The 286,854-nt window shown below is 43.3% G+C and overlaps 4 protein-coding genes across 4 annotated transcripts; 1 reads left to right on the top strand and 3 right to left on the bottom strand.

Annotated features, from left to right (window-relative positions):
- Nucleotides 1-7,394: 7,394 nt before the first annotated feature.
- Nucleotides 7,395-46,516, bottom strand: CACNG4 (calcium voltage-gated channel auxiliary subunit gamma 4). The gene is made up of 4 exons (XM_054393898.1): nt 46,294-46,516; nt 14,357-14,440; nt 8,739-8,879; nt 7,395-7,933 (listed from the first exon to the last, which is right to left on the bottom strand). The coding sequence occupies exons 1-4, from the start codon at nt 46,514-46,516 to the stop codon at nt 7,395-7,397; spliced, it is 987 nt and encodes a 328-aa protein (XP_054249873.1).
- Nucleotides 46,517-79,229: 32,713 nt separating this feature from the next.
- CACNG5 (calcium voltage-gated channel auxiliary subunit gamma 5) lies at nt 79,230-83,136 on the bottom strand. Its single transcript, XM_054393907.1, has 5 exons — nt 82,929-83,136; nt 81,833-81,919; nt 80,942-81,082; nt 80,144-80,289; nt 79,230-79,487 (listed from the first exon to the last, which is right to left on the bottom strand). The coding sequence occupies exons 1-5, from the start codon at nt 83,134-83,136 to the stop codon at nt 79,230-79,232; spliced, it is 840 nt and encodes a 279-aa protein (XP_054249882.1).
- A 30,495-nt stretch (nt 83,137-113,631) lies between these two features.
- Nucleotides 113,632-263,342, bottom strand: PRKCA (protein kinase C alpha). The gene is made up of 17 exons (XM_054394006.1): nt 263,170-263,342; nt 259,753-259,784; nt 201,144-201,226; nt 166,675-166,786; nt 165,799-165,927; nt 154,774-154,930; nt 154,541-154,675; nt 153,712-153,808; nt 134,157-134,300; nt 133,245-133,418; nt 131,757-131,848; nt 129,994-130,056; nt 129,076-129,214; nt 122,056-122,136; nt 120,496-120,603; nt 117,797-117,937; nt 113,632-113,796 (listed from the first exon to the last, which is right to left on the bottom strand). The coding sequence occupies exons 1-17, from the start codon at nt 263,340-263,342 to the stop codon at nt 113,632-113,634; spliced, it is 2,025 nt and encodes a 674-aa protein (XP_054249981.1).
- Nucleotides 263,343-276,750: 13,408 nt separating this feature from the next.
- Nucleotides 276,751-284,082, top strand: APOH (apolipoprotein H). The gene is made up of 8 exons (XM_054393878.1): nt 276,751-276,814; nt 277,928-278,104; nt 278,691-278,787; nt 280,095-280,171; nt 280,713-280,901; nt 281,964-282,143; nt 282,635-282,832; nt 283,690-284,082. Exons 1-8 carry the CDS (start codon nt 276,751-276,753, stop codon nt 283,758-283,760), a joined length of 1,053 nt encoding a protein of 350 aa, XP_054249853.1. The 3' UTR covers nt 283,761-284,082.
- Nucleotides 284,083-286,854: the final 2,772 nt, after the last annotated feature.

The following is a 286,854-nucleotide window of genomic DNA, read 5'->3' as shown; positions in this document are numbered from 1 at the left end:
AACAGAATGTCAAAGCTGCTCTGGTCCTGTTTTATGAACACTCCAATTTGATGGCAAAACAAAGGTGCAGAGGTGTCAGCTCAAATTAATGAGGACAATCTGAAGCAAGGAGTTAAGGAGAAAAGGGAGCATGGGAAAGGCAGAGAAAATAAAGAGTAAGTAAAATATTGATCCAAAGTGTCTGTAATTGAAATATGACTTAAAGATATTAACATCACTCTGCTTGTGACTGAGCTGGCTTAGACAGCCCTGGGGACCAGGGTGACATGGCTGAACCTTGTATGGGCATTTGGTGCCCACCTGCCAGGGAGGTGGGAATCATGGGAAGCAGCAAAGGGATGTGAGATGAAACTGGAGCTGACTGTGACTGGGGAGGGCACTGGGCACATGGGGCAAAGCAGGGCCCAGAGATCATGGGCATGTTGGGAGGAAGATGCTCACAGGACTTTGAAGGACTGTGTGGTATGGTGGGTTGAGGCTGGGAGAAATATTGAAGGCTGACATTTAAACCAGAACCAAGAGTTCTCATGAAAGTGGAAAAGCCTAAAGGGAACATACTTTAAACCAGAAAAGGAATGCATTAAAAATGTAATGCCTTTGCTTTTGAAGTAGTCTCTTGTTAAACTTCACTAGACATCAGTCGATCTTAGGAGCTGCATCCTGGCTTGGCTTCCTTGATGCTACAAACTCCACAAGACCTCTGCAAGTTGAGCATAAGAAAGAGAATGTGTGCTTGCAAATGTGAGCACAAAGCAAGGTTCTGGTTGCTGAGAAGCAAGTGCTAATGATGGAGCTTTAGACTAATTACAACCTACAAGGACTGCAGGGGTGGGAACTCATTAATTTCTGTGTTGGTGTTAGTCTTTGTGTCTCTTCCAGTGTTGACAAGAATCACACTTTTTGTTCTCCTTTAGGTACTCCGATCTGGATAAGTTCCTCAGGGTTTGGTTTTGTTTTGAGTTTCCTGATAATATCCACAAAACAAGGACAGTGAAATCAGAAGGCAAAAATTCATCCTTCCCTTCCCTGCAGAGTGGAGCTGGGAGCCCCAAGGAGCTTCGATGAGCTTCAACATGAGCATCAGCAGCTTCCCTGAACTCATTACTTCAGCTGGGGTGAAACGCTGTTGCCCACCCCCCACTCTCCCAAAGATGACGTAGAGCCACCAATCCCTGAGGAAAAAAAAACCTGTTTTATGGGGTTACTGCTCTCCATGTGCTCTGTGGGTTTGCATGGGCACTGCTGCCTGCTTCTCCTGGCACAGTCTCTGTGGTTCTGGGGACTGCCAGCAGGTATTTGGTGATCACTACATGCAGCCCTTGCAGCCACCCTGGTGAGAGTCATAAACCTCCTCTGCCCATGGGCTCAGCCTCCATCTCCAATCTGGGAACTTCTGTCCCAGAGTTGAGGCAAAGTTGTCCTCCCTGGGAGGGCTGATGGGCATCTGATAAGTGCAGAAGCAAAGCTGATTTCTGGAGAAGCAAAGGACTAAAGAAACTCCAAAGGCTGGCTGCACATCCAGAAGACCATGGTATGTAATCCTCTAGAACAGCTCCTGCAGTCTCTCTGTGTCAGCTGGCAAGGAGTCCCATTTAGAAATCAATATCACATGAAATATAAAGAGGCTATTAATGAGGACCTGTTGGGAGGCAGGGAGGGTTGTAATTAGTTGCACTTTAGGAGCAGTGAGTGAGAGACACAGTTATGGCTCTCTATTGAGAAAATGCTGAAGGAGCTGTCTCAAGCCCAACTATTAGATTATTTTGGCCCTAGCAGAGGCGTTGCCTTGGCTCTCTCCCCAGAACTTGCACTTTTCTGTGTTTCTTCTGAGAAGATTAACCGAACTTTGCAGTTCCCTTCTTGCAGGGTGATGTTCTGCACAAGACCTTTCCCAGGTGAGAATAACTGAGAGTAGAGGAGATGGTGTCTGGTCTGCTCCCAGCTCAAATGTTTTCTCAGTGAACAGCTTTCTTCTCATGGGAGCTCCATAGCAACACTCAAGCTTCTGAGGTGAACAGTAGACCACCAAGCTCATAGTTGACTCTGCATAGCTGATGCCCAGAAGTGCCACCAATGGCAATTTCTGAAAGCTCCCTACTTCTGGGGTCGAAATCCTGTGGTCACTGCAGGCAAGCTCAAAAGATGGATGTGCTTTAGCTGGGTTTTAAATTCTTTTATGGACACCCTTGGGAATGAAGAAGGAGCTATGACCCCACACTACCTGACACTGCCCAATCTTCATGATCCTAGCCCTGCAGCCCCCTGGGGCTCAGGCAGGACTGACTCTCCCCACCACTACCCACACTCCTCCTCGTTCTCCTAAAATACCACCAGCCATGCTGGGTGTGCCATGTCAGAACACGATTCCTGCAGCTCTGCTGGAGCAAGGCGGCGGTGGTTGTAAGATGAGCTGGTCACAGACAGGTGCAGAGCACTCTTCATTCCCTTTTATTTTCAGCACCTCCCATGTTTGTTAGCTTTCTCAGTCCAAGGAAATGCCACATCCTCCTCGCTGGACTCTTTCTCCACTTTGTGAAGCCATAAGGAGTCTGTTTTTGTTTGCCCCCCTCAACCAACATCCTTTTTTTTCATGCATCCTTGTGCACAGCAGGACAACCATGGCTCTTGGGGTCACTATTTACCCACATACTTCCTCAGCAATGTGGGAAGAGCCTTTGTTTATTTTAGTTCAAGAGAATCAGCTTTAGGGTTGAGCTTTAAATGGCTTCACTACTGCGTGTCAGAGGCACGCAAAAAGATGGATCTGCTGCTGCCCTCCAGACGTGCCAGCTGGTCACAGGTGTGGGGAGAGTCAGGCAGCTGGAGATCTGCAGGCAGTCTTTGTCTTGAAAGAAAATCTGGAGGCTTAAGGACTGGGAAGGTAAAGTTAAAAGACACATTTGAAGAAGAAACATGGTCTCTGATAGAGGGATGGTTTGGGATGGCTGGGAGCACAAGATGCTGCTGAACTGCAGACCTGTGTTTGGTGCTGCTCCTGCTGCTGGGATTTGATGGTGGTGATCAGAGCAAGGCTTTCATGGAGCTTCAGCATGCAGGGTCAAGCTTTCTTCAGGCAAAATGGACAAGATCAGGGAGAGGAGGATGTTCAGAAGCAAATTAATGTGAAACTTCAAAAGGTGGAGGCAAAGTAGAGGCTTGGGGCTAGCACTTCAGAAGACACTGGCTTATTTTTCCTGATGGTGGTTTGCAGTGCCTCTGGCCACTGGTCCAGTCTTAGACCAGGCACTGAAACAGGAGTGTGTCTCATGTGGACCAAGTTTAAACTGGGAAAGAAGGTAGTTTGTTTTGTTTTGTTTTGTTTTATTTCCAACCCAAATGACTGGAAATATTGTGAAGAAAGCTTATCTTGGTGCTCTCTGGGACCACATGAATAGGTTTTTCTTCTCTGATATATTGGCTTCTAGTAACATTCCTAGCTGCAATCAAAACAGGTAGAAATGTGAACAAATAAACAGAAATCTCAGCTCAGAGAATCTGGGATTTAAAAAAAAAAAATCTACATACCTCTCTCCACACAAAAAGGAACACATTTTAAATGGTTTATTTAAAAAGTAAGGATTAGGTACATTATACATGGTTGTGATCATAGCAGTAGAACTGAAGCACAGTGGAAATAACACTTTAGATCTGCAGACAGAAATGTAACCTCAAGGGACGTGATAGATTAGCCCTTGTGGATATGTGATCCATACAGAAAAAAAAGGAAATATAAAAATAGTTTATTGTATGGGCATGGGAAGTGATTTCTCCCTTTGCTTGTATGAAAAACTAGGAAGAGAGAAGCTGGCAAGATACCTGAAACTTATTTTTCCTTGGGAAACTGAATCTGATCCAATAGCATTTGTTTTTTAGGTCTGCTGCTACAGTATGTTACAGGATAACACCAACCTGTTAATGAGATGATGATGATATCTGCAGGCCTTGGTGAGAAATAGGGGCTAATTTCTGTTTGATGCTGTCCTGGGAAAGCAGAGAGATGTGGAAGGAGAGATGATTATTTCCTGTAACTGCTGCTGAGCAGATTCAGAATCTGACCATGATCTAACTCTGGTCAGATCAGCCATGAAGCAGGACACTGCTCATGGGCAGGAATGCTGCAAATTCTTCAGTTTTGTCAGCATCAAAGTTTTCCACAGGAAAAGGCTGATTTGGGGAGGATTACTTTTATACTGGAATTGTCAAATGAAGCAACACAGTTTTGGTGTTTTAGGTTTTTTTTGTTTTGTTTTGCTTTGGTTGAACATTTGACACAAACCTTGAGTTTAAAATCACAGCCCCCATTCTCCCACAGGATGAAAGCTCTGGTCCCTGTTATCTCCCTGTGCCTTTGTTCCCTCTCCAGACTCCATATCCCATGAGCATCCCATGAAGACTTCCCCACTCCAGATCTGCTTTCCAAAGGTGCCTGCTGGAGATGGAGCTCGGACCAAAGCAGGGCACTGCACTTGGGGAGCTGCTGAAGCCAGCCCTGCTCTGGGGGAGGAGGCTCGGGCAAAGACAAACATCCCAACATGCTTGGCAAAGACTTGTTTTTTTGCCAACACGGTGTGAAAATACTGCAGGTCTGACCCAGGCAGTGGAAAAGCCTTGGTCTTTGGCTGGAATCAGATGGTTGGTTTTAGAGACATTCACTGGAGAAGGACAATTAAAAGAACAAAACCAGCACGCGAAGCAAACCTCACACTGTCAACTTCCAGTTCAATGTACATGAGCCTAGGAAAGCAGCCTACATCTAACTCCTGGGTTTAAAGGGAATGGTTTTCTTCTTAATTACAGTAAACACGGATGAGGACTTATTTCTAACTATTAGTTTATTAACACAGTGGGAAACAAATAGTTCTGGGAAATTGCACTTGAAAAAATACATCGACTATAATTAGATGTAAATTAATTAGCACTTAGTATGACACACTAATGAGACAGAAGGTTGCTGTTGTTTTTTTTTGTTTTGTTTTTTTTCTTTTTTTCATTGCAAACTTCTACTTCTATCAGAGCTAATCAAAGTATTTTAATATTACGAAGTCTTAAAAAGTAGGAAATAATTTATTGTTTGAAAGCATAAAGATTCTTGTAAAAAAAACCTTTCATCAAGAACTTTTAATAATTTTTGAGCTCTTTTTAATGTTCTTCTCGCCGAAAAGTAGGTAAAAAAGTTTTGTCTGCCTCTGTTTGAATTTTTTTTTTTGTTAAAAAGCTTGTGTAACATCTTTCTCCATAGTGTGTTGATACAGAAAGTAGCACAACATTTTCTACTTTTACATCACTCCCATCGCTCCGTTCGCTTTAGCTCTCAGAGTTCAGAGGTTTGAAAAAGGATCCCAGCAGAGTTTTAACCTGAATGTAAACTCTTAACAAGCAGGGATGAAGGCTCCAACCAATCACTCTACTGGGTTGAGGGCTGGGCAGAGCTTAACAGTGACTAGGGGAAGACTTCCACTTAAAATTGACCTTTGTGTCTTGGTTCCTGCAAGGAGAGAGGCTTAAGCAAGGTCCTACCTGGGGGGAAAAGGGGGTTCAACTTGTTTTTTGGGATGTTAAGGCAGCTCCTCTGGGATTTCCCTGGAGGACTTCGTTCCACTAGCTGAAAGCCTTGTATCCAAAGGCCACTGAGTCACTGACACTGTGGCCTTTGCAGGATAAATTAAGACTAAAGAGGTTTTAACAGTTTGGCTGAGGTCTCCCACCACCAGTGAGCCAAGCTTTCCAAATCAGGACCTTTTTTTTCTTGTGGCCACTTCTCTAGTCTTCTGGTAGCAAAGACCTTTTGGGTAAAGATGCCAGGTATATTCAGAAGAATCTACAGGAATTAGGTGCTCCTCTCTCTCTGCACCTAATTTATCCATGGGCAACTGGGCACCTTGTTCTCATATGGCTTGGTCTAGTGGTCACAAAAATCAGCATGAGTACTATTAAATTAAATCACCTTCAAGTCAGACCCTTGAGCTTTGAGATAGCAAGCCTAAGTGGAAAAAAAAAAGAGAAAAAAGAAAGCAGGAATTTAAAAGAAGAAAAAGAGTATTTTGGACATTTCAGAAAGACAGAGAAGCCAAGGGCACAAAGTAGGCCCCCCCTCAGGTGATGCATAGAGTGTTCTGTGGGCTCTCTGCATGGAAGTAGATTCATTGTTACAAAATAAATTAAATTAGGTCAAACCATCATTGCCACCAAAAAGCAACTCTACCTTGCACCATGTGGCACTTATTCATAATAAAAAGAGTTTAATAAATATCTCCTAAACCATGATTATTTTCTTTTTTCTTTTTTTTTCCTTTTTTGTTCTATTTTAAAAAATACAAAGTTGTCATCCGCTCTCTTTTACCACCCAGCTCCCACGGCTGCAGGAAGGTTGGCTAGTCCCAATGTGTCAGCTTCTCCTCTTCTCAGGCCCATTGCTTAGCTAGCTTAGTTTCCAGAAGCGTTAGTGTTGCACTTGTGAAGCAGTAAGGAAAACAGGAATGCAGTCGCAGGGAACCAGTGGCACCACCTGCACCACCCGGCTCAGCTCTGCGGCTCGCTCTTGCTGCAAGCAGTCTACAGGGGCTCCTGACAGACAGCACTCAGCACCTTGCCGGATCAGGCACTAGGGCTAGTCGAAATGAGAATTCAAGTTTTCTAAATGTTAGGCAAGAAATGATATTGGCAAATATGCTCAAGTCCCACCTACTTCCATCTTTCCCTTTCTAGGTGCTTCAAGACACACCCACCCTCTTCTCCCTGACCTGTGTTGCTGCCTTCAGAAGCAGCAGACCCTCTTACCACCCCATCAGGGAGTCTGTAAGTACGCGGGTGCTCTATGGTTTCCGTAGCACAGGTCAGCTTTAGAAAGTGTTGCCTTCAAAAATATTTTTTTTCTTTTTCTTTTTTTTTCTTTTTTCTTTTTTGAAAGAGGCAAAGCTTATGCTGTGTCAAAGGAAAGTGGCTCACTTGATGAGTCGTTCGTATTCGTCCTTGGGCTTGGTTATAAATTAGATCTGCAGGTTTGTAGTAAGGGATCTCAATATTAGAAAAAAAAAAGGGGAGATTAAAAAAAAAAAAAAAGAAGTCATACAACAATTTTTCTGTAATCCTTTAAAACACACTGGTGGCAAGTTCTTTGCAGTTTCTCCAAGACTTTGTACACACTACAGAAGTGCAGGAACATGAACTGCCTTCATCTCGTGACATCAAGAACTGAAAAAACAAACTCCAAATAGCTTCATGAAAAGCTACGAGCGTGTAATATCTTTATGCTGGTCCAGAGGATCTCCACTTGCTACCTCAACACATGCCACAATTAAAGAGGTGAGAGGGTATTTTGACATCGCTCCTTCTCTGTCATGACAGATCCATTCTGTGTTGGTATCTCTTCAGAAAGCATGAGGAAGGAAGGTGCTTCAAACGGGCGTCGTTCTCCTGTTGACCATGTTGACATGGAGTCCTTCCTTAAATTCCTTCTGAAGGAAGTTGTGAACCTGCAGAAAACTGGCTTCTTGGTCTGCGTTGTAGCTGGCAGCAGTTGTAACCTTCAAAGGCTCTCTGGAAAGAGTGTACATGGAAATCTCGTTCATGGGGATGGTGCTTGCTATCTTCATGCCAACTGGAGAAATGTCTCTAGATGGAGAAGGCTCCGTAGACCGAGAACTGGATCTGGACCGCCGCCTCCTGTACCTATAACTTGGCATCCTGGCATAAGGAGAACTGGAAGAAGTCTTAAGGAATTCCCTCTTGGACTTAAACCTCAGCTCTTTGTTCTTCTCAATATAAATGTTCACAGCCAGGACGCCTATGGTTTCGGCCACAATAAAAGACAAGGCTCCAAAATAAAAGGACCAGCCATAGTTGTAATGGTTCTTTTTGTCCTCATCTCGCTTGTCACTTGGGTCACCTGCATTGCTTGATATGTAGACAATGATCCCTATGATATTACTTAGTCCTAGAGGGAGAAAAACATAAATCAGTGGCTGTGTGGCTGGGAAGATAAAAGTCAAGCCATGTTACTTCCTGGACCTGAACAGTTCAAAGATTATGACCAGGAAATTTAATTACAGTTATCTATTCTTTCATTTATCTCAAGATTTCATTTCTTATTGAAAAACAAAGCACGGATCCACATCTGGGTTATAGAAGCTCTCATGGATCCCAAAATATACAGCAGGATTTGTTCCCTTCGCTTCATTGCCATGGTGGGAAAGAAAGTGTCCAGGAGCTCACTCATATTGTTAGTGGGATTCCAACATCCAGACTGATAATAAAAATACATTTTGAGCTGAGGGCTATGGCTGTTCACCTTGATCAAGATGAGTTCCCTTCCACCTTGCTGAATTTTCATCTAAGTGCAGCATGCTTAATCTGAGCTTCAGGGAAAGCTCTTAACAATGTGACCAACTCTCTCAGATGTTTTGAATGTGAAAAATGAGTTCACCTATCACAGGTGAATTTTTTTTCTGCCATCATAGCAAAGAAAAGAAAAGAAAATCCTTGATTCATCTAATGGTGCATACATTTTACATGGTGTAAAACTTGCTGGTTATTGACTTTGGCTTTCTTTTTATTTTTTTTTTTCAGGAAGACTAAAAGCTTTTGTAGAATATATTTATTGTAGACCTTAAACCTCATAATTTTGCCTGAAGAAATTTGCCTAGTGGGATATTGATAGTGCCCTCAACCAGGGAAAGGGCTTTTCCACAGCCCTCTTCAGAGGTAGCACTTCTTAAGGATTCAATGCAAGGAGAACATACCTGCTGCAACAAAGAGAATCCCAGCGCTGAGGATAATGTTGTTTTTGCTGTTGTAAATCCTTCCTGCTCCAACACAGAGTCCTCCCAGCAGCAGCAGGATTGTGCTTAGGATGGGGAACACACTGGAGGCACGGACAATGCCTGGAGGGGGACAGGTAAGAAAGCAAGACAGACAGTAACCATTTCAGATCCCTCCTGAGGTGCAACTGTGGTGACTGAATAATCTAAAACCTCTGGATTTGCTGGACTTGTCACTGATTCTGTATTTCTGGGCATGCTTTTGGGAGCCAAGGCCACGGGTGGGTGCCATGGGTGGCACAGACACTCTCCATTGAGTAGCTTAAATCTTTTGAGCTTTGTTCTAGAAAGTCCAGTGTTATCACCATTATCTTGGACCTGATGATCTTAGAGGTCTTTTCCAACCTTAATGACTCTATGATCCCATGCTATCATGAACAGAACACTCCTGGCAAAGCATGAGGTAAGTGACAGCAAGACCCAGCGTCACACAGGAAGCAGCAGTGAAAAATTCATGAGCTGGTGATGAACCTTACAGCGTTTGGGGAGGGCTTGAGCAGACAGATTTGTGCCTTGGTGCATGAACAAGGTGAGCGAATTACAGCCCCTGAAGTCTGCAGCCCTGGTGTTGGCAGAAAGCACAGCTAATAACCCCTTTTTCTTTTGTTGAATATTAAGGACGTTGAAACCTTTACAGATTTCTAAGGAAGGCATTTTCACAAGTGTGTCTCAGATGTTTGTGTTTAGCTTCCTGACAGCTAAGCAAAGTAATTTAAAATTCTGTATGCTTCAGTCCCTTCACCAGCGTGGGCTATAAAATCCCTGGGAAAATAAATAAAAAACAAACCAAAACAACCTAAACCACCACTTCAAGCCAGCTTTCAAAGTCGGGGCGCTACCAGACTAAGCTGCAAGTGAAAGGGCAGTGGCAGGGAGGGAACAAAAGGGCTGAGGCAAAAATAAACAAGCACAAGAAAAGAGATGTCTGTATTGTACAAACCAGAGGGGTAGAACCTGGTGGGAGTTCCTGAAAGGCAGAGTGAGGAACTGAGTTAGGCTCTTACAGAGGATTTTGTTTTTTGAAGAAGAGGAGGTAAGGTGCTGTGGACAGCAGGATCGTCCCGAAGCTTAGGAAGGCAAAGGTGTGGAGGGGCGTCCTGGGGCTTGGGGTTGCCCAAGGCGAGTGGGAGTCATAGGGTTGGAAACCCCAGGGCACAGTGGGAGGCCAGGGGCACCCCCGGGGCTGAGTGCAAGGGGAGGAGAAGCCACCATCTGGAGCAATGCGCTGACGCGGGGCCATTAGCGGCGCAGGCTCTCCCGGGTGCCATCCTCCCGGCCGAGACGCACAGCGAGCGGCGCCCGCTTCCCGAGCAGGCACGGCCAGATGTTCCAGCTGATGCTCTTTCTCATTTCACTTTTGATGGCCATGGTGTTCCCAATTTAGTGAATCGCTGCCTAACGATTCCCCTGGTAACCGGTGGCGCAACTCCCACTGACTGCAAGAGGGACAGGACCAGGCATTTAAAAACAGCATCGCTTTTGTGTGCACTGCAAAGCCTCCGGGAGCCCCAGCTCTGGGCTTAGCCCTCCTTAGGCTGGTGCAGACATAAAACAAAAAAGACAGTCCCTGCCTGGGAAGCTTATGCCTGTATCGATCTGCAACAGCTAGAGAAGTCCATCTCCTGCCAGAGCTGGCACCATCACTGCACGTGTCCTTTACAGACAGGGCATTTTCTAACTGAATCTAAACTCAATTCAGGCAAGGGCATTACTATTCAGACAGTGTCTTGCAATAATTGGCAAATCCAAGTAATGTGGGTGTAATGTCTCTAATCAAAGCCTGCTGAGTGCTGAGCCTGTTCTGTTGTCCTGGGTGTATCCCCATGTGTGTGGTACCAAGGAACAGTGCTTTGACTTTTGGCTCAGGTTTTAGAGTCAGTTATTAGAAAAGAGATTCAATGTCAGTCTCTGTGCTGCTGGAGATGAAAGCACCCCAAGTCCTGTCTGTCTGTTAGTGCTCTGGCAAAAGGCAGCTGGGGCTTAAAACCTCCTGTGGCCCTTTCTGGTTGTTGTTTCCTGTATTTTATGTATTTTGTAAGGATTACAATTGAATCAAAGAGCTTTCCTAAAATGCTTCAGTGATATCACCAGAAGAACTTGCCAGGCAAGCCAGACACAGGGCCTGGGTTGTTCTACTTGTAGCAGTCATCACAGAATGGTTTGGGTTGGAAGAGACCTCAAAGATCATCTAGTTCAACCTCTCCTGCCATGGGCAGGGATGCCTTCCACTGGAGCAGGCTGCTCAAAGCCCCATCCAACCTGGCAATCTCCAGAGATGATCTTCCTATAATAGATAATTAATGTGAAGAGAAACAAAACACAAAGTGTTCTCTTCCTCTAAAACTCTACAGGATATTTTTCCCCCCCTACAATGTCTACTTCTACCTCTGAAATATAAAAGGAAGCTCATAGATACCATGTAGAATTTACATATGTCTCCTGATACTGGTAATAAAATGACAGCACATCAAAAACCATTAAGGCAATCTGGTTTTTGCTTTCTCCCCTGCTTTTTTCCCCCTTGTTTACCGTCCTGTCTGTTTGCATCGGCAGCTCTGCACCGCTATGCATTGTGACACCTCCTTCGGTGAAGCTCCAGACGTGCTGTGCTGCTCCTCCCCACGGGGCTGCGAGCCCCAGCATTCAGCTCCTGCTTTTATTCTCTTCCAAAAACCAGAGGCCAAGCAAAAGGCTTTAGAAAGCCAGAGCATGTGGGGAAGAAATGCGTGGAAGGGCAGAGGTGCCCCTGAAATGGGGCTGCACCTTTGCAGCAGAGCCCTGGCATCCTCCTGCATGCAGTGAGGGTGAATCACAGAATGGTTTGGCTTGGAAGGGACCTTTAAAGGTCATCTAGTCTAACCCCCCTGCAGTCATCAGGGACATCTTCAACTAGAGCAGGTTGCTCAGAGCCCCAAACAACCAGAACTGGAATGGTTCCAGGGATGGGGCATCTCCCACCTCTCTGGGCAACCTGGGCCAGGATCTCACCACTCTCAATATAAAAAAATTCTTTCTTCTCTCTAGTCTGAATTTCCCTCTTTTAGTTTAAACCCATCACCCTTTGTCCTTGCTAAAAAGTCTCTCCCCATCTTTCTTATCAGCCCCCTAAATACTGAAAGGCCACAGGAAGGTCTCCCTGGAGCCTTCCCTTCTCCAGGCTGAACTACTCCAACTCTCCCAGCCTGTCCTCACAGCAGAGGTGCTCCAGCCCTGTCTCTTCTTTTTTTTGTCATCTCTCTCCTTACCCATTTTCTTCCCTCACAGCTCTTTGATGCAGGCATCCCACCCTGGTTTCATGTGCCTCTGCCCCTTACTGGGGCTCTGCACAGACAATGGGAGGGGATTTTTTTACAAACATAGGCTGGTGTGTGTTGCCACAGGGAAGGTTCAATAGAAGTGATCTTGTCTGAGCAACTTTTCATGTGTTTGTTGTCACTGCAGCTTGTCCTTTGCTTGGTTTCGCAGGGAACAGCCTGAATACCCAAGGGCAAAATCGAAACTTCTGCTCCTACACACACCACACACCAAAATACCCTAAAATCAGTGACTTTTTTTCACTGACTTCAACAGGACTTTGAAGCAGGGCTCAATGCTGGTAGCTCCATGATGTGTACATCCATCTGAAACCTATGTTAGATTCATCACTGAGGAGCAGCCTGAGACCTCTCCTGCTGCTCTTTCAGGAGCACAAGATGCACACAACCTTGGTGCCTTCATCTAAGCTAGACAGGAAAAATAAGGTTATCCCTAGCATGGCCCTCTGAGAATCTTGTGCCAAGAAATGGCTATAAAGCTTGGGGAATGATGTGGAGACAGCAGCCTGCCAAGGTGTTGCACAGAGGGCAAAGATGGGACGGAAGCTCTCGTATCTCCTTTGGAACAGGATGCAATTATCCTTGTCTTAGACAATGATTTGGTCCCTATTACTTATCTGTATGAGCTCATCTCTCCTGGCTTTAGGGACACAACATTTCAGTAATCTCTGAATCAACCATATGCAGCTTTTCTTCCAGAAGCTAAAGCAGACGAGCTCTGTTACCTGTGCAGGCTCCATGAGGATGAGCTCTCCTCTGCAGGGGGAGCAGCTGGAGTCAGTTTGCAGCAGACATAGAGGGTTGGACCAACTTGCTTGTAAGATCTCTTCTGAAGCAGCTTTTAGGAACACCCCTCACAAGTACACTTCCAAACAATTTACCAACCTCCTGCCTCACTGTGGAGCTGGGGATTGTTTTTTTCCCAGTTCTCCCTTTCCTCCAAATAGAGAAGGCAAACCACGCTTTTATCAGGATGCTGCTTAATTCCTCTTCCCTTTTACAGTCCTTTTACTAATGATGTTTCTTTCCTAAAGCTGACTTGGCATCAATTTAACATCAGTTCCAAGGCTTTGTATGAAAGGTAAATGCAGCTGTGCTCACACTCTCCAGCCTGCCTTCACCCTGGTGCTGAAATCACATCACCCAAGTACTCTGACTGATCTAAATTGACAAGAGTAAAGACGAAAAAAAAAACTGGGTTTCTCCTAAAGCCTACTTTTGGGAGCTTTTAACATTGGGGTTTTTTTTACTCCTTTCTTCTTGTCTTAGCAACTAGAAGTTGTTTCCCAGGAGTGAGCAGGAGTGCAGAGTGGTTCTCTAAGTGGTGTTTCAGGTAATTAATAGGAGTGTAACTGAGGAGTGGTTTGCCTGGCTGGGTCTATCAGCCAGCAGCATCCAACTGTTCCCTGAAGCTTTCCCAACACCTTGTGAACTTTCTTTCTGCAGGTTCTTCCTCTGATAAAGGGCACTGCTTTCATCTTGGCTGGTCAGCTTTTGCTCAAAAAGAATAACCAGGCAAGGTGTACTCTGGAGAAGGGGAGATTGAACTCAAACTTTGCAGGATTCATGAAGTTTCACAGCTGGGTTCCAAGACCTCCTATCAGCTGAGCAAAATGTCATCCAGAGGAGAAGAAACAACTGCCTTTATTTCAAGGACCAGGTTGGTGGATGAAGTTCCTTCTGTAGTGGATTACACACCAGTACAGAGCAGCTGTCCACACAGGGAAGCCACAGCCCATGCTCATGCTGAGATTTTGCTGTTAGATGCAGAAATTTCAGCTTCCTTCCTACAATTCAGTAATTTCACTGCAGGGGAAAGTGGCTCAGCAGCTGCAAAGGGTGAGGCTTGCATAAGGGTTGGGTTTAAGCATTAGGAAAACATTCCTAATAGACTGGAACCCACTCCTCAAACCTCTTTTTATATACTAATCAGCTAAATATTCCCTCTGTACAACAGCCTCACCAGTCTGGGGCTGGTAGCTGTAGTTTTCATTTGTGAGCTTCCCATATAGAAGATGGGCACCTCAACCATGAGCATTCCCTTGGCTGAAGGAAACCCTTGAGATGGGAGTTCCCAGTGCTGCAGTGTTAAATGGATATATGTCACTCTGTGCCACCCAGTTTGGGTCACTCTGTTGCAACTAAGAGGGGTTGGACTCTATGGAAGACAAACCCAGGAAGGCCTCTCTGGCCATGTCTCTATGTCAGGAACTGCTTTTCACTTACGGAGAAGGTATTCTGAGCTGTCATGGTCATAGTCATTGTCTTCAGGGAAGTGGTTGATTCGGAAGCAATGTCCTTTGTAGATTCCTAAATGAAAACAAGGCAAACACAACACTTAAGGAACAGAACCAGGTCAATGTGCTTCTGCCAGCTCTGCTTTATTTGCTTTTCCTCCCAGGCTGTATAAGTAAATTAGTCTCCTGCAGGGTTGGTCACTGATTGTTTTTATGCCATCAAGATGCCATCTCTAAGGTCACAAATTTTGGGCAGACCAGGCTGAAGCACAGCCAATGGAAGGCAGAGCCCAGGACTCTTGGGCTCTTCTCTTCAGTCTGCTGCTAATATTGTTCCCTTGAGGTTTTTAATCTCTCTGTGCTTTACTTTATCAGTGCTGGGCTTATCTCACAAGCATACTGAATTTGGAAAGCTTCTTTTTGTTCCCAGAGTGACTGTCAGTCTGGGTCCTTGCTCCATGGCTTGCTCCCCAGCAGAACCAAGTGTTAGTCTGGTGGCCATCACCCCTCCTGCCTCGTCCCCAGTGGAGTGCTGGCTTCTCTTATCAGAGCTGGTAAATGCTGAACTGTCTGAGGTCTCTTTGATTATTCTCTAGACTAGAAAACAAGTCCATAAATCTCTGCCTGCTGCAATTTAAACCTGTATGTCCCCCTCAAGGTTGGCTCAGCTTTTAATGGCATATTTGTTTAGTTAACTGGGAGCCTGAGCAGTAAGTCAGGGCATGAGAGTCCACTCCTGATACCTGAAGGAACAACGCCAGCACTGGCTGGTTGATCACCTCACTTGGCTGAACAAGATGAGGTTCAGCATCTTGTCCACCTGGGTAAAGCTTTCCATTAGTATTTTTCACATTGCTATTTTCCATCATGGTTATCCAGCCTTAGCTGCAGCCGGGTGGCTGTGATGGCTGTGGCACAGCAAGCTGCTCGGGGACCTGTTCCCAGGGAGCTGAATGCAGGAGCCAAGCCCGAGGTGAGATCCTGCTTTGGTGCTTTCATTATTCATTAACCAGCTCAGCAACATACATCACCCAGGATGAGCTGTGCTCTGCACGGGAGTTTCGGTGCTCACAGCTCGAGCTGGCAGAAGGATTTAAACCCCATCACTTAATACGACTTGAGCAGAAGCACAGCTGCAGCCTGCAGGATAGGAATGTGGATTTATTTCACCACCTATTACCAATGATTACAAAGATCTCAAAAGAATTACTAATCCGGAGGATTCCAATTGCACCCTCCGCGTGTCGGCGGCAGGGTTGCTGCTACAGAGCATTTCGTTCTTCCAGTCAGTGATGTCTCTCCTCTAATGGCACTCACGGCTCAGGCTTCCTCTGCACGGCACTTCAAAGGCTGGGAACGAGATGTAAGTGGCTCATATCCCATCTGGAAGTGACACACCTGCCCTGTCTGCCAGGCGGAGGAGAGCTGGGACTGCTCCTGCTAAGCATGTTTGCCTGGGCATCCCTCTGTTTGCCATCAGCTGGGTTGTTGCTCCTGATGGCTCTCCAGCAAAGCAATCCAAAATTCAGATTTGAGTGATCCCAGCGCTTATCTTTATGGCAGTTCACGCAATGAAACTAAATCACTCCCAGCATAGCAGGGCCTCTGAGACTGGATGGTCATTTCTTTGAGCCTCTTCATTATGGTGTGTTAATTTAGAGGAAATACATTCAGAGGATGATTTTTATCCTCTCCTAGTCATTAAGAAAAAAAAAATTCTAAATAATCTTCTGTCCCTAATCTCCTAGGGAAATAGACTTCTTGGTGACTGTGCTTGTGGCTCTCACAGTCTGTATGTACTTCCCAGTGACTTCTGAGGGGTTGGTTGAATTTATATAGACACAGAAGTACCACAGGTAACTGTGCAAACAGGTAGATGCATGAAGGAGAGGACTCTGCCACAGGACCACAGAACGGTAGGGGTTGGAAGGGACCTGCTAGGAAATGCAACAATACCTTTGGGTTTTTTTTCCCATAGTGATGGATTTTGAAACTAAGATTTAGGAAAATTTAAATTTAGCAGGGTGGAAGTGAATGAAGCAGTGGTCAGCTTCAAAAGCACAACAGCAGAGTCTGGCTTGTACTTAAACCCCAAAAATACAAACAAAACAAAGCTGAGATTTGGTGAAACAGTTGGCTCCATGCCCTGGCATGTGAAGCAACACCAAAGAATAAAAATCATGAAGGAGAAGAAGTGGCAGAAAAGGAAATGCCTCATTTAAATCCAGTAACAGCTATTCTACAGCATCTGAGCTCCTTGCAGCTCTTCTCAAAGGTTTCACAGAGGATGCCTTGAAGAAATGGGTAGGCAATGGTCGCCACTGGTCCATGCTCCATAAGACACAGATGAGTTGTTTTCCACACATGGAAGAGAGAATTTTTTTCTTTGCCTATGAGGGTACAGTCCCTTCTATACTTTGGAGAGGAAGATGGAATATTTAACTTCTACTTCTGTACCCACTAGAGAGAGATAAATAAGCTGCAATCACTGCCTAACAGATACTGAAATATTGAGAAGCACTTCTGGATACCTCTTGAGAGTAAGCTATAATATCCCACTGAGATGCAGCACTACTCCTTTCTTTGAATGATTACTGATATCTTAAATGGTGTTTTTAGAAATACAAATATTCTAATGAATATTTTTTCCCCCTTCATAATAATAACTTTGTTCTGAATTTTGAGACAGGATTTCAGGATCTGGGTTAATGACAATGAAGAGGTAAATTTTGTGAAGTGTGTGCTGATGGTAGAAGGACTGTTTTCCCCCACTGGTTGCAGCATACTTAGCTGGCATTTAAAACACCAAGAACTGTTTCTGAATTGGTTTTACTCTGTGTTCAAGGGCTTCTCTGACAAGGTTAGTACTTCTCAGTCCCACTAAGTGTTGTTCAGGTAACTATAATTAGAGTGTGATGTACTCAGATAATGTGATAAGGGAGGGAGCTGTAATGCCTAAGTGAAGATTAAGCTTTGTTTTGGGGTTTGAGATCTCCAAGTACACAGAGTTTTCAACAGTAAATCAAAGTAGCTATACCAAATTCTGATGACATACAACCTCTCCTTGCTCTTTCTCAAATAATCCTTTAATAATCCTGCCTGTACCACTGCAGAGCTGTTCACTGAGCTTTTATGTTTTGATGCCTGACAGTGATGCTTAATGCTGTAGGACAGAAATGCTTATTTATGTTGTCTGAGGCCATCCATTATGTTGCTGTTGGCCACACCACCATATTACTTACTCTGTCTGTGGCCACACATGCCATGATCACATTGTTGTTGGCCATACCACCAGCCATTTCCCATGGTCAGTATTTATCAATGACAACATTCCCTGATGCCCTGGAAGTGTTTGCACAAATCAACACTGGAAAACAGAGCACTTAAATGTCTGACAATATTTGTCAAGGCAGGCTGCACTTTTGTTTTCTCCTCCTCCTCCTCCCTGATTCTAATCCCGAAAACTACACACAACAAGGTCTTCTCCTAACATTGGTGTTCTGTTGTCACTTAAAATAGGTTTCCACCATGCAGGAGCTAGCAGCTTTGCATCAGAGGACCTTGTCTGTGGGGTACTTCTGTCAATAGCAATTTTCGTCTCTCTGCTCTGAGCACGAGTTTACAGGAGGTGATATCTGATAGCAGTGGGAGACACATGAGGATAGATGGCTTGTGCTGCTGCCTCCTTCTCCATCAAGAGCTTCTGCAGAGCTATTGCTTAACTACTGCATCTCCAGCCCTTTTGCCTGCCCTGATTGGTGAGTCTGTGCAGTAAAACATTGGTTTGGGGACTTAAGGTTGAGAAACTTTGCTTGTTTTCTCATGAGACACCACACACTTGTGACCTCCTTGGATCAAACTCTCCCCTGCCAACATGCCACATTCCTGTAGCTCTTGAGCAGCTACAGATACTTACTGCACACATGTGCACACTATTAATAGAGCTAAGCAGGGTTTTCTCCTGAGGGGGATTATGCTGATGGAATGAGTGCTGTGAATGTCAGCTGCAGCACTGGTTGCATGGCTACAGTGATTACCTGCAGGCAGGTAAACACACCCCATAGTTGCCCAGCCTCAAATCCCACTCACCAACTGATTTCTTCCTGACAAAATGGGTCTTCTGGGATGGTGTGAAGACATGGAAGGAAATGATTTTCAAGATTATTTGACAGCAAGTGCCTGCAGATGCAGGGAATACAAGTTGCAAGGAGCTGACTGTCTATTAAAAATAAGGTGATGAATAAAGAACCACAGGAAATTTGCCCTGATGGTTCTGCTTGTTGCTTCTACTCTGTGATTAAATCCTGTGCTTCACCCTTAGCCTGATGTTTAAATAAATGTTTAAATGATAGGTCTTCTGAATATATCAGCACAAGGAAGGCTGACTGACAGATAGTACCCCAGACAGCAAGGGCAGCATGACATGCAGAGTGGGGCTGCTGTAACTGAAGTTGCCTGAACACAGTGTCCGTCTGAGCACACCCTGTGGGGCTGGGTTTCCTTAATGGCATGGCTTTACCCTTCCCTTGGACAACAGTGGAGTTGTCTCTATTTATAGTGTGTGGGAGTGTGTCAGTGCTGGACTCTGCCAGGGGAGGACAGAAACAGTTCTAGATATTTTTTTTCCTTAGAAAGATTTCTCTACTGACAAATTCTGAAGCCCTTTGCCATGTGATTTGAGCAACAGTGAGCAAAAGAGAACAGACATGCCAAAAAATGTTCCTCTCTGCAAAATCTGCAGCACAGAGTCTATCCCTGAACTGTGTTCATTTCTTTGATTTTCCACCAGTACAGCTCCTCTGTCTCACTGGATTGACCCACAACAGCCAATGCAGCTGCCAACTTAACTCCCTTTTCATTCCTCTCAGCATAAAATAACCCTTGAAAAGAGGAATGGGTGTTGCACCTCCTTTTACTTCCAAAACCCGCCTTGTGGTGCTGATGGGACTATTATGGTCCTGAGCTTTGCACTCATGCCACAATGAAGAGCATTTGCTATTCTTCTGTAACTTGGCACTTTCTGTGGTAAATTGTTGGATTGTTTGTCTCCTGCTGCTTGCTGAGACTTTCACAAGCCTGTCCTTAAGTTACTTGAATGAGCACAGATCCTGTGAGCCTCTGCCAGAGGACATTTAATGCTGTCATTATAAAAGAGATCATGAAGTATTGATGCAAGTTGTGTGCAAAACACACCCCATGTGAATTTCCTACCCCACATTGCTGCTGTAACCACCACGGAGGATGGAGCCAGCAGACAAAGAAGCCTCAGGAGGTTAAATACACATTTATTGGGTGTCTGCTGTTGAGAAAAGTTTGGCTCTTGTGACAGCCTTATGAAGCTAGGATCTTCACAGCACAGGTTGTTTTTGAGATGGATGCTGCCTGACACCCCCTGAGTCCTGCCAGTTTGGGAAATATTTGTCCATGTGACAGTTTGTATTTTTGTTTCATCTGAAGGTGAATTTGATGGAGAGCACTGCTACTACCTGGGGTTATTGTCAGATTTTTGCCAGTGTAGGTCTTGGTTTCACAAAATGCTTAGGACCTAAAAATATTAGAAAATGAGAGGCTGACTGTGGGTATCATAAGCCAGCTGAGGAGCATTCTCTGTCCCTGCATGTCATGGGCAGGCCAAAGCAAATTCAGCTCAGCCAAGTCTTTAAAATGGATTTATCCTGAATCTTAACCATGTTTCTCTACAGCTGTTGAGACAGTGAAACAATTATCTTCTATTCTTTCTCGTAAAAGTCCTTTCCTTCTTTCTCCATCTTCCATCCCATAACTCAGAGCTCTCTTGTTTGTCACTGCAGGGAGCTGAACTGCCCTGCTTCAGGGCCAGATTCTGATTTCAAGTGCAGCAGACTCAATTCTCAGTAGCAGTGGTATCAGACTCTGGTCTTCTCCCTCTGTTTGCTCCCTCTCTACTTCCTGGGTAAAACCAAAATGTTTTTAAAGTGTTGAAATGTATGAAATTTGCCCCACTTTCTTCCTTAGGAGCTGTCAGCTCTAACAAACCCTTTGGGTTCTTCTTTTGATCTATTTTCAATTGTCTGGTAGGCAAAGCAAAAACTCCTCCTCAAGCCTCTTATTTTCTTATCTTCTGCTGTGACATGAATTTCCCCCTTTTCCAGCCTTTTCCAGTCCTCCCCATCCACTGGCTCCAGACCCTCTGCTGCTCCAAGCTTTTCCTCAGTCCCCTTGATGCCACGTGAATGACTGCCAGTTGCCTTTGCTGCCTGCTGCATCTCGCTCCTCTTTAAGGCTTTTAGAAGCAGAACACCTTCCCAGTGTGTTTAGCACCTCATGAGGGCTCAGACCAGAGCAGATGTGCTGGAGCAGCTCGCAGCTGCTTCTGCCCACACGCCTGCAGACGAGCTGGTGTTGGCAGGGGTCTGTGCTCTGCTCTCACCCCTGCCTTTGCTCTTAGCCCCCTCACGTCTGGCAGAAGCACCTTTTCTCTAGGAACAGCTCTCAGCTTACAGAACCATAGAATCCTTTTGGTTGGCAAAGCCTTTTAAGATCACGGAGTCTAACCAGTCTCTATATCAAGGCTGGTGTGGTGGCACTCAGCCCCACTGCATCTCTGCCTCTTTTAAACACCCCCAGGGATGGGAATTCAACCAGCAACCTGGGGTGCCTCTTGCCATTTGACACACTCAGTCCCACTACTGGCATCACTCCCCTTCTCTTACCTTCCTATAGCAGTTAATGTTCCCTCCTGAATTCACCATACCACCAATCTGAACTGTCTTCTCCAGTATATTATCATCTGCTTGCTCCAACTTGCCTGTGCTGTGGCAGTGTCTGAGCTGATTGCCTTTTGCCATCTGCAGCCTCTCCTTGGTGCTTCTCTACAAAGCTCTCTCTGTTGGAAGCAGAGGCAGCTCACAGCCTCTCCTTTCACTGCATCCCCACAGAATGAAGGTTGTGTTGCTATTTCATCACAGCCTTTTTCTACAGTGGTCTCAAACTGTAGTGGAGGTCATGACCTGCATTGCAGGAGAGCCATCTCCACTGACCTGAATGCCAATTTCACAACCATAGTTAGTGACCAGGGATGTTCCCACTTGGAAAGCTTGACCTTTGTGTCACGACCCACCATTTTCCCTTGTCTCTCCCATGGCCCAGATGTGGTACCTTAGCTGAACTTCTCCATTTACCACTGGGTGCTCACTGTTGCCCAAAGAAGTTAGCCACATAGGAGAACACACTAGGTGGTGACACCTTGCTTAGGTGGTGAAGAAGTCTGCTATTGGCTGATAACTTCTAGTTCTGGCTGGAACAATTCAGAGTGATATTATTTTGGCATGTAACACCTGAATGCTGTTTCGTGCAGCCTGGCAAAGCACTTCCAGATTCTGCATCACCTACACCAGAAGGCATCCAAGGAAATGCCTACAGAGGCTCAGTCAGTTACAATTGACATGGATATATCCATCCTCAGCAGCCAACCTTCTGCTTTCAAATGGGCAAATATCATCAAAGCTGTTGTGTGTGTAAGAAATGAACAGATGCAGGAAAGATTCTTTGCCAAAGACAACTTTGAAATTCTGAGACAGCCTTTTGTTCCAGTGTAAGATTTTTATCTGAGACCTTGACAGAGGCTAGAAAATCCTTTCCTGAAGAGTCACCTCACCTGCACATCTGGGAGCTAATAAAACACATCCCAGTGTCTGGCTGCTGTCCTTTGAATTCTCTTTAGTTCATTGCAAAACTGCTGCCAAAAGTACTAAGTGTCCTTGTGCTAGCACAATACCAATAGTATCAGGGAAATGTAGGCCAGAAGAGAGTAGGTAAGAGCTGACTGTATGCTGCATGTTGGTTTAAGCTGCTTCATTTTCATTTTCTTTGAATATGCCTCTCCCATAACCAGCATTTTGGCCACAGAAGGAATGAGTGAGGTTGTTCAGAGTGTTCCTATCTCTTTCCCAGCTGCCTTTTCTTGGCCAAACAGCAGATAAAAGTGTCCTGTGATACTACTCTGCTCAGACATCCCCTGTAGCCTGCCTGTGCATTGCTGATAGTTTTCTTACTACCACTTGCCATTTGCTCCTTATTAACCATGTCCCCTTGTGGCGCTGCTTGGATGGTGAAGTGGTGGAAATTTCAAGGAGTTGTGGCTTGTTTTAGTCTTTTTAGTGCTCCTTGTTATGGAGCTTATGGAGGGGACGACTCTGTGTTTTCTGGGAAGAAACTCTGCCATGCTTCCAGCCCTGATGTTCAGTTAGCATTTTGTAAATCATCTGCAGAGGGAAAGAGGAGCAACTCCTCAACCTGGGTATGATGTCATTTTTTTCTGGAGCAATGTTAGTGATGCTGCTTGAGGAACATTTCCAAGTCAGAACTAAGTCAGCCCTGCCACGGTGAGTCTTCCCATGCCTGGCTCAGCCCCAAGAGCCTGTCAACATTTCTAGTTGTCATGGGGTTGTTAACTCATTTTTCTGTGTCTGCTTTTCAATCTACCACCACAGCCCACACTTGCTGTGTTCTGCCTTCACACCTCGTCTCGTCCTGCATCTCATGCTACAGTCCTTTATCCCAGCAGCCCAGAAGTTTGTCTCACCACTCATTTCCATACTTTGCTCTGCTGCCACTTTGCCAAAGCTGTTCCTGGGTTGCTGATATAATCATCCTCATGCTTTTAAGATTAATTTGAAGCTTGGATGGAAACTTCCATTAGAGTTCTGTAGTTGGCTTTTCTATCTTAGCTAAAATTGGTCTAACACTGGAGGAGTTGGTGTTGGCTTCTTAGGTATCTTCACCCATCAGAGCTTTGAACTGAAAGTGACTCTTCAAGGAGTTTACAGCTCTTACATCCTGGTCCATGATGTCTTAATTTAAAGAGGTATTTTAGCAACTTTAGCAATAGTGATGCTTCTGGCACAAGGTGGCAGAGACTTAAGTTGTTATTCCCAGCTGTCACTACACAGTGGCCCTCATCACTCCAACACCTCAGAGGGGAATGGGAAATAATCAGCTGGCTGGTATGCTAGCCAGGATTCAGGTACATCATGACTTTGACCAAAAATCCTTTTTTTTATTCCTTCTTTTTTTTCCCCCCCAATATTCTTGACCCTGCCATACATTCCCCAGCACGAGGACTGCTCATTCAGGCAGATTGCTGCCAGTCCATCAATCACGACGAGAGGGCTGAAATGCCAAACTGCACCGGATGCAGTTTGGGAACAGACAGTCACTCTGCCTGGTGAAGCGTTCAGATGCTGCAAAATGACAAATTGAGTTTATTTTCACATTGTCAAACTGTGCTTTTTTCCCTGTGTTGGCACAATCGGAATCAAGTCTCCCTTAAGGGATAGTTTGGGTTTTATCCATCTGGTTTCCCTTACTTCAGTAAGTCATCAGTTCTCCCTCATTAATGTGGTGATCAACCAGGGCTTGATGGTTTCACCTCTTCTGATCACAGCATGTCTGTAAAGCCTGCATCATGGCTTGTCACTACCTGGGGGAGGAAATTCAAGGAGAGGGACATTCATGTCTCTTCAAAGTCCCTGCTGAGTTTATCACTTGAGACATGGCCATAGTCATATCTGGGGAATAAACTAGATGAACCATTCCTAGTACAATGTGTGATGCTTTGTCCCATGTATCTTCTGCCACTTCCACTTTGATACATGTACAGCCTTGAGCTGTTGCCTTCTCGTTCTTAACTTCAACTTTCAGAACCTCTTAAACTGCCATTTTTTTTTTGGTAGATTTCCAAAATATCCTCATTTCCCAGCAGGCAAGATTTGTCACACAGCAGTCCAAAACTTCAGAAACAACTCTCCAGAATGAGGACCCACCTAATCCTTGGGGATATTTGGGGCATCGTGCACAGGATGCACCCAGTGTCTTCTCCTGTAATGCAAAAAACCCTCCCGATCCAGTCAGTAGAAAAATGGCTCATAGCATTGACAGTCCTTGTGAGATCTCTTGGTGTAGCAGGAGCTTACAAGGCATCATGTAATTACCTCTCTGCATTAAATGAATTATTATCTGCTCTAACAGCAGGGAACGTCTCTAACTTGACATCTAGAACTGAACTCTTTCTTCACAAACCTTCTTTTGGCTTATTCATGTGCCAATTTTTTTTTTCCCAGAAAGAAAGAAAGAAAGAAAGTTACACTAAGAAGCAGTGATCAAGGAGCTCACTAGTTAACAGATTAGGAATATACAGGATATTTGGCCACTCCTGGAAGCTTGTAATGATTCCATATGTCTTCAATCCACAGTGATTGATCATAAGATGATGGCATTTAGAAGAATAGTTGGATATTGAAGAAGCAATAGAGAAATTTCACTCCATAAATCATCTTAATTGAAGGGAATGCTTGCAATACGTCTGTCTTCATAATGCAGTGACCTTGAGTTGGATCTGCATTCATTTTTGGAGCATGTCTCCCTCATTTCTATGCCAGCTTGTTGAGTTATACATAGAAGCTAAACCTCTAGAGATTGATCATGTACAATCAGTGATGCGGGGCTGGAACAAGGTAGATGACAACAGGGAAGCTAAAGGTTAGGAGAAAGGGTTGTCACTGCCAAACCCTGCTGCTGGCTGCATTTAGGAAATGCAAAGCAAAGGTTTCAGAAGTCATCTGCAGGATGTATTATTGGAAAAGCCACTCCAGCAGGAGAATTGAATATGGTCTAGTTGAACACTCAGGGCTAATGCCTAACCTTGGGAACAAATAGCAGAGCTGCTGGTTCGGTAGAATGGGTTCCAGCATGGAAAGATGAAAGGGACAAAAATATTTTGCAGCTGTAACAGGTGCTGGAAGGAAATAAGAAGGACTTTAGCTTGAACTTGAACTGATTTGGTTATTGCTGATTCCCAGCAGTAAGTGCAGCAGAAGGTACTGCAGCCTCAGGGCAGGGGTAGGTGCTGGCAGGCTTGGGTGCCTCGGGCTTTTGGTGCTTCCACCAAAAGGTGCCTGGGCAGCCAGGATGTTGTGTGCGTGGCTGTGGCTAGCCTCGTGTAGGAGATGGGGCAGGCTGGTCTCACTGGGGCATGCTGAGAGGGGGAGGAAAATGCTGACAGCGCTAAGGAAACATACGCTTGTGGAAGGAAGGCAAAGAGCAACGTAAAAAAAAAGGGGAAAAGGAGCATTTCAGGGCAGAGCAGGGAGGAACTGGAGGTGGTTTGCAGGGGAGGAGGAAAAGAAAGAAGCTTGGGAAAAATGTGGGAGGGAGAGAGAGCAGAGGAGGAGCCGGGAGGGGTGGGCGGTGGGTGGCCGGAGGTAAGGAGAGGGCTTAGGAGGAGAGCAGGAGCTTGGCAGATTGGTGATGCTTGCGGAGATGGAGACCAGATGGCGACCCGGGGCCTCCCCCAGCAGCTCGGCCTGCATCCACAACCCTGCCCGGCCCGGGAGTCGGTGCTCGTGGTGCTGACAGAAGGCGAGGGGATGCACAAAGCCACTGCCGGATGGAAACGGAGAGCCTGAAACTTGTCATTCTCCCAGGACCGACTTAAATTATTACAGTTAACAAATGACATAATACATAAAAATGGAGACGGCTACCAAATGGACCTGTCCAAATGAACACAGGCAGAAGAGATTGCATTTGGCTCCTGCACCTGAAACTTTTCTATTTCTTAATGCAAACTAAGCAGTGACAAAAAAAACAACAAAAAAAAAACCAAAACAAAAAAAAAACACCAAAAAACCCCAAAAACCCAAAAGAGACTGCAAAAGCAGCACGGCCTCTTTAAGCTTTAATTATTCATCAGGACTGTTTTCTTCTCTGCTGTGATTCAGACAGACACATTTAAGTGGGTTCCTCTCAGGTTTATGGAAGATGTAACCTCCTTGTTACCCCAGCTAATAAATACAACCAAGCACAATGGCCCAACAATATTTGTAGGAACAGGATTTTTTTTGATGGGGGGAAGTCTTTAGTGAATCAGAAGTGCCTTAATCTAGTCAGTTTTGAAAAGCAAAGCATATCATGCAAAATTACAATGCACTGAAGCACAGATGTATAAATATTTTATTGTCAAGATTGCTGAGTTTACTTCCAGTAGTTCAGAATTGCAGTTTACTAGGAAATGTCTCTACCTGCACTGGGGAGGGATGATGGGGGAGGGGTGGGGGGTGTGTGTAGCTGTGGGCAATCCAATCTGAGGTCTTGGAATTGTTTTTTGAGTAATGTATCTGAGAATTGCAGCCCTTATCAGCATCAAGTACATCTATCACTGTAACCAGAAATGCCTATTGTTCTGTTCTGACCTAGGATGGCATGGAAGTGTCTGGGAAGCTAGGAGGAGAAAACAGAAGGATTTTTTTCCTTTTTCTGAGAAGATTGGACAAAAGGCAGGTGCCTGGCTGAGCAGAGAGTTGTGCCACTGACTCCCTCACAGCCCTCCTTCATCAGTCCTTTATCCCTTTCTCTGCCCTTGTATAACACCATCTTGGGGACCATATTTCCTCCCAGGTTTTGAAAGCAGGAGAGGACCAGTTTGTCACCACTGTGCTGAGACCTCCTGAGAGTTACACAGCTCAGGAAGCAGGCAACGGCTCTGACCACCTGGGAATGGTGCCACGCACACAGGGAGATTTACAGCTCCTCTCCCCTTCAGACACTTCAGCTGGAGTGATGCAGAGCTGGCAGCTCCTCATTTCCAGGTATTACAAACTCTCTTCAACTTGCACGGGCTTTTTGGAGGTCCCACATGCTGAACACCCCCTCCCAGGGCAGCATCCCTGCAGTGGTCCTGGCAGACGGGCACAGGCAGCTCAAGGGCAGCTTTCCAAACCCTACTTCTCTTAACAGGGCCATGCTCTGATACTTACTCAATCTTTACAACTCAGTGAGATGCTGCCAATATATTTTTGCCAAGGAGACAAAAATACATCTCTTCTTCCTACTCCCTCAGCCTATGAAGTATCTCAGTTGTGTGCATGCATGTGTGTGTATTTGGTGTGGGGTAAAAAATAGAGTTTCTGTTAATTTATTTTCCAGTTGAAAGTCTGCCTTGTAGCCAGGGAAGCAGCATTTTCACCATGTATAAATTTGGGTAGAAAAGTCTTACTTTGTGCTGTGTAGAAATGGCAGCATGTGCAGTGGGAATTGGAAGCAAATCCTTTAGCTGCTCCATGTCCCAGCTTCTCCTCTCTAGGATGGAAGCCTGAGAGCTCATAAATAATTTGAAGATTTATGGGTCAAAGAGATCTATATTAGCAAAGTTGCCTAATAATGGACGAGAAAGAGAGGAATAATCCTCCTGAGGTGGGAACTCTCTGCTTAGAAAGTGCTTCGATATCCCCAAGGGCCAGAGAGACTGCAGGTATTTAATGTGTCAACTTGAGTTATCTTTTAATGAAGCAAGACTCTGCCACACAGCCATGGTTTGGGATTCCAGCTCCACTCTTGGAATGGTTTGGGGTACTTTCTAAGCACCTGGTACAAAAAGGAGGGATGGAAGGATTTTTTTTCCTAAGCTTCACAGCCAGTCTGCAAACTACGTGCTCCAAAAAGGTGAATTTCTTTTTCCTCCTTCCCCTCCCTTTCCCCCTAGACCTTGCATGACTTCAAGGCATCAAATGTTAATGAAAGTTTGCCAGGCTTCAAGGGCTGTGAAATGGAAGTTAAAAATCCTGCACCATAGGATGGCTCTAAAAATACTCAGTCGTGTTGAAATATCAACCAGCTTGGGCAGCTCTCCTGCACACAGAGCTATGGATGCATCAGGGCTTTCTCTCCTAAATAACTCTTGAGAGAGTTTGCCCAGTGACTGTAGATCACTCACGCTCCATAGCCTGGATTCACTGGATGATGTGCCAGCAAATACCTGCTGGAAAGTCAGGAGCTGCTGCATCTTTTAACTCCAACAGTGTCACCAGGGAACTGCCAGCATCCAGGCAGGATGCACCACTGCTCTGCTGTGCCTCCATCCAGAGCACTCAGAAACCTGATGTCCATCTCTTGGGATGAGCACAGCCCAAAACACCAGCCCCATGGGTTTGCAAAGCTGAGGTCTAATGCCACCCTGCTCACCACTGGGGTCTAGCTCCCAAGTCCTGGGCCCTTCAATGTCATTTATTGTCCAAGGAACTGGGGTTTGTAGGCTGAGTTTCTACTTTTAGGCATGGCAACACCTAAACCCCTCTGCAGCTCTGCTCCTCTGTGCTCTGGAGCGGGAGAGCTGTACTCTCATGAGACAGCAATACCTTTCTGCAGCAGCAGCTCCACATGCCTGGGGCGATCTGAGCGGATGTGTCCTGCTAGCCAGTGAATACGCAATATGTCAGGTGTACCTTCACTGACTTCTGAGGGGCTGCAGCATTCCCTTGTGCTTGAAAAGGTGGAGGGTTTGTTTTTTTTATTATTATTCTGGATTTTTGTTTTTCTGACAAACAGCACTCTCAGCAGTGGGACCCCAGGAGCTGGTTTTCCCATGTCACAGCCTCTTTTCCCCTCTCCATGAAGTGCAACACATTTCCTCCCCGTGAAGCAAATGAGGAACCTGTGCACAATGATTTGGATTGGGACTTCAAGCACAGTTTTGAATGTGGTGTCGAAGCCATTCCCATCACAGGAGAAGCCAAGGCAGGCTGTGACTCAGCTGTGCCTCTGAGTCATGCACCATGATGCTCCTGCTCTCTGGGGACAGCGCTTTGCCATTAGCCTCTATCAGCGATGAGCTACGGCTCTGCCTTGCTGCCTCGGACCGTCACAAGAGGTCTCCACCCCGAACTCTGCACCTGCTGACCTGTGGCAGAGGAGGGACAGGGGACACCGAGGGTGTGTCCCCAGCCTGACCCAAGGAGGAATGCTTGGTTCAGGTGTGTGCAGAAAGTTTCGTGTTCCCAGGCAGGGGCAGGCTGCCTGGTGCTACTCCAGTCTTGAGTAAGGACATTGCAAGTCAGGCTCAAACTGCTATTTTTGAGCAAGTCACTAGTAATAATTCATGTATGTCCAAGTTAAATTTCTGCTTAAAATTCACCCTCTGCCTTGGGAGCTGAAAACCTGGGAGATCTACAGTGGCAGATATTAATTTCATTTTGCTAAGTTCTTTCCAGCTGTTATGGGAGGCTTAGATCCTCATCCTGCATCTCTCCACGTTAAGGATCTTTTCTCATGCAAACATCTTCCAATTCTAGCCCTGGCAGGACCATCCACATGTAGAATCATTAATGTTGGAACTGACCTCTAAGATCATCAAGTCCAATCCAAGATCATCAAGTCCAACCCACCAACACCATGGCCACTAAACCATGTCTACACCACCTCACTATAACCTCTTTTCAGGTAGGTGTTGTGAAGAATCTGTAAGTTTGACTGGTCCAGATAAAGTCTTGCAGCAAACACTGAGAAACATAGTTCTTAAATGAAAGTTCACGTAGTAAACTTTCTTCTTTTAAGCATTTCTAAACAGATTTCTGAATATGGAATGAATTCATTTGATGGTATGAGCTGAGGTTTTGGAAAGCTGGAAGGTGCAGGTTTGCATGTGTCAACTGTGCAAGCAACAGCACAAAAGGAAAATGCTTTTTCATCCATATGAGCTTCTGTAAATTGTGCTCTATTCTTAGCAGAGTAAACATAACATTAAAAAGAAAAAAATCTAATAATTTAAACCTTCCAGGAAAAGAGGCAAGAGCAATGGGAAAGCTCTGAAATGATAAATGTAGGAATTTACTCTGCTGCCACTGTAGGGTTTTAAATTAGTTTTATTTTTCTTTTCTTTCTGGTTGTTGACAAGTCAGGCTGCATTGCTATGCAGTTATAATGTTTACAGATAAGAAACTCTTAAAGGTCAAAAATTCTGTTCTTACTTATTCTTGTATAAGGTAATCTTCTCGTGCTGGTAAGAACATGGAGAGATCTCATGTCACCATGGGTACCTGAATCATGCCTGTCTAACAGCAGCATTCTCTGTTCCTATCCCCTCCCTTTAAGTTTAGATGGAAAAAAAGATATCTACAAGGACAGCTTCAGGCTGTGATGCTAATGATGGGTGGAGGAAACCCTTCTAAGAACACATTCTCTGCCAGTGGTCTCTCAAACTGCACCCCATGCACACACAGTTGAGCTTATACATGACTGTGACCAGTAGGAATCTTGCTATGAATCATAGAACTGTTTCAGTTGGAAAAGACCTCTAAGATATTGAGTCCAACCATCAACCTAAGACCACCATGGCCATTCAACCATGTCCTAAAGTGCCATGTGTCCACGTTTCTTGAACAGCCCAAGTCATCAAAACTGCCACAGTTCAGATGGGGAACTTTATCCTCATGGCAGCCTTGAGCAAGGGGACTTTGATGTGCTGTAAGTTGTGTTAGACCAGCTTGAGGAAACTGGAAAACTGCTGAAATCCAGATTATGGCAGAGAAGTGAGACCAGCATCTGTCCACAGCTGATTGTGGCAGGGAAGCATGAAATGAAGGTGGGAAAAAAAAAAAAAAGACAAAAAAGAGACAACTTTAATTAGGCTTTCTCATGTTTCTACAGGTTCGGTTCAGTGCTCTTACACCTGCTGGATGTAGCTTTCCTTGACAGTTTTGTAACATCTAAAGGAAAGAAAAGAAAAGGAAGAGGGAGCAAAGTGTACAGGCCTTAATGGTCAAAGGGCTGCAGGTCTTTGTCAGCTTCTCCCCCTGCTACAGCATGAAAGTTTCTGCTCTCTGCTAAACTGTGCTTTGAGTCAGTGTGGATGGATCATGGACATGAAAGACCAGGAGCAACAGTTTCTAGAGGCTGACAGCATGGCTGTGGATCAAAACTTCTGCCTTCTGTATTGATGGGATGGAACAAAGTCTAAATTTGGGGTTTTGTGCTGAAAGTCTTTACGCAATCTTATGTTAAGGGGGGAGGAAAAAGCCCCCCCCCCCCAAACACAACAGCAAGCAATGCTCTCCAGGAAGAGGGCTCAAGCAGTGCAAGCTGCACGTTTTTCTTGCTGCAGGACTTCCTTTTTACTAAAACATTACTAATTAATGATACTTTAGAAGTCATGCAGCAGCCAGGTAAACCAGAAACCTCAGCTGGAAGGTTTGGCCCTGCAGTGTCTGGCAATGGGACAATATAGTGGAAATCAGCTAAACCAGCTTGTACACACTGCCTTGCTGTGAATTAGGACTGTTCTTCTGTTTCACTCTTGTACAATCAATTTTCAGGACAAAAGCTTTTCTTTTCCATGGTCAGGGGGAGCTTAATTCAATCTTGGGATAAATGGACAGCTAACAAGGGGCCAAACTCAGCCTAGATGTTGCTCTAGTTAATTAAGAAGAGTAGCATCAGGGCTAAATTTGGCAAGGAGTGTTGAAGTGACTGCCTTCAGAGACAGGGAAGAGAAACCCTTGCTTAGCTTATTGCATCCAGCCCTTTAAATGCAAATCAACCTGTCAACATCTGCATGCAGCCACCCAGGACAGCTGCGAAAAGGAGCTCCCAACACCCAGAAGAAGGGCTGGAAATGTTTAGTTCCAAACAGCTATTTTCTAAAATAATTTCTTGTAAATAAGAATACAAAGTGGTAAACTGAGCATCTGCTACATGAAATGGATGGAGGACAGCATGTGAAAAGAAACATATGTCAAGTATGCACTTCAGAAGCATTGACTACTTGCCTCCAAAACAGTGAATTTAAAAGTATTTGCAGCAAACACTGAGAAAAAAAAAATCACCTCTGCAACCCAAAGAAGAGCCTCAAATAATGGTACAATTTCAGCTTGCCCATACTTTGCCTTTCCTGTGGTGGAAGAGAGCAGTTTGTTGCATTTCAGCTGCTGCCTGGCTTCTTTTATTGAGGCACACATTGGGAGTGCCAAGCCCTGATGCCTTTTGTTTGGAGCAAACAATGTCCCTTTACCAGTACATTAAAAACCCAGCAAACCAAGTATTGCCAGAGCCAAATCCCACCAGATTCAGTTCGTAGCAGGGAGGATATGAGAACAGCCCTGTGCCTTTTATTAAATAGCTTCTATGCCAGCAGAAGAGAGGGTGACATCCTTACTCAGCCTGATTCAGCAATATGTACAGCGGGAACCAAGCTCCATCGCTGGAAGGGGATTGCTTGTGACCCAATCTCTGTCTTCAATACACTGCAACTCAGGGAAATTGCATTTCAGTATTTCCTTGAGTCCCTTATCCCCAGACAAAATCTCTACTGACTTAGTTGAAGCTCTTACTTACAAAACAAGTACTCTTCAGCAGGCAAGGGAAGGAGAGGTTGAATTCCAGCTCTAAAGGGGTAACTCTGCGAAACAGCCCAAAGCAGTATTTTGCTCTTGCTTTCAGTGCGGAACAAGCTCTGATGCCACTTATTTTTTTTTTTTGTGTAAGGGTAATAATCTCCCTACCAAACCCAGGACTCATGTGCTGTCAATCTGCTCAGGCTTGGCTAATTTTTTGGTTATGCAGCCACAATCTCATTGTGCAGTCATCTCCTTTGCTCCCCTTAGGAGAGGGAAACCAGGATGGACACAAGCCATCAGCAGCTTCTGTAAAACTCAATTTGCTCTGAAAATGTGGTGTAATTGAACAAAACTCATCAATTCCACCATTATAAAAGCCCATGGGTTGTGCCCACTTTTTTACTCATCTGTGGGTTTTCAGCTTGAATCAGGGCTGAGGGAATAGTAAAGATCTTTGACTCACTTGACAGCGTTGTGCTTTGTTCTATCCACCTTGGTGTATGGCAGCATCTTGCTGATGAACACAAAATGAGAAGGCAAAAAAAAATTTTCAGAAACCTGCCAGACACAACTTTTATTTTATACTTCAGAACAGAGATACTGCATCCTGGCCCTTCACAGCACCTTCCCCTCTTTGCTAAGGTTCGCTTCAATACTTTTTTCTCCCTTGATCCTGGGAACTACCATCATGGAAGCCAAGAGCTTCCATTGTAATGGTGGTGAACTGACATGGCCCAGCAGCAGAGCTGGGGTTTGAATCCCTTTGGCTTGCAGAGCAGCACACTGTGCTATTGAGTGCATGTCCACCATGGCAACAACAGTGGAGCTCCAAGAATTCAATTTCCACCATGCCCCTGGGCCTTGCCTTGACATCTTCATTGTTCTGCAGTGAAACAAATAAATAAAAATCCAAGGGAAGCATAAAGGCAGTGCAAAATATGGAACTCTATAGACTGGGGTTACCTAATGGTTAACATAAAAAAGGAGCATACCATTAAAAAAGGATGAAGATGGCTACATATTGATGCTGTATAAATATTTAAACGGATGCCTCTTGTAAGGGCAGCATTCCAAGCTACACCTAAAATAACGTGTGAGAAGGAAAATTAAAAGAATATTTCACCGTCCGGACTTGTTTAATCTGCCTTCGAAAGGCTTTTTCAGCCCAGCTACTGAACATTAGTATGGGAAAAGATATCTGACAAAAGGCATTTTTGGTGTAATTCTACCAAAGTCAGCAGAGTTAAACTGAAGATGATTTTTCTGGCCTTTTAAATAGTGTGTAATTTTCTCCATGGGTAGTTATTAAACGCTATTGAGAGAGACTGCTGCCGCTGCTGTTGGAAAGGCTTTTTGGAGAGGTCACTCTGTCCCATGTGAACAGCACCACTGAAAAACCAGAAGGTTTGTAGTTTTTACAACTTGAAGTGTCCCCGGGGGCTGTAACCACACCACACATCACTGCCTGACCCAATGCTAAGAGCACACATCTATTCTGAGTTGAGATATCCTGGCTTGACATCCACTCCTACGGTACAAGAATTCTGCCTGTAGAAATTGCTTAAAATATTGGAGGGGGCACTGCAAAAGATATCCATGTGGACATTTGGTCCCATCTCCATCAGAGAGGACATATTCCCTAAGTGCACTTTCTGAGGCTCAGCTGCTCTTTGTTGACATTTTGGGGCTGGTTAGGGTTTGTATCCCTTTCACCAGCTGTCCAAAACACTGGTTGAGGAGGACATTCCCTTCTTATTTTAGGCTCTGATTCCCATAGCCTTGTCTGCACAAGGAGCAACTTGAAGGGTGCAAAAATGCCCAATCAAGTACCTACTGCATGTGCCCAAGACGTGCCAGACATCTTCAGGCTAAATAAGTCTTGCACTAAAAGGTTCCTATTTTTTGTTAGCCTTGGCAAGGTTAGTGGCTGGGAAGGCACCATTGCTGTCAGCAGCTGTCCAAAGGCACATCAAGGATCTGGATCTCACATGGAGCATTGAGATAGGTACCCAAATTGCATAGATGGGCAGGAGCCAAGGTGTAGCACAGCATTAACCTTCTGGAAGTTGAGGCAGGCAGGTCCCCACCCAGCACACACATTTCCAGAGTTGCTCTTTCAAGGCATCTGGTTGGGTTTTTGTCCTGCCTACACAGGGAGCTCAGCTGTCAAGCCGAGGACCCTGCCCTGTCCTGCAGAAATCAGAAGCCGAGTTCTTAAGGCAATGCAGCAACATAAATCATGCACAAATCAAGACAAACCTTGACTTCAGCAGGGGCCAAACCTAGAGAACTATTTACCCATTTTACAAAAGGCCTAACTAGAAAGCCTCGTGGGAGGAAAACGGGAACACATGAGACCTCATCATTTATATATGCATTAACATCCCACTGGTGAAATTAAGATGCAAAATAGTATCTCTAAACAAAACTGCAAAGCTCTGTCCCTTGAGAGAGCTAAAAATTAAACGGGCAAAGCACATACCAGAGGATCTGTTCTTACCCTTGCAGGACTTTGGGCTAGATCCTAGGTATTTTCTCTCTCATACAGCTACAATGCCGAGCTCCAAGAAAGGATTTGTCTGTGCAGTACAGTGAAGCTCAGCAATAATTACCCATTGTGCTATGTGATGAGCCATCCTTTTGGTTCTTCAGTAACCCATGCACCTGGACTTTTAACTAAAAACCAAATAATATGCACAGAAAACATTTTTTATGTAAGAGGAGGTGAACATCACTAAAAATCAGAGAGCCTTTGTACGGCATGCCAAACTGCTGAAGCGAAAAAATGTCTTCAGTGAAAGGGCTCAGATGTGAGCATGTTTCAGTGCACAGCTCCAGGAAAAAACTCTGATAATAAATGTGAGCTTGTTATCGTTGCTTTTCAGCGGGAAGTAAAGCCGGAAGCAGGGTCGTGCCGGCTAATTGAAGCTTACATTTTCATTCAAGCACTGCATTTTAATTATAAACTGGTGACACAAGTGTCACTTAGTTCTTATCCTGTTTTAAGTGTGCACACGTAGGGAAAAAAATAAAAATAATTTTAAAAAATTCAGTTATTAATTTATTCTTGTGATCATGTTCATTAGCCTCCATTATGTCTACCAGGCACGTGTCTAATGACATGTTTGACAGACACTAATTCTTCTGCCTCTTTTCAAACAGGGCTTGCACATGCAGTTGAGGAGGAGCTCAGTGCCAGTTGGCCACTGAAACAGGTGCACATCAATGCTAGAAAATCAGCATTAGGAACTCTGTGCCCATATTCTGGCCAGCTGCAACCACTTGCTTGGCCCTCCCGTGGCAGAGCAGTCATGCCAGAAAAGGGGATAACCTGTGGGAGTACCTGATGCCTGGAGATACTGATGGCAAGGTCCTGACTGCCCAGGTCTGGCCCTGATCCTGAACCATTTGCCCTTAGTCCAGCTTCTGTGTGTGACCCTGTGAGGTCTGGCGTATTGGCTCTTAGTGCAGCCAAAACCCTGGGTAAGACTTAGAATTCAGGTGGAAAATTTCTGGCCTGTTTTCCCCTCTCTGTGGGGTTTGGCTGCTGTGTCCAAAGAGCGCTTGCAGCTAGAATGCTCCCACTTATATACAGAAATTAAAATAAGATGAGGAAAAAAGGTCACTGGGAATTGGCTACCGAGAGACACAAAGTAAGTCATTAAAAAATCAGACCAGGAGCACAAGTGAAAACAAGGGGAATATCCTTAGAAAGCAAGTTAGGAGGGCAAACCTTTTTCAAAGGCATTGGTTGGAAGGGGGTAGCTATTTTTTCTCTCTTTAATATGCTACCACCCTATAAAGAGGATTCTATTTTAATAAGCACTACCATAGCAGGACATTGCAAAGGAATTGTTCAAATGGCTATAATTAGAAGTGATCCTGTGAATGCAGCCCCAGCATTGTTCCTAAATACTACATGCTTTATTTCAGGTTTTGCATCTTTTAAGGATGCCAAAGCATCTCCGAACCCGCCTGTGTTTGCCAGCGCTAAAGGCAAGGACAAGAGAACAGCAAAACGTGCACAGCACAGGAGAAATGCTCACCAAGCTCTGAAGCAATCCTTCTCTCTACTGAGGAGAACACCACAGGATGTTTAAGTTCTTGATTAGCAGATAGTGGCATCACTTCAGATAAAACCGTGTAAATAACTCAAAAAACAAAATCCTGTTGACTCACAACGCAACACCAGCTTCAAAGACAAACCTTCACTGGAAAGACAGAGTTCCTAAGCCAGAGCCTTTGAAAAGACTGCTCACCATCTCAGAGCATCTTTTGTCGAGAGACAAAAATGTGTTTTCGCAGTGGGCAGAGCTGGGGGAACGTGGACCTGCTCTGATCCAAACGCAGGGTGGGCAGATCCAAGCAGTGCGAAGCCTGAGCCAAGAAACTCAGCCTCTTGCCAGGTTTATTGGCTCGGGTTCAGCACATGCATAAATGTAGAGGGGCTCTTGGACTGGGGCCATCTGCATCCTACTGGTCTGTCTGGAAATGGTTGATCTGCCTGCAATGAGACACTGGTCAACCCCAAATTGCCATAATGGGGAGTAACTGATGCTCTGCTGCCTGCTGGCAGGAGGCTGAGGATGAGCACCCAACTGGTCAAGGTTGGCATCCCTGCTTTTACTAAGCCATTTCCAAACTGTTACTCAACTCCCTGATTTATTAATTGGTATTTCATCATGTCTAGGAAAGCTCTGCTTGACAGTGACATTTTCCAACAGTTCTCCTAATAAAATCCAGTTGAAATCATTAACAATGCTGATAAGCTCTAATTATACAGAATAAATTGCTGTCGGCTGGTTGTATGTCAGGTGGCATGGCAGAACCAGGGGATATTTGGGAGGAAACATGAAGAGTCTGAGGCTCTTCCTCTGCACCCAGCACTGGGAACCAATTTCCAATGCAAGAACTTGCCCGAGTTTCAGGCAAAACTGCCAAGCTGGCAGTTCAGAGTTGCCAACAAATAACTCCTTTGCCACCAGCAGAGGTATATCTGGAATACAACAATCCATTTAGGGTTATTTACTCCACCAGCTCAAGTAATAGAGCTCTGTTGAGTGAATCAAAGGCTTCAACCCTGTAGTGATCCATGTGGATAAAAATGTGATGCGACATAACTCAAGTTGCTGTTTCATCAGCTTGCTAAAGCAAACTAACATGCAAAGAAACCAACTCCAGCCAGTTTGGCATTAAAATGTACATGCAAGTATGTAAAGGAGCATTGCTACGGTTTACCTGTGTTTAGAAGCTCCACTGGACAAAGATGATTAAAGCCCACTATTGAATTAGTGAGTCATATGAAGGGATGTGACTAACTTTCATATCTGGCTACCTCTGAAAACTCAGTCTAAACAGTCACAAGGTCTTCCCACGTTAAGAATTTGCTTGCAATGAATGCTGGGGGCTGAGCTTTGAAAACAAACCAAATCCAACAGCATGACAATCCTTGCAATGAAATTATGCAGAGCCTTGCTAATGGCCAGCACTGATACCCAGTGAGCCATGAGATAGGTATGCTCAGCTCTAAGGTAGGGATATACAATAAGTTGCACTTTAGATTTGATCGTATTTAGGCAACGTACCTCTGGCAAGATCCTATTTCAAGTCATAATTGCGATATGTCATGGTTCCTTTTCAATGCCTTGCAGCAACAATAGACAAACTGTGCCCCTGGGAGGCAAGGAAGATGCAATAACAATCCTAACATTATTGAATGCTATATATTTGGACAGGAGAAAACATTCAGTCATCCATATTCCACTTAAAACGGCTTTATTTAAAATGTATAAATGGGAGAAAACTGATCTGAAACCTCCAGTAGAGAATTGGCAGTGACTTAAAAGTGGTTATGAACTAAATCTGAAAAAGAAAAAAAACAACCCACACCAAACAACCCTAAACACTGGCAGCTAAAGGAGGGTGATAATTCCTCCCTGAACTGGGTACCTCTCCCACTCAAACAGGGGACTTGTGTCACTTCTCAATGTCTTTGCAATATTTGGCACTGGCCAGCTAATGGGCCTGGCTAAATGAGCAGCATTCAAAGGGCATAACTAAGTGGCACAATTCCAAAACAGCAATTAAAAGGCGGAATGCTTGAAAAAAAGAACAATAAAAGAGGTTAACTCATATCAGAGCTTGGCAAGCTGCAGAGGAAATACTGTAATTCCACAACACCCTCTCCCAGTACCCTTCTCTCCATATCATGATCACAGGTTTATGGTCTAGATTCAATTCTCTGCATGGAATGTGTGGCAAAAATAAAAGGGGCTCAGTTCTATTGAAGAAGACCTTAACAATGCTGTTTGTAAGCAGGAGGCTGGATGAACACATGGGAAACGAAGTACAACAGGGAGAGAAAAGAGAACCCAAACCTCATACCTTTTGATAAGTCTATGATTATGACTTTGTGCATAATCATAGGATGCACACAGATGCTCAAGAGTGAGGAAGAGAAATTACAAATCTTCAGTTCCTACCTGGGGCAGCAGCTACCAGCTTTCTAAAGAAAGACTCTTGCACCATCATTGGAAAGCTAATTTAGAATGAACCTTTTAAGCTGAAGCAAAGTTAGAGCATTTCAGCAAGGAGAGGCCAAAAGAGAATGAGAACAAAGATGTTAAGACAACAGGATGCCAGAAGGAGAAGGAGAAAGAGGGGCTGGATGATCTGCCAGGCCACATCAAGAACTGCTCCAACGCTTTCACTGCATGTGACCCACAGCATACAACTGGCAAAAATGCCTCTGGATTAGAAGGGAAATCTAGCTAAAGTCTGTCTAGGCTGGGCTCTCCATCCTGCAGGCAGCTTGCCCTGAGGCTTGCTATTTTGAGATATTAAAGAGGCCACTTATCATTAGTATTATAATAAATCTCAGCATAGAGCAAATCACTGTCTCAAATGTTGTTGTGCTCCCCAGCACCTCTGTGTGCCCTCAAAATAGCCAAAAAACACTGCAAGAAAAAATATGAGCCAAAGTCCACAAAAAGCAACCTTCCACTGCAAAATTTTGAAGGTAAAATTACCTGATGTGCTTTGGGAGTGCAGAGAAACAACTGAAGGAAGCAACTATCTGGCATTAGAAGGAGAACAAAATATATTTTAACTTCAGTGATGAAATAGGTTGAAGAAGAGAGAGACTTTAGGGCGAGGTAGAAAATAGTGAGGAGCCTTGCTCAGCACTGGAGATGCTTACCAAAAACATCCTTTTGTTCTGAAGACATAAATGTGTATCAGGCTCTCAGACATATGGGCAGTTGTGCATTTATCCTGTTTATTTTACTTCTCCTGTGCATCCTGCCTTGCCATCTGTTTGGTAAGAATTTGGATGCTGAACCATAAGTCTGCAACATAATAAATACCAGTAAACAGAAATCTCAAAGATAAGGGCAAAGCAATGCTTGGGAGCAGGACCAGGTTTTCAGTTTGATAGAATGATTTATTTCCCAAGATGAGTCTTGGCTCAGGAAAGAAGGACCACAGCAGGAAAAGATCCAATTGAAGGGACAGATCTACAATCCCTCCTCTTACATGGGCTTCATATTGGCATAATTCCACTGCCTTCCTAGAAAGCAGTTAAATTTATGTAGGTGGAGAATCAGCCTTAATCCTGTCCCTCAAGGAAGACATGCTGAAACACAAAATATTGCATGTATAAAACATAAATTGCAAGCAAAAGTGCTTCAGACTGAGTTAGTGTTCATGCACCTTCTCTCAGCTGGGCAGTCCTACAGCCATGTCCCAGTTTCTCCACATCTTCTTTTCCCTTTTATTGTTGGTCCAACAGGGAGATGGGTGGGAAGGAAGCAGAGTTATCCCTCCTAGGCAGGGGCAGAAAGAAAGTAACTGGTCCCAAATCAGGTAGGAAACTGAGCAAAGCCCAGACCCACAAGCCCATCATCTATTCTCCTCCTCCTCCCTCTCCATTTCCAGCTTGGGGATACAGAAATTACTGCTCAGCTCTTTGAAACACAAACACCAACTAAATATCTGGGTGCTGAGAGATATCAACAACAGATTTCAGATTACACTCCACACCCAACTACTCCTACCTCCTCAGAAGAATTAAAAATGAGATGAAACCTGCTTTTCTCTGTTTCTGTAAAGAAAAATTTCTTTCCTGAGAGAGTGGTCAGGCATTGGAACAGGCTGCCTACAGAAGTGGTGGAGTCACCATCCTTGGAGGAGTTAAACAAACATGTAGATGTGACACTTTGGGACATAGTTGTTTAGTGATCTCAAAGGACTTTCCCAACCTTAATGATTTGATCATTCAGGGAATATCCTAATGCACAGAAAGTCTTTGAGTTCTAAGCTTTGCATTGGGCTATCTGATCTGCTGAGAGCCACAGAGGAAAAACCAAAGCTTGGTGTAGCCTGATAGCTCCCTACTGGCTATATAGGAGATCGAGTTTAAGACAGCAATGAATTCATTAAGCAACATATATTCAGTCAATTAGCTTCAGATCCTTGTTTCACAGAGCATCTCAGGAAGAATGGAGGTTTTGTTACATCAATACAGTCATTTGAGACCCTCTGTTAGAAATGTTCAAAGAGGCACATTTAGGAGATCTGTGCTTTTATTTGAAGAGAGAACAGATAATGCCTTAACCCATCTTCTGCTGACAGCTCTCCCAGCACAAAACTGCTCAGCATTTCAGCATTTTCAAATATATTACACTATGGACCATATATCAAAGAGATTGAACTCTGCATCCCTCAAGATTGCTCCAAATTCAGAAACTCTCTAGCAAATGGAATGCTGGTTCAAAAGAAAAATAAACCTAAAAAGGCTGTCAGAAATCACTCCATCAACTGCTGGCAAAACCGTGCTGCCTCCAACACTGTTGCAAAGGTGATGTTGGAGCTCTAAGAAATGCTTTAAAAACCAATGAGTGCAGCACAGGCAGTTCCTCACCAGCCTGTGTTTTACCAAGGAAACAGAGATGGGATGAGCAGGATGTATGGAAGGAAAGAACGAAAAACATGGGCTGGCTCTCAGAAAAGTCCTCCTGCAACATGTTTGTTTTGAAAGATTCAAAGTGGATGGGTTTTGTCTTTTTCAGATGAATGTTTGCTCTTCATAAAGCATGTACAAAATACGTGCAGATTGTCCTAGAAACAGGCTGTGGCACACACAGGGTAAGCTTTCACAGCTGAGACGCCCATTTGTGCATTCTCCATGTGCAGTTGCCTTCTTTTGTAGTGTGATTGTAGGCTCACAAGCCTGCAAAGACTGAGAGGACCAAGCATCTCTTCATGTGCCTGTGGATAGAACCTCCCAGGCAGGTCATGCCTGATATTAAAGTGATATTTGCTCTTCAACAAACAACTGCACTTGAATATAAACATGCACAGTGCTCAGTTTATCGTGCATGGTGGTGGTGCTAGGACTCCATAGCTCTGCTCTGAGGATACTAACGAACATTCATCCGTTTGGGATGAGCCATGGATTTGCAGTGTTGATGGACGGCAGCCTGCCTTTATTTGCTTGCCTCAAACATTTGTATAAGCATTTTTATTTTGTTTTCAAGAGTATCCATGGAAGCGGCGCATGCGCCTGCTGCTGCTCCCGCTCCCATGTTTGTGTGCATTCATCCAAGCCGGAAGACCTGCAAATAATTGTGCAAATGGGGTGGAGGGGGAGGCTGTGCAAGTTTTCAAGTCATAAATGATTTACTCAATCCTTCCTCCCAATTAGAAACCTTCCAGCCGCCCAGTCAGGAAGGACACCTGGGTCCACGTGAATTAAATAACCAACTGCACCACTTGAAAAGTAAATGGCAAACAGGGAATACAAAGAGCAGTAGGCACAATGGGTTCAAAGAGCTTCATATGCTGAAGTGTTTAATAAAATACTCTTTGAATAAATTTTAATTACAAGTACAGTACTTGATTTCATATCTTGATGTCACAAAGCCTGCACAGCTCTCTGTTGTGAGCTGTCCTATTAACTTCAGCATGATTGTTCACCAAGATAAGCAGTTTCAGTGGGTAAAGTGGTGTTTTTAGAATCTTCTCTCTCTTTTTTTTTTTCTCCTAGGCAGCTATTTTAATAACAGATCCTTCTTGTGAGTAAGACTGTGGCAGGTTTACATTGCTGTGCTGCACATTTACCACAGGCATAGGGGCTGCTCGAAAATGATGGTGGCTTAATCTCTCTTCCTCAGGCTAGCTGGACCACGACACTATTATTTGTAAGACACAGCATCTGCTGTGTTTGCAAGACTCTGCTCTGCACCATCTTGACAGGGACTCACAGCTTGTGACAACTACCATAGCTCAAGCGTGGGCGCGGGACACAACGGCAGCCACTTGGAATGAGGCTGATTTGCTCTTATTATTAATTGGTGGGTGGAGATGCAGATTTCAGGTGTGGAGGGATGGCTGCATGGGGTATTCATCAGGAACTTCATGCTCCAATGACAGTTTAACTTTAGCTGTCAAAGCTGCAGTTGCTATGGGTGCTGTGGTCCCACAAAACCAAACCCCTGCTTTACCAGGGAGCCCCTGGGACATTTCACCACGGAGGCTCAGTCGAGCCACATCCACTTCTGCTACACATTCACATCAAGAATTCCTTCAAACAGTTTCCTACCTGCAGCAATTACCTTTGGTAGAAGTTTCAAAAAACCATGCAGAAAAATACTGCTATTATTTAAAATCCACTCAATGAGCCTCCTACCTCCACCTCTGACAAACAGCTAGAAGAACAAAATTGGGATTATACAGGCGAGAGCTTGACTGATGTATCATTAACACTCCTTCTTGAGTGACTAAGCTCCATAGTAGTATCAACTACTAGAACTGAAACATGATTTCATCCCCAAGACAACTGCAGCTCCAAACAAAGACGATATGCTGGATGCCTAAACTGTATGGCTCCAGCCACCATTAGGATGCTAATTTCTTGTAAAATGTTGTCTCAAGGATGAAAAGCAGGAAAGCATTGAGGAACCCCTCATGACTTGAGGAGGAAGTTATTCTTTTCCATTCTGTGTCAATGATTTTGTTTGGAATTTGGGGATTCTGAGGAAGTGATCCTTCAAAATCCAGCATACAGGTTGTTTGATGGATATACTTGATCAAACCTTCTAAGGGAAAATCTTGACTGGCCTGATGTTGGCTCTGTGGGGTGCTTTATTCATGGCAAATGTTTAAGGCATTTTTCAGCTTCTGCACATCACATCTCAGATTTGTCCTTTTGAGATGAGTGGAATGGTGCTTAGGACCATTAAAATAAATCCAGTAGATTTTTAGAATTATTAGTCCAAGCCAAAAAAATAGTCCTAAAAATAGGTTCAAAGCTGGACCATTTAGTAACGTATAAAAATCCATAACTGGAATTATTTTCTCACCGTGTATCTCCTTGGAGTCACAACTACGATGTACGTTTTAGTACCAGACCCACTCGCTCTGAAGGAGTGATGCTCTGAAACAGGCAAGGTGGCGTGGTTTTAAACCAGCTTCTAGAGATAGTTTCATAATTTTTACGAGACAGAGGAACCTTTCCATGTTGAAATCAAAGTCCCACAATATGGTTTAAACCATGAATATTTTAACGTCTCTATACATTTTATCCTACAGAGACAGAACATACTGAAAATGTAGGAGAGAATGCAGTCACTGTTCCTCGTATCTGTGAACAGATGACAGCTTTCCCAAAGTGTCCATTCTTAGCACATATTTGACAACTTTCAAACTTGTAACTTTGTAATTTGATTATTTGAATTTTGAGCAGAAGAGCTCAATTGCCCTTGGATAGATGGGTCCCACAAAATGCTTTTTTTTGTTCCCTGAACTGATGAAGCTTCAAGGTTCACCCGCACACAGCTGCTGGGTGCAATGTCCCCACGGGTACCCTTGCGAACCAAATGTGCTCAGGATGACATGGGCACTGCCCCAGTGATGCACCAACACTGGGCACCAACCACTGTAACTGAGCACTGTTTGCATTGCTGCTCATCTCTCACGACTTCACTGCCTTCTGTTTTTTAGTCAAGTTCTGTCTTGAGCCCAGGTAAGTAAAGGCAAAAATTCCACCAGTTTCAGTCCAAGCTGCACTTCATTCCTATGAATGAGATTCCTGCAAGATCACACAGAAATCCTGACTTTGGAAAACTCTGGGATTTCTACCAGAGATGACAGGCCTGGTCTAGCAGGGCAAGCTCAGCAACTCCCACGAGATGCAAACTTATTCTCCACGGAAAACAGAGACTGAAGACACTAGAACAAGCTCAGCGAAGATGACACAATTTGGTTCAAGGGGAGGATGCTCGGCATCTCTCCAGCAGACTCAGGATCTCTCAGATGCAAGCCCTCCTTTTCCAGGTGTCATAAAAGCCTGTATTGAGAGTTAGATTTCCTCCAGGAGTCGTAAAGCCAAGCATCATTATTACCCATAAACCTTTACATCTCAGTAATTCTTTTTCTCTTTATTGTCTAAACAGATTTTCTTCTCCTACAGCTACTCTAGGCATGCATACGATTACTAGGGAGCAAAACTGGTATTTTAAGAGAGAAACGATGTTACGCTGCAGCTTTAAATCGCTAGCAGGAGAAGATGAGAACAGACATGAGGATGAGACGCTTCTACCATGCCACAGCCTTTTCCAGGGAGAAAAAAAAAAACCCTTCAGAACACAGCTGCTAGCCTGAACCTGGGCTGAGCCGTCTGTCAGTTAGAATAACACGGGAAACCAGACAGGTAAAGTTCATGTGTGCTAAGTTGCGCTGATAGAATCAGGCGCGCTGAAGCCGATGTGCCAAGCGCATTACTGTTGGGGAGAAAGACTCCAACGTACCCTCAAGCCCTGAGAGCCACAGAGCGGCTCAGCAAAAGCCAACAGCTTTCCTCCCCTCTCTCCCTTTTTCCCAGCACCACCGAGGCTCTGTTCATATGGAAGGCATAAAGGCAGAAGGTGAGGGGCTTCAGAGCCCACGGTCAGCAGCGTGTGTCCCTTTCCTGGGGAACCGCTGGTTTCCCACGGCCGGAACTCCGCGCGCTCGGCAGACAGATGTTGCTTCCCATCTGGGCTTTCCGAGCTGCTATGCCAAATCCTCTCAACACCCATGTGCTTCTTTGTCCCGGTAGTTACCCGCCGCGCCTTCGCTACAACTCCATTTTCAGAGAAGCAGCCACATGTTTGGCCTCTGCGGGGAACTAGGGTGTCCTGCCCCCCATGCCAGCCCTAACCCACACATCCTTTATCTGTTGGTGTTACCTAGCCAAACCCTTGGGCTGTATTAAGTGACCCTGAGTCCACTGAGGCACCTGAACACTAGCAACAGCATCTTCAACCAGGTTCCCCATGTCTCTGTCTGAGGGCAGACGGAGAGGAACTTGGGTTTCCACCGTCCTGCCCGAGAGCTGTGGCTGAGCCCCAAATCCCCTGAGGCCACAGCCCCGGGGGTCCCCAGCCCCAAAGCCTGCAGAGTTTAGGCGCTCCCCAAAGCACCAAAAAGCCGCGAACCCACCAGGACGCCCCCAAAGCACTAAACCCCCGAGGTGGGGATGGGTCTCAGAGTGAGGTCGCCCCCCTGGCCATAACTCCCCCGGGCAGAGCTCCGCATCCCGCCGCCCGGTTCCCATGGCAATCTCGGAGATGCCGGTTGCCAGGGTAACGCCATCCTCCTCCTCCTCCTCGGCCGTGTCCGAGGCAGCAGCTCCGGCTGCGCTTGGGCTTTGCCCGGCAGCTCCGAGCGCGCAGCCGGTTCTGTCCCCCCGGGAAGTTGCTTCCCCGCCCCCGGCGCTGCTCGACTTTCCCCCCATTCCCGGTACCTTCGAGGCAGCAAATCCTCCAGAGCCCCGAGTGCGTGAGGTCGCCCCGAGCCCGCCGCGGCGGCCCCTGCGCCTCGTCCGTCGTGATGTTGGTGCCGTTGCAGATGTGGGCGCTGGAGTAGAGCCAGTAATCGGTACCGATGGCGATGGCCATGAGGCTGAAGGCGGCGAAAGCTCCCACCGTGGTCAGCAGCATCTGGACGCCACGGTCACACCACACCATGGTGCTTCATAGTCCCCGCACGGGCGCGGGGGGCCGCACGACACCGCCCGGCAGCCGCCGCCGCCCGCGGGAGGCAGCCGAGTCACGGGGCGGGGGGCGGAGGCGGCAGCGGGGCGGTGGGCGGAGGAGGGGTGTGGGGGGGGGTAGTGGGAGCCGTTCGCCGCCGCCGCCACGGGGCCGGGCTCCGCCGACAGCCGCGCCCCGCCGCCCCGCCCCGGCTGCCGGAGGGAGGGACCACGCGGGTGCGGACCCCCGAGGAGGTGGGCAGAGCCGCCGGACCCACGATGTGCTGCTGGCCTCCCGACACGGTTTACAGCTCCGGTCCATACACCCCAGTTCTGAGCTCCCAGCCCCCGGTCTGCGGAACCCGATCCACAGCCCCCAGCCTCCAGCTTGCAGCACCGAGTTGATAGCCCCCGGTCTGCAGTCCCCCGCGGAGCTCTGGCAATACCTTGTTCCTTTGCTCTCACCGGGCTCAGATGGCAGCAGGAGCACGATGCCACCACTGAAGTGGCAACTTCGTGGGATGACGTTAGGAGCATTGTGTGAGTCAGCTCTCGACCCCTGCACATGCCAGAGACCGGCTCCAATTTGTCCAGAGAGCAGGAAGGTGCTGCCCACCATATGGGTGGAAAGCTCTGCACCCTCACTGCTTTGTCTCAGGTGGGTTACACACACCTTCCTCCAGCTGCACAGGCTGCCCTGGAGATCAGTGGAAAAACGAGGCCAAAGACAGTGGGGGCAAAGTGTAGCACTCCTAAGGAGATCCCAAAGCCCCAAATTGTCAGGAAGCTGCAGCAAAGCAAATGTGTGTGTGGGTTTAGCCATGATTTTCTCCTGCGGCCTCGCTCTGCCATTAGTTACGCAAGGAGGTTGTATTTGGGTTGCTGGTTTCTTCCTGGTTGGAAGAGGATGGAGAGAATCCAGCACCCGAAAATATTTTCCTTTGGAAAACCAAGGGGAGAAATATCTACAGCATTTTTTTAATCGTGTTTTTCTGCCTTCCACCCTTGACTCTCATCACCACAAGCTGACAAGTCGGTCCTGCCTCCACCTCATCCAAGTGACAAGCCAGATGAATGGGAAGCCTTCCTGATCAGCTAATGCATTTGTGTGGAGGGAACGTGGCAGCACACCAGTTTTATGTATATGAATTAGGGAGTGGGAGGACAAGAGCTACAAACCTCGAGAAATACAGCGCTCTTCCCAAGCTGTGCGTGGATGGCTGCAGGTGCTTGTGTGACTCCACCGCTCAGCATACCAACGCAGAGATGCTGCTCAGCTGCTCGTCCTTTTCATGAAGGCTGGGGAAGGAAAAAAGCAAATACCAATTAAAAGCTGGTCTTTGTTTCACAGAGACCTCGCCAATTGCTCAGACGTGAAGCCTGCAAGCACAGAAGAGCTCCAAAGTGAGGTGCTTGGTTCAAGCACGTAAATTATGCTTTTCAGTTGTGCTTTGCAGGTCTATCGACGCCTTTGCAAAATCACTTCCCAAATGAATGTCTCCATTAAGGATGGAAGAATGGAATCAGGTAAACTCAAAAGCAGAGTGAAGCCTCTTTCAGAAAAACTGGATCGAGCATTTAAGTTTAATGAGGTTCAACAAACTTCTCATTTAAAATATGTGTTTGTTCCTCTGGGCTTTGGGGATTTGGACAGAGTGGGAAAATGAGATACTGAAACAGCAGGAGAGAAGCTATTTCTATAGCTTTTTAAACCCATTGAGCCTTAATTAATATTATTTATTTGTATTACTGTATTGCCTGAGAGAGCTGTTTGTGGCAGGCTCTCCACAGCATGGAGAAGAGGAAGGGCTAGAGCCAGGGCAGGGCTCCGACTCTGGACTGAAAAAACCTTCTCAAGTCCTCCTAGTTTAGACACCCATCGAGAGACAGGATTAATGGTCGTTGCTCTGGTGGGGTCTCAGCAGCCTTCAACAACAAAAAGGGGACACACAGCTGCAGGAGTTTCCACAGGCTTGGAGCCACCAGCCCTGCAGCAGCCCTCCCATGTGGTCCTATTGATTGTGCAAGGTAATGCTACATTAACAGAATGTAGTTAATAGGATCTCTTCCTCCTCTTCCCTGCATTTTTGCACACTAAACATCTGTTTGTGTTTCTATTGCCCTGTGAGAAATAGCCCCAGCTCCTAAAGGGTTACAGAGAAGCATCCAAGATAATCGTTTTCTGCCCAAGCTATCTCCTTTAGCTTAAAAATGTTCTCTGTTCTTTTGAAATGCATGAAGTAGATTGTGGGAGAGCTAATATTATATTCCACTACTGAAAGCTGGTGGAGTATTTTACATTGATGTCTGGCTCTAGTGATTTTCTAAGGATTCTGAATTCATTAAATCCAACCATTGAATAATCTCCATTTGTGGCAGAAGGAAGGCAAAAGTGCTTACTCTCCTCAACAGCAAAAAAGCGTGTAGTCTTTTCTTAAACACGAAAGCTATCTGACCCACGGTGTGTAGTCAAGGTTCCCCATCATCTAACCTTTGATTTGCAGACTTTGCTTGTGATACAGCCCATAATACTGCTGTTGAACATAGCAGGAAAGCAGCCTTCGCAGGGTGTTCTGCACTGCAGTAGCATCCTCCACCCTCAGTCAGAATTAAGACCCAATTGTTCCAAGCTTGGAGCAGAGACAGAAGATCAGGACAATGAGAAGAGGCAGGGCACAGCTTCTCCTTGTAACTCAGCCCTCACCCCAAGATAACACTGTGCAAAGGTGAGTGCCCAAACCCAGAAATATTTTTTCCACTGGAGAAAGAGAAACTCGAAATAGAGTGATTTTGATTCCTTGATGTTGGTGTTCGAAGCTCTAAGTGAAATCCTGTGCTTGATCATTTTATTTCTGAACTGAGTAACAGTTACTTTGGAGACCAAACTTTGGCTTTAACTGAATTCAGTGAGAGCTGCCACTAATAAAATCCTGCCCAAGAGACACCACTGGTATGAGAAGAAAACTGCAAGATGTTACCACTTAGCATCACTGCTTCTGCTGCTAAGTGTCAAAGACGTTGACTTTAATAGATCAGGCTTTTTTTTGGTTGTTGTTGCTTAATCTGTCATCTAGAAAAACACCACCAGACTTTCACTACAAGAAACTTTTGGAAATTGCTCAAGAAAAAACTCAAGAGAATTCCTTCTCAGAATGAAAATAATCACTTCAATTAGATAGAGCTTTTGATGTAGATACAAGTCTAGCCATCATCAAAGCCTGCAACAAATATTTCATCCTCCCTTGTCCTTTCTCAGCTTTTAGCTCTGTGCATGTGAGAACAAATTTTAGCATCCAAGAATGTCCTCAAGTGATAAGGACATCTATGTAATTGACTACTGTCATCTCCTATGGGTCTCGATATCTTCTCTATGTAATTTGATGCTGATATTAAGAAAAAAAAATCCTTAATCATTTCCTGCAGATCATGCAATTTATGGAGAACTGGAGAAATACTTCATACATTTTCTACAGTGACAGATAATCTTTCACATTGCAGGGCAGTGGTGGGATTCAACTCAACTCACCAGATCGGCAGCAGAGCTTCATAAGCACAAAGATCTCCAGCCTGAACAAAGAACCCTGCAAGAAAATGAGATGTGACAGAAGGTATCAGTTATGTGACAGGTATATTTAAGGAGTAATATTGAAGTTGTTCATTGAACTATATTTTATATGCCTTGGATAAGATCTTGAAGATTAGTGTGATACCTACTGAACCACATTAGGAGACCTTTGCAGAGTTGGATCCCGATGACTTGCCAAGCTCATAAATTCTGTGCAAAATGAAGGCTGAATTCACATCTTCTGAAGGCTGCTACAGTACCTGACCTACCAACCCACCTATTCCTCCTATTATCATTTATCATACATTGCAAGGACATAATTTTTCACCTCTGAGGACCTCACTCTGTACGAAGGGTCTGCTTCCTCCAGCAAGGAGAGGCTGGCAGTGAAGTCACCACCACATTTCAGAGAGCTGAGTCTAGAAAGAGGTGAACTGGAAAATTTTTTTTGGACAGTTATGAGGCTGAATTTCTTTTTATATTCCTATAAAAGGTCATCTGAAGTCAGCATGAATAGTTTCAGCTTGTCCTTCAGAGCTGAAGAAACAGTCATCTTAAAGAAAAATATTGTCGTTCTCTTGCCACTTGAGGGACAACAGCTTGGCCTCGATTCTATTATTCTTTTTAATATATTAAATATTCTTTGGCTTAGTCATGGGAGGCAAAGCAACACAACTGCTTTCTAATAAATAAAATGTGCTCAGAAGCCACTCTGAAGCTTTCCAGATAACTGCATTTTGAGTTTGCCAGGAAGCCAGATGCTGCTATTGGAAAAGGAGCTGCTCTGGTTTGTCATCTGAGCCTAGAAATTGATACCCAAGAATGATATGATGAGACAGACTCGATGACAGCACTGCTCTTTCTATAAATAATTTGAAGAAAACATTTTTTTTCATGTAAAAAGGAAAAAAAGTCTCTTTTGCTAGAAACTTGCACAGCAAACCAGAAAATTAAAAAGGATAGACATGCTGTGTTTGAATAGGGCCATCAAAAGAACACAATATACACAATTTATAGAAGAATATCTAGCAGCTCTCACACATTTTACACTACACAGGCTGCATTTTCCCCATAATATCAATAGTTATGAAACTCATTATCTTTTTGACAATGGAGAAACGGAATATTATTCCTTTACTCACTTGATCATGTCAAATGTCAAAGCAAATTATGAATGCTTGTCCTTCAAACACTCCTGCCTCCTGGTAAGATATTAAATATCAATAGCATTCACATTCAGCTACAGAATGAACTAATATTGGGCACATCTCACAGATCTAAAGTTCACTGTGCCCTGTTACCTGTCAAAAGATTTCATCTCCAAAGTCCTACTGCTGGTCCATGTCCTCAGAGCTGGGAAATTCATTGCTGTGGCAAATGCCACACTAAAGATTAGTTAAAAACGTGATCGGGGGTACTAATGAGTTTGAAAGAGAGTGATGAAAAGAACAAGGGGTTAATAGGACTGGAGCTGTGATTTTACATCATGCTTCAAAGGATTTAGAGGCTATATCCTGGTGAGACACTGAGGGAAGTTTCTAGCACAAGCTTCCCAATAGAAATGCATCATAACTTTTCTGGGCAGCCTGTTCCAGTGTATCAACACCCTCACTGTAAAGAATTTCTGTCTAATCTCCAGTCTAAATCTGTCCTCTTCCAGCTCAAAGCCATTCCCTCTTGTTCTATCACTACAAGCCCTTGTAAAAAATCCCTTCCAGTTTTCTTGTAAGCCCCCTTCAGGTACCCAAAGGCTACTCCAAGGCTTCCCTGGAGTCTTCTCTTCTCCAGGCTGAACAACCACAACCCCCCTCAGCCTGTCCCCACAGAGGTGGTTCTCCATTCCTCTGATCATTGTGGCCTCCTCTTGCCCTCTCCAGCAGTTCAATGCCTTTCTTATGATGGGGGCCCCAGAACTGGATGCAGTGCTACAGGTGGGGATTCATGAGAGGAAAGGGGCAGAATTACCTCCCCACTCCTGCTGGTCACACTTCTTTTGATGCAGCCAAAGAAGTGGTTGGCTTTCTGAAACACCACATCACCAGAGCACCCAGAGACTGGAGGGGTATCACCCCTGGCTAGCTAGGGGGAAGTTGCTGGCTGAAATCAGATGGCATTTGAACCTGAAAAGAAGAGCTTCAGCGAGAACTTCTTGGGAGGCGGATTGAGCGGAACAGGTTTTTAGAAGAAGTCTTAAATGCTTAAATCAATCATGATAACTTGCTGCACTGAATTTATCTCCTAAGCTGCCTAAAGTAAATTCCTCAGATCTGTCTGAATAATTCTGAGCTGATAATGCAGCATTCCAGTAAGAAGGCTGTTGCCCAGTGAAAGGATTTTCTCATTAGTATTTCAGCCAATTATTCACCAGAGAGATGGTCTTTGGGGAGCACACCCCAGCAGCAACCTTGACAAACTTTTATAAACAGTCTAATAAGAAAGGAAACTGCAGGGTAAAATCCAGGCTAGCCATTGTTTCTGAGAAGTCAGTGATAGAAAAAGCATCCAAAAGATGTAGGTTTATTTGATCTTCCCTATGCTCCAGGTCTTTTCTTTCTACAAAAGAGACCAGGAAATCCTTTTAGACCATTGTCCTGCTGTGGCTGCTGGGACTGCAGTCTGGTGCTGAGCACAGTGCTCCTAATTCACAATAAACTGTATTCTTGATCAGATATTTGTAGCACTTATGGGTCCAAAGAGCTGTTTTCCCATAGACTTGGGCTTCGGAGATGGGTAATGAACCAGATAAAGCTCTACCATGACACTCCAACCACCACTGAACTGAGAGATTGTCTAAGGTGTGAGGCTTTAAGCCTGTCTCTGTTAATGATTCTTCATTTCATTGCTCTTCTCCACATTCAATGCAATTAGATTTTTTGATAGATCAGGAAGGAAAGGGAGATGGCAGGAGAGAAAAAGAAGAACCCAAGGGGGACTTTTGCCAAGAAGAACAGAACTTTAAACCCACTCCCTATTCATGAGCTGATGGAGGTGGAATAAATGCTGTAAGAGTCCATGCAGCTGCTCCAACTGTTCGTGAAGTGGCAGAAGCCTCTCTCCACAGACTATTATGTGATAGCAGCAGCGAGAAGGAGAGGAGGAAAAGCAGCAGCAATAATAACATCACCCTGACACAGTGTTTTCAATGAGCTGTAAATATGGCCAGCAGAATGCCATCAAACCTTGCCATCCACATTGCAGTGGAACCGTAATTTGTGCTACGACTTTTCAAAGCTGCACTGGTGTCTCGATGAAGTATTTTGTTTGGGCTGAGTAAATGGTAAGTGGTGTATTTATTGATTTTTATCTCTTTTCACACCTCAAATGCTGCCTGTCTGCTCAAGGCCAGGTCACAGCACACTTACTTATTCAGCAAACATCTGCTCCATGGCTGAAGCATAAACTCTTTGAGACAAAGACGGTGTGTTTAATCAGCAGAAGGTCCCAAGGGTTTCCTCTCCTCTTTTTTTCCAAAGAGACCTTGTTGTAAAGCAGAGCTCTGGAGGAAAAGCTGGTAGAACCAGTAATGCTGTTAATACCACATATAAAATTGTTTGAACTTGATATGGTTTAAGCTGAAGCTTCTATGCTCAACACAGCTATATAGTACATCTAGCTGATAACACCTGCAGGTTATGTTTAAATGCTTCTCCCATGGTGGTGTGGATTTTTTTTTTTTTTTTTTTTGGTGGGGAAATAGCTCAGCAATAGATATTTAGCAGCAAACTGTAGATGCAGAAAAATTTGTAAAGGGGCTTTTGCTAGAGCAGCCAATCTACTGCAAAGATGGAATCATAGAACCATTTAGATTGGAAAACACATTTAAGATCATCAAGGCCAACCACTGATCTAACATCATCATGGCCATTAAATGAACCAAATCAAAAGCAACAAAAGAAAAAACTCAAACCCCTTGTACTTGAAAATTGTTAAAAAGTCAGAAATACTCTGAAACAATAAGATCACAAACCAACAGGACCTTCTCCGTTCATCCACCAAGAGACTCTTCTCAGAAGGATGATTAGAAAATTATGGAAGAGATTAGCAAGACTCTGGATAGCCTGGTAGGACTATACTGTCCTTCAGGGGACCTTGTGCTGAGATGGCAGCAGCAGTGCCACCAGCATCCCTACCATGACGAATAGGGTGTGCCAAGGCTGGGATGACCCCAGCCAAATGCTTCCATTATCCCAGGGTTTGATAACCTGTCATCAGTTTGGGAAGTGCAGGAGTAGCTAAGAGTTGTCTGAGGAGCAACAGAGACCTTTCCCCACAATGGAGCAGGCAAAACCATGTGCTTCCAGTCCTGGAGCTCCTGCTTTAGTTTCTTCTTCTTGGGTAAGTGCAAGGGCAGTGCCAGGCTGTACCCACCAAAGCTCAGCAATGCTGCAGTGGGACAACACTGCCTTTGGGGGCTCTTAAGGAGCATCCAGGAAACAAGGAGGCTTTACCCAGGAGAGCTCAAGTCATAGAACAGAATCACAGAATCTTTAAGGTTGGAAAAGACCTCTAAGATGAAGTCCAATCATCAACTCAGTGCCACCATGTCCCAGAGTGCCATGTCTACCCATTTCCTGAACATCTTCAGGGACGGTGACTCCACCACCTCCCTGGGCAGCCTGTTCCAATGCCTGACCACTCTTGCAGTGAAGAAGTGTTTCCTAATATCCAATCCAGACCTCCCCTGCTGCAGCTTGAGGCCATTTCCTCTTGTTCTGTCCCCAGTTACTTGAGAGAAGAGTCCAACCCCCACCTCACTCCAACCTCCATTTGGGTAGTTGTAGAGAGCGAGTCTCGTCGGCTGGAAAGAAAAAACAGCTTTTGGAGAAAGAGGAAAAAAATGGTAGCAGCCAGAGCTGTGAAAAGCCTTGACAAAATATTTAACACAGAGGAAAAGAGAACGCTTGCCAATTGCTAGAGCCTTCCTAATTCAGGTGATTAGTTGGTTACTGCCACTGTTATTAAAGAGACACTATTTTCTGAGTGATCTACACAAAGAAGGGCTGGAACACACCTACAGCTTTTCTATGTGCTTTTAGCTCTGCTAATGGAGAGAAAGAGAGAGAGAGGAAAAAAAAAATCCTCTGTGTGAGAAGACTCAATTGAATAATTATTCAATTCAATTAGCAAATAAGTAATGTGATGTATCCAGTAAATATATGCCTAGGAAATTCAACAGATAAATGTCTAGTTACTTTTTTAAGTTCATCACATGCATGTTGATGCAACCAGATTATTTTTTCCCCTCAATCTATCAATGAGGAAACTGTTAAAGAATGAGACTGAGGCTTCCAAAACCCTGAAAAGAATTAGCTTTCCACTGAGCTCCACACAACAATGGTATCAGGTGAGTAATTCTACTACAATTTACTTAGTAGAATGACAAATAACAGCAGCTATTCTTCATGTAAATAACCTGGTTTCTCACAGCAAAGCCCCATTACAAGGTCAACATCTCCTGTCAAATTTCATCATTAGGCTCATTAAAACTGCCCTGATGAAGTTTTTTTTTGGTAAGTTGTTTTTTTTTTTTTAAAAACCATGCTTTCAGCTGAGAGTTTTTATATTATTGGGGGGGCATGGGGGGTAGTGCAGAAAATGCCCTGCTTTACCTGAAATTTGTACCTTACATGGAACTTGGAAATCCCAAATTGAAATATCTGCTTCTTCCCCACCCTATGCCCCCTCAGGTGTGTCCTCCCCCCTTTTTTTTTTTCATTATTCCAGTGAATGATTCTAGCAATTCCCCCCCCCCCCTTTTTACTGGAATTTGTACATTTTTTCACAGGAAAGCATTCCAATAAGATCTCTACTAATACAATGGTTTCTAGGTAGCAAGGGGAAAAAAGCCCAACCAACCAAACCCACAGCATCCCTACTGAAAAGCTGGCAGATGTTGACTTTTTACCCATCACAGTAATGCCTCTATAAAAAAGGAGCATTCCAGCCTTACAAGCGTTAAAATGGAAAATAAATAGAAGCAGTGAATATGGCACGCTGAAGATTACATGTGAGGGACCAGAAATTCAAATCCCCTCTCAGAGGGGACATTGAAGGGGTAATGAGAAGATGCAGAAGCTTTTCAATCTCCAAAATCAGTCCCTCCTGGAACATCATGGAGGCAGACAAACCAAACAGGGCAGCATGGGTGGAAAGGATTATTTAATGAGTATCGGCTGATGCGAGACACCCACAGACACCCCAGACCTCAGCCTTGCAAAGAAAGTGCCAGAAGCCATTCCCATCTGCAATAAAAAGTCAGGATGTGTCACTGTTTTCTCCTTCTGCAGACATTCCATACTGGTTTATTTGCAGTTCTTTGCACGTTTGCAGCCTCGTGGAGGTGGGAGAGGCTTTTCCAGATGGCAGCCATGGTGGTAGGAGATGCTGGAGAGCATCTCAGAGTGGGCAATGCCTACATTCTTAGAGGGTCTTCAAGTACCAAATACCATACAGACATCTGGGGAATGGGCTAGAATAAGCAGTTCAACATCAGCTTTCCAAGATGATATTTTAAAATACAATGAAAACAAACACATGGAGGGCTGGGGATGAGCAGACCTCTGCTTCCTGCAAGAGCATCCAGTGCTGTGGGGGAGAGCAGCTGCCACCTGGTATGGGGACAGGTTGTAGGGGTGACAGGAGCTATCTCCCTCTTCAGATGGGCAGCAGGCTAAAGACAGCAGCTTTTGGGTACCAAACCAAAACAAAGCCAGATCAATTATTGTGTAGAATCTGCCTTGCTGGGAATAAGAGAAGAGCCAGGTCCCAGCTGCACACGCACACACCCCCTCCCGCCTTCTCTTGTGGCTTACATGCTACCATTTGTTCCCCCCCACACTTCTGTAGCACAGCCAACACTTGTTCCCACAGTCCCAGCCCAGGGCTGGAGAAGAAACAAGCCTGGAGAGGAAAGAAAGTTGAAGCAGATTCTATTCAGTTGCTAAAAGCTTGGAGTAATCTGCACTGTTGCAATTCCAGCAGTTGAGATGGCCAGAAAAATTTATTTAATATTCCTTTTTTTTTTCTGCCTCTTTTTCGCCTCTAAGACATTCTTTCCTCAGTGGGGGAGAGCACTAACAATGACTTCAATAGGAGAATGAAGTTTAAAGCCCAGATCTTTCCAATTCTACTCATTCCTTTAAGCTATTCCAATCCCCTTTATGTTCTCTCTGCATACACACATCTGTCTTCTTCAAAGCCTTAACCATCTCTGACACACCTGACCTTTCCATCCAAGCACAATGGTTAGATGCAAGGAGAAAAAAAAAAAAGAAAAAAAGAAAAAAACAAACCCAAGCCACCTCCTTTACCTACAGCAACTCTCTCTTTGTTTTGCCAGTCCCACACCTGGAAATTTTGCTGCTGCAGGAAGTAAAATGGTGAACAACCTTTCCTCCTCCTTCGAAAAATGGAACTGTCAGCTCTTGGAGAGAAGCAGCAGCTCCTCTTTATTTTGTCAGGCATGACTGTTAGTTATTAGAGTCTTCTTAAGAACATGCTATGAGAAGAATTAGGACAGTATTGTCACAGAAATGTCAAGAGTTCAGAAATTAATTTGACAAGATCTGGGAGATCTCAGCTATCTAATTAAACTTCCAGTGACAGTTGTGTTGTGTAAATAGCAGAAACCTATCAAAATGCAGAATCAGGTAAAACTAGTTTCCATATTCAATTAATAGATGCTACACCCATTCAACAGCCATTACCCTGAGCAGACCCATTCAGTTCATGCCAGTAAATGTAATTTCATCTACTCAGGCACACAAAGTTCATCCATTTTTGAACAGAGTTACTTGATAAACTTATTACATTTGGTAATATTATTATCTTTTTTGGCCTGAGTTTACATCAACACTGTGCTCCTCCACTTAGTGAATGAGACCATACATTGCCCTGTGACAGACCACATGGCAGCTGTGTTTTGGGAGGTTTTAAAATGATTTCTGTAGGGGAAAAGAAAAAAAATAAAAAGCCCAACACTTATTCCATAGATGAAGAGAATTTAGGCTAAGAGGAATTATGGCTAATAGATTCTGACCTCAACAGGCTGTAATGCAAGCTGGCTTTGCACTCAGTAATATTTGCATCAAGCCCATACCTCATAGCTGTGCTAAATCATATCAATTCATCATTTAAAGAAGCCACTACATCCATTAGTAAATTGTTTTAATAGTTAATTATTAGCAGTATAAAAAGGATGTGATTATCCCCAGCCTGAGTCTCCAGGGGCACTGGCAGCCTGTGGATCACACTACTGCTGCAGCTCCTATCCAAAGCCATCAGTGTAATGAAACATGAGAAACATTTCAAAGCCAAGGATGTTGGCTCTGGTTAGCCAACAGCTGGATATTAGAGCTGCCAATCCAGGCTGAGACAGAGGGCAAACAGGACTCAAACTTAAGACATAGCACTGCTGCTTCACACCCAGGCAGCCCCCATGGCCACCACCCTGCTGTGGTAGCTGTGGAGGAGCTGGTGCCATCCCATCCTCATCTGCCTTTTGTCCCATCAAGGGTTCATCTTTTAGGCTGAGGATGGGGAGGCTGCACATCCCCAGGGATCAGTGCCAGTTGGTGTGTGGTTGCTAAGCAAGTTCATCAACACCAATTAATCCTGGAGGTGATGTCTCCTGGGCACAAGCATGGCCAGGGGGTGCACCTTCTGCAGCTGGAGGACGTGATTAATAACCAGAGCATCAGCAGCTAAGGTGGCCAGTGCTTCCATCAGCACTGCAAATGGAAGTGGAAAGTCACCACACCAGCTCCTTGCTGCCAAACAGACCTGCACAGTCATCTTCAGTGGGTGAGGACCAGCTAAATTTAAGGAACAATGCTTGGAAGCTGCTCAGTACACAAAGTGGTTTTTGTTTGACAGAGCACAATAAGGAGTATCATAAATCAGTTGTTTCTATTATTTGCTGTGATTTCTCTAGCTGATCATTTTTCTTCACACTGGGGCTGGCTAGGAAGGAGGTAGACTATTTGCCATTAAAGCTTTTGAAAGAAACTCCAATAATTCTATTCCCCTCCCCAAATTATTTTCTGATGCAAAGAGGTGAAAATGAGTTGAATTTCAAGTTCAGTTTTGTTCAACAATGCATATTTTTCAACTGGCATTTTGTCTCCTTCTGTAGCCTCAGTTGTTCCCACACTGTTTTTTTCCATCTCCCTATCCATTTAAGCTTTATGCTTTGATTGCCTGGCAGAAAACGCATCTGAGGGTAGTTACCTCTACAGGTCTTTTGAGGCCAGCAGACACCTCTGCTCAGGTGGACAAAGTGGACAAGTGCATCCCCAGCAGAGAAGTAACACACCACAACCTCCATCACCACAAAATCAATGAGCCTTACCTTGCATGTTCATGCTGAGGGGGCAGGATCGATGTTTGCAGCTGAATAAGGGGAAGGTGCAGCCCAGTGAAGTGATCTGAGACTAGGAATAAAAAGAATACAGAAAGAACAAACAATTATTTTTATTTAGAGTAAGGAGATCTTTTGTAAAGATCTTCCCAGCAATTAAAAAAGGAAAACTCAAAGCCCCTAGCTTTGATTTGTTCTGGAGGCAGGATAGGACCACCTCAAATCCCATAAGCAATTTTCAGTGTTCTCTTAGCAAGTACAGCCTGGCAATCTTAACTCCCCACCTCACTTAAAACAGCATCCCTGTTCCTGGATAACCCCCAACCCCATGGTGAGTAATGAATAAGAAAACAAGGGGTTGTTGTTTTACTTCCCACTCCCAACACTCACTCTGCATTAGGCTCCATCATTTCACAAGGCAGTTGATGTAACACGATGTGGCAGAACATCCCCTGATCCAGAAGTGAACCCTGATGCAATGCAGAACAGATGCCTTGGACTGAACTGCTCCTTCTTTGCCTTTCCTACCTTTGATCCACATTTTCAGCTTGTGACAGGCTTTTAAATAAATATCAGTGACAAGGCTTGGTATGCATTTGTTTTCCTGCAGCTTGCCTGCTTTGTGTTCAGCTCTCCAAGCTGAGTGTCTTGTTGACAAATAGACAAACTCCATTACCAATTAATGTTTTTAGCCTGGTGTCCTCTACTCTATAGTCCCCAGTGCCAGTTCCACACATTAGCCTGGGTAACATTCAAAGATAATTGTGTTTTGTTTGTTTGTTTGGGGGAGTAACAGCAATCAGAAAGGCAAATCCCAGTCCCTACCAAAGCTGAGATGCTGTTTTCAAAGGCTCCAAGGAGAGCTGGAGAAGCACATGCTGCAGTTGCTCAAGGTGAAACCTCACTTTTCATCTTTCATTCTTGATTTTCCCCTCTTCTTTCACTCCTAATTTTTTCCTTCTTCCAAGGAAAGGACTTTTTTTTTTTTCCTCAGCACTTGGGGCTCTTTGTAGGCTTTGCACATCTAGGGGCAGGATTTCTGCAGGCTCTTTAACGTGTTCCATCAAACTCCCCCTTGCTGCATGCTGCAGTGAAGTGAAAAGGAGAAGTCATTTTTGGTCATATGTCAGCCCCAGCACACACATGTGGTCAGGATCAGACTTTCGTGCACACACCCGTATTGCAACATTTGAAGAAGCATTTCAAAAGGCATCATTGACTTTGGGTACCTCAATCTGCAACACAGCTGGCGAAGTGAGGATTGGGTACTTGGGACCTTACAAAGGAACCCAGAAACGGGATACCCTTCAGAGTGAAGGACAAGTTAAACCCCTGCAAAGAAAGCAGACTTGATAACAAATCTGCAGGTGCAGGCAGAGGTGGTACAGCTTGAACAGGTTAACATGGCTGCAAAAGAGAGTGAGGAAGGGGTGAGCTTAACTCAGCCTCCTCTTTCTGCTTCCAGAGATGTAAAGCCTTGCTGAACAACCGTGACCACGCTGCACGCTAACCGAGGAGACACGAGGCACAGTTGGCAAAACACATTAGCATCTTCTGCTCTGATAATTAGTTTAGTGAAAAATTATTGTGTTATCTGTTTCATTTCACAGGAGGCCAATTGCAGTCTTAAAAAATAAAAAGGAGAGAGAGAGAGAGAGAGAAAAGCTCACATTAGGTGCTTTTAATAAGACAATAAACTCTACTTGCTTCCAAACAAGATTTGCAACCCGTTCAGCACGTGAGTAATTAGCACAAGTCAGGTTGGAGGCCAGATGCATTATTTAGTAAAGGAATTATATTTGCTTAGAAAGAAAGAAGCCCATTAAAATCCACCAAAAAAAAAAAAAAAGGGCAATGTATTTAAAACACACTGCAAGGGAGCTGCTAGTATCACACTAGGAAGTGAGTTTTGAGCAAATGGTTTTAGCAAACATGCCCCAAATGTTGTGGTCAATGATGGAGGTTTTACTCCAGCTTATGCAGCGAGAGAAAAATCCTAACAGAGCCATATTGCACGGCAGGTGTTCATCTTGCAGATGGGTTGAAATCAATTATCAGCACTGACTGCTGTGCCATTGGGCAAGCAGTCTCAGATCCTCTAAATTATCCTCAGGTTGTCCATATTTGTATCCCAAAGAGCCACTGGAGGTAGTTTTCCTGGTACAGAAAACCCTTCCTCAACAAAAGCAACCTGTTCTTTTCCCAGGGAATAAGACACAAAACTGCCCTTTCTTACATGCTGTATTTTGAATTTTTCTTTCCCCTCTCTTTTTCATTTTTTTTCATCTTTTCTCTTCAGCATGGGCAAATATACTGATCAGCACAAAGGATTCAGGAAAAAAAAAAAACCCACAACAAAACCAGACTATGCTTAGCAACCTCCAGCAAAACTAGCAGAATGCACTCGACAAAACTTGAGCTCTGTAATGAAATTCTTACCAAGGCATTCAGTGCTTAAAAAACTAGGACAAATGATGCTGTAAGGAGTAGAATATGTAAACGTGGCAAGGAGCTTCATTTTCTATTCAGGCTTCAGAGGGGTTAGTTCCAGTTGACAATGGTTCAAACAAGACCCAAGAATAAGACCCATGCCCACCAGCAGTGAGACAGAGCTGGCTTTGTGTAAGAAAATATGGAATCATCCCTGAACCAGGTCCATGTGAAGTGTATTCCAAGAAAGGAGGTGGGATGTTTGCTCTCTGCCATGAGCATATTCAGGCTTTCTCTTATATAGCAGCTTAAGAACTGACATCAATTTTGGAGCCCAACTACCAGCTCAAATACACTTAGTGACTCACCAGCTCATCCCTGTGGTAATTCTACACACCTAGCAATGCATGGACCACACATCCACAGTACTAGTAGGACCAGGATATCCTCCATAACAGACAGCAGTGACAAATGGAAGACAAAAATAGAGAACAGAAGCAAGAAATATGGCAGCTCACTAGACCCAGAGACCAGTGGCTTCAGGAAGGAGAAAGGATAGCTGCTGGTATCTTATACAAGAGTCCTCTGCAGATCCCTCAGCTCTGGGGCTTCTCCCATAGATGTGTCTCTCCTGGTGTCTGCCTGAGGCTCACATTCTTGCTGCAAAGCAGCAGCGGAGCTGGGAGTCAGAAGAGCCAGGCTCTCCCCAGTGGGGCTCAGGGAGAAGCAGTTGCTGCAGAGCGGTTTACGTTTCCAGGATTTGGACACGTTCCTGCCTCCTTAGGGTAGCTCTTTACTTTCAGAGCCAATTTCCCTGATGGAGCAGGGAGATCCACATCTTGTTTTTTAACTTCCCTTTTGCTTTCCATCCCTGCAGAGAGCAGGGGAAGGGGGCTGGGTGTTACACAGAGGAACAACAGTCCCTCAGCCACACACCTTGATTCCAGAGGGGCTGCTGCCTTCACAAAACACAAAAATGCAGCTGACTTTGGCCTGATACATAATTCAAGCAACCCAAACAGCTCAGGCTGTTGGTATCTTTATTTGTAGCCTACAGACAATCTTACCCTCTTCTAATTCAATGGATAACCCAACGTTGACTGGGACCTTCCTCACCATAGCCCGTGCCAGATGAAACCCAAGGGCAGGGCTGCAGGAAAGGGCTTGTGTCCTCATTGCCAGCCCAGCCCAGCACAAACAGCTTTTGTTCCAGGTTCACAGCTCACTCAGACACAGGGATCTCTCATTGCAAGGTCTGAATAAAGCTTAAGCACAGAACAGCCTGACAGTCCTGAAAGAAGTCAGAGATCTAAGGAAAATGGGTTTGTAGGTGATGCAAAGCTCTCACAGATTCACTCTGAAGCCGCTGAGCCTCTTAACGACTTCAAAACCTATTTTCTCCTCTGGGGTCACAGGGGAGGCTGCATTTCCTGGAAGGCAGCTTTGAGGGATTTGAGACTCCAGGAAAGCTGTGACATTAGCAAAGGTCCTGCCACAGCTGCTTGTAGAACCAGGAGACTGAGCTCTGTAGTGCATTCATCCTCCTTTCAGACACTTGCCCTGAGCTGGCCACTACAGTGAGGAGCAATTCCACCAGTGGTGCTCAACTCCACAGGCAACTTCTGTGCTCTGTTTTTTCCATCTTGACCCTTCAGACAAGTTCTCCAAAGGCAACTTTATCTCAAGGGCCTTCTACTAATTATGTCAAGCTGGCAGCAGCTGGACTGAGCAATGCATGGTGAGATGGGGAGGTCAGCAGATCCTCCCAGCACCTCTTTGGCACATCAGGTCAAAGACTCATCTTCTATTGAACTCCCAGCTGGGCATGGGAAAAGTTCAGATATCTGCTTCATTTAGGGTGGCAAAACCTCAAGCTTTGGACCAGAAGTGGTTTTGGCCATAAAAGCATTTCACCACCTTGAGAGCCAGTTTGGTTTTCCTAGTAGCCACATGAGTGCCTTGGAAATCCAACCAAAAGCAAGGGTGTGGCCTGAAAATCAGTTTTGCATCAAGAATTCATGTGCCAGCAAGATCCCTTTCCCTGGCAGTTGTCATGAGTTCAGCTCCTGCATAGCTAATGAGTGTCACACACCAAAACCCAACCAGGATACTTGGCTGGAGAGAAAATGAGATGTTTCTATCATCATCATCACTACTAAAAGAGAGCCCTGTGAAGAATTACTTGCATATTATGGAAGCTTCAATTGAAATGGGCCATTACTTGCCTCATTAATATTTCAAGTGTGTTTGAATGCACTATCACAAAAATATATTGCTTGGAAACAAATTCAGGTAAAATGGAAAAAAACCCCAACAACAACCATAAACCCAATTTCATTAAATAATGAACACAACATGCTACACTAAGGTACCCTGAGACTCAGGCCAATAGTGTCAAAGCCAAAAAATCTTGGTGTTCTACTTATAAATAAGGCAAAATTATCTATTCATTTAGGAAAAAGTAATCAGGTTCAGTTAGACACACCAGACAAGCATATGAAAAGAAAAATGGCTTTGAAGCTGCTCCTGATAGCAAGCTCCTAGACAGCTCCAGAAGAAAACTCCCCAATCCAGGCTTTCACATGATATTTTTTTCCAAGGTAGACATTAGAAAGCCTATTAAAGAAGTGGTGTGAATTGGCAATTTTTTGTTGCATAACATTTTTGAATCTTGAAGAGAACATTAATGCAATACAGCACCCACACAGCTCAGCTGAAAACAATTCCCAGCCAAAGGTGCTCCTTCCAAATTGGATTTTGGCAGGGAACAGAGTAGATGACACACCCCTGCTGCTGCCCTATTTGTCTCCAGATGGAACATGGCCCACCAGTCTTCCAAAGACACAGGGTGGAGAAGTCACCTTTGATTTGGGACTGCCAATAATTAGTCTAACTTGGGTAATGAAAGCTTGTTATTAAGATCAAGTGCTGAAGAAATAAGGGTTGGGCTCAACAACCCATAATCTCAAAAGATCCACCTCTACTCTGGCTCAGGGCTTTCATTGGAATTTAGAGGCACAGAAAACCAAAAGCCATAGATAAACAAAAGTATCCTGGTATGCAGAGAAAGCACAGAGATCTCCATCATCACCTGGAAGCATGAAGTTCCCTGTTCTGGGAGATGGCAGCTGGAGCCAAACCTTCCTGAGAATGAGACTTCTTCAGTGGATGATGGACAGTTCAGCTCTGCCACAGAACAGAGGTGGAGAAGCAGCTCCCTCCACGTGTAAAGCACAAAGGGAATACATTTCTTGGGACATCAAACATGGCTCTTTTCTTGTTAAAGCTACTGTTGGTGGTGATGAGCAACATCAAGCTGCAGCCAGAGGACTGGGGGACAACTGGAAACGCCAGCTGTAACATGAGCTTTGCTGCAGTGGAGGATGGCAAAGGGCTTTGGCAGCATGGTTTGTCCACTCAGGAGTTCACCCCTGATCAACAGTATTCTCTGGTTCAGAGTTGGAGGAGCTCATTAATATTCTTAATCAAAGTATTCCTCAGCAGGACCATAATCATTTTCTCTGGTCCATCTCCCCAGCCCTGTTTCTGCTTAGTCAACCACATCTCTCATTTTCATCCACACAAGCTCTATCTACACATACAAGGGGAGCTTAAGGAGAGCTTTTTAATTTCTGTAAAGACAGGAGCATAAAAATATCGATTTTAAAGCTAACCAGCATCAGCTTTCCCTTCACTTAAAGCCCTTCACATCAACAACCCCACTTCCCTCCTGTTGTGCCCTTGACACAGTCCAGCACAGGGAGGTCCCCAGCTGCCCAAACAAAACTGGACCTCACAGCAGGTGAGACAATGAGACATGGGGTTTGCTGGCCCCAGTTAAACCTTTTTTCTAGGAAAAGAGCTCTCCTGGGGATGCTCAAACTCATCCCCAGCAGGCTCTCCAGCACCACTGAGCATAGCAAGAGACCTCTGCTGATGCCTGCAGAAGCTCTTGAGAAAATCGGGTGAGAGAAATTTCAGTTGAAAACAGCAGTGCTAGAGCAAAGAGGAGGACTCTTACCTGAACCACTGCCCTCTTCCACCCAGCAAGGCAGGACCACTGCAGCTCTGCCTGTCCAGAACAAAAACACCTCCCAGGAGACAGCTTCCTTCTGCTGGTGCTGGAGTCCTACCTCTTGCACAGAGGGTGTCAGGATTCTCAGATGTATAATTGGGTGATGTCTACATCAGCACCGTATCAAAGAAACAATCCCTGTGAAAAAGCCTTAAATTAAAAGGTTTTATTATGCCCTGATGTGCCCAGTTCATTGCTGTGCCTGCAGCTTAACCACTAAAAGCTAACAAATAGCAAACCCCTTTCTCACATTAGTAACCCAGACTAACAAGCCTGGGTCTGTTTCCAAGGATGGCACATCCATGGGAAAGGAGCTGCCTTTCCAGCATACAGACCTTGTGTCAAGCACCCATAAACCTGAGGGCTCGGTGTGTAGGTACCCCCACCGCTCTCTGCGCTGAGAAAGTCAAGAATCCCCTGCTTTTAAACTTCACAGCTGCCTCTTGCCAGGCACTCTAAGCAAGCTTGCCTGCCACCTTCTGTTTCTGAAGGGATACAACTTCCAAGGAGGAGCGTTTTCCTGTTTTTCTTCAGGCAGGTCTGGTAGGTAGGGATTGATGACTGGAGATTTTGCAGCTAGGGGCTGGTTTCTGGCTCTCACTTGCCCTGAGGCAGGCCCACAGCACACAAACATCGAACCAGAGAAGCACAGAATGGTTTGGGTTGGAAGTGACCTCAAAGATCATCTAGTTCCAACCTCTTCTGCCAAAGGCAGGAGCATCTTCCATGAGTTCAGGCTGCTCAAAACCCCATCCAGCCTGCCCTAAGCATGGCAAGCAGAAAAACCATTTGCATTTCAGGGCTAATTTACCACCAGAAGGAGACAGATAAATGACAGGTGCCAGGGCTGTGGCTTCCAGCACATGTGCCAAGAGGCATTGCCCCCAGGTACGTTTGACAGCGATAGGAAGCTCCTTCCGGAAGAAGCCCAGGCTGGTTCTGCATTACAGCAATGCAAGGTGACAGCTGCCCATGGCTGTGTGGCTGGAAAGTGGGTTGCCTTGAGCCATATTGATGAATCACAAGGTTTGCTTCATGAGGGACTTGCTTAACCAGGCAGGAATAACTCTGAGTACCCAGGAAAGCTGCATTACCTTTGCTGGTGGGATGTGATCTGCAGCTCACACGGCTCCACGTGCCTTCCCAGGAAGAGAGTAGGAAAAGCAGACACAGGAAAGCAAAACCCAAAGCAGCATTTTTTCTGTCCCCAGACTTGTGACTGAAGGGATAATTGAGGAAAAAAAATCATCAGGAACAATGACTGCTTGACAATGGTGGCAAATTGGGTTGGTAGTCTCAATGCTCCTCAATTACTCTGTACAAATGCTAACTGGAAGAGTTCCTTTCTGTGGCACAGTCAGCACAAATCTCAAAACCCCAGATAGTTTTTTCTTTCTTTGCAAGCCATCTGTCATCCTAATGTATCTTATTGCTGAGAGCTGAAGCTTGGTTTTTCCCTTTAGCACCATTACAAAGATAGAGGGCTGTGTTTCTTCCAGCCCCAGGTCTGGAGAGCCCTGGAGGCCTCTCCTCCATGGACATATTTTCTGTACAGAAAGCAGCAGCTCTGCCCATAGCCCAAGGCCTGTGTGCTGCTGAGGGCTGCCTGGGGGTCATTAAGGGAAACAGGTGCCCTCCTGCACACCTCCAAATTGCTCTGAAGAGGAGCTGTAAATACGACCCTCAGCTGATGCTCCTCTTTCCTGGGGATTGATTTATCCTGATGCCTATGACTGCATCTCAAGGTGCATTTAATGATTTGTTCCCTTTAATAACGCAAGCAGATATTGAGGAGGCCTCTAGTTTCCTGAGACAGGCTCTTTTAATAATAATAATAATAACAAAACCTATTTAATTTGTTTTCTTTTCAAAATAATAACAGGAAAGCTCAGGTGGATTCTTGGTCTTGTCATATCCTCAGTTGATAAGGAATTTTTTGAATTCTCTCCTCTTGACACGTTCTTGTTCTTTGCAAGCTGCTGTGGGATGCAGAAGGATGTGCTCCTCTGCCCAGATACACGCTGGACATTTTCTGCTCCTCCAGCTTTTGTCAGGGAACTTGTTCAGGTTGTCTCCCTTCACCCCAGTATCCCAGGCTGCCCACATTTAAGCAGGACCAACTCACCTTTAGCTGGCAGCTTTTATCAGGGCAGTAAGAGGGTCAGTTCTGTCCACACTGAGGCATTCAATGTTATCAGCAAAAATCCATCTGTTCTGTGCAGCTTTATCCCTGAGGTATTGCAGAGGCCATCCAGATCAAAGTTCAGCTGGCAGAAATCACACCAAAGAGGAGGTTATTGACACATCTCTTTTGCCAGAATAAAAACTACTCCATTGTTACAAAGTTCCTGCCCTGGAGCTATAGAGCCAGAGAAGGGCAGGATATTCCCCATGGCAGGCTTTCTCTCCTTTGGGGTGTTTGCTCCCATTCTGCTTTCCTCTATCCAGCAGTGCAAACACTGATGATTTGCAGTGTCTCAGCAAAGGCAGGGGTGTGATTCCTTTCTCTTGAATGCAAAGCAGCATTTCTACAGAGCACAAGACATGGGGATGCTGAAGTCTTTGGTAATCACATGTGACAGCATCTGGCAACTGGAGCCTGACACCTGCAGTCAGCCTGTCACCCAGGATCTCCTGCCAGACAACTGTGGAAAGCCACCAAAGAGTGGAATACCCAGAACAAAGTCAGTTATTCAGCTCCACGATGCCCTCTGATGTGCAGGGCAGGAAGGGTGAGAAGATGTGCTGGGCTTGGTGACACCACCCATGCAGTGAGTTCTCAGCCTTGCAGGAAAGCTTTTGCCTGGATATTTGCTGCTATGTTTTTGCTACTGATTTCCTGAAAGTTCCTGATTCCTCTTTTCTGCTGCCACCAGCACAGGACTGGGTGCTCTCCCCATTCCTTTCTGCTTCTCCACGCTGGTTTAAGTGACTCCTTTGCTTCTCTTTCCTTTTTTTTTTTTTCCCAAGCCCACACTTGTTTGACTTTGTCTGCTCCAAGGTGCTGCATTTCCCCTATCAAGACACTACTTGAGTGGCACTTCAGAGGTCCTTCATTCCTCGCTAAAGCTATTTCATATTGTACTCCTGGTCACAGCTTTTTCACAGTCAGCTAAGAATTCATAAAACATTCAGCATTAAAAATCCCTCTCTCTAGGACAAGGGGCAACAGGCACAAACTGGAACCCAGGAGGTCTCACTTGAACTTAAGGAAAAATCTCTTTACTTTGAGGATGACAGGGCAGGCTGCCCAGAGAGGTTGTGGAGTCTCCTTCTCTGGACAGATTCCAAACCCTGAGCCTGCTTCAGGTTTTTGGGTTTAAGCTATTTTTACTCTGTCAAAATCCTGACAACCCATGGGAGTCACCCCTGAGTAAATCTCAGGAGTCTGAGCTCTGCTTTGGCTATTTGAAGAAATGACTTTCTGCAGGAGGAACAGTTTCTAGAGTTGTAGTTTCTGTCTCCCCAGAAATTGCTTCAGTTGCTTTTCTATAGCCTGTTCCTAGAAATAAGCAGTGGAGCTCAGAGTCACTCAGGAACCTTTACATGATCACCCGAGATAGACAAAGCAGTTCGTGGGATTCACTCTCTGCCTTCCCGGCTGCTGTTTCTCCGCAGGAGCAGGAGAGGGTGCTGCGAAACCAGCGGCGGGGGCTGAGGGGACTGGGGACCGGCAGCGCACCCCCTGTTCGCCCCCAGTCCCAGTTCAGCTCCAGTCCCAGCCCTTGAAGGGCCCTTCCTCCTAAAGAGAGAGGGGAAAAGGTTCAAAAGCCTCAGGAACACAGTCTGAGCATCTCGAAGATAAGCAGTTCAGGGTGGAACCTGCTCCACACTTATTCTGCAGTGTCTGTAACGGAAAAGAGGAAGAAGGGATTAATGTCGTAAATTTTCAGTGCTGAAAACCAGTATAAGCCAGGCAGGAAGCACAGGCATCATGCCAAGACCCCTTGGAACCCAGCCACGGGTGAGCTTATGGACAGAGGCAGGTGGGAAACCCTGAAACTGGAGGAGAAGTGGGGTTTGTCCCAGCTTTGAGTGCAGCTTCTTGCATAGTACCTGTCTGGAGGAAGAAATCCGTTGGGATGTTAGGTGAGGGAGGCTCCAGTGGTAGTGGTTTAGTGATGCTGGGTGCCTGGCACCTACCCTGCAAATGCTTCAGCAACTGTTGCCTGTCACCACTTGGAGCTCCTGAGATGCTTTTAGAAGTCTGCAGCCACAGCTGTGAGCACGGAGAGCCACCAGTGCAGGATTTATCTCCTTGAGGGAGTTACAGGGAACCATCATGATTACTCTTCAATATTTCAATTTGTGGGGCTTCCCTCAGCCTTGTTGGTGAAGGTCCTTCAAGTCTCTCCTGACCAGCACTCACAGCTGGCACAGATCTGATGCTGGCTGTCAGGAGTGAACCTTCAGTTTGTGGGCTGGGGGAGCTCTCTGCATCCATTTAGATCATGAATATTTGATGGGACGAGGATTTGTGCTGGGATGCCACAGAAGCCACTGGTCTTCCCAAGCCTGCTGCTGAGCCCTGTTGTGTGCCCAGGACACAGTGAGCAGCTCAAGAGACTTAACAGCACTGAAGAAGGGCTGAAGGCATGCTAAGAAGTTTCTCTTTAACAATTGCAGCTTTTGGTTGAATTTTCTCCCACTGCACCTCCTCCAACTTGCCAGTGTCTTTGCCTGCTGGAGTAAAGGGTCCTTTTGTATCCAGTGTCTTCTGGATACATGTCACCCATGGTCTCCCCAGCTTCTCTCTGTTGTTCTAAACAGCTCCATCGCTGAGGGGCTAGGAAATAGGGACTATGCTTGCTAAGAGCTTCTCAGTCTCCTCTAACTCACTGGAATTACTTTGACACCCTTCCCATGTCACTTGATGGAAACCCTTCACCTCTGGGGTGAGATGTGCAGATGCCTTCAAATGCTACTGGTGGGCAGAGAGGTGTGCCTGCTCCTTCAGATTCCTGGGGGTGAATTTGGAGATGCAGAATGGAATTGTTTTAAATGGAATAGGGTGGAACAGCTGGTGACAGAGTAAATCCTCCTCAGGGAGAAGGCCACAGTATCACAGGTTAGAGACCAGCCAGAAGGTCATAAATGACAGATACAGGGTTGGCCAGTGGGAACAGGTGTTGGATTAGTCTCCTCACCTTCAAACATCCCAGCCTGAAGGTCTCCCAGCCTGACTAGGACAGTGAAAGACAAAGGTGCACATCATTTATGTGCCAGTCTTTTAATTGATTTGCTGAAACAATCCCAGACCATTCCAAGTTTTAATTGTTACTCTCAGCTAAATGAAACCTAATTTATTTTCAAGCATCTTTCCTGAGGTCTTAAAAAACCCCAACCAAACAGCCAAGCAGAACCCAAAGACCCTCAAGCAAATGGGACAGGTTGACAGATATATTTTCTGCTTTAATCTTCCCAACCTCTTGCTTCCTGTGAAGCTCCAGCATGGAGCAGGAAAGACAGCTGACCCTCAGCAGCTGGAAAAGGGTGTTGTGCATGGAAGGGACAACTCCATTCACAAAGAAATAACCAAATAAACCAAACCCCAGTACACAAAAACCTCAAAGGCATCACCTAGAATAAGGACACACTTGGTCAAAGAGAGGACTTAAAGAGTATCTCCAGGGGAGATGCTGGCCTGAGCCCAGCCTTGATACATGTTGAGCTGGATTTGGTGCTGTAAAACCCTCCTCAGACACACTTCTTCAGGAGCTTTACACATCACCTTCCCAAACAAAGGCCAGCTGGACCTAACCCTGCTTTTCTTCTCTTCATGCAAATGAAACACCAGAAGAAGAGGAAAATGTGGTAGAAAGCCCCATTTTTGAAATCTCTTTTTTTCTTTTGTCCCTCATTCAGGCATCTCATGGTTCTGGCAATGCAGGCTCCCAGGACAGCCCTGACATCCCTCTTATGGCAGTTTCTACAAGCACCTCCAGCTTCAGTCGTAGTGGTGAGGCACAGCCCTGCACTGGGGAGGGAGAATCCTGCCAAGAGGAGCTCTGTGCTTGTTACCATACAGGGCAAACAAAAGATTAAGCCTCCCCCCGAAAAATCATTATCATGACCTGTCTGCATACCAACAGCAACACCTTTCATCCAAACTTCCTGAAGTACCCACATGCCAATCAAAATCACAGAATCCCAGCATGGTGGGCATTGGAAGGGACCTCTGGAGATCATCTAGTCCAACACCTTGCTAAAGTAAGGTTGCCCACAGCAGGTTGTCCAGGATCACAATGTCCAGGTGGGCTTGGAATCTCTCCAGAGGAGGCTTCACAACCTCTCTGAACAGCCTGCCTCAGGGCTCCTGAACCCTCACACAGGGGTTGAAGAAGCTTTTCCTCATGTTCAGCTGCAGCCTCCTGGGTTCCAATCTGTGCCACACACACTACAGGTGCACACTGTTGTACACGCTGTTGTAGTTCAATGTCTCATCATTTTCCCTCTTGCAAAGCAATTCCCAGCTTGCTCAAAAGCCTTTGAGGGTGGTAATTGGTAACAGGCTTGGAAAAAAAATGCAAATATACCAGAGCTGATGTGTGGGGAGGGGGAGAAAAGAAAAAGCCCCAGGAGTGTGGAGGTGGCAGTGTTATAATCTCAGCCTGTCATCGGTTTAACATCATTAAACAACTTCTTAAAATAGCAGCCATCATTATTCCTATATGGAGCTCAATCTGGAGAGTTTTGAGCACTTTCACTCTTCTCTCCTGCTTCACTCAGCTTCCCTGCTCCCAGACTGATGGTTTAGGGCCCCATGTCCATGGCAGAGGGCATGGGACCTGCCTGTCCAGCAGCATGGCCCTGCCCCAAGGAAAACCAGCAGCAGCCTCAACCCAGTTTCACCAGTTTCAGCTCTGTTGACATAAAAGTAGTTTTTGTTGCATTTTTAATTGTAAAGATGTATTTACATGAATAAAACACAGCTTGGTTGGGGATATGACCTACTTTCTATGGGAAGATGAAACAACCCCACGTTCGTATTTTTATTTCATTTATTTCAGCTGCTCTCAGGCAGACAGAGCTGCTGAAGCAGATCAAGAGGAAACCCACAACCACCAGGATGCTTTTCCCCCTCCTCCTCTGTAAATAATGACTTTCTGATTGAAAAGATGAGGAGCTGCTACATTTCTATGATGAAGCCTTTAACCTTCAGATCAGGAGAGCAGTTTTGACAGTACATAATTTATATGGAGATAAATAATTTGGGAGGGATTTTCTATGTATGTATTCTGCACTGCTAGAGAAACCCTCCATGTTCATCTAAATTATAAATAGTAATTCTAAATAAAAGATAATTCTATTGTCCTGGACAAACAAGGGTCATTCCAAAGTTCCTTAAGCCCAGGAGGAACTGGGGATGCTCTCTCAAGAAACAGACCCTGTAATTTCTGGTAAAATAAAACACAATTTGCTTTTCAAGGTTAAATGAAAGCTTTCACTCAGATCACAAGATGACAGGGGTTGGAAGGCACCTCTGGAGATTATCTAGTCCCTGCTAAAGCAGGGGCAGCCACAGCAGGCTGCCCAGGATCACAATGTCCAGGTGGGTTTGGAAGCTCTCCAGAGGAGACTTCACAACCTCCCTGGGCAGCCTGCTCCAGGGCTCCAGCACCCTCCTTAAGTTCAGGTGAAACCTCCTGTGTTCTAGTTTGTGCTCTTTGCCTCTTATGCTATCACTGGGCACCACTGAAAGACTCTGTCCCCATCTTCTTGTCCTCTACCCTTTAATTGTTGATGAACATGGAGAAGATCCCTTCTAAGGCTGCTCTTCTCCAGGCTAAATAGCTCCAGGTCTCTTAGCCTCTCATGGTCAGAGAGCTGCTCCAGTCTCTTCAGCATCTTCATAGCCTCCCTTGGACTCTCTTCCCCTTTTGAAGTGGGAAGCCCAGACCTGGAATCTGTAACAAGATCTTTGAACTTCTCTAGTAGTTGAAGTAAGTCAGCTCAAAGAGCTGTAATTATCTCAGTGTAAGATGTTGGCTGGGCACTCTGCAGCCTTGGCAAGCACTATGTGATGCCTTCCTTATCTCCTCACTGGGGAAGCCTTTGATGAGCCAAGATGGAAACAGATGAAACCAGCATTAAGGACCAAAGAGGACTCAGCTGTGCTAGGTCTAAATACTACAGATTTACTTATTAAATATAAAGAAATGAGCAGGACCTGACCTGTGCTGGCATGACAGCACATTGAAAATTAAGACACTTTTCTCCTTGCTCAAAGTGTGACACTGTCAGTGTCCCCTGGCTTCAGAAACCTCCAGTTTCCCATGGAGGTGAAGTCCCTGAGCTCCAGAGGAGCTGAGTGACATTTCAGCACTTATGCAAATTAGCTGCTATTAACTAAGTAACACCTTTCAGCTTCCTCAGCAGATTTTCCTCCTGCAGTAGCAGTGGGAAGCTGGTGTGTGTCAAGATGCAAGGCAGATGTGAGAACCTCAGGGTTACATTTTTGGGAACACACACCTCATTAAAGATCACCAGAGGAAAAGGACAAATCTCTGGTCATGTCTTTTTATTGTCTCTTCTTTTGTGCCTTCCAGCCCCTCTGTCACAAGAAGCCTGCAACCAGTTGCTTTTAAACATGCCCCACTAAGACAACTCTTGCTCAGCAGAGCTTCACTTGGGCTTCATTTTGGCTCTGATATGGACCCTGCTGGAATCCAAGGGATTTCAACATGTGCCTACACATTTTGTTGATGAGCAACAAAGAGCTGAACCTCAGGTCTGGGGATTTGCCTACGTGCAGTTGGAGCAATAGGGACTTTGTTCCAAAAGGAATGATTCAAAGCCCCAGTGCACCAGCTTAGGGAGCCCTTATGCTGCAGCAGCTTCAGTGTGCAAACCTGAACTGGCCCATGTCAACAAACACCTCCTCTGCAGCCCAGCCACACGTGGTTTGCCTCTCAGAGAAACGAATTCACACTGCCCTGACATTAAACATTAAGAGCAGCTGTATCTCATCACAGCCAGAAGATTTATCTGGAGCCCATGACAAAAGTGATGGCTGCTTGGGGAATAACCTTGAGTGCTGGCACTGCGTATGTTCAAGGAGTATTAATCACAATTTGTGTGTGAATATTTCTCCTTTCACTGGGAATGGAGAGAGAGGGGAGGCTTGGGGATTGCTGAGATGGTTTGATTAAAAATGCTGGGTAGAGCCTGCAGGACACCACAGTGAAAACTGCTCAGAGCTTGAAAATATCCACTTAGAGCAAATGTATTCCTCAAACAGAATCATGGAATGGTTTAGATCAGAATAGACCTTTAAAGATCATTTAGTCCAACCTCCCACACACACCCAGAGCAGACCCACCAGGATCACAATGTTCAGGTGTGTTTGGAATCTCTCCAGAGAAGGAGACTCCACAACCTCTCTGGGCAGCCTGCTCCAGGGCTCTGGCACCCTTAAAGTAAAGAATTTTCCCCTTAAGTTCAAGTGGGTTCCAGTTTGATGTCCATTGTTCCTTTTCCCATCACTGGGCACCACTGAAAAGAGCTACCCCTCCTTTCCTCTCAAGGGTTTTATCAGGGGAGGCAGATTTGCAATTGAGGATACCCAGGGTACTCACTGTAGCCAGCACCAGCCCATTATAACCACCGAGGTCCCCATAAACCAAGATCTAAGGTATACAAAACCTCCCATGGAGATAAAGCAAAGAGGCAGCTCTCCCCTCTGTATAATCCACTGTAGCCATGGGAACAAGCTGCAGTTGGAGATCTCCACAATAGCAGGAGACAGAAACCCTGCTGTGCGTGGAGGAATGGTCAGCTGAGCACCCCAGCCCTGGCAGGTGGGGTGGCACCCAGAGTGCTGGGGACACCTTGCTTCCTGCCCCAGGACTCACAGCTGTGAGATCTTCCAAGACAGCTGTGGGGCAGCCAGTGGGTAGAAAGAAATTAAAGAGCTCATGTCGTTCTGGGGGAGGGAAAGCTGGTGGAGCAACCTGGCCACCACAGCAGGGTTAAGAACCCACCAGTAGGTCCTAGATCTGGGTGAGAAAAGGAAGAAGGCAAAATGCTAGTTTTTCTAGTTAGGTCTGACTGTTAATCCTTTGTGGTGGGAAAAAAAATAATTGGAAGAAAACAAATAAATCTCATAAGGAAGGAAGAAGGAGGAGGAGAAGGAGGAAATAAATATTTCTCAGCTCCCTCTGCTGAGTGGAGGAGTATCTCCTTGGGTGAGTATTTTGCTTGTTCACACAGGATCCCCACCATGGGCATGCTGGTTCTGCACAGCTATCAAGACTGTTTAATTTCCTAGCACACCCTAAACAGCCCATGGGGCTACCTTCCCACAGCTGGGAAAATGAACACACAGCCCTGACAAACAGCATTAATGAGGCACCAGAAGGACCTGCCAGCAGAGTGCCTAGTGCTAGAACCCCCAAACCAAGTACACCATACCCAAGTCAGCTGCTTACCCTGCCATGTGGCTGCACCCCACCCTGATGAGATACCTTTGGGTCTTGCCTGCTCAAAGCTGATGAAAGGGCACAGATCTTCAGTCTTGTGTCCAAAAGAATCACCAAATGGTGGGAGTTAGAAGGGACCTCTGGAGATCATCTGGTCCACCCAGCTAATGAGGCTTGCCTGGATCAGGTTCCACTGTCCATGAAGGTTTTGAAAGTCCCCAGAGAAGCAGATTCCACATCCCCTCCTGGCAGCCTGCTCCTCCAGAACCCTCACAGCAAAGAAGCTTCTCCTTAAGTTCAAATGAGTTTCCAGTTTGTGCCTCTAGTTTGTGCCTCTTGCTCCCTGGCCTGTCACTGGGCACCTCTGAAATGAAGCAACAAAGTTCATCTGGGGCTTCCCAGGCTGTAGGGATTTGCTCTCTCCTTGTTCACCTGAGCAGGAGCTCCATATCCTCCCCCTGGACAAGAGCAGGACCAAATTGCCCCCAGATACCTGCCCAGACCTCTCTTCACCACAGCAGCACCTTCTCCAGCAGCCAAACAAACTCAGCTCTTGATCTGCATCCCTGCCAGGAGGGAGTTCCTGCCCGGTGGGGACTCTTGCCTTACCTTGACCTTCCTGGAGGCTTCTCAAGCCGACTGGTAAAATAGACACGAGGGGAGCAGCACTGGAGGACATTTCCTATACCTTTGTGTGCATTTATATATATTTTTAAATTTATTTTTCTTCCCACTGTGCATGAGGGAGCTCTGGAGCTACAAGCTTCTCCAGCAGCAACGAAGAGAGAAGGTGACCCAGCACAGCCTTATTGTTCCTGGCTACTTAATTACCGCTCAGGATTGGCCTCTAATGAACCTCTTGCACCTTTAGCTCATAATGTAGCAAGGGTTTTCAGGACATTCCTACCTAACAGGAAAATAGAGCTTGTTTCCACTGGCCCCATCACACCTGGGGCCATGGGTGTTATGTGGAAGTGTGGAGAGAGAAGAACATGTCCTGGGGGTGGGAGGGGGGGATGTTGGCAGGGATAAGCTTTCATTCCCCAGGGGAGGCAGGCCACAAAATGCCTCCTGAGGGCTTATAGAAAGGAGATTTGATTCTAAAAACCCCAAAACACACAGGAGAAGGGGGTCTCCCAGGAGATCCTGGAGGGTGCAAATAGTGGACTTGGACCCTACTTTGGCATCATGAATAAATAAATAGATAAATAAATAAATAAATATCAACTAATAAATAATAAACCAAGAGGTGCAACACTCATTACACAGGATGCTGCAAAGGAGGTTAGAAGTGCATGTATTCAATTTGTTTCAATTACAGTAAGACAAAACAAGCTCAAACACCAAGAATCTCTGGAGGGTTTTGTTTTACAGAAAGGAAATTTTCAGAAAGGTTTAAAATAAGAAAAGAAATGGAGTTTGGACAAAGTTTCTCCTGCTTGGGGTCAAGCTGATGGCTTACAGAGGAGCAGAGGCTTTTCTGTCCCTTCATTTTCATCGGAGTGATGCTCTCACCCTGGCAGCTGCCTAAGACCAAAATCATCATAGGAAATTTTAAACCTGAATACCTCAAAATAAGGTTCACACACACAAAAGCAGCTAAAATACCCTTTCCTTGCCAAAACGAAATACCAACTACTTTACTATAGTGGCTTAAGTAATCTCAGCTACATCACTTCACACCAGTTTGGGATCTCACTGAAATTTTCACTGAAATAACTCACATTTCTGGCCAGAACTTCCCCTAAATCACAGAATGTTAGGAGTTGGAAGGGACCTCAGGAGATCATCTAATCCAACCCCCCTGCCAGAGCAGGGTCATCCAGAGCAAGGTGCCCAGGATTGCAATGTCCAGGTGGGTTTTGAAAGTCTCCAGAGATAGAGACTCTACAATCTCTCTAGGCAGCCTGTTCCAGTGCTCTGCCAACATCAAAGTAAAGAAGTTCCTCCTGATGTTTAGACAGAACTCCCTATGTCAAGTTTGTTCCCACTGCCACTTGCCCTGTGCTTAAGGTTTCCTATGAGAAGGTTTTAGGTAGTTTTCCACTTGATGCTGCACTGAAATTCTCCCAAGTCATTCTTCAGACCTCCAGTCTATGGTATGGTGGAAGAGATGTGGGTGACCAACACACCCTGAGAGCCCAGGCACCCCAGGGCTGTGGCAGAGCATCCAATCTATTTAAACACCAGCTTACCAATGGCCACAGAGAAACAAGCTGAGATACAGCTGGGAGAGCTGGCCATTTCCCAGGACAGCCTGGTTGAAAGTGATATCCAGCAACCAGAGATATTAACCAGTAAATATCAAATCAAGACAAAAATCTGCATTTCTCTGGTGGTGCCAATTTCTTGGAGATGTTTACAAATCCTCTCCGCCCACTGGTGCTTACAGCAGTACATTGATCATTAAATGACACAGTCAAATGCACAAACTTTTGCAGCCTACCTAAACAAAAAAAAAAAACATCCACAGTTTTCTGTTCCTTTTCTTACTTCTACTCTATTTCTTTTTTCCTGCTCATGAGTTCAGCTCTGGATTTATCCCCCAGGCAGAACTGCTGTTTGCTCAGCAGGATGAACTGAAAGAAGAGGACTTTGGAAAGGCTTTCAGTTATGCAGGGAAGAATAAACAAAACCCCCAAAAACCCCAAACAACAAAACCCAACCAACCCAAAACCCAAAGAAAGGAAAAAAAAAAATCCCAATTCTCTAGGTTACATTATTGGTTATATAATCCATCTCTCTGGCTATTTTTATGCTCCTATAAATAGGGAATTCTCCTGGAAAATAAACGGCAAACGGAGTCAGGACGCAGAGCCCATCGGGGCTGGGGTGGGAGTGGGTCAGGGCTGGTGGGGCTCAGCATGGGGAGGAGGACATCTGGTCATAGTCAGGGCACTTGAGCAGAGCTGGGTAGTTACTGTTCATCTGCAGGGACGCCTCGCTGGAGATGTCGGAAGGGCTGCGGCCCCGTGCCCAGGCGTCGGGGTGCAAGAACTGCCCCGAGTAGTCGGAGCAGTTGCTCAGACGGGGCCGGTAGAAGCCGGGGTGAGGTCGGTAGATGTCCTCAGCTGTGTATCTCTTCATGAACAGGTAGACAGACATCACCCCAGCGCTCTGCAGGGGAGAGAGACATGGCCTGATGCTCATCCTTCTAATGGCTGCCTCCTCCACCACCAAAACACAACAGAAATATAATTCACTGGTTTTGCTCTGCTAACTATACACAAAGGCTCCTGAGGAGTCTCTTCACTGCTCTATGCCCCAGGTCCAAGCAGTAAGTTAAGGTGGAATGATCACCTCTTGCCCTCCACTGTATCCATGCTTGGCATCAGTTAATGATCAGATGCCCCATCAGGTCATAGAATCATAGAACCACTGCTATGGTTGGAAGAGACCTTTGAGATCATCAAGTCCAACCACTCACCTTGAACTCACAATCCCACTACTGCTGCTAAAGCAGGTCCACACAAAGGCAGGCTTGATGGGGCTCTGAGCAACCTGACCTAGTTAAAAACATCCCTGTTTACTGCAGGGAGGCTGGACTACAGGAGCTTTAAGGGTCCCTTCCAACACAATGCTTTCATGATTCTATTCTATGATCAGCACTCCACACCAGGGTCTGTCCCCACTGTATGTCTCCTGCCATACTATATTTTGCCCATCTTCCCTCACAGCCCCATCTGAGCACTCTTTTTGCTCACAGCCTCAATGCCCCCCCCCCCCCGAGAGTGGGATACACTTGCTACAGGGACGTGAGAGCTCCCAGGTACCTCTGTGAGAAGGAAGGAGATGGCAGAGAAGGCAAATGACCATCCATATTTGTAATTGAAGAACGTTTCTGAGTCCTTGGTCCTGTTCAGCATCTCGTCATTAATGCTGGATATGTAGAGGACCAGCCCCACCACCAGCGACAGACCTGGAGGGGAACCAAGGAGAAGGATGCTGGGGAATGCCTCAGGGATGAATCCACTGGAGAAGCAATTTCCTTTAAGTCCTGACTCGTGGGTGAAAGTGTAAAACTGTGGAAGTGTGCTTGAAATAACTGGGGAAAGAGGCTGCTCCCCTGCTGAGCTAACCCAGGGCTCTCCTCTCACTTCAGTCAAACCCTTACCTGCTCGAGTGAGTCCACGTGCACCGTGTGGGAGCTGGCTTCAAAGCTCAGCTGTCACAGCTATTTGTTTAACACTGACACAACAGCATGAATAAAACATTCTCTTGTCTCATGTAGAAACATCCTGGATGAGCAGTTTGAAGTTTCAGATCTCTCCTGCTACTGATGTGGCATGAGAAGCATTCTCTTCTCCACGAGAGGAATTCTCTTCTCCAGCAACTGCTCCTGCACAGGTGTTGGGTGCTTTCCTCCACATCTCCTCCCCAGTGCCACAGATGAGTTCTGCACCAGGTGATTTTCCATCCTGCAAAGGCTGAACAAGCTGCAGAGCTGAGCCAGGAACCCTCACAGGTGATGACTCCAGCAAGCAGCCGCCATGGCAGGTTAGGAGAGCACCAGCAGCTACAAAAGCAAACATGCTCCACAGTCAGGAGAAACCCTGGCTAGCAAAACTCACCTGACAGGATGAAGAATATCCCCGAGACAAAGGCAAGGATGGTCCTGTGAGGCCGGATGTGGCCAATGTTGCTCAGGATGAAGCCAATGAACATGAAGAAGAGGCTGACCAGAGGGAAGGGGGTGGCAGAGCGAATCATCTCTGGAGGGGAGGAAAGTGAGAACAGGTCAGTCCTTCCTATGCAGTGTGAGAAATGTCCTTGGCTGGGTGAGATGCTCCAGCTCTGCTGCTCTCTGTGTCCTTCTTTACTTCTGGTTGATGTGGGGGTCCTTGAGCTGCAACTGAACCCTGGGCAGGGCTTCCCCTTTTTGCTAATGGGCTGAGTGAAGATATGACTCTGTCTGGCTGAGGAATCATCTGCCAGTGTTTGCACTTCTGAGGGTTTCTATGGTAAGTGTTACATAGGAGAAACTCATCAGAACCTGTGCATTTATTTAGCTTTTTCACTGCAAAACTGCTTGCTGGACACGTCTGTTTATTAAATCTATTTATTAAATGCCTGCAGGGTTCATGGTGGGAGCTGGGACGCTCCACCTTAATTCATCCCTCTGTGTCATGTGTAAAACTGACTGCTACAGAATAAATGCAGCTGCAAAGGATGGAGAGGAGGCTGTAGAGCCAAACACTTGCACAAACACCAGCACTGAATAGCCAGTGTATGGCTTGAAGCTTCTGTGAGCATCCTGCCATTAGAAAGGGATGTCCCCAAAAGCTTAGGGGCATGTTGGGTGATCCACAGGGTATGAAATGGAACTGAACCCTTGCACCCTAGCACTGTCAAGGACCTAGGAGCTTCTTCAGCAAGGACACGAGGATTCCTTGGAGGGCTCCCTAGTGAACCTTTGATGTTTTGCAGGATGCAAAGGGTGAGACCCTCCCCAGAGCACTCACTCAGGACGTTGACGGTGGACTCAGACGTCAGCTGGATGTTCATGGGCATGACGTACTCGATGGTGAAGCAGCGGCCACGCTCCTCCCCTGCAGCAGACACAGACAGCTTTTTACTGCTGCTTCCATCTTGGGAAGGAAAACATCTCTTAACCATCACCTTGTGCAAAAGCCCTCCTGCTCCAGTACAGGGGGTTTGGACAAGATGCTCTTCAGAGGTTCCTTCCAGCCCCCACCATTCCGGGACTCTGTGTGACTCTGTGAAAAGGTCAACACTGAAGCCAGAGGTTTCAAGGTCACCCCAGAGGTGGTATCAGAGCTGCTCTCTTCCTTGACTTTTACAAAGTAACAACTGAAACTTTGTGACATTTCAGATGGGTCACTTTGAGATTGCCGTGCCCTTGGGTTTCATTCAACCTCTGTCCCTGCAGCCAAGTCGCTTCATCAAATTTGGCATGGATGAAGGAATGGTCCAGCTGATCTGAATCCAAACGTGGCAGGGACAAAAACCAAAGTTGTGAGCTGCTGCCCAAGGCACTGGGACAGAGCAGGACATCAGGCAGTGGGGTCTGGCATGGCAGCAGTGAACTCACCCAGGGTCTGCAGGCTAAGGCATATATCATCTATCTGACTGCTATAGCTGGGCACACATGATGGGGTGATGGCATCACTAAGGCTGAGGGAGGTGAATTTCACCCTCAAAAGAGGGAGATTCAGACTAGATAGAAGGAAGACATTTTTTACACTGAGGATGGTAAGACACTGACCCATGTTGCCCAGAGAGGTGGGAGATGCCCCATCCCTGGAACCATTCTAGGTCGGGTTGTCTGTGGCTTTGAGCAACCTGCTGTGGCTGCAAATGTCCCTGCTGGCTGCAGGGGGATTGGACTGGATGACCTTTCAAGGTCCCTTCTGACTCAAACCATTCCATGATTCTGTGATTCTAAGTTTGGAAGCATATTGGCACAGCTTCTAAAATTTCCTATTTTCTCCAGCCCTCTCCTGTGGTACCACAGAATCAAGACAATCAAATATGATGCTGACAGGCAGCAGACCTCACCTTAGAAAGGACACTTTTTGGGACAGAGAGAGACCATACCTGCCAGAAAGCAGACCCTCCAGAGCCCTGAGTGCAGGGACAGCTTGATTTCTGCTGTCTGGTTCTGAGGCTGGACGATGCCCTCCTCCAGGTAGAGCCAGTAGTCAGTGCTGACAGAGATGCCCAGGAGCCCGAGGCCGCAGACGGCGAACACGCTGCTGAGCAGGGTCAGTGCCTTCCTGCTGCAGGCACTCATTGCCAACAGCATGGGGGGGCCAGGAGGCGTGGGGACAGCTGCTGGGAGAGGAGACACACAGGGATGGGTGGGTGGAGAGATGGATGGATAGATGGGTAAATAGAGATGGATGGATGGATGGATGGATGGATGGATGGATGGATGGATGGATAAATGGAGATGGATGGATGGAGGTGGATAGATGGATTGCTGGGCAGATGGATGGATGGAGGTGGATAGATGGGTGGATGGAGGTGGATAGATAGATGGATGGATGGATGGATGGATGGATGGATGTTTTGAAGCTTTGCCTTCTGCCCTTACTGCCTTATCTAGGTCAAGCTGAATGAAGCCATTAAAACAATCCCAGTGAGTCTTGACAGCTGGAGAGTTTGAACCCAATCCTACCCGACTGCTGCACCATGACTCGAAGATGTGACGAATGTTGGATGCTGAGCTGGAAGTGGTGCAGGATGGGCTTGTTGGGAGCAGCTCATCAGCTCTCATTTTATTTGCTGCAGGTAATTCCTGCTGCTCCAGCCAAGCCCAGAGCTCATCTCCCTGAGGATGAAGCTGAACCACAGAATTTGCCATCTTATCTGAGAGCAGCAGCAGGAGCTGTATCTTCTCGACACAGGAGCCTGTTGAGGCTCATGGACACCACATTATGGATCAACAGAGATACTTCTGGCAGCTGGACCAAAACCCCATCCCAAGCAGCTCTGTTCACCATACTGCTCTCCCAAAAAATACCATTTTCCCTCTTCCAGGGTAGATTTACCCACTGGGGGACTGAGATCATGATTTTGCAAAACCTGCTAGATTTATGCGTGTTGAAAGACATCATCAAACATCTCAAAGCAGAGCAGCTTGATGCAGCAGCTTGGGGTTTTTTTAATGGCTTTGTATTGTGTTTCCTGGATCAGAACTGGCAGTGCCAGTGTGCAGGTGGAACTGGCCCAAACTCACCTGGTGCTTCAGAGGGAGGCAGGAAAATGGGAAAACATTAAAGGAGGAGGCAAAAAAAAAAAAAAAAGTTGTTTTCCTTTTACTTTTGCTAAAATGTGGGATTTAGCAGCTCTCCCAGTTCTCTGCAGACTGATAGAAAGTCACTAGAAATGAGAGCTCTTGGTGCAGCAGAGAAGTGCAATAAATATGGAGGGGGGGAAAAAAGCCAAAGACATGAAAGATTAGAGGGATAAGAGCAAGAAGGAAAAGCTACACTCAGGAGAGGGTCTTCTGGGGAGTGGGAAGGAAGCAGATAGTGCTGCTGGCTGCTTTTCTAAAGCCAGCATGAATCACAGAGAAGTGCCCTGTCAGGGATATCTTCCAAGGCACATGTTGTTGTTGTCCAGCACTGCAAACAATATGGGAAAAAATATCAATCCATCTAGACAACAAAAGCTGCCCAGCTGAACACCGTGGCAGTAGGATGCATCTTCTGTGGGCTCCCTTTACAACTGCACAAGGCTCACTCACAGCACCTGAGGTTTTGAGGGATGACAACTGGGAGAGGGCTGGGGGCAGAGCACAGAATCAACCAGGTTGGAAGAGACCTCCAAGGTCATCAAGTCCAATCAATCATCCAACCCTAACTAATCAACTAGACCATGGTGCCCCCCCAGCTGCGACCCACTGCTGGGGAGGGAGGGCTCCCAAGCATTTGTCCTTTGAAAGACCTGTTCCTGGAGTCATGTGGGTAAGGCAGAGAGCCAGGGCACAGATGTCTCATGTCTGCCCAGGAGTCAGCTCAGGAGTAGCTCCCCCACGCCTGTGCTACCGCGGCACGTGGCAGGGAGCCGGCTCTTGGGGTGAGGACTCTCGTTGCTGTTATCACTGTGGTGGAGGTGGTGGCACTTAGTGATTAAATCAGGAGATGTGGCTCCTTCCTGGGCCTGGAGATGACAGCTCCCTGCTCTGACACATCTGGGTGGCTGAGCAGACTGGGGGAGGGCATTTTTTCTTCTCTGATGGAAATACATTCCTACTTCCCTGCTTACAATGACTCTCAGAGATGCGAAAAAGTCCTCACAGCTTGCACTTTTACACTTGAAAGCCTTCAAAGATAACATTCTGCTGTAGTTCCCTCATGATTAATACAAGCAGAGGATGCTGATAGCTATTTCTCACTGCTGAACTGCCTGTGCTGGGCTTTCTCAGGAGCTCTGTGCTCTTGCAGTGCCCATCCCTAGCACATCTGGGGCATAAATGCCCAACACCAAAGCTCCCCAACAGCCCAGTCCTGGGGTGGTCTTGCAGCAAGTTTCATACAAGGCAGATGTGAAGGAAACTTGCAGATATTGAGGAGCCCAAATCACTGCATGTACTGAGCAGATGCAATACCCACAGCCTGTCCACACCTCCAGCTCAGTGCTCTGGGGAGCAATAAGAGAGAAAAGCAGGGAATGCTGCTGGAAGAGGTGCAGATTCTTGGGTGAAAAAGTGAAATGGAGAGAGAGACTTTTATTATTGCATCCTATCCTGAGTCCAAAGCAGACAAGTACATCTTGGTAGGAAGCAGATGTCCTTGCACCCTCAAGCACTGCAACAGCTCTGGCAACTCTCTTCCATATGAAATTAAGGATTTGGCTCTTCCTACATTCACACTGAGCCATTCCCCAGAAGGTACCGACCTACAGGGAGTGTTGTCACTTGCAGGCAGCCCAAGCAAATGCTCCAGCTCACACTGCTGCAAGCCTTCCACCTTGGGCATCACCAACGAGCCTCATCTTTAATGTTCTTATTTAATGCTTCCCTCAGCTCAAGAAAAGCAGAGCATGTTCCCAGGAGGGAACGAGATGCACAGAGGAGAGGCTCAGATTTCTTTTTTTTTTTTCCCCTGAGGAATTAGAAGGCAGCAGCTAAAGAAGAAATTGGCAGCTATGGGGCAGAGAAGCACATCCTGCAAAGGTGGTCCTGCACCTTGACAGCCTGAGGACAACCTTGTGGACGAGGGGAGAGAACAGCAAAGAGCTACACACTCATTAGGACACCACTTTAACATTTCACTGGATGGGAATATGACATTTCCCAGGGAAATTCCCATCTCTTTATAGATCCCATTTGATCCAGCAATATTACCAGGCAAAGCACAGATCATCTGGCTCGCCTGTTTTTCTCCCTAACTCAGTCAGAGCCATATTTTCTAGCTGCTGCCTCAAAATGAACAGCATTTACTACAGGATGTCTCATCTCTCTTGGCATTTTGGTGCCAAAATGGGAAAAGGAGCTGGAATCTATTCTTGGCTCATGTATCATCAACAATTGTCCTCCCTGCACTTTTCTCATTAATAAGGAGCCAAAAATCGAAGTGGGGAATGTGTGAAGGTCCAGATAAAGCCATTCAGAGGGAAATAGCTGAGTATTTCCCATGATTTGTTGTCCATCAATACCAGGCAGTGGAAATATACCCATTTGGCATCATTTATATTGGTCATTGAGGTGATTCTAGCAGCAGGGAGAGAGGTTGGGCAGCAGTCACTCCTCTCAATTGCCTCATTCCTTTTCTCTCTCACACTTCAATTTCCATGCAGTCACAGAAGCAGTTGAGTGATTCCTATTACAGCAAATCCAGCCTGACAGGGTGGGGGACAGGAGGCAGGGATGATGCAGAGCAGCCTTTCAGAACAAACCTTCCCCCATGTCCATACCTGGAGAATTAGCAGAGCTCCCAAGAGAAAGATTTTCCAAGGACACCAAGAGGAGCTCCATTGGGCTTCCTGCAGCTGAAGAGGTGATGCTGTTTTGTTTCCAAATGTAGCTGTATTTTAAATTAAATGAATGAAGCCCCCAAGATTTCCAAGAAATAGGACCAGAGAAGTGGTCCTGCTCCTTCAGTCACCCTGTGCTTTCTGGTAGCAGTCCAGAGAATAATCAAAGCAGTCTGCAATCCTCATAATGTCCTGCCTGGACAGGATGGGTCATATCCAGACATCACTGCTCCAAGTTCAGCAGAGAGAAATGCTCCTTTCTGCCCTGGATAAAGGTAGAAAGAGCAGGGCCAAGTCAGGCCAAGGAGGCAGCTATTGATTTGCATGTGGCTAGAGCATCATTTCCAATTTCCTGACACTTGTGGGGAGGGGAGGCCCTGCCAGGGTTATCAGAGCAGACAGGAGGGAAGGTTCTGTTTGTGGAAGGGTGCTGGATTCCAGGACAAGCTGCTGGGCTGCTCCTGGAGTTGTGAAAGGCTGGTCCTCACTGCAAACCAAGGGCAGAAGGAAATCAGAGGTTAAGCTATGGACCTAGAGCAGTGGGAGAGGCTGAGCAGAACATAAGAAGGAAGGAAGCCTGGTGGAGGAGGGTTAGGCAACCCAAAGAGTGAGTGATCAATGTACAAAGGACATCAGGGACCTGGGTAAGAGCCAAGCAAACACAGGAGAGCATGAGCTATGATGGAGCTGAACTGAAAGGACCAGCTCCCACTAAGCTGTAACAACAAAACTGGGCTGGCTAAAAATAAAGGGACTTCAAGCAGCTTCCTCTGGACTCAACGTGGGCCATGAGCATGGGCAAAAATAAATCAGTCAAGGAGAGTGGCTCTAAGAACTCAGCTTTTCAGAGCTGGCCATGCTTGGGCAGGCAGCACCACACTCAGGGGCTGACTGGGGCCACCATTGGCATCATCACCCTCCTTCAGACACCACACCACCACCCTGGCTCTCTCATGGATGATCCAGAAGAGCCCAGTTCAGTCATTAATAACCACAGTGGAATAGAAATGTGGTTGCAAAACGACACAGCAGATGCCACTGAGCTTATGGAGCGCCCAAAGGGTGCCAATGCTTTGGTCCCAAACAGTGGATGCAAGATGCAGCATCCAGCTGACCCTAACTGATGTTCTACCACTTTGCACACACAGCTCAGCAGAGGAATGGGAGAAGAAGAGATGAGGATGGGCAGCTCTCACTGCTCCAGCTGGGGCCCCTGGAGAAGCAGCTCTACAAACCTGACCTGGAAAACTGTGATTGGGAAAGATAGTTTTGGGTTTGGAATTACCACCTGGGAAGCCTGGAAAAAGCGTACTGCAGGCAGGAGAGAAACACAAGAGTGCTCTGCTTCCAGATGAGGGCTGAAGAAGAGCAGGTGTGGCTGCACAGAAAAAAGAATATTTCCTGGGATGGCAAACTGAGAAGGAAGTGGTCAAAGAGGACATGGGTTGGAGCGAGTCTGTAGAGTTCCCAAGAGCCCTGTCCTGAGCTGCCACCACCTCACATAGTCTCTGGGAAGACAGAAATATACAAGGCAGCTCTACAGAGCTGCATTACTGTCATATAGACATCAGCTCCATTTCTGAGCCAGAAACTATGAATTGGGAAAATTAAGCACAGAATAAAATCTTTTTGAAGTGGAGGAAGCTTAGCCTGGTATGAAGCAATGAAACAGGTCACCTCATGGCAGTTTCAACAAGCACTAGAAACTGCCACTACAAGCAGCCATAAACTTCCAAAGGATCAATACTGGACTGGAAAGCTTCCCCTCGGCTCTGGGAGCAGGAATGGGCTCCCCCAGCCCATTACAGCCAGCAATGCCCAATCAATGGAGCCCATGGGGCTCACAGGCTCTCCAGAGCAGCTTTTGCAAAAGAGAAATAAATACAAAGAAGGCTGGCTCTGAGTTATTTAAACCTAGGCTGAGCCACAGCAATCACAAAATTAGTATTAATTTTTCTTTTTTTTTTTTTTTTTTTGTGTTTGTCATCACACTCAAGGAACACCTGAGGAAGTCAGAAGAAATGATGTGTGACTGCCATGCTCTGTAACTCTCACCATGGACTAGTTTATGGGTGTGATTATTGGGGTTTTTCTCTTAAACTTGACTTCCATAGTTATTTTTTTTCCTGAGAAATTCTCCTTTTCCCCAGCACTTCCCATGCTTCATTTCTTGTCCAAGTACAGAAAATACCACATTTTTCTGCTGAACCCCCAGCCTGCTTAGTGAACTCCCCCAAAATGACCCATGGCTGCTCTTCCCTGTCTTCTTTACTATGAAGCAGCCTTTTTGCCATGGGCTGCCCAAAACCTGCCCTTTTTGCCTGGGCCAGATTTGCAAGGATGGTTGCTACTGATTAACTGAGCCCAGCTTCAGCTCCAGCACCAAATACCAAGAAAACCAAATGATATTCCCAAGGTCAAAGGAGCAGAAAGAGGATTTATTTCCCCATCCCAGCCCTCTAAACCAGACACTTCCCAAGCTGGCTAATTGTGCCAGGGCAATGGCTCTGCTCCAGCTCATTCACACTAATGGCTCTGGCTGATGCCAGCAACATTCAACAAATAAAACCATCGACCCAACAGCCCTCCCCAGTCCCTGCTCACACAGACTGGTGTGTACAGCCAGTGCTCATTCACATGGTCTCTCTGGATACACAAATATCTCCCCACAAAACCTCTTGCAAAGAACATTCCACCCACGACTCCTCTCTCCTGCGTGTCTAAGGCTCTTACCTCTTTTAACCCTGATGCTTTGGAAAGTGGAAAACCTGTGTTGTTGGCTGTGAAGGTGAGAAGTTCAGCTTCAGCAGACCAACTGTGAGGCAAGTGTCACAGCCAGGAAGGTCCTCAATGGATGCTTGATCTGCAGGAGGGCTCTGGGAGGAGCTGGGAGTGGGGTGGCTTTGGCAGCAGGCAGGGGAGAGCTCCTGGACCTTAGGAGAGGACACAGCCTTGGCTCTTGCCTCCAACCGACTCACACCAGGGATGCACAAGGCTGGGACAGGCAGGTGGCAGGCAGGGATGTGCATCCACTTCTGGCAGCTCCTACCCTGTGGTGGTGTAGGAAAGCATTGCACAAAGTTCAGTTCTCGAGAGGGAAAGAGGAGCTAAAGCTCTGAGCTTGCAATGTCACCCATGCACCCACATCCAGTTCTCCAGGTCTCAACTATATCTCTATATACAATCAGTTTGCATCACTAACAGCAGCTGAGCCCTTTCCTGTGCAGAGCCCTTCCCACCACCCTCTCACAGCAGAGCTGACATAGAATATTCCTTGACTTGCAGCAGTCACTGCTCAGTCAGGGACGTGACTCAAACTGCTGGTTTCAATACCCTACCAAGAGCTACCAAAGCAGAATGGAAGGGAGAATATTCACAGCTGCAAAGCAAAACAGCTGAGGGCTTGGCTGTAAGATCTGCAGAACCCCTGCTGCTGTGTCCTGTGGAGTGGTGCTTGCCCAGGCACCTTGTTGTACCTTACAGGTGGACTTTACTCCCTCAATACCTAACCTCCAGTAACCTGATCCAGTGACCCTCGGTGAGTTGATCTTAAAGAAAAACTTCTTTCCTGTGAGGGTTCAGGAGCCCTGGAGCAGGCTGCCCAGAAAGGTTGTGGAGGCTCCTTCTCTGGAGAGATTCCAAACCCACCTGGACATCGCAGTCCTGTGCATCCTGCTGTGGGTGCCCTGCTTTAGCAAGATGGTCAGACTAGATGATCTCCAGAAGTCCCTTCCAAGTCCCAGCATGCTGGGATTCTGTGATGCTTCTGGCTTTGGTGTAGTGCTTCCCCACAGCTCATCTTGGCTGGTGTAGAAGGAGCCCAGGCAGACCCAGCAGCAGGGGCAAGTGGTGGCAATGCAATCTCACTGCATGTGATAGCTGGAGCAGAGCAGCTGGCTCAGCTGCCAGCAGCCTCAACCAAGGCTGGGCTGGGCCAGGGGAACATTACATGTTGAACAGCTGGCTCTTGTTCACTTCCACCTGTCACTTAAGATGGCACAAAGTCCTGCAATGGCTTGGTGTATTAGAGAGGAAAAAAAGCTTCTTCCTAGCACACCAACAGCTTTTCAAGGTCTCCACTCCATGCCCTTCCAGCAGCAAGGCAGGTCATAGCATGACTGGAGATCTTGGGCACCTTTTCCATATGATATTTATGTTGCTTTAAACTGAAGTGGGGATGAGCAGAGCCTACAAATGCAGTGCCAGCCCTGCAGGAGCTATGTATTACAAATGCCAGCTCATGAAATGTCTCTGAGCAATAAACTTTTACTGCTACGGGAGGTCTAAGACAAGCCCCAGTCCCTAGTTCAGCTTTCAGATGTGGCTGCTCAGCTCAAAGGGGCCAACCCCCTCCTTTTCCTCCTAACGATCAGTGCATGATGGCTTGAGCTAAATTAAGCAGGGCTGGGAGGTAAAAATAGCATCAAAAGCTAATTAAAACCCTTCCAACTCCCCCGTGTCGGTGGTGGGGAAGCAGTGAGCCCTGGGTACCTGTGCTGTGGGAGCAGGGCAGCCTGCTGCAGCTCTTCCCCTCCTCCCCTGCAGCTCTTCTCACCAGTGCTGGCAGCTGGAGTAGTTTCAGGAACATTTTCCATGTGACAGATGACAGAAAGCAAGAAATCCCCTGAGCCCCATGGGCATCTCTGAACAGCGAAGCCCGCAGACAAGTGGCACCTTGGGCAGGCTGCACACACTGGCCATGGCCAGCAGGACCTCTGTCCCCTTGCTGTGATTACTCACAATCGCTGGCATGAAGCAGGCACCTTGTTGTACAGGAGACTGCATCCCCCCTTCCCTTTTCAGAAACCAGCTCTATCACACAGCCTCCAACAGCACAGAGACAGCAGGGAAGGGCTGTGGCATCCACGCCTCATAACCTAAGGGCCATTTGTGGCTGCCATTAAACCCAGTTATCAAACAGTGTCTGCTCCCTCTGGCTTTGCTGAAGCAGTCTAGGACACAGGTCCTCAGATGCTGGTTGTGGTGTCTTCAAGAGCAGTCAGAGAAGCTTGGTTCCATCTTCACACAGGAAAGATCTTTGCTTTGTATAGCTTGTTGGGTTTAATAGTCAGGAATATTAAAGCAAGCACTTGTACAGCATTGGAGAGATGAAACTTTCCACCACCCAGATTTTAGTAAGATTCATTGCTGATTCCAGGATTTAGTGGTAAATGTTCCAGCAGACAGGTTGGGAAAAACCATGCAGGACTAGGACTGTGGCTCAGTACCAAGCCCAGCATGGCTTCAGGAGGATATCAGCCACCTGCCCTGCTCAGCCCAGGGAAGCACAGCTGTGTCCTGGGAAAATCTGCAGGAGCAAGCATGGAACAGATTCTGCTCACTCTTTCTCCATCCTTCCCCCAGACCAGGGCCCACTGCCAGTTGAAACGTGGCCTGACCAGTACCTGGTCTACCTCACCCCTCTCCTATTCATGCAATCCCTTTGTATCATCATGGACTCGCTCCTGCAGCACCCACCCAGCAGGACCTCTCACACCTCCTGTGTAATGACCTGATGTTTTCTTCTCCACGTGGTCTGTAAGATATTTAACAGTGAGAGCTGTAAAGCAGTTGACACACATGATGCTGACGCTGTTCCCTCTTCAGCCATCCCCACCCTCTTTCAGTCACTCTACAGAAAAGGGCAGTTTTGCCCCAGTTTCTTTCCTGCTTGTAGTTCACCTTTTCTGTGCTTCAGGAGCAATTTGCTGCTTACAAAGTAGCAACTCCAGCATCAGAAGGACTCAGAACAACTTTCCAAATCACCTGGTTTTCTAGGTTGGATTTGTTGTGTTGCTTCTGTCTGTCTGCAGCTTCCAGAGTCTCTCAAAGCATCCAAGGATGGACCATTTTCTACTGAATGTGCAGCTCTGAGCATCTCCCAAGAGCCACTGCATCTGAGCTTCTATGGCAGCAAGAACCAGGGGGAGATGTGGCACAAGGGAAGCTGGGAATGGCAAGAAATGGAAGCAGAGCCCCAGCTTGGGTGAAGTGTTTTGGTAAGGCCAAAGACCAGACCCTGCTGCACTCCTGAGAAGGTCTCTTGGATGATGAGCTTTCAGTCACACTTTCAGCTGTGAGATGAGCAGGATGTTCCATGGTCTGCCCCTCCAGCAGAGCCAGTGGAGCATCCTCCAGGACTTTCAGTCCCACCTTGTGCCAGCACCTGCCATGGGCCCCCACAATGGTGCCTCTCACCTGGCTCTGGTACCATCTGCAGTGTCCACCTTGAGTATCACCTTGGTTAAGTATTTCCCAAGCAGTTAAAACCCTTTTTTCCTGTGGTGCATTGTATCTCAGTGCCTGAAGCACTGATCCTTACAGACACCTCAGCTTTTCCTTGGGACATGGCACCCAGTGAGTGGCTTTGTCCTGGGAAAAGGAGGACTGGAAAACTCTCCCTGTCTGTCTAAGCAGTGGTTGGAATGTCTCACCTAGGCTTGGCATTATGGTGTCAACCTCTGTTGCTGAATTTTTAATAACCAAACACACACAGCAAGTCCTCACTTCTCTTGTAGCTGTTGCAAAGCTGAATGTAGAAGTTTCGACCCACCATGTTCATGGCTGTGCTGTCCTGCAGGCTGGAGAAGGTGCAGGGACACAGATGCCCATCTGGGACCCTGCTGCAATCCCACACTCAGGTCACTTCTACCCACTACAACCTATCACTCCTCCCTGAGTAAGCAGAGCTATTTCCAGCCAGAGCTGCTGCAGAGGATAGGGACATCAGCTGTAACTAAGAGTTTAATGTCTCCTGAGAAGAAGCCAGAGCTCAAGGAGCTGCTCACTTGTAGGGCTTCAGGGGGTCCTGCCCTGGCAGACCTGAGCCTCAGCTCCCTGTGGATGAGGACATCACCCAGCAGCAGTGATCATGCACCAAGTGGGAATATGAATTATCCACACATTGTCCTGGGTCAGTGGATGCCATCTGCTCTGCTGCTCTGATAATCCCTGCTCAGTGCAGCCCTCAGCACCACACTAATGAGGTTTTCTGCTGATGAGCAATGATACTTCCCTCATCATAAAGGAAAAGCTTCAAGTCCCATCTTCCAGAGGGACCAGATACAAACCCCACTCATCTGTAGCAGCCTATTTTCTGAGCCTGGCAATGCATCAGTGTCATCCTTTGACAAATCCCATTTCCCCAGAAAACATTTTGCTATAAAGGTCAGAAGTTTGTGACTATGCATCAAAAAAATAAATCGGCGTGGCTCTGATTCCAAATCCTCTTTCTAGAACGCACCTAGAGGCCAGCCCCACTTTCAGTTCAGTGAGATGAAGGCCTCCAGGTAATTTTTGTCCTGGACTCCATCATCTACATGTTCTAAAAATGCCACCTTAAACCCAAGGCTTTGGATCTTCCCAGCTGAGTTAGGCAAAGCTCCCGGTGCTCGCTCCAGCCGCTCCCAGCTTGCTGACACCGCTGAAGCCTCTGCAGGGCTCGAGCATCGTTTCCCCTTTGTGTTTTATATTCCCTTCCCTCCCCACAAATTAAGCTGAAGCTGCAAATGCTGTGGTATGGATGCTGCCAGGTGGGGATTGATTCAGCTCAATGAATATATTCAACAGCTACAATAATACAGCAAGGGACTGGAGAAAGAAACACACAGAAGCATTTCTGTCCCCTGGATGGAGCAGCTGTAGGGTGGCTGAGGGGAAGGCGTGATGGCCGTGGGGAGGGTGCTAAGAGCCAGTCTCCTGCCCTTTGGCTTCTCAGTGGGTCATGATGTGACAGACTTAAATGGTGTCCATCAGCAGCAGAACCTCTGAAGGGTGCACAAAAAGCACTTGTGAAGCCAAAAGGCAGCAGTGATGGAAACATAGGTGGCTCCTTCAGCAAAGCTGCATGTTGGGGTCACACCACCAGCACCTGCTGCTAGTGCACAAAGCTGAGCTGAAATTCTTTGCAATGCCCTTGCTACCCTGTTGCCCTTCCCAAAGGCTCACCTGCACCTACCAGCTCCAGCAAGGCCTCTTTGGTGTCCTCTCCTCTGCAGAGGTTTAGGGGGTGTGAGGGACACAGTGGGGACAGCAGTGGCAACAGTGGTCCTGCAGGTCAGACCCACTCTCTGGACATTACCAAGGAGCCTCTTCCTGCTTTGTGCCTGGAAGATCCAACCCTAAAACCTGCAAAATTCATCACATGTCAGGGGCTGATGAAGTTTTACAAAATGGCAAACCATTAACCACCACTACCCAGCCCTGCTCCTCACTGCTGTGGGGGCTGAGACACCACAGTTCCCCTTTCACCACCTCTCACAGGGAATGGAGAGGTAGCATGTGGAGAAGCTCCATGTCCCCATTCTGCTGTTCATGTTCACACACGATCCAGCTCTTTTTTCCCCCTGTCTAGTTTACTTCACTTAACATCCAGGTCAGGTTTTTCTCAGCTGGCCCCAGCTGAATTCCCGCTCCTCTTCCCGAGGGATTGGCTCCACTGGCAAACATCACCAGCCTCTGACTGCCAGCAGATTTTAGATCCTCTGTGAAAGATCTCCATCCTTTCCCAGCTCAAATCAGCAGTGAAGCCAGGGATGCTCACAGTGCCCAAGAAATGGCCTCTGTGTCTCCGAGCAGCTTCACAGAGATGAAGCCAAGGGATGAGGAGCTGGGATTCGCCGGCTCCCCATTGTACTAAGGTCCCCCTGGCTTTCTGTCACCCAGTTCCCATCGCTTTGGCGGTGCCGGTAGAACGGGGCAGGTAACGCAAGCCACTCGAGAACGGAGATACAGGCTCCGGTAGTCAGGTCCAGCCGTTCCTGCCAAGCTCCTGACAGCTCTTTGGGCAGCCGAGGCCACGGTGAGGACGCGGCTCCGCGCCCCGGTACCGCCGGGCGGTGGCTGCTGCCCGGGCGGTGCCTCCCGGTGTCCCCTGCTGCCGGTGCCCTCCGCCCCACACACACCATCCCCCCATCCCCGGGGGAGTTGCCAAGGGCTCTGACTCAAAGGGGAATATGGAAAATATAGAAACAGATGCCCCCAAAGCTGCCCCACACCCGGGGGGCACCTCCCGACCAATACCTCCTTGCTCCCCCCCCGTCACACTCGGGATTTAAACTTCCAGGGTTTTACACCCAATTCGGGAACCCCCCCAATGAAGCCACTTCCAGGACTGTGTTTTTCCCACCTTCCCGGGGCCAGCTCGGGTCTGGCATGAAAAGTGATCTCAGCCGGCCCCCGCCCCCGGTGCACCTCCCCGGTCCCCAGCACTCACCGGTCCCGCGGGCGCTGCTCCAGCGGCGGGACGCGACCGGCGGTCCCGGGGATGCTCCGCGCCGGGAGAGCCCGGGGAGGAGAGGGCATCACATGGCGCCAGCGGGGACAGCCCACCTCTCCTCCCTACCCCCTTTCCATCCCTCCCTCCCTCCGTGCCTCCTTTCCTTTCTCCATCCTCCCCTTCCTCCCTCCCCTCCCTCTTTCTCCATCCACCCCTCCTCTCTCCCCCTTCACACTTTCCTTTGTCCCTTTCCCCCCCATTCCTCCCTCCCCTTGCACCCTTTCCCTTTATCCCCCCACTTTCCCTCTATTCCCTCCTCTCTTCCTCTGGTCCCCTCCTTTCCCTTCTTCCTCTGTCCACAAGTCCCTCAGCTGTGACTGGTGGCTCCAGTTCATCACCAGGCAGGGGTGGGAGCCAGCATTGCCTCTGCCCCTCTCTACATCTTCCCTTCCATGCACCCCCCCTACTCCCTGCCTGAAGAAACACAGTCCCCACTGGGGTGGGACTAGCCAGGGTGGCAGCACTGGGTGGGCTGCACACCCCAAGACATGATTCATGAGCTGGGGAAGAGAACGCTGATTCCAGCCACTAGTGTCAAAAAAATCTCAGCTAAGAACACAGCAGACAAGGGGGAGGACTGCAGGGCAACAAGCCACTGAGCTGAAGAAAGCCAGCTTGGCAGGGCTGGGACCAGAGCAGGGGGAAGGTCAGGTCTGAAGGAGAAAGGAACATAGGGGCAGATGCTGTGGGCTCTGAAAACTATCACCAGACCAAGTGATTCAGCCAAAACACACAGAAAATTAGCAGCAGAGCCAAGAATCATATGCAGCTCCAGCAAGGTGTCCAGCAATGGGACACTTTTTGGATACAGTGGGAAGGGCAAGAAAAGAGTCAGACACCACATGGCTAACTTCTGCTACAGGAGCTGCCAGCCCAGACAGCAAGGCTGAGGCACCATCCTGGAACTCAGATTTGTGCAGCAATTTCTGTATCAAGAGCTGATTCTGTGCAAGGGCTTTGCACATGGGACACTCCTCCAGCCAGGTCCCTGAACAGGGACATCAGTGCAGGACAGCACATGGCTCCCAGGAAAGGCACTGCCAAGAGCTTCTAACAGGAAAACAAGCAAAAGTGATTTATTAATTACAAGTCCAATAAATTCAAGTCCCTGATATAAATACTGGCTCAGCCATCCCCAGTGCTCCAGCTAAAATGTGCCTCATCTCTGCCCAAATCATCCTCAGTTCACAAAACATGACTAATTTAAACAGAAAATTCAAAATCAAGTGAGATGTGAGATAGGGAGGAGGTGTTGGTTGGATAGCTTGTTCCAAGTCAATGGAGCCACATGCCCTGGCTTGCTGGGTTCTGGTTTGAGTTACACAAATAACAGAAGCTGATGCAGGTATATAAATTTTAACTTCTCCAACCAGAGTATGGGGGAGCCTAATGCAGTGAAGCCCCAGCAAGATCCAGGCTGGTAGGAATCTGTCTCCTGGTAAGGTCCCTAGGTGGCAGGCAGAGAAAACTGCTTATTTGTCTTGGAGGAATTGCACCTCTGCCTATGTTCTTCCTCACAAAATTACAGAGATACCTAAATTACAGCAAATTCAGCACGTTTTCCTGGACTCATCTCTCAGGCCCCTGTGGAGGAATTGGCTGGCATTGCAAAGATGTCTCTTTCAGCATATCTTTCCTTGCAGCTGGGGCTCTCAGAACAACCCCCAAAGGTATTTTCCTACTTCCCATTCACACTTGAGGAACAACTAAAGGTAGCAAATCCATCAGGGATGCACAGCAAGGAGAGAGTAGGGATTTGGTCAGCAGAATGGATTCTGTGCTGGAAAACGGGGGTTGAAGAGGTGATGTCCTCCAGGACCCACAGCTCCACACAGCCTCAGGGAGCAGGAGGCTTCCCTGGGAGGGGCTAATCAGCAGGGAATTACCAATCAAGTCAAGAAAGCTACAAGAGGCAGGGTAGACCTGCATGTTCATCATGTTCTGTCAGGGGACATTATTTTAATACAGTAATTGGCTATTCATCATTTTCCTTTCCTCTATATTGTTAAGCCCCATCCCCCACCCCAAGAAAGCAGAACTTCATTTTTCCTGCAGCCAGGCAATCTGCTGTATGAGCTGCCTGGGTACTGTGCAGGATTATTTGAACACAAGATGGATAAAGGCTGCAGCACACAGAGCCAGTGACATAATTAACCATTACAGTGTAAGAGGCCCCCAGCAGCCATGCATATAATCAATTAGAAATACACATTTTGGGCTCCAGCCTCTTCTCCTCCTCACCCCCCTTTGCTCCTATGCAAATGTGCTTCAGCTAAAAGACTCTGATGGGTTTTCCATTGCTGCTTGTCTCATACAGCAACTTCTGCCATGGTGAAGCATGTGCATCATGCTAGGAATCATACCAGGAGCATCTCTCACCAGTGTGCCAGGGCCAGGATGCAAGAGGGCACCAGAGACGCTTCTCAAATGCCCAGAGCAAGTCTAACCCCCAGCTAAGCTCTCCTGCCTCATTAGCAGCTATCCACAGCTCCTTCACCCATAACCTACCTTCCTGCTAATGGCAAAAGATGGTAAAGAAGTGGAAATCCCTTCTGGCCAGGAGCTCAGCATGGCTGTCCCAAGTAGGACAATGAACATTCTGCATTTTCTCAGAGTCCTCCCAACTCTGGGGCAGGACTTTGCCAAATCCTGCAGCAGCTGGTTTTGGGTTGGTATTTTTGTTGTTGTTTTGTTTGATGCCACCTGATGCCATCTCATCATTTTGACCTCCTCCCTTTTCACTATCTCCTGCTGAGCTCTCTCCTCCCCAAGAGGGAGGATTCTCCACATGTGAGGTAAGCAAAGCACATCATATTATTCAGCTGTGCCAGTCTTTGCAGGGTTGGAGCTTTACCTACCCAGAGCAGCTCTGCTGATCCTCCTGCCGGTGGAGCAGCTTTTCCTACCACGTTCAAAGCCAGCCTGGAAACGTGAAGCTTCCTGGACACCTGAGCAGGCAGCTTTCAGGATGTACTCAAGGTCAAATGTTACTAGCAAGGAGGGATTTAAGCTTCATTAATGGCCCAGAGCAGAAGCAATTCTCTACAGCAGCTCTCCCTGGGCTGTCAGTGATGCAGCAGAGTGCTGAGAACCCATCTCGTTTGCTCAACAAGTGTTTAATTCCTGCAGGTGATATCTACAGGGAACCTTTTCCTTGATCTTTTCCCTTCCAGCAGAAGTCACCTTGAAGGCACTCAGGACATCACACAATAAAAGGCCTGGTGTTGCCAACTTGGGCCAGGAACTGATAGGAAACCTCAGGTTTGCCTCCCCTCCCACTCCCTCTAATTTGCTCTGTGCTGAATTACTGAGACAGCAAACCTGCAAATCTGCCCAGGAAACAACCTGGGATGAGCCACGCCCTGGGCAGCTGCCCCTCAAGCCACCCCGTGCTGGACAACAGCCACTGCCCCCCTTTAATGCATCCCAGGCTGTAAGGATCATTTTGAGCACAGGAAGGAAAGGTCTGCACCAGGCAGGAAGGGCAGCGTTTGCCTGAGGGGAGGCAGCAGGTAGAGGCAAGGATCTGGTGCTGAAGCTGCTGTGACTTGTGTGGGAGGTGACAGATGCTCCATGCCAGCTGCCTCAGCTTTTGCTATTTTTTGTGGTTTTGTGGGTAGCATGGCTTTGAGGGGGGGGAAGCTTGGGGAGATGCTGGAGCATGCCAGGGGTGTGCAGCAGCTTCAGCACAGTGCTCAGGGGAACCCACTGCCACCTCCGTGCAGCTTCCAAAGGTTGGGAATCACTTGCTAAAGAGACTTCAGAGGTTTTCTCTTTCCATGAGAGGGTGTTTGTGGAACAGATTTGGCACAAGAGAGAAAACTGCCAGCAGCAGTCTGGGGCTGGGATCCACAACTGCAGCACCCATGGCTCCTGGGTAGGTGGGATGGGAGCTCCAGGTGGGCTGCTCCAGCTGGGTCCTGTTCCCTGGCAGAAGCCAGCACACACTCACAATCCTATTCCTTATCCCAGCAGCAATGTTAGTGGTTTTTTTCCTTTAGCTTTCAAACACTGAAAGTAGGAAAAGAGGGAAATTCACTCAGGGCCCCAGAGAACACCAAGCCTCCCTCCTTTTTCTGGGCAGGGTTTTCACATCCTGCTTGTGCCACAAGGAATTAACTCCTGTGGGCTGTTGGAGCTGAAGCTCTGTTTGCCATTTCTCCTTCACATCCTTCTGCCTGCAGCTGCTGCTTGGAAGGCAGCACAGGGAGAGGTGCAATATTATTTTTATCCCCCCTCACCCACATAAGCTGTGTGAAAGCTTAAAAAATCCTGGAGGTGCAGAGCTTTCCACAGCCTCCCCAAGAGGCTCTGACTCAGGGCACAACAAAGGCGCACGTGTGAGCGGAAGTCAGGCTCTGCATTTAACATAAACCACCCTCTGGAACCAACCAGAGCTAAACTGAGCTGATAAAAGCTGAGGAGTTGCCAGCTCAGCAGCTTTGCCCCAGCAGCTTGACCAGTTGCAGCCTTTTGCTATTGTGGTGGCCCAGTCTGCCCAGCTCCTGCGTCCCCACGCTGGAGGGAAGAAGGTTGGGAAGGGCATGAAGTGCCCACGTCCTACCTCTTCACTGGGTGTGTGAGAGGTCAGTGTCCTTCAGGCATAGAATCACAGAATCATTAAGGTTGGAAAAGACCTCTAAGATCAGTTCCACCGTGTCTCAAAGTGCCATGTCCACACGTTTCTTGAACACCTTCAGGAATGGTGATTCCACCTCCTGTCCCAGTGCCTGACCACTCTTGCAGGAAAGAATTTTTTTCCTAATGTCTAACCTAAACCTCTTCTGCTGCAGCTTGAGGCCACTTCCTCTTGTTCTGTCACCTAATACTAGGGAGGAGACCCCCACCTCACTCCAACCTCCTTCTAGGGAGTTGTAGAGAGCAATGAGGTCTCCCCTGAATCTCCTTTTCTCCAGACTAAACACCCCCAGTTCCCTCAGCCTTTCCTCACCAGCCCTGTTCTCCAGACCCTTCACCAGCTTCCTTGCCCTTCTCTGGACCTGCTCCAAGACCTCAATATCCTTCTGGTAGTGAGGGACCCCAGACTGAACCCAGTGTGGCCTCACCAGTGCTGAGTACAGGGGGACAGTCTCTGCCCTGGTCCTGCTGGCCACACTGCCCCTGACACAAACCAGGATGCTGTTGCCCCTCTTGGCCACCTGGGTCCCATTGGAGCCACCCAGGCTGGCTGGAAGCAGGCTGCTTGCAGGATGAGGGATGGCTCTGGCCGCAGCAATCCGATTTAAAAGGTCATGTTCTGGAAAGCAGTTTAGATGCCATTAATTATTAAAGCCTCATAACACTTGTATTAAGGGTAATAGTTTTCCATGTGATTTATATAGCACTGAAATTCATTACCAATCTTTTAATGATGTTATAGGGTCAATCAGGCATGAGAATGCTAAATGACTTACCCCAAAAGGACCAGGAACTGATCCAAGCAGGTATGGGATGCTTCCTCAAGGCTGATCTCTGCTCTTTCCCTCCTCCTGCCTTTGCACTCATATTGCTGGTTGCTTTTATAACCATTTCTGATGGGTTTATCCTGCAATCACACCTAATCAGTATCTCAGACATGGTGACACTTGCAGGAGAAGCAAATGACTCCTGCTAAAAGAACAGTGCTCCTGGAGCTGTCACTGACAATGCTGAAGCTTTAATGAAGCTTTTTGTGGAGTGTTTTATATGGATTCAGAAATGTCCCTGTTCTGGGCACTGAGTTTTATTAAGTGCTGGGAACAGAGGAGAGAGATAAGAGGTGATGGATCAAATCCTCCAAGCTGATGTGGAGCAAACACTGGTGTGTAATCTGAGGAACAATTGGTTTGTGTCCAGGCTGGGCAGGTACCTGTGCTTCCCAGGGCTGCACACGAGTGACATGTAGGGAACAAGCCCAGGTTTATGAAAGCCCAGTCCTTGGAAGCCTTCCAGAGCAAAGCCAGCAGCTGAAATGCTGCTATGAACACCTGAGCATCCCAATCCCCCCAGCATTCCCACTACACACAGAATGCCAGTATCGTGGGAGTTGGAAGACACCTCTGGAGATCATCTAGTCCAACACCCCTGCTAAAGCAGGGCCACCCACATCAGCTTGCCGAGGATCACAATGTCCAGATGGGTTTGGAATCTCTCCAAAGGAGCCTCCACAATCTCTCTGGGCAGCCTGCTCCAGGGCTCCAGCACCCTCACACCAAAGAAGTTTTTCCTTAAGTTCAAGTGAAATCACTTCTGTTGCAGCTTGTGCCTGCTGCCCCTTGTCCTGTCACTGGGCACCACTGAAAAGAGCCCAGCTCTCATCACCTTTAGCTCTTGCTGAGCATTGAAATGATCTCAGGCTGCTCTTCTCCAGGCTAAACAGCCCCAGGTCTCACAGCCTCTCTTCATCAGAGATGCTCCAGGCCCCTCAACTGTGCACACCTAACTCCTAACACATCCACAGCTGAAGCTCACAAGAACAGGAGGGTAGGAGTGGGACAAAGCAAGCACGAAGGAGCATTGCAGACCCCTGTGACTACTGCATCCCACTGTGAGTGCTGCATCCCTCTGTGAGCACTGCAAACCCCTGTGCGCAGTGCAACCCTCTGTGAGCAGTGCAACCCTCTGTGAGCACTGCAAACCCCTGTGAGCACTGCAGACCCCTGTGAGCACTGCAACCCTCTGTGAGCACTGCAACCCCCTGAGAGCAGCCATGGCTCTGCCTCCTTGCAGGGTTGGCAGGGGTGATTATCTTTCATTAGCCTAATGCAGACACCAGCACTCTGTGCAACACAGCCTTGAAAACCCCAGCACCTTCCAAATCCAGTTTCAACAGGAAATTTGCAGTGACCCCAATACTCACCAGTAACTACAGCACCTGCATCCCATGCTCCTGAGAGGCAGAGTCCACCCCTTCATCGCATCTCCTGCAAGATCTTCTCACAGAGGTGGCATTAAAAGCCCCTCTAGCAGCCTGGCAATGTGCTGTGCTGACCATCACCTTTGGGGGGCAGCTGGACTTTGGCTCCCAGCTGAGCCCTTGTGCTACTGGGAGGGAACTGAGCCCTGCAGGGGAAAGGAAATTCATCCCCAGCATGTGACTCACAGGCTCTCTCTGTGTGGCAGAGGAAGAGATGGGTGATTTTGCCTCCCTTTTTGGGTGAGAATAAGATCTAAACCACTTCTGAGCAAACTTCCATTGTGGGTTGTTTTTTTGTGTTTAGTCGTTTTATTTTTTTTCTCACTTGGGTATTGCACTTTAAATTGGTTTTGGAATTTTTTCTCCCTCTTTGTCATATTGTGCATCAACATCTCCCGAGGTGGGATGTTGGGTGCTGACTCAGGGACCAGTAATGAACAGCAAAAGTGGCAGCTGGTGTCTGACACCATTACCCTGGCAGTGAATGTGGCAAGTCCCTTGAGAAGCAGACAGAGTTGACTCATCTCCCATGAGAGCTACCTCATTTCATGCTCCTTCCTTGGGAAAGGCAGGGGGAAAAAACCGGCAAAAAGAAACCCTTGGAGATAACTCTGCAGACTTGCCCCTGACTGTTCTCCTGGTCAGATCCCTGTTTCTCTGGGCTTAGCATCAATTTGGGAAGGTGACAAGGGACAGATGAAGTTGAGGAAAACATACCTTTGAGAACAACCCATCCACATGTGCAAGAGCTTGCCTGATTTGGACCCCTCATTGATTTCTCCTTGCTTTTCCTTGGCTCCATGGAGTTTACTCAGGGCTTGTTCTTTTTCAGCTAAGCAGTGAAAGTTACTTGAGTGGGACTGTAATTACCTCATGGTAATCAATGCAGTCATCATTGTAGCTACCCCAGCAGCTCCCAGAGGAGAAGATTCTATTTGTGACTCTGTCTGTAAAAATATTCTAAGTCAAACACCCAAATCTGAGAGGCCTGGGGCTGCTTAGTCTTGAAAAGGCTGAGAGGGGATCTGATCAACATTTATAAATATCTGAGGGGTGGGTGTCAAGATGAAGGTGCCAGACTCTCTGTGGTGGTGCCCAGTGACAGGACAAGTGGGTACAAGGCAGAACATAAGAGGTTCTACCTCAACATGATGAGACACTTCTGCATGGTGAGGGTGCCAGAGCCCTGGAGCAGGCTGCCCAGAGAGGTTGTGGAGTCTCCTTCTCTGGAGACTTTCAAAACCCATCTGGATGTGTTCCTGTGTGGCCTGCCCTAAGTGACCCTGCTCTGGCAGGAGAGTTGGACTGGGCAATCTCTGGAGGTCCCTTCCAACCCCAAACATTCTGTGATTCTCTGAAATCTCTAAAGAGAAGTTGGGGTTGGGAGCTGGAGAAGGTACCTTCAGCTGTGGCTGGTGGCCATGAGTAATTGCTGTGTTTTATTGAGTGCTGAGTGCTGAAAGCATTCCCAGTGGAGATGCTCTCATGTATGGGATGTAGCTGGCATGGAGGGATTCAGCCTCCAAGCAGAAACCTTTAACTCTTCATTTCCCCAGGGACCACCAGCCTAATCCTGCCTGCTTCGCACAAGTTCAACAAACCCACAGTTTGCACAAATTCCCTGCCTCCCTTTCAGCCATGAGTGCATCTCCATCCCTGGCCAGGGCAGCAGAGGAGCAGGACCACCTGCAGACTGTTTGCTCCCAAAGCAGTACCAGCTCCTGGTACCAAGATTAGTGCCAGTCTGGAGTCACTTTCTGTCTACACACACCTTCACCAGACCTGCCTTTCCCCAGGGGTATGGCTGGAGAATATTTGGAGACTTGTGTGATGATTTCTGGGCTCACCCAAAAAGCCAAGGATGCCACAAGCTGCTGCTGGCCATGGTTGGTTAAGCCACAGCTGAAGAGGGTGACATGTGCCCACTGCTGGCAAGGGGAGCAGAGATCAGCTCTGGAAGGGTGTTTTAGTGCTTTTTTTGCTGTATAGCCTGGCATTGACACTGCTGAGTTGTTTGGCTGTGCTGTTCATGTTGGTCAATAATGACCATTTCTGATGTTAGGAGCCCTGACAGGTCCAAACATCCCAATTTATATTTCTGGGGGGCTAAGTGCTCCCTTGACTGCAGGACCAACCCCAGGGTCCACCCTGAAGGCCACAGCTGGGAATGAAATCCCACCCCTCTCATCTGGACAGCCAAGCTGGTGGGAGGTACAGGTCTGGCAGTACTGAGGGCTAAGGACCAGCTTTCCTCCTGCACCAGCTGCACACCCACCAGCTCAGGGCTATGATGTCTCCACTAACACCCTCCTCTGCTCTGCAGAAAGCTCTCAAGACCTGAGAAAAGATGTGTCCATGGGCTTCAGGAGAAGCTGTGCACATCAGATGAAGACTGAGCAGCATGCAGCAGCCTGGAAATGCTGTCTCTAGGAAAAAAAAAAAAAACACGAGTTTCAACCATTCCTTTGGGCAAACTCAGCCAGACTTTGCTGTCAATTAAACTAACCCAATTACTGAATTAGCATGAGACTCAATACCTCTGAGAGCAAGCAGAGAAAGCAGCTGTCTGTCAAGTTGTCACAATATTTGAACATGGCTTTCATATTTTGAAAACAAAATGATGTCAGCCTAAGTGAGGCAAGTGCCTGGACTTGAGGTGAGTCCCACTGGTGGGACTGGGAGGTTGTGTCCTCTCCTTCAGGAGGACTAACCCAAGTATGTCATGGCAAAGGTGGGCCCTGAGCATCATCAATCCCCATGAAACAAACTCTCTTCCCAGGAAAACGTGCAGAGGGTGGAATGAATCACCCGAGGCTTACACACAGAGGGATGTGACAAAGTGAGGTCAGTGTCTAGAAGGAGGGCACATCCCCCACTACCAATCTCACATCAGGTTTTGAATGAGACTCTCCACCCTGAAAATCTGACTTCACTCCTGGGGGCTGTTTTTTCCCTGCACCATCCACACCAGGAGCAGCTCAGAGATGCTGAGAAGGTTAAACCAGGGACCTGCTGGCTCAGGGGCACCGAGCCAAGGACCTGCTGGCTCAGAGAGCTGCCTGCTCACCTCTCAGCATGCTGAAATCCTCTTACACACAGACATCCTTTCCCCAGCTAAGCCTCTTTTTCTCTTGATTTATTAAGAGGAATTAAAAAGGGCCCAGGTTAAATTCTGTGTGAATGGAGAACCGAGGTCTGGGTGAGCTTTGTGGCTGTGATCCCTGCAGGCTCTGAGCTTTGTGGAGTCCAATTTTGGGCTGAAATTTCCCCGAGGCAGAGCAAAGTCCCACAAAAGTGAAGGATCAGTGTTTTTATTCACACACACTTGCTTTGAAACTACAATTAATACTGAACAAAAAGCAGTTCATGCAAACAAGGATTGGAGATACTGCAAATTAAGGAGGGAGGGGGGTGTGAAAGGGTGCTGTGATTTCTCCATCAGCCTTGCCCACTGTGCTTCCAAGGATTGATTTGTTTGGATTCATTGACTGAGGAATGGTCTCTTCAAATGTTCTGCTAGCAGCTTGCAGATAAATGATTGGAAAAATAAAGAACGTTCTCCTCTTCAGAAATACAAATCCTGGGACTTAAAATAACAGTAGTAAGGATGAAGGGGTTCATGGTGAGATTCCTCCTTGTTTGAAAGGAGATAGTACTAAAGGAACCATTTTAACAGCTTTGGGTGGGCTTTGTGCTGTCCTGCAAATGGGAAATGCACCTTTTTAGAAGAGGCAACAAGCTTCAGTCTGCTGAAATGATTTTTCTTGCATTCATTTTAATAGCTCAGGAGAGGTTCAGTGGGGAACAAGCCACAGGATGAATTTGTATCATCACTGCAAGAATGTTTTTGTCTGCTCCAAGTCAACAAGGCATCCAGGTGTGCAAACTCTCCTGACTTCTATGGGATGGGGAGCCCCAGTGTCCTTGCTCTGTTGAACAGCAGCAGGCACAAGCACACACTTGATGTTTTTGCTGATCTGGGGCTTACAGGCTTAGTGCTGCCAGATGCTGGAAACCATGGTCTTGGCTCCAGCAAAGCACTAAGCACCCAGAGAGCTCTAAGCCTGTCACAGTTCCACTGGATGCCTGGGAGGGCCAAACAGCACATGAACCTCTGGAGGGACAGAGCCCCTGGCAGTGCTGCCTCACATGGGAGGAAAAGAAATACAATTCAAATAGTTCTTAGGAACAGGTATATAAAGTTCAGAAACATAATTCTGCTTTCTATTAAAATGTTCCTGTCACCAACTCATGATTATAAAACTGATTTAACACTAGCTGTGGACTTTCCAATGTATCCTGTAGTGAGAAATGAGTTTCAATGGAAGCAGGCTGGGCTGGTGATCAGTGCTGCTGCTACTCCTCCTGCACATCACTGTTTAAAACTACAACGAGGGTTTAAAATCTACACTGAGGGTGGTTGAAACACTGGCCCAGGTTGCCCAGAGAGGTGGTATAAGCCCTATTCCTGGAATCATTCCAGGTCAGCTTGGTTGTGGCTCTGAGCAACCTGCTCTAGTTGAAGATGTCTCCTGCTGACCTTTAGAGGTCCCTTCCAGCCCAAACCACTCTGGGATTCTATGAACATTATTAATAGACTGCACACTCTTTCTCTCCCTCTTTCTTTCTTTCTTTCTTTCTTTCTTCCTTTCTTTCTTTCCTTTCTTTCTTTTTCTTTCTTTCTTTTTCTTCCTTTCTCTTTCTTCCTTTCTTTCCTTCCTTCCTTTCTCTCTTTCTTTCTTTCTCTCTCTTTTTTTTTTCTTTCTCTCTCTCTTTCTTTCCTTTTGGTCTACTCCCATCAACAGAAGAAAAATCATATCTTCTTGGGTGGTTTTCTTTTAAATCAGGACTAGGGTGTGACACACAAGGAAAAGCAAAGCACAAAGATATACAACACAGGAATACATTAAAATACCATCGGAATAAACCTGCCACAGGCGGACCAGCTGCATGAAGAATAAAACTTCTCCTGTACAAACATTGCTAGAAAACAGCTGTGCTGACTTTATTTACCCATAGGGAATCTCACACTACAAGAATCTGTTCTGCTAAGACTTCCATTTCCATGGAATTTTGGAATTGCACAAAGGAATCCCAGTAACTGGAAAAGAGGGAAGTGCCAGCTGACCTCCACGAGCAGCCAGCATCGTTCCCTGCTGCACCCCGACTCCAGTTAGCAAAGGCTGGACTCCAGATTCTGTAACAAACTTATCAGATCTGATTTGATTTCTCTTCAAATGGCTTCAGAAGAGTTCCTAAAGTTCTCTAGACAAAGTAGAAAGCACGTGGCACATCCAGCAGTACCACGTGAATGCAACAAACTGGTTTAGTATTAAGTGATAATAATACTCACACAACCCTTTGCAGGTTAAAAGTGGATGAGAAATGTTACCTAAGAAGTCCTCACAGCTCCCTGAGAGGCAGGTAAGTATTATTACCCCCATTTTGCAGATGAGGTAACTGAGGCAGAGAGGTGAACCCCTTTGCCCTCTGCCTCTCAAGGCTTTCCCAGACCAGGAGGCCTGCAGTTCAGGGTCATTATTCATCATAAGGCAATTTAATTACCAGTTGTTGCTGGCACAGTAACAGGTTGGTAAGAAATCAAACATGTTTATGGAGTCAAGTCTTCTGCAATTCTTCAGCTGAGCTGTTTCTGATCCTATCTAAGAGTGTGGAGCTGAGGAGAGAAGTGATTTCCTTGTCCACCCTTTTACTGCTTGACAGCTGAGTGCCTACCTAGCCAACAGCACACAGAGGGGACCCATCACCTGGAGCAATGACACAAACCTATGTGCAGTGATTTATGTCAATGACTAAACAGCTGAAAATCACAGGAAACCTCTCCAGAAGTTTCCTGGCAGGTCCCAAAGCCCACTGTAAACTCCCCACTGTAACAGTCTTGCTACTCACAGCGTTATTGGATTGTTATTATTATTATAAGTATTTCCAAGGCTGTGTTTTGTGTAACAAGGAGGATCTGGCTTCTCTCCTACCCACACATCTCCTATGGCATTTAACTGGGATTGCATCTGGATGCACCCACTCAGAAAACAGTGCAAGTGGTACCACCCAGTGCCAGCCCTTGGACACATCATCTTTCTAGCTAGAAGAGAAGATCCTCTCTCACTTGACCTTATTCATTTTGCAGGAGCCCAAGATTATTCAACTCAATTCCCCCCCAAGACAGGATGGATTTCAAAGGCCAACAGCATTTAGATATGATAAGTTTCTTTCAAACTAACAGCTGACTTCCAGAAGAACTTTCTTCAGTTTGTAAAAGGAAATTCAATCTGTATTTCTGGAAAGAATGAAGGATCAGAAAGCCTAATTGCATTTCTCCTCTCACATGGATTAGGGGGGAGTATTTTATTATGGGAATGTGCTCTCTGCACCTATTTGCAATCCTTTGCATTTTTGCACCTATGTGCAATCCTTGCTAAAAACACTGAGACTGGTCAGCAGCCAAAGTGGCCATGCTGGAAGCCCACCACCCTTCTAAAGTGACTCCAAGGTGGATAAAAACACCCAGATGCCTAAATAATGAAGAAAGTTGCCTAGGAGCCAGTTAAATCCTATTTAATTCCTGGAAACAGCCTGGAAGATTTATGTGGAAGGCCTTTGCCCCTCCCCTAGGACAAACAGGGCTGTTCCAGAGCCCCTGGGGACTTGAGTGCATGTGGGATGGAAACACAGCTCCCAGAACTTCCACCCCAGCTTCAGTGCATTATAATTCTCAGTTTGACTTTCAGAAAGCTTTGTAAGGATGTGGGTGTTCAGATTTTGGTTGCTACTGAACACAAGCGAAAGAAAAGCAGTTCCAGTGCCTCTCCCTCTGTTGATAGATGTTCTCTAGAAACCCAAATCTTGTGAAAAATAGTATATAAATAACATTTGTGTTTAAAAGGAGATGAAAAGGCTTGTTGGGTACTTCAGGTTTTACTTGTCACTATACATCCCTGGATGATGAGTTCTCATGGGAAGGGCTGGCTCAAGTGTGAGTGTTCACATGTGAGAGCACTGGGCAGAGCAATGAGGAGCAACACAAACAGTCAGTCCCTGCTTTACACAACCCTGTCTGCTTCCTGCAGGACCCAGGAGCTCACAGAACCTTTTCATAGGTGTATGGACACCTACAGAAGACAACAGGAGCTGTAGCAAGCCCAGGACTGGAGGTAACAATGCTGAAGAGGAATTTCTGCTTCTACCTCAGAAAAACTGGGGAGCAAACGCAAGTGCTGAAGAATTGGTTATGAGAGGTAGCCAGAAAATGAGCAGCTCTGTCCAGATGTTGGACCAGCTCTTTAATGCTCAGTTCTGGTGTGAACTGCACTAACCATCGCAGCTGTGCCAGTGCCAGCACCCCACATTGGGACCTTCCTGTACATTTCATGAGGAAACCAGAACTGAACTGATTGGTGATGGGTTTAAACTAAAAAAGGGGATTTACACTGGATAGAAGGAAGAATTTTTTTATACAGAGGGTGGTAAGACACTGGCCCAGGTTGCCCAGAGAGGTGGTAGATGCCCCATCCCTGGAACCATTCCAGGTCAGGTTGTTTGTGGCCCTGAGCAACCTGCTCTAGTTGCAGATGTCCCTGATGGCTGCAGGGGGTTGGCCTGGATGACCTTTAAAGGTCCCTTCCAACCCAATGCATTCCATGACTGGGCACATCCACCCATGAGACCTCCTGCCTGTTTGTAGCTTGGTTCACTTCTGCCCCCTTACTGCTCTTCTTACTTCCAAACCCTCTGGGCTGGTATTTCTCCCAACATTTGCCTCTTTCAGAAGTCTCTTATTTCCTTCACATTCTTCAAGCTGCCTCTCTGCAGACTGACTTGAGAGCCCCTCCACTATTCACAACCTGAGCCTCAGGAATCTCTTGACTCTGTTACAGTCTTCTACAGTGTGATGCTCAGATTCTCCTAACCTGTGGCAGCCTAAAGACATTCAGAAGAACAGAAATAGTCATGAATGCTGCCTTAGTATGGTGAACATCATCATCTGCAAAGTAGATAACACACAAAGCAGAAAATGAACTCTCAGACTTGTCTGGGAACATATTTGACACAGAATGGTTTAAAATTCATACTCCTAAAAGGTTTTAAACATGGTGAGCTCAGCGTATTTAGGCAACAGTCTGAGTTCTTGTTAGTTGGCCAATGCCCCTCATTGGGAGGGTGTTTTCTCCTGCTCAGAATGGTTCAGTTTGCCCATTAACCCTGCTCAGCCTTACCCAGGGAGACATTCCTTGCTCGGAGCTGGGGCCACAAAAAGACCATGACTGGGCAAAAGCCAAACCTCTGGAGTGCTGCAGTCACAAACCACAGGCACCAAAGACATGGCTTTTGAGGGCACCACAGATGCAGAAGCAGGACACAGTTGCTGTTCACATCCAACCACCTCCCACTCACAACCTGTCCCACTCCACCCCAGCTCAAACCCATCCACCTGGTTACCAGCATGCAGGATTGGATCTTTTTAACAGAATCTTTGGCACAGGTTCCATGTTTTATTGTCATAAAAGATGGTTAGAAAGTAGATTCCCTTCCCACCCTCCCCCTCCCCACCAGTTACATAGTCTAGTATAAATTGAAGTCTTTTATGGCAAATATCTTACTTTTCTTTTTTTTGAGTATGTTTACATGCTGGAAAAAAATTGTAATCAGTCTGCATGCAGCAACAGAGACATCATGCTTCTGGCATCACCATGCACATCTGACAGACAAAAAGTGCCTATGGCTGCTGAGGGTAACAAGGCAGAAGGGAGGAAAAAGAAAAAAAAAGGCAAATGCACTGACAACTATTTTACATGCTGTAACAAACCCCAAATATGCACAAAAAAAATAATTAACATTTACTGATATTTGGATTAATATCTTCTGGTATGTTGTAAGAGGAAATATCAAAATTTGTTTCTCTAAGTGATAGGAGAGGAGAAGATTGCATTGATTAGAGTTTTCTGCACTGCAAATAAAGTCTATTTCCTTCCCTGTATGTAATAAGCAGAGGTGAAATGAAAGCCTAATTGAACCTCATAGAAAACCTGCAGGTAGCAATTATTGTTTCAAAGGAGATCTACTGTAAAAGAAAAAAAAAAACCGAAACAACAAACCAACCCCAAAACAACCCCACAAGATTATACCCTGAAGCCATTAACAATATCCAAACCCTAAAGGAAAACAAAAGAAACAAACAAAAACCCTAAATCAACAGCAAGAAAACATTTAGCTAAATCTAAAGGATGGCATTTGGGAACGAGAACTTCACAAATAAAGCACAGTTTGGTTTAGAAAAAGTTGATAACACTCTTGATGCTTGATATGATTATGCCAGGAAGAGAGAGCTGCTTATTATTAACCCTTATTATTAAGAGTTATTACTAAGCATGCAAAATTCATTGCATGAAGCACACATAAAAAGTATTAAATTCCATCCTACCAATAAAACAAGTTTTAGGTGCTGATGCTTTTTCTTTTTCTTTTTTTCCCCAGGCTTGATTTTTCTACAGCCCCAAGTCTTTCTTCTTTTTTTTTTTTTTAATTAAAACCACTTAGTTTAAGACTTAATCTCGATTCTCAGGAGTGATTCTGGAGAAGCCAGGAAGTCTCTTGGGGCTGCAGTTTATGTTATTGAGTACACAGAATGTTTTCTTCCATTTACTACTGCCCTATACTGCAGGCTATAAATAAAGACATGTAAAGAAGGTTGAAGGGATTTCAGGTTTGTTTGACATTCCAGGTTAACAAATGTCATAGTAAAATATCAGCATTAGAACCAGTTCACCAGTAAACTTTGAGGAGTGGTGTAAATTAAATTAACTGAACAAACAATGGCACCCTGGATCACAGAATAATCTCATGGAGATTAAAATTCACAAAAATATTATTAAAGTTATTACTATTATTATTATTATTATCATAATCATAATTATTAAAGACAAAAAAATTCACCCTTGAGTTTACCACATGCTACGTAGCAAAGATCCTAGAGATCTGACCACCACTGAAGTGTGTTTAACCTTGGTGTTGCTTAGAGGATCAGTTCAGGAAGCCTCAGGGTTGAATTGAATTTTGTCCCCCCATGCCCACCCACTCCCAACTGCTTTCTGTTGTGCTTCCCAAACAATTCCTTGCAACCATTATTTGCATTCCCCTCCTCCCCGGGGCTGCTGTTTCCGTCTCTTGTGCTGCTGAGCTCCCCCAGGTCACCAGGCAGAGCAGGGAGAAGCAGTCCCTCAGGGTAGAGCACTTTCATCTCATCTCCCATCACCCCCTGACGAGGATTAAATGTTGGGGGTTAGGATTTTTTTTCAGACCACATGTTAGATCGTTTCTAAAACAGCAAAGTGGGAAAAAGGGAGCAAAAGGGCAGTGGGAAGTTACAAAAATGTCTAATGTACCAAAAAAGTGGAGCAGTTTAGACAAGTCAGTGGTGACTTCTAGAAGAGTTAAGTGGGCACCATACACTAATTTATCTCCCATGAAGACAATACATCACTGCTGCAAAGCCCAAATCCTCAAAGGGTGGCCTTTCCCCCCCTAACCCTACAATTTCCAGGCCTGGATGGAATCAACAAGGCAAAAGCCTAAAAACTGTAGGGTTAAAGACCGTTCCCTGCTGTGGGATCTGTGCCTGTTGGGCTGTTTCATGCTACATTTTCTACCAGGGGGTGCACAAACTGGGGGTTGACATAAGAGAACCCTTCAAAATCTGTTTGGTCTATGTTAGCAATGACCAGCTGGTCCGGGGGGGTCAGCACTGGCTGTCCTCGTGTGAAGAATTTGTCGAAGTTCTCAGCACCTTTGCCACACTGCAAGGAAAAAAAACACACAAAGGAAAGAGAAAAACAGGAGAGAAAAAAAAAAGGGTTGAAAAAATCTCAGTAATGCATTGGCAGCTCCAGCTTTATGCAGATTTTTCAGGATGCATGCAAGACTTCCCCCCTCCCTGTTCCTTAGGATTAGTTAAGAGGAAATTTGCTTTTTTTTTAAGAAATGGTAAGGAAATACCACCCCCACCCCACCCCCCCTCCCCAGCAAACAGAGAAGTTTAAATGGATGAATTGTGATGAAAAACAGTCAGGGAAGTTTCTATCCATCAGCATGAGACAAGGAGGTAAAAAGGCTTAAATATCCAGAATTACTGCCATAAAAAAGGAAAAAAAAAATATTTTTATGGGCATGGCAGAAGGGACTTCACCTGCCAAGTCAACTCATTCTCCTTAAAACCTTTACAATGCAAAATGAAACCTTGGTGTTGGTCTCTGTTTCCTTCCTAAGCTGCAGAAAGTTTAATGTAATTCATTTTTTTATCCTTTGATTTTTAGTTGTACAGCCTCTAAACTCTGGTCCAGATTCATAAATGACAGCAGAGCTCTGGTCCTTGGGAGGACAGGGACTGTGTCCTGGGAACATTACAGAATGTGCTGTCACCTGTTTCCTCCTTGTTTTGCCCAAGAGAAGAGACCTGTCTCACAAAGGCCAGCTGAGGAGGGGGCCTGTAGAGCTACACACTGAAGGCAACTCATTCAGAGCAGAAAACAAATGAGGTCTGCAAAAAGGATAGTTTTGGGTAACACAGAAAACACTTGAGAGGCAGGGAGATATGATTAGAAGCAATGAGAAAGTGGGACCTGAACAAAATTAGCTTGGGTGCAAGAAAAAAATGCCTGAGGAAAACTGAATATTGTGGAGAGGTCTAAAGGGAAGTGGTAAATCTGCTTATCTCAAAACTAACTGCAGAAGCAGATCTTGGAGCAGTGTGGTTGGATGATAAAGGCACTGAGTGGTTCTTCCCCTTGTCCCTGACCCCCTCCTCTCCATCCATCCCTCCCTACATTGTACCTCCCTCTGCATTTGGAGGATGACATCACACCATTACCTTCAGACTTGGAGGGTAACTCGGAAAGGGAAGCAAATGGCTTGCTCAGCAGACCAATCCTAACCATGGATCTGTCTGAACTAATGCAGCATGAATGAAGCTGCACATTTACAGGAGGAACCAGCTGAAGAGGGGCCTGCTAAGGGAACTCAAGGGCAAGGTGTTTGGCTCTCTTGGAATCAGCTCCCTCACAGCTTCCAACCTTCCTGCAAAGCACCTGGCACATCCTGGACTGGGACACGTTGCATGACCTGAGCAGCAAAGAACTTCTGCTGCCTCAGGCATGAGTTGATTCATATTTCAGATGAAAAATACATGCTCAGGCAGTGGCCTGCAGTGTTCACAGAAGGACATTGGTCCAGTCTTGGAAGAAGACCAGCAGAGGAACACTTCCATGGGTTAAAAGCTGATGGTAATCTGTTCTTTCCACCCATGGTGCTGCACTCACCCAGTACCCTGCTGCTCACTGAAGCCAATGCATTTTGGTACAGAATCTGTGAACAAGAATGGGCAGAGCTGAACCTTGACAGCTCTGCATCACTGGAATGGAAGTTGGTGGATCCCCAAATTGCCAGTCAAATTTATTTAGAGGCAGCAGTCAGCTCAGAGCAGGCACAAAAGGGCTATTTATGGAGGGAAGACTTTTTGCTAAAAACAGATATGCTTCATCCTTCCACAACATTGTGCTCTTTTTTCTTTTCTTATCTTTCTTTTTTTTTCTTTTCTTTTTTTAGCAAGTGGAAGGTATTCACACAAGCTAAAGATTGAAACCAAACTCCCTGACTCCACCAGATCTCTCCCTATTGCTTACATTAGTGGAAGCTAAGAAAGAACTCATGTGAAATTTGGGTGTCTTTGGGGGGTGAATATAACAATTTATCAGTAAATTTCAATCTTCAGTTATGTGAACAACCTGATCTAGTGGGAAGTGTCCCTGCCCACGGCAGGGGGGTTAGAACTAGATGATCTTTGAGGTCCCTTCCAGCCCTGACAATTCTGTGGTTTGTTTTCACATTAAAAAGCAGCATTGCTCTTGTGAGTGCTAATGCAGTGTTAATGCAGAACTGAAAATAAAGGACTTGTAGAACTCTTAACCTTACAAATGTGAGTCAAATGTCCTTGCCAAATAATCACTCTGCCTGTAGCCTGTGAAGTGTCAATCTGGAAGGGAACACATTTAAACCGACCAACTGCTGACCCAAAATCTGCAGCCCTGTGTTTGAGTGAGAACCAGCCTGGCCTGTGTGCAATAGCAGCAGGATTATTCTTGCACCATCAGGCTTCAAGGAGGAGATGGACCTACAAAGGTTGACTGGAAAAAAACCCCACCCCAAACAAAGCCTATAAATACTTCCATGTCTTCAAACATAAGGGGGGTGTGGTTTTTGCTCTCTAGGATCAATATAAATAGAATCAGCAATCACAACAAACAGGTTCTTTGGAGGGTATGTAAATTCAGACTTGGATTTGAGATGACTTTCAGCTGGAGAAGTTAGGCTCCCTGTGAACATGCCTTGGTGCATTTTAATAGCAGCCTGTACATAACAAACCAGGTCATGATGATCACAGAGACACAGCACAGCTGCTCTAAACAGGAGCCAGGATCTGCCATGAAACATCCTATGATGGAAGCAGACCACACTTCAAGCTCTGAGTACCTTCATGCTGGCATGACTTTTAACTTCAAGGAGAGCCTAAGCACTCAATTGCTGAGCTAATAAAGCTTCCAGATGTTAAGGTAGATTTGCTTTACGAGCTCTTTAAATTTGACTCAAGAAGCATGTAATGAAACTCTGCTGTAAAACATGCTTTAAAGAGGTGCAGCTCCTCCTGGGACAGGCAGCTCTGGGGACTGGCTGGGCAGGGTTGGCAGCACCAGGCATGTTGCTTATTCACACTCCTTCCTGCGTGCAAACTCCACACCATATGAAAAGGGCTTTTTCCCCTAGCACAAAACACTCTTCTGAGCATGCAGCTATGCTCCTGGTGATGTGAAAAAATCATTTGCATGCCAAAAAATAAAAGGAAATATAATCTGGTGGTGGCCTCCCTCAGAGATTGGCCTCTCTCACCAGTTCATTAGTTGGTGATACCACACTAGCATGCCTGTGCTGGTAAATAAATCAGTGTCCAGAGCAATGATCCTACACCTGCAGTGCTACAGTGAGCCACACAACTCAGCTGACACACACACACTCAAGTGTTAGAGAAAGAAGCTGCTCCTGAAAGCCTCTATTCCTGTGTGCAATTACTTTCCTTTGCCTGTCAATAAAGCATGGTAGAGGCTGGAAGAAATTCAGTACCAACAAACACAGCTCCTCAAATGCTAATATGGAAAGAGCTCTCATGGTAAAGGCATCTTTCCTTTGGATTAGCAAAACATCCCTACAGATAGATGGGTGTAACCCAGTAATAAACATTACAAATAAACCAGGGATCACACTGCAGACTTGGCAGATGTGGCTTCTGTCACTTGAGGGGGGGGAATACAAACCCCCTGTGCTGCATAGCCCAGGGTGGAGGAAATTCCCCCCAGCACTCAGATACCTTTAATCACTGACTTCAGCTGCTGCTCAGAGACAGTCAGGAACTCAGTTTATTAAGTTCCATCATTAAGTGGTGTCAATATGACATTTTTCCCTGTTTTCAACTTCTCCTGCAGTGCCTGACTGTTGAAGTCAAGACTCAAACTGCTCAGAGACTGACTTTTTTTTCTTTTTTTTTTTCTTTGCAAGGCACAAAGTAGACTGGGTTATGCTACAGGGTGCCAAAACATTAGCAGCTTTGCAGACTGGTCTGCCATAATCAAATTGCCTTATTTTAGAAGTGTCCCAGATTCTCAGCACCACCAAGCCAGCATTAGTCTCCCCCCACAGGAAAGCATGACTGCAGACACATTTAGCGAGGGAAGCGCTTGGCAGCTCACTCACCACTTTAGGTTTGAAAGGTGGCTGAATCTCTCTGTTTTCCAGTTTTTCCCAGTCAATTCTCCTGAAGAAAGCATGCTCCCTGATGTCTCTTTCACCTTCAGGGCCACAGCCAAGGCGTTTTGCAGGATGTTTAGTCATCAGCTGTTAGGAAGAAAAGACCAAATGATTAAATTTAATGCTGGGATGAAATTGAGACAGACTTTGCCCAGACTGTGATGCTCTTGCTCCTCCCCTGAAGATGCAAGTTGCTAAGAAAATTGTTTTGAAAAGCAAAAATTCTTTTTTTTTTTTTTGAAGATCAGTTTTCTTGTTTGATCACTGGTGACAGCAGACCAGCAGTAAAATTAAGGGCTGCACTTGAGACCCTTTCCCAGTTCAGCAGAGGTTGCTGTTGGAGGTGTGGATGGGCAGGTGGTGCCCAGGGCACTCTGCCATCCCTCTGCTTCACATCTCACTTGGGAGTTTTCCCTTTGGTCTTTCAGTTCAGTCTTATGAATCACCAGACAGCTTCTGTCCTACTCCAGCAATCAATTAAACATAATAAATTCCAATATACTAAAGCTGTACAAAGTACAACATCCCCTCAGCTCTCCCCCTCATTTTTCTGGGCTTGCTGGAGAGAAGACATTACAGAGCTTACAGTTTCTTGGCACCCAGCTGACAATACCTTATCTGTCTTACCTCCCTTCCATCCTTAATTACATTTTGGTCAATACTGTATCCAGCTGCATAGATTGAGCAGACTTGGGGGAAAAGAAAAAAATCCCCAAACCCACCAGCACTGCCTGCTTGGAAACAGAAATATGCTCCCTAATTAACAAACTCCTCAAATTATTTTTCAATTTATACAGAATCATGGAATCATTTTGGTTTGAAAAGGCCTTTAAGATCATCAAGTCCAACCATTAACCCAGCACCACCATGGCCATTAAACCATGTCCCAAAGTGCCATGTCCACATTAGGAATTAAGCAACATAGCCTTCAACTCTCAGCTCCAGTACCGAGGGGGGCTTTTTAAAGTCCTTTTACAAATTGGACATGATTAATATGCTGCAGGGAGTGACACCTCAATAGATCTTTTTAAAATCTCAGCTGTACTGCTTTAGTCTCCCTCCAAATGCTGAGTTGATCTGATTCCAATTCTGAACCTAAAATACAAGCAGTACTCAGCAGCCTTTGGGAAATGGCTGGGAATCACATCCTGCCTCAAGCTGAACAGCAGCTTTCCCATTTTTGTTAACTCTTCTAAGGCTCTTGTTCTAACAAGAGAATGTGAACAATGATTCCAGTGGTTTTAATTCTTTCTGAAGCTGCTGCATTTATCAAACTCACCAAGCTCTGAACCAGTGGAACAGATGTTAAGCAGACAACTCAAGAGCACAGTGGGCAGGTTTGTCTTGCCCAGTGGTGCCCAGTCCCAAGATTGCTGAGCTACTGCTGACTCCAAGGTTGAGAAGCTTTCTCATATTGACTTCTTAGCTCTGGTAGAATGCTGACTGAAATTTGGGATCAAACTGTTAGTTTAATAGAGATGATGAACATGCTTGTATAGAGGCCTGACTTTAGACCTAGTGTTGTGATGCCGTTTTAGCTTTCTGACCTCCCTTTGGGTAAGCACCCAGCAGAACAGGAGCAAGCAGGACAGCTGAACAGGGCTACCTAGATCCAGTTCAAACTCTGCTCATGTTTTTCATGTCAAGGCATCAGTCTGCAGCTACTTTACAAAGCTGTATCATGTTTAGTTTTTGTTAGCCAGCATGTCCACACTGGGATAGGATCCAAACTTCAGGAGGTCTTTCTTTTTACCTCGTTGTTCTAAATTATTTATTTATTTTTTAAATGATCTGTCCTTAAGAGATTCCTCTCCAGCTCCAGTACCATACTTCACCAGTGGTTGCAAAGCAGAGGAATAAAGTAAACATCAAATTAACCAACACTAAGTGCAGTGATATCTTATCATTGTAAGAAAGACATGAAATAAAACTTTATAGGCAGTGGTTTGGAAAAGGCACAGACTGACAGTACTCCAGGGAGTCACAAAGAGTCAAAGGAAAGTCAAATGAATTCTTTTTTTCCTGAACTAATTCCCTAAGGTCAAATCTTTTCCTCAAAAAAAAAAAAAAAATCAAAAAAAGAGGACTTGAATTAACTGGAGTTTAAGATATATTTTAAGCATGCAGGTTACCACTGGGTCAGGATTTCCCCCCAGTTTCCTGCATTTACATTGAAGATTTTCACACAGGCTCATCTTCACCTACAGTTAAAAACAATTCTCATTAACTTCATTGCTCTGCTGCTGTTGTTGGGCATTCTGGGCTGAGGGCTGGCTGCAGTATCTGGTGTCCATCCCAGCCAAGAAACCTCACTCTACAAAGTCAGAGTTGTGCTGCCAAGGGTTGAGGCAAGGTGGGTGGAGATGTTTCACACCATTGCCCTGTTTATAAATTCTGCTTTGGATTTGGCAGCTGTGGACTCTGACATTTGCTCTGACCATAAAACAAGCAGGCACAGTGGGAAGAGCTGAGTACTTATCAGTGGCACCAAGTGAGGAGCACTTCATGACAATATAGCTCAGCACCACCTGACAGAAGTTGCACTTAAAAATACAACAGCGCCGTATCAAAGCCAGACAAATTTAGTTATTCACAAGGACTGCCAAAAAGGAACTTAAGTGCTAAAGCAGCAGCATCTATCTCACCCCCTTGCAGATGGAGACAGCTTCTTTCGACAGGGATTTGGGATAGGAAACATTATGTTCCATTATGGACTGGAAAAGTTCATCTTCGTCTTCTCCATCAAATGGAGGCTGTTGGAAACAAATCACAGGTCAGTAACTTAGGGTGCGGGAGGTGTTGTTTGTCTCTCTGCTTGTTTTTTTGTAATTCTCCACTTTTTGTGCAATGAGATGGCAATACTATGGCTACACTGGGATAGGTGGGATGCATCCAGCCCAGCAGCCTGCCTCCAGTCAATCATAGATGCCCAAAGAGATACAGGAATGGTTCTTGCTCAGGAACAAACACCAAACTCCCAACCACCCGCACCTTGGTTATTTTCTGATACAGAAGTTTAGTATTTATCATGAAATGTGTGCAGAATTACTTTTAGCATCATTTTTAATCAGTTTCTAAAGGTGCTGTGCACCAAAGAGCCACAATACTTCAAAGGGTGAAGTCTGGAGACTGTAACTTTCAGTTACCTTGTGCTAAGGTATGTCCATTCCTCAATTAACTCCAATTAAGCTCCAGCTGGTTTTATAAGACACAGCTGTAGGCTCTGCTTCTATGAAGGGGAGACTTCCACCAGAAAGGGTGGCATTTTGTATTTGAATAGAGGTGAGGAGGGCAGTGCCTGTGGGTCAGACACCAGGATACAGGCACTGTGCAGGACTCAGCTCATGGGAAATCTTATTTTTCTTAAAAGCATTCAGTTGTCTAATATTTGCAGTGCAGACTGGGAATGCTAACAACTGCAATTGTTGTCCTTTAAAAACTGGTAAAGGAAATGGTAACAACTGCAATTGTCCTTTAAAAACTGCTAAAATGTTGACTGGAACTGACTAGAGAAGCTATCTAAGGCATTTGTTAAAAATGCATGTTTTAAGCTTAGGAAATGCATACCTTTAGCTAACACTCACTGAGAGCCCAATGCAGAAACCTTTTCCAACTCAAGATTAAAAGAATTCCTTAAAGTTGGTAGTTTTCTGCCATTTACTGCAGCACAGTGCTGCTTTTCTCCTTGAGTGACTCAGAGAGCAGCCTCTCATTAACTGTGCAGAATAAGGGGTCTATAACTGTGCATTTTTTCAGATTCACATTTTACCCCCAGGACATAAAACATAAAACCCATATTCTTATGACCCAGCTGCAATGCAGAGCTGTAGACACACTCCTATTATGTTTCCCTGTGGTTTCAAACCACTAAATGATTTTTTTTCCCCCATTTGACGTGCATTTTCCTGCTCAAGTGTCTCCCATTCAGGTTTGAAGACGGCCATTTAGACATTATTACAGTACAAAGGAGCTGCATCCAAAGGCAGTGCTCAGTGATGTGGGTGCAATACAAAGAGCTTAAAGCCTCAACCCATTCTTGGTGGAGGCAGGCAAGAGTACAAGGAGATAACACCACTATGAAAGGCCCCAGTCCTGTACCCCAAGGGTCTACCCTTTGGGGTCTAACCCTTTAGGGAGTCTTGAAGCAGAGCAGTGATAGAGAGGCAGGAGGAGGTCACAGCAAGCAGAGGGAGGGTGACTCTTACCTGGCCAGCTAACATCTCATAGAGCAGCACGCCGTACGCCCACCAGTCCACTGACTTCCCATAGGGCTGGTATGCAATGATCTGGATAATCACAAAGAAAAACCACAGTGTTGATTGAAGTGCAGCCTTGTGACAGACAGTGACATGCAGAGATGAACACACTTCCTTGGAAAAGCCCAGAAAGCCAATCCTGCAATCCTCACTCTGGCTGCTCATTGGTTTCAGTGGGAGCTGGACTGTTTTGTCCATGTTAGTCTAAAGGCACTCTGATGCCTTGGGAAATGGGGCTCTTGGGAGACCTTGGGATGAGCATTTTGAAGGCACAGGAGGAAGCAGAGCAGCACAATGTAGGAGACAAAGTGAAAATGTTTGTCATCCATCCATCCATCCATCCATCCATCCATCCATCCATCCATCCATCCATCCATTTGTGTCTAACCTTGAAATCATGCACCTCACTCAACTCACAGATTACCGATAACAAAGCTTTCCTCATCTTCTCATTAGTTAGATTTTTTGTTCTACTGTAAGAAGAATCAAAATTTAAGAAAAGCTCAACCTCCTAAAAAGCTCAGTTACATTTTCACAAGCTGCATGATGAAGATACTCTGAGGATGAAGCCAGATACCAGCTACCCCAAAAAGAAAGGGCTGTCTGCTGTTCAGCCTAATGGAAATGTCAAGTATTTTGCATCTTCTGGGTTCACATCTGACTCACATGGAAGCACAAATTGAGTTCTGACACAAGGAAGGCTGCAGGTGCCAATGGCACACAGGTGCCTTTGTGTGTCATCTTCTTTAACCACTTCAGAGATCACTGTTCATTTATTTAAGAGACGCTTTTGGGCTTGCTGTGGAGGAGTTCTGAGGTGCAGGTGTTCTCTCAGATCTCCTCCTAAATAACTGTGAAGCAAGACTGTGAATTGTGAAGCTTTGCAGGATGCTGAGGATGCCCCCTGCTTACTGCAGAGGGTGTTGGACTAGATGACCTTTGGAGGCTCCTTCTATGGTTGTATGTCCCAGACATTGTCCACCAACATGGGGGAAGGCAGGATCAGAGCCTCCAACCCCACTGGAACAAGCAGAGCAGCAATGCAGCCATTACTCCAGAGGAGATTGCATTCATTTTCCTCTTCAATGCATTTTTGCTCTTTGTGAAGCAAATGGCTAAGACAAGCACATATCACATAGCCCAGATATTTTTTTAGCTGCCTGAAAGAGAAGCTGAACTGGTGAGTTGTGTAGTTTCTCAGGAAACCAGTGAGTCACCAGTTCAATAAAGCAGGACTGCCTGGCTACTAAAGAAAATTATAGTCTCTGTGTGAGTCTATCTTCTTCCCTGGAATAACAGCAGCACAAGAATTAAAAATTGCTGCAATGTTTCTAAGCAAAGGATGTCAAAATCAATCCCACTCTGAATTATATTACACAACCAGAGGTAATAACAAGCTTCTCAGCTGGAACATCCTACATAAAGGCAATCTTTATTAGTTGTCCTTTAGCAGTAATATGGCCTTAAAACACAGATTTGGGACATTCATTTTGTATTATAGTGGTTGACATACTTGGTTACTCTTCCTTTAATTCTATCACCAGTAAGTTCCCAGAGGCTTGCTGGGATCAGTGTTGCTTCTTGGAAGATCAAACACTTCCAAAGTTGTAGCTGGAAGAGCTACTTGCCTTTATGCAGAGAAAATGAGAAAATAGTTTGTCCTCAACCCTTCTCTGACAACCTCTGCTTTCCTTATGGAAAAAGAGTATTTTATCAATAAATAAAACAGGGGTGTTTTGCAGAAGGTCAGTAAATTAGAAGGGCAGAGCATTTTGTACAATAAGTGAGCTTCATATAAGTAGTTTGGGTAGGAAGAGTTCCTTCCAATCAACAAATGAGCAAAAGATGGATCCATAGTGAGAAGGAAAATGCTGCTACACCACCCATGGTTCTCAGTCTGGCAGCCAGGTCTGTCCAGGAGGCCACAGAATACTTGTGTTGCTGTTGTGAAACAGTTTGATGAGATTGCTGAGGAGAGGAGATCTTCTGAATGTGGCATAAAGTAAGAGTTGTACTAAAGCATGGACTCAGTGATGCTTGTTTGTTTATCCAGCAAGAGGTGAGTCAAGGCTGGGTTGCTCTCGGAATAGGATTCTTATCAGCAAAGGTAACCTGCCCCAATTAAATCTGCCTTTGTGAGGCAATACCAAGTGGAATCAGTAAGAAAGACAGAATTACCATGAAAAAGCTCCCACATTTAACCTAACATATGGTCAGAGTCATGTTTGATGCACCATGTCAACATCAGCAGATGCATCTGATCAACAGATCCTCTCTGAGCTGGCACATGCCTCCCTTGCCAGAACCAGGCACAGGAAGAAAGAATCGCACACAGAACCACAGAATCACCTTGGTTGGAAAAGACCTTTAAGGTCATTGAGTCCAACCACTGACCTAATACCACCATGGCCCTTAAACCATGTCCTGAAGTGCCATAACCACACATTTTTTGAACATCTCCAGGGATGGTGACTCTACCTCTTCCCTGGGCAGCCTGTTCCAATCCCTGACCACTCTTGCAGTAAACTATTTGTTCCTTATCTCCAGCCTAAACCTTTCTTCACACAACTTGAGGGGATCTCCTCTTGTCCTGTCACTTGGTACTAGGGAGAAGAAACCAACACCCACTTCATTACAATCTCCTTACAGGGAGCTGTAGAGAACAAGAAGGTTTCACCCTCAGTCTCCTTTTCTCCAGGCTGAACAACCACAGTTCCCTCAGCCACTCCTTACCAGACCTTTCTCCAGTCTGTTCACCAGACCCATCCCCCAGATCCTTCACCAGCCTTGATGCCCTTCTTTGGACTTGCTCCAGCAACTCTATGTCCTTCTTGCAGCAAGAGGCCCAAGAGCGAGACTTGAGAAATAAATACAGACATCGAGTTCCACTGGGACTGGAAGGATCCCACTGCAAATGCAATGAAACCCCCTTGACCCTGCTGCAGTGTAGCAGAAGGTGGCACTGGCAATGCCTGCTGCTGTACACCAGCAGTTTTTTCTCCCTTAACCCTAATTAACCACATCCACTTTGAATCACCAGCTTAATCCTGGGGAGGCTACCACGAAGTGAAACCCAGAGAAGCAATCTGCCACGTTCAGCCACCAGCCTGCCTGTCACAGTGGTGACACTCATAATACTGGGAGCTGCTCAAAGCTCTAATTGGGAAATGCAGAGGAGAGGAAAGAAAGCTCCCTTCAAGGGAGGAATTACAACGTGGGAGGAAGCAGATGAGTTTTCAGTGTGCAGTCAAACATGCATGGCTACTAAGTCAGCAAGTTCTGAACGTTGTATTTCCACCAGCTGCCTCCTCCTCATCCAGAAACCATCATGTATTGCCCACCAGCTGCTCCACTCAAAGCCATCACTGGCTGCCTTGCAGCAGCTACCAAAACAATCCTATCTGCACCTACAAATCTTGGTATCTTTCAGAGCAAAGAGGGCTGCATTAACATGACCTCCTGTCTCACCACAGTGGGCAGAGCAGTGTGTATGTGCCCAGAAATTAAGACATGTACCCTCCTCCAGCTATGAGCCTCTGCTCTGGCCTAGCGGGCCAGGGAGGAGTGGAAAGGTGATAGGACACTTCCCTTCCCCTCCTTATCCATCATCAATTTAAATAATTGTCCTGAAAGAGTGGTCAGGCACTGGAACAGGCTGCCCAGGTTGGTAGTTGAATCACCATCCCTGGAGGTGTTCAAAAAACATAGACATGGCACTTCAGGACATGGTTTAGGGGGCATGGTGGTGTTATGTTGATGGTTGGACTTGATGACCTTAAGAGATCTTTTCCAACCTTAATGATTCTATTTCATCTCCTTTTGCACATGTCCCATTTAATCTATTACCATATTGTAAGAGCTTTGCCTTTTCAGGTTCTGTGGGTTTGAGAGCTCAGGAAGTGTTCGGGAGGAATTTCTCTCATCAAGTCAAATTGGCAGAGAAATGTTGATTCCTTTTTTTCTCTCTCTTTTTTATTTTTTGCCTCCAAGGAAGGCACAGTTAAGAGCAGGACACAGAGATTAATGCTAACAATTTGTAGGAATGTTTAGATCACTGCAGCTTGCAGCTGGGAGTCAGTTGGGATGAAAAGATTATATCCCAGAGGCAAGAGAGAAAAAGCCTTTTGTGAACATATCTTATAAGTCTGCTGGAAAAGTTGAAACTCGGTTATTAAAAGAAATAAATATTATGAGCACAAGAAACAGTCAAATGCAGACTTTCCAAACCCCTGGAATACCTATTAGCCTTCCATAGTCCCAGCAAATGCAAGGTTAGAACCTAAGGCTTTGAGGCTATTAGATGGAGAAGAGAAACAGAGTTTCTGCTTTAAATCCCTCTGGAATTCAAAGCCAGTGAATTCAACACCAGAAGTCAAGCCCAGTGCTCTGGCTGCTGCAGGGTGCTGCTGCTGGGGGTCAGTGCTGCCAGAACCCCTCCCTGCTAATCCCCCTGACATCCATCTCCTTTCCTTGCTCTTGACTGGTCAAGGAAACACAATTAATTGATTCCATAAATATTTAAGTTTAGCACATCAATAAATATCCTTTACTAGATAACCACTTTCTGCCTGACAGAAGTGATCAAACCTGGGATCCTACCTGTTTAACCTCTGCACTTTGTCAAATTGCATAGGGTAAGAGAATTTTAATTCTTTATGCTTGAGTGCAGCACATTCAGAAATCTGCTCTGCCCTAGTGAGCAACAGGGAATTACTGGAGAGAGCCCAGCAGAGGCTACAAAGACGCTGAGGGGCCTGGAGCATCTCTGTGAGGAGTAAAGGCTGAGAGCCCTGGGGCTGTTTAGCCTGGAGAAGAGCAGCCTGAGAGGGGACCTGCTCAATATCTAAAGGGTGAGGGTCACAAGGACAGGGCCAGATGTTTCCAGTGGTGCCCAGGGAGAGGACAAGGATCAGTGGGCACAAACTGGAACCCAGGAAGTTCCATCTGAACATGAGGATGTGAGGGTGCTGGAGCCTTGCCCCAGGCTGCCCAGTGAGGTTGTAGAGTCTCCATCTCTGAAGAGATTCCAAACCTGCCTGGACATTTTTGATCCTGGGCAACCTGCTGTGGGTGCCCCTGCTTTAGCAGGGGGGTTGGACTGGATGATCTCCAGGGGTCTCTTCCAACCCCCACCTTGCTGGGGATTCTGTGATACCCCTGACACCTTCAACAGTTTACTAATCTTAGCTCATTTATCTCCATCCAGCAGGGAATGGGACTGTGCAAATGCATCCTCATTATAATCTATTATAAATTCATATATTTTAGCCCATGGAAACATGCTGAAATACTCCTGCAAGCAAAACATGAGCCTGACTTTGAAGCTTACCACAAAGCTAGTTAGCAATTTGTCAGTCACAATAATGCGATTGAAAGAAATGAAAGAAAAGCAGCCAACCAAAAACAAGGAAAAAAAAGACTGTTTGTAAGGTAATAAAAAGATTAATTTCCTCCCAGTTACTAAATGTTTTGGTAAAAGGTTTGTTTCTTTATATGAAATTTCCAAGTAAAGCAAAATAAATCATTCCAGTACTGACCCATATTGAGCAATTTGGCACTGGCAATGTGTTCTTTGGTATTAACTGGCACAAGAGCATCGCCACAGAAAAGACACTTTTTAATTTGTAATATTGGCTTCATTTATGTTTTGACAGGAGAAAATAAAATACTGCTCTGCTTGGTTTGAGATCCTGCTGCAAGCAAGAGCAATCTGTGAGGAAAACAGGGTTCTACAATACACAATATTTCACTCTGGAAAGCATGAATTAGCAACTGGAAAAGAAAAACCACCAAAATATTTTTCATTCCAGTTTCACAGAGATGACAAAATTCACCTTAGACAAATTTACTTGTCCATGTATAAATCTCCCATATTCCAACAAACATTCAATTACAGCCAGAACTGTTCCAGCCAGAGCTGCCTCTTGCCCAGCACTCAGTGAAACACTGAGTAGCTTGGATCAGGACTCAGCCTCTTGTATTGAATTTGCAGCCAAGCAAATCAAGACTCTTGAGAGCTCCCTATGCACAAACAGCAGATTTGAGTATTCATATATTTGAATCGTTTCCAAATCCCCACATGTGCTTGTTTTTAATGTTTTATACCTAAACTACTCAAATGCAGATCAGATCCAGACTAACACCTTCACTCTAAGCTCACATTTATCACAGTGCTTTAAAGCAGAACTGTGATTCTCATGATGACATTTTCCTTCTAGACTCACTGCAGTTTAGGTTTGTGCTGGAATGTGATTTTTCAGTGGCTTGAACACAGCACAGGCATCACCAACTCTCAGAAAACTCTGGATTTATTGTGTTCACTCCATTCAAACCCTGCTCTTATGGCTTTGTTCAGGGTTTGAGAGACTGGAGCTTTCCTGAGCTGATACCTGTGTACCATTTGTATGACAAGGCCTGGAGAAGACCACAATGGTTTTGCAGGGAGGTCAGCAAAAGCCTTCAAAACCTCCTAAGTCCCTTCCCAAAACTCAGTGAGTGGTTTCTGATTTCCTGAGTCCTTTAATCAAGATGTATTTTTGTCAGGAACTTTTGGAGATATACATTAAAGAAGCTATGTTTGCCCCCAATAAAATGTTTGCTGACCTCATCACCAACCTCAGCAACGCCCCTGAGCTCTATGACTTCACAAACTGAGGCATAAAGTTTAGTGTAAGAAGATTTCCAGGCCATAGGTTTAAAATCACAAGGTGATGATCCAGCTTTTTGTGTCTGTTGCTAATAAGACCAAACCCCAAAGCACTGATCTAATAAAAAGTTAGGTTTCCAATCACCTAGATATTTATTTACTTAAGTTTTATTTGTAACACTGAAGATATTCAACAGACCTGCAGGAGGATAAATGGCACTGCCCAGGGAGCATCCAGCCTGCAGAACTTGCTGCTGTGAGATGTGTGCAGTGACAATTTTCATTTCAGAGACTGAAAGGTTCTTGAAATGGTCAATATTTACCTCTGGTGCAATATAGTCTGGAGTGCCACAGAAGGTCCTGGTTGTTACTCCATCTAACATATGTTCTTTGCACATTCCAAAGTCAGCAATTTTAATGTGGCCTTCTGAATCCAACATCACATTATCTAATTTTAGATCTCTAGGAGGAATCACAGTAATTTAATGATAAAGTTTAAGATCAAGCAGGGCAAATGTATCTATTTCTGAGTCTAGGGAAGGAATAGAGGTGGAGGGGGATGGAGGGAACAGGGCTGAACATGAACAATGATTGACAGTCCAGACAGAGCTGAGTAGGAATGACCATCAGCCCCCAAACTGGACAATTAATGAAGAGCACACTCACACTGAGGGACCTTAGAACTGCCTTCCAGTACCTGAAAGGATCCTACAGGAAGGCTGCAGAAGGACTTTTCAGAAGGGTGTCTAGAAACAGGACAAAGGGGAATGGTTTGAAGCTGAGGGAGAGCAGGTTTACATTGAATCTTAGGAAGAAGTTTTTCAGTATGAGGGTGGTGAGACCCTGGAACAGGTTGCCCAGGGAGGCTGTGGATGCCTTCCTGCTGGGGGTGTTCAAGGCCAGGTTGGCTGAGTTGAGAGGTGTCCCTGCCCATGGTGGGGAGGTTGGGGTAGATGATCTCTAAAGTCCCTATGAAACCTCAGACAGGAATGCACAAGAAAACATTTTACATTTTCAAGAGTTTCCAGCTGCCTTAGGCAGAGCAGACATCAGGAAAGCTCAGGTAAAGCACTGGCTTTGGTTTCCAGCACTCCAGCACCAACATAACCAAAAGAATACTATAGTGATTGCTTTTTTATAATTAAAAATGCACTGAAACATTAAAGAAAGGGATTCTTTTGGGGAGGTGGGGGGTGTATGTTTCTAAAAATAGTTCAGAAATCACTTATGTCAGATCATACCTATAAACAATCCCTCTGTTATGCAGAAAGAATAACCCGATTGAGATCTCAGCTGCATAGAACCTGAAACATAAAAAAAGAACAGATTTCTTATTGCCTCATGGCTTCCTTCTGATAAAATGTTTTGGAAATGATAAAGTATTCTGGTAAAGAATGATAGTATAATACCAATGTAATATTCAGTGTATAAAGTATAAAAATACATTCAAGTATAAAAAGTCTTGCAGCCAGATGACATAAAAGGCATCTTACTTCAATCTGACTTTAACAGATACATTTTGAGCACTTGATGATGATAAAATAATTCAGTATTTAAGAAAGGGAATGAAAATGTCTCTCTAGACCACCAAAAACTGGTGCAGCTGGAGCACAGCATTTTCCTACACTGATCTAACTCTGCCTGCAAAGGTCATTATCTCTAATCACATATCAATGTTGGATTCATGATGCAGCTCCATTTACATTGCACTTCATACAGCATAAAATAATTTGCAGAAATAGTATCCCTTTAGAGAGGCTGCTAATGGATTAATTACATAAAGCTAATTAAAATGATTACCATATAAAATATAATTGCAGAATGCAGCTAAAAGATACCACAATATTGAGGGCTGTTTGAAGCCAGTTGCTGTGGAACTGTGCAAATTCTATGCAAGAGGATTATTTAAAGACGAGATTAATTTTTAGGTTGGCATAAGGGAAAGGAAAGCTCAGCTCTGAAACATTTGATCAGAGGTGTTTGGGAATGGGTGTGCTGGGAGATGCTCCACAGGCATGAGCTGTCAGAAAGCAGTAGTTTGCAAGGGGTGTTGGCAAGTTGCATTAGCTGGGAGTCAAGGCTGCCCTGACACCACCTAAGTTTTAATTCATCGAGTTGCTGAAATTTCATTCTGCATCTCCAGTACTTATATTTAAGGCTCTCACTGAAACAAGCCCTGATTAATTAGAGTGAAATGAGAAATTCTTTTAGCTGAATTCCTAAAACAGTTGGTCACACTTGATTTTCAGAAGTTGCACTGGAAGTGATTTATGAAACACTAATAAATGATGACGAGATGTTATAGGCATGACTAAAATGGTACTGATGGAGCTCTTCACATTTGAACAAGCTGCAGGTCATTATCAGTTGCTCACTGATAACACCAGATGTACAATTCCCTAAAAGGGATCATGTAGATAAACAACTTCTAATCATAGCATCAGAGACTCGTGGAATCATTTTGGCTGGAAAAGACCTTTAAGATCATCGAGTCAGATCATTTATTATCTCCTCATAAAGAAAAGCTTCCATAAAAAAAAAAAAAAAGGCAGGATGACAAAATTCTTCTAAGCTAGACTTTGAATTTATCTTGTGTAAACTGTAATTTACATTGCAATGCTGACTCTGTTTGCATTGCCTTTCCCTGTAACATTAATTCAGGCTGAAGTGTTCTACTCACTTGGTTTTTATATTCGCTTTTACAAACAGCCCCAGAATACCAAGTAACATCTTTAATTTCCTGTTGCCTTGTTTAAATTCTTGTCACTTTGAAAGCAGCCATTCCATGGCCTTTGTCTGTGCTGTAGTTTGGAAGAAAAAAGGCACAGCTACCTTTGGTCTGGGTAGAAAGAATATTTTTAACATAAACTTCAGCTTTCGAGCCTTAAAAACACAATAAAAATAGGCCAGCCCTAAGATTTCATACTGAGCCTGGCAAGAAGAAGAAACTGAATATAAAATAAAGATGATGACATGATTTAAACAGATAAACATGAAGACTCACACTGCTTGTGGCTCCTTAAATTTCCCTACTTGCTGGATGTGATACATGAGGTCCCCACCATTCACATACTCCATCACAAAATACAGGCGGTCCTGGGAGAAAGTAGGAAGAGAGGCAGGGAAGGACATTAGAGAAAAAAATGTTAGATATGCATTGATCAGCAAAAATTAGTCACTAATAAGGTATTATAAAGCTTTTAGATTATTAGGACTGGTTGTACTTCCTGGCAAAATGGACAGAGCAGGAAATGGAAGCAGAATGCTTTGTAAAACCTGCGAGACTGATGAGCTCTGTCCAGATTTGCCACTTTTAGTGATGCACTTTTATGTATTATTTGGACCAATGGGTCCCAGAATTACTCACATACAGTCCTGCCTGAACAATCTGTCTCTCTAAAAATCAATGTAAACCAAAAGAAATTAAAGATGGTGGGAAATCCTTGCTTTGAGGCCATTTCTAATCCTTCCTAATAAGTTTTCCTTTGAAGATAGGAGGCATTAAAAAAAAGTAAAAAAAAATATTTTATAATATATATTTATTTTATATAGAATTATTTTATTTTTATATGTATTTATTTTATTAAAAGTAGCTAAGAAGAAAAGTAATTGTTAGGTTCACAAAAGTATCTGGAACCTTTACAAATGACATGGAATTAATTTCTTGTAGGCACACACTTCAGCCAGAGGAAGATGGCAACAAGGTATTTTGGAGGGAGATTTTTCTTGCACAGGGAGAACTTTTAAAGGCCATATCCAGCTCTCTCAAACCAAACACGACCATAGCATATCTGGTGCACTTAAATAGTATTTTCCTGGCCAGTGACCTTCAAACAGTAAGACTTAAACCTGTCTGTCCCCTGGTTTTCAGAGGATTAAAACAATATGATGGGGAAATGTCCACTCCACACATTTATAGGGAGGGAAGTGAAAAACAACTCTCTGTGTCAAGGCTGCCAGAAAACTAAATTAAATCCATCAACATTGATTCATGACTAATCACTTCTCAACATGACAACAGCCATTAAGACTTTTCAAGTACTATCCTCAGATCTTTAAGAAGTATTTAGGAACCTTTGGGAATCAGGGCTTAAAGCTCTGGCTTGACAAAGCACACGTTATTGAATTTATGAATTGTCACAGTGGTCTGCTTGAACTACCCCATGAAGAAAAATCTTTAAACATCAGGTTTATATTTAAAATACAAGAGGTGATTCCACATGATCTCTCTTCTCCAGCATTTTCTGTGTGCAGAAGCTGTAATATATAGGTTGGATCACAGAAGCATAGAATGGCTTAGGTTGGAAGGGACCCTAGAGATCATCTGCTCCAACCTCCCTGCCATGGGCAGGGACACCTCTCAACTAGACTCTGCTGGTCAAGCCTTCATCCAGCCTGGCCTTGAGGGAGGAGGCATCCACAGCCTGCCTGGGCAACATGATCAGAGAGCATGGAAAACACCAGGGTGGCAAGAAAGCCTGAGCTCACGTACAACTGTTTGGAAACAAGAGTGAAGCTGTGTCAGGAAGGGTGGTTTATCTTGTAGTGCCAGGACTCGTTTTTCAACCATTGTACATTCCACATCATCATCCTGAATCACCACATCTTTTTTCAGGATTTTGATTGCATAGAGCTCCTCTGTCCCCTTCCTGTCTGCCAGCATCACCTGTACAGAGAGAAAGAACAGGGTGAAAAGGTTCTTCCTGCCAAGGAGGGAAGGTGACTCATGTTGCATAGATGGCAATCCAGCTTCTCCTTTTATTGGCATAGACTAAATTGTTCAAAACATCCAAAATATCCCCATTACTCACCCACTGCAAGGAGCTGCACCAGCCATTTCAGACACAGCCTGTGCCAAAGCCCTCTGGTTAATCACAGGCACGTTGCCAAAGGGCTGACAAAATGTTAAGCCCCAGAAGACTTCCTCAGTAAAGGGCATTTTATCACACAAGTGGTTGTTCAAACAGCCAGAAACACAGCAGTGCTTTCTTCAGACTCACAGATCTCAAATTTATATAAACTAGGCCTTTCCTCCCCCCTCTCCCCTCCTCAATATTCAGCCTTACCAATGTAGGTGACTTCCAGAAGTGGCAGAGTGACCCAGGTAGTAAAGCTTAGGTAGTAGACTTAATTTCCTTGGAACTGCCAAGAAATAAGGATCTAAAAGGCAGCAACTGTTTGATATACCCTGCCCAGCACTCTGAGGGGGTTTTATTTTCAATAAAATCATGGCTGAAGTCTCCTAGTCCTTGGGGGATCCCTACTCCAACTTAAGAAATCCCCCCTCAAAATGCACATCCTTTTGACTCTGTCTTTTGCTCCCTAGAGAATTATTCATTCCTTCTTCCCTGAGAAAAAACAAAGGAGAAAGAATGCAAGTGGAATAGGCATCAAGAATTCCTACCTTCCCAAAGCTCCCCTTTCCAAGAACCATGAGAAAGTTGAAGTCTGTCAGCTTCACCCTGTCCAGATTGTTGGATGGCACACTTGAGTTCTTGTCTTCTGTTGGAGTAATGACTTTGTTACCAGCTGGCCCAAGTTTGGCTTTCTGAAGAACATACACACACATACACACAGAAAAACAGGAAAGTAAGAAGAGCAGCCTGCTTCCTTGGCAGATTGGGTCACTGGGTGATGGGAAGGATTGGAGATGACCATATCAGAGGTGGCATTCCCAGGAGAAAGGCTGCATACCAAAACCTGCATGGACACAACTCTGAAGACTCATTCCAACAATATTTTTGACATTATTGAGTGACTTAAAGTGGAAATCTCTGTTCATGTATAACCAGATAAATGCAGATATACTTATCTGGTTAGAAGAGCAAAAACAAATCAAAAATAAAAGGTAAAGAAAAAAAAAAGGCTTCTTTTCATGCCAAAAGCAGGTGTATCTGGTGTCTGTCTTCTGAAATACAAAAAAAAAATGCTTTCAAAAATTTCATGCTGTAATCCACAGAGAGTATTTTAGGACATAAAGAGCCTCTTTGATACATTCTCCTCTAAAATGCAATTTCTTAAAGTCACTGCATAGCAAGAGTTAGGAAAGCTTCGACATGCATTAAGGAGAATAACCTCCATTAAAATCCCAAACCACCAACCCATGAGAATCAATGCAGATGAACATGGCCACTTTCAAACCAGCAAGACAATCAACTCTGATTTCTAAAATGCAGTGTTGATCCAGAAAGGGGAGGAAAGGAAAGGTTACATACAGAGGCTCTGCCTTGGCAAGGCAGTTTGGTTTGCAGCAGGGTGCAACAGTCTCAGTGTCTCGTGAGACATCAGGTAATTGCTCAGGGAAGCTGCATTTCAAATCTCAAAGTTAACAGAAGAGATCAAAAGTAAGACTCACCAAAAAAGATAGTGCAGGCTACAACATCATATCCCTCTTTGCCTCAAAAGAATCCCATGCACCAGCAGAAGCAAAGCCAAGAAGGTATCACAGTACTTGGGGATTTAAGTTCTTTCTCCCCAGCTGTCTGCCGAGTGGGTCTGGTAAATAACCTCCAAAATGGTTCAATTACTTTGTGCCACTGACACACGCTTGGCATTTATGGATCACTGCTTTGCTCACTGCACCACAAGAGGACAGCATTTGCATGTCAGCACTGGCTTACAGATAAAGAAAATTACAGAAATCAAAGCTTATTCACAGTGTCACAATAAATCACCTTAAAAGCCTCACTGGTAACTGGAGATACAATCTTACCCCTCCCAGGCAAGTCTAAAAATGCAAGACTGAAAGGGATGACTTGATTCAGAGACTGCAGCACTCTGCTTCTGCAGGCAGTAAAGCGAAGCAGTCCTCTGCTGCAACAAGCACATGTCACTTGAAAAGCAGGATCAGCTTGGGTGTCTCTTCCTGCTACAGGTCTTGTTCCCTGCCACAGGGATTCTGGAATGCACAAAGGAGAGTGTGGCCAGCAGGTAGAGAGAGGTTCTCCTCCTCCTCTGCTCTGCCCTAGAGAGTTCACATCAGGGGTACTGGGACCAGTTCTAGGCAACCCAGTTCAAGAGAGAGAGGGAACTACTGGAAAGAGTTGAATGGAAGGCCACAAAGATGCTAAAGGGACTGGAATGTGTCTCTTACAAAGAGAACTTGTTTTCTCCTGGAGGAGAGCAGCCTGAGTTGGGATCCTCTCAGTGTTCAGCAAGAGCTAAAGGGTGGAGGTGCTGGACTCTTCTCAGTGGTGGCCAGTGATAGCATAAGGGACAACAGGCACAGACCAGAACCCAGGAGGTTTCACTTGAACTTAAGGAGAAACTTCTTTGACGGTGATAGAGCCCTGGAGCACGCTGTCCAGAGATGATGTGGAGTCTTCTTCTCTGGAGACTTTCGAAACCCACCTGGACACTGGTGGGATCCTGGGCAACCTGCTCTAGGCAACCCTGTGCTAGGACCTTCCAACCCCTACCATCCCATTCTATGATTTTATGATACAAATTTTGGCAGTTCTGATCTCTTTTTTAATGCATGTATTATAACACAGTTTAAAATGTGAAATTTCTTCCACTACTGTCATAACTTTCCTGCATGAAAGCAGCTCTTGGAGATGCTAATCAGGATGTTGTGCTGTGTAAATGTTTAGAAAAAGACAGTCCTGGGCATCAGCCTAACCCTTGGATTCTGCAAGGGCTGGCCCCTCAGCAGATCCAGCTGCTGGGACAAATCCAGTGTCTTTAATGGAGCTTGCTGTTGGGACAAAGCTCCTTTCAAGGCCACAACAAAAGTCTGGGCTATAAGCAAAACAAGTGGAACAATATAACAAAAAAAATTCTCAATATCCTTCAATTTTACAAGATGAAGACGTGGTTTAAAGGAGCAGCTTTGCTGGCCTTATCTTTGGGAGGCTCCCACAGAAGGGATCTCAGACAAAAGACGCTGCTCTGCTGATCCAAGAACCAATTTCAATATCTGCCTTTGCACTGTGTCAGGGAGATCCAAATCAGGCACTGAAAGGAGAATGCTTGCTTTATTTTTTACATTTTAAACCCACTGGGGAGGTTGTGGGCAGCCTGCTTGAAAACAAAAACAAAAGACATTTTCTTCTAAGGCAGTTTTCTAGTTTGGGCACAAACGTGCTGCTCGGGCAGGAGTATTTCTGCAGGGAGCTTGGGCTGAGCAGCTCAAGAGCAGAGCTGCAGGTTCAGTGTAGTCTCCTGTGCCCTCTGCTGGCTCCCAGGGTTGGAAGCACCAGGCTCCATCCAACATGAAGATGGAATTGTCAGAAGCTGAACGTGGCATCTTAAAATACTATTAGAGAACCAAGCCAAGGCCTCTCTGCACCCTCACAAGCAAATGCTTCTGTTCAATGAGCTCCAGACATGATCCTCTGCTTCCAATTTTATATATATTTTTTTTTAATTAGCTGTCACTCTCCATTTGCTGGTTTCTTTTTTCATATAGTAGATTTTTAAGGAGAACATCATTCTCCCCCTGAAAGGGTTGTCAAGCCCTGGAACAGGCTGCCCAGAGAAGAGGTGGAGTCTCCATCTCTGGAAGATGTGGTGCTGAGGGATATGGTTCAGTGGTGACCTGCAGTGCTGGGTCAGTGGTTGGACTCGATGATCTTACAGGTCTCTTCCAAGCAAAATGATTCTGTGCTTCTATGATCAGGTGCCTTTCAGCTGGCCAGGTGGGCTTCTGTGCCATCTGCTCCAGGTGGATGGCCAAAGCAGGCAGGAGCTCATCAGAATGTACTTGGTTGTGAGTGATCCACACTGATGGGAAACTGACAGTCCTGATTATGCCATCACCAGTGCTGAGCCACCTCAGTGCATCCACCCAGACACTGCCACACGTAAACAGAGGACCCTGCTGCAAGCTGTATGCAAGAAAAGGTAGGAAAATGCATCCAAGAAACACTGCAGGATGGCCAGGCTGGCTCAATGAAAGCACACAGACCCAAGTGGAATGGGTTATGGACCTTATCAAATATCATCACCTTATCAAAGGCCTGGATTCCTCTCCAGCTAGGCCACCAACCACCTGCTGATGAGCATGCTAAAGTTGCTCACATTTAGCATGTGAATTCCTTTTACTGCTTTTTGGCTTAAGGTCCTCGTGAAAATAGAGTGGGAATTTCAAAGCTGGCAAATGTGCACTGGGAGGAAAAAAGAAAAGGAAACAATAATAATCCAAACCAAAACATTTCACAGATGATCCATTAAGAGCTACTGCAACATGGCTCAGTTATGACTGAGCCTCAGGCATAGCATTTTGCTGCCTTCTTAGTACTGTTTACAAAATATTTCCAGAGCTACTGGAGGAAAATTAGGCTGTGGGCATGGAAATAAAATAAGATAAATGTGGTCAAGCCATGACAAGTTCTGCTTGTGCCACCAAGTTTTTGATGGGACATCTTTATGAAATAAACCCTGAAATATCTAGTACTTAGTACCTGTCTTCAAGAATTAGATTCTGTGTTCATCCTGAAGTGTAAATCAAAACATCTCTTACAAGCTTCATGGATGTGCTACACTAGGCAAGCCAGCTACAGCCTGTGTGTGTTCTCCTAAGGGCAAGAACAGGAAATGTTTTCAAGTGCTCTCCAAGCTTTACTGGGAGTTTTTCTGTCTGAGACACTTTGAATATGATGGAGGAAAAATGCCATGCAAACAACACTCTCTTCCAGAGCAAAAACTGCCCAGAGCAATGATGGAGTCACTGTCCCTGCAAGTGTCCAAGAAATATGCAGATGTGGTGCTGAGGGCCATGGTTTAGTGGTGCACGTGGCAGTGCTAAGGGCTGGCCTTGACCTTGGAGGTCTTTTCCAACCTTAATGATTGTATGAAAAACAGTTTTGCAACTACAGCAGGGCCAAAAATTCAAATGATTACTAAAAGTTTATTGGAAAAGAGCAGTGACATTTTGCCTCTTCTTCTTAACATGAACTTGAAACCAGCAGAATCCTACTGGAATCCAGCTATTTGATTTTTTTGGGGGGGAGAGGGGATGGATATTAAAATCTGCTGAAGCTGAGGATGGCATTCCAGGCCCTGGATTAACTTTCAATTTCCATTCGGGCTGCTCAGCTTAATAGAAAAGCACAATACTGTTACAAGAGAGCCAGCTTGTAGCAAACCAACCAGGGAAAGTCTATGTTAAAGATAAATTAGTCTGCACTGCTAGCAGGAGAGTTAATCTGAAGAGAAAACAAGGCATGCACATCATCTTACTTCCTCTGGTTTGGACGCACCTTATCTTGGCCACTTCTTTTACCCTGAAACCACAGGGGAGACATATTTTGTACATTCAGCCCCAACACCCTTCTCCAAGGAGTGTAACAGAAGTTAGATGTTAGGAACAAGTTCTTTACCATGAGGGTGGTGGAACACTGGAACAGGTTGCCCGGGGAGGTGGTTGGGACCCCATGCCTGGAGATATTCAAGGTGAGGCTCCACAGGACTCTGGGCAACCTGATCTAGCTGAGGATGTCCCTGCTGACTGCAGAGGGGGGTTGGACTGGATGACCTTTGGGGGTCCCTTCCAACCCAGACCATTCTATGATTCTATTCTATGATTCTTTCTCCAAAACATATTGAGAGGTGTGATGAAAAGAAGAAAAAGAAGTGATTTAGGGAATAATAAGCCATTATTGCACTCAATTTTCTGTTGCAGGGAATGTTCTTGTTGAGTCTTTTCAAAACCTTCCTTTTGATTTTTTACTGTGAAGATGATCTAATGGGATAAAAAAAGTAAACCTAAGCAGTGGCTCTTCTGCCTTTCTGTTCTTACCTATAGTTCAGAAACCAAGAAGTAGTGAACACAAAGAGTGAACTGGGCATTTCTCCCATTAGCCAATAAATACAGAAAATTTGTGAAGAATCAGAAATAAATAAATCACACCATTCACATTCTTCCCTTCAGTTTTGTTAGGGCAATGAGCTACCCATCATGATGTTAGTGCTTTAACACCTTCCATCTCCCACCTTCGGGATTTTTCCTGCTGCTGCTTGCAGCACTCGGCTAGGCTGGCTTTGTTCCCATATGCAAAGCTAATACTGGGTTCCAAACCTGCTGCCATACAACCACCACCCTCCAGCTCAGCTTCATCAGGGAGAAACCCACACCATTTCCCACGACAAAACACCCAAGCTAACAAAAGAACCTTGCGACTGCCGCTCGCTGGAGGATGCATTTCCCGGTTGTCAAGGCAACTCGCTCTGAGCAAGCTCACAGATGCCCAGCAAGGAAAACTACTGGTAACAAATTTTCAACAGGCCAAAGTGATAAATGAAAAAATATTTAACAACAGTGCTGAATTCCCACCACATGTGGAGGGGAGGTGTGTACACACACGGCACATGCAGCTACACTCTGGCTACTGCACACTCAGCGCCACGTCGCATCCCTCACTCCTTAGCTCCACTGACACCTGCTGGGAAAAGCCATGGAGAGCTCCTTCCTGCAGCCCAACCTCCTGGAGATCCACAGCTCTGCTCCCACTGCACACCAGCAGCCTTTCCCTTCCCGTACAGCAGACACCACCTGGCACCCACCGCTTTGCCCACGCAGCTGCACTCATCCATAAACAGCAAACAAACAATGTGCCAGCAGAGAGCAGCCCTGGCTTCAGCCTGTGCTGCAAAAGGCTGTGATAGAGGAGGGTCACCAGCCCCAGGACTGACTGAGCAGGCTTTATCTTGTGTCCCCAGACTGCCTTGAGATCTGTTGAGCAGGAATGTCCTCTAGCCACAATTCAATCAAAATCTCTGCCACAAGTTCTCACCAGTTCTTTGCTAGACCCCCAGCATGCTCCTCAAGCGTCACCAGGTGATGGAATGAAGCCATCTCACTCTAGCCCACTTGTGCCCAATAATTCTTTTCCCAGTTCTTAGATTAACCCAAAGCCATAGCAGGTCTGCAGGTCACACTCTACACAGCATGGAAAGACCTGGCAAAATGGGTGGTGAGAAGCAAGGGAAGGAACAGTCTGAACAGTAATGTGCCAGTTTCACTGTTGCAGCCCAGGAGGCTTTGGCTGCAAGTGTGAAATTAATGCTCAGTTACATCTGTTACTACCTGGACTCTACACAAGAAGCTTCAGAGCTACTCAAATCTCAGACAAACCCTAGAAGATGTCACTGACAGAGCTGGCAAAGGATGCAAAAAGCAGAAACTGAAATCATTTATCCAAGTCTTGAGGAAGGACAAGAAGCCCTGTTGAGGTTTCCAGTCACAAAGCTCACCAAGCATTTTGATCAATGGGCTGAGCCATTAGCAAGTGTTTAATAAAGTAAATAAATCCAATAAATCTCAAGTCAAAATCTGAAGGAAAAAAAAACCTAAAATCACCCATTCACTGGCATGTTCTCCATCATTGTGACAGCTTGTTTCTTACATTATTGCATTTCCAGTTCCATGTAATTATAGATGCCATGAAGGACTATCAATTTCCTAGTTTATACAACTTAATTATCAGGATGCTGAGATTTTGAAATGAGAAGAGTCCATTTCTAAGCCCCAACAAGACCTAATCCTTCATCAGACTGAGTTTTAAGCTTAATACCATAACCTAATGCAGGCTTAGAATTCATTAGTAGAGAGTTTTGTAGTCATGGAAACCACACAGAGAAGAGGAAGTCAGAGCCTAAGCTCTGGATGATTTAGCAGCCCAGCAGCTCTAACAGGAGAGGGGACAGCACAAGGTGACATCTTGGTCCAGCCTGCGCTTGTATCCTTGATGGTGCAAGTCAACACAGGGAAGGAATTTTCTTGGCCATTTGACCTGTTCCCTACAAAACACGTGCTGAGCAATCTGGGGAGGTGCTTTGGCATGAACCTTCCTGTGAAACTCAATAAACCCCAAACCCTGGCTCCTGTGCTTCTTTCCTTGGCTTAAAAATCCTTCTGAAGAAAGTGGCTTTCCCTCTGTGCCCTCTCTCCGATTCTTACTTGCTCCTTTCAAGAAGAAATAACTAATCAACTAAATTCCAGAACTTTCTTGCACTAATGAATGTATATGCACATATTTATCCATATGGAAAGGAGCAGGCTTGGATCAGACTTCAGCAGATGGAAGATGTCTACATAAGACACTGCAATACAGTGAGAGACACCTGCCCCAGGGAGATTGGCTTTCCATAGACATGGTCATGGATTCATGAGGTTATACAGCTTGTTTTGCAGCCAGGGATTCCCTGCTGGAGTTGCATCAGAGTGAAATATCTCCAGCAAGGAGAATAGGGGACAGGATGCCCAGAGAGGTGATGGAGCCACAATCTGTGGAGGTGTTCAAGAAACATGTGGCCATGGCACTCCAGGACACAGTTTAACAGCCATGGTGGTGTTAGGTCAATGATCTTAGAGGCCTTTTCCAGCCAAAACAATTCTATGCTTCTATGAACACTGAAAATGTGCAAATAATCAGAAAACTGTTCATCTGCACTCATGTATTTTCATGATGGCAATCTCATTCTTAAAATCCAGTCTAAACCTACTCTCCCTCAGCTTCAAACCATTTCCCCTTGTGCTATTGCTAGACACCCTTATGAAAAGTCCCTCTCCAGCCTTCCTGTAGGATCCTTCAAACATTGGAAGGCAATTCGTGAGATCATTCTTTTTGGTGACTCAGAGAGGTCCATTCCTTTCACCCAGCACATAGAGTCAAGCACAACAAAGGCAGAAAGGCAGGTAATTAAAGAATTCCTGAGGCACCTGAAGGTCAAGATGAATTGAGTGAAATAAAGGTGAGCAGAGGCAGCACTTGCTTGTATGGCTGCAAGTTATTAAACAGTCTGATTAAAGGAAAAGTATAATCAGTGCCAGAAAAAAAAAATATCTTGATTAAAGGAGTGCATGAAAAATGTTATATAGAATTTGATCAAAGTAGAGTTGAATTTAATGGGGTTTTATGTATCTATTTATTTATTAATACATACATACAAACAATTTGCATGATTTCTTTTCTTTCAGGACTTTTGCTAGAGACAGCCTCTTGCTTTGGGAGCTATTCCATGTTCTGTACTGACCTCTTGTGGTTTCTCACTCTGAGGAGAAATTCTTTTCTCAAGCTCAGCATCACGTTCAAGGGATGTTTACTAAGCATAATGGCAAGAAGAGAATCCCAAAGGACAACACAACAGCTCAGGGTACCACACAGCATCTCAACAGAGCTGCTGATTTGGGGAGGTTTCTAATCACTCTCACTACATTTTATTTTATATTCTACCACTTTTTGTGTTGCTGTGTTTTAGTTAAAACTGTATGAAGTACTTGAAATACACAATGTCTGAAATATCTAAAATCCCATATTGCCTAGAAAATGCAGACAATTAAGTCGAATGACTATGAAAGATAATTGTTTGAACAGGAATTTTCAGGGAATATAGCGCTGGAGAGCAGATACCTGGCTGTGAGCAGTGAAATCCAGAGAGGGAAGAGTTTCCAGTTACCCATTTGGTACTGTCAATGTGTTTAATCTCTGTAATAATCCTGTGGCCACCTGAGTCTACTTTGCTTTCTGCATTGATTGCCAAACAGAGCAGTGTCTAACTAGATGAAAGGTAATTAAAGAGGCTGCCCAGGAATACTATTCAAGAATTTTTGCAGAAATATCCTGTGGTAGTGGTAATAAACTCCCCAAATGACAAATATGATGCTAAGACAGCAAATCCCCAAGTGTCAGAAAAAAAAGGAATATTTTATATATGCTCCTTCATTTTTTAATTACTGCTGATTTGCAGCAATAATAACAAACAAACAACAAAACACCCAAACAAACAAACAAAATCAAATGAAAAAACCCAACCCAAAACCTAGAGTGTAGAATTTGCTTTTAAGCATAAAACTCATTTCAATATGGGCAAAAATTAAATTAAATTAAAATTCTGCTCTAAAAGAATCTGTAAGGACTTTAGCTCTACCTGGATCTTAGTTCAAATCCCTGCAATCAAACACCACAGCCCTGAAAAGCTGCAGTCTAGGAGTGATCCAAAACCCTGGGATTCTGTCTCCAAGGCTTAACATGCTTTGCAATTAGTTAACACACACAAGCACACACACAGACAGATGGAGATGTTTTCTGTATGATGTTGTGAAAAGAATCTATTCAAATATAAACTTTGCTGGTGGAACACAAGCAGCATAAACGTGTGACCCCTCCCAGTGCCTGCTAATTCAATAAATGAGTACTTTTGCTGTTTGACCTTGCTCACAGCATCCTCAAATTTGCTATGCTATTAAAAAAATCATTTTACTGGTTTCTAGCTCCCAAGTGTTACATTATCCTCAGGAACACAGCCTTCCTTCTTCATCTGCTCCTGCTGTTTCCTTTCAGTTCCAATCTTGTAAACTTGGGAACACAACCTCCCCAGCAGTCCCACATAAACTGATTACTTACAGAATTATTTCCAAAGACATGCTAACGTCAGGGGTGATTAGTGCAGAATGCAGCATGCAGGGATGCTTCTGAGCATCCCTTCTGAGCAGGTTAGTGATGGCAAGTCACTGTCAGCAGCAAGCAGAGTGGGGATTTGTAATAGTTTTGAGAGAAAAGGCAGAAAATAAAAGAAGGAAGCAATTTTTTTCCCATTAAAAAATGGAATTTTTGAGTCTCCTCTTCACATCAGAACAGAGGATCAACTCTCTTTGTTGGATTTCATGTTTATATTTCACAAAGACTAAGCACAAATTTTGCCTATGAAGCAGCAGCTGCAGGAAGCCATCCAGCTCTTTTTTTAAGTACTCTCCTATGATAAAAACATGAATTGACCAAGGACTCCTGTCAGCCTGTATCACTGCACTTCAAGGTCTGGATTTTACAATGAAGTGACAACACAATGTTAGACGCAACTTCATATTTATCCCAGCTGCATTTTTTTCAGGGTAGCTTTTGCTCTGCTTTAAAATATGTTAGGCAGAGAAACTCTGCATTAAACAAGCTTCATTGATGAAACCACTATGTGACTTTGGTATCAGTTAAGAAGAGATGCAAAGGATTGAGGAAGGCTGATCCTCTTCTGTACAAACTTTTCTGAGCTTGATACCAGAGAAAGACAGATAGGTTAAGACAAAAATAAGTGACTGATTCCATGGCTAAAGATTACTGCATTGGGAAAAATTTGTTCATGACAAATGGTCTTATTTTCTGGTTCATTATTGAAATATTTGGTAAAATCATGCATCAGTAATATAAGTATTAAGTATTAAAAATTAAGTATTTTAAGCATTGAGCTCTAACACACAAACTGCTCTACGTCACCTTAATAGTAAAAATTCCATTTCAAGGTGATAGTGGCTTCAGCAACCTCAGAGAGAGTCTTAAGACAGTTTACAGCTTCAAATTAAATTTAATTGCAATGAAATTTCAAATTTGCAACTGCAAATGTGATTTCTGTCAGTAACCTTTGCCTTAGTAAAGCAGGATAATTGATTGAAGATACATGCAGATAAAAAAAGTCCACACACCTATGTTCTCAGTGCTGACAGTGTATTTTTTATGGCAATAATTCAGTGATGTGGTGATCAGTGAAAGAAGTAAATGGGAAGTAAAGAGGTGAAAATTGGTATTTCAGCTACCAGAGCAGCTGTGCATGTAGGTAATAGGTGTTATGATATAATATACTCCAACTAGCATGTGGCAATATATCTAGTGTATTATATCATAAACCATGCATGCTGTATCATGTAGGCTTATCTGTTTCAATATACAGTGAACATGAGCATCATTTGATCCATGGAAGTTATTTAAAGTTCCATGAGTGGTTTTCAAATTAAAGATGCACCATTTTCCATGAGCAGGTGGCATTCATTTAACTGTTTCCTTCAAGAGGAAAGGAGCATTGCATCTGTTGAGGGCTGATGAACCCTTTTTTGCATGCAAACTTCTAATCTGGGGAGTACTTTGTGACCACTTATGGGAGATTCATATTTCAATTGCTTTTTTTAACCATTAGAAATCTTAATCTGGGGGGGGGAAGGGTGGAACTCAAGTGCATCCTTAAAACATGGTGAAGATGAGGTTGAATTTAGTAAACTTCAAACATTGGTAGAGAGGAGTGTGTGAAGAAAAAGGTGTAGAAGAACACCAAAGAAAAAACTACCTTGAAGAAGTGGATATTTACATGACAGTCCTGGAAGAGACAGGAAAGGGAGAAACACTGCTTCATTAGTGAAGGGCTGGCAAAGCAAAGCAACAACAATTAGTAGCAGAAGTAAACAAACAAAGACACAGCAGCAAGAATACAGAAATGGACACATCTGCTATGCACAGAAGAATCACAAAGAGGAACTCATGGTGTTAATCACCCCAACAGCAGCACGCTCCGGCAGAGCACGGTGAAGCGCAGGTCTCCACGCAGCTGCTGGACAATGTTAACCTCAGCCTTGTGCATACATATGCTTCATGCATGGAACATTCCTCCTGTTGTCAATCCACTGCAATGCACAAAGCTAAATGCATGTCCAGGTGTGTGTGGTCTGGGCCCTTCATGACTAATGAGCACTGCAGAGGGGTGACAGCACAGCACAGTTGGGCTTGATTTTTTCTTTTGACTTGTTTTGAGACAGAGATTTAACCTTTCCATAAGGGATAAAGAAATCCCTGCTGCCAGTAGGATTTTCTGTGTATATTCTTCACCTCAAATCACAACACACAGACTGAGAAAAGCCTTCTAGAAATCACGAACTGAGACCAGAAATGTATGTCAGCTGGTGAAGAAATTTCAAGTTCTCTAGTTCTGAGTGGATGGGAAAGCTCCGGATAACTGCATATGGGAATTCCCCATGCCAAACTAGAGTATAGAACAGATGGAGACATCTAACAGCATCTCTATAATGCTGCAAACCATTCTCTAATGATTAAATATGCACAATTTAAAAATAGGAACGAGTGCCACAGCCAAAAAAAGCAGCTCTTCTTTTTATATCTCTATACACAGAACGAGCGTGGATTGATGTGCCAGTGATATTTTGGCTGGTCATGATTTCAGTGTAGCTTAGTATCTGCTTCCTGGAAAGTCAATTTAATCTTTTCTTCTACAATTTCAAGTGTCAGCAACATTATTTCTCTTTTCCATGTCACCTTTGCTGAACTGCCTGAAGTCACAAGGTATTGCTTCAAAATGGGAAAGCATAGGGTTTATACAGAGATAAAAAAAAAAGAGTAACTGGGGCAAAACCATCCCCATCATTCAGACTTCAAAGAAATGTCTCCCTCACAGCCCTTACAGGGCTTTTACACAGAGACAAGAAGAGTTTAAGTCACAAATTAGCAAAATCACAAGCTTCTCTACAGGTTTGTTTTAGGGGGTTTTATTGTTGTTGTTGTTTTTTTAATTGAAAATATAATATTTAGTTAGAAAACTCACTGGGTTCTTTAGAAGTTACTGAAACACTCCCTGGAGTCTCCTGCTAAGGTCTTGGCTATGCAACTGCAGCATATTCAAACAGCCTCCAGCTCAGAATTAGAACGGTTCTGGGATGTCCTGGCCATTGATTAAAGCAAAGAACGAAAATGTGTCTTTGACCTAAAACTGTTGTGAATATCAGCAAAAAAGAGGCCCCATTACTGCAGCAAGTACCATCCTCCTCCTTTCTAATAAAGCAGCCAGAAACTGCTTTTAAAGGAATAAAACTAAAGGGAGTGTTAAAGATCTGAGTACCTGAAGTGGAACAAAGAGGCTGCCCACTGACACAGGTTGCCCAGAGAGGTGGTAGATGCTCCATCCCTGGAAATATTCCAGGTCGGGTTGGATGGGGCTCCGAGCAACCTTGATCTAGTTGCAGATGTCCCTGGTCACCTCCCTTGCAGGTGGCTTGGACGAGGTGACCTTTAAAGGTCCTTTCCAACCCAAACCCTTCTGTGATTCTACAAAATGGTGTACTGGTGTTCAGAGAGGGAATGCTAACTAAAGAGGTTTCTCTAGTGCTGGACTGTCACAACACTGAAACTCAGCAGGAAGTTTTAATTTGCCTTGCAATCTGGGGACATTTTCAAACATAATTTAACACCAGCAGACCTGTCCCAACAAGAGGCCTGATGGTGCAAGAAATGTTGGTTCTGTATACAATCTATTTATGGCCCAAGATAGGTTATTTGCTCATAAATTTGTGTCTGCACAAGAATTAACACCCAAGTTTGGTCGAACTAAACCTGTCCTGTGTACTGGAGGAGTTTAGTAGCACATCAGAAGCAGAAATATCTCCAGCTCCTGCGTCACTGGAGAGGTTCCAGGTATTTATAACCAAGCCTGATGGCCAAGCACCACATTGTCCCTGTTCTTCTATTTAAATGGTAAGGCATTTTAAAAGTCATTTTCTTTAGGTTCATAATAATAGTTATGTTTAGAAGCACCAAGATGTCACCAAAATGTCACTGCTGACTGTACACTTCCAATTTTCAGATACAATATCCACCTTGTTCTGAACTCTGATTCCTCTTTCCTTATGTTTCAATCTGTTTAAAGGAAAACTATGGGTCTAGCTTCTGCACAGCCTTCATCAGCAGTTCCACTAGCACAGAGCAGCTGAAACCATAACTCAAGCAATGATAACCTGAGAAGGGCCAAAGTGGCAGCATGGGGTCTCCACCCCTACCAGCCACAGTCCTTGGGAAACACTGCACAGCCAGATCACAGCACCTCTTGGCAGCAAAAAGAGCCCAACAGGCAACTGGACTCCTGGGTAAGAGCTGCTCCTGGGTGGTTTATCAAGTACCTGGATCAGTCCCAGAAAGAGGAGACTGGAAACAGAGCATAGAGCCAGTCTGGGCACCTTTCCTGAGTATTCTGCCTGCCTCCTTACTACATATGGGTCTATGGATCTGGCCCAAGATGTCAACTAATAGATGAAAATGGTCCCTGCTTTTATCAACCCCAACTGGTAATTATTTGTCAGAAATATGTAATATATTTCTGAAATGAGTAATTATCTGAATAATGTCATCTTATCGAGGAGTGATTTCATTGCTATTCACTTAATGAAATAGAACAGTACAAAGCTAACAGCCTTGAAAAGCTGCTGGCACCTGATGCCTCAGCTGAAATCTCTAACATCAACACAATTCCAAGGTGGCAGCCACAGCAGTAGATGTGGATCTGTGTCCCCAAGGAAGCTCTTCCCAAGGTCCACCAGAATGGCCCCACACGGACTCCCACAGCGGGGACAGCAGCCTGAGCTCTCTCAGGAACCTTACAAGGGGATGATTTGGATTCTACTGAACACCATACTGAGAGCTACACTGAAGAAAATGATTAGAAGAAAAGAAAATGCCTGACATCTTAAGAGGACCATTACATGTCTTCCCCACAGATGCCTTAAAATGAAGATTATATGAGCAGCAACCTATTCCCTCATAACAACTTGCTTGGATCACTCCAATTACCAAAGCTGACTGTGATTGTTCCCATCACTTAATATACTTTGAGCCGGGTAAATGTATCCACACAGAAGGATTAGAGCTTCTCTGTTCTTGTTTTAATTAAAAAAAGTTAAAAAATAAATCACTGATATGGACCATAACAGCTGCTTTATGTTTTTAATAACATTTGCTGTGATGGTACTGTGGAAAGAAGGGCACAGGCAGAATAATTACTCAGCCTACTTGTAAGCCAGGATCACCCTGCTATTCCTCTAAGGTGATGGTTAAATACAAAGTGCTTTACTAAGCAGTAAACGACAGGGAAAAGGGCTTGATAAAAAACTGAAATAAATGCCTTCCACCAAAGTTTTACAATTTGCACATTTCTCTTCCCCAAATAAAAATTAAAACAAAACAAACAAACAAACCCACCCAAACCCAACTAAACCAGAACAATGCCTTAAATGGCAAAATCATCTTGCTGCCCAAATCACAACCAGGTGTGAAAAATACAAGGTGACATTATCTCAATATTCTGCTTTTTGCTTTGCCTAGCAAAATCCTCTAAAAGGAAAATCCATACATGAGAAATAGTAGCTCCTGCAAATGAAAGATTTGCTAGTTTGGGTCCATGGAGCCACCTGGGACTGTTGGGGGTTCCCATGGCAACCTCAGCATGGACAATTATTGGAGCAGCTCCAATTATTCTGAATGTGCCTGTTGAGAAAGCAGTTTCGTTTTGAGATGGCCACAAATAATCCCATTCTGGGGAGAAAATTCACAACCAAAGGTTAAAACCAAATGAAAAACAGTGACAGATTTTTATCCTGCCTCCACTTCCTCCAGCAGTATATTTTTATCTCTAAATATTAATGCTGATGTATCATCTATAAATCACTGAAGACTGATTTAATCACACTGCTAAATGAGCAGATAAATGACTTGTTAAATTGTAGTGATAGGTGGGACCCAAAAAATACAGAGATTAATTAAAATCTGGGTAACATACTTCAATTTCTATATACTGGAAAACTTCTTATAGGTACCACAGAGTATATCCAAAGAAAAATCCTTGCAACAAAATCTCATAATAATTAGTGAGGTCACTGAGTGATTCCATTAATGAAACCATCGTTCCCTTCAGCTCTCTTCTCTTCTGTTTCCAAATCTAGTCCCATTTCTAGGATAGATCTACAACTACTGGGCAGAAGGCAGCTGGTAAATCTTCAGCTGGTTTAGATCTGGCAGAATGGGTCATGAGGAAACCTTCTCTCATGACAAATAAGGTTTTACTGTTCAATTATCAATGCAAGTGAAGAGAATGTTGGAATCTACTATTTACTTATTTATAATAAGCTATTTTATGGTAGATTTTCATTGAATCAATGACTTACAAGACCCTGTGCCAGAAGGTCCAGTAAGTAAAGCTACAGCACCACACCAATGAGATTTCAGTGACTAATAACTATGTTTAAGTAAGAAGTCTGGGTTGTTAAAGTGGAGCTAGAAGGATGTGATAGGATTGTGTAAACAGCTGGAAATCAATGAGAGCTGGAGACCAAATCTTTTAAGATGTCTGTTGAACTACAGACAGGGACAGATGTTTCAAGAATGCTCATGGATTTAACAGGAGATGGCTCCTGTGTGCTTGTAGTGATTCTACTAAGCATATTTCTAAATTTCAGATGATTTAGTTTTGATTTGAGCAACCTGGTCTGGTAGGAGGTGTCCCTGCCTATGGCAGGGGGGTTGGAACTAGATGATCTTTAGGGTCCCTTCCAACTCAAGCCATTCTGTGATTCTAGAAGGGCAAAGTTGTTTTTAAGAATGTTTTAGATGTTGGGGTTTAATTTTGGAAATTTCACATCTACCAGTTCCCTGATCTTTTATAACCTGAAAATATTCTTCTTTTTGCTTAATATAAAGCAATAGAGTTCTCATCCTGGAGTTTCTCTACTCTTGCCTAGCTTAGGTTTGTATAAAGGTCTGTACTCTGAAGACCACCATTATTCATTTTAAGCATCTGCTACTTGTAAAGCAATATTTTGGTTGGAATAGTTGTAATTTTGTACTCCAGATTAAATCAGGGTAGCTTGGATATCAATCACACTGTCATATATTGAAAAGTAGACCAAGCACCACAAACACAGACTTGATTAGCAAGGCCTCTGAAGTTACTCTTTGCTGTAACTGATAAATGAGAAGATAGCCATTCATGACCTCTTGGTTTATCTCTGTTCTTAATATTCTTGACAAATACACTCCCCTAGTAAAATGGCAGTCAAGATCTGCAATCTTCTTCCTGTAAGGTTTCAAAGTTGATTTCATAATGGGGAAAATATTTATGTAGATGATGTCACTAAATCACAAATAGCAGCCTGCTTCTCAGTGCTATCTACTTTTTCTTTAGTATAGGGTGTCTAAAATAAAATGGCTATGTCAGCCAAGATACAAAGCAGAAGAAAAATAATGCAAAAGATGATCAGAGTTAGCACCACTTCTGTACCATACCAGAATAGCTAATAAGTGAAACACTACCATTCAGACACCTGTGCTGTTAACTTTCATCAGCCATTGCAGTAATTCCCCTTGAAACCAAGTAAGGACATTACTTGGAGGGTGCTGCTTCCCTTCTCATGGGTTAAAATCCGAGAGAGAGTGAGAGGCTGATTCTAAACCCTTTGACCATGTAATACTGCATAGCATTACCCTTGGTCTAGTTCTAATTGCAAGTTTTCTTTGGCTCCCAAAATTCCCATCCAGCATCACTTCTTTTTAAAACTGTTCATTATGCAGCTCTGTAAATGATATTCCTAGAGACCCTATGCTCACTGACAACCTATTCCCTTTCCTTGATTAATTCAGACCACTAAAATAGCATCCACCAAGCTACCTCCAGAAGAAGGGAAGCCTCAAAGACACAGTGCTGAAGCTGAACTAATTAGTCTTTGAGACAGACTAATTATTCCTGAGGCAGAGCTGACCCTATGTGAAGCTGCCATTTCTGGGAGCCAGTCCAGTAGCTTTACATGATTCAACCTCTCAGGATTTCTGTTCCACTTCATTGCAGGACACAGACAAACCCTGTCTTTGACCAATGTATTTATAGTAGGATTAAGAAGAAAAAAAAACCACACCCAAACCCTAAGAGATTGCAAATCCAATATGCAAACATACTGCAGATAATAACTGACATTTGAAAATTAATCATTTTAGTCATTTGTCTTTGTGCTGTCTCTGTCCTGAGAAAAAACAGGTAGGTTTCTACAGTTCTATCACCAACATACACAAATCCACCAAATTCCAGACTCTGTATATTGCACAGAGACATGCAGGGGGTGAAAAAATTTCCTTCTGAAGCTATACTGTCTAAGGAGGATAAAAAGCAAATATGATCTTGACTAGGAAATGACCTGGTGCAGCAAAATAAAAATCACACTGGTCAGGTCACAACTGTAAAGAAAAGAAAATGGAATGGAGATTCAAATACTTCTCAAATGTACAACAAAAAAAATCATAGTTCATGCTGCAGACAAAAGTATGGTAGCTGATCCAAATGTGTTCAGAAGAAATTGATGCACCTTTTGTTTTTCCTCCTTGCAAGTTGAACATGTGCCGTTTTTCCTCACTTTCTTGGGTTAACCCATCTTTTATAATAACAATGTAGGATTCTGCCTGATGGTGAACATAAAAAATGGCCATTTCAGGTTGAAAAGAACAGGTGTTAAGTGTTTGTTTATGCACAATAGGTACATTAATTACTTTTTTTTTTGGATAAACAGCTAGAGTAAGGTAGTAAATGTTAAACCAGAACAAAAGAGAACAATACTGTGGATTGGAATCTTTCACATCCAATATTGTGTATGCAGCTGGAAAAAAGCAGTCAAGTCAGATGAGTTGGATCCAGTACAATCATTACCAAAACACCTCCCTCTCCAAACTACACCTTTCCTGTTGCTGGGTTCAATGGCCAGCAAATATTTTGCTGCAGTATCAGCTGCAGTTGTCAGAAGAGGCAGAGCTGCTGGCTCAGTCTGCTCTGCACAGCATGGTGAGACCATGCTTGTGGCTACCAACCACTCCAATCTGCACCACACTAGGCAAGAAGACTGCAGCAAGTATTCCTTGAGGGTTTCTTTTCTGTTCATAACTACCATCTCTTATCCTTAAAAACCTCCATACCCACATTAAAGCGATCAGAATTTCAGATGCCAACCTTCTACAAAGATCTGAACAGCAATTAACATTGTAAATATTTTCTTTAAATAGCAAAAGGCACTGAGAGTTAAACTTTCTAAAGTATTAAAAACCTGTTTCTGAGAATTCCATTTGTCAACTAATGCAGATACCAGTGACAACAGCTGGTAGATTCTGCAGTAAGCACAAAAAGACATTGAAATCTTTACATCTACTTGACATAAAATATTTGAAAATACCAATTTTTAAGTGTCATAGCAGAGAAATGTCAGAACAATGATACCACTGCTGAAGGAAACCATTTGGTCCATCCTCAAGAAGCCCAAAGGCACCTACTGCTGCGACAGGCAACAGAAACACAGACTCTAACACACAGCTTCTAAGAGGCTTCTTTTTGAATTGGAATCCAGTGCAAAATGTAAGGCAGAGCTGCTCCCATTTGTGTTTTACCCTCACCTCAAACTTCTGCCGGAGTTCGGCGTTTCCATCTTCATCAGCATCTGGAATTGGGACATTATAATATTCACCTTCTTCTTGATTCAGCAACTTGTACCTGTGGAAAACCAAAACAAAACTAATGGTGACTCTGCAGTTTAATTCCTGTTAGGTTTAAAATCTGAATTGAGTTGCTTGCATCAATGTCTCAGGTGTGGTGAAGAACTACTTCCAAAGATCTAAACCAAATTAGAAACAGAATGTTTTTAACTTAGATTTAGATCTTTAAACCTGAGCTTATCTACCAAGGCAGTTTAACAGACAAGGGAACTCTTCCCACCCATCCTATGGTATAATAGGAGACCCCCACCCTGAAGAACCCCTGTCTCCAGTGTTTCTACACCCCAAAACAATGATCTTTGATGAATTTACTTTTTGAGAAGATGGGATGAGTTCAACCCCTAGCTTGGTAGACAATCAGAAGGCATTTTCTGAAACCAGTTCCCATGTACTTTGAAGTTGCAGAGCTATATATAACATGATACACTTAGTAATGAATACATCATATTTGAGATAAAAATAAAATTCCTATCACAAGACTGTGTACACAGGATTGAGCTTGCAGCAGCTCCTGGCTCCAGCAGAATTTTGCATCTACACCACACTCCTTTTATTATCCCCCTTTGTTATATACAGCGTCATGTTTCCTAGGTTGAGTTACATTTTCAGTGAATTTATAGCCCGAGATACAGTGAAAAGCTCCCAAGAAGGTAGACTATATAGAAGAAAAATATTGGTTTTAAAGGTGTTGGGGTGTATTCTCTCCTTCTCTCTTTTCAGAAACTCTTACCATCCACTGGCTGGCATTTTCATCAGCTCTGATACCCCAAATGAAAGGGATCCCATGAAATCATTCCTGGTTGTTCGATCCCAGTCCCACACCTCCACGGACAACCGTCGATCCTTGTCTGTAGGCTTTAATTTACTGAAAAAGGAGAGAAATGAGGAGGAGTTTTCAAGGCAAGGCTGGAATAAATCATTCAATGCATACAAAGACTCTCCATGAAAAGGCATCAAACTTACAACGTGAAGGACTCATTCCAGTCTGGGTTCAGAGTGGAACGGATGGTTTTTGTTTTTTGTTTGCTTTCGTTCTTAGGATCTGGGATGAGCTTCAGTTTAACATAAGGATCTGAAAGTCCATTTGGATCCATGGGAATTAGGTTTTTTGCTTCCCGCACTGTCAACATAAAACACAGCTCAACTGTAGAGGATTACAAATCACCATTAGGAAAGCAATCATGCTGTCAACCCAGAGTTATTGAAACATGCTGGAAAATAAAACAAGTAACACGTGAAACCCGCTTGTCAGGCTTGGCAGGGAAGAAACTACTTGTTGTAAAGGAAGGCTGCACTTAGTGACATTTATAAGAGTGCTGGAGAGAAATGAGAGAAGAGCAATTCACCATCGACTCGCAGCTTCCAGGCAGCTTTTCTCCTGCAGTGGAATGATTAAATGTCTGAATCCATCACTATAAATTTTTAAGTGGGTAGCAATTCTTTGTGCTTTTATTTCCTCATCTGTCTTAGGTTATACAACTGCAGGACTGACTATCAACCAAATACTCAAAGGGCAATAGCCAGATCACAAAGGATTTCTGAAGAGAGGTTATTTGCCACAATCCCTCACTGGAAGGCACCTGACACTAACCTTCCCACGGCTTCATGGCTCAGTAGCTGTCAGATGGAATGGCTGTGAGCATTGTGTCATAACAGCACCCAAAGTGAAAGCATGGAGAAGACAAGTTTAACTTCAGCCTCACAAAGATGGTAATGCAGTGTCTATTTTTACAATGTCAAAAGAAGGCACAAAGTGAGTTAATGTACCTCATGTTGCCTTGCCAAAGAGAGAAACAAGCAGAGCCAGCAATCTGCATGGGGAGCCACAGCCCAACTGGAACGAGGCAGGCAGGCAGCGGGGGGCTATGGATGCATTTATCAGGGCCTAGGCAGCTTTCAGGATGGAGTTCCTGCAGCAGCTGTGGGGTTTGTTAGATGGTTCAGTAGTCACTGCAGGAGAGCGGAGTGTTCCAATGGATAAGCAGAGACAGCACCTCCTCCCTCTTGTAGAGGAGCAGCGTAACGTCTGTGTATCAGTCAGATGACACCCAAGATTTTACTCTCTGTTAACACCAACTCTGCCATCAGCTTCTGCTGAACCTCAGAAGAAGAGGTGAATTTTCCACATGCTGTGAAATCTCATCCCACTTAAACTGGTTGTGCTGGGACAAACTGCAGCGATTGAGCTGCAGATGGGGAAATTCATCAGGTATGAGCTCATAACTGGGCATCTCTAAAGCTACTGGGAGCAGTAATCCTCTCGGCTTGTTATGGACAGAAAACAGCTTCTACTTGAGAATTCCTTTGTGAGATTCATAGTTCAAGGTTAGAATTGTTAGTTCCTGGAAGGAAAATCACCAGAAGCCTTGGGAGTGACATGGTTCCTAAGGCATGAAGGAAAGCCAGGATTTCAGAGTGAGTCACTAGAGGCATTATCCTGGATTGACAGTGCCCCCAGCTACTGCTTTCACAGTCTCAGCATCAGAAAGGGCTTTTAAATTTTATCTACTGCTAGGTAGAAAATTGAGGAAAGATCAACCCTTAAGCCATCAAATATTGCTTGAGAGAAAACATTTCCTACAAAAATCTGAACTTCAGAGTCACTTAAGACCTCAGCCACAGCCAATGCAAAAAAGGGGCATCCTTGTCAGGATCTTCAGCCACAGAGTCACTATTAGCTCAAGGCATTTTCCTCCTTTCCCCCCAGATTTCAATGGTATTTATTTCCTTATTGTGAAGAAAAAAATTATAGACCTTCCCAAGGGTTTGACCTGTTATTTCCCAGCACAGAGACTGAAGGGCATCCAAGCCACACAGATATTTTATAATGTGGTGTTTACTCTCATTATTTAGAGAAGAAGAGGCCAGTTCTTGAGCAACAGTCAAATGACTTCTAAGGAGCTGAAGTACATCAATTCAAACAAAGGGACATGGTTTAGTGGGCACAGTGGTGTTGGGTTGGCAGCTGGACCTGATGATCTTAGAGGTCTTTTCCAATCTTAATGATTCCATGACTCTTCAATCAATCTATGAAAATGTCCTTTGTTCACTCTTTAGAAGTAAAGGCAGGGCTATTGGGGATGTTTTTGTCTTCTTGTACATGGCACTTGTACCTGCACTGCGAGGTTTGGCACATGAGTTATTACTATCTTCTGATTTCTCTTTCTCTCCTGTAGTTTGGCTAAGTGATGAGCAGAACTATAGGTAATCTATGGCTTCCTAGAAGTACACACTAGGAAGTTTTCCACTAAAATTCCTTGAACCAAATTGCTGAATTTTAACATGTTTGAATTGGGTTTAACATTAATTTTACCATGATCAGCTTGGTTGTTTCTATGTAAATTCTACCTGGAGATGCTCAGTGTGGCACCAAGCAGAACTGTGAGAAATTGGCAGAGCCATCCTCCAAGGCTCTGCCAGGGAAAGCTCCCTGGAGAAAGCCATCACTGATTAGCCTTGATAGATGCTGCTGAGCCTAGAAAACAACACTGACAGCAGGAGGATGTGGCACCATGTGTAAGACTACCTCTTTATTTTGCAGCAAACACAGAGAAAAGGAAAAAGCCTCTAAATACAAGAAAAAGAGAAGCTCAAAGATTAGTTGGGGAAGGAAAGTTACAACTTATACTAAATACAGGCTGCCAAAGAAGTCATTATCTCATTCTTTGTTTTAGGCTCTCTGGCCCATTTGCACTTTTGTCTGCATAATTAGTACCCTCAGACATCTTTTTTTCAACTGACTTAGCACTTCTATTCTTGAGGAAGCAGAGCTGATGATACCAGTACTAAATAATGCTTATAAAGAACTAGGATCTGAGTGATCCATCTCCTTAAGAGCACCCTGTTTTACCAGTATGGGTCAGCTTTCTGCAAGAGGATGGACAAGAAGACATTTCCCCTGTCTCCCCATCAAAGGCACTGTCTCTTCTGTGTGCTTGAGAGGGAAAAAGTTAACTGAAAAATAACTCCAAGAAAATAAGTCAGATGGCTGTGGCTGTATTCTGCTATAGCTGGGATGACTGCAAGCAAGTTCTTCCTGCTGTATAATTAGAGTAAATTAGACTCACTCAGCACTGTGATAGACATGCAACTCTCATTTATAGATGGCTGAAGAAAGATACACTTCAGCATTGCTTGGAGTGTGACTTGGACAGAACCCTAAAATACCACTTGCCAGTTTTCTGTCATGACTATTAAGTGTGATAACGACTGCTGTAGTGAGCAAAGCAGCTGCTACAAGTTACACTTCCCAATATTTTTTCCAGATTAGACTCTGAACAGGGACTGAGAAAGCACACAGATGAAAAGACAGCAAAGACAAGCAGATAATGAAGTTTCTAACAAATTCAACCTTGCCAGAACCTCCTTCTAAATAAAATAAAGTTGTGAACTTGCCATAGAGGAAAAAAAAGAAGTGCCATTTTCCTCCTCACTGTTAATGAAGATGAGATCATAAATGTTTATTCAGCAGAAAATGCAGACCATCTGATGGCTGTCCTGTGGCTGTTCTCTTCTGTGCTACTTATAATCCAGCAGCACCCATGCAGAAGCCAAGCCTAACACTGGGACGCCCCCTTTGCCAGGAATAGGATAAAGACATAAGGAAATACAGAGCTGCTTCTTAGGTATTCATACTTTAAATAAATATCTAAATAAGAGAGAGTGGGCTGGCAGAGAAAAGTGAAGTTTTATGTAAAGAAAAGAAATGCAGGCAGAGTTTTGAGGAACTCAGAGAGAGGATGGCAAAAATCAGAACTTTTTCCATGAGAGTGTATAGATCAAAAAGTTGCAAGGCACACACAACTGTGAATTTATAACTTCCTGTGATACCATCAAATAAAAAGTAGTCATGGGAATGAGTAAGTAAACGTTTCTGTCCCTCTAACAAAGCTGGATTATTAACAGCATGAATTTACTCAGTTCCTTTTCAAGTGAGTCACACCTACCTTTTTCCTGAATCCCCAAGTGTTGCTAATAAAACCATTTACTAAGCACAGCAAACACTTCTTGCCAGCCTTTTCCTCCCCTACAGGCAACTTAGATGAGCAGAAATCTTTCAAATGTATGAGAACTGCTGCTTTTAGAAGAAGCTTCAAGTCTCAAAGGGTCTTGTTTGGCAAGCCAGTTAGCAACAGGAAAGGAAAGGACGATGGCTTGTTAGCTCCAAAACATAAGGTTAAGTTTTGGGCTGTCCGCAATACAGTGTCAGGAAATTATTCCATAATTCTCATTAGTTCCTGAAGAAGATTCCAGTACAGATCCCAGCTCATTTAGGGATGACTCAGGTGAGTGACAAAGGATCTTGAATTCCCAGCCCAAGAACATTCTCCCCAGGACCTTATCACACTCCCCTTAATCACAGTTTAAAAGATTAACCTACCACGGAAAGAGCCTTTCTTCCAATTGGTCTGCTCCTGCTCTCTGGATGCAAAATCCCAAGCTGCCTCCAAAGCTGCTCAGCTTTCATTAAAGATTTATGATAAGATTTATTAAAACTCTCACTGAATGCTTGCTTTCTGGAGCTCGTTGTGACTCACATGGACAACTGCCTCCAAAACAAATCCTGCTTTTCAGAGTTTCTGATTTCTAGGCAGTTTTAGCCACTAAAAGAGCTTTCTGATAGGACACGTTTCTCCAGCCTGTAATTCCTCCTCTGCCTAGCTAAAATATCTTTTAAAATCCCTGCTGAGACCAGTGCCTACTCATTACATCCCATTTCCTGAATCTGGAAAGATGGCAACACAAGGAATAACTCTTGGAATACCCACACTTCATGGGTGACTTACACACAACAAACAGAAGATTAATTTCCTCCCTAGAACAAGATGAAAAATGAAACCAGTTTGCACAGTACTTCATTCCTCTGTATTTATTAAGATATTATCTCCTACCAACATTCAATAGCATTAGAGATGATGGCACAGGTTTTGTACTTGTGCCTGCAGTAGGTTCTCCAGATTCAATTTAAACTGGAAACCTCATAGGAGCAACAGTATTTTCCTTAGGAAAGAAGATGATTAAAATGATCATCATAAAAAATACACCCTAGTGGGTAGGACAGCTACTCAATAAAACATAACTCTTGACACAAGCTCTATCAAATCGAGTGAAAAGGGATTCAGACCATAAAATTTCCCATTCTTATCTGTTTATACACTTAAGACAAAGGGGTAGCATTTTAGTTAATTTTTTACATGCATGCAGATGGCCATTTATGAACAACTGATGTTTCTTTTAAGTACTTATTTCTTCATGGTCAAGTTAATTTAATGAATGAGACAGGGAACATTTGGATGCTGCCAGAGTTGGCATTTGTTAAAGTCACAGCTTTTATTTCTGGGAATGAATGCAGCAACCTGGCAGACTCTGGGAATGCTAGAAAAGATATGAGGTGAAACATGAGATCTGCCTTTTTTTTTTTTTTTAGACATTAAAAATGTGTCCCACACGTAAGAACTTATTTGGGATCACTTTATTATTGTTTGGACCTAAACCCAGCAGAATATTCCTATATGTTTCCTTTTAAAACCAGTTGCAGACATTAGGAGATTAATGCTAACAAAGACAGACACTAATATTGACCTAGACAATCACAAATTCAATTATTAGAGCGTGTGTCTGCCTTTTAAGGACACAATTTTTATGAGAATCAAGAAATGTGCCAAAATTCTGCAGTTTGGCTCTCCAGCTTGGCTGGGCAGAGGCTCTTCCCCCAGCTGTCCACAGCAAGCAGTGTGACAGGACATTAATATGCAGTGCCATGGGGTGGGGTTCAGCATTCACACAGTCATCAATAATTTGAAGAACATACAGCAGGGAGTACAGGGCTCCTGGGGAGATTATTGTGTGCTCCCAACCTCTGCAGAGATCATTGCCAGGTTTCCTCCTCTTTTGAATAGTAGAAGCATCACTGAAGGATAAACCCAGGTTTTCTATATTATTTCAGCTAAGAAAAATGCACTTAATCCCCCCCTGAAAACTCTGGGTTGTGCATCTATCTATGTAAATAATGTTTTTGTAGCAGCAGGGTGCATTAGCTGACAGCAAGTCATTAACACCCTCCCAGTGCCTGTGTTGGGAGGGCAGCTCCTCATTGTCAGCTGCTGTCAAATCCAACTGCCAGTAACTCAGGGGTCACAGTTTAGGATCCCAATAATCTGGCAGCTTTTTATATGTCAGTGCACCAGATGGGGCTATTTTCTCACAAAGGTTATTGTTTACTCACTCAAAAAGTAATTCCAAAATCATTTATATCTATATCTATATATATAAAAAAAAAAAAATCTCCAAACTGTGATTCAACCACCTACAAATTCACTAAGAAGAGCCCCAAGTTTTAAGATGGGTCAACAAGTAAAGCTGAGTGACAGAACTTCTAACCCACATCAGGGGGAAGAAAATTCAGTGCAAAAAGCATAAATTAAGAATAGCAAGAATTGCTTTACTATGCCTGAAGCAAAATCTCCATGCCAGCCTAACCTACAAAAGGGTCATGAATTCAGTGGTTTCAGAAAAATAACAACTCAAGACAGCTCCTATAAAAAGTATCAGGTTGATATAATGCAAGTGCAATACACTAAGTATGTGTAGTGCAACTCTCAAGCTAGCAGCTATAAGATAAAGCACTGATATATAAGAATTGCAAGAGAAATGAGCACTGAAGGTCACACCTTGACTGGCACTGGGAGATGGCAAGGTTCTGGCTAATTACCCCAATGCAAAATTCCTTCTTCTTTGTGAAGAAGTGTGGCAGAGTCTCCAGCATTCACACAGAAAAGAGTCTGTCCATCTCTAAGCATCCAAATCAAGGCTGCAGCCTAGTAAACTGGACTTAAGCATGTTTACAGATAGGGCTGAATCATTCCCACCATTAGTTCAATTCAAAACCTGCCAAAGTACTTGAGATATTTTAGATAATCCAACTGAACCACTGGCCAACTCCATCTGGCAGTACTCTGCTGTGCCTCCTTCCTAGTATTCACTGGGGAAAAAGCTCCCAGTACTATTTACAATATTTGATTGGGAAAACACTCAGTAAGGGAGGGGAAACTGTGGCCTTTTTTGGAAACAAAAGCCACCACCAACCCCTCAAAGCAATTACACAAAAGCAAAGACAAATTGCAATGTACTGAACAGTGTCCCCCAAATGACTGCATCCTGCAGCCATCCTGAGACATGCTGCATCCTCCATCAGCTCTCTTGCCTCAAACCACAATGGCTGAGTTGCCCACTGAAGGGATTTGCAAGATGCCAACCAGAGTGGCAGGTCTGTGTTTAGCAGCATAAATGTTTTGCATGCAATCAAGGCTGGCAAAGAAAGGATCAGCAGGAACTAATTAACAACCAAAACAAAATGCAGAGCTGAGGTATTAAGAAATTCAGCTCAAGGAGTTTAACACCTACAGAGTAGGTGAAAAAAGATAAAAGCAAACACTCACACCAAACAGCCAGCTACTGATTATTTTTCCTGCTATTCCTAAACCTCTTGGACATTTAATTCACCTCCTTTATTGAAGCTAAAGGCAGTGGTATCGTGCTTGGCAGCTCTGGGAACTCCAGACTCTAAGAAAGGTTTTGTCAAGAAATATTTTACAGTCAATGCCACACTAGGGGTAAAGGAGTTTGAAAGTGCTGTGTAACAATATGTCCATGCACTAAAGGAGAACTCATAGATTCATGGAATGGTTTAGGTTGGAAGGGGCCTTAAAGATCATCTAGTTCTAACTCCACTGCAATGGGAGTAGTAATGCAATGCAGTAGCCCAGGTTGCTCAAGGTCTCATCCAACCTGGCCTTGAACCCCTCCAGGAAGGGGACATCCACAACCAACCTGGGCAACCTGTTCCAGTGTCTCAGCCCCCTTACTGTCAAGACTTTCTTCCCAATCTCCACCTAAATCTGCCCTCCTCAAGCTTCAATCCATTCCCTCTTGCCCTAGCACTCCAAGCCCTTGTTAAAAGTCTCTCCTCAGCTCTCCTGTAGCCCCCTTCAGGTACTGGAAGGCTGCTCTAAGGTCTTCATGGAGTCTTTTCTCCAGGCTGAACAACCCCAACTCTCCCAGCCTGTCCCCATAGTGGGGGGTTTCCAGCCCTCTGAGCATTTTCATGGCCTCCTCTGGACCTACTCCATCAGCTCCATGTCCCTCTTATGCTGGGGGCACCAGAAATGGATGCAGTACTCCAGGTGGGGTCTCATGAGAGCAGAAGAGAGGGAAAGAATCACCTCATTCATCCTGCTGGTCACACTTCCATTGTTGGTTTCCTTTTCAGTTAAACATGGGCAAAAGGTATCTGAAACTTCACATGGGCTCGGTATTTTCAGTATTTTTTACTAAAACAAAAAACAACCCATCAAACAAACAAAAACCCAAGACACAAAAAAAACCCAACCCCAAAAAGCAGCTTACTTTCAGGGCAACTGTCATTTTTATTTAAAGACATTTTCTGAAAGCCTGGAGATGCTGACAAGCCTCAACCAAAACAACTTAACAGCACCATAATTGTTATACACATAACAAGGTTACAGCAAACGTTTTTCTTCTTGTCCAGATTCTGTCATTCTATGATTCTATAAAGAAACTCACTTCATTGTGGGGCTGAAATGTTTGATTTATAAACACAAAGGCACCAGCTTTTGCCAAGTACACTCAGACCCAAAAAGAGCTTATGAAGAAAACCTGCAAATATCTGTCACAGTTTGACCACATTCATAGCCCAGGTGAGACCTTCTCAAATAAAATTGTGACCTAGAAGAATCCTTATTTGTGTAATTGGTTTGTAGTGCTTTGGCACCACAAAGACTTGTGACAAACTGTTTTGTCCCTAAAAAGATTATGAAGCTGCTGAATCCTCAGTTATTTATCAAATCGTGGGAATTATGCAGAAAGTTGAAGCCACGTTTCAGAACCTTTCTACAAAGCAGCCTAGAATACTGCAAATATTACATTTTGTCACTTAGATGATTTTCAGATTAGTTCTCTTGTGGTACAATTACTTTTAGAATCTGCTTTACCATCTCGGCAATGCCTCCCTACTTAGAGAAACCACCTCTCTGTTAATGACAGCATCTTGGACAAAATTACCCCTCCCACGTCGACAGGAAGCTCTTTGAAAAGTTAAGCTACAATTAATTATCACTTGGGATCTGCTCTGATCCTTCCCAACTAAATTTTACCACACTTCTCTTTTTCCATGCATGTACAAGGTCTGACAGGAGAACGCGGAGGCATTCAGATTTCAAGAGAAGAAAGCCATGAACAAATACAGTGCCAGAAGGGAAGTTTGCTGGCTCTGTAAGCTGTGAAAATTCAGCATGGTGGTCTGATTGCCTTCATCTTGACTACAAGGGTCTCTGCTGAGCCTCATTCCCCAGAGAAGAAGTGCTGAGGTAGAAGAAACATCCTTTAGGTGTTTAATAGGCTCCAGCCTTTCAACTGACCAATGCTGAAGCAACACTCACCACCCACAGGTTGCTCACAACTACATCAAGAAACAAGGGCAGAAGTCAAGATGGCCTAAGAAACCTCCTACTTTGTCCTCTATTTTAACTCCTTTTTGCAACATCAAACAAGCAACACCCAAAACATTGTACCTTGTTCTTGTTTCATAGTGAGGACACTGAATTCAGTTTCTTGCAGCATCAGTTCTGATCAGGCTGTACCAAACCTTCTCTGGTTCTAGTTACTACAGCACAGATTTGAAATTTCCTTCTGGTTCTGAGCAACAAAAAACCAACCAACCAAACAAACAAAAAGGGAGTCTGTCTTTAGAATTTGTTTTCCGGCCTTACCTCTACCTAATAATAATGAAAAAAAAAAAAAACCAACAAAATTTTCTGCTACTCCTTCCTTTATTTCACTTCTGCCCATCTAATTCCAGCCCTCTGCTCTCCCTGTGAGTAAATACACTGTGATCTGATGGGCAAAGAACACTTGTTGCATATTTGTGTCCAACAGGCTGTAACTACAATTTCTTAAAAGCCAGATCCTGAATGATAAACTCCACTCTCTGATACAACATGAGGAGGTTCTGTTGGAGTTAAGCAACCCAGCACACGTCTATTTAGGGGGACAAAACAGTCCTTCAACTTGCAAAATATGCTTTTCAAAATTTTTTCTACACTTCAGACTGGCAGTGTGAGCATGTGAGGGTGTGCACATGGGTGTGCACAACCAATGCTTACTCATAAATCCCTGGGAGAAAACGCTTCCATGAAAAAGGACTCCCACCCTCGCTTTCCTTCCTCTCTCTCCCTCCTCCTCATCTTGGTAACCTTAACCTTCCAGAATGTGGTGATTTATTCTTTTTCATTTATAATTTGCTGGGAGTAATATTTGGGATTGAATCCAAGTTGCCTTTGTTTATGAAATACTCTGGAAATGGAGGAAACAACTCCTCAGCTGATGAAAGTTTAGGGTATCTCTTGTGTTCTGGAGATGATGGCTAACTTCCTGCACAGCTAGCTATCCTGCTGAGCTGTTTTCCACACACACAAATGATATTACAGGGATTTCTTCCTAATATTCAGTCTAAATCTGCACTCTTCCAGCTTAAAGCCATTCCTCCCTGGCTTATTACTACGAGCCCTTGTAAAAAGTCCCTTCCCAGCTGTCTTGTAGGCCCCTTTCAGGCACTGAAAGGCTGCACTAAGGTCACTCTAGAGCCTTTTTTTCTCCAGGCTGAACAGCCCCAACTCTCTCAGCCTGTCCTCACAGGGGAGGTGCTCCAGCCCTCTTATCTTCATGGCCCTTTGTGGCATGGTGGTGTAGGGTTCATGGTTGGACTTGATGATCTTACAGACCTATTCCAGCCTTAATGATTCCATTTTTCTGCTGCTCTTCGTTCAAGGGCACATTGAATGAAATCCTCACACTGAAGGGAAATGCTCCATCTCTGTCTTTAGTAAAAAAAGATCTCACCTAGGGACCTAAACCAAACAGATTACATCATACATCTATAAAACCTGCAAAATGCCAAACTCAGCTCTTTACCTGTTACTTCCAGCTTGTCACCTGTGACTTCAGCTTTCAGGTAGATCCTTCCTCTTTTCTCTGTGTGATCCATGCCACAGAGGCTTGGGACGTTTATTACGCATTGCTTATGAACGTTCATATCACAGGCTGTGGATGCAGAAATGGTTCAGACAGCTCTGAGAAGTTAATAACATGATTACACTGCAAGCATGGAGCAAAGGGAAAGTTAAAATCACAGAGCTTAACTGCTGGCAAGACTTTCAGATTACAGCTGCTTGTTTTTCAGCTGAACGACACGGCTACTTCCCATCTTACAAAACGTTTTGTGGACAGTGAATAATACAGAGAATAAAATAATCCACTTCAGAAACCTAAAAATATCAGTAATGAAGTGCAAGGATCAAAACCAAGTGAAAATGGAATAAAGACTTGCTGGGAATATGACTAAGAAAACAGAGCATTCATGCCAGCGTTAGCAATGAAGGCAGCTAGATTTAAATTGATTATTAGATTTTTCTGGCAGGAGACTTCCAAGACAAGTGAAATAGAAATTAAATATTGGACCTCAGCTATCAACTGAACTGAAATTTCAGTCTCCAACAGTGCATTTGACTGACCAGTCCAAATAAGAGGCTTTCTCAAAACTGCCACGGCAAAGGCTCTTCAGACATCAAAGGGAATACATCATGTTCCCAGCCAGAAAGGTGATTTTCATTACTATATTATTATAGTACTGAAATATCCACTTGAAATATAACAGTATATAAATAACTGACATTTCAAATGGCATTTTCTACAGGGAAAAAAAAAAGGAGAGAACTAAGAAGCTGTTATTCAGTGTTTCAACTTACTTTCTACAAGACCGTTTTGGCAACATAGCAAAACTTCACTTACTGTCACATTTCATCCCTTGGTGCAGGAGCCCATAAAGCAGAGACCCACAATGGTCACAAAAGGTTGGGCTCCCATATGTGTGGATCTTAAATTTGTGCTTGCTTCTGGGATCCTGAAGGGAAAAAAAAAAAAACAGAAAGAGATTCTCAAGTGATACAAAATACCATTGATACACCTTTAATGTAGTACTTGAAATATCCAAAACTTTCCAGCTCTGAAACTTTAGAAAATTATATTTCAGCATGTAGCTTCCAGTGGTACAGATACTGTCTTGGTTTCTTGGTTTCTAATTTCATAGATTTATAGGTTCCTAGAATGGTTTGGGTTGGAAGGAACCTTAAGGATCATCTAGTTCCAAGCTCCTGCCATGGGACACCTCCCACCAGCCCAGGTTGCTCAAGGCTTCAACCAATCTGGCCTTGAACACTTCCAGGGAGGAGGCATCCACAAACTCCCTGGGCAACCTGTGCCAGTGCCTCACCACCTTCCCTGATTTCTTCCTAATCTCCAGTTTCAATCTGCAGCCCTGGAGCTCAAAGCCATTCCCTCTCATCCTATCACTACAAGCCCTTGTCAAAAGTCCCTTCCTGGCTTTCTTGTAGTCTCCTTCAGGTACTGGAAGGCTGCTCTAAGGCTCCCCAGAGCCTTCTTCAGCTGAACAGCCCCAACTCTTGCATCCTGTCTCCACAGGGGAGGTTCTCCAGCCCTCTAAAAATCTCTGTAGCTGTCCTCTGGACCTGCCTCCAGCAGTTCCATGTCCCTTTTACGCTGGGGGAACCAGAACTGGACGCAGCACTCTGGATGGGGTCTCCCGAGAGCAGAGCAGAGAGGATGAATCATTTCCCTCCTCCTGCTGGTCACACTTTCCTATTCTTCGCTGTTGGTAGGAAGAATTTAGCAGCTCAGGAACACAGGTTTGCTCCTGTGATCCACCAACACTAAAGCTCCCATTTCCTGACTGTACACACACATAAAGTACAATGATGGCATTCAGCCTGGGGCTGAGGGGTCATACATGCTCGGCTTGTTTACAGCCTGTGGTTGTCACCAGCCTGAAACGATGACACAAAACCCAGCAGGAGAGGAGGAAAATAACTCTTCAGGGGATATTCTGAAACACACTCCAATGACTAAAATCAGGATCTTAAATATGGAATTATCTTGAAATTTTGCAGACTTCTAATCCACATTACTGTAAATGACAATGAACAAATTCTAACTTGGCATGTGGTAAATATTTTACATGCAGTGCCATTCCCATCTGATTTTTGGACAGAGAAATTTAGAGTGAGGACATTTTAAGGCCACCAGCAGCTTGGAAATGGTTTCTAATTTAGGGCCAGTGAAAGGGAATACACTCAAATCAATTAGATGTGTGACACATTATAGAATCATCATAGAATGGTTTGGGCTGGAAGGGACCTTACAGACCATCTAGTTCCAAACCCCCTGCCATGGGCAAGGATACCTAGCACTAAACCAGGCTGCCTAAGAGTTCCCCTTTGGAAAACCATGAACATCTAAAGAAATCACATCCTCAATACCTTCACCCATGTCAGGCTCATTCTACATACACACAGGCACAGAACTTCACACACACCAGATTGCTGCAGCCTGTTCCCAACACCTGGAGAAGTGTGACAGCTCTATACATCATCCAGCACATCAGCTCTGTTTTGCTATCCTTTGTGGCCACTGGCAGTCCCAACTGTCTTTTAGTCAAAACTATCACTGCACAATCTGGATGAGAGGCTGGGAAGAGAGGTAATTCTTCTTCATTAAATAATTCATTAGGGTTTAAAATAAACTCCTGCTAAAATTCTTCACAGGAAGACCATGGAAATGAGGAAATGTCAGATCTTTGGTTCATTAAAACATGCTAAATTAAAACACAACTGCAAAATGAGACAACAAAACATCTTCCTTCTGTTTACATTTTATATTAATATACCATGAAGTTAGATAGGAATTATTAAGTTGTACATTGAAAAGTTTATTCTTTAAGACATCTGCCAATAAAAGTTACCCAAAACAATATCAACACCAAAGCACAGCATGTTATGCAGAGTGGAAAACCTGCTAACTCTTTCTTCAAAAAGACAAGACTCCTCTAGTGTAAGTATTTTCTCAAGAAATTCAATAAAAACAGTAATTATCATAAAAATTTGACTAATAGAAGGCAAAATCTTGCCTTCAAAATGTAGTATTTTGCCATGGTATGCTTTGGGAAGTTTTTTTTGTTTTATTTTCTGGTACTAATTCTAAGCTTCATGATGAATCTATAACCACTAGTTTCCCCCTGCACAGGTAGAAATTATGTAGCATCCAGGATCATGAGTAAAGACTTATCATTAAAAATTCAAATTGAGACTGTTTCAAGAGTTCTGTTTGCCATGAAGCCCGAGATGTGAAATGCAAACTGCTAACAACCATATTTATTTTGCAAACACAGTTAACAACCTAAATGGAATGAAATCCAATGCTCCAGAGAACATCTGCTTCGTTATTTATTAAGGATACAGCCAATGGGGCTCGTGGCGTGGGGTCATGGGAACATTGCTCTGCTACAGGGTTATCTGATGCTCCACTCTGACTTATGCCTTCCAAACGACTTAAAACACATTTTCAAAGCTAATTCCTCCTTAAATTGGTTTGTTTAGAAGACTTAAGGGGACTTATTGCCTTATAAATACACTTAAACATTACTGTGGTAGGACCATCTGTTGCTGAGAAGGACAAACCCCACAGCTTGTAAGAATGACAGTGAATAAACAGATGTATAAAGTTGTGTTTAACATCTGACATAAGTGGTATTTATGAGTATAAAGTAATGATATAGAAGGGAAAGAGCTATGGGAAATTATTATAGTGAATGTCTATTAAATACATTGAACCTGGATATTACACTGGAATTATTTAACAAACACTACCAAATAATTCCTTTCCAATCAATGGCACACACATGGTAATTAAGTTGAGCAGGGGTGTGCAAGTGGCTTAAAGAATGTTGTGACATGTAAGGACAACTCTGCTGCAGTCACTGCAAAGCAGCACTGCAGGAGCCCTGAGTTGTATGGAACCACAGAATAACATAAAATAGAAACCAATTTTTTAATAGACATAAATATAAGACAGTGAATCAAACCAGTCACAGGAATAAATAAATGAAGTTGGAGCAGACCTTGAAGTTGCTCTTTCATGACTCAGTGTAAATAACCTGAATCATCATCTGCTTTCTATACCAAATGTTAGTTTTCTCTCCTGTATACCCACTGTATGATGTTCAAAAGGAACAATTCCATATGAATTAATTGCTTAAAGAGCAGCAGGTATGTTCTGACTATTATTAGTTATTATTCTGTATGCACACATTAAGTCAATCCAGGAAGAGGACAAAAACCAAAAACCTCAAACCAACCAAACAAAAAAAACCTACCACCAGCAACCAAAAACCCACACACACGCAAAAACCACAAAAAAAACCCAAAAAAAAAAAAAAAAAAAAAAAGCAGAGGACAAAGGAAAATGGTACCAAATCTACTCCTGAAATCAAAACTTTACATGAAGGAAATCTCTCTCTTAAAATCCCCTTAAGAGAATTAAATAGAGGAACCTAAAAAAATAATCTTTATCAGCTAACAAATAAGGGAGGACACTTCATCAGGATATGGTGCTAGATGGTAGAGTTAGATAATGGATGCACCTAAAGATCTTGAAGGCCTTTTCCAAACACAGTGATTCTGTGATTCATCACTGTTTAGTCCTATTTTCTTTCAGTCCTATGCATTTCTGTTGTTATTTGTGGTAAACTGAAGCATACAAACCATTGTTATTTTACAAGCAAGTCTCAGAACATCCAGAGAAAGCCAGGAGAGCTCTTTACATCCATCACAGATGATAAAGCCTTTTAAATCTTGTTCCCTGCATTAACACAAGCTTCACACCCAATTAGAACCACCCTTGAATCTATAGTTTACACTTGAATTGTAAGTAGCTATATTAGTAATAATTACTACATTGCCAGTACTAATTACTTATAGTGTTAACTGCAATTCACTTATTAGTTGTTAATAGAGCTTAATACTTCTCAATGCTAAATATGCATTAAGACTGACATGAATTATTGAGGAAATGGCATTGTCTTTAGAATTTTTCAGCTGAAATGCTGTGTGTGAGAGGTAAGCCTCTCTCAATTTTCTTCAAATATCCCCCTTTAATCAACACAAACTTTCAATAATTCCCAAAGCATAGCTGGCAGTCATATTTCATAGTAAACACAGGGAGCCAAGCCAGGATATGACAGATGAACTGCCAAATAATGGCTGCTATTTGCAAGAGAACTGAACTTTGCACTAAACTTGGCATGGATTAATTGTGAAACTCTAAAGGGAAAACCCACTTCTGTTTCCAAAATCCATCAAAATTTTGAAGGGGGAAAGAGGCAATGGGAAAGCAATGGGAAATCACTTGTTCAGCAGTGATGAATGATATGCTCTATTAAAATTCATGTTATTTCCATGCTAAAAAGTGAATTCTCTGCTATTATCAAGACCCCCCCCCCCCCTTTTTTTTTTTTTTTAATAAGCACAACTGAATGCAACATAGTATAATTACATGGGAAAGAAAAGTCTGGGCAATCAGCATCACTGACAATTAAATATTTGCCTTTGAAAAACCTTTAAATGGGCAGAAAACTACAATGCTCTGAAATCTGGCTGCAGCACAACAGGCTGGAGTCTCAGAGTCAGTAACAACACATATGGGTGCAGCACCCCTGTAAAGATGAATAGCAGCTGAGCATCCACACCCCATACAGCTCTGAAGAAAAAAAAAACAAACTCAGAATATTACTCATTACTCTCAAAGGTGAGCCATGCTGCAGGGACAGGCAGCCACAGAACCGCTCTGACCTGCAGATCTGTGCTGCACAGGGATTTACACCATGTGGACCAGTTGAAAGAAAACTCAAACCAGAGCAAAATAACTAAAAGAGTTTGCACAGAAGGGACTTGCCCAGCCAGCTAGCTCTGGCTCTGCCCAAAGGGGTTCCATTTGCTCCAAAACTTAGCTGGCAGCTGGGCAGGGATCCGGCCACACTCCAGTAGAGGGAAGCAGAAGAACACGGAGGCATCTCACCTAAACCCAAAGCTTTTCAATCTCTGCACTATCACTGAACTACATCTTGCTCCCCCTTAGCAGCAGTATTGCCACCATCCCTGCCTTTTTTTTTTCTGTTTAGCACAAATGAATCCATTTCCTTTATTGAACAGCTATGGAAGGCACCCCCCTGTGAGAAATTATTCCATAATTTTTCTGGATCAAAGCCGGGCATGTGCAATGATTAAAAGCGCATGGTTAACCAGCAGCACATGTCAAACTGTGCTTCAACACATCACAAACCAGCTCAGGAACATTGCAGCTCTGAATTCTTCCTAAAAGCTCCCTTTTGGTTAGAATTTTATTCCCCTTGATAGCAACACTGAACCGACCGCAATTTTGCAGGCATTAAACCAGCACATTGCTGTTAAGTACAAAATACACTGAAAAATACGTTGTGTCAGGTTGCAGCCGTGGAGTTTTTCTATAACAAACAGCATTTTATTATTATTTGTTCAAGTCCTTTCTCAGTAGGAGACTCCACAATATCAACCACTTGTCACCATAACCAGTAAAGAGCAGAACCTCTGAACCTATGCCCATATTGCATTTAATTTGGCACCTTCTGGGTGATACAGCTCGAAGTTTGGGAGAGATTTTGGGAAAGAATTTAAATCAACAGCACAAGCAGATCTGTCAGTGCCAGAACCTCTGCTAGAGATCAAGGTGTGGGAGAAGCTGACTGTTTTCAGTCATTAATAACAACACAGAGACATTACCCAGGTGTTAGGCAGGATGTAAGATTAATTTTAGTTTTTAAACTGCCTATGGTTGGTGAAAGTTTTTTGGCTGTTCCCCCCCCCCCCCCCCCATCTGAACAGTTATTTCTGTGACCCTTAAGAAGCAGAAAATGCAAAAATACTCTGGGAGAAAGAGAAAATTCTATTTTCCATTACAAAAATAACTCAAAAGGAGTTCTGCAGCAGATGACCCCTAAGGTCCTAAGGTTGTATCAGGGCCTACAACAACAAAGCACAATTTTGTGTAAATAAATGCAAATGTGCTCAGTTTTCCATTTCCTACCCCCATGACAGGGTTGCTCTTCATCTCCAGCTAAACACTTTGTTATTTACTAGTTCAAAAGGTAGAAAGGAAAAGTAGATTCATAGAATCATAGAACTGTTGAGGTTGGAAGAGACCTTTGAGATCATCAAGTCATTAAGTAAGCTTAAAAGATTCCAAATTACTTCAATGAGATAAAAGAAAAGAAATTAAATTCCTGAACTTCAGTGTCATAAATTGTGGTACTGTTTGGACTTCTGCTGAAAACAGATGGGAAGCAATATATTAAATACATGCAAAACCACATACAAATTGGTGTAAGAGATAAGAGATCATTCTTCCTCTTTACCAACAGAAAAGCCCTGAAGACTGGCAGGGTCTGTTTTTCTCACATCAGTACAACAACCTTTAAACATTTCCTTCTGCAACAGAAACACCAAACCCCTCCACCTTTCTTTGTTCCCCTCCAAATGCCTTTAAAGCATGGATCCTGAGGAAGGCTGCTTGAAGAGATCAATGAAACCCCTGCAATCCATACCATGTATATTTTACTTAACCCAGCTTTAAATTCCCTGAGTGAATACCAAGTTAATAAAGCATATTTAAGCAGAACCTGGCGTGTTTGTCTCTGCGCGGAGCCAAATCCCACATTCATCCCACACTATCCTCAGGCGAAGTTCCGAATCATTTATGAAAGTCTTCAGACTCCAGCTTTTCCAAACACCTTCCACACAGCCACTACAACATCCCAGGCCCCATTCTCACACCATGTCTGTTTGAAGGAGTTTATCATCCCTGTTTGCTGTTTATTTTCCTGCTGAGATAATAAAAATATTGGTTGGTGGTTTGCGCATCGCCTTCATTCGAGAAAGCAGCTTCAACCTCGAGGAGCTGTGAGAGCCAAGGAGGCAGATGCTTCGACTGGAAATAACTTCCAGGGCTTAAAATATGGCTTCTACGATCAGAGTCCAGAATCAAGAAACAGCAAGAATTTGTTCTTTAGCTGGTCACCAGTGCTGCTGTTCTCTGACCAAATGAGGCTGCGTACATGGGAGAGGGAAAGCATAGAGAATCGGAAACTCCTGGGAATGACTATGATCATATCACTTTTTATCACAAAATGCTTAAAATTTACTTGCTATTTCCCCTCTCAGAGCTGTAGTGTAGAAAATTTCTGTTGCTTTCAGTAAAGAACAGTAAGAGGTAAAACTTTACTGCCTGAGGAATCAAAAACATCACAGAAGGGCTGAGGCTGGCAGAGATCTCCGGTGAGCGCTGAGCTCAACCCCTGGCTCAAAGCAGGGCCAGCTCCAGCTCCAGGGTTTGGCAGTGGTTCTTGGGGTTAGTTCCCCCAAGCAAGACCCTGTAAGAGCTCCAAATCTACCTGATAAACACCCAGGTTTAGGTTACTAAGAGCATCTTCTTGCAATGGAGGAATGACATAACCCTGCTTTCTTACTTAGTAAGAATTACACATTGACTCTTTCCAGGAATCCTTACCCCCAGGCAGAATTTGGAGCTTCACTCTTTGGAGTGACTCAAAGGAATAACTCAAGAAATCATTTATTCCACTGACATCTGCAGGATGGGATACAAGGAACAAACCTTGTAATGTGTTGGTAGGTGTTGAAGAGCATAAACAGAGCTGCGTTACCCACAGTTAACAAAGGTGGGACAAGAAAACAAAGGCTAAGCAAAAATACAGATAATGAAAGAAGTGAATTTCTCTTTAAGACTGTACACCAGGGATGCAATGGGGAAAAGAAGAGGCAGGCTCTTTTCGTGAGGAATTTTAGAGAGCAGAGGTTGGAGAGCCCTGAGCTTATGCAGACAGCCAGCACAGCACTGTGCAAACATGGGCACATCTGAAAGCAGCTGCAGCAGGGCCAGGCCAAAACACAGCCAACTCATCCCTGGGTTCAAGGGCTGGCATGACATTCAGAAATGAAGACTGAGTCTCCAGTTCTGCAGAAGAAAAGTCTTTCATGAAAGTAAATAACACCTCAGCCAAAACCAACCACATAATTTTTTTTTCCCCCATCACTAAGTCCAATTCTATTATTTATTAATCTGAACAGAGCTAAGAAGGTACAAACAGAAACAAATCATATTTAATTGATATTGACAATTACCGACCATTTCCTTCTCTATACTCAAACTGCAGTTCAGCAATGACTCAAAGGCAGCTTTTGCAGTCCCCTCCTGGAATTCAGATGAAATTATTATTTTTAATTAAAAGAAACAGGTGGTCATTGAATCAACCGATTCTGATTGCTGCCTTTTGTTCGTGTTCCTCTCATATAGAATGGCACTGATTGAGTTGGCACATGGAGAAAGAAGATCTGCATGACTGTACACCCAGGGATTTGTAATTTCCTAATTACTCCAAAGACAGTTAAATTTGGAAGGGACTTGGTGTTTACTGGCTATTTTTCCTTCATTCTTTTTTAATGAAGAAACCGCAGCATCATTACAGAAAGTGCATAAACAAAAGATCCTGTCACAAACTGATGCGTGACCAGGAAAAAAAGGGAGCAAGATTTTGCTTCAGACACAACTCACCACGCTGTTACAGTGTATAAATCATTTCAATAAAGATTTAAACTAGGCCACATCCCTGGAGATATTCAGCATCAGGCTCGACAAGGCTCTGAGAAACCTGATCTACTGGAGGATCTTCCTGTTGACTGCAGCGGGTTTGGACTGGATGACATTTGGTGGTCCCTTCCAACACAAACCATTCTATGATTCTATAAATCAGGGATCTGGAGTCAAAAGGAATACTAGGAAGAGAGAGGCTCAGTGGGATATGCCTTGTGTAAAAACCTAATTTATTTGTCTTATTATTTAGTCAGTTTAATTGTTGAACACATACAACATTCAACACAGATTATCCTTTACAGCTTGAACACATTTTACAGAATTACAGAATGCACTGGTTCGTGGAAGGGACTTTTAGAGGTCATCTTGTCCAACCTCCCTACACTGAGCAGGGACATCCCCAAACCAGATCAGATTGCTCAGATTGTCCATCGCTTATGGTAGAGATGATAGGACCTCTTTTTTTTTCCCCCCAATCTCCTCAGCTGGAGCTCACACTATCCTTCTTTCATTCACCTAAACAGAGGATGAAATGAGATGAAGGCTGAAACCAAATCACACCTGAAAAGCCCTGGTTTCTCTGTAAAAGCAGTGACCCTGGGTGCAGAAGTGTCAGGTCAAACAATTCAACATCTGTTATAGTCCAAGTGCTGCTTACATTCATCCAGTGGCATACATTCATCCAAGAATAGAGGGGGAAATGGGAATGACTCCAAACACCCTCTCAGAGTAAGTCAGGTTGTTGCTAGCATGGAAAGACCTAAGAAAGTGTCTTTGTGACCCCAAACCTTGTCACTGCTGACAACAGCAAAGCCAAAGCAAACTCCAGGTTTTATTTGTAAAGTGAAATCTGCCCTCAGTCAGTTCTGTCTGATGTGGTTTGAATGAAGGTCTTTACAACTATGAAGTGACAGATTTTTGCACATAAAGATGAGTTTGTTGTCCAAAACATCAGTGCTGTGAAGGCAGTTAATGAATGCAGCTTGTTAAGTGACTGATCCTGCTTCTGAGCTCCTTCAACATGTGAATAACAGCTGGGCAACATTTCCCACCCCTCCTCACACTGCACAACTCCATATTCCTCTCTAACTGATGTCTGCTACCAGAACAACCCACCAATTTATAAACACACACTTTACACCTTCTCACTAAACCTTCCAAGTAGAGATATTTCTGTGTCTGGCTGCATTGCTACCAAAGAGGAGGATGGAATATCCATATACATCAACATATGGTTCCAAACTCAAGCCAGCCTCACTAACTTCTGTACAGATTTGTTTATGGAAACTGAGTACTGCAGGAAGGTGTTTCCTGAACAGTGAAAAAGGAAATCCAAAGAGAATTTGGTCTGTCCCAGGGTACTCTACACACCCTAGAGCTCTGCATCTCTTTTTCACTTCAGGTTAAGCACTGGAACATACATATTTTTTCTCTCCCTTTCCTTTCCCTTTCCTTGTTTCCTTTTCCTTTTCCCTTTCCCCTTCCCTTGAAAAATGCTTTCAAGAAATCATAGCCAGGATTATATCATGGCAGACAGTAAGGCAGAGAGTCCTTGAATGGTCTTTTACATTGTATAACCCACTGAAACACTATTTATTTATGCCTTGAACAGATGTTTTTCCATATGTCTAAATAACCCTTCTTCAGAAGAGGAATTCAAGCACATTGCATTCTGCAGACCAAGGAATGCAGAGGAATTAGACTCGTTAGTATTTATAGACCATTTGGTATCTTTCCTCTAGCAACATCACCATCTTCTCTTTTGAAAAAGTCACTGATCCTACTCCTCTGAGTAAGGTAAAATCAGCTATAAAAAGGCAGCAAAGACTGAATGTTCAAGCTGCTGTGGTGAAAGCTTTGCTACTCAAATCCTGACCTTACAATGGAAGACATTGCAGCTAAGCTGCCTGATCCATGACATTTTTCCACAGCAGTGCAGCAGTTATTATTTGTTATCTGATCAAAAACAATACTGAAACTTGAAGAAAACATTATTGGCACATCACAAACCTCTGAAGGAAAGACAGGCTTTTAGCACAGACCCTGGATTCTCCAACACTTGGCAAGCACTTAGTTGTGATGCTACTATCTGGGGAGGAAAGTCCTTCATTGTTACCACAGTTGAGAGCACACTTAGACTGCAAATAAGAACTGACACAAATCTTCTGTCCCTTGGGCTGAATTTGACCCTTTGAGGTTTGCTAATCAAAAATCTGAATACAATGAGGACTGCTGTAATCACATTAGGAGAAGGGCAGCTCCGGTGCTTGAAGCCCTGAAAGAAGGAGTTCCTCAGGGCTGCCATCTCAGCTTTGCTCCCAAGGCTAAATGAGTCTCGACTGCTTTCCAGCATCAGGAAAAGTCCTTACAGCATTTAGCAATTGATAACAATAAAATCTATAAATATTTAATATCTGGCAATTAACTCTGCACTGCTCAAAGCAAAAAAAAAAAAAATTATGGCAATACAGAAAGGCCTCAGCAAACCATTAACACTGCAGCATCATCTCCTAGATGGACATTTTGAGAATGTTCACCCTGTGAATGTTCCATGGACAGAATTTTCAGTAATAAGCATTTTTCCTTCTCCTCCTCTAATAAGAGAGTTTTTCGTAAGGCTGCTGATGACAAAGGAGCTTCCCAAATGACACTGAAGGCTTTCTGCTTGGAAGAAAGCCTGCATAGAAACGTTCTGCTGGCACAGTGCTTCCTACATGAAGACCAGTTTAGCCCCTTTAATTCCAGAAATCACTTGTGGGTAAGAAGCCACAGTGAGGCTTCCCCAGTGAAGCCTCTGACTGGAAATTTCCCAGCTGTGTATACCTACAATAGACACTGTGAACCTCTATAAATACTGTCCACTGGTGACATAAACTATCAAACCAAGGCCAAACCTTCAAACCAGCCTGGTCTAGACCACCAACTGTAACAGTTCTTGGAGTTACAGGTGAGGTAAGACTCTTCTGCACACATTTTTCATTCCTCCTTTTCTTTGGCACGAAGGCTCGCAGGCAGTGCAAATTGATGCTGTCCTGAATATTGCTATACAAGCCATCCATCATTGTTAAAGTTCATCCTCTTGAGCATTACCAGGTGCATTTGACACAGAAAATTTACATCCAAGAGCAACAGACAAAAAATAAAGAGTGAAGAATAAAGGAACAGATTAAAAAACCAATATTCTGGTAACAGGAGAAAAAGTTGTGCCATTTAGCTACAGCATTCAGTCATCCACACCATACTGGGAGTCCCTGCCATGAATACACCTGTAATTAATTGGCTAGCATGAGGCAAGTCAGGTTGGACACTTGTCTGCTTGTTGCATCATGTACCACTTTGATACAGTTTTTAGCTGGGAGCCTGCCAGACTGACGCAACTACAGAGGAAATAAAAACATTGGAAAGACCTTAAGTTGTATTCATTAAAGGTATCACAGAGCGGGCATCTATGAAAACTGCTTGCATATATAGCAGCCAAAAAAGTGCATTTTTTCCTTATCTGCAAATTAATGCCATGCTTTGAAAGAACAAAACAAACTGGTCCTGCCCTGTAGTCCCAGTACCTACATGGACGTAGGCGTTTTCTAGCTAAGCCTTTGTAAGCCTGCATCAAAACCAGTTATTAAAATTAATCCCAGGAGTAAATGGAATTGCACAACATTAATCCTGCTGAAAGAAAAATCTGATATGGTAAACATGTAGAAGACTGGCACCAGAAACAAAAAAAAAAAAACCCCAGCAAACCAAACCAATCAAACAAACAAAAAAACCCAACCCACAAATCAACTGTGAAAAGAAGTTTTGCTAGCACTGGTCAAGTGATGGCCCTGTAGCATCACAGGAAAATTCATGCTGTGAATAAAAATGTACATCATTCCTTCTAGGAAGGCCACATTGGCAACAAATTAGACATTCAGAGCCCATCAAGAAGAAGCTGGAGCAAATTCAAGGTGGTTTTTTTTTGAGTCTAAGATAAAATAAACCACAAAAAACAGGGAGAAAAATCCTCCTGTAACAGACTACCCCAAGTACAAAACATGGGAAAAGTTCAATGCAAAGCAAATATTTATAAATTGGCAGCCAGAAGTTACATGATGTCTCCAAGAGTCCTTAAGAAAACTCACTTCATCACAGCAAAGCCCTCCTCCCCACTAAAGGAAACAAACAGAAGGAAACAATAGATGTCCTCCAGCTGAACTTTCACGTTTAAAAGAAAACAAATGGTTTCAGATAACCCTTTTACAACACATAATCGAAGTTCTTAGATGGCAACATAATGCAATTAGCTTGAAGTTGCTTAATGACTAACATAAAGTTACATCCTCAGGGAAAAAGATATGTTTCATGCATTGTCCTTTATTGGGCCTTTGATTCCAGAGGAGGGCCACAAAGATGATCCAAGGGTTGGAACACCTCTGCTATGAGGATAGGCTGAGGGAGCTGGGGGTGTTCAGCCTAGGTAAGACTCCAGGGGGACCTTAGAGCTGCCTTCCAATACCTGAAGGGGTCCTACAGGAAGGCTGGAGAGGGACTTTTCAGAAGAGTGTCTAGAGACAGGACAAGGGGCAATGATTTTAAAGTGAGAGAGAGTAGGGTTAGATTGGATGTTAGGAAGAAGGTCTTTAGTAGGATGGTGGTGGGACTCTGGAATAGGCCAGGAAGGTTGTGGATGCCTCTTCCCTGGGGGTGTTCAAAGCCAGGCTAGATGAGGTCTTGAGCATCTGAGTCTAGTTGAGAGGTGACCCTGCCCATGGTGGGGAGGTTGGAGTAGATGATCTCTAAGGTCCCTTCCAGCCTAAGCCATTTAATGATTCTATGATCTTAACTTCTTCCCCATATTCTGGACAGTCATGTTCAGTCAAGATCATGTCCAAACGCTAATTACAGTTAGATTTTAGTTAGAACACTCTGGGTTGTTCTTTCATGAGGCCCATGGCCAGCTCTCACACCTTGTACCAGGCACAATGGGTAACGACAAAGCACTTGATTGCTAGAGCAGACTCAGCCTTTGCAGGTGCTTTTGTAATCTGACCTCTTTTTGAAGCCAAAACTGGTAGCTGTCTTTGCATCAACCACCCTTCAGATTAATTCCAGAGAAACAAATTGTGTGGGCAGTAACCTACAGAAGGGCAAACAGGCAGCAAGCAGCGCACTTCATAAACAGCTCTTCTGCCCCACGGATAATCCTGGAGTCCAGCTGCACTGCAGTGCTGGCGCTGCTGAGAATGAACTGTTTAACTGTTTTCTGCAAGTCAGCTGAGGACTGAAAGCCACTCTTTGGAGACCTGATTAAAGAATCACAGAATGTTAGGGGTTGGAAGGGACCTCGAAGGATCATTTAGTCCAACCCCCTTGCCAGAGCAGGACCGGTCAGAGCAGGTCACGCAGGAAGTTACCCAACAACTTGTTACATCCTTTGATTACAAGGAAATTGTAAGAAAGACAAGGCACAAAGGAGATGAGGTCCATGCAATGAAAAGTTCTTTCTAATTTACCTGAGAGCAGAAATGCCAGCCACAGGCACTGCTGCCTACTTCATCACTTGTGCTGTCACTGAGAGCAGCCTCTGACAGTACCTATGTGTGCATGGGAGGGCGCAAGGCCAAAGAGTCTGACCATCTTATTCTGACATGCAATCAAAGCAAAACTGAATTCAATTCCCAAACTAGGAACACTGTCTTGTACCTGTGCCAATTACTTTATTGTCATGCATAAGACTCTGCCCCCAGCTGACATGCAGCATTGCAACAAGGCTTCGATTTCACATTAAATAAGCTGCCCCCAGGTCACTATGAGCAGGGTGAAAAAAATCCAAACCACAAAAAAAACCCAAAACTGATCATGACTGACTGAATCTGGCATAGAGATCTATAAAAATACAGCCTCTAAGAAAAACATAATTGAAAACTAGAAATAATATTTGCTCAAGCTCAACCCAATATATAGTTTCATTATAAAATACCAGAAAAAGTCAAATTAGACTTGTAGCAGAATATAACACAGGGTTACAAGGTAAAAAAAAGTAATAATGATGTGTTAAGCACTTACAAAATCATATTATCTTCCCTAAAATAAACACAGTTTTTAAAGTGGCTAAACCAAATATGCCTCTACTAACCTCTGGTAGTCCCAGATTCCCCCCACTGCTTCACATTCATTCACTGCTTTCCATCCCTGCCCACAGTTTCTGCCATTACCTATGTGCTTGCCTCGTCAATCACAGTATTAAAGGCTGGCACCTCTCTACTTACATTCATCACTTTTCCATTTTCTTTCTGCACTTAGCATCATTAATTTATCGAGGCTCATTCCATTCGACTCCCACGGCTACTTCAAGCATGACAGAGCAAGGCCTTGCTTTATTATTTTTATTTTTTACATATTTCATGCCGGGCACCACAAACGAGGCTACACTGCAGCAGCAATCCCAACATTAAAAGGAAAGCTTTTATCACAGCTTAATAAAAGTTTAAGTACACAAAGGATAAACACAGCTCTGCATTCACACAGCAGCTTTATTTCTAATGCAGCAACAGCAGCCAAAACAACCAGACCCCCTCTCCACATACAGAGGCAGGCACGTCCCTCTGCTGTATCATCTGTTAAGCTATAGTAAAGCATCTAGAGAGAGGTTTTATCATCACAGTAATAATATTCTTATCAAAAAGTTTTTCTGATATAAATTCTGGGCGTTTCAAGCAGCTGATGCTGCCGAGATTAATCTCCCTACAGAAAACAGCACGACTCAGCTCAGCACAATTCGTTTAACTTATTAGCTAACGCCAGACCCAGTGGAAGCCTTTCTTAGTCATCTGGGCAGTTTCAAAGGTCACAGCAAACCTGGTTTTTGACATGCCACGTCAGATTCTCTCAGCAGAAGCTGTACCAGTGCAGCTGGAGGTTTTCTGAAGATTTTTCCAAGTAGCTGCTGTTCTAATCCCACACACACCCCCCCCCAAAAAAAAAAACAAACCCAAAAATAAAGGTCTTCCATCTTCTTATTTTTTTTTTTTTTCAATCAATAACAAAAGAATTGTATTTGGAAGGCACTGAACTATTGAGAATACATTATGCACCTGGCAGTCCTGTCTACCAGCAAACTAGTAAACACCTACAACTAGAAGAAAGAGAAGAGGAAGGATCATGCCAGCTTTGATCAAACCTGACACTCATCTGTGCAACTAAGACCACTGAGTCACTCATTTCACAGACTAAATGCAGGTATCATTAGTCAGATTTTCTCTCCTGTCATCATCACTGCATTTTAGATAACAAGAGAAAAAAAAAAACCCAGCTGGAGTCTCAGCCAACAAATCACTGCAAGAAGAGCAGTTCTCAAATGCTGCCTAAGGCAATCTCCATGATGCAGAGATAGTGACTTAAAGTCCAGCAGCTCTGCCCTTGTTTTCTGCTGTTATATATGAGATGGTCACATCTCTGCAGTCCATCTTCTGGTCAGTGTTTCAGATGTATCCCTTTCATCTGTGCTCATGATCCACAGATGGTGACAGAGGCTAATAAAGTATAGATTTCAAAGGGCCTTTATCCAATCACTTAGCCTCTCATTCCTCCTTTAATTACCAGCTACTCTGTCAATATATACACCACTTATGTAGGACTTCTGCTCCAGATGCAGCTCAACCTTTTCATTGACGTGGACATTTATAGCTTCTTTTCAGTCTGCCAATGAATAGTCAGGATCCTACATAGGATATTTGATGGAGTAAACTGGGAAGAGTTAAGAAAGCAGATCACCTGCTGAGCCAGTAAAGTATGCAAAGCTTTGATTTTACAGTACAGAGAATAAGCAATCCACTTTAAATTGTAAATCCACAACTGTAAATCCAAAGCAATCCACATGCTAATTGAAAAACTATTAGCCCCCAAAATCATAGAGTCAAATCCATAAAATAAAATCATAGAATCATAGAATGCTTTGGGTTGGAAGGGACCTTGAAGATCATCTAATTCCAATCCCACAGGCAGGCCGTCAATACATTGTGTGTTTAGTGAGGCATACCCTTGTGCTCTACCCACATCCTTTAGGACATCTAGTGCTGATTCACTTGAAAAAGCAATAAACAGCAGGTAAAAATGACATGTCCTTGGGTCCCCTTTGGATTAAAAATCATCTGAGCTGTGCTCAGAATAAAGTTGCAACTTCCACCCCTGCAGATGACAGCAGGACCTCTCATCAATGCCACGCTGCATCCACCCCTCAATGTCCCCACTCTTGCCCCAGCCCCAAAACCTCAATGAGGCAAATGGGCAGTTTTGTCCTGGGCTCTCCACCAGCCTCATCATCCAGCAAGCAAAGCAGCTTTGTATGGCTAGTACAGAAACTTGAACCAGAGGAAGGGGGAAGACTGATTTATGCCTGTTTGTCTTTGAGATTCACTCAAGACTTTCCCTCAGAAAATGACATAGCATTAATGTAATACAAAGAGCAGTTTATTCTCAGCCTGCCTCTGTACTAAGCAATGATATTAAAAACAAGATAGCATTCTCATCTGCCTCATCAAAGACACTGTGAATCAGGTAGGTACTTGTAAAATCAAAGCTAAAGAAAGACATGCTGAATGCACAGACTGAAAAGAATGCCTGGGATTTGAATACAGAACATTTCTTAACGAAGAGTTGGAGTTTAAAAACCTCCTCTCCAGAGGATAATGTCTACAATTCTAACTGTCTTTACATAAACTGCAGGCTAAGAATGAACAACAGCAAAAGCCGTGCAGGAAAAACACTACAGGAAAGTATTAATTAGTCTACTATTAAAAAAAAAAAAAAAAGGGAAGATTTAATGTTAAATCTTTCCCCTAAAGCTTTCTATAATGCTCCTTAATTAAACATGTATTTGTGTTCAGAAATTACTGACTCAGCTATCATGTCCCCAGCATCATGAAGGGGACTGTTCAGAAGAAGTAGTCAATCCAATAAAATGGGACTTTACTTTTGTAACTGCAGGTTAAAATGACAAAATCCACTTATAAATGTTCCTCTTATCTCAGAGAGGGGCAGATCCATCCAGAGGCACTGAATGCATTAGAACTGCTAGGGGAAAAAATATGACAAAGGAATAAAGAACGAGGGGGAAAAAACGAGACTGAAATTAAAGCAGGAAAATTGGAGATGCGTTAATGGAACACTGTGAGGAGTGGAGTGGGAAGAGAAGGTTCCTGAGCTCTCTGTGCTGTGCTATAGGGGACATGCCACACATCCAGTGAATGCTCTGGGCTTGGATCAGACAAACTCAGCAACAGAGTCACTAAACTTCATTTTTAGTGTATGCCAAGCCCACAGCAGAGTCTAACACATACTCAGCCTGCAGGTGGCTGTTCTGTGGATCCTCTGGAACCCCAGGCTGATGGCACCTTCCACACTCACATGGGACAACCTCTGTTCCTCACTGCTGTCCTGCTCTCCCAGTGCTATCTGAGCTGTGTGGGCTGTGGGGAAAAAGGGTCTCAAAGGTATTTCCTCTGGGTTTTTAACATTTGGAAATAACCCCTGGTACAAATGTCTGCAATGAGAAGGCTCAATCAGACTGGAACAGTGATTAGCGCAAGCACATAGAACAAGTTAAAAAACTCACCACCCAGCCCTCTATTTCTACAAACCATGCTCTAACCAGTGGAAAAAACAACTTTCCCGTGAAGAACTGGGTGCCACATGAATTTGAAATCAGGATGCTGACAATGAGATATTCCCATTGTTGGGGCCTTCTGAATCCTCAAGCACAGACATCTGCTCCCAGTCTCTGGGGGTTTGAATTATTTTTAAACTCTGAACACTTAGTACCACATCCAGTTTCACAGCTGGGTTATTTTAAGTAGGCAAAAAACCTCGTTGGACTATAACTTTCTTATTTTGAGACATTTTAGCTTGAAGTTATTAATCTGTCCCCTGAGAATTCAGAACATCTTAGAAGACTGGCTTTAAATATTCAATATCTTTCAAAGATTCAATTTTCTCACATGGTCTTAAAAAAAATGCCTGAAATGTCACCCTGTAATAACTCAAACGGAGCCTTGACTAAGGGAGGGATTTGGTTTCTTCTTGATTAGAAAACTTACTCTGCCCTTTCCCATCTCCTCTAAAAGGAAAGCTCCATCCTCATAAACATTTCCTGAGAATGAGAAGCCAGTACCATTTCTTTTCACTGTGCTGTATGCAGGCAGAGAGCTGCAGACACAAGCTGTGCAGTACAGGGCAGGTCTAGAACAAATCTGAGGTCAGGAGAATGGGAACTGGGTCCCATTCTGCATGACCCAGGCAGAACTCATCTCCTCTGTGTCTCTTTACCAATTTGTAAAGCACCTGTGTCAAGAGGCACTTGCCTTGCAGGCTCGTGGAGAGATGATGATTGCAGAGTGCCTGGGAGGCTTGTGAGAGGTGCTGGGAGAATCAGTATCATTCTGACACCTATTCCTTGCTGTGCTGTGCCTCCTGATGCTGGGGAATTCCTCAGCATGGAATTAGACAAGTGAATTTCTAACTGGTGGGACAACAGTCAGGAGACAGGAGCTGTCAGATGAGTTAAATGGTGCAACATGGTTTAAGTCAGAAAGGAAGAGCTGCAGGGTGGACTAAATGCCCTGACAAGCCAAGTGCAGTTTCCTTAGAAAATCAGCCTCAAAAGTGGAAAACCAGCAGGTAGCAGTAAGAAGCATCCAACAAAACATCTGCTAATATTAAAAGCCTGCTTTTGCATTTGCTGCTGTTTCATTACTGACTTGATGATTGTTTCTAGGTTCTTAATGAATTCAAACTCAATTTACTCACAGTAACATCCAGCTTTAGTAAATTTTCATCTTATGTATTGACAATGAAATTAAATTTTCTTCTTTATTGCAGGATGATGAATTTTATAGCTAAATCTCAAACTTCAATTCAAAGTACTTAATAGATACTCCATCAGCCTTCACTGAATCACCCAAAGAGCCAGCAAAAATTACTACTTGTCTTCCCTGTTGTTCTGTATCACAAACAAATAAACATTTTTCTTTTCTGCAGAATAATCTGATTTCTTTTTAAACATCACTAAATATGTTTTAAAGACAATGGTGGAACAATGTTACACCGTCACAGCATCTCAGGATGTAATCACAGAGGATATTCTGGATGCAGGAGGTTTATGCAAGGTCAGGACAGTGAAATATCCCAAAGGAAATCCCAACAAGAAGCTCAGTTCACAAGGTGCTTTAGCTTCAGGCATGCTGATGTTGGCAGTTGTTTACACTAAATTAATCTGGAAAATAAAACCAGCTTGTGTTTTTCACTCTCCACTCCATTTTTTTTAAAACCAGCTCTCCTGCACTAATTATGAACAAAATAATCAGCAGAATGTCAGAAAATTCACTGTCATTGACCAGAACAGCAACATGCTCCAGTCCCCACTCTAATAAAGGAAGCCTACAAGGGAACTCAGAAGGCCACTAAAAAACTCCCAACAATTAGCTAGGCAAAATGATTTATCATCTGAAGGAAAGGTGTTTGATTGCTCAAAACTACTGTCAGTTAGTTAATGAAGATATTTTGGCAGCCTCTTCTGCAGGGGTTTCTTCCAGTGAGAAATGAAACAGCATCTGCATGCATAGAGAAGGGAAAATCCTGGCTTTCTATTAAAGATGAGATTCTGATCAGCCATTTAATAGGAGAGTAAGGGCTCAAAACAGTTATAAAAGGCTAAACTGTTGTGTTAAAAGCATAATTACTGCAAGACACACTGAAGTGAATGTAAGGAAAATGCCACTATCAGTGTCCAGTCAGCAAATGCCTTTAAGAATAGCAGAATCATAATGATACTTTTATCTTCTTACAGAGAAGAACTGCTACACACAACTGCCACTGACAGTGGGGACAGGATATAAAAACTTAACAGCAGTTCTGCTTTCTGTTCAAGAAGAGGTGCCCAGAAATCTCTTCAATAAGCTTAAAATGTAATCAGCCACCTTTAAAGCACAGATCTAACAGAATAATTCAATGCTATTAATTCTCATTTGAAAACTTACATAGGAAATGAAAAATAATTAAAGATTGTTCACATCCCCTCATTTTACACATTAAATATGGAACATCTGTCAAGTCATGATACATAGAGCACTTCAGCTGCTTCTGCTAGATGAGTACAATACTGTCTCTGTACTAAGATCATCCTTGCTTACTGTCCTGTAGACAACTGGTCCCTTCATAGCTGGTACAAGAGACCCCTGCTTCCCCAAAAAGCTCCCAAGACAAAGTTCTGACCATCAGAAAAACAATAGCAGCAGAGAAAATGATGCCATCAGGATGGACATAGAGCAAACCATGCCAAAATTCCAGCTCCAAAAGTGATGCCAAAGGATGGGAAAAGGGTCAGGGGAGGTTTAGATTGGCTATGAGGAAAAACTGGTGGGTCATTGGAACACGCTGCCCAGGGAGGTGGTGGAGTCACCATCCCTGGAGGTGTTCAGAGAGCATGTAGACATGGCACTTTGGGACATGGCTTAGTAGCCATGTTGGGGTTTGGTTGATGGTTGGACTTGATGATCATAGAGATCTTTTCCAACCTTCATGATTCTGCACTGGCATCCCAGCTCTGAGGTAACTATTAGCAGGAGCTGCTTGTGTTGCAATGTGGTTGCGATTCCTATTTGCACCTGATGCAACCTCCCAGGGCTTTACTTTGTTTTTACATTTCTAAAGTGGCAAGGCAGACATTTGTGTTTCCTTTCATCTGAGCAGATTGGCCTTCTTTCCTCTAACTTTCTTCAGGCAGACAGTAAGCATTGTCTCACGAGATGACAAGTTATCTTGAAGGGACTGCACGGACTAATAACGTGCTTTGGAGAGTATTAAGGAGGTCAATCTGTCCAATTCATTTTAATTGAACTAGACACAGATGGTATATGACTTAGTTTAATTAGGCTGTAGATAAAGAAGATCCCAACATAAGGCATGCCAGTCAAGGATAAATCATTAAATAGCAGCATATACTTGAAACTACACGAGGCCAAAAAAACTTGCTGTGCAACTGAGAACATTCTGGGTGTTAGGAGGAAATTCTTCACAGAAAGAGTGATTGGCTGTTGCAGTGGGCTGCCTGGGGAAGTGATGGAGTCACCATCCCTGGAAGTGTTTTAAAAGAGACTGGATGAGGCACTTAGTGCCATGATTTAGTTGGTTAGATGGTGTTGGGTGATAGGTTGGACTTGATGATCTCGAAGTTCTTTTCCAACCTGAGTTTTCTTTTTTTTTTTTCAATCACAATGCATAAAATATATAAAACAGATTTTTATTCAATCACAATGACTGTGACCGAGGTAGTCATCAACAGAGATCACAGTGCTCACAAAAATCTGCCAGAGACATCCACCTGCAAAAGAATTTCCTCTTGGAGTCTCCTAAACTAGAAGAGCAGGAGAACACCACACACCTACAGCATCATTTCACATTGCATTGCCTACTAAATGAACTATACTTTTTTTTTATCTGATTGCAGAGGCATCACTCAACACCATCATTCAGCAGCACAATGTGTTCATTCCTCCATCACCACAGCCAAAGGGATTTCTGCTCATGACTTTGTGGAAGAGGCACTGAAGACTTCTGCACAGTCGACATTTTCCTAAGCACTCTGAAGAGATGCAGCACAGCACACCCCGCATCGTCTTTGGTTTTATTAAAGTTGTAATCTTACATACTCTTTATTTTTGGGTTAAAGAAGCAGTTTAAATACCAAGTTTGTAAATCAGGCACAGTTCATTAAGCGCTGAAAAGCCTCCCACTGACTTGGATGCAAATTTTGTACTAATGTTAGAAACGCTGAGAAACCTACTGTTCCCGAGACCTTTTCCTCAATTTATCTTTACCATCACAATTTCCAAAGCAGCATTTTGCATTCAGCACATTTTACAAAACTCAACTGTTAGCTCATTCAATTCAGAGAAACTCATTTTCTCCTGAAAAAGAAGTGATTTCTTAAAACAGCTATGCTGAGCCATGTAACTTGCAGCACTGAGGGCTTTTTCCATCTCGGTATTAGTGTGACTGCAATGCTTTGTTCAACATCCAGGTACCAGAAATAATTTATGGAATATGATGAGAATCATAGAAAGGTTGGGCTTGGAAGGGACCTCCAAAGTCACCTAGTCCAACCCCTGTAGTGAAGAGGGACATCCTCCACTAGATCAGGTTACTCAGAGCCTTGTTGAGCCTGACCTTTAAGATCTCCAAGGATCTTCTCAACTCTAAACTATCTCCCTGGACAAGCTGTTCCAGAGTTCTACCACCCTCACAGTGCAGCACTTGTTCCTAACATCCAACCTACTCTAATTTCAAACCATTGCCCCTCATCCTATCACTGCAGGCTTTTGGAAACAGTCCTTCTGCAGCCTTCTTGTAGCCCCCTTCAGGTACTGGAAGGCCACTCTAAGGTCTCCCTGGAGCCTTCTCTTCTCCTGGCTGAATAACCTCAGCTCCCTCAGCCTGTCCTCACAGGAGATGAGCTCCAACCCCCTGATCATTTTCATGGCCCTCCTCTGGACTTGCTCCACCAGGTCCATGTCCTTCCTGTGTTGAGGGCTCCAGAGCTGGACACAGTACTCCAGGTGAAGTCTCACAGAGCAGAGCGGCAGAATCACCTCTCTCACCCTGCTGGCCATGCTTCTTATGATGCAGCCCAGGATGCCATTGGCCTTCTGGGCTGCAAGTGTACACTGCTGGCTCATGTCCAGATTCTCATCCACTGGCATCCCCAAGTCCTTTACTGCAGGGCTGCTTTCTATCACCTCATCCCCAGCCTGTATTGATAATGAGGAGTGTTCTGACCCTGGTGCAGGACCCTGCACTAGGTTTTGTTGAACCTCATGAGATTGTTCATGCTCAAACAGGCATGCAACTGCATAAGAAAAAGCCAGAGCAAACAGTGGATAACTTGTAATTTTAGACATCATCTAACACAGGGCACCCTCCCAGAGCAGGTGTCTATGATTTATTAGTCTAATTTCCAAAAGCATCGAGTACCTACTTGCAGCTCCTGTTGACTCTGCTGGTGAGCACAAACACTAATGAAGATGTCAAATGAACTACATCTGTGTGTACACATCAGATGGACATGCATGAATGAAGAATCTCACATCCTCTTTACAACAGGGAAAACTTTGCCAAGAGGCCTTAATTACAGCAACATAAAAGCCAGGTCGAAGGTATCTTCATGTGTGACATTCTCAGAGGGTGAAAGAAAAAAATCATCTACTTTGGGAGAAATATGATCTTTAAATGTGAGCATTTTGAACTTCAGGAAATGGTTAATTTTTGGAAGCCTGTATTGATTAAGATGCACTGGTCTTTTATTGCAGTGACTAATAACCCAAATTGTTGGAGTGCAGCCCAAGAGTATTGGCAAAACAAGCAGTAATGAACCTGAGTGGATGGACTAGTGTGACAGGAGCAGCCAGACTGAAAACATAAAATGCAGGGCAGTGACAGCTAATGTGAGAAAAATTAAAATGGCACCTTTCCCCTCATTCATTTACAACCACTTGAAAATAAACTTCTATTACAGCACCATTGCTGGACTATTATGTCTCTAAAGTGACTTAATTTAGCTACAGAATGTCTCTCCTTGATTGGGTGCCTGCAGGAGTTCAGGTGAAGCTTGTGGAGCAGAAGCAGTCTCCTCCTCTGACCCCAGGGCTTTAGTGTTGCCAAATACAAAGCACTAGGAACTGCTTTGATTCAATTTGAGTTGTAAGATCAGTAAACAGCTGTACCTTCTCAAAGAAGAGCAAAGGATTAGTGGGGAATGATAGAACATTTCCTACCCCTCTCATTCTGTAAGGAGCTCCCAGGAAATTTAAAAAAAAAAAAGTGTGTTTCTATTTCTCTTAATTTTACCTCTGTGTGGCCCGTGTCTAAATTAAGCATGTCAAATATAAACCCCTTTGTGTCTGACCGAAGTCTTTCACATTATTTATTGCCAATCCTCTTTATGCAGGAATATTGAACAAAGTCTGTTGATTGCAGAGTTTTTATTTTCATGAATGGTCCAATCATGCTCTTGGCACATGAAGATACAAGTAACAGCTGTTGAACAAAACTCTGAGGGATTACATATTGCTCCTAAAAGTTCATTTGGTCTGGCTTTTGGGGTTTTGGTGGGGGTTTTTTGGGGGGGGGGGGAGGGGGGTGTTCCTGTCTTCTATCTTTTTTTTGCTTCAGCTTCTCCAAAAGCATCTTCCTTCCTCTTTCACCCCTTAGAGGCCAGAGCCATTTGGGAGCTATCAGGATATTGGCAGCAGTGTGCAGCAGAGCAAGTTCAACTCTCCTATTCTAGCTGCCAATATTCCACCAATATTCATTAAATCTCCAGCCTGAGAATTGAAATCCACTTGGTAGAACAAGGCCAAGTAGATGAAACTGAATAAACTTTGAGAACAAGCACATAAATTAAACTCTCTGCTTGTTAGAATTCTAACTTGGTTTAATTAAGTAAAGATCCTTTTAATATGGTAAAAAAGGAATGCTGTTAATGTGTGTTGAGGAATGGGATTTTGGGCTTCAGATTGAACAATACAACATGACTCACTTGCTTGTAAGTAGGTCAACCTGTAGGTACTAATATAGCCCTTGAAAAAGAGTGGATTTTGACTAAAGGAAGGATTTCATAAAGCTGTTTATAAGAAAAGATTGCCAGGTCTTCTTCCTGTTGCATGCCTGGATTCTATGGCTCAAATTACCTTTAATTAAATGCAAAGAATTGGGGATATTCTCAGATTTCATAGAATATATAGAATATTTTTAATAGGTTTCTTCTGAACAGATTGTTGATTTCCACAACACAACAGGTGAATAGATTGAAGAACACTGACCACATGGACTGTCAGCCTGTGATTTACAATTCACACACTTGCAATCAGTCACCAAAAAGAAAATATGATAATAATGAAACAGTTAGCTGATAGGAGAAAGGGCTATTTGCAGACCAAAGATTTATCATTTCCCACCTCAGGATAACTTTCATAAAAAGAATGAAGAGCCTAAGGTTCAGAAAATGCCCCCCCCCCCCCGCCTTTTTTTTTTTTTTAAGAGGAGCTACATAAAAATCATTTTAGAAGTTATATTGTTTATAGCAAGTTTAGATTTGAGGTTCCATTTTTCCATAAAGCCTTCTTAATTAATGTCCCAAAAGTTGATAATTTACTTTTTTCCTATCAGTCCTCCAGTATTTGGGTCTAACCCAAATAGCTACTATAATAACCAGGTTTCCACTAACTCCAGGTTTTTGGTTTTTCTGGTTTTTTTTCCTACAAAGAAACACAAATAGTCAAAGCTATGCATATGCTTTTTATAACTATTTTCACAGAGGCTTTTATCTCCTTTCTGGTCCATTCTCTGCAGGTCTGATGCTCTTGTTGCCATAGAAACAAACCTGAAGGTAGCTTTGTTACGGATTACAATGGTTTTCCCAACACTGACAAATTTCTTTCATGCCTTAGTTCAGCAGGTACCCTTCTCATGGGGACACAAAGAAAAAAACAGGAAATAAATAAATCAATATCTGACTCTTTTATTCTTTTATCTATTAAATTCTCATTACCAGAATTTATTATATGCTTTTGCTTTTAGTTTATGAGCTCAGCCTACAATCACTGGTACTTTAAGTTTCATTAATGACCTGAGCCATGCTACAGTTTGTTTGCAAATGAAAACAAATTATGAAAGGAATCATGAGTGACATAACATTAATTCAACAGAAGCATCAGGATTTGTTGTTTTTTTTCAGTGCAGGTTCAAAATCTGTTTGCATCAAGTTTCATTGGGTGATTATAAAAATCCAGCCAATTATACAAAGGAGGGAATCTTTTGTGACGACGACATCACTTCACACACCTACCCTGAGCTCACTGCCTCTTTGAGGACAAATCTAAGCTCTTCTAAAGCCTGAAGAAAACCCCATTCATTATTTGGATCTCTTAAGAGCTTCAGCCCAATAATGGACAGCAGAAACCAACAGGAAACCAACACAAGACAAAAGCCCCCCCCAGGGGTGAAACTGAACTGTTGTTGTTGATGCAAAGCTACCCAAATGCTTCATCAAGATCAGTTAGATAAACAGCTCGGATGGAAGAGGATGGCAGCTGCTCTTTTGTCAGCCAGGATTCATCTCTACCTCTCCTCTCTGCTTGTCTTCCCTTTCATCTCTCTGTTCCAGGGTCAAAATATCCTTGATAAAAGAAACTTGCTCTCTCCTACAAAGTACAAGTTGTTCTTTTTTAACCCAGTGCCATAGGTGGTTTACTGGAGTTGTGTGACTGATACTGAAAACCTGAAGCTTTCCCAGTTTAACTCAGCACCAAGCAGCAAATTTCTGCCAGGACCCCAAGGAAACAGCTCCCAACAATTCACAGAGAGCTAAGGTATGCTCTCTGGTGACACATTCAGGAATTATTTGTAGTATATGGGATCTACAGTGCTTTTCAAAATTAGCCCACTCATTTTATTCCAAATTAAGATTTCTTCTAATTTTGGTGCAAGAACTGCCACCTCAGAAACAGGCTCTGCTAAAACTGCCTGGCATTCAGCAAGGTTTGCTCAGTGGTCTGGGGTTGTGGATGTTCCTTCTAGTGAATAAGTTCAGTGTGCCATAAGCAGACCTTAAAAATACAATTGTGGGGGTGGAATCTGATAGAAATGTCTATGGCACATATCAAACATGACATCTCATGTAAGAAAGTAGATTATTAGTAAGTCTTAAGCACTCTTCCCCCCTAAATCCCAATGTCATTCCACACAGTTTAAAGACTGACCCAACAAAGTTTTGCACAAGGTAAGTAAAAGAGGACAGGGAAAAAATTAAATTCAACTTAACTGGCACAATTAAATATATTCTTCACAATTGGAGAAAAAAGGGCTGTTGGAAAAACATCAGCTTCAATTTGGGGAATTAGAGAAGGTTTTGGTTGTGAAATTAACAACCAGCATATTGCTTAATCAGTTGTAATTACAACCATGAAAACTGCAGCCCTGTCAACAAGATCTCTTCGTCCTATTGGGAGTAACTTTGCTGCGAGTTCTCCTTTTATAATATCACTGCCTAATTGTTCTCCAGTGCTAACTTATGAAAATCACTGATATTTTTAGATGCAGCATTTATAAAAATTTCCTAACTCTCTCAGCAGAGCTGCCTCTGTTCAACTATTAACCCTTAGGTGCATCATCCACCTCACGCTGTGTACTGCACAGCCAAAGACTAGAAAATAAAAATATACATTCCAATTGTTGGGTTTTTTTCCACGATACAGTTAAACAGCATTTGAAATATCCTGGATTGGGAAAAATAAAATTTATATTCTTTATAAAGCAAAAAGCTTTCAAAACTCCAGAGACCAGTACAAAATGCTAGTTAAACTACACATCCAGTGTGAGATGCAAGCTCCACAGGCTGAGGGCTGAAAGGGCTGCCATGGAAGAGCTGAGCAGATGTGCCTCTGGAGTCACACTCTGTGTGGGCAGTCACCCATCATGGATTTCCTGTAAGTGGGGTGTCTATAAGGAGAGGATTCAGACAGCTCTTTCCAGTGCTGCACTGTAGTTTTTCCATGCATCTTCAGCAGATCAACAAACTAAGAATCAATTCCAGGATTGTGTTGCAGGGCAGAGGGAAGAGGTGGGAATTAAAGTAGTTATGAAAGTTCATGAACCTCTTTCCCTTGTAATTTAGTTCTGTTTTCCTTGAGGATGATTCATTCTACCTTAAAAGCCATTTTAGGTGCAATAAAAGGAGCCTGTGCTTTCCTTTAGGACTATAAGGCATAAATGCTTTCTCAGTAGAGGATGAATGCAAACATCTTCTAGTGCATGAACTGCTTTCAAATAACCTGAGAAGCTGCTTCCAACTCCTGCACTGAAAGCTTTTAGGCGAGCAGTGCCACAAACACCTTTGTAACAGCCAGCTAGGAGCAATTAAAACCCAGCCCCAAAGGAGCACTGAGCTGGCTGAGCAGTAAATAAACTGGGCACGGGCACTGAGCAGTGGGAAACCACCCACAGGCAGGTGAGGAGCAAATTCCTGAACGCAGGCAGTGCCTGCCAACTGCTGATGAACATAAGGTGGAGAGGGTGACATATGGCTGGATTCTGTTTAGTGAGATGGCTGAGAAAATAAGACTTGGATTCTGAAGAATCTGGTAAGAGGAGAGGAAAGTCAAGGGACGTAAAATGCTGCTCCAGTTTAAGAGCACATGAGGTAGGAAGCTGAGGCACATCCTCCCTACCATACACACGAACCTCCTTCAGATGCCTGCTGAATATGAACAGCATATACACTCAATATATACAGGGTCCTTTGGGGCAGATTTCCTTCTTCGATTTCTCTCCCTTCCATTAAAAGAAGTCTTACCTCAGGACTGATCCTGTTCAAATTAAAACTTCATTGTCAATATATCCAAACACCCACATTTCCTCATGAGCCACTCTAGCTGTGCAGAGCACCAGTTAAAAACAAGGTGGGGGGGAGATTAGAGAAGTTATGTAAGGAAGTTTTCCCTGCAATTAATGTTTAGGGCTGAGAAGTCAAACCATAAGCATGAAACCTTTCATTCTCCACACATCACTTCAAACACTCTGCAGAGATTCAGAAATCAAAGGAATCACAAGAAATAAAATACTTATTTTTTGAAATAAAAAGATCCTTGCTCTCCTGTCAAATGTCTTTATTGCATTGACTCTCTGATTTTGTTTATTTTGGTAATTTAGGATTAGCTTTTTGGGCAGAGTGGAATAGTAACAGAAGAAGGAAGATCATATTTTGACAAAAGTTATGCTTGCATTGGAATTGGTTTCTAATCAGGGTATTACCTACTGTGCCCATCTAATAATGCCTATTGCAAACAAAGCTATTGTGACTTAATGAGAAAACACAGGCAGATGAGCACATCTTGATTTGTAAACAGAGGGGGCTTTTTATTTTCTTTGCTTAGGGCATACAACGAAAAACTTCATAAATTTATTGCATCAGAGCTACTTAAGAATCACTTGAAAAAAATTTCAAACAGGCTTCTCTTTCAGAGAGCAGCTTTGCTCGTCTGGCAAGTGGCAAACTGGATCTTGCCAGATCTTCCTGCCTTTCTCTATCTTTTGTGATGAGGTGAGGAGATTCTTCATTTAATTTTTTTTAGGAGAGGATTATCTATTATCCATGATTCAGATTAGCTTAATAAAATCCTGGTTTTATGGCTGGACTCAATCTTAAAGGTCTTTTCCAACGTAAAGAAGTCTATGATTCTGTGATATTATCCACGAGTGATGCTTGTTTGTTGCTCAGGTCACTCATGATGTCAAACACAGATTATAGTTGTTGTGCTGTGGGGTTTTTTTTCATTCTAAACACAACCAAATGGTTAACAGCAAATCAGACATGTCCTGCTGCTGCACTTCATTACCCCTGGAAAAAGACTGCAAAGCTTTCTGATTAAAATTCCTTTCTAACTAGTTCCTACACTAAGTCTTAATACCATGCTTCCAGCTACTGCCTTTTCATAAGGGTATTTTTATTTGGTTTGGGGTTTTGGTTTTTTTTTGGGGGGGTGGGGGGTATTTGTTATTTTAATTCCCAAGACCAGTAAGCAACTATCTTTTTTTCCACTCTAAAACCAGCCTCCTACATGTGAACAGTCTGGCAGCATAATTAAAGGTCAGTAGGGAAAATAAATAAATAAATTTACAAGAAGGAGGAGGGAAAAAAAAGAAGAGGAATATTTCAGCACTATCTGGAACAGAAAAAGAAATTAGGTCAAGACAACTAACCCCTCCAGAACAGCCCCATTGTATTAATACGTTCCTGCTTAGTAGAGAAGTGTGATAGAAGGCAGAAGATCCTTCACATTATCTGCATCACAAGCACAGGTATCAAGCTGAAGAGCATAATGCTGCAGTGAAGGTGGACCATAGACACTGCCCCAAGCCTAAGGCTGAACCCAACCCCACTGCTGTCACACTGCAAATAATCATACAAATGGCAAATTCCCTCTGGTCTCCCAGCATATGAATTTTTGCAGGGAACTGCTGCAGCCAAAACATGTTACAAACGGTTTGTAATCAACTACATGACAGAAATCTCCCTGTACACTGTTTTATTTTTGAAGTAGTTCAATTTTCACTCCCAAAAGAGCATTTTAAGGATATCTACTTCAACCCTGCCCTTCAGCCACATGTACACATTTAGCTTTCACGGAAGTCAGAGGGAAGTTTCTAAAAATGATGGGTTCTCTCTCCTTTGGAGTGTTCCTAAGTGACTAATAAAGCCACTGCTGAGACATTCTGCTGTCCCTGGAGGCAGGGAGCACAGAGGCTGCACTAGCTTGCCTCCAGACAAATCTACAAATGAGTCCCTGCCATCGTGTGCCAGATACCTCTGGCCTCAGCAGGGATGTCTGTGAACACCTACCTGCAGGAGCTGCCTGCAGGAAATGCCTCCCTGGGCTTCTAAAGGCAGGTTTGCTCCTGGGTGGGAAATGTTTTGTAGCTCAAAACGTTTCGCATTTCAGCCTTGAGTGTCACCCATTGCAGGGCACCCAGCTGACTTAGACCTCAGATTCTCCTCCTGAACTGCAACAGTTTTAGCTGACAATTGTTCTAATGATGCATTCGTGAGGATTGCCTCGTTTAGGCTGAAAGTAGAGTGCATGATAATGTAAAAGTATTGTTCTAAAATGTAATAAATACCATTACAGTGTATAATTACGATCATGTATAATTATTACTCCGGGAAATGTCATTTCATTAATGACAATATTACTTTTACAGTGATTGGAAAGGCCACACCATGCAAAGACACTGCAGAATCTGAGCATGCAAATTAATTGTGCACCTGCACAAAAGAACTTAGGAAAGGGCTTTTTAATACTTAAAAATCTGCTAAATATTATGATAAGCTTTACAGCACACCACATTTCAAAATGGGGCTTGGCCTGAGATAGGAATAATTTACTGAATTGTAAAAGGGCAGATGTTAGAGTCAAACATTTCACTAAATTAAAGTGCAACATTCTGCAATCCTCTGTGTAATAGCAGCCACTAATGTAGCACAATTTTAATAAAATGAATTTATTTTCTGTTTGCTTTTAATCTTCAAAGTGGTTTTGAGATATTGTCTTTGTGTAAATATTGAAAATGATCATTTGGTAACCCAAAATATTAAAACAAGGCATTAGAGCTGATTTATTTAGTCACTGAGGCAAAAAAAAAAAAAAAGAAAAAAAAATCAGGAAATGCAGGCAGTAATATTAAAGACTATTAACAACCTGCCATAGAACAGATTCTGTGACTGTGAAGAGAGTCAATAAAATCAAATAGTCTCAACACAAAAATTGTTTCCTCATTTATGAGCTTTAGAAGAAAAGCCCTGAAGAACCCACAGTTTAGTAAAAATAACCAAGAACATCTTCAAGAGTCAACTCATCCATTATAGAGACAGAAGACCTCATAGAGTCACCATTAAATTGTCAACCAACAATAATTTTCATTAACATCTCCTAGCACAACTAAGCACTAAGTTAAAACTAGACTGAACTGCTTTATTCTACTTGTGGCTTTAGGACTGACCAAAGCAAGTGAGCAATGTACTGCTCATAGGTGTGGACTATATTTAAAGATCCAGTAATTCAGCAGATATTCCTTAGCTGATCAGACTGTTGCTGAAATTCTGGCCCCCTTGATGCTCAGCAGTTATTTTGTCACTGACACCCAGGAAGCTGCATTCCGCCCAGCCTGAGTGCTGCCAAAACAGCCACAGACAATACACATTGGGGTGAATCTGGCACTGCCATGTACCTTGGTTCAGACCTGCTCTTGGGGGACCTTAGCTTGGTAAGAACAAGCACTTGCCTAATATTTTGCCTAATAAACTGGAGGTAAGAGTTTCCAGGAGATCAGTTCCTGTGCCCAATACAGAAGGTGAGTGGAGAACTACAGAATGCAGAGAATCACCCAAATGCCATCCACTAGGATGCAAATGGATTGACTACACCTAAAGCCATCTGGGACTCCAGCAAATAGTAGTAGCTATGGCTAGGTGTTACCACCTGCATTCTGCATGGTAGTTTATTGATGAGAACACTCACCCAGACAGGGATAGACCTGGATTTCAGCCTCCCCGGAGCTCAAGGCACTTCAAATTCCAAAAGCGTGCTCTAATTGTTACACTACCTTAAAAGAGCCAACCTCCACACTCCAAAGTATTCAAGAACTCTGGAAGCGATCATCTCCATCAGCTGAACAGGAGAAGCTGAACAGGATAACTACACTCCAGTCAGGAGCATCCTTCCTAGGTACTTGGAGTTAGATTATGTGAAATGTTTTAAAACTAAACTGCTCTTCAGCACTTCCTTGTACTTTCATTTAAAAGTAAGAAAACTTTTTAACATCTCAAGTTTTCCAAACCCCCTACTGGCTCCTGCCCATATATTGTGTCTTGATCTCATGGCTGGCATACTAAACCAATTCAAGCTCATTAAAACCTAGAAAGAAAAGTCTTCTGGTGCATTTCATCAGAAGGGATAATAGCCTACAATCTAGAGCATGAATATGTTATAAGAAACAAAACAGAGCTGTTCAGACAAAGAACACTTGGAATGTATTGTTCCCATAAGCAGATGTTAAATTACTTCACTGTAAAGCACAATTTATAAAACCCAAAGAAATGTTATTTTTATGTGAACAAACAAGATTAGTTTATTATTTCAGCAGGGTGACACCAAGTTCTTGTACACATCTCACCATGCAAGCAGATGTGGTGAAAGCAAAAGCTGGTGGTTGTTGACCAAAAATGCTATGCCAAGAATTGTTTCAGAAACTTATCTCAGAGAAGCCAATTGAACTGTCACCTAATACACAGAGATTCATGGAATGGTTTAGGTTGGAAAGGACCTTAAAGATCATCCAGTTCCAATGCCCTGCCATGGACAGGGACACCTTTTACCAGTCCAGGTTGCTCAGTGCCTCATCCAACCTGGCCTTGAACGCATCCAGAGAGAGGACATCCACCACGTCCCTGGACAAACTGTTCCAGTGTCTCACCATCCTCACTGGAAAGAACTTCTTCCTAATCTCCAGTCTAAATCTGCCCTCCTCAAGCTTCAATCCATTCCCTCTTGCCCTGTCACTACAAGCCCTTGTAAGAAGTCCCTTCCTGGTTTTCTTGGAGCCCCACTTCAGGTACTGGAAGTCTGCTCCAAGGTCTCCTCAGAGCCTTCTCATCTCCAGGCTGAACAGCCCCAGCTCTCTCAGCCTGTCCCCATAGGGAAAATTTGAGATTAGAGAGCCTTGTGCGCAAAGGACAAGGACCAGAATCAACTCTGAAGATACACCTTGAGATAAGATGGCTACAAAAAAGCCTCAGCCTTTCCTGGGAACTGTTAATATAAACCACATCCAACACAGAGCAAACAAAAAATAAAACTCTGACTTCATGCTTGGGCAAACAGCTCAGGGTTGTCACATTCTGTGGGATATTGCTCTCAATCTACACATTCATTGTTATTTTTCTTACCAAAAATAGATCTCACAGTCCAAAGATATTCACTTCAGAACTGTTAAAACCCACTCAGACCACAATTACCTCTCATAAAGAGCCTGCTGATACTGTTTGTAGTTCATTCTCACAGCCAGACAGTAACAACAGCATAAGATGAGGTGTAAAAGCAAGACATTAAATATGAAGTACTTACATCAGTGTCGGGTCCCTTGTCAGCCCCGGGACAAGAGAAGGTAACAAACTCATGGCATCTCTTATGGACCACAAAACAGCAAACTAGGAAGAAAAGGGAAACCGACAGTTAGAGTGGCACAGAGCTGGGGGTTTTGTACTAGCAGAGGAAATAAAACTTACAGTCAAACCTTTCCCTGTAAGTCAATGAAAGAATGGTAAATAAAGACACAAAATAAAGGCAGACATCAAGTAAATGACAGCATTAAAGAGTAGATAAGCCTGCACCTTTATTATCAAACTTCTACTCAATAATAACTTTTTAACTGTTTAAGACAGCCCATAATGTTAAAATGTAGTGTGGGATGAACAATTCTATCAAGCCACATTCCCTGAATCTAAATTTGTAGCTCTAGCTGGAGCTCTCAATGTGTGTTCAGGCAAGAGCAGAAGGCACAAATGGGAAAAGCCAAGCTGGAATGAAACCCATCCTTGGTTAGGGAATTTGCTCACCTGCATGCCTTGGTGAAACTGCCTGTGAAGATCCAAGGTCTTTACTAACTAATTGCTTCTGTGAGAAACCAAAGCTCTGAGTAAAGATTTTTGTAGAGAACAAAATGTTCTCCTCTCACAGAATGGCAGGAGATAATGGGAAAAGAAAATTAGCTCCCAATTATGAGCTCCCATCTAGAATTTATGAATGGCCTGAAAGAACCTTTTCTGAGATAAGGAAAGCTTCTTTTAATTTAATTATGTCCTAAGACAGAGGCTATAGGCTGGCAGAGCATAGGTCACACATGTCCCCCGACCCCATGTAAAGAGAACAACGTGCTTGATTGCGGCTTGCTCTGGGAAGGAGGTATTTTAGCTTTTCACCCTCACTACAGGTCCTTCCTTAGGCTTCAGCTCAGTTCAGATATTTGAAAATTGGTCCATGTTTAACAAAGCAGAACAATTGAGATTTGAGATTGTGAAAATCTTGAAATAAAGCCCACACCATCAAGCAATAAGTCAAGAGATTATAATGGAACCATTCTAAAGCAATTCACAATTGCTTTACAGATAATAAGCTCCCTGAAGACTTGAAATTTTCCATTTCCAACATAGAAAAATAAACCATTTCAAAGGACAACTCCAAAAAAGAAGAGATTTCAGTTGATTGGCAGCTGGTAAATACTTCATTTCCTCAACTTCAGTGGAAACCAAATTAAATTATCTCGTTTTTTTTTTTTTAAACAGCTCAATTTGTGAGGCATCTTTACAGCTCTCTTTCCCATTTGGAATGTATATGAATTTCTTTCACCTAATGAAGAGAGCTGAGAAAGACATTTATCAAGAGAGCTAAGAAAGATATTTGTCAAGAGCTTCACACAATGATGATTCCACCATAATGCCAGGCTGGCCTCATTTACATCCTTAAGTCAGCTGTCTGGCTTTAAGGAATTCTAATCATCCTTCTATCTTTCTCCAGCTCTTTTTCATCATCATCCCATGTGGTGATTGTTTCCAACTGTTCTATTTCTGACATGACATATGTTTATTCTTTGGGCACATGGAATAAGCCAGGCTTTGCTCCACTGATTCCAGATAAGCTCTGCTGACTTCTCGTGAGCCAGAGTTCTGGCTGCCCACTTGGTTTGTCTGATTTGCTAATCAATCTAAATCCCAACGAATCCTACAATTATCATTTCCATGGTTTTGTTTCTACCAACTGAAAGATCACTAAGTGGTAATTATTATTAATGCTACTTGCAGCTGAAAAATGTTTCACTTCCAAATTGTATTTCTGGTTCCAACCCTTCCACTCTGGAAGACAATAGCCTGATTTATGTTTGCAGGAATAAATCACATGCACAAAAAATAATCTTGTTACATCCTTCAGAAAACAAAAAAGTTAACTAATTACTTTTATAGAATCACAGAATTGTCAGGGTTGGAAGGGATCTCAAGGATCATCTACTTCCAATCCCCCTGCTGTGGACAGGGACACCTCACACTTGAGCAAGTTGCTCAGAGCCACATCCAGCCTGGCCTTAAAAACCTCCAGGGATGAGGCTTCCACCACCTCCCTGGGCAACCTGTTCCAGTGTCTCACCATCCTCATGGGGAAGAACTTCTTCCTAACATCCAATCTGAATCTACCCACTTCTAGTTTTGCTCCATTCTCCCTAGTCCTATCACTACCTGACACCCTAAGAAGTCCCTCCCCAGTTTTCTTGTAGGCCCCCTTAAAATACTGGAAGGCCACAAGAAGGTCTCCTCAGAGCCTTCTCTTCTCCACACAGAACAGCCCCAACTCTCTCACTTTTGTAGGTAGTGATCATAGAGCTGCAAAGTACAACATCATAATCTATGCAAAAGAGCTGAGAAACAGCTCTGGAAAGGTTGGAGAATGGAGCTTGCTTTTCAAAGTTGCATCTCAGACAGGTTCCTCCAGTTCCACCTTCATGCTGCAAGAGTGTACATTATAGAAACCCTGCACACCTGGGTGGCTATTTTGGGCAGTATTTATGAAATACTGTAGTGACATCATATCTCTGAGCTGACAGCCTCTCAATGCCTGGTGAAGAATTTATTCAACTAGATGCAAAGTTGACCTCGTTTTGAATATGATATAGCTGAAGTGATACATACAAAGGGGAAAAGTGCCACTCTTGGCTACAGCCTCATTCTATGGTTATGGACTTTAGCTACTAGCTTCCATGAAAGTGATGCTTATCACACTGCAGCTGCCAAAACAAGCTAACTTGTCCTTTTGGTGTTTAAGATACACCTCAAGAAGTGTCACTTCAGACTTCAGTTATCAGTGTTGACCACTGAACTTTTTTTAAACCTTCCTGTTCAGTCTTCTAACAGACTGTTGTGTGCACCTCAATGGGGACAGGCTCGAGTCTCTCTCCTTCATTTCCCATTTGTATTAGGTTACTATCTCCAAAGATCTTGGTTCTTTAGTAAGCAATTCCAAAGCATCAGACCTTTCTCACTTTTTGAAAACATTCCAATGAGAACCAAATAGTTTGACATAAAAATAAACAATGGAACAGGAAACAGCATAGGCAGCTCCCATGGAATCAGAAATCTAAAGGGAAAAGGAACAAGGGTGAGCTAAAATCTCGTTAGCAGCAAGCATTTCCATACACAACACTGAACATCCAAATTTTCAGTCTGAAACCCAGCTCCTCGAGTGGATTTCAGCATTAAAATTTCCTTAGTGTCACAAAGCCCTTCAGAGTTAAGAGAATTCATGTAAAAATTTACTTGGTTCAGGTAAGTGCAAACAAACTGTGTTATGCTTAAATTAAGCTGCCTTTTTTTAGGAGCAGGGCTGAAAAAAAAACCCTCTCGCTCGTTGCTTGTTTTGAAAAGCTGTTAATAGCTTCACATCACTTATTGCAGCTGTTGAGAAGTCACATTATGTTCACCACCTTCTTGTAATGAAAGTTCTATTACGCTGCCTGGCAGAGGCTGCCAGGGAATTTGTTGCTTTACATTTTAACAAGGGTGGAAGCAGACACGAGCTGGCACACGTTATGCATAGTAGCTCAAGAGCAAGTGGTGTCTCGAGGCTGACAGTTAAAATTAAAAAGAAAATTATTGAGGTATTTTCATGTTTTGACAGGGTGATTTTGATCTGTGGTATTTATAATATGGTTGTGAGCTCCTAGCTTTTCCAGCTCTGGACTTGCTGGAGACAAACATTCTCTTGAGCAGCCTGAGGTTGGGGTGCGGGGAAGGCACAGGGAGGAAGAGAGAGAACAAAACAGGTCTTGTGTGGCAAAACCAGACTAACTGCTAGCTCTGTGCTGGCATGCTGCATCTAGCAGGCTGCTCCCTCACCCTCCATCCTCCCATCAGTGCTGCACATCGCAGAAAATGCTAAATGGATACAAGAAAACAAGGAGGAATGTAGTGAGGAGCACTCCATGCATCCCCAAAGCAAACAAGCAGAAGCTGCACTACATGATTGGTGGGATTTATGGTCCATAACAGAGGGCAATTCATTCTATCCAACACTTCTCTGTCAGTGCATGATGCTGAGGAGAACACATTGTTATTAATAATATATAGATATTGTCAGCAGTCACTTAAGAGATAGAAGGCACTGCCAAACTGTTTTCTAAACAGTGTGATGGGTGGAGGTTATCATGATAGATTGTTGGGTGAGAATCATCTGATAAACTCCCTGTTACAAGCAGCCTTCATATATGACACAGACTGATGAGACAGAAATGAAATATTACAACAATAAATAACAGAAGCAATCTTCTCTATTAGCTGGTCTAGAAAGGAGAAAAGCCAATGTTAAGCCCCAGCCACATCATTTAGTCTGAAGAGTGAACCACAAGCATTCCAAAGAATAGAATCATAGAATAATCTGGGCTGGAAGAGACCCCCAAAGGTCATCCAGTCCAACTCCCTCTGCAGTCAGCAGGGACATCCTCAACTAGATCAGGTTGCCCAGAGCCCTGTTGAGCCTCACCTTGAATATCTCTGGGGATGGAGCCTCAACTACATCCCTGGGCAACCTGTTCCAGTGTTCACTACCCTCATGGTAAAGGATTTGTTCCTAACATCCAACCTAAATCTACTCTTCACTAGTTTGAAGCCATTGCCCCTCATCCTATCACTGAACTAGAGGCAAAATTATCGAGGAGAAAAAAAAACAACCAAACAAAACCCCAAAACTCCATACTTCACAGGTTGGAATTACTAAAAAACTCCAAGTGATACTTTAAAAAAAAAAAAAACAAAACAAAAAAAACCAACACCTTCATACTCCCAATTTTGGAAGGAAAAATCCCAGGCTGGATGAGCCTTTCCAATAGCCAAGAATAGCTCTGCTACACCACAGTATTTATTTATTTAATAAAACAAATTAAGCTGCAAAGCTAAAGGGTGGAGTGAAAAATGCATTTCTAAGACTCTAACTGAACTGCCAGCTGTCACCTCTAGAGAATCAGTGAGGGTTTCTCAAGGCATCTTCTGATTCATTTTTGTAATGGTCAAGACTCTCCCATCTCACATGATACAGTTAGAAAATCTTAAACACCACAAAAATCAGGTCTGATCTCATCTAAACACACTTCAAAGCCATGGCTCAGCTATTAGGACACAATTAGCTGCCCACCAATTACAAGTATATATATTCTTGCCTACAAAATTGGTTCCTAGGTTTCAGGCATTGATTCTTCCAAAGGAAGTGGTAGAAGAAGTCTGATTGGCAGCAAGAGAGAAACAACTCTGTGTACACTCAATATTTGTTGCTGGGTTTCTGCTTTTGGGGTTTGTTGCTGGGTTTTGAACAAGAATGGACTCTCGGTTGGATGAAGGAGTTCCATCAGCAGTACAATGAGCACGAAATCAAGTTCTGCATCACTCTCAAAGTGCACTAGAGGACTTTAAGGGCCTCTACAGTAGCTTGGAGCACTGTGTAATTTTTGTGTTGCTGTTTCACGTGCTTTGCATGTTCAGTGAAGCCACAGACTTTCCCCAAGGGACCCATATTACCAGCTGACTTGTGCTTTCTGCACGACACCAAGCAATGAATGAATTTGTCACATGGCATGCATTAGCTCATTGTAAGATTAAATACAGCAATTACATCAAACAGAAAGAGGGTTCTCCTCTGAAACAGTCAAATCATTTAAATGCCAACTACAGTTGTTAAATAAGTAGGACTGTTTAAAGTAATTTACTAGGAAGAGACTTAACTCAGGAACAGGGAATGTTTCCAGCTCAAGAGGAGGAACTATTAAAAAATGGGAGTTAGCAATACTTATGTTTCTCCTTTTCTGAATATATTATCATTATAACTTGTAACAAAATAATGAAAATCCCTTTTATATTATATAGTATGTATTTTATATAAATACATCTATAAAAACAAGGCTGATAAACCAAGCCCATGTTAGAAGTAGAATCATAGAACTGTCAGGGTTGGAAGGGATCTCAAGGATCATCTAGTTCCAACCCTCCTGCCATGGGCAGAGCCACATCCAGCCTGGCCTTAAAAGCCTCCAGGCTTCTACCACCTCCCTGGGCAACCTGTTCTAGTGTCTTACCACCCTCATGGTGAACAATTTCTTCCTAACATCCAAGTGAGGTTACCTTTGAATATTGTACTGAATCCACAGGGAATTTGTGCAAATGCTATTACTTTTTCATAACCAGCTAGTTTCTCTGCCAGGGTCTCACCCCATCTTGAAGAGAGTGCTATCTCAAGAGAGCACCCAGGCTAACACTCACAAGTGCTATATGCAGCCACTTCACTTGGTATTTACAGCCCTCTTCTCACAGCCTACAGCCCAGTGACATGAAACCTGTTCCAGGGTTAATGTAGTCAGTAAGAAACCCAGTGTCTCTCCCCATCACCTTAACCTGTTACTAAGCCTCTTAAAGCTCTTCTGTAACACCAGCAGGTCATGCAGCACTTTCTCACTGCTAATCAGCATAGTGCTGGCCACTGCTTGCTTCATGGATCGTCTTTAATTTTTATTGCAGTTTCTGCAAAACTCAAACTACCTTCACAAAGTGGCATAAAAACCCTTCCAGAAGCCAAAGTAGAGGGACTACACAAAATCAATATTGATAAATTAGGGCTGAGTCCTACTTCTAGGCTCCATGTCCACCAGCCAGTAATTGGCTTGCATATCCCTCAGGTTCATACAGTTGACCTTGCTGCAGAGATTTCCTTTTTCAATTTTGTCCAGTTCCAGTTAAGGAGGACAGAAATAAGCCCCCTGCTATGGGTTATTTTTAAACTTAAAAAGAAAGTAGTGGTTAACTGCAACAGTATCTTATTTGTGTGAAAGGATTACAGGGATCCTCTGGACAGCCTTAACTACTCAGGTCATTAACTCCTTTCCACTAAGTGTGCACCAGATGGATGTCTCCGGTAAGCTGGCTTTGCAAGATCTACAACAGTGTGCAAATACAGCCTGCATGCCTGGCAGAGAATGCAGACACATTTCCATTGAGCCAAACAACTTTGGCAGACCTGCTAGTACTGTGGGATAAATCCTAACTCTGTACCTGCAGCTATGTTTGACAACACGTTTTAAAACAGTTTGGATTTAGCAAAACCTCTCACATGACACATTCAAATTCGTCTGCATGCTATATTCAGACACATACTAAGTCAGATTTGTCTTTTCTGCCTTCCATCACAGGGAAAAGATGTTGGGTTTTCTCCCCCTAGCACATCTGTAAAATTGAGAAAGTGTTTCAAAGAAGGGAAGTATTTGATGCACTATCAAATATTCAACACTATTTCAAGCCACTTGTTAATTATGAACTTTTTAAAAGACAGAGATCACTGTTTCCATGTGAAGTCCTTGATAAAATTCCACAAAGCCATTCATCTTCCTCCTTTGAGGTGCCCCATTTTATAAATGAATAATAACCCAGGAGTCATCTGGGGAAAGCAGTGCTGGAATCACTGTTGCAAGAAATTGTAGCAACAAAAAGGGATGAGCCACAATCACAGATATCTCCCCCCCATTATTTCTGTAGTTTGATTTCACTTTAGTTTAAAAATCTGCTGATCTTAACACGTCATAGACCAGCAACAGCCACTCTGGGTGCCTGCTATCCTCTGCTTTGTAGCTGTGTACAAGCACATCAGCAAGGAACAGCACAGCCCTTGCAATTAAAGATCTAACACAATATGAAAGCCCCCAAATGTGTTTTGTGAAGACTGAACATTAGTTTTTCAGCTTTTTCAACTAATTCAGCAGTGACCCAAATTGCAGAAACAGAATGTCATAGACAAGAGGCTGCCTTCAGTTTGATATACTTCCTAATGGAGAAATGGAAGGCTGACCAGGACAAAGCAGCACAGGCTGTGCACATATTAAGGGTGCACAAAACAATGGCTTACAAGATGAATCTGATCTCCAGAATGCAGCTGTTGGGTCTTATTTTGTCTCATAATACAGCTGGAATCCTGGATGCCAAGAGAAAGCAAAGAGCTTCTGGATAATCATGGTAGCTGCCCCCACCAACGCTACAAGAGGCTTGCTGAATCCCAGTCACATCATCTGGCATGAAAAAAGAATGAGGCCCTCAGTGAGTAAACCTTCTCTCAAACGAGGAGCAGTCACAATGGCTTTGCTCTTACAAGCCAGGCACCATCACACACCATGTTCCTCCAGTCCTGCCTCCATCCACTGAGCCCAGGACCAGCTCGACAAAGCCCCAGCTCTGGAAGCTGCCACGGGCAGAGCTGCTCCTTGCTGCCAACCAAGCTGGAAACTTTATTGTTCAGTCATGAGATGCCTAATGCACTGAAGACAAACATCTGAAAGACTTCTGTGATTTCTTAATCTTTCATCTCACATGAAATCAGCCACATGGTCAGTTTAACACAGCCTGCCCCACGCTCCCCAGCACTGTCTGAATCCCTTCTCAGCTCAGAGAATGGACAACTGATGAAATGCAGCTCTAAGGCTTGACCACGAGGCTTTTTAAGAAATATTCTAGACTATTTTAGTACTAATGTTACAGCTTGTTTTTCTCAGCACTTCACTTCATAATTTAATTGTATCAAGCTACTGGTGGCAGTAAACCAAAACATTTCCCCTCTTGGAGTATGATTTGCATGGACACAAACACAGCAAGGGAAATAACAGAGCTGAATGCCAAGAGCTTAACAGTTTAGTAGTTAAGGATATTTTGAATTTAAGTCCAGGCTTTTGGTTGTGTTTGAGAAACTTTATAACATGCTAAGAAAATTAATGAACCTTACTTGCCAGTAAACACAATCCCCTCACAAATCCCATTACTGCCAAAAGGCTGTGTTTTTTCTTCAGATGGGAAGAAGTGAGGCCAGGATGGCACTGAACAAGCTGTTGAAATATGAACAGAGCCACATCCCAAGTACTGAACTACAAGGAATAACCTTCCTGTGACACCTGTTTGGACACAATCCTGATAAGAGAATTACCTCACGGTTGCTAATACAACAAGGATAATCACTTAATTCTACATTTCCTTATGTATGTAAAAGTCACTAAAAAGAAAACAGAATCCCTTGATGTTCACTTTCACATAATCTTGATTCCAGAATAGTTCAGTGGGGCTTCAGATATCTTAAAGCAAAATATTCAAACCATTCACATTGACTTGATTTAGTTTTAAAAGGAGAACACTTTATTTTAAAGGATGAAAGATTTAAACCCATAAAGCAAATGTCCTAAGAGCCTTTATGTGCTGTTTAATGTTTATGCCTAGTATGGAATCACAGAAATCTAAACACAAATAAAATTATGACACTGAAACACTAACCCTGGTACACTTGCTTCTCTTCAGGCCAATTTCATTTGCTCTTTCTAGTTTCTTCCAACATACCAAAAGACAATTATAAAGCTTCCTAAATCTTGTCACAAAAACCTCACCTCGCATTGCTTAATGACAGTGATTAGTTACACTTTCTATTTAAGCATGCTTGAAACAGCAATAATTAACTCATTTTTTGTTTGCACAATTAATCAGTTCCGTAGCCTGCTGTACGGTATCTGCTAAAATAACTGCATTAAAAATGAGAGAGATTAATTTTGTGCCCCAAAGGCACAAAAAAATCCCTTGAAAGGCTAAAAGCAGGGGATGGGATCTATGCCAGAAGAAAGTCACACAACAGCAGCTCATATTGGTCTGTGATAAGGAACCCCCTTTTCTCCCCAGGTTTTTGGGTGACTACAACTTCATTGTCAAAGAGCAAGCAGCCTCTTACCATCCCTGCCCTGAGGCCTCCAGAAGTTCCACTCCAAGGAAACACAGATTTTTGGTTTTGTTTGTTTTTAATAGCAATAATTATCCTCTGCTCTCTCAAGTGTGGCTTGAAGAGCAAAGAACATTTTAAAATATAAAGGTTCAGAAGATATGGCTGAGATTTTCAAAGGATACAGAGGAGGAAGAGAAAGTTCAGCTCCTTTTCAACATAAGAGATACTAATAAAACCTTAATCACTTTGGACACCTTCCTCAAAGGGTTCAGGCTGGGGTTTTTAATCTTACCCATCCCTTCTGTTTCAATAGGAGTACTAAATCAAGAAATTGAAGGGGTTTTGTTAATTTAAGATTTCTTCTGTTGCTGTTTCTCTTCATTATTTTTATGATGCCCAGCAGATGCCCAATATTTATTGCAAGTCTTATCCAATTACATCCATCTTATTAAAGGGTCATCTGCTAGAAACTGCAATATCACTTTCCTACTCTCATCAGTCACTGAAAACTGTTTCACCCTAAAGTAACTGCAAGTTCTCCAGAAACACCAAAACAAAACAAACAATCCCCCTCAAAAAACCTCCCTCTGTATTAAATCAATTACAGACAGAAATCTATTGTCAATGTTAGACAACACATAAGATAACAAACACATAAAGAAACTGACTACAGAATGAAGGAAATTTAAATTTGGATTGTTTTTTTTTTCCCCTGTAAATTTGAAGGGTTCATTATTTACTCCTACCAAGCAGATTAATTCCATAGGCTTGGCTGCTATCAAAATTACATGGTTGAGTGAATGACAGAAGTCAGCAGTAATTCATACCTCACAGCACCAGTGGCATTTCTAGGAAATACCTGTAGGCTCAGAGGTAGGTAGCACATACAAAACTAAAGATGGAACTATGGAAACCTGTCATTTCATTCTGAAGGAGGTTATTTACATTTGCAGTAAAATGTTTAAACAAAGCAAATTTCAAAACAAAGAAGTAGTTGAGGTGGGAGATTTGCAGGCAAACAGTTCAGCATCACAGAATTCACCAGGTTGGAAAAGACCTTCAAGATCACAAAGTCCATCAGTGGAATCTGTCACCTGTAGATTTTAAAGCTGAAGGCAGAGGAAAATGGGATGACTTGGTATCATCACTCTGCTAAGGCAGCATCACTCTGCTAATTCAGCAGCCGGCTTTCAAGTGAAGCTCTTCTTAGTTTACACATCTTGGTTCCCAGTGCTTTGCCAGCTCCAATGATGGCACTCCCAGGGAAACAACACTACCTCAGCACACAGAGCAGACACAGAGATGATTTCTTCAGTCATGGTGAAGTGACCACTTTCATCTGATGTACGGCACATAGCTGTCAAAACCAGTGGCCCTGTCTGCTTCCTTCCATGCCTTAACAGTTATGCAGTCAATTTTTTTTGGCAAGGTTAGGTTTTAGCTGGACCTATTCCTTGAGACAGCTCGATACACAAAACATGAAAGTTCACAGAGCACAAAAACAGAACTACAAGACCACCAAAGCAGCCTGGATTTATGCTAGTTTTGCACTGGGTAAAGCAGCCATGCAATAAACAACCTCTAAGAATGTAACAACTCAATCCATCTTCCATGATTAAGTCAGAGAGCCAAGGAGATTTCTCCAGTTTGTCTAGATGGCCTTGCAGGACATTAAAGGGAACTACAAGAAGGCTGGAAAGGGACTGTTGGTAAAGGCCTGCAGTGATAGGATGAGGGGCAATGGTTTGAAATTAGAGAAGAGCAGATTTAGATTGGATGTCAGGAACAAATTCTGCACCATGAGGGTGGTGGAACACTGCAACTGGTTGCCCAGGGAGGTAGTTGAGGCTCCATCCCCAGAGATATTCAAGGCTCTGAGCAACCTGATCTAGTGGAGGATGTCCCTACTCACTGCAGGGGGGTTGGACTGGATAACCTTTGGAGGCCCCTGCCAACCCAAACCATTCTATGGTTGAACAAGATTCCAAATATAATGTTCAACAGTCCCAGAATTTGATCTTTATCTCAAAATGCCTACATCTGAGCTCTGATGCCTTAGAAAGCATAACAGCTTTTCCGTTAAGTCATATAGAACCCCAGCTATGAAAATAGTATATAAGCATTTTCCACTGTATGGTCATGACATATTTGTGCAGTTCTTCTTGGCTCACTGAAGCAGCAACCTAAACAGTATTTCTTACTTTGTCAGATAGAATGAGTAGTCATCTCGTGACATGGAAAGGTAAACACTAGCTCCTACCCCATATATTTACTTAAAAGCAATGTATTAGTGCAAGTAAAAAACAAGGCATGAAATGTCAGTGATATGTTAGCTGACAACACTGCTTACAACAAGCCAAGAATTTTCAAGCAGCAATAAAGAACTCAGCAAACCATGACAAATCCAACTAAAACTAGGAAGAAGAGGTTGCAAACTCATTCCTACTCATCATGGAACATGCAAAATGATCTGCAGTCCAAAAGTGAAGCAATAGGAAGCAATTCTTCCCTGTTGTTGTGATTTAAGCTTTTCCCAGAGCCCAAAAGCCCACTGGAACAGATTTAGCTTGCCTCCCCTCTCCCCTTTTCCCAGTAGGGAAAGCAAATTAGGTAGGAGGAGAAGAGAGAGGTAAAGCTACGAAAGAACAGTCTGGCATCGATTTGGAAGTAAAAAGCTAGGTTCAACAACAAATAAAAGGCATTTGAGTAAAAGGAAGGTTCCAAAGGTATAAGGAAAAGGGATAAACGAAAACACCTACAAAACCAGACAGAGCTGACAAAGGATTCTGTGGCTGTAAGATGGATTCTCTTCAGATGCAGTTCCCTGAACAGGCCCCCACACGTGGTTCACAGCAACAGCAGCAGGGCATCAGAGAGCCAAGGACAGGAGGGAGAGGGAGATAAGAAACCATCCCCTCTTAAATAGGGTTGTCTATGGGAATTGGGAGGGGGAATAAACTTTGACCCAGAGACTCCCCCTCCTGGGAAGGGGCCAGGTCTCTCTGCCCACCTGAGGCTAGTTTCTTCTCAGCCCCTCCCTGGGCTGGGCTTAACCTAGCACACCTGTGAGGGTGGTGAGGCTGTGGAACAGGTTGACCAGAGAAGCTGTGGAAGCTCCAAGCGGAGAAGTGTTCAAAGACAATCTGGATGTGGTCTTCAGCAACCTGATCTAGAAGGAGGTGTCCCTGTCCATGGCAGGGGGATTTGAACTAGATGATCTTTAAGGTCCCTTCTAAACCAAATCATTCTATGATTCTACAAGTTAAAACCACAAAAGAGAATTAAGTGTAGGTCAGAAATATGTGTCACTGGACTCTCTGCTTAACTTTTAGTACTCCAGTGAGTCAGGGGTGAGGGGAAGAAAAAACCCTAACCAACAGAAAACAGACACTCAGTCTGGCATCCAGCCCCAAAATGACATCTGGGAGCAGTTAGTCACTAGACTCATAACACATGAACGGATCTGCACTCTACCAGGCAGCAGAGCAGAGCAGTTGGTTCAGGCAGGTCCCACATTTCCAAACCACACTAGCATCAGAATGAAACTGCATGTGTCCACATGTGCAAGTGCACAGCCATGAAGGCAAGAAAATCCATGCAACTGCAGCAAAGGAACACATGCAGAGAGCAATGCTGAGTAGTTTCCATCAGCCAATATAGAGAAACACCAAAATTAAACCACTTACGATGACAACTGAGAAGAGATGACAAACCCTCAAGGTTTATTGAGCAGATTACATGACTCAGAAAGTCTATGGCAAGACACCTTACATAGATGGCTACCCCAGAGTTACCATCTATATTTAAGCATCTCGTAGTTTCCCAAGTCCCATAATTCAGACATGCAAAATTGCTTTTAGGTGTTCAAGTTCTAATGGCTCACTTGCAATGTTCCTCCTCAGGCCTCAGATTCATAACAAAGATTATTCCACAGCTAGTTTGGAGGAAGATTTGAAAAAAAGAAACAAACAAACAAACAAAACCCCAAAAAACACCACAAAAAGCCACAACACAAACCTCCAAACCCAATACCTTTTCCTTTGCAAGATTTGGATGTAATTCCATATAATCAAGAACCTGAATAATGCCCTTTTCTATAATGCAGCTCATTCATTACATCTCCCCCCACACTTAAATGCTGTTTAATATTGCTGATTGGGAATATTGCATCACTTCACCCAAAAATACTTTTTATTTTCAGTCATTTTATGCCTCTTAATACTGCACGCTGCAGGGTTCTTAAATCCTTCACAAATGGAGCAAACTAAGGCAGTAAAACTGTAGCAAAGCAAGTGATTTATCTCAAGCTGCATGTTCTCTCTGCAAACCACGTGAAACTCTTACAGAAGTGGATGGAAAATAACAAATTCCAGGAGATTCCAGCAGGAATGCAAACAGATGAATTGTACAAGAATTATGCTGAAGTGGTGCAATAAATGTAGAGCCACTTCCAGGCTCCCAAGTTCGCATAAAGTGCATCCCACATGCAGAACAGTATCACACAACAGCAACAAACCAGGATATGAGAAATCAAGCTTCCATTAATATCTGAATGCAACACGAATTTTCAGTGTGGCAGGAACTTTGCTTTAAAGCTGCCATGGTTAATTTGCAAGCATGTCATTCAGCAATTCAGTACAGAGCATTCAAATGGGACTAAAGTGTGTCTTGGGCACATGGCCAGGAGGAAGGGAGAGAATGTGAAGAGGTCACAAAACACTCCAGCTAAAGTCTTTCCATAGAAAGTTTCTTGGGAAAATTGGTTCCTTCACTAGTCTAGGTAAAAAAACATCCCTTCAAATTGGAGGGCACACCTACAGCTACTGAAGTCTACAGTTTCAGTGCAGCAAAAATTCTCCTGTGACACTGGCTGCTTCTGCTTGATGGACAGGAAACAAGCTGAACAATCTCAATCTGCCCAGTTCTTTTCTGAAGAAAGGAACACTAGCCTACAGTTTTATGTCTGCTTCACACAGGCATTAAAGCATCACTGCTTAAGTATTTCTAGTACTTGCCCCACTCCCCAGCTGCTTATCCCTGCCCTGGACCAGACCCTCGTCCTTGACAGCACTCTCAGCTGAGTGGTACTTAAGGATTCCCTCCTTGGCATATCACTGCTGCTTACATGCTGGTGCAGCAACAGCCCCAAATTACTGCACAAGACAGTTGGTATGCAGACAATTTGCAAGGCAACTGCATGAACCACAGCTCCAGGGCAGGACCAGACCACTTCCAAGTGGGAGCACACACCTGGGTTGTGGAACAGCACCATAGGCTTCACAGAGTGGTAGGGGCTGGAAGGGACCTCTGGAGATCATCCAGTCCAACCCTTCTGCCTAGGCAGGTTCACCTAGAGAAGGTCACACAGGAACACATCCAGGAAAGTTTTAAATATTTCCAGAGATGAAGACTCCACCATCTCTCTTGGCTTCACCATGAAGGGCTCAGCATCTCCATAACAGGGATCAGACAGGAAAGCTCCTGCATCAGGTTTTCTCCCATGCCCCCAGGGATCTGCTATTCCTTTATTTAAACATTATATACCTCTAAAGGTAAAAACTGTGCTTCCAAATAGGAATTGCTAAATTCTGGGTAAGAAATACAGAGGCTGCCTGAGTTCCATTAGATGTGACTGGGGAGAATTTCTGCAGCTGAAAAGCCAATGGATCTGCTTGTCCTGAAACTCACTGACTGGAGAAAACTCATTAGAAACAGATTTATGAAAGTGACTCAGAACTTGGAACAAATTGAAGATGAGTAAGAAAAAAAATAATAAAAGAAATAAAAGAACAGAAAAAATGTGTTCTGTTCTTTTAAAAATGTGCAGTGCTGACAAAGTGCATTGAAGCAGCTGAGGACAGAGCCCTGGTTTCTTTATTTCAATGCCTTTATATTTATTTCTTTCCTTGTAGTGCCCTACAGGGCAACTGTAGAATTAGGAGGGGGGTTACATTTTTTTTCTTAGACATACTTCTGGCTAAGCAACACCTAACAGTACTTCTACTATCACTAACAATACCAGGTATTACTCTAATCAGAAACTCATAGTTAATAGAATCTAATCACCAAACTTCTGTATTTCTGTAAGCCAGATTTTTTTCCCCACAGCTACTATTTATTTAAATTGCTGGAAGCTTTGGTGGACAACTCACCGAAATATTAGTAAACGACTTTTAACCGACTGCTACATCATGTAAACTGATTTTTCATGCATTTTTACTTGCTTGTGAGGGGAAACAAAAGACCATATTTATGTATTAAAAGGGTTTGTTTTGTTTTTTTTTTTCCAGTCTGGATTTTGCATCCATTCACAAAGGCATTAAGGCAGCAAGTCTACTAACAAATGCGAGAGGTTTCACAAGTTCAGTTGTGGTAATTAGTCATATTTCAGTTTAAAATGACTCTTTGCTCTAAAGAAAAAGATTATGGCTTTTCTTCTTGCTCTATTACCCCACTGGTATTTAAGTCAATCTGCTAAAAGTGTATCTGCTTCAATGGAAGCTCAAAATAACCCATTAAAGGAATATGCAAATCTCCAAGCCCTTTTTTCCCCCCCTCTAATACTTTAATCTAATAAGAACGTATCACATTACTAAGGAATTCTGCCTGAATTTGTTATTCAGCTTTCCTTTACTTCTTCCATAATTCTACTTTTGCTGTCATGAATAAGACAAAGAAATAAGCAATTTTTCTGACAAGATTTGTAACATCTTGAGGTTATTACGGGAGCTGCAGAAAACAAACCTGCATCCCAAGGCACATCCATCGTGTTTGGTACAGTGAGGAAAGACCTGCAGAACATGGCACATACTCTGCACTTCAAAGCAGATGAGAGCATGGCTGCTAATCACCATTGCATGGACTTCAGAGTTGCCCTCTAGACTAAAAAGCTGCATCAAAAAGTCACTCTTCCCCACCTCCTGACTGGAAGGATGGATTGCTTTTCAGATACTGTCAAACCCTTCTGCATCAGTGGATTCATTTCATGATGCTATTGACAGATTTGATAAACGCAGAATGTTCAACAGAAGGAATATGGAAGAATATTGATCAGACTAACAGTCTTCTGAAATAAAATGTGGCCTGCTGCGGCTTTGCCCACTTCAAAAGAGACAGTGAACCACCGAACCTTCTAGAGAGGCAAAAAAAAAAAAGGAGGCTGCAGCCCAGAAGGCAAATCATAGCCTAGGCTGCACCAAGAGGAGTGTGGCCAGCTGGTCAAGAGAGCAGATTCTTCCCTTTTGCTCTGCTCTTGGGAGAACCCACCTTGAATACTGCATCCAGTTCTGGTGTGCCCAGCATAAGAAGGACACAGAGCTGTTGGAGTGAGTCCTGAGGAAGGCCACAGAGATGATCCAAGGGCTGGAGCACCTCTGCTATGAGGATAGACTGAGGGAGCTGAGGGTGTTCAGCCTGGAGAAGACTCTGGGGACACCTCAGAGCTGCCTTCCTACACCTGAAGGGATCCTACAGGAAGGCTGCAGAGGGACTTTTCGTAAGGGTGTCTAGAGACAGGACAAGGGGGAATGGTTTGAAGCTGAGGGAGAGCAGGGTTAGACTGGAGCTTAGAAACCAACACAAACTGTCAAAAACAAACACCACAAGTAAAAGTTTGACTTTGTAACGCTCTGGCTTGCATTAACCAGCTCCATTTTTTGGAGTAAGATGCAATCAAAATGTGAAGAACTTCCATGGTACTTGTGGTGTTTTGGTCAGCTGGCACTTGCTGTTCTGATCTACAGTGAGGTGCATTTCAGCTTCTTTTCAGGAGCTTTTGTACAACACAAATCGGCTGACACGCTTTATGTTGGCCTCTTCAATTTAGTATCTTGCATGTGAAGCTTTGTTAAATGGTTTTAAAGATGGCCTATGGTAAAAGGAGGGAAAAAAATGAAACCTCATGTCATCTTTTTAATGTGGAAAATTATTCCTTCTTCAGGGTAGTTATTTGATTTGATATAGGAATTACTAAAACCTCAGCATACTCAGAAGGCTTTCAGCCTTTTCAGGGAACAACTCCCCTCTCAGACATACTTTGTCCATTTAAATTCTACTTCCAGTAATGCTGTACATGGTTATTATTCTGTTAGGGAGGAATTTACAATCAAGTCTGCTTTGCTTTAAGAGGAAAAAGCATTTCTGTTCAGATGATGGCCTCCTTTGCATAGTGCTTGCATCCATACTAATACTTTTGTGCTAAAGCTCTCCTAGTTCCTCCAAACACGAAGGCAGCAGAGCTCTCCTGCCCTGATAAGCTAATGGACACTACTCTTAAAACATAAACCTAGGTCTTCACTTTTGCTGAGCAACTCATGACTTGGTTTCTCTCCTGGTCTACAGCTGACTTTTCTTTCTAAATAAAACTGTTATCCTTACTCCTGACTGAAGCTTTAGTGTTCATCAAGTTACAGTGGAGAGAAGGTTGTTTCAGATTTCTAGATTAATATAGAATCATAGAATGGCTTGGAAGGGACCTTAAAAGATCATCTACTCCAACCTCCCCACCATGGGCACAGACACCTCTAAACTAGACTCAGCTGCTCAAGATCTCATCCAACCTGGCCTTCAACACCCTCAGGGAAGAGACACCTACAACCTCCTTGGACAAACTGTTCCAGAGTCTCACCACCCTTGTACTGAAGAACTTCTTCCTAAGATCCAGTTTAAACCTACTCTTCCTCAGCTTCAAACCACTTCCCCTTGTCCTATTACCAGACACCCTTATGGAAAGTCCCTCTGCAGCCTTTCTGTAGGATCCCTTCAGGTACTGGAAGGCCAGCAGGATTTATCTCACCTACATGTTTAGACATCTCCAGAGATCACAGCTGCTTGAGCTCATTGCTTTATTACCAGTGGAGGGAAGCAGGCACTGCTTTTTAAAGAAGAGCTTTATCATACCCTGATGTAAATTGCAGGCACCATGTGGAAAGGTCTCCATTAGAAAAGATGGATACTGCTCTTAAAAAAGTGCTTTAGGATGAGATTAATCACATCTGAGGAGAGCCCACTTCTCTCCATGAGCCGTCAAGGGATTCAAGACATTTCTCAGTTAAAAATTTACAATGTTGGCATTTAAATGCAACTGGATCCAGCTCATCCTGTATGTTGGCTTTAAAGTAAAACAAGGTTTAAATTAATAGGATAATTTGGGAATGGGTTGTGCTTAGAGCCAGCCACTGCTGCTTGGCTGGAGCTGATGCATCTGGCTCGTTGGTCTGAGCACACTGCATCAAATAATGAGAATTCCCTCTGCTAGTGTGACCAAAGGAGAACTAATGCATTGCCTCCTGCCTTCTGGTTTCCATTAGTTGGACACTTAGTGAAGATTTCTTTCCTAGGGATTTCAGGTTAAAAACTGATTTTTCTTCATTCTGGTGTCCAAGTGCTGCCCTCCTACATGTTGAGTGCTTTGGCATTTGATCATGTCAACTTCTGTGTCTCACTACACACAGAGAAATCACAGCAGAAAGCTCATTTAGGACCAAGCAGTGTGTGTGTGAGGACAAAGTCCCCTATAAATAAAACACACTGACTTTCATCATTGTCATTTCATTCCTTCCCTTTTTGGACCAATTGCTGGACATATTATGCAAGCTGGAAAAATAGATACAAATTCCCCAGTGGCTATTAGTGTGTCTAGACTCATTCATTGACCCAGAAGATGTCTTAATTGCCTCTTTTCTAGCTGATGGGGAAAATATACTCCAACTTTTCCTGGCTGCAACCTTTGTCATTTAGTTTTCTAACTGAAATAACTGAATTTAATGAAAAGCAGTTATACTCCATGTTCTCTTAAGTTATTAAGTTATGTGGAGCACTTATCACAGACTTACGATTCAAAGGAAACCTCTGTCCATTCAAATGTTTGTTTCCAAGTTATGAATCTTATTATCTTTTATAATATATAGGGGTTTATATATATTTTTTTTTAATTTTTTATTTTAATAATATATAGGGTTAGAAAAAATAAGGGAAGAAGTTCAATTTCCAGTATCTGAAGGGGGCCTACAGGAAAGCTGGGGAGGGACTTTTTAGGGTGTCAGGTAATGATAGGACTAGGGGGAAATGGAACAAAACTAGAAATGGGTAGATTCAGATTGGATGGCTATTAGGAAGAAATTCTTCCCCATGAGGGTGGTGAGACACTGGAACTGGTTGCCCAGGGAGGTAGCAGAAGCCTCATCCCTGGAGGTTTTTAAGGTCAGGCTGAATGTGGCTCTGAGCAACCTACTCTAGTGTGAGGTGTCCCTGCCCATGGCAGGGGGGTTGGAAGTAGATGATCCTTGAGGTCCCTTCCAACCCTAACAATTCTATGATCCTATGATTCTAATTTCTCTGTATGTTTTTATCAGCATTTAACATTTTCAGGTTCTGAGAAAGTTTCATCGTTTTCAGATGTGCACAACTTCACAAATTGCCTGCAAGATCTCCCAGTTTACAAACCACTCTGCACTCTCACAGCAGGCCTTCAAGAGAAATGACAAGAGGAAAATAAAATCCAGTCAGAGGTTGTGGTGTAACTTCTGTCACAATAATTTTTCAAGTAGAGGAGGAACGTATTTCCTCTTTGTCTGGCTTGCAGAAGGCTTAGATGTCGCCAGCCTGTCGGCAGTTTACCAATGCAATTTGTAGATTAACTGGCAAAGCAGTTTAATCTCAAGGTGATAAAACTGTGTTCACACAATAGCCCTTCACTTGTAGCAAGGAACCTGTCCCCCAAATGAAACAACACATTGGGCAGAGTCATCAGCTCGTGATTTTGCGATTAAAAGAGCCTAAGCAGCTTTTGGACTGCACGCTACCTCAGACACACACTGCTGCGTCACTGGGCACTGAAAGCCAAAAGTCTTAGTAGATTTAGCAGATTTAAGCAAGGATGCATTTCACTGATTACTTCCTGCTAATGAAAGGTTTGGTTTAATCATTTAAACTACTCATGTATTATTTGTATCACGAACATAATAGAGAGGTATAAATTCAGCCTGTACAGCAGGGGTCACTTCCAGGATACTTCTACCTCCGGGGAATTTCCAGCTGGGGTCATAGGGTTTTATACAAAAGAGATCATCAGTTTGTAAAGCTGACCTCCTTTATTCCAGTCTCTGTGTAATGCTCGAGAGAAACAATAATTAAGGACTGTTTTTTTAAAGAAGTGTCCCAGCTTTCCAGATTAAACTAAAGCATCTGCACTACCATTGCAATGTCTGAGCAAAACAGGGGAGAAACACCCTGTTCTCATCCAGGGTGGGCAGATGTCTCACCTCAATTGAAGGTGCAGACATTCACAGCAGTAACTCTCCTCCCTCTGTGCTTCCCTTGTGAGCAGAGAGACTTTGCTGCTAAAATTCTCTTCAGCCCTTTAATCCAGTGATGACATTTTAGAACTTTGTGGGCTCATCCTAGCACGCACACACACACACACACAGAGGAAATGCAACAAAACAATATCCCAAAGCTGTGTCATAACAACTTGAAATAAATCATGTTTTGTAAAATGAAATTTTTGTTCTTTTCCTTGATACACTTCATACTCTTTTCCATTCTTTCAATTACTATTTTTATTCTGCTCAAAACACGACTGTCTTCAGGGACAACATGTTCATTGAAAGTATGAATGTTTCATTCATGGCCTTTGACAGGCTGTTAAAGAATTTTACTGCAGAATATATAGCTGTATACTTCCCTTCACCCAAGTCCCAGGATGAATAATACTCTTTCACACAAGCTGAAGTAATTTCCTGGAAAAATATGATTGCAATCCTTCGTCTCTTCGTGTCTGTATCTTTTCCATTACCATGTCCTCAATGCTAAGGCAGCAAAGCCTTTCTTGGTGTGGCTGATCACAGCTCCTTTCATATCAGTATTCACAGAAGGATTAGACCAGAGGAGGTTCTGTATCTGAGATTATATCTTGTACTGTGTAATTTGTTGGACAGCATCTGGCTTCTGAAACCGAATCCTGAAACTGTTAGGATAAACCCTGAATTTAATTTTCTGCTAGAATAATTCAGCCTCAAGAATGATCCGGGGGGGGGGGGGGGAAATACTTTTAAGCAACCAAAAGTCTGTAACTAAAACACAAGAAGATTTCCCTGTTGTTTGGGAAGCAGTTGATGTGTATCATTTTAATACACCAGGCTAAATCTCGTCACGCAACACAATTCAATAAAGACTTCTGCTGACAGCTGTATCCTGCCTCAGCTCTATCCACACACAGAATTTTCATCCACTTCAGTTAAATGTCAGGTGGCAGGAAGTTTGCAAGCAGCAAATGTTACAGCCAGATTCTAGGTGCCACACAAAAAAGAAGCTTTCAAGGGATTCTTGGGTTAGGTCTAACAAAATTGTATCCTAAAGTAGGTATTTGAAAGCATTAACAGAGCAAGCCAATGGTGAACACTGTGAAGAAATGCATGCACAACAGAGGAATTTTGGTTGTTAACTGTGATGATATGAACGACTCATTTTGTCCCCTTCAAGTAGCCTCCAATTTCCTTTATAGATTGCTAAATGAACATTTCATCTTATCATAAGCATGGCACTCTCTGTTTTCCAGTAATAAACTCATTCTAAACATCGTTCTAATAAAGTAACATCACAAATATGAAATGTCTGAATGTCTCAGAACTTCTCTATGGAAAGAAGAAATTGCAAAGAGATCAAAACAGCAAGAGGAATTTTGTGGTGTGATCTTGGGAGGGGGGACAGGCTGAGAGGGCTTTTGAGATTTCTCCCCTTCCACTGATAGGTAAAAACCTGCCAGCGATTTGTACAGAACACAGACTATCAGTACAAGTTTTACTGAGGCACATTTAAAGCATTTTCTTATTTCTGGTCACAAAGTCATCACTTTCCAGAGGATGTTAATAAGGCATTTCTAAAACGTAAGCAAGTTGTTGGGTGAGGAGCTGTCATCTGTCCCAACTGTGACAGTTTGTAGCATCAGCAGTAGGAGGAAAAAAAAAAAAACCCACACATTTATTTTAAACACTTATTCCAGTGCAGAAGACTATCAATGAGGGTTTAATTTTAAAACAACAGAGCAGCATTTGAAGCACTGGCCATTTCTGCTGAGCAGAGCAGACAAATTCCAGCAGCATCAGCCAATTTCATCACCACTTCAGCACAATGTGGTGGGACAGGTACAACCATGGAAGACAAAACCTTCTTGTACTGGAAGCTCCTTGCATGAGCAGTGCTTTGATGCAAACTGGAGGAGTTTAGTCAAATTTTGCCTCAGTTTCAAAGTTTCAGCTGTATACTAAAAAGGTAACAACTGCCTGGACCTCAGAGAAGTAACATTCAGGTGTTCTGAAACATGGACAAAGGGACAGGACACACATATTTACTGTGGTTTAAAAATAATTATTGACCATACTGTCCAAGTGATGCTCATGTCTAATCTTTTTAATTAGCTAATACTGGCAGAATGCAGCATGGGACAGTTCCAAGACAGATCCTATGTAGCACAGCAGTTCTCACCTTTTTTTCCTTTAACTTTCTGCATTCTATATCCTATCTTTCCTCCTCATACATTCCTCTAAATACAGGCTGAGGTCTGCTAAAACTAATAATACATTTTGTTGGCTATATACTTCAGTCTTGTGCAGCAAGAAAGGCAAATTTCTTTCTGACAGCTGCAAAAAAGCTTGTTTGGGTACAAAGAAGTAGTTGTTAAAACTCGGATCAAACTAATGCAACTCTTCCTGAAAATGCAGGAGACAGTACAAATATTTAAGTTCTTGCTGGAAAGCTTTTTCTAGCTTGGGCTTCAGAAGTTTAAACATGTATTTTTGGAATCAGATTACTTTAGGGACAAAAGTGGACATTGGGAGAGATGCAATATTATTACATCTGCATGTTTCCCAAAACTATATCTAATGGCATGGTGAAGGCTCTAAAAATCTTAGTATTTGTTTTCCTTATTGGAAACCTGTGTTTAAGAATTAAATTACAACTTTGGTGGCTTATAACTGAGCTGTAGCAGCTACTTCCAAGCCTCAGTTCTTAGATTAGCTTTTCTGAGGAGCTTTGTTTTCTTACTGGTTTTGCATTTAGAGGTTAATGTTTGAATCAAAGGCCCTTAGAAGTTGCTAGGTGACCTAACTGAAAGAGTCTAACCAAGGAAGAAAAGCCTTTCTCGAAGATGGACTGAAAAGGGAAGCAAACACTATTTGTTCACCTCACTACTGCCTTGGCATGAATAAGGAGACCTTCAAACTAGATCAGAAGTGTTTATTCAACAAAATAAATACCTTCTTTCACTCTTTTTTTTTGGCACAGCTTGTCAATGACTTAACTGAACTGCAAAACAGTCTATTAATACATTTGAGAACTTACACCTACATAAGTTAACTTCTTACAGAATCATAGAATGGGTTGGGTTGGAAGGGACCTTAAAGGTCATCTAGTTCCAGCCTCTAAACAAGAATAAATATGAAAAGATATGTTCAGAAATATGCTGGTCTGAAAACCTAGAATGTTGTTACCCTTCTAACTCAGAATGTGAGCTCAAGCACACTGACATGCTTTGACATTTGCCTTTCACATCCTCATCTTGGCTAAACTAGGTTATATCAGAGAAATCAAGACAGAGACAACTGCAGAACAGACATCAGAAAAGAAGAAAAAATAGGCAGCAATGTAAATAAATATAGTAGTAACTTTTAAAATATCACACTTAGAAGGGTATTAATGGTGTTGCTCATGGGGAGGGCTGCTGTCCTCAAGATCTATCAGGTCATAAAAAAAGGACCAGAAGGATCCAGACAACTTGCAGACCCTTTCATGAGATGTTGCATGAGCCATGAGGTACACTCACTGCTCTACCAGGCCAAGCTAGAGTTCACTGCAGGGCTAAGCAAATTGTAGCAACCTCTACAAGAGTATTGCTGCACACCCAAATCCAACTCGTTATCGCCCCTCCATTTAACTCCAACCACCCAAGAAACACTCCTGGTATATCTTTAGGAAACTTCTGGCCAAAAAAACTTCTCCTAAAATTTTGAATGGCTCAGACTAAAAATTATTTTTAGCTGCAGACAGATCTGAGACATTTTTGATTTTGTTCTTAAAACTGTACCATTTGTAAAGTGTTGTTCCAATAAACTGACACTTTTGCATCTTTCAGTTATCAGTCTGGATTTCGAGCAAAGATAAGGTTCCAAGAGACATTATTTGTGTATGCTAAAACTTGAAACTCTTCTGACACACAGTAAGAGTTCCCTTCACAACAATGCATTTGAATGTTTGTGAGGCTTAACCTTTCTTCCCAAGTTGCTTTTGTTGTCATGCCATCCTCTGTTTCCAAGGTAGCAGGAGCAAATAGGAATGAGCACAGAGCCATTCTTGCATGCTTTGTATGGACTCCTGCTACTCCTCTAGCTCCAATCTGTTCTTTTGTGCAAAAATACCAGCACTGAGGTCATATAAAATTAGGATACAAGAGCCTCTTCAAATGGTAAGGGAATTTACTTCAATCATTACTAGATGACAGCTAAAAATCAAAGTCAATGAATTAGAGAACCTAAACTGAAGAAGAATCATAGAATCAGTCAGGGTTGGAAGGGACCACAAGGATCATCTAGTTCCAACCCAAGAGCTACAGAGCTAATGGCTCAAAACTTAGCAAGAATAATACTGTGAGGTGTTCCACATGGGAAAATATGTTCTCTAGTCTTGAGGTACTTTGGTAGTGAGAGCTCTATAAATGCTACTCACTGCACGAATCCCACTGCTTCCCCCAATGCTCTTAAGACATCTATGGCATCTGAATTCTCCTTCCTGGCAGGATATCTGCTGATTCCTGCCAGCTTTGAACAACCAACCCACTATCTCTACAGATGACAAAGAAAACTGGGGCAAACATTCAAATCTGACAGCTTGTTGGAGAAGGATAGAGGAAATCAATTAAAAGAGATAGGCAAATATCTTCTCCTCCTCCTCTTCTAGCATTCAGAAGAGCCATGCCACGCTGTACATTATGGCAACAGCCACGTTGAGTCATCTGGCACCAAAAAGCAAGGCTGAAAGGTCATTGCAAATAACACTCCTGACCCTGCCTAGATAGATTACTTCAAATAAAAACAAAATGTAACTACAGCTCTAATTTGTCTGCCAACAGTGTTCAGTCCTTTTGAGACTGGAACTTCGAAAAAGAAAATCTCCTGTAGAGAAGCAGACAAGGAACTGTAGTGCAAGTACACAGTAACTTTGCTCTGAGGTCACTTTAGAAGTTTAAATTTTAATTTGTCTTGTAAAAAGCCTTTTAAAACTCTGCAGCAAGCTAAAGAACACCGAGACAGAGCTAAGCATTTTATATTTCTGCTTCTGCACAGTCTGGAAACAATGTAACTCACCACTTTCATTTAGCTTATCAAGTCTGAAACTAAAAAGAAAAGGCACAGCCAGGAAAAGGAGGGAAGAGAAATGGAGGAGAAGAAATTGCCAGTTTCTGCACTCTACATAGATGAGAAAACTGTCTCCAAATTCTGTCTCCATAAAAAAACCTACATTTGTGCTACATGAGCCTGTGTAGGGAATGTTCTGTTTCTCCTGTTTAACAAACATAATGCTGCTTAATCCAGTCAGTCATATATAGAACTATGTAATATGACCAGTATCTGGAAACTAAATTCTTCAAAAGAGCAAGCTCATGAGCAACTCATGGCTTCTCCATTGCCAGAGTCAACTACAAGGCTGATCTTCATTGCTTTTAAAACTTATTTTTCCTATTTATCTAACTGGATTTCCCTTTTACACTCATTTCTTACACGACTCCATCCTCCTCCCAACACTCTCACTCTTGGCAAACAATTACTTCCTAAGTTTCTACAACAGATGTCTCATATTCATTTTCCCTTCAATAAAGAATTTCAAACACTTTTGTAATCTCCTTTTTTCCCCCCTCCATAATGAATATTGTAACTAAGTATTTTTTATTCACAATTTCCTTGCAATATTTTCATGTCTTGTATTTAACTGTGAAAACAGCTTGACACACAGCTAGAAAGACACAGCACAAAATTACCTCTTTCTAATGATGTAATAGCCTAGAATCATAGAATGGTTTGGGTTGCAAGGGACCTCCAAAGGTCATCCAGTCCAAGCCCCCTGCAGTCAGCAGGGACACCCTCCACTAGATCAGGTTGCCCAGAGACCTGTTGAGCCTCACCTTGAGTATCTCCAGGAATGGGTCTTCAACTACCTCCTGGGCAACCTGTTCCAGTGCTCCACCACCCTCATGGTAAAGAACTTGGTTCTAATCTCTTCTTCTCTCTTTCAAGCCATTGCCCCTCATCTTATCACTGTAGACCTTAGGAAACAGTTCATCTGCAGCCCTCTTGCTGGCCCCCTTCAGGTACTCGAAGGCCACCCTAAGGTCTACCCAGAGCCTTCTCTTCTCCAGGCTGAACAACCCCAGCTCCCTCAGCCTCTTCTCGTAGGAGAGGTGCTCCAGTCCCCTGATCCTTTTCACAGCCCTCCTCTGGACCTGCTCCATCCAGCCCATGTCCTTCCTGTGTTGACAGCACCAGAGCTGGAGAACGCCACCAGACAGTTATTTTTAACAACATGTTTAGTATTTACTCATTTTCATTTTGGATGTAGTTTTGGGAAATTGCATAGACTGGCATGATAGCCACAAACCTCCCCCCACCCACCCACCCCCCTCCGTGTATTTTGTTTCCTCATGAAAGAGAACCACAGCCAGCAGCAGCTAAAGGCAATTCAACAGGATGCAGAATGCAATTTTTTTTCTTTTCACATTAACATGGACAATCCCAACAGTACTTGCTTTACTCAATACCAGCTAGAAAACATTGTGTAATGCTGTTTGAAATATTCAAATGAAGCTTTGTTACATTTTTATTTAAAGCTAGAACATATGATCAGCTTAGCATCACCAAACTACCTAATTAGCCATCTGCTTCTGAAAACGTTGTTCAATATGTGTTATCTACTTCTAACAAAAGAGTACTTTTCCAGCCCATGGAGTCTTCTATCATCACATTAAAGTGCATGACCAGTGAAGTCCTCTCTTTACACAGAGCTGATGGGAAACCAGACAGCTCAACTTATCTGCAACAACTTCTTGGAAGCCAGGAAGAAATATGAAACAAAACCACCATCCCCTCAAGCTCAACCTCTGCTCAGTAAAGAAGTGTCTGTACACCATGGTCTGCTGCTTTCCCTTGATCCTTTGCTCCACTGTGGCATTTAGTTATTGTCTTTCTTGCTTTTGATTCTTCTCTCAGGACATGTAGACTAAGATCACTTACTACATCCAATCCTGCAAAATTTTTGTTTCCAGAAATTGCTTGTTAGAAGAGTCAAGTAGCAGCAAGAAGTTACTTTGCCTGCTTCCTGGGGCTCTGGAACTGTCTGATAGATTTCTTTTTATAGGTGTAGGACCAAGACTGCAAACAGAACCACCAAATCTTTTCTCTGCTGGCACTGCTCTCTACACCAAGCCGCAGGGTTGACTAGAAACAGGAACACCTACAGTTGTGGAACCAGTTAGAAAGGAGTAATAAAGTGTTCTGACTGAATTTACTCAGACAAGACAGAGAATATATAAAGCATTTTCTTCACCAGTCCCCCTCCTTTTCTTGCAAGGGTATCAGTATTCTCAGGAGCCAAGACTCTTCTCTAAAATGTGAAGTTTCTCTTTCCATTCTGCTGCTTTACTGATCCCTTAACCAGCAAAGGACCATTACAGCTCAGCTAAACCAGCATGACAATCCTAATGCTATTAAGCAGACAATCCAATTAAGCCATTTCCAAGTAGTGTTTGTCATTAAAGAGAGCTGTAAGTGAACAGCAAGCATGTCCATATCTGAAAATCAGCAATGGGGATTTTCTAGAAGTGGTTCAGCCAAGGCTCTTAGCTCAATACAGTAAGAACCAGGGAGATATCATTACAGAATATTTGTATTTTTGATACTGAGATGTATTTATCCTCTGTGATAAATAATCTTTTTGTGATTGATGTGATGCAGTTTGCTTACAATCAATCTGCAGTAAAAATGTGCTGACAAATATGCAGACAAATTTGCCCCAATTCTACTGCCAGGTTTGATGCTGGAGAATATTACCTTGTCATACACCTAATTCCAGTGCTAACTTCAACTACATTTCCAGCAGTCTTCACCTCTGTAACGCAGAGCATTACAACATCTACTCTCCTTCTTAAGAATATTGTTTCCCTCTGCTTTATATTATTTTCACAACTGAACAAAACAGGGGTAGGTTTTCTGAGCATTGACTCCAGGAGTTAGACTCAACAGTCATCACTGCAGAGAACAGCAGAAGTCACAGCACCATATATTCACAGAATGACTTAGGTTGGAAGTGACCTTAGAGATCATCTGCTCCAACCTCCCCACCATAGACAGGGATGCCTCTGAACTAGACCTAACTGCCTAAGGCCTCATCCAACCTGGCCATAAACACCCCCAACCTCTCTGGGCAACCTATTCCCAGTCTCACCATCCTCGTACTGAAAACCTGAGACCCAGTCTAACCCTGCTCTCCCTTAGCTTCAAACCATTCCCCCTTGTCCTATTGCTAGAAACCCTTCTGGAAAGTCCTTATCCAGCCTTGCTGTAGGATCCCTTCAGGTTTTGAAAGGCAGCTCTAAGGCCCCCCCAGAGTCTTCTCTTCTCCAGGCTGAACAACCCCAGCTCCCTCAGCCTGTCCTCATAGCAGAGGTCTGGCTCTTGGATCATCTTTGTGGCCTTCCTCTAGACATGCTCCAACAGCTTTAAAGCATTGGGGAAGACAGAGCAGAATTTCTTTCTCTTAAATAATGACTCAGTGATATATTTAGTTTTAAATCCTGTAATCATAGATTTTTTAATCATCAGGACAAAAGAAAACAAATTGTCTTAAGTAGCTCCCAACTGGAAAATGTGAACAACGGTTTCATCACTTATAATTTCCACTAAGTGCAGCTTCAATATGTTCCTTCAAGTTTGTGTTCAAGAGGTGGAAGGAATGGACATCTCATTTCACTATAGAAATCATGCTGCAAATGTAGTCTGTATTGGTTGTGTAGGACATCAAAAATCCCAACTGCCATTCTGCAATATGAACATCACAGGTGAGTGATAGTGATGAAGCTCTTTGGAAAGAGACAGGAGAGGGGAGAAAAGGGGAAACTGATTGATATCTTGATGCATTTCCTAGAAACAAACAAACAAAAAAATCTGATCTTGTGCTCCACTTGCATCTGCAAATTCTGCCATTCCTTGGCACAATAATAATAAAGTTTTCATAATAAACATGAATTTTTAATAGATCCACCAAAGACAGTGTCTCTAGGAAGTATTCTGAACTCAAACACTGAGCCCTGACTCATCCAATTTAGGAGCAGCTAGCTCCTTTGTCTTCAGTAACTCATGCATTGGAAGAGAGAAATTATGCTGCTAAGCACAGGGACTTCTGCACTCTGAAATGAGTGAAGAGCTGAGAGGCAATGTTTTTGTAACACACCAGGAGAGAGGCTGCATCTAGGAGCAGTTCTGGGGCAGAAAGGTGCGGCTGCAAAAGCAGCTTACAGAGCTTAGACAGCAGCTTTAATAAAACAGCAACCTCAATCTCCAGCCCAGCTCAACCTACCTGTTCTAATATTCTTCACAGGGAACAATGAGAGACAATGGAAAAAGAACCACCACCCCCCTTCCTCAGGGATATGACACAAAGAGCACCGAGTCAGGAAATCTTCTGGCTACAATTTTCAGGTAATGAAATTCACAAGATAACCCAGGGAAGTCTGACAGCTTCATAAAAGTTCTGACAACTTTTAACACTTTCCTTACACTGTCTCCCAGAACATTCTTGCACGGGCAAAATGTATTCCTAGTCAAATTGCACAGCTTATCTCCTATCAGAAGGGAGTGACCGAAGGACGTCACTTTCCTCTCAACAACCCAGTGAAATACAATCACAAGGCCAACATCAGAAACTTCACCAACTCCAAATTTTCCTTGAGATTAATAATGCAACACGAGCCAGGGTGACAGGGGGGGCAAACAGCACTTGGGACCTGAGCTCCAGAATATCATGTCACATCCCTGTTTAAGTTACAAAGAATGTCACAGCTCGTAGGACATAAAGCACACAGCTGGAAGAGTTTACAAGCAAGCTACAACACTGTTTAATCAACAAGACCATTTCCATTCACCACGAGGGTGATGAGGCAGTGGAATAGGTTGCCCAGAGAAGCTGTGGAGGCTCCAAGCTCAGAAAAGTTCGAAGCCAAGCTGGATGGAGCCTTGATCAACCTGCTCTAGTGAGAGGTGTCCCTGCCCATGAAAGAGGGGTTGGAACTGGATGATTTTTAAGGTCTCTTGCATCCCAAACCATTCTCTGATTCCAGGATTCCCAATCTCTGCACTCAGAAAGTCACAGAGAGCTACAGAAAAATGTTTCACCATTTAGCACAACAAAAAGTAACTAAATGATTTTTTTGAGAAAAAAAAAAAAAAACACCAGGTAAAGAAAAGAGAAAGGACATGAAAAAAATCAACCAAACTTTTATATTGGTTTCTGTAGATAAGTAACACCATTAGGACTAATATAGGTTTCTCAAGTGGGTGTTTGGTTTTTTTTTTTTTTACAAGCACATCATCTAGGAAATAATATTGGTTATCTGCTTGACTGTGTCTGCACCCTGGACACCTCCTCATGCAAGTGACTTGCTCAAGCCCAGCACTGTATTTTTGCATACCACCCAAGGACAGGGGAAGTGCATGGCACTGAAATATGTAAACCTTTTCCATGTAACAACACAGAAGCACTGCAACATTTCCAGAACTAACCTCTACAGCTCAGCCCATGGTGCCACCACTAACCACATCATCAGGCAGGTTTTATTGAAGGAGAAGTAGCAGGACTAGATTGAGCCAAGCAATCAGCCAGCCTAAGGCACACACATGTGGCAACATGGGAAGTTCCACCTACATATTAGGAAAAATATGGTCATGAGGAAGGTGCTTGAACACTGGAACAGTGATGCTCTGTTGTCCTTGGGGACAGTCCAATCCCAACCAGACATAACACTGAGCAAACTGACAAAACTTTGAAGCTGGATCTAAGTTTGAGGTTGGCCCTGCTTAGAGCAGGGGGCCAGACCAAATGGCTTCCAGAGGTCCCTTCCACCTCCATGTGTTCTGTTTCTGTTCCATATCACAGTTTCAGGGAAAAGTGAGAGTTGGGTGGGAAACAGTTTACTCTCCAAATACTCTGCAGCTTTAAAGCAGAGTAATTCAAAAGGTCAGATTATTAGTTGGGGATAGGAAAGAAATGTCATGTTCCACTTTCATTACCACCCACCGTAGCTTTACAGTTGGCTGATACAAAGAATATGAAGAGTTACATAAAAGCTTAGTCTTGAGCTTCTGCTGCCAGTGTTGCCTGTCCTACTTGGTTATCCGTTAAAGATGATGTTGATAGCACAGTAACATGGTTCAGCTGCGATCCTAGATCATTCACCATCTCCCTTTCTTATGTGCTGAACAGATGAGCAGTGTATTAGCATTGCCAGTGCTAGCGTCAGAAAATGTCTAAAATGTCAGAAACCATTAGTGATTAGATGCAGTGAAGAGTTCATACTGCTGCAGCTGGAAATACTGTGCTGCATTACCTTAGTGAATATCTGGAGAAGTTCACAGACCTCCAAGTAGAGACCACCAGCAGGGAGCCTGCCTGGCTTTGGGCAGCAAAACTTACCAACTAACAGGAGAAGGCTGGATTCTGTCCTCCTTATTAAGTTGTAGCTTTTTAATTTCAGTGGTTAGTGAAAAGTAGGGTATCATGTCACCCAGAAGCCACAGGCTTAAGCTGCTGTAAACCCATAAGCTGCTACAAACATTCCCACACTCAGCACTTAAAAGAACTGTCAAAACTTAAAGGTAAAAATATCCTCACGGCACAGTTACTGCTTAAAGCAGCTCAAAGCAGTGATGCCTTTTGTGAACACTCACAAAAACTTGACCATAGAAGGGCAAGGCAATGATACTGCAGCCACCAGCTGTATGGCAACAGGCAACTGAAGGGTTTGCTCTTGTCCCAGGCAGATTTCTATACATTACAACTTCCATGCATCAAGAGTGTTGTGACCTGGGACTCAGCACTACTGACACACCAGCCAAGCACCTCCTGGTCTGCTGTAGCTTTCAAAGGCTGCAAGCAACATAATTGCCTTGTTTGCTTTTGTCTATGCTGCCCATTACCTTCACCACAGTGTTTACACTAAAGAGCTACTATGAGGTGCAAATATATACAGTTGTAATTCAAGAATAACAAACTACAAAACCAGTAAGACTGCCTGACAGATCCGTGAGGGGATACACCATGTACTTGACAACAGAACTACATTAGAAGGGCAACAATTGTTTTATTTTAAAGCAAATGCAAAACCTACTTAGGGTTTAAAAAAAAAAAAAAAAAAGTACATGTGAGAGCATCCTGTTTCCAGTTTCCCATGCCTGTGTCTTCAAAAAGAAGTCTTAATTGTGCTATAAAAACTGTATCAGGGGAAATCCATACATATGAAGAGTATCAATGCTACCACGGCTAACTCTGCTACAAAGGAACTTGAGCAAAACACACTTTAGGACACACCTAAATGACTGCAGCTCTCTTAGCAATACCAAATTCTCCTTTAACCAACATGCTCATGGACTAGCACATTTATTTATACAGCAGAGGGTAACAGTTTAAGTTGTCAAACCTACTGGAGAGGCTGAATAAACACAACCTGCTTCTAGGCACACACCAAATCAGTTTGCTAGATCACAGGCACAACTTTCAGTAACTTGCAGATTTGAGTTCAGTACCAGGAATCCAGCAAGTCATAATTAAGCTGTGCAATTTGAAACAATCCCCAGGTGTTCTGGAAGTCAATGAGAAGTGAGCTAATATAAAGGGAGATAAGTTGGTGTCCCCTCAAAGATTTTTCTCATGGAAAAAGTGAACTATAATGAAAAGCTGGGTACCAGTTCCATGATCCACACCTCAACACTTGAAAGGTACTTGGGTCTTCAAGACCGCTCCAGTTTGAAGTCCTTTTGCTAGGTCAAAAGTATTTGGCTTTGAATATTTTGGATTCTGTTACTTAAGTTCTGTTGCAAACAATTAAAAATTCTTGCTTCAGATAAAATGCTTCCATTTTTATCTTAACAGCTTGAAAAGGCAATACTACACTTTTCAAATTAAACAAGTATGGCAGTAATGAAAAATCCCTGCTGAGTCTGAAGCTCTGTTAATGTTTTTCAGGGAAGTCAAACATCAGGAGAGAAATCTACACCAAGGCTGCACATAATGCTGATTTTAAATAGGCAATGCAAACTTCAAGCAATTAGAGACTATTCCACTTCAATTAATCAAGGAATAAATGATTGCAGACCACTAACAACTTTTAAGAACTCGTTTGGATCACTTCAAACTTCTCTGACTAGTTGATAATTAGCAATTATTCCAAGCTTTAAATGCAACTGTGATTATGCAACTATGTGCACAGCTTGAGCAACAAAACGAATCCTGACTTCCCCTATCTCATGTTGCAGTGGCTACCTACAGCACATTTTCTTATTGTTACAGTCTGTCTACTCATTCTTCCCACTTCGTTTTTCAAACAGCTAAAGAAATAATGATAAAACCCAAACCAAAACAAACCAACAAAGCCCAAGGAGAACAATCCACATGTTTGTGTTCTATTACACTGACTCCAAGGTTTGAAACACAAATGGTTCAACATGCCTCGGTTCTTATTTTCTGTTTAACAAATAATGATTTCTCTCTCTGTCACTAATGGAGCCTGAAATTAAAATGGATTTTTAGTTGAGCTCCTGTTCATACACTGGTGTCATCATCGATAGCAGCCTCGCTCGAGGAACAAGATTCATCTCAGCTATCCATTACACGGAGCCAAGCTGCTTAGAAAAAGCACCAGGCACATTCCCAGGAGTCCCACAAAGAGAACCAAACATCAGGGTTACATAAAGTTTGAGAGTCCCTAGGACCTCACTCTGAGTTTATAAGCCTACAATTAGGTCAACTTTGGAATCAAACTGCCTCAGCTACCGAAAGCAAAGGCTTAACCACTGCAGTTAGGGTAAAATCCTCACACAGCTTCAGTCTTTCAAACACCTTAGGCACACTGGAAGCATTCACATCCCCTCCTACAATGGAGAACCTGAAATCTGCATCACAAGCAATGCTGCTGTTCTGCTACAAATTGCTGCCAAACATTGCATTATCTTCAGAGTAAGTCCAAAGACTTGCCTAAAGCTAACTGCACAGGGTACAAAACCTAGTGCAGGAGAAGTGTCTGTACCGAGCTCGTTCAGTCACCACTTCCTGAGAGCTTGCAGTCAGTGCAGAAGATACAGGACAATTCTTTGTCAAATACCACATAATCTGAGCATTTTAGAAACAGCACAGTTTTGCTATTCCATCTCTAATGTATGGGAGTGTCTGCATCTCTCTAAATGCAGAGCTCTCTAAAAAACATAATAATAATCCTAAAAAAAATTATATTCTTTGAAATGTCACAGAGGAAATAAAATTGGGGTGGCAGGAGGGGGGGAGCAAACTGTTTAAATCCTATCTGTGGGGCTTTTTTGCACAAATAAGAATCTTTAGAGAACCACTCTTCTCCCTCCCCCATCATCTACCATTTACTAATGAGAACACTCCCGTCTCTATACCTAGGGGACATACTCATTTTAGGTCTATTTGGCATAAGAAAATGAAAGGACTGAAAAAAAATCAGCAAGGAAACATCAAAGCCAAATTAAATAGCTTGCTGTATTCTAATGAATATAAAATAACTTCAAATATGGACTTTCAACACCTTCTGTACGTGATTTTTACAAGCTCTTGACACACATTTATGCCTCAAATTGTCCTTCTACAGATTAAGGAAGGTATTTATTTTGCTTATAAGACCTGAAGGAAATCAGTAAGGACATGAATATATGCAGCTTTTACCTGCCTACAAAACTGTTAAATTCGCTTAATAACCTGTGAGATTGCTCCAGAAAAAGCATACAGCAAGGCAACACTGAAATAAAAGCTACAATAACATAAGAGAAGTTTATCTCAACCCAGAACATTCATAAAGAGAAGAAACATTCTATAATCATTCCATTGTCTATTATTGTTCCTAATGGCCTGGTTTGAAGAATTTAATTCAGGACATACCTCATTTCTCCAAAAGAGGTTGATGAGGTTAATGCAAGGATAGCTACACAGCTGTTAAGAGCATATCCTTTGAAAAGCATGTTATAAAAGGAAACTGACTTTGCAGGGGCAAATTATTTTACCAATATTGCCTAACATTCTCCATCAACCTAAGCAGTTTACCATGGGATTACAAGAAGATTAGTGAAATGCATCATATAAAAAAAACCCCAAACCCTCCCCAAGAGATTTTGACACAGTGACAGCCTGTAAGGAGGAGAAACATGCAAAATCTGGGGAAAAAACCTTAAAAACGTTTTTACTCATGCCTGAGTCTTCACATCATCATATTTTTATATTGTCATTAATACAGCAGCTTCTGTACATTGTAATAATAGGGGGGAAAAATTAAAATTAAAATCCTATCTCACATTACCAGCACTTAGTAGCTCAATAAAATATTATTAGCTGAATATAGCAAAATCCTACTTAATTAGAAACAGAGGACTGAAAAGCACCTCCAAGGGTAATTGAATTCAGTTCCTTGCTCCTATTGGCAACCATGACACAATTCTTTTCAGAAGGTCATATTCAAATCCCTTAGTTTCTTGGGCTGCTAAACTCCTTGGGAGTCTATTCCAGGACAACTGTCTTTAACCTGCACTTTTCATCCTCAGCTTATTAACAACAAACATACACCTATTTGTCCTGGGATTAACACACCATGAAGTACTTCTGAGGCACAAATGTCACTAGCAGCACTGTAAGCGAAAAAGAAAACAAAATACATGAGAGAATTTAAAAGTGCAAGCAGTGCTGAAAAAAAAAAAAACAACAGACTGGATTTCAAATGTGCAGCAGTAGTTTTCAGGTACTTCATGAAAAATATCTTCAGTATCTGTCAAGCAGTTCCAACAGTGACAGAGCACACAAGTAACAAAGGAGTAAACAAGCTGAGGATAAAAGCAAGTGGTTGTATATCAGACAGGTAATTTGCAATTCTGAACTTGCTGCTGAAAAGAACAAACAAAACTTCCAGAGCTTTCGTTTAAAATAATCAGAGGTTAATATGCTTGTTATCTTTTAATTTTATTTTAGGATAGCAGAATCTAGTGAAAAAAATCTAAAGCACATTATCCAAAAGACCTCAGGCTCCTGCAACAAGGAGACCCAGAGCTCAGAACAACCGAAGTGCCAAGAAGCCTTACACTGCATATGCAGAGACTATCTGGTTAGATACCTCTCCACCACTTGCTGGATGAAGTAACTGCTGCTTTAACTGTTCCTAAAGAATTTACAAAACATTGCAAAACTATACAGATAATGGAAGTGGTCAGAAAAACAGGCACCTTCACCCTAAAAAAAACTCATCCTTTTTTCAAATACCAAAAGCTCCCTCACATCCTTCAGCTTCTTGGGTTTAAAGCTTCCTGTATTAAATGCTGGTATGAATTTCCACTTGCATTTAACAGTGGAAACTCCACAGACAATAATGAAGTTTTCCAGTTCAATCCTGCCTTAGTCTTCTTACATCATGTATTTAAAGATATTAATAGAGGCCCTAAAAATAAGCATCCTTACAGCACAGCCAGGAGAGATACCTAATACTCAACAAAATGCGGTCGAGGGGACGAGCGCCGCAGCTATTTTTAGCAAGAATAAAAATTTTCTTTTCTAAAGGAGTTCAAAGACTAATTAATTCTAGGGGAAAATGAGAAGGTTGAAAATAAAGTACATCAAACATGTTACAACTGGCTGGCATCTGCGGGGTGGGGGGTGAGGGGGGCTGTACCTCACCTCCCAGGCACATGGCCTTCACGTAGGAGAACGCCAGTTTTGGAATCACTCATTTGCAAGGTTTGCTGCATTTAAATTGTGAAATCTATCACTTCTAGGCTCCCCAGTAAAAGCAAAGAGGAGGAGAAATTACAGTTGCAATTAAAAATAAATGTAGCTAGAAACCTAAATATGAATATATTTAAACTTTATATAGATGGAATTGGCATATCAGTGTTCCACAGGGTCAAAACCAGTGGCTCATCACTCAAATCAAACACAAATCTTTACTTCTAAACACTTTTAAGGCTTTGATGCTATTTAAATTTGAAATACAGACTCCAATCATTTCAGTGTTAAGAACAACAATATTTGGGGGGGATGTTGAATTTTCTTCTAATGTGAGTCAAGTTTGATTGCATCATGATTTCACATGAATCTTGAGTCTTAAATGCTGTGATTATACAATAAGTTGAACATAAATGAGCTCTGAAAGAGTAAAAAAAGATGATCCATAACAGAACTTAGTTTAACCAATTTAACTTGAAAGGCAACTGGTGAGTATATCCCCTAGATCTGAGCACAGAATGAAAAGCTGGGGATAGGGAATCCAATATTGTATTATCATCTCATATAAATGAGTATTCTGCAGCAAATTTCTGAAACATTTTGTAGACTAAGTGAGCTTCAACAACACTTCGTGATGAATCTAAGTACCTTGCATCTAAGCTTCTGTAAAAAACTAAGACAACAGAAAAATACATCCCAGCAGGAACAGACTTTGGGAACTTTTCCACAAGCAGAATATCAATAGAGAAATAAAACCAGATTTGCTTCCTTCACACCAGTGTGCAAGCATCACATTTCTGACAGTTTCTTACAATGATTCTTCGGAGATTATTTTTTTGATAAGTACAAATATTCCCCCAAAACACTGTACACAAAGCAAGCTATGAAAACTCCAAATGCCACAGCATTCTTGAAGGATAACTGACAGAATAACTGACAAAAGAGGAAAGAAAGGAAAAATTTTACATGAGAAGAAATTCAAGGGGTAGTACTCAAACAAAATAGTGTAGAGAATGTACAGTCCAGGCAAATATTTAATGATGTCCAACAACCAGCAGCTTCAAGAGCATTCAGAGGAATGAAACAAAAGGGGTTTAAATGATCTTTTAATTTCCTTTTACACTTTCAATAATGGGACATGTAACCCTGTAAAATAATCCATTGAAACTCATAATGAAGAAGTGCAGATACACACACAGATAATGCTTGTTCAGAACTATCTGCACAGAAACCAACATTCCAAGTCCCAAGGAGAGCTTATCTGGTACCAAGATGAGGCTGGCACTATCCATATTCCTTAGTTAATTATTTCTAAAGCATACTAATTAATGTCTGGGGGGAGATGGAGTGGTTTGCTCCACATCTTCCTGTGCAAGACATTCAAAGTCTTATCACTTAAAACACAAAGTGTTTCCCTTGGCAGAGGTGTTTGACTGAGAAGAGCGAGAAGAAATTCTCCCTAAAATCCAAACATGGCATGGCTCTAAAGTGTTAGTTCCCAAGTATTTTGTCCAAATAAGAGAACTCTCACTTTTCAGGTTTTTATCCATTCTTAAAGGAATAAAAGCAAAGCAACTGAGGGCTGGGAGTAATGCTGCTCAAACCACCATAAGCAGCGCTAAGAACTGATCCAGGCCTGATGCCCCCCAGACACACTCAGTTATCCCTGGCAGAGCAACCCACAGAGCAAGGTCCAGCACAGAGCAGCTGCCAGACAGCTACTCTGCTTCTCAAACAGGTTCTACAGCTTGAGTGCTGTGCTGCCAGAGCTATGCTGATACTGATACCTGTATTACCTGATAAGGTTAAACTGCATCTAGAAAAGCTGCAATCCCACAGGAAATGCAGAGCTCACACTCGAGTGCCTCTCCCAGTCTTGGCTCTCCACTGCAAACAGGAAACAACACAGCAGCGTTTCATCAGCAAGGCTTGAAGGGAGTCAGAAATTCAGGGATTCTTTCCTATCACATTAATCCTCTATTACTATGAAGTATTTCAGATATGTCTAACCCATACAGCAAATAAACTGCACTTCTGACAGAGCATGAAGCAGCTCACAGAATCCCTTCCTCTAATAAACAACCAAACACACGATGCTCTTCAGACCTGTCAAACTTTAACCATGGGCCAATGTATTAAACACCCCACAGAGAGTGCCAGAGCTTTCCTACACTGCACATCATGAAAGTTAACTCTTCTTCATAAGATAGCTGTAAATCAGAGGCTGTAATGTCACAATCTACAGGGCAGGGTAGGGGTTCCCAGGTTATTTTTAGCTCAGACCAGCTGACTGCTGTAGTTTGGAGTGTGATTTGTTGAGAGGAATAGAAGAAAATGAATCTGACAGGAAAGTAGGGAAAAATACAGAGGTCACATGGAACTGCATTATAAATGGATCTCCAATTGTAATATTATTAAATGACTACACTTAGCATTTAAAGAATCGTAAAACTGCTTCAGAATGCAGTTCTAAAATAGTCTGTGCATGCTAAAATGACTCCAAAAGGCAAAGCAAAACAATAAGAGCTGAAGAACCTGCCATTTACTAATGGCATTTGGGATGCAAATACTGTCATATGAGGCTTGAAGGAAACTAAACATCACAAACTACATTTCACTTGTAGCTAATAATAGAGAGAAAAAAAAAAAGTAATGGTTTCCCTAAAGGCTCAACAAGAACTAGAAAGTAATACTTAATCTCAAATAATGAGATGCATAGTGAAAAAATGGTGAAATATAAACCTGGCATTTTTCAAATACAAGCAAAACAGCATCCTGTGGAAGCTGCAGTTTCATGGAATGCATCCCCTCAAACTCTGACATTCAAAGTATTCCTAAAAATCCATAGAAGACCAGTACCAAAGTGTAAGCCTCACTGTTGGTGTCCTCCAGGAGCTGTCCTGAGAGAGGATGCCCAGACTGGTTCCCAGCTCTCCTGTTTATACCATCTGCCCTCTGCCATCTCTGTTGTTTCTCCTTCCCTTCTTCTACATTCTCACGAGAATAACTACCACGATAGCATAAATCGACGGCAGGTAAACTCTTGCCAGGCACAAATCCCTTCCAAGGTGGGAGAGAAGAGAATTATCCCACACAAATTCCATCCCAGAAGCTCGCACTATGTGGGCTCCAGTGGCAGGGTTGGGCAAGCCAAGGCTGAACTCTCTGCTCCCTTGCTCCTGGCTCCAGCACAGCCCTGCAAGGATGCAGGCTGGTATGCAAGCAGTTTCCTTCTCCAAGGTAAGTTATGTACTCTCCTGCCAGCTTGAGAGCTGCTAAACTAGACAGAATCTGACTGAAATTGAGGTCAAAGAAGGAGCTGAAGTTGAGAAAAGTGTTCCTGGGTGAATGAAGTGATGTCAAATAGTGCAAACATACCTCTAGAACTGCTATGATTTTAGAGCTATGTTATATGCTGCATTTTCAATACACCTCTATGTCATTCCATCAACTTCAGACAAGGAAACAACCAAAGCTGGTGATAGCATGTTGGATTTGTTGCTATCTGCAGAAATCAGTTACTATAAATACTTTCTCCAGGCTTTTTAAGATGCAGCTGTACCAAGTTTCCACCCGAATCAAAATCACTGACATCAATTTACTGCATCATTGTCTGTTCCAAAGGTTGTGACAGTAGCCCACCACCATTCCCCCCCCTTTCTTTTTTCCCTCTGAGGACACCCTCATAAGACATTTTTATCTTATTATCTTTAAAGATAAAACACCATCTGCAACAGTTGCAGTTCTTCTCTACCAGTGATGATAACAAGATTGTTAGCATGACTGGATAAAAGTTTACTCTGTTAATCATGACCCAAAACCAGTGCCAGGGTCTAGAAGGAGGATTCTGTTCTTCAGCAATATAATACAAACCACTCTAACCTTTGACACGTTTGCCTGGTCAGCCTTCATACAAACCTTCCAGCTGCAAACAGTGGTTTAACAAAGCCAGGGCAGCAGACACTATTGGTATCCATAAAACTTTGCCAGAAAAATCTCAGACCGATGTGGATTTCCTAAATTAAATTTGGATTTTCTAAGCTAAATTCTGTGATGGACTAAAACTGGGGAAGCACTGCACTGACTTTCCAACCTAAACACATAAAATCTTCTAACTGTCAGATCAGGATTTCAATTTACACCCAGTAAGCGAGTGATAAAATGACAATACTAAAGCAGCAACAAGCTTGGGGCTGGCACAAGCAGGGCTGTTGCAGTTTACAGAAACTCATCACAGACCTGAATTAATGCCAGCTAAAGAGGTGATCTTTGGAAGAGATTACTTGGGAGCAAGCAGCCATTGAGAAAGGTATCCATGATACATTTGTTCTCAGTTAAACAACCCCTGAGTCACACAGCATCCTACTAAAGACAGAAGAGGTTTAGAAGAGAATGCACTTCCCCGTCACAAAGCTGCATGGCAGAGTGAGATAACAGAACTCATTCTTCAGGTATAACCAGTTACAAAAATAATTCCTCACTGAAAGCCCAAATTACCTCACTCTGCTTCGAGACAATGACCTCCTTTATAATATTCTGCTTGAAAATATCACAACTTCCCACCAGCCAAGAAACCCCACACCTTCTGCAGAGTAAGAGCAAGGGCAGACTCAGGAGGAGCTCTGATCAAGCAGCACTTTACAGACTGCTCAGCATCGTACCGTGCTGTTCTTACACTGACTCACCCTTTAATATTCAAACTCCTCATGACAAGGATTCTTGTAAAGCATAAACACATCTTTGCACAAGACTCTGTAGGACAATGTTGAGAAACAAACAAACAGAGAGTCCTGTCTTGCGCCTTCATGTCACGTTCTCGATTCTGACACAATCTGTGTAACCTGAGCACTGCTAAATATCACTGCTTCCCTGTCAGATAGAGACAATGTTAGTCAACCATGCAAATGAGACTCAGGGTGATGGCATTTTTAATGTTTTGGAAAGCCTTAAATCAATGGCAAATGTGGAGTGTTCCTGTCTGAAAGCAACAGTTAGAAAAAAATCAAAGGCCTTTTTCGTTTGGAGAACCATGAGCACATCATCTGCAAGTCCACAGATGAAGCGAAAGGCTAGGGATGTGCATACACAGGTAACAAGCAAAACTAGGACATCTGGATCCCTGATAAACTGTTGCCTTTTAGACTTACCAGTAATCTATAAGCAAAAGGTTGTGCCATCAGAGATATTGGCATTCCCTCAGGAGACAGCATGGAGGATTTTTAAACCCTAAAAGAGAACACCAACCTCACAAATGGCTCCTTCTGCAAGCTCAACCTGAAGGCACGGCAGGATTTTATAAAACATACTGGTTTAGTGCGTTCTAGAGAGAGCTCAGAGCGTCCCAGCAACACAAAAGCCATTTTGGACACAGCTGTTTCAAAGCTGAGCAAGCTTTGACATTTCAAATGGTTCAATAGCATCTTTGTGTAAACTCGTCTCACGAGATAACTTGACAAATAAGACAGAGGGAGAGGCTTCCACATCCCAACTCGACTCAAAAGCAAGCACTTAAAGCCAGCACTGACTAAATTTAGCACTATTACGTAGACACTACACGTGTTAAATAACAACCAGTGTTCTACTTCTCCTAAACCCAAGGTCCAAAATCTGCATTAGCAAAAAGATTTATTTCTTATTTTCAGTCTGAAATTGTTGAAGGGTTCATTACCACAAGTGCTGACAGAAACTTGACGTTTTCTCCCATGCTAAGGGGGAAAGCAGAACTCATTATCTGCCTTCAGGGCTCCCACTTCAAGTGCCACATCAAGGCTTTGCAACGTCCTGGCGCTGTAATTGCTGCCACACTTCTAAGAACAGGTAAGTGAGGCTTGTGGCACTTGTGCAGAAAGTGTGAGGTGGAGAGGAGAGAAAAGCCTGGGAGCACTTGCCTCAGGGCTACACCATAGGCAACTTGAGAAGGAGGACATGCTGTTACAAAACACAGCAGGGCATCCATTTCTAAGAGCAGACATGTGGCCTTGCAAAGCATCCTCATGGCAACACGGATTATGCCATTAAAGAAAATTAATAAAATATCAAAGTTGAGGGCTAAGCAAATGTTAAAGGGTTGATTCATCATCTTAATGCTGCCTTTTCAATGCAGGGATCAAGCAACATTCCTTCAAAAACAAGGAGACAACAAACCTAATGAAGTCAAAGCTGCATCTAGAATGAAAAGCAACTGAACCCTGCAAGGTTTTTAACCCTTGGAAAGATAGATATGCACTTTGGTTTCTGCCCACCAACCTGCAACCACAGGCACATTTCAAACTGACAGAAAACCTGAACAAACTGCAGAACTCAATTCTGCAGTAGCAGGGGAAACAAAACATTTGGAGAGGAGCCACACGAACCCAACTCCAACTAGGTCTGCTTGGCTTTCTGAAAAGAGCTCATTCACATGGCCCACACTCCCTTGTTTACCACAGCTGTTTCTAAGGCCACTCCCCAGTCTAGTAATGTTTTTCCCATCCTATTTCACAAAAGACTTAAACATCTTTCCAACAGATGTGTTTTGTACTCCAGTAATTTCATGATATTTCCTGATGACTGGTTAACACAAAAGCTGTAGCTGGTTGATCCAAAGATTGCATCTGTTACCCTGCATCTCACCATCAGGTCAGAACGAATTTCTGACTGCAGAAAGAGCTAACACAGATGAATAAATTCCTCTATTTTTAAGCCTCAACCTAGGGACAAATGATTTGCCCATGTAAGAAGAGCTAGAATTAAGGTTCTGTTTTGCTTTGTTTTTTTTTTCAAAATATGATATAACAAGGAAAAAAATCACCATAAAAATACCAACTCATAGATTTCCTTATCAGTATTACAGACAGCACTACAAAAAAATGCCTCTTGATCATTTTCTCAAGCAAGATGATTTTCTTTCCCAGCACCCATTCCATTTCTGTCATCCTGTTAATTTAATTGAGTACAGCAAAATAACCTGCATGGAAGATGTTATTCACCCTAAAACTCATTAGTAATTAAAGACAGAACTTGCTCCAAGGAGCAAGTTCCTCCTACCACAACACACACTGCAGAGACACTATCTGAGCTTTCCTTATACTCAGCAGAACAATTATACCTATGAAGTGAGGAGGACTTACCTGCTGAGAACAAGCTTTAAGGGTATTAGACTCTGCTCCGCTGATTAACTGTTTTCTAAAGTAAGAGGGGGGGGTGAAAACAAAAAAATCATCTCTGTTATCATTAGGCCTGGGAGAAGACAGTTTGCTGTGAAATACAGGAGTGCTGTAGGCTTTTCCTAATAGGATCAATGCACAGGGGATGAAGCTGTTCTCTGAGTTACTTAGTAAGAGTTTCTTCTCCTTGCTACTGCTTCTTAATTATTGTTAGGAGAGATGTGTGTGTCACAAGAAATCTTTTCTGCATGGTCCCTGATTTGGCAACTCTCTCCTGATGAGGTTGTATTCTACCCACTGAATGTTTCAGGTGGCTCTGTCTTTACATACAGCCAAAACGTGCATAATTTACATGATATCAACTATTCATACAACAGAGTATTTTCATGTAAAATTTATCATGCTATTAAACTGGAATTTCAGTACCAAGCTCAAGCAAGTAATTTCCACTTAAAAAAACAAGCATGTGGCAAGTGACAGGATAATACGTGCACGAATCACCACATCTTGTCTCTCTAGGTTACTAAACCTTCTGTATCAAGGGCATCTCACTTTACCTAAATATTAATGCAGAATTCTGCATAATATGAGGCTTCAGTTATTCAAGGGATCACTGCACTGCACTACAAATAAAAATAAGTATTAAAGCCGAAACTATTAACTACAGATTAAGGTCAGATCCCAACAGTTGTTCCATACAACGTCATAGATAGACATTCATTGACCGGATACTGATCCAGTCAAACATAGCAGCTTGCAAGATTCAGGCTTTAAAATATTAAGAACATTTATTGGCTCAACAGGAACCTACACTCTCACAAAGAGTACCCCTGACTGCAGAACTGATAGGAACTGTCTTTTGGATGTTCTGGAAATACATCAGTGATGCTACCTGCTGGCCGGCCTAGTTTCTGTTCTCTGCACTTCACACTTGATGGTTCTAAAATTAACCCTGCTGATTTTATCACCTATTTCCTTTTCACTTTGCCATGTTAAATGTCAAATGATCTGTATGTCTGACACTGCCCTTTTAATTATTACAACAAAAGCTTAAAAATGAGACCACAGCCACTCCCCCGCCCCTTCAAAGCACGGCTCAGTGAAACCTAGGCAGTGGGGAGAACTCAAAGGTCAATATTTGCATAAGCTGAATAAAAGCCAAGAAAGAGCAAGAATTATTAAAAATTTAATTCTACAGTAAGTTCTACACTTAGTACTCTTTCTAATATATTGATTTAAATTACTAAATAAGCTCCATGGATGGTGTTTAGGACTTCATTAAAATTTACTGAGCATATTTATCACTGCTTTTTGCAGCAAGCTTATTGTAAAAACCTGCACAAACCCAATACAGTGATAGTAGATGATGAAGTCTTTTATTCCCTTCATCAATCTACAGCTACACATTTACTTAAATAATCAACACTCCAAAACTGTGCTATGTCCATAAATCCATGGCTTGCATCAATGAATTTCTTCACTCAGTATCTCCCAACATGAAGTCTCAGTCACTGTCAGTCACATTAATCAAGCCACCCACGTTTTATTGTTCTGCTCTCAGGATTCAAAAGCACTTAAGATGACAGTAGCAGCAAAAAGCCTCAAGACTTGATATTCCCATTATGGTGACTGGGTTGTTTAAAAACTGGAGCTGTAGTTGCAGTGTGTGATTATAAATATGCACAACACCACCACCACCACAGACCCAGAGAGAAGCTTAAAGTGCAGGCAGTAAACAAGAATCTGTAGTCGAAGACCTCCTACAGAAACTAGAAAAGAGATGCAATGGTGACAAAGGTTTGTCCTCCCTCTTCCCAATATAGAAAGAGCTCTATCATCAAATAATCTACAGTGTGCTTAATACATTTTCTGTTCTATTTATACCAGAAGAAACCTGGCCTAGGACAAAGCATACTGAGCAAAAAGTCGATCAGGCATATCTGCTCCCTTACATGGCCCAGATACTGAAGCAGTCCCAGGCTTCCAGGGATATCCTGCTTTCAACAGCCTGAAACTAATGGCCCTCATCTTCAGGATGCTTCTTGTCAAGTATCCAAATCCACAGAAACATTTGCTTCCACCAAAGGATGCAGCAGCATATAGCAATTCATTAATAAAAGGCATTCCTTAAATATTTGCAATGTAATGTATTTATATTGTAAAGTGAAAGTGACACTTGGCCTTGTACCAGGTTTAATAACATCCAACATAAGTCTCAATTTACAAGTGCTCCAAGTAACCCCAGCTCCAGCTTCATTAAATGAAGAGAACTTCATGCAATCTTGACAACTCAACTGCTCCTTGTTACACAGCATCAGGAAGCTGACACAAGACTTCAGTTTGGTAAAAATCTCAGACAAAAGCTTTGCTGATTTCTATACATATATCAACAAGGGCAGGCCTCACTTTGGCAGCCTCCACGATTTATAGAATCAGAGAATTGTCAGGGTTGGAAGGAACCTCAAGGATCACCGTGTTCCAATCCCCCTGCCATGGGCAGGGACACCTCACACTAGATCAGGTTGCTCAGAGCCCCATCCAGCAAAATCATCTAACGCAGGAGCACGCTGTGCAGTTGCTGTAACAACTGTCTGAGCCACTAGAAAACATCACCACTTCCAAGAGAAATGTATAAGACATCCCTACCAACTGCATTTTAAAAAACCCTTCAGCAGCCACACTACTTTCCGAGGCTCCTTTTTAGAGGTAAATCAGAGATACTAGAATCATTCATAGTTTCATTCACAGAATTGTTAGGGTTGGAAAAGACCTCTAAAATCATCAAGCCCAACCTTCAGCCTAACACTACCATGGCCACTCAACCACGTCCCCAAGTGCCATGTATACACATTTCTTAACACCTCCAAGGATGGCGACTCCATCACCTCCCTGGGCAGCCTGTTCCAGTGCCTCACCACTCTTGCAGGACATAATTTTTTCCTAATATCCAACCTAAACCTACCCTGGCACAATTTGAGACCGTTTTCTCTCATTCTATCACGTGATATTTCACAGGCAATCCAGAAACTAACACTAAACAGCCTATACTATTTGTACCAACACACTGGCAGATTTAGACAAGCAAATAGTAACACAAAGAAAGAACATAGCCACGAAAGAAACATCCCCTTTCTGTGCACTGATATACTGGGATAAGAATGGAATTTTACTGAGTCTTCATATTTAACAAAATGCAGTTTTATTCCCCATGGTCTTCAGACAGTCGAAACAGGTGATAGGAGACACCTCAAGAAGCAGTTTTACTAAGCTGCACAACTAGATTTGTTGAGCCCTTACTGTGTTCTACAGGCTCACTCCTGAGCACCTCCTAATAACATACAAGGAATTTGGAGCACTATCTAGGCACTTAAATATTTGAAAGAGAACATACCCAAACCTGTGGTTTTCCCCCTTCTTTCTGTAATCTCCTGTCCATCTCCATGAGCCCAAAGACATACAGAAAAACATCCATGCGCTGGAGTGTACCCACTGCTTTCTGTGCTCACATCCACTTGGATTAACAAGAGGAGTCCCATTATATAAAAATATACCCAACAGATGTAATTTGTAAAAGCTGATGACAAGAAAGGAAGACAGAAAAGTGACATAATTGGAAGGCTCTCAAATTTAAAGTTAAAGTCAGCAAACAAGGTAAGAGCAATCCAAAATCTGACTAATTTCAGGGCAAATAAAAAATTCCACCAACTATCCTGCCATGATGGAAAAGCCTGGGGAAAAAATGTACTCTGGTATCAAATTTTGTTGCCTTAGTCCATTTCTATATTTATTGCAATATGATTTTTTTTTAACAGCTCCTCTGATTCAAACAAATGCAAGAAATTATTGGGCTGAAATCCATTTCTTTGATAAAAATATGCAATAGGAGAAAATCAAGATGCTCCCAACCTGTCATCAGTTAGCAGGATGTCATCACCTTCAGACACACACAAATTCTGCGTGGCTCAAAGCTTGTGTGAAATAAAAAAACCAAAACAGTTCAGGTAGCAGGTCCTGGAGAAGTGGCAGGAGGTAACACTTCCTCATGAAGTGTGATCGAGAAGTGGAAAGACTCACACTGCAGAGACAGACTTGAACAAGCCAAAGCAGCTATGAGGGGCTCCATCAACACTTCTCAAACGTTTGGTTCAGCTCATCTGCAGAGAAAAGGCTGAGAATGCAGATCATGATCACTAACAACAAACTCTAAGGAAACAGAGAGACTTCTGAAATCAACCTACTAAGGTACACAGCAGCTTGCCATGAGATAAGCCTCCTCTCTGCACTTGTTGCCAGCACTCAAAGATTCACCTTTCTTTTAATCTCAGTATCATTGATGTCTTGAGGAGAATGAAGTGGATTCTGGCTAATGTCCTAGTGACTAAAGAACAGAACAACAACCCAGCACAGCCTAGAAGCTGAAAGAAGCTAAACTATTCTTCCAACTCCTCCTCTTACATGAATAATGTTTTGTTTACTAAAGGACCAAAGTAACACCTTTAGCACACATTCCAGAGAAGTTAAAAATGCTATTAACATGAAATGAAAATGAAGAGTGCACTGTCTGGGCTTTGGAAAGAGAGTTAGATTGGGAATAAAATTCAAGACTCTTCAAAATGAGCTTCAGTCTGTACCTTGCAATGGACTGCTCCCAGGTTTCAAATGAGGAAGGGCAGTATTTGATCCATGTTGAGTCACTCACCTTTATTTAACACAGACTAAGTGGACACACTTGGATACATTATTGGTAGTAGTTTAGAAAACCAAGCACAGAGAACCTCTGATTCTTGTAGATTTAAAACTTGAGAACAGTTAATTAAATTAGTATCTCCACTCATGACACTATCATCCTAAGGATCAGTGGGGAGGAATGATGTCTCCTTTGCTGAAACACAATCTTTGCACCTTCCAAATGCAATTACAAGCTTCATCTACATGCAAATGCCTGCAACGTATCCACTATTAACAGCTTTTATACAATTCTATTGATTGAAGCTAAAGAAAACAGGAGCAATGGCTGCAGCTAGTTAAAAATTTGGTTTGTTGCCTGAATATTATGGGCTGTTTTCTTAGCAAGGAAAAAAAAAGAAAAAAGACACAACTTGACCATTACAAGGTAAATAAAGCCTTGAATGTGCCATGTGAGCTATTTGTGTTGAGAATTGTCCAGTCACAGGCAGTTATGACAGTGCCAAAACCAGTAAATGAAGAGTAAATCTTCCCTTATATCTTGGCTGGCCATCATATAAAGATAAACATTAATTAGATTTTTGCAGCTTGAATTTGAAAACTAAAAAGTAGGAAAATGAAGAGAGCAATAATTTTTGGGTGTTTTGGGACAAACTTGTATTGTTAGTTCAAAAAGTGTGTCTCTGTATCAGTCTAAATGATTTTCTAAAAGGCATTTTGAAAAGAAGAGAGGGCAGATAAAAATAATAACTCCAGTGAGCCTCTAGCTTTGGAGAGACATATTGCAGATGTCTAATAAAGCTCATTTGATTAAAAGATTTTAATTAATAAAGACAGTAAAATAATTTTGAAGTCTACATGAAGTAACTACAAGAAGATATTCTGCCCTTGTGGCCAAGAAGGCAAATGGTATCCTGGGGTGTATTAAAAGAGTTGTGTGGTGAGTAGGTCAAAAGAAGTTCTCCTCCCTCTCTACTCTGCCTTGATGAGGCCGTATCTGGAATACTGTGTCCAGTTCTGGGCCCCTCAGGTCAAGAAGAACCTCAGGGAACTGCTTGAAAGAGTCCAGTGCAGAGCCACAAAGATGATGAAGGCAGTGGAACATCTCTCTGCTGAGGACAGGCAGAGGGAGCTGGGGCTCTTCAGCTTGGAGGAGCCTGAGGGGTGACCTCATGTTTATAAAGATGTGGAGGGCAGTGATGGGAGCAGAGACCCAGGCTCTGCTCAGGGATGTCCAATGATAGATCCACAGGCAATGGGTGCAAGCTGGAGCAGAGGAGGTGCCACAGGAACAGAAGGGAAAACTGTTTCTCTCAGGGTGACAAAACACTGAAACAGGCTGCCCAGAGTGGTTGTGGAGTCTCCTCTGGAGACATTCAAAACCCTCCTGGGTGTGTTCCTGTGTGACCTGCTCTAGGTTCTCCTGTCTGGCACGGGGGTTGGACTGGATGACCTTTTGAGGTCCCTTCCAACCCCTAATATTTTGTGAAACAAAGGCCTGTGAGTCTGCAGTACCTTCCAGTCCAAGTTATGCAACCATACAAAGGAATCAAAAAACTTCATGTAAATGGAATTCCAATTAAAAGATCAGAGTAAGTGACAACAGAATCCACAGAAAGATACGTAGGCACCTGTTCAATCACCTGACTTGGAAAGTAACAGTTATGAATCACATTTGTGGAAGGCAGGACTCCTAAATAGCTGCAATTGAAGAATTAACTGCTGATAACCAACTCCCAAGCACTCCCAGCCTCTACAAGTCCTCAACAAGCGCTGCTGGAATCAATCAGAATTATAATGATCAGCACCTACAAGACTTTAAAAACACTTAAAGGGTAGTTCCTGTCTTTAATTATACACAAGAGAGCCCTTTACTCTTAGAATTTCATGCTTTCTACTAAAGATAGAAAAGCTGAGGAACTGAGCCTCAAGTGTTCATTAAATAACATTAGCTCTACCTTTCACCCTGAAGAAAAACAACCCACAAAACCAAACATAAAAGAAATCATTATCAATGCACTCCAACAGGGAAATCTGTTTTCTTCATCTTTCTGCAGCTTCCCATTTCATTAAATGCTGCTCATGGCATTAAGTCACTTCCAGCCCCCAAAAAACTTGTATGAAATGAATACCATGTGTGGCTGTGCATCAGGGTTGATGTGCAGCATTACACCAAAGCAGAGGGGAAAAAGAAAGAACATGCCAAACTTTATCTTGCCCAGGACTCAAATGAGTTTATCTGTCAACTCTGAAAGAGCTATCACTCCCACATGTTTAATTAGAAGCTGAAGAGCTCCACAGAATTGCATCCAGGGCACTGGAACAGTCAGTTTCTTGTAACTGGAACACACTGCTGGGATATCTGACTCCAGTAAACAAAACAAAACTTTGCATGGTACAAGTGTGGGAAGGGTGAAGACTCTTTAAAATATAACACAAGGAAAACAAAACAAAACAACAACAACCCAAACTTTTGCTGCAAGATGAGATTTAATTATGTTCCAGTTTTGATGAGCACAGTATCACCAAGGAAATCTTCTAGAAAAACAGAAGTAGGCTGGCACATTCCTCTGGTTCTGTGTTGAGTGAATTGTGCTTATGGTGAATTGGGTGTTGTGCACCTAGAATCATTTAGGGTGGGAAAGACCTCTAAGATCATTGAGTCCAACAATTAACCTGGCACTGCCAGGTCACCACTAAGTCATGTCCATCAGCTCCACACCTACAGGTCTTTTAAATCCCTCCAGGACAGCGACTCATCCCTGTCTGTATGATACACAGATCTTTTTGTGATGCACAGTGACTGCAGTAACGGAATCCTCACAGACATATGTATTTTCCCTCTTCAAAGATGCCCTACCATCCTTTCTATACAACAATGATGCCCAGAGACAACACATCTCCTTCCCCACACAGAAAACAACTGCTGAAACCATAAGCAATATATCTCATTAGCAAGCAACACTCCAGCAGGAGCAGATCTGCAGAGGAAAGCAGCACTAAGAGCCAGGCACTCATACAGCCCACATTCCAGGGGTTTGTGCTGGATGAGCTGCAGTGTGATCCATGAACCAAACACCATTCAGCACCTGGAAGACATTAAATCTGCTGTTCTGTTTGGCATCACCCGAAGGGAATCCGCTCTGCATGCTGCAGGACCACCCAGAAATGCAGATCAAGGATTGGGACACACATTTCCAAAGGGCTTTCCTGATCTGAACCAACACTAATGGATTTGCACTTGGGAGGGCTCAGGAGTTTCATCTGCATCTGTCAGTGCTGCTCTCAGTAAAAACTTGGAACAAGGGTAATTTTTTCAAAGATCTCTCAGAGTTCAGCTGCAGAGCCTTGACTTGCACTGGTGTGAGGCAACTAAGAGGACTACAGTTCCTCATAATATGGGACATACATTGCAAAGGGAAGGCAAAGGACAGCCAAAGGAAGAGTTAGAACAAATAAATAAAAGCTGACAAGACAAAGGCACAACAAGCATCTTATCTGCATGCTTATAATCTGTATGTCAGATTATCTGCAGCTCACTAAATTACTGTCCTCTGAGAAGGAGCACACAGACACACACCACAGATTTGGCTGAGGTCAAAAGGCCAACAGAAAGGACAAAGCTGGCTGGAGGAATCATGAAAATCCCTGTGCACAGATATAACTTATGCTCCTAGGTGGTTTTGTTGTTGTTTTGGTCTTTTGTCATTGTTGTTTTAGGATGTGTATGTGTTTGGCTTTTGCTCTGGGTGTTCTATTTTTTTTAACAGATGCCTCCAAGTTTTAAGCATAAAAATACACTAACAAGTCAGCTGCCTGAAGTGTATCTACACTAAGTTTCCACTTCAGAAGATTTCATGCTGACCATTAAGTTGAACAGACAGTATCAGCAATGACAGGCTCTTGGTGATTTCATGGAATCTCAGACTTATGGAAAGGTTAATGTAAACTGTAGCACAAGACTAACAAAGAGTGCAAAGAAAACCACATTCACTGTTCAAACTTGTGGTCTGTAGTATCTGATCTTACCCTAAAAAAAGGGAATGATACAGAGCAGCAGTGTTGGCATAGAGAGGAGAACTTGCTTTCTATCTTACCCACTCTTTGGTTGTAACATTTCCACATAAGGAAGATAGAAAATACTTTTATGAAGAAGCAACACGAGTGAGCATTTTTTATTAGTTGGGGTGGAAAATGAAGACAGTAAAATGAATAAAAAACTGTCTGTAGTGTAAATACAACCATCAGGAGAGAAAACCAAGAACTAAGCCTTCATCCATACATGAGAAAGAATTCATTGTGCTGCTACCTCTATAAATGTAAGGATAAGGATGAACAAAAACTCTGTGTCAGGCAGGTCACAGGTGTTCAGAGGTTTCAATGGTTCACGTCTTCAGATCACAGACAGCATTAAAACTCCTTTCTCAAGCACCCTTACAAAGATGTTTAATACCACATCCAAACAGGTGATTAAAAAAAAAGAGGCTGCATCAGTGGGTTCTTCAGTCTCATTATAGAAGAGAGGTCAAGAACTGGCAGATACAAGAAACAGAGCTGAGGAAATGAAGTGCTGGTTTACCTTGTTAATTTTGTGATCTCTAGAATAAAATGCAACTATTTCCATCTTTAGTGAAGGAACAGTTACACAGATTAGCTAAATATAATTGATTTATTTTTTATTTACATAAATTGGAAACCAAGCATGAACTATGAAATTCTTCCTTAGCTCATTATTATCCTTAAGCCAAATGCTTTCCACAGCTACAGCAGAACACTGTAGACCTGGCAGAGATCATGTAGAAGAGGGAAAACTTGCAGTTAATAACTACAAATTTTGACCATTTGGGAGAGAATTAACAAGAGGCCATTGATCAGGACCAGGAATTGGTTGCATTTATATTGCTGTAACTAAAAATATTTTCGCCTTGAGGAACTTGTTGAGCCTTCAGTGCTGAATTTAATCTCTAAACACAAATAATACACATCCTCCAGCATACATTCTTCACATCTTAGTGAATCACTATTTGTCCTGCTCTGTTCACCAGAAAAAAGACTTTTCTTATAAATCAAACAGAAAGAAACAGCTGTAGGTTATACTCAGAGTGTAAGAGCAAGTATCAAAAGAATGATGAAGCCGAAATGTAACTTAAAAGCTTCCTTAACTTAAAGTCTGCTTCCTTAAAAGAGGCACATTCATACTGTGGCAGCCTGAAAAATGGGTTAGATTATTCCATTTTTCACATTTCTCTTGCAGCACCTGCCAGGTGAATGTCAAAAAAGGCTTTCAGCATTACAGACAGCTTGCTGTCCTGCCTGACAACGCCAGAAGACAAAACAAAGCCCTAACTCCCTTAAATCCCCTTACCATCACGTTCCCACTGCCACAAAGACAATCAGTGGAAAACAGCAAGAACAAAATAGCAGAGTAGGAACTCCTGTTGCCAAAGCACAATATTTTTGAATATTCATATTTGTATAAATCAACAGTAAACCACAACTATCAAAAGGCAAAACACTTCCTAGTAACAGGAGGCATAAAAATATGTTCCTCAGGAGCAGGTTAATCCATCTGAACTCTTCCAACTTCATTTTCCAATTCCTACATTACCAAAGACAGGCCCTGACTATTTCTACTGCTGCTTTTTGAACCCTGAAACCTCTGAAAAACTTCTTTTTGATAATGCAGCAGAATTCCACAGTCTCTCCAGAGAATCATGCAGTGAACAGGGACATCCTCCACTAGATCAGGTTGCCTTGTTGAGCCTGACCTTGAATATCTCCAAAGATGGGGCCTCAACTACCTCCCTGGGCAATCTGTTGCAGTGTTCCACTACCCTCATGGTAAAGAAATTTCTTCTAACATACAACCTAGATCTATTCTTCCTTAACTTCAGACCATTGCCCCACATCCTATCACTGCAGGCTTTTGGAAACAGTCCCTCTGCAGCCTTCTTGGAGCCCCCTTCAGGTACTGGAAAGCCACTCTAAGGACTCCCCAGAGCCTTCTCTTCTCCAGGCTGAACAAGCCCAGCTCCCCCAGCCTGTCCTCACAGCAGAGGTGTTCCAGCCCCACCGATCATTTTCCCGGCCCTTCTCTGGACCCACTCCACCAGGTCCATGTCCTTCCTTTTGTTGAGGCCTCCAGACCTGGGCAAAGTACTCCAGGTGAGGTCTCAGCAGAGCAGAGGGGCAGAATCACCTCTCTCAACCTGCTGGCCATGCTGCTTTTGATGCAGCCCAGGATGCCATTGGCCTTCTGGGCTGCTAGCTCACACTTTTGGCTCATGCCCAGCTTCTCCTCCACTAGAACTCTCAAGTCCTTTTCCACAGGGCTGCTTTCTACCACCTCATCCTCCAGCCTGTACTGATAATGAGGATTGTTCCAGCCCAGCTGCAGAATCATGCACTTGGTCTTGTTGAACCTCATGAGGTTCACCTGGGCCCACCTCTCCACACATACAGACTCTACTCAGACCTGTAAAGCCAAGCAGCCATCCTGAACATCTCTTTGCTAGTATACACAGCAGCCAGGCACATCAGAGCACACACATTAAGAAAGGCAAACTACTTAGGACGTGGATTGTCTCCTGCTAAGCATTTGCCTGGCAATAATGCAATTGCACCCTGAACCTCTGCTGCATTAAGGGCATTAAAAACCATAGCAAAATTGAATTTATTGTCTTCTGCAAAATTGCAGAAATTCTGTAAAAATGGGGGAGCGAAGGGGGGAAATAATTTTACAAAGCTTTTTAATTAAATAAATTATTTCTCTTCAGTTCTTCCAAAGAACTCATCTAAATGTTTTTATGTAACACTGAGGCTGATTATTACAGCATCAAAAGCATAGAGCAGAATGATTACATGCAGCTGAAAACATGTTCCAAGGCTCAAAGCAAGCCTGATGAAGAAAAGGTAGTAATGGCCCTCAAATAAAGATCAGGGTTGCATGAAGTTTTAATTTAAATAAAATTGAAGTTTAAACATATTTTTTTTTTGAGGGCATCTCTTAAAAGTAGAACTTTGTGTGATGCTTTTGTAAAGGAAGCCTTAGAAATCTATAAATGCAACCTGTGTTAGCTGCAATGTTCAATGCTGCATAAACACAGAGGTTGGAGTTTTGTTTAATTAAATACCAACTCAGATCATGAACTGGTTTGGGTTGGATCTTAAAAATCATCTAGCCCCAGCCCCCAAATATTCACATAATAATGGTAGTTTGTTAAAGTAGAAGCATCCTTTCAGTTTGATGCATTACCTTTCCTCCTCCCTTTGGTAACAAAGGCCAAAGGAATTTAAAAACAACTTTGCAAATAATAGAACCACCCAACTCTGAAACCTGCCTGATATCAAGTTTCTGTCTAGCAGGAGATTCCACAACACATAAGAGCCGAAACTTGTAAGAGAAACTCTGCTGAAGCAAGAGCTATGGTTGTATTAGGAGCTGTCAATATCATATTCTCTCCTTCACGTCATACTGAAATTTCCATTTTATTCTTCATTTGCCATTCTTTTCTGTAAAGGTAGTCACTTAAAGGAAGGGGTTTTGCAACCTACCTTCTAGTTTCACACATTCATTTATTTTGTGTTCATACTCTCACTGATTTTGATCACTAATTTGAATGTGATGAGTAGCAAAGAACTGGGGGTTATCTACAAAATATAATATTAACATCCTGGGACACAAAGGAAGTGTGAGACACTGGAACAGGCTGCCCAGAGAAGTTGTGGAGGCTCCAGCCCTGGAAGTGTTCAAAGGCAGAATGGATAGAGCCTTGAGCAACTCAGTCTAGTAGGAGGTGTCCCTGTCCATGGCAGGGGGTTTGAAACTAGGTGATCTTTAAGGTCCCTTCCAAACCACTCTATGATTCCAAGATGAGTAGTAAACTCATGGTTGCATGCCTACCATAAGGTATGCAATGTTTTGACTATATGTGTGTGGCTGCATGTTGCTACTTGCAGAAAGAAAAACATTTATTGCAACATCTTTCAAAGAGATCACTCTTTTACATTCCATTTCTCAGAGTTTCAATTTCAAGAAGTATCAGCTAGCATCAACTTTCACAAAAATACCACAGAATCCATAATTTCACTAAGTAAAAGCAACATTCAGTATAGTCAAATATGCTCCAAAGCATTAGAAAAGGCCCAAACATAATGAAAGAAACAAGGTTGGCTAATGAGTACACAATGTACACCCGCAGGTGAAGCAATAGGGAAGAAGGGGGAGGAAGAAAAAGAGACAACAAAAAGCCTCATCCTGATTAGGTAAATATATGACAGGGGAAAAAAAAAAACAGCAATAGTTGGGTGTGGTTATTTAATGGTTAAATGCTAAATAACAATAAGGATTTGGCAAAAATACAGAAATATGTGAGAATACAGCACACGATGCTCTGCCTTTTGTGTAGTTTCATAGTTGTCTTCTACTATAGCAGCTTTCAACTTCTCAAGGTCATCAGAATTGATTAAATCATGATTTTGTAGGGGTGGCAGTTTTGTTTCCTTTTTTTTTTTTTTTGTTCTTTTTTGTAGTCGAATATTACATAAGGGAGAAAAATGCTGCTTGTCCTAAGACATAGTTCAACCCAAAGGTCCTCCTAAACATACAGCACATGAAAATTAAAAACAGGGAGTTTGGGTTATGAAAAGAAGCCATATGACTAAAAAGTGAATCCATTTTCCAAGACGCCCACACAGACAAGAGCTTCTGATGTGAAAAATGGTCTCTGCTAAAGCTAAATTGCACAGATTATTCTCCTGAGAAGTTGGAAGCTGCACGCCATGCAGATTATATGGCATTTTCCGCTATGAGATTGGAAACACCAAAACAACTTTGGGGTTATCACAGTCTGAGCAATTACTTGATTGTTCAATGCATATGATATTGATACCAACCAGTTACTTAATGGAATAATTATCTCCCTATTGAATTTACATAGGGATGCTTGCTAAGTTTTTCCAGGCTTGTTTCCCTCTTGCTGCAGGCAAGTTTTGGCTACCTTCGAACTGAGGTGCAACAACGTGCCAACAAAGCATTTGTGGCTTACCTTGGCACTGAAATCCTTGCTTCCCAAATCCCCTGCATAAAAATAAAAAGAAAAGAAAAACCTGTCTTAGTATGTTTAGTTAGAACTTTTCCTCAATGATCAACAGGAAAAATAGCTTCATATTAAACTACTTCAGATTTCACTAAGACAGCAACAGATTTTGAAATACACAACACAGAGCTGCCCACCCATTTCAAAGCAGAGAACAATAGCTTGAGCTCACCAGCTATGTCACTGCAGCTTCTGGCAACACTTTTTATTACTATTAATTATTATTTTACAAGCTATTTTGGGTCTAGAGTTATCCTCATCTGTGATGACTGGAAAATATTTCAACTCATTTACACCACACGTACACTTAACAGCAAGTAAAAGATTCCAAGCTCTAGCAAAGGTGTATGAACCAAACCAGACTGATTTTAGGACTGCAGGTCAGTGCTGGTATACATCTCAGCTAGACATCAGCTGTCTGTTGTGTGGAAAAGAGGCAGGTTAAAGGTTTGGCTTGGTTCAGTAGAAATAGGAAGACAGACCCATTGGTTTCACAGTGATTCTTTTTAAGCTTCCTCATTTTCATAGCAAAATACAAACATGCACACAACACTTCACCAACATATCCAGAGTTCCAGCACACAACTGCTGTTGGTTTTGTTTATTTGTTTAAGCATTCAACATACTCTTTCCACAAAAAACCAAATGTTTGGAGTATCCTCCCCCATCAACATTTCTCTGCATCTTGCATCTTTGCAGAATGTTTGTCACCTGGGGAGCTGGAGCTGCTTACACTCTGAGTGAAACCAACAAAAGCCATGAACTGCAGAAGCCAGGCAGCAGGCTGAATGTCATGAATAATGTTAAGTTCAACTATCAACTTTGTAGAAACGTTTGTAAAGGAATCATATAAAGAATTTCCCCCAATTATTTATTTAGGGAAGGGACAAAAATCTTTAGCACACTGTTACTTCAGGTGGAGACTGAAATTACAGAGCTCCAGCCATTTCAATAAATTTCTGCACAAATTGCTGTTGTTACAAATAGGCCTAAAATGAGAAAAATCAGAAGAAATACAAGATTGTTTGTTTACTTGGCAGCATACATAACTATACCATGTTGTCATTCTGCTGCTGTTATCTCTTGTCTTCACCAAAGTGAAAAGCATGTACTGGAAAGTGTGCAAATGCAATTGCAAGAAAGCTGACAGCAGGGCTAGGAACATGAAACAGATTTGGGATCATTTTTCATGCTTTTAAACAGACTTATTTGTGAAGAGTATTCCTGTGTTATCTGCTCTAGGAGCACAGCCATTCTTCAGTGTTTGGGCTGAATCCATACACTAGCCAGCTGCAGCCCGCTCAGCTCTCTGAGTGGTTCCAAGGGATTTTAACTACAAGGGCTTTAAACAAAATCTCCACACCTCGGAGACAAAACAGATAGGGCAAAGTTGTGGAGGAAGATAAGCAGGAACTGAACTACTTCAGGACATACTACCTGATGAAACGCTGTCTAAGAAAAAAAAAAAATCATCATTTGCATAGTTCATTGAAGGTTGTATTTCCTATTCTTTGTAGCTTAAGACATGCTAATTGCTACACATCGTTTTGGAACTAGATGAAGCCCTTTTTATGGTGTATGATGCTTATTCAAGAGCTGCCCATCTTCAAATGAGGAAATGAAACAAAAGTTTTTGAGTTGTCAGATGCTCATCTGATGGATGTCAAGAGCTTCTTCAGACTCACAAGCAAGACAAGACAAGAGCACAGCTACATTTGTCACCTGTCAGGACACCCTTTCACTTTCACATCCATCCTGTCATCTCATGACAGTATTCCACTTTGGTTCCTAATTGTGCTGCTTATGTGCACAAACACAGTCCCAACAATAAGCCTGCAGCACTTTTTCACACCTCCCAATTCATTCTGGTTTAGATTAACTGGGAAACAGAAGGTCTCTCAGTTTCACAACACCAAACTCTGCAATTATTTTTTTAATAGGAAAAAAAATAATTTAACAAGAAAAACAAACCACAGTCAAAAAGTTGACTTTTCTCCTTGTTTCTCCTACAGTTTATCATCTCAGTTTTCCTTCCTTTCCTCTCCTTTCTTACTCTGCAAGTATATTCCAATCAGTTCTGAAGCAATCACAGTCAAAGGGAGAAAAACTCAAACAGGAAGGCAAAGGTCTCTGCCCAGACACACAAACACAAATGAAAAGCACAAGACACCTGCCACAGACCCAGAGCCAGCTGGGTGCAGCCCCCTGTAGATCTTGTACAACTCTGGCTAAAATAAATCACAGCTTTCGTTTCCCACAACTCGCAGCAAAAAACTTCAGCAGCAGAGCAAAGGCTGAAGCTAAGTCACATCTCAGGTGAAAGGGAGGAAGCTCAAGCTGTCTATGTGGCACAGAGACTGAATGTATAGCACATTCACCTAAACGGAGGGGTACACACCCGCTCCTCTTGCCTCACTTCTCTGAGGGCACTGCGCACAGCCAGCAGCCTCCAGACGCCCAGGGCTGGGTGGGGAGAAGGAAGGGGCAGGGCAGCGCCGAGCCGGGCAGATGTAGGGAGCAGCGGCTCGGCCTGCAGCGAGCTACAATCCTGCCCAGAAGAGGGCATGGCAGCAATTGATAGGTATATTTTCTTCTCTAACAGCTTAGTAATGAGGGTGCTGGTAGGAAGTTTTCCTCTCTTCCTCCTCTTTCTTTAAGCCTTCTCTTAAAAACCCCCTCCCTCTCCCAAACACGCAATGTAACAGCGGTGGCACCGTGCACTCCCAAGCTCCCAGCCCTCCCTCTGTAGCAGAAGGAAATAAAGCGGGCACGGATCACAAAGTTAAAGGCAGAGCTCCAGAAGTTGTGCCACACAGCAACAGCCTGAAACACAAACCCCTCGGTTTGCAGCGCAGCAGCTGTAGCGCCGGCCGAGCTCCCCTCCGCCCCGGGAAGGAGGGCACGGGGCAGGGGCTTCGCGGGGAGGTCAGCCAAGCCAGGCAAAAGCCGGGTCTGGGGGGAAGCCACGAGAAGTGAGGAAAGACAAATCTGTATCATTTGGGAACGTGCAGACCCCGTTTATCTCTGCGGCGCTACCCAGCGCTGCCAAGTTATGGGGCTCCCACCTAGGGGTCCCTAAGGACACTTGGCGGCTGCGAATAGCTCCCCGGGAGAAGGACGCGATAAAGCCGGGGTCAGCAAAGCGACACGGCTCTGCCCCAACCGGGGCTCACCTGCCCGACCCTGCGGGAAGAGGCCGGGAACGGCGGCACCGGGGAACCGGCGGCTGGGAGGGGAGGGGCGACCGCTCCGCGGGGCCCGGGCAGGGCACGAAGGGGACTGCGCTCGGAGCAGGGAATCCCCTACGGCCGAGCGGGCCCGAGCGGTGGGTGCGAAGAAGGGGAAGGCGCCGGCGGGGTCTCTCACCAGATGAAGTCGGTGCAGTGGCTGCAGAAGGTGGGCTGCTTGAAGAAACGCGCGATGAATTTGTGCTCCTTCACCTCGTGCACGTTCTTCTGCCTCAGGGCTCCCTTGCGAGCGAACCGCCGCGCCGCGTCCGGGGCTGCGCCGGGCTCGGAGCCCGGGAACACGTCGGCCATAGCGCCCTCCTCTCCACCCCCTGCCGGGAGCCGAGCCGAGCCGGGCCGGGCCGCGTCGGGAGTCGCCGCCCCGACGTCCGCCCCGTCCGGCAGCCGCCGACACTCTGGCAACGGCGACGCTGGGCGCTGCCTCCCGCTCCCGTGCCTGACGTCGGAGCAGCGCGTAGGGAACGGGGAGGAGAATCCCACGCCGGCTGCTCCGCCCGCCATGGAAACTGTCACCTTCCCTCCAAATCAGGCCTGGCACCCTGCCATGCGGAGCCCTGGCAGCAGCGGGCACGGGTGACCCTCTGGCACCGCTTCCCTTGTGCCTTCTTCACTCAGTGCAGCTGCTACACCGTGCCACGGGCACAGCCACCACCAGGCCACCACCATGGCACAGAGCACGGCTAACCCGTACTCAGCTGCTCTCTGCCACCTGCACAGCGCTGCTTCCTGTACTTACCACGAGAGATGTTGTTCCGCCACCACAACAAACAAAGGTGTAGCCCAGACACTCTCCTGCACAAACCTTTCCCCTTCCTGCAGCTCAGAAACCCTGCTGTCTGGGGCCATGCTGAACCACTGCACATCGCACAGTACCCACTGGGCACACAACAAATGCAAGAGAAGAGTGGCCTCGCTGTCTTGCCCCACTGCACAATGTCTTCCGTCTTTAGCACACAATACCAACATCCTCATCAAAAAGTGTAGGAAACGCAGCAAGGTTTTTTTTTGTTGTTTTTTTTTTTTTTTAGCTAATTAAAGAACCAAACATACACACAAAAGCCTTTACCTGTGTTCTTATGGTGTAATAAAGTATTCTGTAAAATAATCACAGAATCACACAATGTGAGGGGTTGGAAGGGACCTCAAAAGATCATCTAGTCCCAACACTCCTGCCACAGTAGGAGGACCTAGAGTAGGTCACACAGGGATGCATCCAGGTGGGTTTTGAGTGTCTCCAGAGAAGAAGACTCCACAATAGAAACGTTCATCTTAATTTACTGATGCACACAAAAAGTTCACAAGTCCCTGGACACAGACATATTATCTGCCTGTGGCACACATACATTCTCATATTGCAATTTTATAGTGTCCCCATACATTCAGAAAAACACCACATAAAGCATGGCTGCATGTGAGTAAAACCACAGTTTATGTCCTAAGCAACCTCCCTCCCTCCCATGGACAAGTCCTAATTATATTTTTAAGATAAATGTTACTCCTCTGGCTACAACGTTTCACATAAGGAAAATGGATGTTTATTAAAGAGTTCCTCTACCCCCATACATCTACATGCTCCTAAATCTGCCTGTGTAAGCATGTGTAATATGTTTTATTTCACAAGAATGAAAGCAAGCTAATTAACTAAATGAAGTCTTATCTGCTGACTGGAAAAGCGCACACAGACATCTACCACAGAACAGAAATAACCTGTTACACACCATCTTATTCTGGATTTTAAACCCTCAGTTTCTGTGTGCAGCTTTGGCCAAATGGTACCTCCCCAGTGTTTCATCAAATAGCTGATGGCAGTGACAGCCCTGCCTTTTTACTGTACTTCTAGAATCAAGCCAGATGCCCTAAAAACTGTTTCCATATGCCCTGGCTTCATGGATTTTTATTTTGCAAGCAACTGCTTTCAAATTTGATCTGAAATGCAACAAAATACAAAGATTTTTAATTTGGTTTCTACCTATTCAGCATGTGTTTCAAATCCCTTATTCCTCTTTGGAGGGAATAGTTTTGTTTTGGTTTTTTTTTATCTTGCCCTAATTAATTTATGCCAAAGCATGAGAACCACCAAGAAACATTTTGTACTCTCATCCCATGTTCTATCAAGAACCAGGGAACGTATTTATTTCTGTTCCTTTAGTGCTGCATTACAAACAGCTACTGAAACCAGGAATTGAACTGAATCAGATGAAACTCACATTACATCAGATTTGAGGCAGTCTGTACATTTGGTTGTTTCTTAACGTCTCACCAACCTGAATCATTTTGGATTCCATTTTCCTTCCTGGGAGTGTCCCTGGTCAAGATTTGTTCACTGAAACATCAGTGAGTGCCCCTGGCTCTTGGTTCCAGCACCTGCTGGCTGCCTTCCTCAGGCCCCTGGAGGAGCCAGACGACAGCAGTCATGATGCTGCACATCACATTAGAATGATTGTCTCTCTAAAGCAACTCTTTGATCTCAAACCTAATAATTATTTGTACATTGTGATTATACACATTAAGCAAGAGAAAAAAAATAAATCTATTATGTGTGCCTAGCCATCCCCAGACAACTGGGTAAGCCACTGTAACAACCTTCCCTTACTGTAAACAACTTACAGCTCCTCTGACTGCTTTATTTTGGATACACATCACTTACAGAGAGCCTTTGGGCATATGTATACCTGTTCACCTCCCACTGTCAAGACTTGTCACTATGACCAGGATACTCTTACAGAGATATCATGAGGGAACACTGTGTTCCATCCACCATTCACAATCCTACTGTCAGCAGCCTCTTGCTGGGAGGCTTTTGCTTGCTTCCTTTGCACTCAGGTCCTGTGGCTGGCACAAGAACTCATTTTTCCTCTGGAAATTTCTGGAGGAAAGATGACTGTGACCTCTTCCTGAGCATGCACATTCCTACCAGCAGCCCATGACTTGCTCTTCTGCTTAGGGTAGTGTTTGTAATTTGTGTCTGATTCAGGCCATCTGGACAAGGACTCAGCATTATTGTTTGTGTTCAGGTATATACATGGTTATTAAATCACAGGACCAGGCTTTTCCAATCTCCTGGCAAGCAGCTTCAGAATTTCTGACTCCAAAGAACCATTTTTGGGGTCTTCTGATAACAAATGTACCCCTGTATGAACAGTTGGGTAATAGCCTAGACAATTCATCCCTGATAGAAGTACCCACTGGATGGTTTATGAGTTTTTCTCTGAAGAATCTGATTATTGCTGGAACAAGCACAACTTCTCAAGTCCTTTCTATATTTCATTCCCTGTCATCCTAGGTCTGCAAGTGCAAGCATCTGTGTTCATTGTGAAAGGGGTTCCTTAGAGTCATTCTGCTGCCTGTGCAATGCCTTCTCTTTTTACTCATCTGCTGGATCAGCATGCTACTGCCTGCATCTTTTTCTGACCAAAAAGCAATTAAAAAAATGCCTTCTTCCTAAAGGAAAAGTGTTTGGATTGCTCTGTCACTATTTACATGCACTGAGCTGCATCAGATCAGCCCAAAGACAAAGCCAAGGAGAACACCTTTATCAGCTTTGGCAATCGTAGCTATTTTATTATTTCCTGCTTGTAAGAAACATTCAACAGGCAGGAATCACTTCCTGCTTGAGACCTATGAGGACCTAATTTATCCTCATATTTCAAAGCAATTTACAACCACTTCCTTTTCCAGAGAGTTGCCAGCACAAGTAGATCTTTTCCAAAGCCTTTTTTAGGAAGGGTAACTTGATCCTTGCAAACTTGCTTTCTAAAAACAATTTGCTTCGTCCAGTCTCATCTTCTAAAGGGATTTACACACAGTCAGCTGATGGGAGATTTCCACCAGCAACTCTTGTGGAATAATTACTTGCCATAATTAAGTAAAAAGCAGTTAGCAAGTTCTGTTAATACAAGGAGTTCAGAGTCAAATCTGGAAGCTAGATTTTCCTTTTTTTTTTTTCCCACATGATACATTATTTGGATTTTTTTCTGTTTCAAATCACTTACAGAATTTAGTTCAAATCACTTAACAGAATTTAGTTCAGATTACCTACAGAATTTAGTGTTGAAGATCCCTTGCATAAGTTTGTTTTGTCCAGTAGCTATTAATTATAAGCTAATGTCCACTACTGCTATGCTTTTTTCCAGATTCTACTATTTAGTCATCAACGAAATTGTTTATTGTTCTTACCCAGACACTTGGGTAACAATGTACCCAAAATGCTTCCAAATTTGGAAAAAAGTAGGATGTGGTAACATAAATAAATACATTTGTGTGAGTGTTTGTATGTCTGTTACACCAGGGGTGCGAAGGAGGTAGAAATATTTTGTCTGTCTCTGTATCAACACTGGTTTCTGTATCTTTCTGTGTCTTTCTGCACCTGTGTGTTTACAGCCTGCACAACACCACCTGTGTTGTTTTTTGTGTGTATGTTGACATAGATTCTCTTGTCTGCTCTTTTGCCCTCAAAGTTTCTCAGGTTGCAGGATGGGAAATACTGAGTCATAAGATTTTATTCCATGTCATGGCTTGTTTACACATCCTTGTGCTGATGTGAAGGTCTGAATGTATCTGTTAAAACACAGTCAAAAAGAAGACAAAGCACAGAAGAAAGATTGCATGAGAGATGAGATGTCACAGAAAGTATATTTCTGAAAGATTCTGGGGGGGTGGAAAGGGCTCATGTTAAAAATGAATCACTTGCCAGGGGTGAAATTGCAATTCATTGATATATCTTAATCAGCAAAATCCCATTTCTCCTTGCGATGTGTAGATCACAGAATAGTAGGGGTTGGAAGGGACCTCCAGAGATCATCCAGTCAAACTTCTTTGCCAGAGCAGGAGAACATGGGGCAGGTCACACAAGAGTACATTCTGGTGGGTTTTGAAAGTCACCAGGGAAGAAGACACCACAACCTCTCTGGGCAGACTGTTCCAGTGCTCCACCACCCTTACCATAAAGAAGTGTTTCCTTGTGCTGAGGTGGAGCCTCCTGTGTTCTAGCTTGTACCCAATATTCCTTGTCCTGTCACTGGGGATCACCAAAAAGAGCCTGGCACCTTCATCGTGACACCCACCCCTCAGATATTTGTAGACATTGATAAGATCCCCTCTCAGCTTTGTCTTCTCAAGACTAAACAGCCCCAGGTCTCTCAACCCCACGTCTCTCAGTCTTATTTCAACTGGAGTTTACTTGAAAGTGGTGCAAACCCCATGCCTTCTGCAGAGCTCATAGCTGCCTTTGAATTATCCTTACAGCAGCTCTCCACAGAACTGGAAATGGCTGATGTTATGCAGAATGTTGAGGGTAAAATAAATTTTTTAGATATCAATGTTCTCATCAGAATACTGAATGACAATCTCTTGCTTTCTTTTCTCATATCTCAGGCATATTAGGAACATGGTAAAATATCTCCTAGTTATAGAGCTGAATCAGAGCCTGATGCTGTTACTGAAATGTGATGGGGGCCCTTTGGGATGTTTCATAGGGTTTGTCTCTTTCTAAATTGTATCAACAAAAATTTCTGCCTCAGCTGGAGTATTTGCTATCATTGCTGTTTTGCAGATTGTGTCCTTCCCACCAGCAATCACACTGGAAAATTTTGAGTATCTTTTCCAGAAACTAATTCACATTCTTTTGAGTGCAGCAGAACAATTCTCTTGTGTAGGCAAATCTTCAATCTTCAACTGTACAACAGAGAAAAAGGCAGAAAGGCTCAGACTTTGAAACACAAACAACGCACTCGAATAATGTGGATAAAAGAACAAACCTCTCTTGTACCAAAACAAAAGAGCCTTTATTATTTATTTAGAGAAACATGGCACACAGGTTTGTAAAAAACAAAGTAGATGTTTTTTTGCAAGGGACAATTGATCCCTAGAGTTCCTTGCCCAGAAGAACCCAATGCAAAAACCAGCACTGGTGCAGGACACTCACATGAGCTCAGGGTGATGTCTCTCTGGGAGAGACAAACACTGCATGTTACTGAACACAGACCACAGCTGGCTCAGAGAATTCTCCAAATGTTCAGAAAATGAATGATTCTTAGGAGGAAAGATCACATCTGCTTGCACTCTTTCCGCTTCCTAGGTGTGCACTGGTGGTCACTGTTTAGAGATGGGCCCTGCCTGAACCAGCACCACCACTTCTGTGTCTGTTTTCTTCTTTAATTAAAGAAAAAAATATTTACTGTATTTACCCTACTTTTTTCCTAGCCTTTTTTTGCATTAGAAGTTTAAGCTGTGTGTGCAGCGTTGGTGCAGAGAAAGCAGAGTACCATTTTCAGTGTCTGAGTTCCAATGACACCAGGTCAGTCTGTGCTCTACACAAGTGTTTACACTTACAGAAACACTCCTAATCGAAATGACAAGAGTTTGGCTGGGCAAACACAGCTTTAAAATACTTGTTTGGTTTAGAAGGAACGAAAGGACAAAACACTGACACACAAGATGCTGACATTAATTTCATAAACCCATTTCAAAACCCCAAAGTGAACAGTTAACTGAAAAATGAAGTGTGGAAAACCTCCCTGCCACAGAGACGTCACACAAGGAAGGAGTCGGTTTGTTAGCATTTGACATTCATTTAGCTCCTCACTGGAATATTCATTTTCAAAAATACCTCTCCCACCCCCTCAACTGTCCTTTAACGGCAGTAGAGAATATTTTTTAGTCTTTAAATCTAGTATTGTGGATTAAAAACATGAACAGAGCAGCAGACTATCACATATCATAACAGGGGAACATCTCCTTAGCTTGTGCTAAGTCTTGTGGTACCATTCAATTTCACCATTAAGATATGGTGACCTCAACAGCCCCAAATTGCTGTTTGTATCTAAATAAAATGCTAGAGATTTACATTTTAAAATAGCTTTGTTTCAGCCAGCTACCTTAAAAACCAAACAGCTCACCCACAATACTGCCAAGGAACAAAAAACCCCTGGGCACCCCATATGCAAGCAGCAGAGGATTTAGTCCCAGATGTATTAGGTCATGTCTGTGAGATAAAATCTGGGCAGCTTGCTTTAGAAATGTTTGGAACAGTGGTTAAGCCAATTTGTACAGTGGCCTTGGCTACACCCTAATATCCATGGAAAAACAATGACCCTCTCATTAAGGACCACAAAAGATTAGGTGACAAGAGGGAGAAAAATAAGATTTCTTTTTTCCTCTATAAACAAATAAAACCTGAACAGGATGTGTAGCAAGCACACATCCATGTCCTCCCAGTGCATTCTCAACTTGTATCATAAGTACCTGGCACTTTATAGAATGCTCAGGATCTGTTCTTTCCAAAGCACCTGGACAGCTTCTCTTTGCAAAACTGAAATTTATGAGTATGTCACTGCTATCAGTACTGGCAATGTTGGAATGATTGCGATTTTATTTCCTACTGTTACCAAAATGCTGGCAGCATCTTTGTATCTCCCTGTACAAGGAAAGAATCTCCATGGGTAGTGAATAAAGGGAAACTGACTCTGATATTTATTTTTGTTATTTTTACATACAGAATAAATGCAAAACTCCAAGAAACCCCTGGCAAGATGATGATGATGAAGATTACAACACTAGAATCAGTATTTTGAGAGATACACACACATGGAGAACCATCAAGGCAGCAGAGTGGCCTTCTGGAAACCAAGAAGTGGCTGCATTTTCCTAAGAACACAAGACACCAAAAATTTACTTCAATAAAATGAGCACTTTTAAAAGCATGGCCTTCATTTAGTTGACTAAATGGAATTTGAGTCCTTCTGAAAATCCGATTCCAGTTACTGATACCAGCCCCTTTGCAATCTGCTTCCCCTTAGAAAGGCTTCACCTTGGATTTATTGCTGGAGATTAGAGGTTGTCACAATGTGGAATTAGTTTATTGATATCTTCCTACTCCCTAATGGTCCACACTATAAAAGTGCCCTACTTCATGGTACACTATGACTCTGTTAACACAATCCAGACACAGAATAGATGTGATGTCATCAGACAGAGGTGTAGGAGGAAGCTTCCACAGCAGTATGATTTTTCTAGCAAAATGTCCAGCTGCAGGCAAACCAACCTTTCCCATCACATTAACCCTAAACTCATCCCACGATGCTTGAATATTCAAGAACACTCTTAAAAAGTAGCTTGCAAAAGTCAGTCACCTCCCCACTGGATCCAACATCTTAGGGACATTTTCAGTTCTGAGACTACATTTTTAGTTTTTTCAGACTTGTCAGTCAACAGTGAAGTGAAGAATGAAGTGAGGAATTCCCCCTTACAGAGTAAATTTGCTACAAATACCAAATTGAAAATAGATGAGGAAAAATTGTAGTCAACTATTGGTGTTGATTCTGAAAGATTTTGGAGAAAATTCTAATCTTGTAATTTTGTTAATGGTATATAACTTGATGCTAAAATCCCATTAAAAAAGCCTTAAATGAAGCCAGTGACAAGACTCAGGCTGACTTGTGAAGGTTTTGGGTTAGACCATAAGAGAGATGAGTATCCATGATTTGATGGCACTGTACAGGAGCTGAATCATGAAGAAGGTAGATTTATACATCTAGAACACTCTGGACTTTTGACCAGAAATAATGTAACAGATGATACCCACAGGGTAACAGAGATCAGAGGATCTACCCAGATTGGAGCTGTTGATTTATTAGGTGATACCAGTGAACACCTCTGACATGGCCAAAGAACATCGATTCTAGGCTGCTTTCAGACATAGGCACTTTTCAATGAAGTTTTTAATGTGGATGAATATACCAAACAGCTTCTTCATTATTGATCCTCTTATCTGTCTGTTGGGAAAACCAAAGACTTTCAGTAAATAAATCTGGTAGTAGCTGGACTTTCAGATAGTACCCTGGCAACATGCCAAGGGAGGCAGAGGTAATTTAAGAGCATTCTTGTTTACCAGAGAAATCCTTTTAGGGGAGAGATGGGGTCCTCCTGGGATAAAAACTAGCAGGGATTGCTCCACTGGATCACAGTGTGGGAAATGCTAATGACAGGTTTGATGTACTGGAAGTGTAAAGTGCATTCCTGCAGCACTGTGCTTTCTGTGGAGAACTGGCATCACATCCTGACCAGGGCTGAACTCTCTCCAGCGTGTAAACAAGATGACAACCTGATGCAATACATATATGTGTGTGTGTGTGTATATATACATATTCAAAAAACAAAGCCAGATGCTGCTCTCAGAAATTTATGGCATCTGGCTTAATAGAAAGTGGAAGAGTAACAATGAAGAGAATGTTGGAAAGTTTGTTTCAGTCTCAATGGAAGAAGAGAAACAGTTTGGCCTGAACTTGGAGAGCACCATGTCTTTTCTGACCTCTCCCTTATTATGTCTGGCTGGCTTCTTCCTTTGGCACAGTTCTATATCTCTATATCTGCACTGAAGGAAAAAGGCCAGAAGGTGGTAAAAAAGGTAAAAAAAGGGTGAGAAGGCCTTGTGCTTCCATACTGTGCTTTTATGTCAACATCTCAAAAGTTGTTCCTTGTGGAGCTGTTCACTGCAGATTCAAACTCTCACAGCAAATCATCTGCCCCCAAGGCTTCATCTTTTAACATTCCTGATGAAAAAATTTAACACAGGATTTTTAAAGAGAGTGTTGTGATGAATTTATCAGAGGAACAGACTGTTTCACAATTTTGGGTCACAGCAGAACTGTGAAAGAGATTCTCTGGATTTTCAGTGCAGGAAAAGAGAAGGCGGCGAGGAGGAAGTAGCTTTAAAATGCTCTCTGGTTTTGTACACTGTGAGTTTAATGTGTGTGGAAAGTAGAACACCTTCATGCCTCTGCAAGAGAAGAAAGGCCTGCTTTCACCTGGGGAATCTGCAGTGCCAGCCCTCTCACATCTCAGATTAATACAGGGTTGGGTATTTCAATACCACACTTCCAATAACCTGGGGGGTGCTTAATGCAGTTTAAGGTCCAGGACTAAAATGATAATTATTGTTCTAATTTCAGAAAAACCATTCTGAAACATCAGTGGTGACTAGGACTGCAGTTTACCCCTAAAATGTACTACTAAGGGAAAATAATCTTTTGAAGAATTATACAGATGCCATTTACTTCTGATGTCACTGAGACATTCTTTCAGGTCAATAGCAGTTACTGTGTGTTTGCTTCCTACATCTCCAAACACATGAAATGTGAACTTTCTGGGGAAAAAAAACACACTGAAACGGATCTTGGTTTCTGGGTGGCTGAATATTTTTCTAGTAATGAATGCAAACACCCAAATTACCTATACATTAAATGCAACAGGTCTATAGGAAGTTCAGAATGGTCTCAACCAGACCAGAACTGAAAGCAATTCTTTTCTTTTAAGGCTCAAAATGCCTCAGTTTATCTTCTTATTTTGTATTTTTTATCTCTTCAGCGCAATGGAACACTCACTGCAATATTGAATGCATTGAGTAAAGGTGATAAAAATGTTTGTGCAGTGCACAAATGAACTTTGAGCAAATATTAATAAGAACTATCTTGGCAACATGAAGAGCAATGATTTGACCCGTGACTTAACACCTGCTCCTGCAGAGGAACAGAGACACATCCATTAGTCATCTGATCATTGCCTCTTCATGCTCTGGAGTGAGGAATGGGTGCACACAGGAAAACCTAATGGCTGAGGTGTGAATCAAAAGGAACAGCCTGAGGAGAGTTTGAATCTGAATATCTTATCCTGGTAGGAAAAGAATGAGATTGTTGGTTCAAGTACAGTCCCAAGCCAGCTTCCACGCCAGGAAGCACCTCAGCAAGCAGGTGCTGGCATGGGAGGGAGGACTGCATTCAGGTCTCTCTAATATTCTACCTCTGTCCCTAATGAATGCATTCCTTTTGATTTAAGGAACACTGCATCTTAAACTGGCTGTGTTGTGAATTTTGTGGTTGGAGAACAGTCACAAAGTCTTGAGAATAATAGGCAATGCAGACCCAACACTCATTATCTGGAAGGACAGACTGCCAGGAATTCTGTGGCAGGATCAGAGGTGTGACATATCCTACAATATCAGGAAAATTACAGCATCAACTAGAGAAGGAGACAGACAGATTAGAGGAAGGACATCAGGTCTGGCTCATTAGCTGGGGAACTGTTACCTCACACTGACCTTCAGTCTGCTTAGTTCTTGCAAACTTCCTGCATAATTTCTCCAGGAGAGACCAATTCCTGTCTGAAAGTCATTGTCCTATTATCTTCTGTCCTGATTATTAGAATGTCTTCTCCTATTGTCATGACAGCTCTAGCTGACCCCTGCTGTCAATGAAGAATGCTGCTGCATAGACTGGTTTTCATCATCATTTTCCTTTTAGCATCCCTCTATTATTTTTTCCTCCTTCTCTCCCATACGACATTTTTACCTTCACTTTTAAGGCCTTTGCTGGCTTATCTTCTTCCTCTCTCTTACTCCTTACTGAAACCACTCTGATCAGGCAGGGATTCCATCACTTAATTGCCATCTTTTCAAACACACACTCTTGATCTCTGCTGTGCTGCCCTTCACATTTTCATCTGGGCAACAGTTCTTCTGCAAATCCAGTTATTCACATTCCTCCTGCATATTCTCCTTTAAGTTATGCTTGCACAAAACTGGGCAACATTTAAACTGCTCTGATAGTGATGCTCTGCACATCATGCAAGCCAACATCATCTCAGGGTGTTCTTGCACTACTTTTCTGCTTGCAGGTATCATTTCTTTCCTTGGAATATACTATTTGTGACAGAGATATAGAGACCATCAGTCTGCTCTGTATGTGGTCACCAATGAAAGAAAATTCGGCTTTATGATTTGGTTTGTAGGAGCTCTGACAACAACTAACCACATACTAAGGGGTGGGTTGGATTAGATGGGAAATCAAATGATAGATATATATGTAATTGCATACTAATACAGCAAGAACCAGGTTGGTTTGCTCATGCTGTGCCAAGGTGAATCCATACAGAAAGAATCACAGCTTCTCCACTTCCTGGGAAAGACACAGCTACTTGTAACATACATCTTAATGTTTCTTATGGCAGAGAAAGGGTTTTCAAAAAGAATCACAATATTGGCAGCTATTATGCAGTGCTGTGAAATGAATACTTAGACATTCTGCACACTTACACATTCATTCCTCTGCTTTGCACACAATTATTCAATTCTGCTTTCAATTTTCAGGGCAGTCAGGTTATCCCATACAAAACCTATGATGAATTTAATGTGCATATACTTTAACCTTTCCCCCCCTGCCACTTCTCAAACTAGTACAGAAAACTTTTCAGTTCAAGTCTGTGCCTGTATGGTAGAGCTCATTCTGCCATCTGCTGAGCACAGTGAGAAATGGCCAGCGTTGAAAGGGATAAAATTGTGCCCATCTTTCCCTGTGCTGTTTTGAACACAGCAAAGAATGTAATTAAAACAGCTAGAAGGTTGAAGTAAGGATTTAAACTAGAGGCAAGAAAGTTTATTACAGCCCTGCAGTGAGTTGGGAAGGGAAAAGATACTTGTGACATTCTGGGGAGAAGAGGAAGAAGGACACGGCAAATGGAAAAATAATCAGATGTAAATAGAGAAAATAAATTCATTTTTTTCCTGTTGGTTTAGCAGTGGTACTTTGCCCTTTGGCACTGTGTATCTGGTAAATATTTTGAGCAGGGCATTCACAGCATTTTCTTTCTGGGAAGAAGAGCATGTTCCTAATTGTTTAATGTTGTGACTAAAATCTATGTTTCAAGTGCAAACTTTATAAAATGAAAATAAACAAACTATTTAAGATGGCAGCAGCAAGAGTTTGACATAACCTAGCTTCTCGTTAGAGCTTTAAATGTCCCTCACTCCCCCTCACAGGCTGTGAGTCAGCAGGGGAGGAGGATACTGAGATTAGAAACACCAAACTGTGGAACAATGATTACACAAATGTTATTTTGGTTGCTCTTCAGATGCTCTGCAGTCAAAATCTGCAAAATTAGGAGGGCTGCAGTGATCAGAACCTCAGCTGATACCTGTGGAGTTTTGACTTGATGACCCCAAATGGCAGTGCCAAAACCCAGTGTTTATGCCACCCAAAAATATGACTGAAATTTGACTCCTTTGTCGCAAACAAGCAGACCAGAAGCATTATTTCACTGTCTCTGCTGCTTTTATTTATCTGACAATTGAAAGATGCTTATTGATGACATGAATGTCACCAAACTGGCCCCTGAAGCATGAAGTTTCAGGCCAGATCATCACCTAGTGGAAACTGGCATGAGGTTGGTATCATTGCTAGGTGTGTATGACAACACCAGTGTCACTCCAACACTGATCATTTCACCTTAAAAAGGTTTTGTTATAACTCTCAGAACACTTTGCTGTGTAGAACTGTCCATGCTCTAGTAATAAACAAAAGCTTCTTAGTGACAGTTCTATTACTGGATCCAATATCATGTTCCAAATATCCTCATCCTCTAAAGATGCTGAGAGGATAATATTGTGGTTATTTTCCACAAACATCAGTCCCAACAGGAGATGCTCTGCAGAAACAACCCATTTGAATTCCTGCATTATCTGCACATCCAACATGTGATGGTTGTTTCATTCTTTATAATGAGCAATACAAGGAACCTTTTATCTTCTGTTTACTGAGATGGGAATAAATACGAAGAGTTAATATGTAACCATCCTTTTGGCCATGCCTTTATTTTTAAGAGAAGAAACACTGGACTGAGGGTCATTTGGGAAGCTTGTGGACTGGCAGCAATGTACCCCCTGGCACTGCTCACCTGTGCAGTTGCTCTGAGCCACTGCGCTCTGGCCGCGAGAGGTAAGATCCTTCCACTTTCTAAGGGCTATCCTACCCATGAGGGAAACTGGAGAATGCAACAGGGCTGGAAAGCCTTTAGGCAAGTCTGGGCAAGTGTTTTGAAAAGGAATTTTCCCTGAAAACTTTCTTCCCCTTTTTCCCTTTCCAGTCCTTTCCCTGTCTCCTCCCATGGTGAGGGGAATTGCTGTAGACAGAAAATGCAAGAAAACAGAAGAAATAGAAGTTGTGGAAACCAGGTTGCCTGCATAGCAGGGGCATTGTGTGTGCCAGGAGTTACCTTTGCTCTGTCCCTCTGCCCAGCTCCCTGCTCACCTTCTTTTCCACCACAGCAGCTGCCTGGCATGGCACTTGCATTGCTTTTCTCCTTTCGCCCATGCCAAAGGCTCTGGGCATATTTTATGTACTTTCCACCTCTGTTTTTGCCATTCATTTCTACAGCATGAGCTTTGCATCCCTCTCTTTTCTGCCCACAATCTCAGCAGGAACCTCTCTCCATGCCCTTTGCAGGAGCTCAGTCTGCACCCTTCATTTCCCTCTCACTGTTCCCCTCCTGTTCTCACTCTCTGGGTGATGATTTCTTCATGCTGTCAGCATGTTAAAGCTGTTTTGGGCTCAGAACTGCCTCATGTAACAGGGTGTTTGCCCCACTGAACAGAAAAATTGGGGGAAACAAAGAAAAAGAAATGAACAGAAAAATTTGAAGAAACAGAGAAAAATAAATGTAATTTAAAATAAATAAAATTAAAATCTCATTTCAGGCTGCCCCCCTCCAAACTAATTCAGATTAAAAATGAAATGCATTAGTTTGCTCCTAAGTCACTTTCACCCTCTTCTGTCCAAGGTAATTTACCATAACTGAGTCACTTTGCAGAATGCCTTCATAAATCCATTTTGAAGCAAAAGTAAAAAGCATCTAACTGGGACCATGGACAGAACTGTCAAGAAGAGGAAGAGCACACTGTTTTCTGACTAATGTTTCCAGCAGCCAGCAGCTGCCTCAGGAAGCTATGGACCTATAAATTACAGATGGACTCTTCAGCTGAGTTAAGCTGATGCTTCCAGCTGAGAAATAAAAACAACTCACACTGCCCAATTTCTGTCTCCTGTCTCCAGTCTGTTCCAGGCCCCCAGAAGTGCTATTTGCCACCATTGATGTAAACAAAAGTGTGTATGAAGTGGGTGAGGAAGTAGAGTACACCTGTAGGCCTGGCTTTGTCCCCAACAATGGCCAGAGGAAGTACACCTGCCTCCCGAGCGGCAAGTGGCCTCTCAATACGCTGCTGTGCCTCCGTAAGTAAGCCAGAGCAAACCCTGCTCCTAGGCTTTGTGCCAAGCATGGATCTGAACGAGCATGGATCTGAAAAGGTTATTTCATACTCTGTGTGAGGAAAGTGACTGATCTACTTCTGTTCTCCACTTGTTCTTCCCTTACTCGCTGGGGGGTATGAGGGAAAAGAGGAGCAGGTAACAGGGGAAGGATATTCCCAGACATGTCCCACACTTTTCCTCAAGCCTCTGCTCCTGAGAGGTGATGGAGTTTGGACCCAAACAAGGTGATCCTTAATGTGACTCCTAAGCATACCCTGCTTGATAGCACCTGCATTTCTTGTATCCCTCATTGTTCATTTTTACCATTTCATTGCAGAGAAGTCATTCTCCTCAGACAAGCAAATGTTAAAAACCATTTAATCAGAAAACCTTTGAAGCTCCTTATTTTGATAGAAGTGTAGAATAGCTGGACTCATGAAATGTAGTATATGGGAGTGGCAAACAGCAAAGACACTGTCACCCCTTTATGATCAACTCAATTTCATTATCCTAGCTTCATGCCTCATGAAATAATATTATCCTTTTAAAAAAATCTTTTAATTAACAGCAAAAAGATGTGCCAGTCTTGGAAATTTGGAGCATGGGAAAATGGATTTTAGAGACCTCCGCTATCAGAGTTCCGTAAGTTTTTCATGTGAACCAGGGTAAGTTCCCTTCCTCCTGTTCTTAAATCAATAACCTAAATCACAGTCTTACAGTCTAGTACTGCAGTACTGCAAACCAGGGAACTTAGAAAATGGCACATAAAACCCCACCTCCACTTCAGAAACTAAAATAACCCCAAGAGCATATCTGGTGATGCTCCCCGTTCTATCTTGGCTGTAACATCCTGCAGCTTTTCTGCTCCAAAGCAGTATCTTACAGATATGGAAGCCATCAAAATAGCAGAGATTTTATACAAAGATTTATTCTGGACTGCTTTCCTCTGCTTTTGAAATCCTCTTAGTACATCATGAGATGAAATCCTACAGTAGAAAGAAGATAATCTCCATCTAAGTTGTTATATTGTTAGGCTCTGGAGACTGAGAATTTTGTTTCTATGCCTTTCTAAGCTCAATAAATGAAAACAAGAGGTAAATCCTAATTTGGTCCCTGGAGCAAATGCACTTTTACTCAAACCTCCTTGCTGGCATTAGAAATGGGGATGCACTTAAAGCAAAATAGTTATGATAAATGCAGGGAAGGATTTGATTGCAGCATGCAGTTCATTTTACTTGGGTAATTAATAAATTAACAGTGCTTACCTAGGAAGGCCAGAGGTGAGACAGTCCAGAGTTCACTGAAAAGTGTCAACAGCCTCAACTGCCTCCTTCTGCAAGGCTTAAATAAATTCAGCTTTGACACCAAATGTAGCAATGGGACCTGATTTAATTTTGCTAATTGGAATTTACTGGTTCTTAGCTGTATGGTATTGGTAGATCCACCACCAGCGTTTCTGTAAAAACTCAGAGCAAGAGCACACAGGACGGGAGAGAAGCATTTAGAAGTCCACATGGAAATTAAATGGGGCTATCTGGCATGAAAATATATGCACCTCAGTGACTTCAGTGCTTAAGAGCGATGAGTTCTGTGCAATAGGTTGATCCTAATTGCCATAATTAGCTAGGAACTCCTCCCAAGAAACCATAACATTTACATTAGCAGTCACAGATTAATGCTTACTGCTTACTCCACAGTATTAATCAGTTATAGAAATTAATATACGAGATAGACTATATAGTTGAAAAGGCAAAACATCTTTTTTTTATCCAGCCTTTTGTCTGGATACTTGCTAGAATTTTCCACATCTGAATCTAAACTTCCTTGGAGGTCAGCAAGTGCTAGAACTAGAGAAAGATTTCAGAACTGGACTCTTTAGTCTGTTTATGATGGTAAACTTCCTTGCAATGAGCAACTTGAGTCTTCTCTGTGTTCATTAAGCTTTCTGATAAGCAGATCTTTTTGTTTTCAGGTACAACCTCGTTGGGACAAGAACCAGCCAATGCATGGCAGATGGGAAATGGAGTGGAACTTTTCCACAGTGTCAACGTATGTGTTTAAGTATTAAAAACTGCTCTCTCCTTGATCTAACCACAGAAAGACTCCTTTCCATTGCTCACAATCACATATACACTAATTCAGAGACCACCTACAGTGCTGTGCAAAAAATGGTTAGGAAAAATCAAGAAGAAGCCTGTCTGTTTGGCTTTAGCTTTGTGGATGGTACTTCTAGAGAAGCACAGTTTAAAGGGCTGTACACAAGGCCAAGATGAGGGATGCTATTTACAGCTGGAGGTAAGATGCTTATCCACTCAAATTCATCATCCCAGCATATAAAAAGAGGATATTGTCATGCTTTTGCAGACGTTGTATGTGGGTTTGCTATGATATTGGCTGAAAAAACATAGCAAAACTCATGAATTGCATACTCCAAACCTGCTGAGACTTTCAACCCAACCTTTTTCTTTTGCAAGCCACTCTCCCATAAAGGCTGGTGTGTGTTCATTTGGTTATAAGCACATTGCTCCTGTGATTCTAGTGATAATTTGATCTTTAAGCCTTGATTTCTATGAATTCTGTGCTTCCCTAGCTGTGACTTGTGCACCTCCCCCAATTCCTGAATTTGGAGTCCTTTCTTACCGTGGCTTAAAATCTGGGAATGTTTCTAAGTACCTGGATACAATTACTTTTGAGTGTGTGCCTCCTCTCGCCCTTATTGGGAATGAGACAGCTACCTGCATGGCCAACGGGAACTGGAGCAGCATTCCGGAGTGCAAGGGTAAGTAACTGACTTTTATACACACCTAATCATATTGGATATATAAAACTATGTGCACAGCCTTAAGAATATTTTATTTTAATGTAGTTGTTATTGCAAACACACAGTAGAATGATTCTGGAAGTCAGGCTGATGTGTGCAAGGTGTTTGCTACCAAGGTTGCGCTCAACATGGGATTGACAAAATATTTGCTGCAGGTATAAAGGTTATATAAACAAGACCTGCTAAATGTAGTTCATGGTGGGGAAGGAAGCAGAGCCTGGCCTCCACAGCTCAGTGAGTCTTGTAATCTGCTAGGATTAATCTAAGAGAGAGACAACCTCACCCTTAGTCCAGAAAACTCCACTGCTTTCAGTGAAACTATGCCATGTTCCAGTAGCTTTTGGATATAAGCATGGATACTGCATCCAGTGCTGGTGTTCCCATCATAAAAAGGACACAGAGCTATTGGAGGGAGTCCAGAGAAGGGCCACAGAGATGATCCAAGGGCTGGAACACCTCTGCTATGAGGATAGGCTGAGAGAGATGGGGTTGTTCAGCCTGGAGAAGAGAAGGCTCTGGGGGTAACCTTAGAGCTGCCTTCCAACAACTGAAGGAATCCTAAAGGAAGGCTGGAGAGGGTCTCCAGGATCTCTAGCAACAGGACAATGGGGAATGGTTTTAAGCTGAAGGAGAGCAGGGTTAGACTGGATCTCAGGGAGAAGTTCTTCAGTGCAAGGGTGGTGAGATTCTGGAATAGGCTACCCAGGATGCCTCCTCCCTGGAGGTGTTCAAGGCCAGGCTGGATGAGGTCTTGAGCAGCCAAGTGTAGTTGAGAGGCGTCCCTGCCCATGGTGGGGAGTAGATGATCTCTAAGGTCCCTTCTAACCTAAGCCATTCTATGATTTAAATCAAGCAATGTTCATTTATTGTGGCTTTTAATAAAAACTATCTTCCCTTGGATTCAGTTTTCCTGTGCAAGAAGCTGAAATGAACCACCATGGAAGTTTTATGTATTTTTGGAAAGTGAGTCTTTTAGAACTGCCATGCTGATAAATCCTTGGTTTTGTTTTTGCATCACAGTTGTCACATGCCCCACTCCAACTGGAATAGAAAATGGATTCCTAGAGCTTGTTGCCCGTAGAACATATCACTACAACGAGAGTGTCAGCTTTGGCTGCCAGCCCAGATACGTGCTGGATGGACCTAAGCATTCCCGATGTGAAAAGACTGGAAACTGGTCCACAAAGCCAACCTGTAAAGGTATCTGTCTGTAAAGAACCTCCCATCAAACTGAATTTTCCCAAAAGACCATTGTTCTGATTGTTAGTGAGCATTACACCTTTGAGCAAGTGGTGTTCTCAAATGAAAACCAAAGCAGTAATTTCAAGGCCCTGATAAGCTCAGACCACTCCCAATGCTGAACATAGTGTGACATGAGGTATCTGAATTGACCTCAACAATCAGCCATGTAACTTTATTTTGTCTCAGTATTTCCTCCTCTCTTTCTGCTTAATATAAGTAGTAATTTTACTGAGGCTGGATTTTCAGTGCAAACTTTTGACCCTCTACTTAGGGGTCTGAATTTCTTCAGTGTTGCCACACCAGCAGAAGTACCACATAGGTAGGAGACACATTATTTTTCATTCCCAAATGTCACTTGTACAGATTTCTGATGGGTTCTAATCCACCTGCTTTTCAAAAGAGAGTTCTAATTATTCTCACATGACACCTCTAACTGGATTGTTTTACAGAACCATGTAAAATACCAGTGAAGAAAGCTGTAGTATTGTACAATGGTGAGAAGAAAAGAGTTCAGAACGACCTTAAGGAGGGCATTCAGCATGGAGAAACCATATCCTTCTTCTGCAAGAATAAAGAAAAATCCTGTGCCTATACAGTAGCTGTGCCATGTGTGGATGGCAACCTGACTCTCCCTGCCTGTTTCAAAGGTACAAGCTGGGCTAATCACAAGCCAGCTTCTGCTGGAGGAATACCAAGTACTTTAGTGGGGGGGCAATGCCATAACTCATCTTTGAGCCCTATTTGACTGATAATTCATCTACCTGTACTAAAATGATTTCTTCCTAAATGGAAGAAATTTCTTCTTAGATGGAAAAAATGGCCTGAGAGGAGAGGATGCAGAGCAGGCTTTTCCTTTGGATACACCACAGCCCTGTTTCATTCTCTGCCCTTAGAAGGTGTTATTTAGAGATTATTTAGTGCAAACAAAGGCCATACATCAAATACTCCAGGATTTCATGAATCCTTGGATCAATACCTTCTGCAATGGAAAAGAGCCTGAACACTGCTGCAGCCTTGAGAACGTGACAGATTCACTTCCATTCTGGTGAATTATTCCATGTTTATGTTGATCAGCAACATGCTGGTCCTGGCTTTGGACCAGGAGTGTTTAAAAGCAGCTGACAGTTGCAGTGAGGAATTGTTGCTGGAGAAACTGGCTCACAGGCACCCAGGTTTTCAGAATAAATAAGCAGATTACATCCTGAAGTCTGTTAGCAAGAGAAAATACTTTCCATTTGCCTTATCAATATTCCTTGCAGAGAATATTCCTTGCAGGTTTTATTTTGATTTGTAAGTGAAGGGTAAAACAGGTTTTGCATGATGAAAACATCTTTCTGCAAATTTGGCTTGGCTTCTGATGGATGTAGCTTTCACTAAACCAGAATTAAAACAGTTCTGAAATGATGCAAAGATTGACTACTCACCTAGAGGGTCCATGAGACTTTATTTTCAGCCTTTACTTGTTTGAAGAATTTAACTCAGGTTCTTACCTTGCTTTCAACAGAACGTGGCTTTTTTTCAACTCTTGTAAAGAAGGACCCCTCAGAAATGAAACCATGTGAAGATCAAGAATGAATCAGAGAAGTAACACAGTGCTGAATCTCTGCCTTATTGAGACAAAATATTATCTAAAGAGAGGAATACCTAGGTCCTGTGAGTGCGAATTTCCAGGCCAACTCTGGACTCCCTGTGAATGCAGCCTCAGCTATTTTCCCAACCACCATCCCTTTCCCTACCAGCCCTTCACAAGCTATGACACTATTTCAGCCACTAATTCTCATTGCCTTTCCTCTGCCTTCTTCAAACTCCCTGCAATACTACTTCTCTTTCCATATTCCCAACATTTGTGCAACTGGAATTCACTTTCTCAATAGCAATTCCTTTACAATAAAGCAATTTTCAGCCAGTAATGTGTTCTTATTTAGCATTACCTAATCATCAATCAAATCCTGGAGCTCTTAACTGGTTTATACAGAGAAGCCTGAATCATCCCTTAATTAGCTGGGTTCTGATTCTATTACTGCTCTCCTGTGATAGGGAGTGGACCTTTAATTATAGATAGACAGAGGGTCTATGTAAGTAGAGAGATGGAGATTTCCAAATGAGTTCAAATGAGTTTAGAAATCAAGTACCCAGCCATGATTCAAATGCCAATAGTATCAAATAAATGGTTCTTTTGCACTTCTAAACAAAGAAGTTAACAAGGCCATTTATGTTTCTGAGATTCTAGCTTCATCTGAAACCCTGGTTTTATAGGACTGTTAATTTTTACCACTGTTTCAATATTATGCAATGAAACAGATTCCTCCCCCTGCCCCCCCCCCCCCAAAAAAAAAAAAAAAAAAAAAAAAGAAGAATTGCAAACTGTTGAGTAATAGTAACCATTTCTGGTCATTAAGTAGCTCTGAAGTAAATGGTACTTTTAATTTGATTTATGATACAAGCAGTTCACTGCTTGTCTGGCAACTTTTGTGCTGATGTCTGTATTTCCATTCAGAAAAAAATAATGACAATTTCAACATCCTAGAAAGCAATAGAGAAATACTTGCTGTACACTTAAATTGTCATGAGAGTCGCATGTGGTTCTCTCTGAAGCAATAAAGCCTCTGAGACTGAGAGCAGAAGCTGCACAATTAAGCAGGCTGCTACAGAACTTTTTAAAAGGCCATTTAACACTGAGATCAAACTACTTGTAAGATGCTACGGCTACCATTAAAAGACTCTGAACATTTATTACTTTTTTTTGAAGGCTGTACATGAATATTTTAGCAGCATGACTAATATAATTTGTTCTTATACTTCCTATTTTTAAGGAGAGATTGAGGCAGCTATTATTATTTAATACTTTCTACTCATCAGTGACTTAATTCTCTAAAGGTAGACAGACAAATTCCCACTAGCAGCCAATTTCATTGTACAATGAGCATTGTTTTGCTTCCTAACATATTTAGGTGGGATCATAGGCTCATAGAATCATTTCTGTTGGAAAAGACCTTCAAGCTCACTGAGTCCAACCTTTATCTACCAACTCTACTAAGTCTGGTTCTAAAGCATGTCCTTCACCACCACATCTTTGTCTCTTGCAAACACCTCCAGGGATGGGCATCCAACTGCCTCTCTGGAGAACCTGTTCCAGTGGTTGAGAACCTTTTCAGTGAAGAATTTTCTTCTAGTGAATAAACTAAAACTCTCCAGGTGCAACTTGAGGCCATTTCCTCTCACCTTATTATCTGTTACTAGGGAAAATGGACTGACACCCACCTCACTCCAAACTCTTTTCAGGAGTTGAGGAGAGTGAGAAGGTTTCCCCTCAGTCTCTTTTTCTCCAGACTAAACATCCCTTGAACGACATTTGACTTGCAGGCCAAGACCTCCATAAGTACTTTTCAACACATACAGAGAGCAGTTGGCAGGAACCCATCTGTTTGGATATCCACATGTTGTGTAGATACACCTCTGGGATCGGGATGTTCAGGACAGGAGCTGAGACACCAAGCAGAGTTTAATATTAACTTGTCTTTCACAGCAAAACTCTGCAAAGCTGAGGTAAGTCAAGTTAGTATCTGCTGACACAGAAATGCTACTTCTGCACAAAGAGTTGCCCCAGGAATATTCAGATCTTTCTAAGCAAATTTTTCCAGTCCTACTTGCCCATGCAGCAGGATAACAACTGATCACAGCAGCTGGCCCTGCTTCCTGGCTGGCTATTTGAATACTTGAAAGAATCACCCTTAGGAGCCAATGTTCATACACTGAATTTATTATCTAGTCTCCCGAAGCAAAGAAGGAGAAAAATAAATCTGTGACCTGATGAGTCTTTGAAGTGGTGAGGTGTTTGTGAATCACAACTTTTCAGACATGAAAGATTTGCTTAGAAGGTCTGCAAAATAATGTATTGCAATGAGAGGTGTTCCAAAGGCTGGTACAAGTGAGTGAAACCTGCCTTTTCTTTTCTTTTTCTTTTTTTTAGGATGTTTGAAAGAATGCCTTAAGCGGTGCTCATGTTACTTGTGGCAAGCTGCTGAGAAAGTTACAGAGATAAGAGAACATAACAAAAGGAGATGAAAAAAAGAGTATTGAATGTGTTTTGCTTCAATGAACTTATTTTTACAATTCAAATTGGAAATTTATTCTGGTTGGGATATCTCTCTGTTCTCTAATGGTGTATCTACCTCAGGAGGGTCAGTGAACATCAGTGTCATCATGTCCAGGCTGCAGCTTTGGCTGGAGACAAGCCCTGGGTGATTTCTTCAATCTTTAGTTTTTCTTTTTTGGACAGAAGTTATGCAATTGTCAAATCACTGCAGGTGAGCTTCAAACTCTCTGGTCATCCTTCTCTGCATGGGTAAGCAGAACCAGACAGTGGATCTCAGGAAATCTCTCCTGGAGTATTGGCTCCAGTTTCTGGTTCTGCTCTGCCTCGTGTTCTTTTTCACCACATGACAGCAAATCCAGTTTTTCAAAATATTTTGTGATGCACACAGTAGAGTTCAAGTTGGAAGGCAACGGCAACATCAATAATAACATACAAAATGTTGGATTAGAAATGCCAACCTTTTTCAGCTGTCAGATTTGCAAAGCTGGGCAGAAACGCAAACCCTCCCTCTTATCATCTGGCCAGTATCCTGCTGTGATGCCCTTCCAATACCTTCCTGGAAAGTGTAGAGTT

The sequence above is a fragment of the Indicator indicator genome, chromosome 29 (assembly GCF_027791375.1).
Source record: "Indicator indicator isolate 239-I01 chromosome 29, UM_Iind_1.1, whole genome shotgun sequence".
NCBI lineage: Eukaryota > Metazoa > Chordata > Aves > Piciformes > Indicatoridae > Indicator > Indicator indicator.
The sequence above is the reverse complement of the archived record's forward strand: the minus strand, read 5'-3'. Positions and strand labels throughout refer to the sequence as shown.

Coding starts and splice junctions, on each gene's coding strand:
- PRKCA (XM_054394006.1), bottom strand. CDS start 263,342: ATGGCCGACGTGTTCCCGGGCTCCGAGCCCGGCGCAGCCCCGGACGCG. Junction 154,676..154,773: donor TGGAATGAGTCCTTCACGTT/GTAAGTTTGATG, acceptor CTCCTTTTTCAG/TAAATTAAAGCCTACAGACA. Junction 131,849..133,244: donor ACTCTTGTTTCCAAACAGTT/GTACGTGAGCTC, acceptor ACTTTCTCCCAG/GACCGCCTGTATTTTGTGAT.
- CACNG4 (XM_054393898.1), bottom strand. CDS start 46,516: ATGGTGTGGTGTGACCGTGGCGTCCAGATGCTGCTGACCACGGTGGGA. Junction 8,880..14,356: donor CAGCTCAGAATACCTTCTCC/GTAAGTGAAAAG, acceptor GTCCCCCTCCAG/GCATTGTCCGTGCCTCCAGT. Junction 7,934..8,738: donor GATTCTCTTTGTTGCAGCAG/GTATGTTCTCCT, acceptor TTCTCCCTCTAG/GACTAAGTAATATCATAGGG.
- CACNG5 (XM_054393907.1), bottom strand. CDS start 83,136: ATGCTGTTGGCAATGAGTGCCTGCAGCAGGAAGGCACTGACCCTGCTC. Junction 80,290..80,941: donor GATATTCTTCATCCTGTCAG/GTGAGTTTTGCT, acceptor GTTCCCCTCCAG/GTCTGTCGCTGGTGGTGGGG. Junction 79,488..80,143: donor TCTCCTTCCTTCTCACAGAG/GTACCTGGGAGC, acceptor TCTCCCCTGCAG/AGCGCTGGGGTGATGTCTGT.
- APOH (XM_054393878.1), top strand. CDS start 276,751: ATGTACCCCCTGGCACTGCTCACCTGTGCAGTTGCTCTGAGCCACTGC. Junction 276,815..277,927: donor CTGCGCTCTGGCCGCGAGAG/GTAAGATCCTTC, acceptor TCCTGTCTCCAG/TCTGTTCCAGGCCCCCAGAA. Junction 278,788..280,094: donor AGTTTTTCATGTGAACCAGG/GTAAGTTCCCTT, acceptor TTTTGTTTTCAG/GTACAACCTCGTTGGGACAA.